Source organism: Rhineura floridana, chromosome 1, assembly GCF_030035675.1.
Source record: "Rhineura floridana isolate rRhiFlo1 chromosome 1, rRhiFlo1.hap2, whole genome shotgun sequence".
Classification (NCBI taxonomy): Eukaryota; Metazoa; Chordata; class Lepidosauria; order Squamata; family Rhineuridae; genus Rhineura; species Rhineura floridana.
In genome coordinates, this window is record NC_084480.1 from 78,833,654 (window position 1) to 79,069,034 (window position 235,381).

Sequence of the window (235,381 nt, forward strand, 5' to 3'; positions counted from 1 at the left end):
ACAGGGTAAATCCCAATGGACACAGTAGGATTGGGCAATGCTGAAAGAGTTTGGATATGTGAAGCCTTAATCCTACTATAGCAAAAATTCTAGAACACGACTACAGATACTTAGTTACCACATGTGCCATATGCTTACACACAAGTAGTTCCATTGAATTTGATGGACTGCGATCCCACATAAATGTATATTGGATTATAGTCCTGTAATCCATTCCTCATTTCCGCAGGTTTAGTTGCAAAAAAAGCTGTGTTATGCCAAGCCAGACTATCATCTCCTGTAGCATTGTCTACTCTGACTAGCAGCAATTCTGCTGGGTTTCAGATAGTATTTCCCACCCTTCCCCAGAGATTCCAGGGGCAGAATCTGGGACCATTTGTGTGTAAAGTATGTGCTATACTGCTGAGATACAGCCCTTCCCCATTGTTGTAAACCACTTTGATGTTTTTAACAAAATAGTGGTATACAAATATTTTTATGAATAAAGATTCGGAACATAGAAAAGTTAACAGTTCACACAGTTAAACTATGGAATTCGCTCCCAGAAGATGCAGTAATGACCACTAATTTAGATAGTTTTAAAAAGTGGATTAGACAAATCCATAGAGGGTAAGGCTATCAGTGGCTACTAGCCATGATTGCTATAGTCTCCTTTCACTGTTGAAGGCAATATTCCTGTGAATACTAGTTACTGTAAATCACACACGGGGAGAGTGCTGCTGTGCTTATGTCCTGATTGTGGGCTTCCTATAGGCATCTGGTTGGTCATTGTGAGTACAGGATGCTGGAGAAAGTGGGTCATTGGCCTGATCCAGCAGGGTTATGCTCTTAAGTCCCATGTGAAGGTCATCTTAGCAGCATTAGGAGCTAAAGAATTAGGATGTACATGCCAGCAGGTTAGGTACTGCTAATATTAACAAGTAAACAGCCCCTTTGCCCAGAAATCCACAGTCTGGTTTCATATGACAGACTTTGGGTGCTGAAGTATAATGTGTCAACATAGCCAAGGAGGCACTAAAATGTTTTCAATACAAATACAAAACTGAAACTGAATAAAATTACTAAATTGCTTTATACCAGTCTGGGACAAAATGGGAAGTCAAGATCAATGCAAACACATGTCCAAGAGACATCCTAACTGTATATTTATACATGCTGTGTTGTACTCCTGGGAAAGGGGCACATCAAAGGAGCTGTTTCATGCCTTCCATGGGCCACACCTGGCAAAGAGGTCAAAGAAGGCACCAGCTCACATCTGGCCAGCTGTACGCAAGGCTTTATTTCAGAAATGTTGCTTCACATGTCTGCTTTCATCTATGGTCCAAATATTTTTCAGCAAGAAGCAAGTCAGATCTCTTCTTCCAGCTTGGCTGTTTCAGGTAGTTCTTTCTCCAGAGCTTCTGAATTTCCCTTTTCCTCTTCCGTCTCCCCAGGAATCATCCCAAGCTCCAGGGACAGTCAGCTTCTCCCAGAGTCATATCAGGGTTCCAGGGGAGGCTCTCACCAAAGAGGAGAGGGGTATCCTGTTTCAATGTGTTTTTGCCTAGACAGGCTGAAGTCCAGGACTACTTTGCCTGAAACACAGCAATGCTTATACCTCTGTAGTGGAATCTGATAGAGATGTTTTATAAGAGTTCATGAATACATTATTTACATGATTATTTTTTTTAAGCTTTAAAAAGTGCATGAATAATTTCTTACACAGTTTTGCACAGAAAGAAATTAGGGCAAAAATATTCTCGATGAGATCAGTTTGGTATTTTAGAACATGATTAATTTTGTTAGTACTGAAATTTCAAAATCATGATTTTAGAAAATGGTCTCCATGACTAGCTCTGCTAATATGTTATCAGATATTGCATTCATATTTCATCTGTTTTGCAGTTCAAATAGTATATGTAAATTTTCACTTAACACTTCTCTTTTCTGCAGACGTTTCTAAATAATAGTTTGAGAAATAATTGTTAAGTGGAACATTTGCTTATACAGTGGAAAGTCCCTGAGTTCAAAATACTTTTCTTCTGCATTTCCATTTAAGCCTTCTGATTTTCCCCATGAGTTTCAGTAGTCACTAACATATGATCACAAACAGCTGTACTGTTAATTGTTTGACAACCAAAAAGGGGAACTTTAAAATGAATTGGAGAGCTTCATTTTAAACAGATGAAAAGCAACAAAAACTAAAGTAGCAATTTATCTGAATTTCACAATAGCCATAAGAAACATACTCATTCTTCACATCAAGGCTTCAATCCAGTTAAAATTAAGTCAAAACCAAGGGCATTTCCACATGGGAGTTTATTATAATATTTGATTTATATCCTGCCCTTCCTCCCAGCAGGAGTTTACTATGGAGTTGGTGCTGGTCATGCATGCAAGTTTTGTATAGTGTCCACACGATATCATGCGGACACTATGCAAAACTTGGATGCATGAGCAAATCCACAGTAAGCTGCCATGTGGAAGCCCTCTAAGATTACAATCCTAACCACACTTACCTAGAAGTAAGTCCCATTGAAATCATTGGAACTTCCAAGTAAACTTAGGCTTTGATTATGCTCTATATAGCCAATGCTATGCACACTTCCATGGGAATAAATTTCAATCAACACAGTGGGGTATTTCCAAGTAAACCTTGCATAGGATTACAATTTCTGTCCCGGTGAAGTGATGGCATTTTAGTGACAACTATACATTGGTTTCACTGGTAGTTGCAACTACTTTTAGCTGGACTAGAACCCAGCTGAATTTCAGTTTAAATTGTGGCTAAAATTCTACACTTGGATACCTGGAAGTAAGCCCTATTGAACAGAGTGAGACTTATTTCCAAGTAGACACGAGGGTGCTCCAAGAATAGTTTTTATTACTGATTCATATTTCAAGCCAGATAACCGTTTTGAAAACCCAAATTTTTCTATTTAATATACATTAGTCACTGGTATAACCAGAAAACACACAAGACTGAATATATTACTAGGAGGAAGGTCCATATATTACATTACAACCCATAACTTCTTTGTCTTGTCTTCCTGCTTGAACTCAAAAACAATTGGTTTTTTTTAAAAAAAAAATCTCACCCCTATATGCTACTTTCTCACAACACCAAGCCTCAGTACCTTCTTGTCAGAATCACAAGGTCATGTCACAAAGCCAAGGGGCCTAGATAAATAATTATTTAGGAAAATAGAGTCTATTTAAAATATTTTTAACCAGCCTTTCCTTTAAATACAGGTGAAGGGAACCTTTAGCCCTCCAGATGTTGCTGAATTACAACTCCCATCATCTCTGGCCAACAGCCATGCTTGCTAGGCCAGAAAGGAGTGGTAGTTCAGCAACATCTGGAGAGCAAAGGAGTCCTCACACCTGCTTAAAAATGAACAGGACATATAGCACAATAATACTTCATATTTGTGTGCAGGCATACCCCACTTTAACATTCGCAATGGGACTGGAGAGTATACTTTAAGTGAAAATCTACTTAAAGTGAAGCAATTGTCTTCACTTGTACTGCACGCAATCACCACAAGATGGCAGCGGCGTCATGCCAATAAAGTGTACGTTATTGCAAAGTGCGCAAACGTTAAGCGGGATATGGAGCATGTACGTTATAGCGAGGCAACGTTAAGTGAAGCAATGTTAAGCGGGGCATGCCTGTAATATTTAAAGGGTTCAGGGCGCTTCACATGCAGTATCTAGTTATAATCCTTGAAAGAGCCCTGTAGGGCATGTCAGTGTTCTTTTCTCCCATACTGCAAATAAAGGGACTGAGGCTGAGAGAGAGGCTTTTAGAAAGTAGACATTTATATTCTTAGCAACAATTAGTATTATGAAATGGTTATCTGCAGAATACTAGAATATGGTCTGCCAGAAAACGATTCATGGTGTATGAAAATAAATGAAGAAAGCAGCCTCCTGTCCTTCAAGCAAAAAAAGAGAAAAAAAGTAATAACATGATACACAGATGCAATGGACAGTGTGCTTCTAGCCTCTTGTACTGGCTATCCAAGACGTGTGTGTGTGGGGAGAGATCTCACCCATTTATTTTACAGTGATCCAAGAAAGCCTCCAGTTCAGTTGGCTGCATGAGTACACTTGAAATGTGAATTCTATTTCAAATCAGCAGATCAGGCATGCCCGTATGTGTACATGTATATATTACACATTTTATAGTATTTTTAAAATTGGGAAAGGGAAGTACACACCAATTAGAAATTAAAATCCACCATTACATGCATGATTTCTCTTATATGAAAACCTCTGTGGCCAGGTTTTTTATGAAGTGATACAAGGTATTTCTTGAAATGGTTAATTGCTCATAAGCATTCTAGATCAGGTGGCTGTATCCACACCTCTGTCTTATATATTTAGTTGCAGGCACCTGACTGACCTTTTGTTTTACTAGCACATAGCAAGTTCAGCCCTCAAAAACACATTCCCTTTCCATAGGGGAGAGAAACTAAGATTGCATCGTGGTATGAATAGTTGATGACATCATATTTCGGGCCCAAACACAACTGTACAGTACAGCCATAGCCTTGCTAGTAGTGTAACTCAAGACACCTTATCTAGAACCATATGGTAGATGAAGCCATCAGTTTCTGATCCACAAGATATCCTCCAGCTAGTGCCACTTCCAATGTCCTCTCTCTCACCCTCTTATTAGTGAACGGTTGGGCAAGTGTAAACATGTCAGTCCTCAGCTGTGAATCAATGCCCAAGTGCAACCATAAACTTCTACCAGCCAGCTATGATTAATCCACCCAAGACAAAAGATTAGTAGAAGCAACATCTCTCCACATAATGCGAGAACCCGAGGGTGCCTCCAGACTAGTGTTTAATTGCACGTGTATTCTGCAACACAATAGTGCATCAGTGGTCTTAACACAATAATAATGCAATAGTGGTTATTTTTTCTGCTTTATTAGTTCTGTGATATTTTTGCTATGTTACCATATTATTGCTATCCACAAAAGTAGAACATTTGTGGTATGAGAAGTTACAGGATTTCAGCAGAAAGTTACAGTATATGCACTGTTTGGAAATGAAGCAGTATAAATGCCCCCAAACTTTTGTATGCACAAATAGTGTTGACATTGGCAGTCACATATGACTGCCCCAATAGCATAATGATGACAAATCAACATGAATACGCCAAAAAAAAAGACATCCGGAGGAGCCCTGAGTCTTTTGAAAAGAGTTGTTTTCAATAACTGCTCACTGCTATTTTTAAAAAGGCAAGGGTTTAGCATACTAGTCCTAAGGTCATTTTAGGGCCAAACTAGATGCAGTGCCATTCATGCAGTTACCAACTATGTGAATAGCATATCCACATAAGGCCCCCAGTAGAGAGGTAGGGGGAGTGTTTTAAGTATTGCCCCCCTGTTGCAATGGTGATCCAGACTGGGTCCTACATACCTGCTATTTTGCCCTATAAGGGAAGTTCCTATCGGCTGAATGTAAAATGTTCAAGTGAATCTAACAAAATATTTTCCCCACTCCTGAGAGCTACCCAGTAAAGGATAAAGTAGCTTAACAAACAAGGTCAGGGCCATACACACAGTAGCACTATATTTAATATATGTATTTGTACATATATCTCCCTTTTCAACTGCAATAGTTTACAAGGTAGCTAAAAGCAACTTTTAAAACCATCAAAGCTTTATCCCAAGTTAAGACAAGCCACCACCACAATCAGCTGAAAAGCAGTACTGCTACAAAAATGATTTCTTGCTTGGATGGCTTTAAAAGAGGAACAGTCACATTCATGAAGGGTAAGGCTATCAATGACTACTAGCCAAAGTGGTTATGTTCTACCTCAACTGTCAAAGGCACTTCTTTTTTGCTGTCCATAGTAGCTATTTCATGTTGGAACCTATGACACTTTTATCAAGATATGAGTACCAACATCTCTTTTTTTACCAAACAAAACCACCAAGCACTGCAGGGCAGTATACCTTTGAATAACAATTGATCGCTGTGAGAACAGGATTGTACACTGGATGGACAGTGGCCCGATCCAGCAGTCTGTTCTTTCGTTAAAATCAGAAATTTGCTTCCCCGACTACTCCATCCCCATTGATAAGCCGTTCTCTCGCACAAGGAAGTACTAAGGGAGAAAAAAAGGATGCTTTTCATTTTCCACGTGAGACATACAAAGCGTTAATAGTTGCAAACGACTATAACACTACACCACCATGTATCTGAAATCACATTGCCTTCACTTACTTACTTCTCCAGTATAACAGCTTTTATTTCTCAAGAGCGACACAGAACACCACGTGCATCACACGTACATCCTAATTTCCACAGATCCTCCTACACCTTTATTGGAGCCTTTGATCTACAACCGTGACTACATCCACCCTGCAGAAACAGAACGTACTGGCTCCTCTACCACACCTAGCCAGCCTAAAATAAATACCCACACATTCCTCCATCTCCTTACACCCTACATTTTTATTAAACCTTCTACAAAACCCAGCCCAAATGCGGCTGCGCACAGCTTTTCCTTAAAACGACATTTCTTCCATAGACGCAAAATCAGCGGTGCGCCTCTGCACGGCACCTCTCCTTCCGCATTCCCTTTGCTGTCTGCAGTTCTCTGAGCATGCGCTAAACTCTGTTCTCTCCTTTAAGAAAAAAAGTCTCAGCGCACGCGTACATATGAACACTGAGGAAGGGAGGGCGCTCGTGGAAAGTGGGGGAAGAAGTTGCTGGGTGAACGGGAATACGTCATTGTTGTATCGATCTCGCGATGGTTCGATTTCCGATGGGTTGGCCCGCTGTTGTAGGCTCAGAGAATCAGTAGAAAGCCGATTGGACTGACGAAGAGAAATCGCGTGCGCGCCTCGTCCGCCTGCCTCTTCGGTCGGGAGAGGACGTTGTCTCTGCCCACGAAAGGGAGGTGCCTCGAAGAGGGCCCCGCCCCACACTATGTGTAGCCGTCATCGTCGCCGCCTCCTCCTCCTGCGGGACTAGCAGCGGCCGAGTGCCTCTAGGTGCCTCAGCAGCCCTGCCCCGTTGGTGTTGGTTGCTGACCGGCCGGCCGGCTGGCCTGGAGCAGGAGGGAGTAGCCCCGTTATGAACCTGCACCAGGTGCTGACGGGGGCTGTCAACCCCGGGGACAATTGCTTCTCCGTGGGGAGCGTCGGCGGGCATCCCTTCACGGTGAGTCTTTTTCCCATCCTCAGCTCCGGGGGCAGCGGCTCCCTCGCAGCACGCTCCTTTTAACTCCCGCCCTCAGGTCCCCTCGTCGTCTGCCTTCGCCACGCTTTCCTGCATCTTGTCTCCGTTTCCTCCACCAGTGTTCCTTTCCTGGGCAGAGCTTGGCCTCGGCCAGCGAGGAGCCGTCGCGCAGGCAGGCAGGCAGCTTGCGTCAGGGACACAGGATGACATTGGTGGAGGTGGGACTGGTAGGCTCGCTCTGCAGGTGCCTTGTTAACACGCCTGAGACCCGCTGGTTCAACCGGAGCCGAGCCTTTATTGATGTTAGGAGGTGAGCGAGCATGAGATCGGGCCTCTGCTATGACAGGGCAGATCCGTTCTCTGCCGCCCCTTTATTTTTCCTCCCACCCCAAGCATTTTGCCATTGCTGATGGTGTCTCTACATTTTTACTACGCTACACTCTTATATGAAATGTGGTTAATTTCAGAAGGGGGAAATTATTGGGTTTGAGCTTGCTCCGGTTGCGTTAATCCCAGGGAGGCATTCCCCACATTGTCAAAGACATCTCTATATTATAACTGTACTTGTTTTAGAGGCTAATGATTCAAAACATGTTCAGAGGCAGAGTTTGGGAGATTAAAGGCGAAGGGATATAAAGGGTGAACACTTTACTTTCCAAGAGATAGAATAGATTCCTATATGACAACTTTTGTAGTCTCCAGAATCGTCTTCATCACCTTGTTTCAGAGGCTAGTAGTGGTAGTATTGACCAGCCTGCTTGTATAAAAAGAGAAAATGACTGAAAGTGATATTTGTGTGACTTGCATAGTGTGGTGCTTGTATATTCAGATTTGAAGTTTGAAATGCTTCCTTCTTGAGCAGTTGTAGTGACAAAAGTGTGCAACTGGACAATCGAAAGGGTCATCCTGAAAACAATTTGTGGGCATATATATTTCCTTATAACTTTAACACTAATGATAGTGAGAACAATGGGGCATATTTTGATGGTCCTGAGAAATAAGTTTGCTTTTTTTCTTAGTTAAGTTGCTTTATAGCGAGGCTTTCCCCCCCCTTGCATTTTAATGCTACCTAATGGGAAGACAAGGAAATATATTAGATCATCTATATTAATTGGGGCTGAACTTCTAAGCACTCTTGGTTTCCAGGATCTTTGTGCTGTTTCTTCTTGTTACAACATTTAATTATCTGATATTCTTTCTGTGTATTTATTGTAATTAAACGGTCAACCTGTATCAGTTTGGCTGCATAAGTACACAAGAAAAAGCAGATGAACCTTTCTAAAATTCTTTCAGAGTATTTGCAACACTTGTTCTAAGAAAGTGCTGGAAACTCTAAAAAGCTACTGTGTTGTATCCCGTTATGACACCATAATGAAAACATGGAACATGTCATTTTGGACCTTGTGTTGTAGACTTGCTGTGGTATATGTATTTGATCACCTTGGGAGCTTTGCTGTTTTGACACTACATTTTACAACAGCAGGAGAAAGCTTTACCTGGTTTCCAGGTTATTAACTGAAGTCTCCAGCCCTTCTGGCTGCTATCTTCAACTCTGAATTTACAAAACTCGTTTGATCTTTAAAAGTATATGCACACTGTAACCCTGTTAGACTGTTACCTTTTCATTCAAAGTAGTTGTAGCACGTGTCTTAGAAAATGTTAGACCTATTTCTTTTTGAAACACCATTTTTTCAGATGTGCGATTAGGTAACCATATCTGTGTCTATGTTTAGTGGCTGTAGTAATTTTAATTTGTAAAAGAAAATGACAACATGCACTGTACATGTTTGTTTCTTAAGCTTGACTGTATGGATTATTGCCTGTGTAGAATAGAGATTTTTTCAAAGGAAAAAAAAAGTTTAGTTCTCTTTCAGTTAGAATTACAGTATTTAATGTCACTTTAAGGAGTTGCTTGGGGCGGCACCTGTCCTTATTCAAGGAGTGCAGTTAGGCCCTGTATTGGTAAAGTCTTTTACAAGGCAGCTGCTCTTGCAAGTTGCTTTTGGAGTGGGGGGCACAAAGGTTCAGGAGAAGAATAGGTAGGTGAATAATATTCTAGGGTGTGTGTAAGCAACCCCGCTCCCATAGCTCAAGCAAGTATTGCACTGGAGAAATAGCAAGTAGTTCTTAAGAAATGTTAAGACATGTGGGTCAGAGCAACACAGACTAGGAGAGAAAACATATGGAGAATTAAATAAGAGGAGTGGAAACTTAAGTGTTCCTCACGAACAATTTCCTTACTACTGAAATGCTTTTACTTTCCCAATCTAGCCATATGAAGCTGTTTTATATGAGTCAGACCACTGGGTCAACTAGCCTAGTATTTTATCTGTCTGGTAGCTATTCTCTAAGGTAGGGGTTCCCAAACTCTGGTCCCTGGAGCTTCATTCATGTGGTCCGTGGTGGGTCTGCAGATTTGTGGTTGAAGATGAGAAATGATACATTTATCACATTAAATATTCATATTTATTTGTAATGGTATGTTATTGCTTATTTTATTATATTGTATTGTATTACTGTTTGAATTCTATGGATATATATACAATAGATATATAAGAAATAAAGAAGCAATAAAATATAATTAAAAACCATACAGCATCTAGCACAGCACATTACATTTGCTACAGCAGGCAGAAAATCATCAAGTGGTCTGCCAAACCCTCAGCAGTTTTCAAGTGGTCCATGGGCAGAAAGGTTTGGCAATCACTACACTAAGGTATCCCAGAGTGTTATTAATCCCTAGGCCGTGCTACCAGAAATCCTTAACTGGAGATGTCAGGAACGGAAATTAGGATTTTGTGTTTCCTAAGTGCTATGAGCCACCCTCAATATTATTGTGGCATCATCTAGTCAAATTCTAGTTCTTCAAGGTCTGACAGGTTCGTCTTTGTTTTAAAAATGAACATAAGCATTGTTTACCAAATAGTCCAAGAACATAGTAATGTCAACAGTAACTGCTTGTTGGTGTGAATGCAAGGAAGTGATTACATCACAAATAGCTTGGGACATTTTTATCTTAGAGGTGACCTGGAAGGCCTTTTCCTTGCTTGGGTGAAAGTTCAACTGTTTGTTAACAGGTTTTCTGTTGTGAAAAGTTTCTAAAAGTAGAAAAATACTGCTGGGATGGGGGATAAATTGACATTTTATTAAGATTATAATTTTTCTTGCAACAAAAATACAATCTAATATAAGACTGCAGTCCTGTACAAATTTAGGAGTAAATCTCATTGTTTTTAGTAGTAAGCAGAAACCAGTAAACATGCTTATGATCAGACCAGGCCACACACCTGGGTAACAAATTGTTTCTCTTTTCCCACTTCAGACTATTAAAAACTAAGACATGCTTTTTATTATATCCAGCAAAAAAGAAGTTCCATACACCCTTTTTTTGGATAAGATAGCCTGAAGAAGAGCTCTGGTAAACTCAACAGATTGCCCATTATTTTGTGATGTGTTACTTGGTACTTAAGAAAGTACTACTGTTCTTCTGCTTTCTGGATTTTTTTGTGCGGGACTAACGTAACTGCATGGATATTTTGATTGATTTCTATGATGTTTATTGCACTGAACAGTCTGTTAATTTGTGCAACCAATGTATTAAAAATACTGTGGATCAGCACTGGCAACACATTTAAATTCATAGGCACAAGAATCAATGTTTTAGGAGCTTCATATCAATTTGAGGTAAAAGGTCCATGGAGGAATAAACAGAACACCAGAATTTTTAAGTGCTAGCATCACATTTTAGTTGTTGACCAACAGTGCATACATCTTAAGTTCCCTCCCATGGGGACGGGCTCTAGAGTAGGGCTGAAGAGCCTGTAGCCCAGGGATTTAACTGTGACCCTAAGGCACCATTTCTCAAACTGTGTTCTGCTGAATCCTGGGATTCCATGAGGCATTTCAAGGGGTTCTGCTCAGAAAAAAGTAATGGTGGACAAGCACACGCAATGTGTGGTTTCCATTGGCCTGCAACCATGGGATGAAGTGCACTACTCAGGCAATTGGCCTCGGCATCCCTTTCCCTTCTTTCATTTCCTTCCCTTCCCTCACTTTACAAGGGTTAAATCAGTAGTGCCAGTGGAGCAGCTCAGGCAGGGTGCACTGCTTAAGGCATGCTCTGCGTCACTGCCAGTTACCTTGGGGGGGGAGGCAGCAGGCAGCTTGGCACAGTTCAGGTGCATCAGCAGAGCCAATCTGCTGCTCCTGCCCCTCCTTGTTGCCTTGGCCCTCACCCTCTCTGTAGGTTGCAGTAACACACAATGTTGGGAAGCAGGGTAGGTAATGCTACTCTTCCTACACCACTGCGCTACTGGGTTAAATGTGCTGTTCAAGCACTTGTCATGGGAGTCCCTCATTCCCCTCTTAGCACCTTCGCCTGAGCTGTAGTCCGGTGGCAAGGATTAAATATGCTGCTTCTTTAATGTTAACAGAGAGATAAGAACTCTCTTTGATAAGAGCGGAAGCCTTAAGGGATGGCAAACAAAACAAATGCTTCTCCTATCCGAGGAGATCAGGAGATGGACATCAAAGTTTTTCCAAGTCTCAGAGTTGCTGCTTGTGAAAGTTGCAGCTCTGGCTGGCTCTCCCTTGTTTGCACTTCCAATAATCAACTTTTCCCCTCCCCTTTTTAAAAATCCTTTAAAAAGATTTTATTGCAAGATTTCCACTGAAGTTTTGCTTAAAGTGAAGGGTTCTGCCACTGCAGAAAGATTGAGAACCACTCTCCTACCTGGTTGCTAAGCCTGAGGTGGAGATACTTTGGTTTTAATCAATCTGTGCTATTTATCTAATAATCAACTTACTTGAGCAACAGAGTTGATGTCCATTTTCTCATTTGGTGCGGCAGCTGCAAGTATTCTTGGATGACACAGATTATATGGGTTCAGGACTGACCATGGGACTGAGTTGGCTGTGGTCTGTGACGCCCTTCCCTGGCTCTCCCTGTCAGGTTCTTACCTGCTCGTGGCTACTGCCTTTCACTAGGCACCACCAGGGACTCCACCAGTCCGGACTGTCCTTTTTTATGGTTTCTCTCTCCGCTCTAGCACAGATCTCAATAGACCCCCCTGCTAGGCAGCACCACCAGTCACGTTCTACAACCAATGTTCCCAGAGACCTTGCCTGAGTCTCTCTATCCGGTTACATTCGTGACTGCGTGCCTATGCTGTTCCCAACCCCCTTGTATCACTGCAGATAACTCATAACTCGGGGTTGCTGTGGATACGTATAAAGTTATCTTCTCCTCTTCACCGCTGTCACCATTTGTTACTGTTTCCCTTCAGCCTTGGTTATTACCTTACCCTCCCTTCTGGTCTGTGAAACCACAGCCAAGGATCAGGCCTTCGGTAAACCAAAATAGTATTTATTAAATAACATTAATAACAAGATAACTTTGATAATGATCTACAAGCTTATGGTTTCATCTATTACTGTGATATTTGACTTATTACTAATCTGAACTCCACCTCCCTCTTTTTCCACACTCTCCTGACATAAACCAACTCACACCCACCTCCAAACTCCACCAAAACAACCCACTCACGTCCACCCAGATTCAACTGTCATCCTTCCGTTTATACTCTCAGCCATCCAAACACTCAGCCAATCATCCAGCATTCTACTGCTCATTTACTCCCCCCTCCTCTTTCATTCCACTTACCACATATCTTCTATACAAACAGCACTTACCATATATACATTAATACAGGAACATCACATGGTCACCCTGATGAATGACCTTTACAGAGAGCGGACAAGGGAAGTGTGACCTTGCTTCTGCTTCTTGATCTCTCTGTGGCTTTCCATACCATTGAACATGGTATCTACTGCTGGACCGACTCTGTGGAATGGGAATTGGGAGACCTGTGTTACAGTCCTACCTACAGGACCAAGTCCAGAGAATAGCTTTGGGAGAGTAATTTTTGGCCCCATGGCAGTTACACTATGGAATGCCACAGGACAATAATAATAATAAGAATCCTCAGTGCTATTTGATATCTATATGAAGCCACTGGAAGCAGTTATTAGGGGTTTGGGGGCAAGGTGCCATCAGTACACTGATGATGCTCAGCTTTATTTCTCAACATCTGAATCAAGAGAAGCTGTGCAGGCCCTGGACTGGTGCCTGGACACAGTGGTGGGATGGATGGGGGAAAATAAACTAAACTTGAATCCTGGCAAGATGGAGGCATTGTGTGTGAGTGGTTTCCGTGTCCAAAATATTGGTCAATTACCTGTTTTGGACAGGGTTGCATTCCCCGTGAAGGAGCAGGTATGCAGTCTGGGGATGCTTCTGAGTCCAGCTTTGTCATTTGAGCTTCAGGTAGCCTCAGTGGTTAGAGGTGCCTTTTACCAACTGTGCTTGGTATGACAGGTACAACCATTCCTGGACCAGGGGACTTGATTACAGTAGTTCAGGTATTGGTGACTTCAAGGTTGGATTGCCACAATGCACTCTATGTAGGGTTTCCCTTGCACTTGACCTTGAAGCTGCAGTTAGTGCAAAAGCTGCAGCATGATTGCTGACAGGAGTGAGAACCTGTCAGCATATAACGCCTCTGCTCAGAGATCTGTACTGGCTGCTGATTTGTTACCAGGCCAAGTTGAAGGTGTTACTATTGGTATATAAAGCCCTTAACAGCTTGATAGGACACTTTGCTTCATGTGTGCCCACTTGCCCACTTCAATCTGCGGAACTGGCATTGTTACAGGTGTCACATAATACTTGTTTCACACTTGCAAGAAATAATTATTTCAGTGTAGCAGCACCTACGCTTTGAAACTTCCTGCCTATTGACATAAGGCAGGCACCTTCACTGTATTGTTTTCAGTGCCTGCTTACAACATTTTTGTTTAGGCAAGCCTCTCCGGTCATTGATGCTGATGTGCTTTAATCTGTTTTTAGTTTACTGCTGATTTAAGATGCCTTTTAAATGTTTTAATCACTTGTTTTTAACTGTTTCTACTGAAAATTGTAATATTTCTTGCAAACCATTTGGGGTTTGTTACAGTCAAGTGGTATATAAAATTTGGGGGTCCCTGTGGAGGATGCCAACTTCAAACTGAGAATGTTGAGAAGTATATGGGTGCCAGAAACATTGCATTTGCCTTTTGAAAGGTTGATTTGTTTGGATACTGTGTTTAGCTAAGTTTTGTGTGAGTTATATTGATAGATTTGCATTACTAATATGTCTGAATAACTTCTTGATACAGTTCAGTATTCTGTTTGTCATAGGATGTTAATGTGTTTCTCTGCCTTGGAAAATGGCTTAGTTTGGATGAAACAATAATTGTTTAACATTATCTGCACAAGCCTCACATGCTCTCCTTTCTCCTCCAGCACAGCTGTAAGGAGGGAATCAGAGGCTTTCACTTCCAATTTCAATTAGCCACAGTTTATGAGCTGCATTCCTGAGAGCTGTTCTGTGTTCGTTATACAGTAGGGGGCCCCTTTTCGGCGTTCCACTGATACGACAGTTTTCAATTATAGTAAGGCCCCACTCATACGGTGCTTGTTCTGCTTTTACAGCGTTTTTTGGGCGTCGGGTGCCATTTTATTGATGGCGGGTTTCACTTTTTGGCGGGGGTCTAGAACGTAACCCACCGTATGAGTGGGGCCCTACTGTAGTGTGCAAATTCCCAAAATATCATCTTGTAGTTGCATTAATGCCTGACAAGGAAATAAGAGTTTTTTGTGAGTTTAGCAGTCTGCCTTTAGTAGAGACCAACCAGGTGCAGCTGGAAGCTTTCAGGAAGATCATGATGAATATAGACTCCCTTCTTGTCCATAGCATCCTGTAGTCAAAAGTATATTGTCTCCACACTTAGAAGTTCAATTTATTGGCCTACTTGAGCCTCTAACAATATCCTGAAGGGAGGATTTTGATCATGTGTATATGTGCCTTCAGATCACACTCTGCTCTCCACACTGTCAAGGGAGGTTTCAGGAGCTGGGAACAGAAAGAGGACACACATTTTCTTTCAGATCAGGCCAGATTTTCACACATCATTAGACCAGTGTTTAAACTATAGGTGTAGTGGTTAGAGTGTTGGACTACAACCTGGGAGACCAGGGTTTGATTCCCCACACAGCCATGAAGCTCACTGGGTGACCTTGGACCAGTCACTGCCTCTAAGCCTCAGACAAAGGCAATAATAAACCACCTCTGAATACCGCTTACCATGAAAACCCTATTCATAGGGTCGCCGTAAGTCAGAATCAACATGAAGGCAGTCCATAAGCTTAAACACATAAAAGTGGTTTGCTCCTGTTCTCCTGATACTGTTGTATGGAGGTAGAAACAAGCCTGATCTGAACGAACCTTATGGCTTATTTTTTTTGAAACAAATCACAAGCAGAAACGAAAGTATGTTCTTGGCTTTGACATAGATTTTATTTTGTATAAGTGTACAGACTCTTGCATTTGTTCACTAGAGTTGTGTTTTGATGATATTGTGTGAACGTAATAATTGGAATAACTTAGCTGTTATCCAATCGGAATAAGTACGTTCCTTAAAGTATACAGTGGCTCTTCTCATAGTAGCAACACAAAAGCTTTTATTTTTGTTAAGGATGGTGAAGTGGATTAAATATTTGGTGTCGCAAATCATGATTATTAGAGAAATGAGTTGTAAAGTTGTACTTGTGAATTGTACTTAAATACACTTTTCATTGAATTATGTCACAAAAAGTATAGAGGGGACATATATAAAATGTCTTTCTTTCTTTTCTCTAGGCATATGCATCAGGATGTGATATTGTGATACTGGGGACTGATTTTGAAAGATTACAAATAATTCCTGGAGCAAAACATGGAAATATACAAGTGGGATGTGTAGATTGCTCCATGCAACAAGGGAAGGTAGGTAGTAGTGGTACTCCTGTTAAACTCATCCATTTGATTTGTTATTGTAATAATGCATATTTTGTGATACTGTCCTGTCTATAAGCTCTTCAAATACTTTCTGTTCTGAGCCATGCACAAGGACCTGTATGTCAGGAGATTAAATTATTCTTGCAGCTATTCAATTCCTTTTGTTTATATTACATTCAGTCCTGCCTGTTTATATTGTAGACTGATATTATGTCTTGAAGAATAATATGGTCATTGTTATACTATGAGGTTCTATGTGAATGTGAGCCTCAACTCGCACAAAGACAGGTGCTTCAGCAGAGGCGGACACATAGCAAGTTAAGACATCATGTGGCTGAGGTAGTACAGTTATTTCACAAGACTATACTCTTGAGTTCTTTTGGCCCTGCCTTGTTATGCTGTCCAAACTTTGGGCAAGAAGCAAACCATCATAATGGGTTTGGATGGCATAACAAGGCAGGGCTTGTGCTTTGTTGCTCCTGGTTCAACTAAGTGAGGGGAAAGTGAAGCAGGGACTTTAGAACAGCATGCAGCAGCACTCTGCTCGTATGCATAGTTAATGTTTAACTGTGGTTTAATGTGATGTGCAACACATGCCATTGTTAAAACATAATACATGGAGAGAAGCCTTGAATGAGAAGTCATATGCTATTTCAAATGTCTGCAAGAGTAGCTTAGAAGGTTAAGAGATGGCTATATAGGAGGAGAGGCAAATCATTTTATACTAAAATGTATATTTTAAAATTTCAGCTGAGATTTAGTTACCTTAAAACAGATTTCTTTATTATCTCTCTTGCTCTCTCTTGATGTTTAGCACAGTTTGAAAAGTTCTGGCATTATTTCTTGAAAAGGAGACTGTTAAAAGAAAAGCATACAGCTCACCAAAATGAACTTCTGTTTTTCTATGTAATCTTGGTGCAGAGTAAAAACATTTTGTATCATTGCACTTTTCATTTGGTAAAACTTGTTTTAGTATCCTGTAGTTGCAGAACATTTCTTCTCCTATCAAATAATGATGGTCTTAGGACTCTCTGGATTTTCAGCCAATCATTGCTTTCTCCTTTGCTGATAAGGTTTGTTTGATTGTGCTCATATGTCTATCCTCTGAACTTTTTGCCTTTTTATTAATTGCTAAAACTCTATAAACATAGCTCCTGGAAGAAAAGAGGAACATTTTCTCTTGGAACAGGTGTGAATTAACTGCTGAATTGATAAACTTTTTTTCCCCACCATAAGATTACTCTTTGAAGTTGAGATACATGTGAAGCTGGCTGATTGAAAGAGCCCAATATACTTTGCAGTTACTAGTTCATATTGCCTAGAAGTCCAAAGCTTTGTTTCACTGTATCTGAAGTGCACCAAGGATCTTGACTGCGAATCCACTACTAAATGGTCACATGAAAATTGGAAAAGTGAGAGTGTATGATTCACTTTAACACGGTTGTGGAAAAGAGAAAGAGTTCTAATTTTATAACATTGGATGAGTAGTGTGTTACTTAGTATCAGTATAGATCAGGAGTGGCTGACCTGTGGTCCTCCAGATGAGCACATCATCCCTGACAATTGGCTGTGCTGGCTGAGGCCGATTCAAGTTGGAGTCTTACAACATCTGAAGGTCCACAGGTTAGCCATCCCTGATATAGATGAGTGATAACAGTTATGTACTCAGCACGTGAAAGAGGAATTTAACGTCACTTTTATGTAGCAGTTTTAATTTAGAATGCTTTGAGAAATATCCTTGTCATAGGAACGTAGGAAGCTGCATTATGCTGAGTCAAACCATTAGCCCATCTAGCTCAGTAATGTCTACACTGACTGGCAGCAGCTCTTGAGGGTTTTAGGCAGGAGGTTCTCCCAGCCCTGCCTGCAGATGCTGGGAATTGAACCTGGGACTGTCTGTATGTAAGGCAGATGTTCTGCCACTGAGCTACTGCCCTTATCAGTACATACTGGATGAGATCCAACTCCACACATGCACCCAGTGTAAAAGCAGTAACAATTTCTATTTGCATATGGGGCAAAGGCAAAAATTCCTTCTTGTGGCATTCTTTGAAATATTCTCATAAAGGGTCTTTCATACAGCCAGCAACTATTTCTGCTTGAGAGATTAAGAAGTGAAATAAAAGAACTTGTGCACAGAACAATTTTGACGTGTCTCCAATTATGCTTCTTGCAGCTTTATTCTGGCTTGGCCCAACCCTGCCATCACAAAAACAAAGTAGAAAACAAAAATTAAATGTCCGCACCTGATAGGTCAAAGCAACGTCTTATAGTTACCAAGCAGACAAGAGCAGCTTGTTTCCATTAGGTGAAAATGAAATGCCTATTGGTCATGTTAACATTAGCAGACTTTCCCTCCTTTGTTCTGGACAATCCCTGAACCCTCTGCAGCAAATCTTTGAGGTACACAGGAGGCTGGAGAGGAGAGCAAGGGGGAGCCTCGTATGAACTTGAAGTCCATTTCACTGCCAAATGGACACCATTGGATTTCACCTGATGTTTTGTAGATTGGGTGTAAAAATTCATATTTTAGAAGTGATGAGATTAGTTCTTCATTTTCATAGAAAAGCCTTTTTAAGCATAATGTATCTGTTAGACGCCATTATTTTTCATTTATTTATTAATGTCCCCATCCTTCCTTCCTTTATTTAAGTATAATTTTTATTGTGACTTTGAACCATAGGTCTTATGCACAAATACAGATACAGGTAGAAATACATACATGCTTTCCGTTAAACATTTATTACATTTTGTAAAATAATAAGTGGCTATATTGAGCTTGGAGAATTTATGACGAAAAATTCTCTTAGTTTTTGAGCGGCCAGAGCAAAATTGGCTACTGCAATAGTCACTGGGTTAAAATTATCGCATAAAAGCATACTGACCAATTCCTTATCTGGACAGGGTACTAAAACCTCTAAAAAAGTCGATAAGAACTTCCATCTAGGATTTTCATAGAGTGGGCAATAAAGTAAATAGTGAGCTAAATCCTCTATGGCCTTGCAGCCGTATATACAAACGCGTTGAGCCACAGGTATGCCACTATAACGGCCTTCTAAGTAAGCTGTTGGCATGGCCTGAAAACGGAGGGCAGTAAAAGCCCTTCTAATATTGGCTCTATCGAGCGTGCTCACGTAGTTTGTCAGAGAGTGGCAAGTAGTTTGTCAGAGAGTGGTTGAGTTTGAAATGGGGATACCAGGGCGAGAAGGGAGCTGACATTATGGATGCCCGGTCCTGGTGAGCATCACAGTCAAAAAAACCATTTGCAGAGGGCAACTTTGTTTAATTCCAGCAGTTTATCTTGGGAAAGTTCATATTTGAAGAGTATTGTGCTGCAATCTGATGCCCAACCACCAGATTGCAATTGTTCGTACCAGCACTGTTTGACCAAGGCAGAGTCATCCATTTTGAGGATTCTAAGCCAGTAGCGAATGTGGGCTAGATCGATACGTGCTGCGATTGAGGGGAGGCCTAGCTCCACTCTAAGGTGGGGAGTCTGAGTCCCCGATGGAAGGCCTAGCACTTGTTTCATGAATTGATTTTGAATTGGCTCTAAGGTGGTTCTAGCAGATGTTCCCCACAGCTCTGATCCATATAGGATCTTCGGGAGTATTTTAGTTTTGAGAATTTTGAGCATGGGAAGAATAAGTTGGCCACCATTGACTATTGATTCAGTTTAGAAATTAATTATGGGTGGGACTAACATTCTTCTGTTCAGATTATTTAAAATTCACCAAACTTATTATTTAGGAGGAACCTAGTATTTTTAAAAAAACCCTACCAAATCTAAATGTTAACAATTCTATTTATTTATTGGAAATTATGAATAATTGCTTTACCATACAATACTTTTATTTACCTGTTTATTATCTCTACTATTCTAGATTTTGTGCAATTCTGACAGGATTCCAGTTGGCATTTTTAGGTCATGTTCACATTTAGGTTGCTTGATCTGTAATTTGTTTTTGTAATAGATTTTCGACTCTTGAATCTGTATCCCACAGCATTTATACAGAGTTTCTGTGCAGAAGTAGCATTATGATGTTGTTACATTTTTCTTTTTTTAAAAAAGACCTATCCATGAAAATAATTATACACTAAGGTATAATTATGTTATATTGTGAATGGAAGTAGAATATGCTTCTGGATAGGTCAAGTTAAAATGTTTAACCCCCTTTTCTTCAGTTTGCCTTAATTTTTTAAGAACCACTTTAAGATCTGCTTTGCAACCTTCAATATCTATCTCTGTATAAAAAGGTAAACCCCCATGCTGTCATGACATCACAGCTTGATGGCGGGGGTGGAATGTTCCAGCAAACTATGTGGCTACCATGGCCTGGGCCTCAGCAGCACCCAGGCCTGTGCCTTGGTGGCCTGGATGGGAGGCTGGCAACAGCAGTTGCAGCCTGGGCAGGAGGCTGAGCAAGAAGCCAGGTGGGAGGTCAGTGGTGACAGTAGCAGCATGGAAGCCAGGCAGCAGGTTTAGCAACCCCTGGAAGAGGCAGGGGGAGCTTTTGTGGTCTATGGGGTGAGGGAAATATTTGGCAGTCTGTGGGTTTTTTTGATGGCCTGTGGGGAGGCGGGGAAGGGGGAAGCTTCAGCAGGGCAAGTGAAGCAAGTGGGGCGTGGCCCCTAGTAAGATATAAAATAACACAGCATGCTGTACTGTTGATTCAGATATACCACAGGTATGATGATGATGTCCCCATGTACAATACTGTATACCGTACCACAGTTTTTGTTATAACACCGAAACCCATAGCATGGGTGCATCCTTTGTTCCTGACCCCCGAGTTATAGCACAGTTCTACTGTACCATTATAAATTAATGCCTCTGTTATTGCCTTCCATTACAGATTCACTAATAGGCAAAAAACTTTGCAGTTTAAGAACATAGCTATAGCCCACAGATATTTCTATCAAACTTTAAAAAGCAGGGAAATTGGGCAACTTTAGCGAATGAACCAGGGGAGCAGGAGGCCTGAACTCCTCTCTGAGATATTGGACTGCCCTACAAATTTGTCAAAATGCAAATACGATTTGGGTTGGTCTTTCACAGTCCAATCCACTTCCTGTGTAGCTTGGAAGAATTTGGTAACATGTGCCTCTGAGCATATGGTGAGTGTTGGCAACCCTTGCCATCTCCAAAGGTGGAGAATTATATTTTTGTATGTTTGTTGGTGTTCTTCTTACTTTGCTTCTTTCCTATGATTTGCATATTTTTTTGAGTTTAGTGGGATTTATTTCTGTGCAATCATGTTTGAAAATGGACTGCCTTCAAGTTGATTCTGACTTATGGCGACCCTTTGAACAGGGTTTTCATGGTAAATGGTATTCAGAGGTGGTTTACTATTGCGTTCCTCTGAGGCTGAGAGGTAATGACAGGCCCAAGGTCACCCAGTGAGCTTCATGGCTGTGTGGGGATTCGAACCCTGATCTCCTAGGTCATAGTCCAACACTGCCCCGGGGGAGGGTCAGGGAGGGATGGAGGATGGGGCAGGGAGGGATGGTGGATGGGGAGGGGAGGAGATTGGGTGGGTGGGCACTGGGCAGAGGAGAAGCCCCTTTCTTTCCAAAAAGGAAAACATTGTGAACAGTATCATTGCTTTTCAGCGTTTTCCTCACCTTTTTATTCTACAGCAGGCACATGTAGCCTCCCACTCAAATTTATTTTTTATTTTATTTATTATTTATTATTTGATTTATATCCTGCCCTTCCTCCCAGCAGGAGCCCAGGGCGGTAAACAGAAACGCTAAAAACACTTTGAAACATCATAAAAAGACCTTAAAATACATTAAAACAAAACAGTGTTAAAAACATATTTAAAAGCTTTAAAAACATCCTTTTTTTTTAAAAAAAAAGGGTTAAAAACATATTATTAAAGAAAACATATTATTTAAAACAAAGCTGTCCCTGGCCACATCCACACCTGGCCTTTATTTCACTTTGGACAGTCATGGCTTCTCTCAAAGAATCCCTGGAAGTGTAGTAAGTGAAGGGTGCTGAGAGTTGTTAGGAGACACCCTGTTTCTCTCACAGACCTTTAATCAGAGTGGCTGACTGTTAAACCATTCTCTCAGGGGGATAGCAGTCTCCTCTCAGCACCCTTCACAAACTACACTTCCCAGTATTCTTTGAGGGAAGCCATGACTGTCTCAAGTGAAATCAGTCTGGTGTGGGTGTGGCCCCTGATTAGGCAAGCCATCAGCTATGAGTCTGGCTTTTAGAACACTGATAGTTGGTACTTACAGTACTGAGCATGCCCCATGTTATCATTGGATTCAAGCCAAAATTTCTTAAATTAATTAAAAATCAGCCAGGCATTTTTTAAACTTTTAAACTGCAGAAGATGAAGGTCAGAGTATTCGGCAAGGTCAGTATTAGGATTACAGGTACTCTGTGAACATGACTGATTTTAAATGAATTTCAACAGATTATGAGAACTTTGACAGAAAAAAGTCCAAAAGGGCTCCAGGTTTTTTTCTTTTTCTTTTTACACTTTGAACTCTCAATTCTCTCTGACTGTTTTGTGTATCGCCATGAAAATTGTGAGGGTTGTTAAGCAAGGGTTTCTTAGTTCAGAACTATAAGTTTTGTAAGGTTTTGTTTTGAAATGAGCTTATGGGAAGCATCAGAATGGCATGGGTGGTATTTTCAATTTAACATTGCGGAATGTGGAAAATCCACACTGGCTATAGTATACAGCCACTCTTGTGGCTGTATAATATCCATTTTTGGTTTTTCCTTGTTTTTTCCATTCCTTTTCCTTAATCTTCTTATCCCAAATTGAGCTTTCATTATTTTTTTTTTCTGATTTTGACTTTTGTAAATGTTCCTTACATGTTAAACTCTCATATGTAATTTTCCCCCAAGGAACTTTTAACACCCAGGATTGATTAATCCCAGTCTGTATTGCATATTCTTACTATTCTTACTGGAGTACGAGGTGATCTTTTTCATGCACACCACTTTCTTACCACTTTTAAAATCCTGGTGCCATATGAATTGAACAATTATAATTATATATTTTGATTCTTAGCCTAAGGATTTTTAGCAGTATCTGGGTCTTCTCAGAGCTGTGTGTGACTGTCTCTAAACAAATTAGTCTTGTGCAGCTTTGGGGTAATCTGAAAAGTTGTCATTTCTCTTAGATGGTGATTCTTTGGATGACAGTACAAACAATCTTATGGGTATGACAGGAAGGTAACACAATCTGAGAGTAAATACATGTTTTATAATTACCTTAAACAGAGTGTTAAGCGGCGGTAACACAGCCGAAAGCTCTGCTCATGGCCGGAATTCGATTCCAACGGAAGGAGGAAGTCGAATCTCCGGTAAAAGGGGTCGAGGTCCACTCAGCCTTCCGTCCATCCGTGGTCGGTAAAATGAGTACCTGGCATATGCTGGGGGGCAAAGAAAGGCCGGGGAAGGAACTGGCAATCCCACCTCATATATACGGTCTGGCTAGTAAACATTGCAAGACGTCACCCTAAGAGTCGGAAATGACTCGCACTACAAGTGCGGGGACACCTTTACCTTTTTTAAACTAATTTTAAAATGCTATTTGCTTTAGATTGCAGCTTCTTATGGGAATGTGATTTGTATCTTTGAGCCAGTTCAGCACCTAAAACAGAAGAATACTCATCATACTGTAAGTGATTATGTTTTCTGTCTTCGCTAATTATTTGCATAGTAGTTGTTGATTTGCTTTTGTTCCTTTAGGGACACAATAAACTTTCAATCAGTGTGTTATTTAATTATTTAATACATTTAGATCACACCTTTTCCCCTTGGAACTCAAGTTGCTCTATGTGGGGTTACCAGGTTGTCTTCCACTCAACCACCGACCAGATCCAAGGTTTCAGCGAAGTTGCTGTATCATGTGCTGAGACATGTGAAAAACACAAATCCCACTGCAGTGGATGAGTCAACAATTTAGAAGCTATATTATTTTTGCGGAAGAAGTCTGTGCTTTTCATGTAGTAATGTGAAAAAGGCATAATCAATACTCTGTTTCTGAACCCTTCCCAGGGATATTTTAAGGGAGTGGAGGAGGTCACAATAGCAATGCTTAGAGACCTTCTAGCCTTGTCAAAACAAATGATGAAGTGGTAACTGTCCCCCTCACAAAGAGTTTAATAATTCTCATATGTATGCTAGCATCAAGCCACTTAGACAGTTCTGTTACTGATGACTGATGGAAAGCAGAGGCTAAATAGATTCGGCTGTGAGGCTGTCCCCACAAAAGTCATATTGTCAGCACCTGGCATGATCTGCCTTCAAGCTGCTTTTTTGGCTGGGAAAAAATATGTCCTCACACACATCCCAGCACCAGTCCTTTAATCTCTGAACTCAAGGTGGACTTCTACTGCTGGCCCAGAAACTAATGCACTGAATCAGAAAGCATCACTCAATGATTTTCCACAGGAGGACTGCCATCAAGTGGTAACATAGCTCCACCTATCGTCCAAAGGCAAGAATGTTTTGAAGTCAAGACTAGGGGCATCAAGCCCCTCCCACTCTCCAGTTCATTCTTGCCTTTCGTCCGTGCAAGTTGGAGTATAAGATAGCGTAGATAAGTTTTGTGTATCTGTTAATTAATTTAGTGTGTGTGGGACTGATTGTTCTTTTTCTGTCTTTGTTTTTTATTGTCCTGGAGAATTTCTTTGGGGGGTTGCTCTTCGCCCTTGTTTCCTCAGTCCCTGCCTGAACGGCGACCTACTGGGAGACCGCAGCTGCGGCTCTCCGTTCCTCAGGCGGCGGATGCAGCCTTAATCCAGGAGCTTGCGGCTGCAGCTTCCTGCTCTGCGCCTCCGCTGTCTCGTGTATTTTATAGATTGCCGCCTACTTTCGCGGCGGCTCCCTTGGTCCTTCCTCCCCAGGAGCCTGCGGCTGCGGCTCTTTTTGCCTTTCCAGTGGCCCTTTATTTAGTTGGGCTGCTCCGTCTCCCTCCCTCCCCGGTTCGTTCCGCGGCATTTTAAATCTCGCCGCAACTGACCTCAGGAGCCTGCAGCTGCGGCTCCTTCCCGTTTTGCAGCTTTCTTTGCCGATCGCCCCCCCCCCCCGCTAGCTGCAACTGTCTCAACGACTGTAGGGATTTCGCAGGCCGTTCTGCCTCCTCGGCAGTGATTTTCACGGCTGGCCCTTAAAGCTGCGATTGCGTCCTTCAGCCCTACGGCTGTGGAGCTTATTTTGACGCCACTCTGCTGCAGCAGTGTTTTCGGGCGGCCCTGTTTCAGCTCACTGGTGTTCTTCAGTGACCGCCATTGCTTCTTCCTCATCCCTATGCTTTTCTGATTGGCTTATTTTCCCGCTCTTTTAGCGGGCGCCATTTTATTTGTTCCCCCTTTTCCCGCCCTTTCTGTTTAGCCCTTACAACAGTAAAGGATTCTTTTCAAGGCCTTTTTTGTCAGTTTCTGTGTGTGTGCTGCAGAGTACAATAATAGAGGATTCTTTTCAAAGCCTTTTTTGTCAGTGTGTGCTGCAGAGTAGAACACAGGTCTCTCAATTCAAACTGCTGACTGAGACTGACTACTGAAGCTGTTTGGAACTGTACATTCTACCCCATCCGTGGCCGTGTACCAAGCCTGTTTGGAACTGTACATTCTGCCCCATCCGTGGCCGTGTACCAAGCCTGTTTGAAATTGTACATTCTGCCCCATCCGTGGCCGTGTACCAAGCCTGTTTGGAACTGTACATTCTGCCCCATCCGTGGCCGTGTACCAAGGCTGTTCGAAATTATACATTCTGCCCCATCCGTGGCCGTGTACTAAGGCTGTTTGGAACTGTATATTCTCCCCCATCTGCTGGCGTATACTTAGCCATCTGAGCCGGTGCATTCTGCTCCATCCGTGGCCGTGTACTGAGCCTGTTGGGTCTGTACATTCTGCCCCATCCTTGGACGTGTACTGAACCCCCTCGAAATTATATGATGGCGGAACAGCCAGTGACAGCTCAGGCAACCAAGCCTAAACAATCTAAGGCAACCAAGCACAAGCACACTAAAGCGGTTGCCAAAACCAAGCATATATCCAGCCACAGCACAACCAAGCGGGCACGCTATGTCTCTGTCCCGGTTTCTGAGGAGGCAGGCCAAGAACCATTAACAAATCCCTTTAATTCTCTGGCCGCATCCTCCGAGGAGGACTTTGCAGGGTTTCCTGACCAGCCAGCAGCCAGCTATCCTCCTCCCATATTACCACCTAGGGCTCATTCATCTTCTCAGCCTGCTGAACCGCCCATATCTTTGCCTCTACAAGTGCAACCATCTCCCACACCGGGGCTGCAGCTGTCTCAGGAGTTCATATCACAACTACAAGACATGCTGTTGTTCTTCTCTCAAACGCAGTCACAGGTCACTGCCATGCCTCAGCGGAGTGTTTGCAGACAACCCAATGATATGAGCCACTATGCACGCAACGAGGCAGATCCATCATGCTCTCCAAACCCTTTTGACATTGCCAGGGGCAGGTTTGTTGATGACGTTTCTTGTGGGGAGGATCCATCATTTGCTATGTAAGCCGAAGGAGACAAGTGGAGTGATCAGTCAGAACAAGAGGAGGATACATCTTATTGCCTGTTTGATGCCTCCAATTATCAGCCCCTTGCTTGCAGAGTATTGAACAACCTTGGTCTCCAATCTACACAACCTGCAGCTACCACTCCCGCTATTAAAGGGGCCAGGGTCCTGAAATCCCCCACACAGCAGAGCACTACCTTCCTGTGCCAGATCCTATTGCCAAACTGGCCAAGGACGAATGGTCTCACCCATTACAAACACGCCGTTTTAATGCCCTTGCGGACAAGCTTTACTCTTTGGCTCCGAATTTTACAAGTAGACTGGCCGTCCCCGGCATAGACGAGCCGATTTCCAGTCTAGTCTCTAGACCCCTTTTGCCGAGGGAAGGGGACTCACATTTAAAGGACGCCACTGAGCGGAGGCTGGACTTTGCCTTACGCAAAAACCATGAGGCCACCGCTTTCTCCATGCGAGCCTCGGCATCAGCCTCCATCTTTTCCAGGGCAGCGATGATTTGGTTGGATGACCTCTTAGATGATCCTAATCCCGATCCTGTCTCTCTGAGGAGGTCACTGGTGAAATTACGCAAGATGGCGTCGTTTGTGGCTGATGCCACCTTGGACGCAAATCAGCTGGGAGCAAGAGCTATGGCAGCTCAGGTAGTCGCTCGGCGGACCCTCTGGCTTCGTCACTGGCAAGCAGACTCTACAGCCAGGGTTAACTTATCAAGGGCACCTTATTCGGGCTCATTACTCTTTGGCGAGGAAGCCCTAAAGGCAGTACTTGTTGACCCCAAGGATGCTTGGAAGCCTGTCTTGGCCACTGTCAGGAACATTGATCGCAGGCCCTTCAGACGTTTCACCTCATACCGCACGACCCAGCCCTTTCAAGGAGCGCGGCCCGGGGGACGAGGCTGCAATTTCTGAACCAATGATTTCCGTTCCTCCAGGGGAGCCTGGAACAGACGTTTCCCAGGCAGAGGTCAGTACCAGGGACGCAGAGGTACCTCAACGTCCTCATATCGGGGAGGGTCTTGCCAGCACAGACAGTACTGATGCGATACCGGTCAGGGGCAGACTGCTTCTGTTTGGAGACCATTGGCTGCGTCTGACTCAGGTCACCTGGATCAGAGATCTTTTTTGTTATGGCTATACACTAGAGTTTTGGGCAACCCCTCCAGACAGATTTCATCCCTCTCCTTGTCCCAAGGCACCATCCAAGCACTGCATCATGCAGACAGCCATACATCACCTCTTGGACACAGCAGCAGTAGAGCCAGTCCCTACAACAGAGAGGTCGGAAGGGGTGTACTCCCTCCTATTTACTGTGCCCGAACGAGATCTGTCATGGAGGGCAGTGTTGGACCTCAAGTTCATCAGCCGTTGCATAAAGTATTGCAGATTCAAAATGGAATCCCTCCACTCCATTATAGAAAGCCTTCACGAAGGAGACTTCCTGGCTTCTATCGACCTAAAGGAAGCGTATCTCCATGTGCCTATTTGCATAGCCCACAGAAAATTCCTTCGGTTTGCCTTCGGCCCCCAGCATTTTCAATATTGAGCAATGCCGTTCGGTCTCTCGTCTGCCCCAAGAGTATTTACCAAGGTGCTACTCATCCTAGTGGCTTACCTCCGGCTTCAAGGGGTGCATATCTACCCCTACTTGGACGATCTTTTAATACGGGCGAGTTCCAGGGAGCTCGCTCATCGCCATCTAAAGCTCACGCTCCATGTCTTGCAGACCTAAGGCTGGCTAGTCAATTTCGACAAAAGCCATCTCCAACCAACCCAACACCTACAACATCTAGGGGCGATGTTAGACACCCTGCAGGTGACGGTGTTCTTGTCTCCAGACCGCATAACCACTATCATAGACATCACATGGTCTCTGATGCACCACGCAACCGCGGACGTCATGCTTCTAGCAAGGGCTCTCGGAATGTTGGTGTCCACCATCCATATTGTGCCATGGGCTCGAGCCCATACTCGCCAACTTCAGTGGGCTTTGTTACCGTTTCAGCAGAACATTGCCAGGTCCAATCATCAAACAATCCCCTTGAACCCCGCACTGCGTCTTTCATTCCGCTGGTGGACGAGGGTCCAACATCTCACCTAGGGCACTCCATTCAGAGAACCCCACAGGACTGTTATCACCACAGATGCCAGTCTCCTCGGCTGGGGAGCCCACTGCAACTCCCAGTTTGTTCAGGGGGTTTGGACCGAAGCAGAGCAGACTCAGAGCATCAATTGGCTGGAACTAAAGGCTCTCCACTTAGCTCTGCTCCATTTTCAGTCTCTGTTCCCCTTGGACCATGTTCTCATTCGAACGGACAACACGTGTGCGAAATCTCATTTAAACAGACAAGGGGGAACCAGGTCCTGTTCTCTGCAGAACCTAGCTTACCTCATATTCGACTGGGCAGAACAGCATCTACAATCCTTGAAAGCAGAACATCTCAGAGGAATTTGGAATGTGACAGCAGACTGGCTCAGCAGACAACAGGTTTTTCTGGGAGAATGGAAACTTCATCCGACCATTTTCCATCTTCTCCAGCGTCGGTTCGGTGTCTTCTCAGTCGATCTGTTTGCCTCCAGTCACAATTGCCAGCTACCCAGGTACTTCACACGATACCTGGACACGACAGCGGAAGCGGTGGATGCTGTGTCGCTACCGTGGCCGGACGGGGACATTTGAGGTCTGCTGGCCTGTCCGACGCTGTTATTGACATTATATTGGCCTCGAGACGACCATCTACCACTCGTATATATCAACATATTTGGGTGGCATTCTCCAGCTGGTGTCAGTCCCAGCACCTCGATCTTTCCCAGGCCACAATACAACAGGTGCTGCAATTCCTTTATAGGGGCCTCATGATGGGACTTAGACCCTACACCTTACATCGACATGCGTCCACTCTGTCGTCCATTCTCTCAGTGTCCTCCGCTGGTGCTACTATTGCCTCGCATCCGTTCCTCAAACATTTTCTGAGGGGAACCGCTCTACGCTCACCGGCTGTATTCCACTGCTTTCCCTCATGGAGTTTGTCGAAGGTTCTGCAGGCTTTACAACGCCCTCCATTTGAACCCCTTAGGACTGTGCCTTTACGTCTGTTGTCATTCAAGATCCTGTTCCTGATCGCGATCACCTCTGCGAGACGAGTTTCGGAACTGGGCGCATTGTCTTCTGCCCGCCATCTCTGTGTTTTTCACAAGGACTCTGTTGTGCTGAAGACTGATCCTTCCTTCCGTCCCAAGGTCAATTCAGTTTTCCATTGCAACCAGGACATTGTTCTTCCTTCCTTTTGCCCGAATCCTACCCATCCTCTAGAGAAGGCTTGGCATTCGTTGGATGTTCGGACCCAGGATATATGACGAACTGAGTCTTTGTATCCTTTCATCCACGTTCTATGGGGCATAAAGTAGCTAATTCCACCTTATCCTGCTGGTTGCGCGCATGTATTACCTTAGCTTATGAGTCCCTTAAGCTTCCTGTTCCATCTAAAATAACGGCTCATTCCACTAGATCAGCAGCCACTACGGCTGCTTTTGCTACCAACACTCCTGTTGCTGATATTTGCAGAGCTGCTGTTTGGTCTACCCCACATTCGTTTATAAGGCATTACAAAATAGATCGTTATGCCTCTGCCGATGCCTCTTTTGGCAGGCGAGTTTTGCAACAGGTTCTTAATGATGATTAGGATGTGGGTGGTCCCTCCTTGTTATGGGCTGCTTTGGTACATCCCGCTTGATGGCAGTCCTGTGGAAAATGGACCATTGGTCTCACCTGAAGGGTGATTTTCATAGGAGGACTGCCATCACGACCCTCCCAGTTGGAGGATACCTAGATATTTTTCTGGGGTTTTTATATATTCCTGTTACGCTATTATATTTAGATTTACTAGTGAAGTCAAGACTGCTGTTACTGTTATATCGCTATGTTAGAGTCATATTATTATGAATATTGCTATTGTGTTATGTTCTTGCTGGTAGGCCCGTTGGCCTTTTTCCCTGCATTTTTAGATATCTCTCTTTGGACTCACTGCAAATGAACCGGAGAGTGGGAGGGGCCTGATGCCCCTAGTCTTGACTTCAAAACATTCTTGCCTTTGGATGATAGGTGGAGCTATGTTACCGCTTGATGGCAGTCCTCCTATGAAAATCACCCTTCAGGTGAGACCAATGGTCCAATTCCCTGCTTGCTGTCTCCATGGAAAAGACTTTCAGAGAAAGGAGTATTGATACTTCAGCTGAACCATTCACCTGAGAAGTTCTCAGGTTGGTACCTAGTAGAGGGACCTACTGCTGTCCCAAGCTGACTATACACTGTGGTCTCCCAGGACAAAATCACCTTGTGGTAGTTTGATTGAGTCAAACTACTGCAAGCCACTTGATTCATCTGTCTGCAGACAGTGGCTCAATTTGCCTGTCACACTTAGCCATTGTTTATTGCTTACTATGATGTGCAAACAGGGCCAGGATGAAGCTGTTTCACAGAGGCTCCTGTTCCCACAACTTTACATTGGCTCTAGACCCTTATAAGACTAAACAGCCAAATAGCCTTATAATAGCAATGGAATGAACACCAAGTCCTTCTGTAAGCAAGCTCCAAAGAGACAGCTTGCAAAATTAGTATGGCAGATGGTGGCTAAAGAGCAAAGGAAGAATGGGAACAGTTTTTTCCTTCCATATTTTCCCTTCATCTGTGTTCCTAGTTCTTCTCCATGCAATATAGCACGTTCTTGGTAATTAAGTTATTTAGAACGCCATCTATTACACTTTATAAATATTTCCATGCCTATTTCTCCAGATCTTGTATTACTGAACAAAAAGTAAGGAATAAATTCATGTTGACAAGTTCTGACTATAAAACTCAAATTTCATGTTCTTGAGCAATCTTGAAGTATTTATTGGAGTCATGTTGTTTGAAAGTATGTGAATTACAGGCAATGCTCTAATGAGAAGAAACATTAATATTATATCTAGGTCAGTCCTGGCATAATTTTCTTAAGGACCATTGAGTTCATCTGAACTCTTGATCCAGATTGTTTTTAGTAAAATGGATTATGAACTGATGTCACTTGTGTCTGAGGACTGAGAACAGTGAATTTGAAGGGCAGAACACTTTTTGTTCAGCCTACTGTGTGTTCCACTAGATTGTGTTGCTTGTGGGGATGTAGTATCTTTGAAAGAGAATAGACAGCGAAATCTGGTAGGCTGAACTGTTTACCTTATGCAGGTTCTTCAGTCAAGAATTTAGATGGAATAGTTCATACGTTAGATCAGTCTTCCCAACTTTATGTCCAGGTGTTCAGATTTCAACTCCCATCTATCATGGCTAATGGTCAGGGACGATAGTAATTGTATTCAACATCTAGACAGTTAGACCTTTCATAGCCAATTTTACAGGGTACCAGTTGTTGCATTGCCTTATTGCATTTATTTTTAGTGTTTTTCTTTATATAACCATGATCAGTAAGAATATGCCTTTGATTCTGTATTTAATGAAGTTTCAATTTAAGCTTGTAGAATTCATTTAGACTTGTCATTGAAATGTCAATTACTTGGAAATACTCTTATGGTTAGTGAAAAAAGTTTGTTAAATCTATCTTCTGAATTCCTTGTGTTTTAACTGAATATTTTTTAGAAGTTTGCAGAAACATTCCATATTGCATTTGTGTTTGGCTTTAGGGATTACATTATCAGTGGCAGAAGTCAGATCAAATTTCATTGGAAGATGCCGTACTTAATTTAACATGGGATCCTACAGGTAAAATTCAGAAACAACTTAACATTTTCTTCTCCCCACCTTTCAATGAATTCACTTGTGGATAGTATAATCAAAATACAATAAAATATGAAATTAATAAAAAAGGGCTTTTGATTTTTGCCTGTTTCTGTGGATGGAAGAGTAATGATGATCAAAGCTACCCTGTGAGACAGAGGAAGGAGTATTGGTGTCAGAAAAACAGTAGATCCTGACCCCTGCTGCTCTTATATTGTCTACAGTGACTAGTAGTGGCTCTCCAGACAGGGGTCTCTCTGAGTCCTACCTGGATATGCCAAGACTTGAACCTAGAACTTCCTGCATGTAAAGCAGATGCTCTGCCACTGATCTGCAGCCCTTCCATATTCCAATAGTAGATTTGGTTTGATTATTATTCCGCTTGATCTATATGTCCTTCTAACTTCCTAAATTTTTCTTCATGTTTATCCTCATGAAGATAATTCTTTATGCAACCAACCCGCATCTGTGCATAAGGCACTTGATGGTTGAAATAGAATTTTACTAGCCGAGTTGGTGTAGTTCGAACAGTTGCTGAAGTATCTTGCTGGTGGATGAAGCGAGATCAGTCTTTTCCTCCAGGCAACAAATAATAAAGATGGAATTCATTTGGCTAGATTGGGATGTATATCTGTGCTAATTGACTTCTGCCAGAAGCCGTACATTTTCACAATCTACAGGGCAGTCATTATTTCTAGTCTTTATATAAATGGTGTCGAAAGTTGTGTCATGAGTAATTCAGATTGATCATCTAAAAGTTTATAGTTTCAGGCATACATTTCAGTGTACATAATTTGATTTTATCTACTAATTTTAATTATGTGTACAAATTTGCAAACTCTAGGTTCACGTCTACTGACTGGTTCCAGTTGTTTGCAGCTTTGGTCTAATATCAGTTTTGAAAACGCATCAGAAGATGAAAATCTTGAAAAAACAGAAGCTTGGAATTGGAGAATCATTTGGCAGTGCAAGTAAGAAATATATAAAGACTAGCTTACATATTCTTTTGAACTTCAGTGGACTGGTGCCTTAGTCTGAGTAGTGTGTTTAATTGAGAAAAATGTTATAATTCAATTCACTTGGTTTGTTCAGTGGATATAGCGAGCAAATCAATCATTTTATGTTCTTCTCCAGATTAAGAGGTGGTATGTATAAGATACTTGCTTCAGTCCACACTGCTGTTGCCTTCCCTTCACCACGAATACAATATGAACCAGATTTTCCATTCATTTTTCATACTCTGTCCTCCCTCCACCCAAGATTCTGTTGCTTTGTTTGCTGCACACTGACAGCACTGGCAGTAGCAGCAAAAGGAAATCCTGATTTAGGCTGCAATCCAGTGCACGTTTACCTTGGAGTAAGTCCTGTTGAACCCAATGGAACTTACTTCTGAGTAGACATGTAGAGTAGACATGTAGCCTTAGAGCTGGTACTTCTCTGCTGCAGCATGATTGGATTGCCTAGTGTAAATCTAGCCTGTGCACTGCCTTTAGACACATTCATAGTATGTGCTGTGACTATTTAAGATTTTTTTTTAAAAAAAATAGACCTAAAGTTCTCAAATATGTTCCATCTCTACAATGCAGAGCATGTGAAAATGCCTATAAATATTTGGCACTCTTCTACTCCAAGAAATCACTGTGTCATTCAACATAAATAAATCAGAAAATACAAATACTAGAGCTAAGAAGTACTCTACAGATTCCACAGTGGGGACTAGGACACCCCCAAGTGGGCAATTTGTTCCTGCTGTTGCTTGAGGCAGAAAAACCTTAACACTCCACAAGAAACTCTCTGGTACCCCTCCCCGAGAGTGTCAGTTCGTTTTTCCTGCTTTACTTGAGCAGTATTGATTCACTAGAAAAGACAATAATGCCGGGGAAAACAAGGGAATAGAAAAAGAGGAAGACGAAACAAGAGATGGATTGATTCCGTAAAGGAAGCCAGAGACCTGAACTTACAAGATATGAGTAGGGTGGTTCATGACAGATGCTATTGGAGGTTGCTGATTCATAGGGTCGCCATAAGTCGTAATCGACTTGAAAACACATAACAATTGCTTTCACCGAGCTCTTCACTTCTGGCCTGTTCTAATTAATTGATCTTGCTTTCCTTGCTGGCTTTTGACTTGTTCATGTTTGACATGCTATGTTCATTGTGTTGGGGCATGAGTGGATGTGATTAGGGATTAAACCAATTAACTGATTTTCCAAAACTTTACCTTTGTAAAATATTTATTAATGTTGTAACTTTGTTTTTGGTAGGTGAGTTCCTGAGTAAACCACATAAACTGGATCATTTGTTTTGAGATTAATCATCTGCAACAAAAACAATATTAAAATTTCAAATAAGCTATTTTTCTAACTCAGCTTTTAACTCAAGTTGAGTTTTAGTAAGCTTTTGAGATTTCAAGTAATGTTTAACATCCTGCTTTTCCCCTCTTTTTTTCTTACTGTTTCACAGAACTGCTTCAGAAGTTCACCTAATGAAGTTTTCACCAGATGGAGAATTTTTTGCTACTGCAGGAAAGGTAAACCAGTTTATTAGGATTTGAAATTTATTTATTTCATGTAAATTTATATCTAGCCTTTCTGCATATAGCATTATGGTGACAAACAGTAATAACAATAAAAATATAATAAAATATCTTTTTTTAAAAATCCATAACATGAAAAGAATAGGTAAAACCAAAGACACTACATTGGTATTCTTACATCCACATACATTTAAAGTCTTCTCCCATCTCATGTGACTGCTGTTAGGATTGTAGATGAGGGTAGGGCAGTTCATGGCTGCTCTCAACTGTATAGGCTGGGGTAAAGGCTTATGTAGTATACTCAGATCAGGGGGACTTCCCAAGCTTAACCAGACAAGATCAAATATCCTTGCTCTCAAGACAGTAACTTTCCTGAGCTGTCCCCTATGTATTACCTTAGGAACTGCATAGTTCCCTGGAGCTTCTGCACAGCTCTGGATTGTGATTAGTGTCAGGTCTTAGACTTGCTGTTTGGTGGAATGGTCTGGTCAATACAGTTCACAGCAGTCATTGAGGGTAAGAGTTTAATGTTAAAAACTTAGGATAAAGATAAAGAGACTGGTCAGCTTGGACATGGGTCACACATGTGCAAGTTTATTTTTTCATTCCACATCAGAAAAGAACATCTGTACAAAATGTCATGCAATATGCAATACATCCAAGCATTATGAACTGGAGAACTTCATATTCTGAATCAAGTAATAGGAAACTTTGGTAACATCTCTGGAGTCAGAATCTTTTTGTTACTAGTTGTCTTCCTTTATGTGACATTATGGTTTCTTTCTTAAAGGCTTCTTACTGTAGATATTTTCTCTAGCCTTTGACAATATTTTCTCTAGTCTTTGATGATTCATACATGATGCATTTTTCTTCTATTTGATTTTTAAAATTTGCTTCTAACTATGGCATATTCATCGTGGGTTATGGTGTCTTCCATGAAGCACATATACCTAATAGATGTATTCACTGCCTAAGCAATGCTGCATCTGTATAAATAGTAACTAGAAAGAATATCTGATATATCAAATTGTGGCACTGGTTTAGTAGATGTTTTTCCACAGCAGATAACTCAATAAGATGTGATCTAATGGTTCAAAAGCTACTAAGTTCCTATGATGCCCAAAATCTGACGTGCTTAAAGGAAGAGATTCTAGTACAGGCCACTTATGATTATGAGTGATTAAGTGGCTACAGACTGATTATGAATATTCCACCTGCTCCCTTAGATATGCAAGTCTGTGGTTCAGTGAACTTCCCAAACTCCCCAACCACAGAACTATTGTGATGTTACAACAGTATCCGAGTTGTTTGGAAGAGCAAATTACATATTTAACAAACCATAATTTATTGTTCTCCAAGAATATTAAAAGTAAGTCATACAGTACAATTTCCCATTGTTCAATAAAGTAAGTCATCCTAATAAAATAAAATATTGGCAAAAGATCAACTAATTTAAAATTCAGTGTGATGTTTTTCTCTCAACATATTGATGTCATATTTCTTGTGCTTTTCAAATGAATGATGACCGGTACAGAAGCATAATATTGCAATGCCATAGTGATCTATTTGAAGCAGCTAACAGTTCCCCTAAGGTTTATGGTGCATTCATGTGATAATGCATGTTTTTCAGAGAAAGTTACATTGCGTGAATTGAAGTTTGTACTGCTTCTGCAAGGACAGTGGTGTATACAACCCTATGGATGTATTGTTTCCAGTAAAGGATAAAATGACATAAATGCTCCCTAAAAAATTATTGACCATTGTACTTATGCCAAAAATATTCTGTCCAGATGGTCTCTTATCCATTCTACATATTTTTGAGGTTAAATCTTCAACAGTAATCGCTACCCCATATTTATCTTATCTGAGCTCAGTGCAAAGACTTCCCCAATTTTAAGAGATCCAAATATTTTTAATAGATTTTCTTATGGTGCAGTCCAACTCCTATTTACGCTGGGCTGAGGGGAGTTGGAAAAGGTGGACCTCTGGCTGAGCCAGCAGAAGTCACTCATCCAGCCTCAGCCAGAGGACCTCTGGAGAAGCCCAGCCTGGGACAAGGGGAGCTGGCAGAAACTGATGAAAGTCCTGAAAAAGGGGTGTTCTGGGGGTGTGATGGGGGAATGACTGAGGGGGGACTTACACTACATCCATGTCGGCTCCCTCCCGCGGTCCTCCATCCTGGTAGCTGGTGTGCCAGGAAAAGGGATGGTGGAAGGAAACGTGCATATTGTTTCCTTCTGTTGTGCCCTGCCAGCATAGGTTGCATCCTCCCCTGTCATCGGCTCCTGGATGGCACTTGGATATGGTGACCCCTTCCACTTCTGCCAACCTCTCCTCTGTTGGATTGCTCTCTTAATGTTTATTTCTTGGAGGAGAATTATTGTAAGTTTTTTTTTCATTGACACAATGTTTTTATAATTTTATTACGTTTCCATACACTAACAGAAGCTAATCTTAAATGATCCATTATTCAGTTAACAATTTTTCTCCTTCCCATCATTATTTTATTTGTTTCACTTACCCTTCTCCCTTTCCTTTTCTTCCCTTCCTTCTTCAACAAACTGTGACCTTTTCCATTTGAAGAGAAAAGAGGGTTAATAACAGCCACCTAGTATTAAGTGGCTAGGTATTCTTTGCCTGCGGGACAGAACTATTGATTATTTCTAACAAGTGTTGACCTTCAGTAGCCTGTACCATAATATATTCTTTTTCTAACAAAACAAAGACTAAAAGTAGTTCCCCATCTGTACCTTATTTTCTTTTCTTTTAAGCAAATGATCCAAAATTGCAGGGCTTTTCTCTTTTTAAAAATATTTCCATATGCTTGTCTACTAAAACATCAACCTCTGTGTTGTCTGTTTTGAGTGGATATCCTGCCCAATCATTGCTCTGAATTGCTTATTTTACTCTGTAACCAATGAATTTTATATTTAAAAAATTCCTGGTATTTTTTTCTTATAGCTTAAATTTGTTTTAAAAGCATCATCTGTGCCCAAGCACGCTCTTGATCCAACTCCAAATAATCCTTTAACAGCTCTTCAAAATAACATACTAAATCTTGTCCTTTAACTTCCTCTTTAGTGCCTCTTTGATATCCGCTTTATGCTCATAATGCTTCTCTATTGTTATCTCATGTAGTCATAACTTTTGTTTATCTTTTTCTGTTTTCAGTAATTCAAGATCTTTTTGACAGTTCTGGACTATAGATTTTTATAGCCTTTTAATTCTGTAATTTTTTACAACATCTCTTTCTTGAATTAGTTTATTTAATCTTTCTTCATTCCCTTTTCATTTCCCCTCATTACTTCCAATTACAATTTTTTTCTGTTAGATATTTCAGTGAACTGTGATTATGGTTCAAATATTTTCTTGTCTAATTTCCTATGTTTTTTATGTTGTTATGTGCCCAGGTGACCTCAGTGGCTAGGAGTGCCTTTTACTAGCTGCGGCTGGTGAGACAGCTGCTGCCGTTTCTGGTCTGGGAAAGCCTGGCCATTGTTGTCCACGCACTGGTAATCTGCAGGCTGGATTACCGTAATGCGCTCTATGTGGGGCTGCCCTTGAGGTTGGTCCGGAAGCTGCAGGTGGTGCAAAATGAGGCGGCGAGACTGCTCACTGGGGCAGGGTATCACCAACATGTCACCCCGCTACTGAAAGAATTGCACTGGCTTCCCATTTGCTACTGGGCCAAGTTAAAAGTTCTAGTCTTGGTGTACAAAGCCCTATACAGCTCAGGACCAGGATACCTGAAAGACTGTCTTATCCCTTACATACCCAGTCAATCACTGCACTCTGCAGGTTAGGGCCTGCTGCAGATACCGTCTTATCAGGAGGTTTGTTCTGTACAATATAGGAAACGGACCTTTAGTGTGGCGGCACCTACCCTGTGGAATTCCCTCCCTTTGAATATTAGACAGGCGCCATCTCTGCTATCTTTTCGATGCCTTTGAAGACTTTTCTTTTTCAACAAGCCTTTTAAGTTGAGAGCTATCCCAGTATTTGTCTGTGTCAGAATTGCTTAATATGTTTTTTAATAATGTTTTAACCCTTTTTAAAAAGTGTTTTTAATGTTTTTAATGCTGTTTTGTCTTAATGTATTTTAAGATTTGTTTTTATGATGTTTTAAAACGTTTTTAGTGCCTTGTTTGCCGCTCTGGGCTCCTGCTGGGAGGAAGGGCGGGATACAAATTAAACAAATAAATAATTTATATTTCTATACTCACAGTCCTGGTGAAGAAAGTCTGGTCCAACTGGAAGTAGAGGCAATAACTAATATAATCTCTTGAGATGGTCATGCATAGTTTGCTAAATAGTCCACATAAGATTAACACAGGGCAGCAATCTTGCAATTGAATTTACTTTTTGAAAGATTGCGGAGAATACAATCTTACATTTATACATGTCAAAGAACTTGGAGGAGTAGGACTATCACAGGAGTCAAATGCACAAACACCAGTCAGAAGGGGACAGAGTCTCCTCTCTCACTTCTTGCTGGGATTTCGGGGAAAAGCAGGAAGTGTGAGGTTTTTTCCCCTGCTTCTTATTTCTTCCAGCACAAAGAGGCTCTGGTGAGGGATGGAGTTGATTAAAAATAATTGCCAATGTTTATGGACCAGTTTAAGAAGAATTTTAAAAAAAATGTTTTTAAGGAGATGTCATCATAAGGTGGCTTCATCCTCAATTTTACGTGATTAAAAAATCCTAGGGAAACGTTAAAATCATATTGAAAAGTCTCTTTACAGGTGAACAAAAGTGGAGGAATGAGTTCTACATGGCAATTATGGAAATACCATATTAATGTATGTCACTCTTTCTTTGCCAGGATGATTGTCTTGTAAAGGTGTGGTATAATATTGATTGCTGGAAATCAGCAGTTGCGCCTCCAGATACAGCACCAGAAACAACCACACAGGAAGTAGGTTTTTCATTTGTTTACTTGGTCCATCCTCGGTCTGTTAATGGGTTTTCGTGGCGAAAGACAAGTAACTACATGCCACGGTGAGCATTCTCAACTGCTTCATGTTTGAATTACTAGAAATTATGAATGCTTTCAGAATTTGCACTCTGCTTTCAAGTTTGAGAAAATATTTTTTAATTAGCCATGACTGGTTAATTATTGGCCTGAATCTAAGCAGATCTTCACTGGCAGTGATCCGAAAATGAATAAGATTATATGTTCATTGACCTGTTAAACTGAAGTCTTTATAACTTGAAGGGAATATCAAAGTGGCTGCAGAGTGATATTTCCTGGAGCCATGTATACCAGGACAGAGAAGGGGAAGAGTGAGGTTAACGCAGTGTAAACATGCTGGTGGAGCCGGTTTGGCGCTCCTGCCAGCAAGCATGCACCTTGCTGATCTCACTGCTGCCTCCTCCTCCATCCCAGTATGTAGCAGCAAATCAGCCAGAGATTGGTGAGGTGTGCAGCACACTCCCACCACACCATCTGCTACTGTATCTAGTGTGGTTCTGAAAAATGCCACAAGTAACATGTGAAATCTCTTCATGAACAAGCCCATCCTCTGACATACTGAAGGTCTGTCATGCAGCACTCTGACAACATTGAAAATTAGTCCCATAACCTTGTTTGACACTAAATGAAAACTATCTTAAGCCACCTGATTACACACAATTGTAGTTAATGTATATACATGTAATATTTGGAGTTGTGTTTGTATTTCTGTCCCCACCAGTATTGCACAAAAAATAACATCAAAATGTACTTGGTTCTAGGAAAACAAAAAGCAGGGACCTAGTACATCCAAGTTCACCATGGTACAAGTTGCCCTAACATGCATCATACTGCTTCAGTAGATGCATAGTAAAGAATTAAGATCATGTCTTGCATTTGAAAATAAAATAAAATGCAGAGTTAATATAGTGACTTCTGCATAATGCTGTTTCTAAGCATTCATCCTCATGCATGTGTAGTCTAAAAGTATTGACTTCCAACCAGAAAAATGTGACCTGTTATAGGATAGGTAACAGAATGTTGTCAGTATTTGAAAGCCCTATCTCTGGGAAGTTGAAAAAAAAACCTTTTTTTCCCCCTAGTGGTGCTGTATGTAACGTGCTGTTAACATGCTGCAAAGATAATATATGTCGTCTCTGGGCAGAGACTTTGTTGCCAAATGATAGTCTGCTGTATGGAGGTGGATACAACCATTGGCCTGAACCAGTGAAGTTAGCTAATAACTTTAAGAGGAATGCTTCTAATAAGGAGAGCATGAAAAATGCTTTAGAGGTAAGAAGATGATTATCTGATGTTGAATAAACCTACCCGATATGAATAATTTCTCTTCATGCTGAAAGCCAGATTAAAATAGTAATCCTAACTATATCGCTGTAACTTTAGTTAGTTTTGCTAATGTGAACTAATGTATTAGGAAGTATGTCTTTGCATAAATACTTCATTTTTTATAAAATATATTGGCTATAGTCATGCACTCCCATTTAGATGAATGCTTCATTTGAAATTGGGCGGAAGATCATTTATGAAAAAGGATTTTTCTGCATTTGAATAATATGTCATACTCTGAACAGTTAAATCTAAGACCCTTTCGTCGAGGGAGAAGAAGATCAATAGCACTTGCACATACTGGATACTTGCCACATCAACAAGATCCTCATGAAGTTCATCGAAACACTCCATTGCAATCAAATGCACTTTGCCACTTTCACATTGCTGCCAGCATCAACCCAGCCACAGGTTATTGTGAATGCAAATTTTTATTATATAAGTGGATGGTACTCATTTTAAAACTCTGCTGCAAAAGGAACATAGTTATACCATTAGAATATGAAGAATTATGATATTAGGCATAGCATAGCTTCAGTTCAAGGCTTTGGCTTCCACTGAAGATGATTAACAGAAGATAATTTATATTAACTGGATCATGTCAATAGCGGCAACATGAATTAGCCAAAAATTAGTTAGGCTGCAATCCAATACATATCCACTCAGCTCTATTGGCTTCAATAAGACTTACTCCCAGGTAAGTGTGTAATGCATTGCAGCCTTAATCTGATTCAAATCGGGGTGGAGCGGGGAAGAGAAATAACACAACTGATCCCCTCTTGCTGAAACTAGGCCATATAATCTATTCAATTTTGCCTGGTAGTAATTAAAAATTCCGAAGTTTTAGATAATATTTCCCTTTTCAAATACCAGGACTTTGACAGGCTACATGGCAAACATCTTTTGAAACTGATAGGACTTGAAGCAGTTGCTTCAAGGTATAAAATTCTGTTATTCAAATAAAAGAAAATCAGAAATCCCAGTGGGCATCCCCCAAATCCTCAGGTGTACTTTAAAGCGTTCTTTGGGTTTCAGCTATGGATCTTTGAGATGTTTATAATCTGCTCTGAAGCATCATGTTTGTGTTACCTTTTGGGAGGGGTGTCTGTGTTTAATTCTGGGTGTGCTTTATTAAAGAAAGCTTTTTAGCTTGATTCTATGTTTTGCTGCAAAGAAGTCTAATTACCGCAACCTCTTATATTTCATTTAAAGGGTTATTGGAGTAATTCACTGCCACTGGAGTTTTGCACAGCAAACTTCTATGGCAAGGGTGGTCTTAGGGTAGTTATATAAGCAAACTTGATAGTCCCATAGACAGCTGTACTATACTAAATAGAGGTAGGGTGATATTATGTCATTGTGGCACAAGTCTCTTCTTGTGTTCCTGCTGTTTATCCTGTGATTCCATGTCTCTGTGTTAATGTCCATCTTCTAATATAGTTAAGCTTGACTGATTAAAAAGAAAATAATTTAAATGTACGTTACTTCCTGATTATAAATTTATTTATTTTTCTTACAGACATTCCTTTGCTCCCTTCTATCATGTCTCTGAGTCTTAATGAAAATGAAGACAAAAGTGGGCCTTTTGTAGTACACTGGCTAAATAATAAAGAATTGCATTTTACCCTATCAATGGAAGTCTTTTTACAGCAGCTTAAAAAGAGTTTTGAGCATATTTCTTCAGAGGCCAGCACTGAAGAATCTAATCAGACAGATATAAAATCTGATGAAGGTAAAGTGCATATTACTGGTTTGCTTGCCTCTCTCTTTTTCGAAAGTGTGTAGAGTTGTTAATCTAATATTTAGTTTGTATGTCTTAACAGATTTTTTTATTTTTATTTTATTTTAATTTGGAGTGTTCACACAGAAATTAAATATACCTTAGGGTTGTTTTCCAGTGCTGTCCATCCATGAGTAGAGTCAGCTTCTTCCTCAACAGGGCTTCATCTTCCTTCCTTTCCCCAGTGCAGCCCTCTACAACAACCCTCCCAAATCTGCTCCGTAGGGTTGAGGGATCTTCTAGAGCTGATTGGGGGCATGTGGAGGGCTACAAGGCTAAAGTCCTGTTGTGTGAGCTGAGGCCTGCTCATGTAGTGTTAGATTCTTCCTCTAACTGGGCTAGAGTTCGTTGTGTGTGCAACTCTTATCCCTTGAAGCTATAAAACCTCTGAATTTTGAATATTTCCTCCAAAGCTTTCTAAATGGGACATTAGTTACCCACAGAGGAAGGAATATATACCTCATGTGGCCATTGCTTTGTTCGAAAAGCCATATACAAAATCTTTAAAACAACACTGTAAGAACTATTGGGAGCACAGTTCAAAACAGAAGGATGTTCTCATGTCATAGCTAACATAATTCAAAAGATTCTTATAGAGGTGAGACTAAACAATCTTGAATTACTCTAAATAGAAAAGTAGTTTATTGGCAGTGGGCTGAACAGAAATTGGGACTCTTGATGGCAGATGTGTTACACTATTTCTATGCCGTCTTTGGCCAAAAAAGGCCCCCAAGACTGCTCACAAAGAATGTGCACAAATACAAAATACAAGTAAAAGAAAAAATACAAGTTACAAAAATTTAAGACAATAAAAACTTAACATTAAAACACACACACACACCTAAAACCCAAATACATTTATCTTTCTAGCAAAGGGCAGTCCCCAGAAATATGTCAGAAAGAGCAGGGGTGAGGGGGCAAGGCATGTGGAAAGCTTGCCCCTTGATGGTCCCAGCAGTCTCACCCCTGCAGCAACACCTCTCAAACACCTTATAAGTAGTTCTTCCTTGTAAGGGTCCAGGCAGAGGGGGCGGGCAAGACAGGTGGAAAACACTTGTGTCCGTGCACACACACACACATGCACCACAATCATTTAGCTGTCTAAAGTGCTTTAAAAATTTGTATGGATCTACAGCTTGTCTTAAGAACTGGTTTCTCCTGTAGCAAGTGAGTGGTTTTTTAAAACTTCTGAATTAGAAAATGTTTTTCTTTCCCAAAGTTGTCTCCTGATCTTTTCTCTCAGGAACTCAAAAGTGCCTTTTTTTTTTAGTTTCGCAAAACTCTGAGGGAAGTTCAGCTAATGTTGGATGACTTCAGGTAAACCAACAAAAGTCACTTCATACCTTATGCTGGTTATACCAGTGTTCTGTATAAGCCATGGACGAAGAGTTGTATGTTTGCAAAAAAGGAGCCTGAGTGGATTTAGCTTCCTGGCACAGATTATTAGGAACATGGATTTCTCTTTCACACTTCACCTTCTAAATTGAGATACTGAACACAGATGTTTGACACGGTGACCACATTCAAAGTTAAGCTTAACTGTGGTTTAAAGGTGAATGTGCAGTGCCTGGTGTACAGGGCAAAAATAGTGGCCACTTTGCTTCTCCTAATCCTACTGCTGCCATGGTATCAGGAGCTAAGCCATGGTTTGGCTTAGCATTACATTTGAACGTGAGGTCATGGTATGTCTTTGCCAAACAAAGGCCAAGCAGTAAGCCAAGGACAAGTTTTGCTTACAGTTCATGGTTTGATTGGAGAGAGACAAATCTTTTTTTAGTTATTTTATTAAGATGTTTATAATAAACATGTAAAAGGACAACAAACAGCAATAAAGATCACTAACATAACCCTGAGGTTTCAGTGTTACATTTCGGGGGGGGGGCAAGCAAGGTGGGAGCAAGGGGATACCAGTATGCAGTCAAAGGGACTCCCACCAGCAATCTTATTGGATAAATCCTTTCCAAGACTGTCTCTGGGTTACAGGTGGTCTAGTGCTCCCAGCCAAATCATTTACAAATGTGAAGAAAGGGAACCATGTTTCTTTGAGGGAGCCCAGTTTGGGATGACCCCTAGCTTGTCAAACCAATTGTTTCAGCTTCTCAGACAGAGCCAGGGACTAGACGGGCATACCAGTTACTCAGCGTAAAGTCTGAGGAAGTTTTCCAAACCCCCTGCAATCATCTTCTGTGCTTCCACAAGCAGGGCAACAAGATCCATATGCATTAATTTGGGTCCCAGTTGTACAAAGAGAAGTGCCAAAGATGGTGATTTGGAAACTGTCTGGTTAATAATTTTTGAGATGCGATCAAACACCAAATCCCAAAAACCTGCTACATAGTAATATTGCCACCACATATGGAAAAGGGATCTCCTTTGTGCACAGCCTCTCCAACAATTGGGAGACATGGTCAGATTCATATAACTTAGACGAGCAGGTGTCACGTGCCACTGATGAACCACCTTAAGTGCAGTTTCCCTTACTGCAGCTGAGATAGTTTTGAAGGGGGGTTTGGTCCAAATAGATTTCCATGCTGCATCAGGTATAGTTTCTCCTTTATCTCCCTGCCATGCCAGTTTAAGCATTTCCAAATCCTTAAAAGAGGTAGAAATTAACATATTATAGAAAAGAGAAATGGTGGAGACGAATTTTGATTAAAACATAACACTAAGCCAAACCTTGGCTTAACTCTCCTTATCACAGCAGGAGTGAAGGGAGGAATAAAACAGTTGCTTCCCCCCCCCCTTTTCACTTGCACACTGCACTTCATCTTTAAACCATAGTAGGGCTTAACTGTGATTTAAAGTGACGTGTGAACCAAGCCAATGTATGGACATGGAGCATGTCTGTTTTAACTTGCTAGAATTGTTTTGAGTTCTAGAAAATGCTCCAAAAAGGCATGTTACTCATAACTCTTAAGTATGGTTTTAATGTGTGAATCGTTTGACAGTATCATTTCTTCCCACCAGAAACTGATGGCAATAGAGAAGATCAGACAGGAAATCAAGAACTTACTGGTGAAAAACAAGTTCCAAATTCAAGCTATGTTCCCTTGTCGTCTTCTGTTGTTGACCATGAGATTGAAGTACAACTATCTGAATGGAATAAAAATGCAGACATGTTGTTTAGTATTCATCCTATGGATGGGTCATTGCTAATATGGCATGTAGATTGGCTAGATGAATACCAACCAGGCATGTTTCGCCAAGTACAGGTACTGTGGCTTTTCTGAATAAAATATTAAGATAGATTTGAGGTGTTTAGCTTGATTCTAATGTTTCTCTTTTCCATTTATGTTTTTAGGTGTCATTTGTTTCAAGGATCCCTGTCGCCTTTCCTGCTGGTGATGCAAATTCACTTTGCAGAAGTATAGTGATGTATGCATGTACCAAGAATGTTGATCTTGCTCTTCAACAAGGCAAACAGAAACAATCTAGCCTTGGACGTTCCTGCTCTATGTTAATCTCTTCAGGCCATAGTAAATCATCTAACAGTTTAAAATTAAGCATCTTCACCCCAAATGTTATGATGATTTCCAAACATGCAGATGGGTCTCTAAACCAATGGCTAGTCAGCTTTGCAGAGGAATCTGCTTTTTCAGTTGTACTCAGTATTTCCCACAAATCACGATATTGTGGTCATCGTTTCCATCTTAATGACTTGGCTTGTCATTCAGTACTTCCATTGCTACTTACAACCTCTCATCATAATGCAATAAGGACACTGGCTGTTGACAGCACAAAAGAGATATGTGACGTTTCACCATCAAGGCTTCAAAATAAAGGCACAGCAACCACATCACAGGATCTCCCTACTGTTTACAGTGAACTCATCCTTTGGAGAGTTGATCCAGTTGGGCCATTATCTTTTTCTGGTGGAGTTTCTGAACTTGCACGAATCAATTCTCTTCATGTGTCTGCCTTTTCAAATGTAGCATGGCTACCTACCCTTATACCTAGTTATTGCCTAGGTAAGTTCTCCCCACCCCTCATAAACAGCTGCAGCACTAGGAGACTGAAGAAGACCTGCCCTGGGAGTGAGTATCTGGCATCTGGGTGCTTGCTACTAGCTCCTTTGGGCTGCTGTCTGTCCAGACAGCTGAAGTCCCTGGTAAGTGCTGCAAGGACTGGGACCCCCTGCCTGGCCCTTGCTCCTGAGAGAGACTGCAGTTAATCTTGCAGCCTCTTGCAACAGCTGCTGGCTGGGCCAGGAGGCATAAAAGCCCAGCTGCACTTGGGTGGCAGGTGTGCCGCCGCCGGGGTCGCCACTGAAGGGGCAACACCAAAGGGAGTTGCCCCTTGGGGAGTCCTTGGGGCAAGGGTGCTACCCCCCTTCTATTTTCCTTGTTTTTTTTTAATGTGTTCTTTGTTAAACCAGTCTAGAGGAGACTGGTGGTGGGGAGGGTGTGTGGTGCATGTGTAGTTCCTGCACAGGGTGGGAGCCTTTGCAGTGAAATGAAGCATAGGAGAAAGTCACCAGATGCCTTCAGAGGGAGAGTCTGTAACTGGCAGCAGGCTGGCCCTCCCTGGGTGTGAGACAGGAGGGGGAGTAGATAGGCCCTGTGTAGAAAAGTTTGAATGGGTGTGACTGTTCCTAATCCTCGCAGAGCTCTACTGGGATAGTTAGCTACGGCAGGCTTTGTTGGTGGGCTCGCGCCCATATTAGGTGTTTAGGAGGAGTCTTAGTACGGAGGAACATGGGTGATGCCACCCCAATTTCAGTGATTACGGGCAGAGGAAATATAGCCATGGGGATGTGGTGAATTACCATAGAAGGCGAAGGCAAGGCTATCTGCTCCTTGTTCCTTGCTGCCACTCCTCTCATGGATGGGTTCCTCGTTGCTCATCTGCTGTGCCCACTGGCCTGTGTGTGGTGTTGTTTAATGCCAGATCAGTACATACTAAGACCACTCTCATCCATGACTTGATTGTGGATGAAGGTGCTGATTTGGTGTGCATTACCGAGACCTGGGTGGGTGAGCTTGGAGGATTTATCTGACCCAACTTTGCCCAGCTGGATACTCCGTGCAGCACCAGCACAGGCTGCAGGGACAAGGGGGGGAGGAGTTGTTGTGGTCTACAGAACTTCCATCTCTGTCACCAGGAAACCACTCTGTCTTGGAGCTGGCTGTGAGGGCCTGCACCTGGTGTTGGGCCGAGGAGACAGCAAACTAGGGTTGTTGCTGGTGTACCGTCCACCCTGCTGCCCGGCAGCTTCTCTGACCGAGCTGGTGGAGGTCATCTCACCTGTGGCGTTGGAGGAGCCCAGAACAATAGTGCTGGGTGATTTCAATGTCCATGCGGAGGCTACCTCTACTGTTCCGGCTCGGGACTTCATGGCCTCCATGATGACCATGGGGCTGTCTCAAGTTGTTACTGGCCCAACACATAGGGCAGGGCATAGCCTCAACTTGTTCTTTGCTCCAGATGAAGGAAGGGGTGGTCTGGGGATAGGGTGTGTGTGGATGTCACCCCATTGTCATGGTCAGATCACTTCCTGTTGAAGTTTAGACTTATGGCTCCGATCCTTCCCTGCAGGGGTGGTGGACAGATTAAGATGTTCCGCCCCTGGAGCCTAATGGAATCCACTGGGTTCCTGAATGCCCTGTGGGAGTTCTCAGTAGACAGAGCAGGTGACCCTGTTGAAGCCCTTGTCACACTGTGGAACAGCGAAGCATGTGGACAAGGTGCTTGCGATGATGCAGCCAGCAACGTGTCCTCTTGACCCTTGCCCTTCTTGGCTTATTAAACCTTGCCGAGAGGGTCTGACCGAGTGGATCCAGGTTGTGGTCAATGCATCATTGCAGGAGGGAGTGGTTCCAGCCACCTTGAAAGAGGCGGTGATCCGACCACTCCTGAAAACCCCACCCTGGACCCATTGGTTTATGACAACTACTGACCAGTCACAAATACCCCCCTTTTAGGGAAGGTGATTGAGAGGGTTGTGGCGCAGCAACTACAAGTACTCTTGGATGAAACAGAGTATCTTGACCCATCCCAGTCTGGGTTCAGGCTTGGTTATGGGACTGAATCGGCCTTGGTCGCCCTGATGGATGACCTTTATTGGGAGAAGGACAGGGGGAGTGCGACCCTGTTATTCTTATTTGATCTCTCAGCAGCTTTTGATACCGTTGGCCATGGTATCCTTCTGAGCCGACTTGGTGAACTGGGTATTGGAGGCACTGTTTTACCGTGGTTCTGATCCTATCTCCAAGGTTGCTCTCAGAGAATAGCATTGGGTGACTGTCTTTCAGACCCTTGGCAGTTGTGCTGTGGGTTGCCGCAGGGTACCATCTTGTCCCCCATGCTGTTTAACATCTGTATGATGTAGGTGCCATCTCTGCTATCTTTTCGGCGCCTTTTGAAGACTTTCCTCTTTCAACAAGCCTTTTAGGTTGAGACCTATCCCGGTCTGCGTCTGTGTTAGAATTGCTTAATATATTTTTTAATAATGCTTTTAACCCTTTTTAAAAGTTTTTTGAAATGTTTTTAACGCTGCTTTGTTTCAATGTATTTTAAGATCTGTTTTTATGATGTTTTAAAGTGGGCTCCTGCTGGGAGGAAGGGCGGGATACAAATTAAATAATAAATAAATAAGAAATCTGAAGGTTGCAGCATCACCACAACTCATAATAATATCTGAATAAAAATTGTGTGTAAATGTATTGGCTTTGTTCTTTTCATTTAAATTGCACTGTTCATAATTGCCTTTAGGTGCATACTGTAATTCACCAAGTGCTTGCTTTGTTGCAAGTGATGGACAATATTTGAGACTTTATCAAGCTATAATAGATGCCAAAAAGCTTCTCTGTGAACTATCAAATCCAGGAATTTCTGTAAGTAAAGGCCAATGGGATTGTTCATTACCTAATTTCTAGCAAAAAGATCACAGGACTAAGACCACCACCAGTATCCCTGCCACTGCTGCTCTGCTCAGATTCATAGTCCTGCTGGATAGCAGCCACATGCATCAGGTCTAGTTTGCCCTGAAGTTTATAAGTGATGACTAATTTTTTCCATATTTAATTTATCTTTGGTCCTGAAAATATATAGCACTTTTGGTTCTTTTGAGCACTGCTTAGATGAAGGATAGGTAATCTGTGGCTCTCTAAATATTGTTGGAATCCAGCACCCATCAATCCTAGCTGGTGTGTTATGTCCAGTGATCAGGAATGATGGGAGTTGGAATCACACAACATCTGCAGGGCCACAGGTTTCCCATCCCTGACTCAGATTTTTTTAAAACAACAACAACAAAACTTCAGCGTATTCAGTTTTGTTAACATAAGTAGTTCACCAATAAATTAAAAAATCAGTAAATCCCCTCTTTCGTGGAGCAGGGTGTGTAGGGGTAGCAGAGAAAGTAGAAACACCTTCCCTGTAAAATTCCAACCAATTACATTAAGATTCAGATAATGGTTTATGAAATACGAGATGATTAAAATGAATTTTACAATTTCAAAAATTGTAACTACTGGCCTTTACATCTCTACAGAAATACGTTGGTGAAGTTTTTAACATCATAAGTCAACAATCTACAGCTAGACCAGGATGCATTGTAGAGCTGAATTCCATTACAGAGCTGGTAAGGCTTTTGCAATTTTGGGGTGGAAATATAATTGTTTTACCTTAAGCTAGAAACAATATGTTCTTCAACAAATCTAGCAAAATATTTTGTTCTCTCCCTGGATGATAGGACATTGCAAGACCTTCAAGGTTAACCCTTTGCAGTGGATGGCAGGCTTGGTCCAATCATGATGTTTCCTTCCGTGAGAAGCAGAGGTGTCAGCCTTGCAAAGCCAGACAGGGCCAGTGTGTAAGAGCACAGAAACAATTGCAGTGCCCAACAGAGCTCAGCCAATAGTCTTGGCTAAGCAGTGTTGGACTCTGCAGTTGTTTCTTTCTCTCTCTCTCTCTCTCCCTCTCCGTGTCTGTGTGTGTGTGTGTGTGTCTCACTCACTCATACACACACATACACACACACACTTGATTTTCTCCCATCTGATAGAGATGGGGAGTGGGTTCACAAGGTGGATTTCTTGTTTATTTTTTGTTGCTAACTCTCCTTCTTACCACTGAATTGGGCACAAGCACACTACTTCCTACCCCTTGGAACCATCCAAGAAATCACAGTACCCTAATCAGGTTTGATGAGTTTCCCAGGCACTGGCAACAGGGCTAGTGGAAACTGGAGTCTGTTTACCTCCCTAACTGGGTTGGGGCTGTTCAGTGGTGTGAGCTGCCTACTAGTGTAAGTAGATTCCCAGTACCCCACCGTTCTCCACCCCAGGTCTGGGGATGCCAGTGACCAGATGCTATTACAAGTAAAGTTGTTGCAGCCTTCATCTAATTGGTGGTTGAGGGAGGCTTTTACACAACTTGGGAAGTTGCAAAGAGGAGAAGGAGCTTGCAGTGATGCTGGGGAAAGCCTCTTGTGAGTCATTCTCTCCAGACACTTGGTGGCCCAGGGACGAGCCATGCAGAGTGGCCTGTGTCATCTATCCTTGTGACTCCTGACCTTAGTGGGGAACAAGCCAGCACCATTTTTCTCTAATGGCAGCAACAGTTCATCATCCAAGAGGTTTGGGCACTGTATCCCTCTAGATGAGGAGAGCTTTGTTGCCATTCCTGCTTTTTATTCTAAGGCTTTGGGGGGGGCACAAAGGAAATAAAAGGAGGTATTATTACATAGTGGGGCAGGTCACATCATAGGACCGAGAGAACCTGCAGGTTTCCCTCTTCTAGTTCCTCTTCACATAGGTTCTCTTCTTCCCCCAAATTCTCCGTCAACCTCTCAGGAGTAGTAACCTCCCCCAGTGAATACATCTAACAAAATATTGCACATTTTCAACATTTTCTATTTGAAACTATTTAATATTAATTTAGGTGGAGTGTTGTATTTAAATATGTGTTTCTTTAATTTAGCATGGTGGGAAAATGCAGTTACTTCATGTTTTTCAAGAAGATTTCATTCTGAATAACCATGAGAATAGAGTGTCTGAAAAAAACACCATGTTACCGGACTCTGGTAAAGCATGTATATATTTAGTAAATTCTGAATATAATGAAATTACGATTGTGTAATAAGCAGTTTGTGTGATTTGTAACATTCCATTTCAATCATTGAGTAACCTGGGTTTTACTAAAATATGAAACCTAAAGCAATTATTGTATTTTAGATTGAAGTAAAGAAATGGGATTCCTGTCCAATAAGCAACAGGCTTACACTAACATACTGTTAACCTTTTAGAGACAAATAAAACGTGCCCTTTTGTGTTGGTTGGCATGGGAAATGTTTGACAGATATGCCTTGTGGATAGGAACATCTGTAGGACTATTACGCTTTTAAAAACTAAAAAAGGATTTTAGGAAATAATATAAAGACTAATTATATATTAGGTATGTTTTTCAAAAAACATTTAGGATTGGTGGTACCTATAGTCTGGTATGGTAACAATCACTTCAGAACTCTGTCACTTCATTCTCATCTCACTCTGATGCATGTATAAACCAAGTCTAGTACAGACTTCAGTCTAGAAAAGCATAAGCTAAAGATCTGAACACATGGTCTTCTTGTACAGAAACTACTATTCAACAACATGCCACGGCATGTGTAATAATTTATATATGCACAAAGGGAATCACTGGATCCTTGTGTTTAGAGTTGCATCTAGTTTAGTCCTTATTTCCAAGAAAATATGCATAATTAGAAACCATATCAGTTTAAAGTAAACAATAACAACAGGAGCAAGGGCATTTTCAACAGAACCGCAGGGAAGAGGAGGCTTAAATCTTCCCTAGCCAAGATCCCAATGAAATAATCTTTCCCATGTATGGCCTAAGGGGGGGGGAAGCTCCCAGTGTTACAAGTGGGAGCTTTTTTCTCAGAGCTAATATCCAGTTTAAGTGTGTGTGTGTGATGTTAATTAGAACTGGGCTGGGTAAAAGTTAAATCTCCCCTGCTTGCACACTGCGGTCTGAATGAAAATCACCCATATTCTTGCTGTTAATTTTAAAAAGAACCATTTCCCCCCCCTAATTACATGCTTAATGTCATGTGTAGTTTGGGTCTTAGCCCCACTGAAATCAGTATGACTTATTCTGAACTAGGTGTGCATAGAATTGTGGCCTAAGGCTACAGTCTTATGCACTCTTATGAGGGAATAAATCCCATTGAAATTGGTGGGACTTCTGAGCAAACATGCTACAGTGTCTAGGTTGTCAAATTTGTGTGTGAATGGCCACTGTTAATAACATCATGAACACCGTCTTGTACTTTTCTGCACTCCATTTCCTCCCTTCCTTCCTTCACTGTTTACCATTCCCTTCCCACGCCACCATCCCAAACGTATATATGTACCAGCACTTCAGGGTAACATTTCATGCATCTGATATAGTGGACCAGAGTCCATGGAAGCTTATGCCATAATTACATTTGTTAGCTTTTAAGGAACCTTTTAAATACAAACTGTTTTTTATCCATATGATTGTACTTCATGTATATAAGTTTAATGCATATCATGGAACAGAGGGACTAAGATTATACAGTCAGTTAACAACTGCTCAAACTATGTTGTACTGAAAACTTAAACTATTTGCTTTTTTGCAGGCTATCAGAAAAATGGATTTTCTGAAAAATTCTATTTAATTGTAATTGAATATACTCAAAACTGCTCAGTGTTACATATGTGGAAATTACATTTGAAGTCCATTCCAGTTTCAGTGGGTAGGTTATTAATATTTGTAATGTAAATTTTATGGTTATAAAACACATTTATTTCTTGGATGCTTGCTTACATGTTTAATGATAGGGTTTAGTATTTTAATTATTATTGCAATGCCATCATTCTATAACATGCTTATTCTTTTTCATATGTTCATGACTATGGGATTTTTTTGTCCTTGCCTCAGAATTTGGTCTGGGGGCATTTTTAACAGAAAATGGCCCAGTTTTCACATCACATTAAACCATAATTTAAAATAAACAATCATTGAATATGAACGAACAGTGTTCTAGTGAACACTGCTCAGACGTTTCTACAATGCTCCTTCTCCGCTGCTGCACCACAGACAAACCATTATTTATTTGGAAGGGAAAAATGAGCCTGGGTTTGGATGACATGCCGAGCCAGACTCTAGAGCCTGTTTTGTTTCTCTAGAGCCTGTTTTGTCTTCAACCTGGCAGTAGCAAGGGAGGAGTGCCCTGGGAATTTTTGTGACGTGAACCAGGCCAATATTTAAAAAAAGGTTTTTTTAACTTTGCTATCTCTTTGTGCCTGCCTAAGAAGCAGTGTGTAGTATCCAGCTAAAGTTACACATTTATATCCCTTTAATTTTGAGGCAATTAAGCAGATGATTAACACTGTATCGAAACTAATGGTACTCAAAAGTGCATAACTTTGGCTGAAACATGTCCAATCTTTGAACAGAGCCTAATATAAAAAAGAACCTTAACATGCTTAATAATGCTAATTTAATCAAAGCAGGTATGACAGTTTGCCTTGTTGTGACTAATTTAATGCAAGATACTGTATCGTAGACAGCATAACATTTTCAGTGCAAGAAATACTTTACAGTTTTAAAACATTTATCTTCAGACTATCATGTGAGGTATGTTGTTCTGAAACAACAACTTCCCTGAGGTCACCAGTTTCCCATATCTGAAAGAAGCACTCTCAACAGTACCACTTCATCATTTGATATTATTACTAGATGCAACTTTGCAGAATCAAGCTCACTGTCTCCGTGGTTTGCCTATGATGTTAAAGTAAACAGTTAGCCATACTGGGAAGCTTAAGGAGGTAGAATGTTACTGTTGTTCCTTGCCAATGTATTTCAGTAATAAAAAAGTAGGATACAGACTAGTACATTGTTAAACAGTTTTAATAGTTTAATCTTATGACTTCCTTTATCAACAGAGTGTTGTTCATGTTGGCTGTCACATGACCCCTAACTCAAACATATTAAACCAGTTGAAGGAATATAGGTCAGCATAAGTGCCATGATTGGGCTACGTTTTTATAAAACTTCTTTTATAGTACTGATTAGTAAAATGCCCATTTTCTTTAGATGACAAAATCAACTCCAAGGCATCTGAAGCAACATCACAAGAAGAGTTTTACTCTTCTCCAGATCAAGACAAGCTCCAATGTTCCTTTACCCAGAAATTTCAAGCGTGCAGAGAGAACCTTCTAAGTACCAGCCAACTTACTCTCTCTTCAGAAATGGTCTATAGTCAAGAACTGAATTTACCAGGAGGAGTAGAGATAATAAGTATTAAACCATCAGCAGGTTTGTAACTTTTGAAAAAGTATACGTTGGGGGATTTATTGGATTTATTTGTACTTCCTAACATTATCCTATCCATGTTTTCATCATGTCTTAATAATTTGAAATCATGTGATTGTTTGATTTACACAGCAAGAATAGATCTAAAGATCTGAATACTAAAATTAGTTTTAAAATCGTACCATGAATTATAGCAAACACTGAAATGCAGGATATGCAGAATTTTTTTGTAGGCAGATATTCTTAATTTATGAAAAAATCAGCTTGGAAATCTGTGTATTTTTAGTATTGTTACTGTTTATTGAACTTGTTGATCACCTAATACTGACCGCCTCTAGGTGATTTATAATACAGTTTTTTTTAAAAAAATGGTATCCTTAGGGGGTTTTTTTCTCCTTAATTTTAGGTCATCTGAGTTCTTCTTCCATTTATCCAGTCTGTCGCGCTCCTTATCTTCTTGCAACTTTATGCTCAGATGGTAAGGTTAGGTTTTGGAGGTGTAGCATATCAATGGAGCCAGGTGTAACTTATGTACCAGAGAGTACTACAAACAGTGGTATGTATATATGGGACGAATGGCCATTACTTATAGAAGATGGACTTCTTAGCAGCAATGCTCTTAATGTTCCAGGCCGGCCTCTTGAAATTAGCTGTGCACATACAAATCGTTTAGCTGTGGCATATAAGCGAACACCACCTAAAAACAGTCGGTCTTCTCAAGACTTTTTGGTGACTGTTGGAGTTTTTGAATGTGAATCTACAGGAGGCTCTTGTTGGATCTTGGAACAAACACTTCACTTAGATGAACTAAACCCAATGTTGGATTCTTTGGATGTTGACATTAATTCAGCGGTAGATGAGAATCTAACACCTAGAACAAATCGTTTGGTTCAGTTAGACTGGATGTCTAGGGAAGATGGCTCACATATCTTAACAGTAGGTATTGGGTCAAAGTTCTACATGTTTGGTCAGCTGTCTGGAAAGATGCAAGAACAAAGTGGTAAGGAGGTGCTTGTACTTCCAGTGTGGGAAAATGCTAAAATATCATGCTCTTCTAGATTTATATTGTTAAGATGTGTGGATTTAGTTTCATCAGTAGAAGGCTCGCCCCCTTTACCCGTTTCTTTATCTTGGGTTCGTGATGGCATCCTTGTAGTTGGGATGGATTGTGAAATGCATGTTTATTCTCAGTGGCAGCCCCCTACAAAGCAAGAGCCCATTACTCTAGACTCTTACAGTGGGAGTACACCATCCGTAATAAGCTTAATGAAACAAAGCCAGTCATCTGGTGTTCACCCACCAAAGCGAACATTAACCAGATCCATGACAAGTCTTGCACAGAAACTTAGTGGAAAACGAACTGTATATGATCTATCCCTAGAGATGGAAGATTCTGGTCTCTTTGAAGCAGCTCATACATTATGCCCTACATTACCTCAGTACCATCCTCTTCAGCTTTTGGAACTCATGGATCTAGGAAAAGTGCGTAGAGCAAAAGCAATCCTCTCTCATCTTGTTAAATGCATTGCTGGAGAAGTTATTGCCATAGATGATTCCTACCATGAAAAGCGGTACCGTTCTCTCTCAATCTGTGCTAGTGGGAGCAGTACACGGGATCCAATGACGTTTAGCAGATGTACAGTTACAGACTATACAGAAATAGACTCTGTTCCACCACTTCCTTTATATGCATTGCTTGCTGCAGATGAGGAATGCTCATATACTTGTACAGAGAAATCTAATAACCAAAGAACCTTTAAGAAATATGATGTGGCAGATGAAAATTATGAAGATCTTTTTCAGAATTCCAGTCTACATACAGATGATCTCACTATGTTTGAAGTAGATGAAGAAGATAAAAAACCAAAAGTTATTGATCTTTCTCAGTACAGTCCAACTTACTTTGGACCAGAGCATGCCCAAGTTCTTTCTCAACACTTGCTTCACTCAAGCTTACCAGGTCTCACTGGGATGGAACAGATGTCATTGATGGCCTTGGTTGATACAATTGCCATTACCAGTACTGACATAGGCGAAAGCAGAGACAAAAGCAAAGGTACGCTTTCTTATGATGTGTTTATAATCTTCAGCTTCTCAAAACTGTTTCAGATTTTTTTATATATGTACTTGTTTAGATGCTAATGTGACAATCCATAGTTGAACCAAAGCTTTAGAAATCCATTGATGTTCATTTGCCAGTGGAATAGACACCACTGGCAGAGTGGATTCCTCCTCCCTCTGTGTTTCTCCAAGATCAGTTATGGGGTTTTGGGGGAGCCCCCTGGAGCAGATCTGGGGGCATGTAGAGGGCTGCAGGGGAAGTAGAGGAAGGTAAAATCCAGTTGTGTAAGTGTGCTTGTGCAATGTTGGGTGTTGCTCTTAGGCTGAAATCTTATGAACACTTTCCTGGAATACTATGGAACTTGGTTCTGAGTAAGTATGTTTCGATTGCATTTTTAAGACAGGCTAATACTTCTAAAATTCATTAGATAGTGTTGCTAGTAGTCACAGAGTATATCTGTTAATTATGAAAAGGTTTTGGGGTCTATGAAATTTGATGACCCAAAGTTAGCTGAATCTTACTCCAGGGATGTCGTAGAAAGCATTTAATTTGATTGAAGTATGCAGTGATTTAGCATCATATTGGAATGTGGTTCAGTTATGGCACTCCATGTAAGCTTCAGCTCTTTATCAACCTTGTACACTTATTTGTTGTGCAGGTATTCATTTTTTATTTGTCAGGGCTTATAGATGGTTGGTTGATTTCAGAAGATGGCTGCCACTGGAACTCCTGGTCAAGCATGTTGCATAACAGCTGCTCTCTGAGGAGGTGCCTCACTCTATGTATCAAATAGAGCAGCTATAGCTTTTGCTTTGGTTCTTGGTACTTAGAAATGAGGAAGGGAGAGAGTCACTCAGCTACCTACTGTTGTTCCTGGACTGTACAGTAGTAAATGTCTTATGCTGCAGTGGTGATAGTCCAACCTTCAGCTCCTTAGTTGAAGAATATATTTCTTCTTGATGTTATATATAACACAAATATGCACTGAAAAATAGCAACATCTAATTATGTAGGATTTTAACTGTACCTGTTGCCTAGTAGCATATTAATGAATACTGTAACGTTACACAATATTCATTCCCAAGAGTACTTGACTAAATCAGTTTTTACTGCACACACTTAGTTTAGCTCAATTTAGATTTTTTCCATTGTGAAATTTTCCAACCAAGTGTTCTTAATACAATTTAAATAATGTAAAATAAGATGATAGAAAGAATGAAGTGATATGATTTTCTTTGGAGAATTAAATTATATAAACTGAACTTTTATTCATAGGAGGAGAAACACTTGACGAATGTGGTTTAAAATTTCTTTTGGCTGTCCGTCTTCACTCTTTTATGACAACTTCACTGCCACCAGTTCACAGAGCCCAGCTCCTTCACCAAGGTAATGCTCATCCCTCTGTCTTTATGAATTTTATATGGTGTTGGGCAACATTTTTTAGTTGATCATAGTCGCGGATAGGATTTTTTAGGAAATGTGAGCTTCTGGGATTAGGAAGATCTGGCATTGTGCTGATGTAGTCTTACAAAGTTTTCCACTGAGCAGCTGCATTTCCTTTATGTGATTAGGCAACTTGGGTTTTGAACAGTGATTGTTTTGGTTTTGGGCTGGGCTCATCATGTAAGGCAGAAGTGCATAACCTCAGATCCAGAGGCCAAATGCAATCCCCTAGGCCTCTCTGTTTGGCCCCATGGGATTCTCCCTAGGTTATCCACCCACTTCAGTCCACTGCTTCTGCTCCACATTCTTGTCAACTAGAATGGGTTTTTGAATTGTACACCTGGATGGAGATATGTGGTCTGACTTAGGGGTGGCTAAAATATAGCCTACTCCACAAAGATAAGAGTTGCTTTTATTGCTTCATCTACTTTTGCCTCTGGCCCCACCCACCACTGGCATGTGGCCCTGGGAAGGTTGACCACAATGCAACATGGCCCTCAGGCTGAAAAAGTTCCCCACTCCTGACATAAGACTTAAGAGGGCTTCATAGAGATTGGGTATTTCTGTGCTTACTCTAACAGCTAATCAAATACCCACATAGTATATTTAATGACTTATAAATCTGATGTGCCCATTTATGAGAAGTTAAGTTACACATCCAAATTATAATCGGTGATGTGGGTTCTTAGATGTTATCCCGTGGTCTCCAAAGCCTTTCAAAACATTTACTACAAGAAACAAAAACCTAAGCATTTAACAGGTCAGCATATTGTAAACTAAATAGCTGTAAATATATCCTCTTTTTCAATAATTCAGGTTTATCTTCTAGTCATTTTGCCTGGGCATTTCATTCAGTAGCAGGAGAAGAACTGCTAAGCATGCTGCCTGCAATGCAAAAAGGTGATCCAACTTGGTCAGAACTCAGAGCTATGGGTATAGGATGGTGGGTTCGAAATACCCATAGTTTGCGCAGATGCATTGAAAAGGTAAATGCCATTTCTAAATATACTGGTTTATAACAGATTATTTCTACAGTCCTCATTCAGCTATAGTAGAGTTGATTTTGGAAAGATTTTTAAGAAAATAGAAAGAAAGCTCTCTGTATGGGTAACAGTATGGATAAAGAATACATGTACTTCTTTTATATTTCACCTTTTTTAAAGAGAAAAAGTGAAATAGTTAAGAAAAGAAACATAAAAGACAAAGGAGTCAATATAGGCAAATGGAAAGGAGGCTCTCTCACTCTTCCTTTCCTGCTGAGTGGCTGGCCATTGATAGTCTAAGAGGACAGGGTTGTGACATCAACCAAGCTAATGAAAGGGGCTTTGTACTCTCACAATTCCCTGCTAAACTGGGGATGGGGAACTGGATCCACTGGTGAGCTGCATCCAGAACTTTAGATAGGTGGGTGGAGTACATGTCAGTCACCTAGCATGGTATGATTCCACTTCAAAGGTGATTGGGTTGTGAGCGCGCTCACAAGTGTGCTCACAAGTCTTCCCTTCTACTGTAATTTAAACTGGGGCTGCAAAAAAAGAATTTTTGCAACTGTGTTTTGAATTCAAGCCACATCTGCAAAGATACCTGCTGAAAAGTGGGGCTTGTATTTGGCACAGACTTTAAATCCATGGAAATGCCTTGTATCAGTACTTTCAGAAAAAAAGGAATAATGAGAATGTGAAAGTAACACCTCAAAATATGAAAATAATAGTTATGTTTGGAAGGCAACGCATGTATACTCACATGCTATAAGTGAAAGACCAGGAGAAGGCCTTGAGCTCAGCTGCTCCCTCTTTAAAAAGGGATTAATCTTCTAGTGTGAGGGAAGATTCCATATTGCAAACAACCATGGATTGTGTAGTTCAGTTATTCCATACAGTGAGGAAACTGGGAAACGTAAGTATGAGAATCTTAGCCTGCTCCTAGTCTCTCCCCCTGGACAATTCCAAGGGGGGGGGAAAGTAACTTAAGAATCTCAGTGAAACAAAATTTATTGGACAGAATCCATTGTTGCCACTCATGCAATAGGACTTCTTTCCTCCTCCTCTACAGCCCCTGTGTACTCCAAAAATCTACTCTGGAAGTTCTCTCAATCCTACAGAACAGATTTTGAAAGTGCATGAGGGACTGCAGGAAAGGAGGTGAAGTCAGATTGCAGAAACAAAAGATTTTGTTCATAGATGGACAGTGTTGGGTACAACTCATTAATGCTAATTAACCATATTCATTGTACTACATGCGTTAGGTTTGATTTTTTCTAGTTGGAAGACATCATTGTAGGAATTTAAACTAATTTTAGTAAGTAAGCTCATATTGTCTTTTTAAAAAAGCATCAGTGTCCTGTCCACCAAGTATGATGTACTCAGTAAGTTTAATGTAATTACAAGATGCAGCTTACCAGGGCTGGCCCCAGGCATGCCGGGGCCCTTGGGCACCAGCCTGCACTAGGCTCCAGTGCTTCCCTTCTGCGATTCATGACAGGATTGGTACCGCAGATCGCAGGGTGGGAGCTCCCAAGCCGCCTGCCACTCCCCCGCTCTACTTACCTTTCTCTGTGCTGTTTTTTCAGTTGTGCGCACTGCATGTGCAGGGTTGCCATCAATGAAGATGGCGGCAAAGGTTTCCCTATGGGGCTGAAGCCTCTGCCGCCATCTTGGTTGATAGCATGCATGCGTGCTACATGCGCACATTGCTGCCATCAACCAAGGTGGCGCCACGGCAGGAGCTTCAGCCCCTTAGGGAAACTTCGGCCACCATCTTGATTGATGGCAACCCTGTACACACAGTGCGCGTAGCTGCAAAAAACAGCAGAGAGAAAGGTAGGTGAAGTGGGGGGATGGTGGGCGGCTTGGAAGCTCCTGTCCTGCGATCTGCTGCAGCAATCCTGCTCTAGATTGCGGAAGGGGAGCACAGGGGCCCTCAGCCAGGGCCAAACCTGGCCGCCGTTTAGATCCGGCCCTGCAGCTTACCATTACTGGTTTTCAAAGTTGCCTAGCCTTGAGGCAGATAAGCAGCATTTTATTTTACTGATGATTATGGCATGCTATATAATGCATGTGTAGTAATGAACAGCATTGGCAAGACTTTTTTCTGTCCATTAAATCTAAGACAACCGAAAATATCTTTTCTCAACTACTTAATGCTTGCAGACATCTGTATGAAAATATATGAAATCTATAATGATTAGGTACACCGTTATCTTTACAGGTCGCTAAAGCAGCCTTTCAAAGAAACAATGACCCATTAGATGCAGCCATTTTTTACCTTGCAATGAAAAAGAAGGCTGTGATTTGGGGATTATACAGGTACAGTTGTGTAATAGGATTTAATTCAGTACATACGGACAGTTAACTTTGCTGCAATTTACTTTTTTTACTATCAATTTTTGAAACTTATATAATTTCAAATAGCTATTCATTACTGATGTCATAGAGTGAGCATATCTGGTCTCTTCAGTGTTTGTGCCAGTAGCATTATAAATGCCAACCTGAAAGCAGGAAAGGAGTCAAATGCAGGTGCCAGCAATTGTATGGGGTATCACAGAACTTTAATTATGGTGGCCCAAAAAGTGAAATATTTTTTCCAGTTCTGCCTACAAGGCATTGAGAAAGGTGCAGTTCTACCCAACCTGAAGATGGTTGTAGTATTGACAACGTTTCTCTGGACCTTACTGTGTGGCGTAATCTCTGATCAATCTTAGTGTGGACAAGAATTCCTGTTTGACACCGTAGCTGTTCGTTCAAGGCACCCGTCAGCGATTGGTTTTCTCCTCCATGTTCAACATCTCTTCATGGAACTGCTGGGAGCGGTCATCTGAGTATTTGGAGTGCAGATTGTCATCATTATGCAAATTATGTGCAGCTCTATTTCTTTTTACCCATCTACTACTAAGAAATTAGTTGTAGTTTTGAAGCAGGGCATGGAGGAAATATGGACTAGATGATGTTAACAAATTGAAGCTCAGTCCAGATAATACAGATGTATTCTGGGGCAGGAATCCCTGAAACTGGGATTCAACTGGTTTTAGATGTGGCCCCCCACCATCAGAGGCCAGGGCTGTGGGCAGAAAGGATCCCGATTCCTCTTTCTGTAACAGCGGACACCAGTTGGGAGTGATCCACAGCACAATGTTAAAGGAGCAAGCACATTGACTCCATTCTTATTACTGTGGAAGAGGCGTTGAGAGCAAGGGCCACCAGAAGGAAGTGCAGGGAATGACTGTACTCTAATGTGAGCCAGGATGGCAGAAGAAACATTGGATGAGGAGGAAGAACAAAATAGGATGGCATCTGGGACCTCATTAGGGACTGATTCTTTCTCAGATGAAAAATTTCTAGACTTTGAGGGATCACTGCAAGAACCTATGAGGAATTTACCTTGTGCCCCATCTCATGTTTCTGACTCTGCAATTTCATCTGAATGCGTGTCTGGCCCTCAGTTTGCCTGTATTCCTGGGGCTTCTACTATTCTCTCACAAGGCATGTCTGCAACACAGTCTGTCAGTGTTCCCATGGCAGCTTCTCAATTTCAACTTCAATTCTGACATATTTCAATAAATTAAGGAGGCTTTGCTTTCTCATTTATGTAAAGAATTTGCTGACAGTATGCAGAAAGTTTAGTAGCCTGGCTCTGGTGCAGTGATTGCAGGGGTTCAGATTCCTACTTCTGTTCAGCCTATGCTACAGATGGTAAATATGACATCAGTCAATCTGAATCTGACTCCTTGCCATGCCAGCAAAGACTACTCAGAGATAATGCTTCCGATCCTCACACAGTTGCTAGAGGTTCAGCAAGTAGGAAGTGTAACACAATATCAGCAGTGGAATAGTTGCAGGGTGCAGATTTGGCCCCTTCAGACCTCCAACAGGTTGCAGTATATTTCCTCGGGCCGTTAGGTACTTTAAATAGGATTATGTCTGGAACTACAGTCGCAGCCTCTTCACCAGTTTCTGCATTCTCCAACGTCCTCCAAATCAGAGAAGAAAGAGTTCAGGAGCCAGTACAATATCTGCTAGGCATTATAGCTGTTGAACCAGTTGTGGTAGGGGAGACATCCTCTGGCATCTGTTCAGTGTTCTTTACAGTGTTGAAGATGGACTGATACTACTTGGTGGTGCTAGATTTGAAACATCTGAACCAATTTATTGTGTGCTTCAAGTTCAGGATGGAGAACATAGTGTCCATAAAGGGGGCCCTGCAATATCGGGATTTTTTTGTTCATCAGCCAGATGGAGGCATATTTCCATATTGCCATACATCAGAATCATAGGAGATACCTCAGATTTTCATACAACAGAAAGCATTTTCATTACAGAGCAGTGGTCTTTGTACAGGCATCAACTCCCCCAAAGTGTTGACAAAGATAGTGGTCACCTTTGTGGCTCATCTCCATCTGCAATGGATTGTCATATAACCCTATTTAGATTTTTCATTAGTATGTTCTTTGTCCTTCTCCCAGATTATGCAGCACCTCCATATAACTTTGGCTTGCATCAAGAATCTTGGTTTTTTTTATTAATGACAGCAAGAGTAATTTTGTTTTATTTTATTATTAGATTTGTATCCCTCCCTTTCTTCCAGTAGGAGCCCAGGGAGGCAAACAAAAGCACTAAAAGTGCTCTAAAACATCATAAAAAAGACTTTATAATTTATAAAAACAAATCATCTTTTTAAAAAATCTTTTTTAAAGAAAGCTTTAAAAACATCTTTTTTAAAAAAAGCTTTAAAAATATGTTAAAAAGCAATTCCACCATAGATGCCGACTGCTTCAACTTGCTGGATCCAACATCCAGAAGACCTTATCAACACTGAGACAGGAACCGTGTATTTCCAAGAGATAGGTGGTGATGAGATCTATCAAGATGTAGAAGGCTGTGGACATCATGAAACTGGTTCGAGTCCTTGGCTTGATGTTGTCTACCATTCAGGACACCCCATGGGCAGGTCGTCATTCCCAGCCTCTTCAGTGGGCCCTACTGACTCATTAGTTTGACATTGTAAACAGATGGCATCTGTATGTTCGCCTCTTGAGGGCAGTGTGGGAATCCCTGAAGTGGTGGCTCCAGAAGGATATCTTGGTGAAAGGAGTGCTTCTGGTGGATCTGCCATGGATAGCAATCACATCAAATATGAGTCTCAATTGTTGCGGAGCTCACTGTGATGGATTGACAGTCTACAGGGTTGGATTTTTTGTATATACTGCAGCGGAGTGCAGGAACAACTAGTCTGTTAAGACTGATAGTTTGAAAGATTAAAGAGACTTAACGTTTATTAATACAGTGAAATAAAATCATACATGTTGTTGCAGCCATTGTGGAGCCATGAGGCTTGCACTCCCAGGCACTATGTCTGACTGACTAGACAGGAAGAGAAGGGAGGAAGGAGAGGAGCAAAGTCTGAATAAACAAGTAGTTCCTTTAAAAGGAGGAATCAGACAGAAAGGCAATCTATTCTTCCTCTGCTGTTGCCTCCCCCTGTACTGGTTCAAGATACTTGTAACATGTGTTGGTTCTTTACTCCCAACACAGGGAGTGTGGTCACCAAGTTTTGTCTGACAATCAGTCTGCTAGAATTATGAGCTACTTGGTAGACCATTCAACACTTTGCAGGGGTACTTCCTTTGCAGTGGTTTTGTTGAAGACAGGCAGCGCCACAGTGGAAGATGTTCTACTACTATTTATTTATTTATATTCTGCCCTTCCTTCCAGTAGGAGCTCAGGACAGCAAACAAAAGCACTAAAAACACTTGAAAACATCATAAAAACAGACTTTAAAATATATATATTTAAAAAATTTAAAGCATTTTTTAAAATGCTTTGGGCAGAGGCCCTCTTGAATTCACTGATGGCAGAACACCTCTGTGGAGACAATATACAGGTGGACTGGCTCAGCAGAAAGTCTGCTGTAGGGAGAATGATGACTGAACATGTCTGTTTTCCATCAGATTCAACTCTGTTTTGGACCTCTGCAGGTAGACCTGTTTGCATCCAGTCATAACTGCCAGCTAATATGGTTCTTCTCCTGGTTCTCAGGTCAGAGTGTGGAGGCAATAGATGCACTGAACTGTCCATGGCTGCTGTTGACTCTAGGCCTTCCCACTGCCTTCTCTTATATCAGAAGTATTAAAGGTCTGGAAGAAGCAAGCCTTGGTGGTTCTGATGGTATCATATTTGCTTTTAAGACTGTGGTTTTCAGAGATTGTCAACTTCACATGTCTCTGCTGTGGCTCTGCCAATCTGGGCAAATCTACTGTCTCAAGGGCCAATTTGGCACCCAAATCCAGCCTGGCTGAGTCGTCATGTATGGAACTTAAGAGGAAGCGTTTCCTAAAAGCCAGTCTTCCCAAGTCAGTAGTAGATATTATGATGGCATCTCAGCATCCATCACCAGTTCTCCTTTGTCAGAGAACATAGGCAATATGTTCCAGGTGGTGTGTGCAGAACCGTATCCATCCAAGAAAAGCTGGACTCTGAATTGTCCTTTCTGCAAAACAGCTTAAGCATGGGTCTTCACAGATAGGCTTCCACTTCGTCTTCTGTCAAGAATACTGGACAAAGGTCTCATCCTTTTCTCAAGTGTTTCCTCCGTGGAACAGCTTTAGCAGTCGTCCAGTTCAGCATTGCTTCCCTATGAGGGATTTATACAAAGTGCTCACAGCCCTGCCAAAACCTTAGTTTGGACCTCTAAGATCTGTTTCACTGATGCCTGAGGTCTCTCAGGGTCTTGTTTGTAGTGCCCATCAGATCAGTTAAGAGTCCTGTAACAGAACACTTTACTTACTAGTGGGTAAGCGCTTACATGCTTTTCATAGAGAGTTGTTCTTTGAACAGATCCATTTGTCTTGAAGGTGAACACCCTTTTTCACGGTTTGCAGGAGATGATTATACTCACTTCCAACTGAAAAAGCATTCTTAGGATATGTACAGGGCACTGAAAGTACACATTGCAAGGATGAAGCCTTTCAGGCAGTCTCACATCTTGTATCTTTTCACCCCAGTAGTTTGGGAAATAAATTTTTTTAGCTCCATGTTAGTGATATGGATAAAAGTATGTATCACTTTATACTTTACATGTCTTTATACTTACCTCCACTGACAAGGATAATAGCTCATTCAACCAGGTCAGCAGCTTTTCCCCCTGCATGCTCCTCTTTACAAGGTGAGTCAAGCTGTGACATGGGCTATCCCTAACATTTACTAAGCATTGCAAAGACTATGTATATACATCTCTAGAGGTGGCCTTTGGGAGACAAATGTTACACGTTCTCCTGAGACATTAGGCAGCTTGTTACCTACCCTACATGGATCAGCTTTTGAACATCCCACCTGAGGGTATCTTACATTGATGAGAGAAGGGGTCATTGGTTATACCTGAAAGATATTTCTATATGCATATAAAGATGTCCTCAGGACACACCCTAGTTTATAGAGGCTACCTATAATTTTCTGAGTTTAATTTTCTCATACATAGCATACATTGCAATAATTCAGAGAGTGCTTTGCTTTTGCCTAGTTGGTGTCTTTCTGGTCATTTACGTTCTATGGTGTCTACTATTATGTCTTCTTAGTTTGCTGTGAGTGAACTGATGGTTGCTTCAGAGGGAATGAGATCTAGAAACTTCCTTTGAAGCAAATCAGTGTTCCTGTCTTCATCCACCAGGGGGGATTGAGTATCCATCTGAGGAAATGTAGAAATGCCTTTCTGATAAAAGCAATGGTCCCATCTTTTCCTATTGCGTTTGGAAATTTTCAGAATCAAGTTGATCCTATAGAACTTGCTTAAGCTTTGAGTAGGACCTACCTTGTGATATTTGTGTAATATGCATACCAGATTTTTTTCTGGATACCCATTAACAAATCATGTAATTATTGGGATACTTTCTGATCTAATGAGGTGTATTACATAATTACATTTCAGGTCTCTAAAAGACACTAAGATGACACAGTTCTTTGGACACAATTTTACTGAAGACAGGTGGCGTAAAGCAGCATTGAAGAATGCTTTTTCTCTGCTAGGAAAACAGCGATTTGAACATTCTGCAGCATTTTTCTTGTTGGCTGGTCACCTCAAAGATGCAGTTGAGGTAACTAGAATGAAACTACTTCTTGAAACTGATGAAAAACGTTTAGAACGGGCTATAATTATTAATATAATTAGGTAATATGCTGTTAACAGAAAAATGTTAGATTTGAATTTTTTAAAAAATGTAATTGGCTTATGGTTATATATTTTAAATGCATCTGTGTGTGGGAATCAAAGAAGGGACCATGGTGTCATTTCTCTTAATCCCTAGTTGTATGTTGATACAAGCCATCCCTGAGCTCTCCACAATTCATCCTAAAAAATCTGGACTATAATAGCCCAGTGCAGATGTAACGTACCCATAATCTTCTGTATTTTTGATTGGACTGGTGCAAACATAATATTCCTAACAGGATTCTTAAAAGTTTGCTTTCTTCCTCCATGCCCAAACCTTGTTCATGAATTTCCCTTTTTCTTCATTCCAATGACCATAGCTAAGGGTGACTATTTGAGGCAAGTTTAACTTTGGTTCATGCTATCCAAGTTCACTGTTAACTAGGTTTTTCCAATCAACGTCAAACTCTGGCTTGCATGGGAATGCTTTCTATTAAGTGAAACATATTTAAGGCTGTTGAGGAGAGGGATACAGATTTTTGCATATAAAACTGGAGGGGTTTTAAGAAAGACCATGTGGTCCTGTGGCCAGCTCCCATTCCCTTGAATATGGTAACACTGGAAGCATTACATCTGTATTATACCAATGTGTCACAATCGAAGAAAAATTGTACTGAAGAAATGTGTTTACTGAGCAAATAGAAGTGTCCACAGGGTGTGTGTGTGCAGAGATGAAGCATGCTGTGAACCAAGTTACATGTTGCGGTGAAGATTTTAAAAATACACAACACCCTGGGGTAGCTCTTACAAACATGAGAAAATTTCTTCCTGACAGTAAATACGATGCTGCCAGACCATGAATAAAATCTGTCTACCAGAAGGGAAGATAATTTGGATATATTTTCATGCTACGAAGTAAAACATTTTTTGAAGAAAAGTGTGCCACAACCAGGACATTTAAAGAACTGATATGTGAATTTTCATAAATCCATTCAACTCTTAAACCTAGGAATAGTATTTTCCTTCTACTAGAGCATTGTACACAAATTTACACATTTAATTTCATAATCCCACTCTTGCGGGCTAAACTAAATTTGTTAATATAGCTGTGACTCTTGTTCACCCACAAACTTCTTTAACCTAAATAGCTTCTTTCCCTCTTAGTTGTTACTGTCTCTAATATATTTGTAGGATCGTTCTTCCTTTTCAATTTTTCATTTTTTCCTAACCTGAACAGGTAGTGTTAGGATCATTGCTCATGATAAAACTTTCACTGTGAGAATTTTTATTGAACCAACTCATCCTGTCAGCACAATGATTTTCGCTTGTGCAACTCCCCCCTCCTTCTGCACACCCCCAGTCTGTTCTGGGGGTTTCCCAATCCTTTGGAGCAGATATTTATTTATTTATTATTTATTTATTATTTGATTTATATCCAGCCCTTCCTCCCAGCAGGAGCCCAGGGCGACAAATAAAAGCACTAAAAACACTTTAAAACATCATAAAAACAGACATTAAAATACATTAAACAAAACAACTTTAAAAACATTTTTTTAAAAAGCTTTGAAGACATTTTTTAAAAAAAGATTAAAAAACATATATATATTTTTAAAAAAGGTTTAAAAGCATATTAAAAAGCAATTCCAACACAGAAGCAGAGTGGGATAAGGTCTCAACTTAAAAGGCTTGTTGAAAGTCTTCAATAGGCGCCAAAAAGATAATAGAGATGGTGCCTGTCTAATATTTAAGGGTAGGGAATTCCACAGGGTAGGTGCCACCATACTAAAGGTCTGTTTCCTACGTCATTCAGAACACACCTTCTGATAAGATGGTATCTGCTGGAGGCCCTCGCCTCCAGAGCGCAGTGATTGACTGGGTATATAAGGGATAAGACGGTCTCCTGTGCATGGAAAGATGATATCAGATGGGTAACTAGCTCCACCTAGTGGTTGAAGGCAAAAGAGTACTGCTGACGTTTTACTGTAGCTCCGTCCCTGGTCTGCGCCTGCCCCGTGCTCAGTTTCTCTTTTGCCTCACAGAAAAGTGGTTGGATTCTCTCTGACTCCGTGATTCAGGCTTGTAGCGTTTTTGTTGTTTGGATCTTCTGTGTGAGTTCGTTCTTGTTCTTTCCCTCCAAGTTTTCTTATTCCTTCTGTAATAGTTTAAACAAACAAACAAACAAAGGGGTTCCTTCTGTCTCTTTCCTTCTGACCTTCCCCCGTGGCAAGGAACATCCAGCCCCTCCCCGCGGCTCTGGCAGCCGTCGACCTATTCAGACTCCCTCTTTAACTAATTTCGCTGACGTTCCTCCTCGTTCACCAGGCTGCAGCGTCGGCGGTTTTCAACCTTGGCAGCAGCCTTCCCAGGGCTCGATACCCAGGCTTACACCCAGTTATTTCTCGCTCTTTGCGAGCGGCTTTCGTTTTTACCCGCTCTGTAGCGGGAGAGGAGGTAGACGCGCAGAAGCAATAGAGGGGAAAACGCCGGCCGCTGTTAAATTGCAAGCTTCGCCCGGTCGTTTACTAGCAGCATTTATTAACCCTATAAGTCCCGCAGTGTGTGCCCGCGATGGGGAAAGCCACGCACAAAATGAAACACCTCTCAAAGGGGTTAAAGCCGCCTCCCCGCATGGCATCAACAGGCGCAGTATCAGAGCCCCTTCCCACCCTGGGATTGGAGCAGTCTCATTCCTCGGGGGATCATTCTGAAGTAGCGGCAGCCCGCCCCTCTACCGTCAGGCACGAGGTGGCTGAGGCTCAGATTCTGGCGGGCAGGGTGACTACAGAAGGCAGGATATCTGCCCCACATAAGTGAACTTGTAGAGATGGTCAAGCTTCTGTACACCATACAAGGGACCAGAGAGACCTGGAACCCCTCTCTGATGACGAAGGCAGCCAGCTCCAGCCTCCCTTAGATGCTATTTTTTCTACTACCTCCTCTCCTGATGCATTTGCTGGGTTTTTGGATGAACCAATCCCTGTTCAACAGGTTCAATCTGCTGAAGGGCATAGGCTCTACTCTTCTCATACTCAGGCTTGCCCTGTTCAGTTACATCTGTCAGCGCATTCAATTCAACAGCTTAAGGAGCAGCTTAGAGAGGCTCTCTTATTGGATCTAGCCAGGGACTTGTCTTCTCAAAATACTTCAGGCTCCCACCCCTCGAGGTATCCACTTACAGATCACTCGAGGACAGATCTTCACCCTCCTCCTGGCCGCTTATCTCCAGATCCCCATGCGGCATCTCAAGGCAGACATCTACAGCTCCCTGACCAGGAGCCTATGGACGCAGAAAATGAATTGATTGTCTTGGATGAGGAGGAATGGAGTGGGGAGTCGGAATCTGAGGAGATTCTATCTACCAGGATATTTCAAGAGGCTCATTTTCTTCCTCTGCTGTGCAAGGCGATGGAAGCCCTTACCCTCACCTCTACAGAGGATCCTCCTACTCCATCCACCTCGAGAGTGTCAGCAGTATGTCCGGATCCAAAACCTAGGTCGAGAGTGTTGAAGCTTCCTTCTCTTCTTCCGAAGGTGCTCAAATCAGAATTCGACCTTCCTGTACAATTCAAAAAGTCAGTTTCCATCGCCAACAAGTATTATACACTAGAACAACCGCTCATGGATCAGTTGAAGGTCCCGCTCATAGACGCGCCTATAGTCAATCTCCTGAACCCATCTTTGAACCCGAAAGACTCAGATGCTCACCTCAAGGATGCCACTGAGCGTAAGATGGACCAGGGGCTTAGAAGAGTTCACGAGGCTAGTGCGGTTTCCATCAGGGCAGCAGCAGCATCCTCGGTGTTTGCTCGAGCTTCCCTTCTCTGGTTGGAGGACCTGCCGGATGACCCACAGCAAGATCCAACCCGAGTGCGCAAATCTCTGCTGAAGGTCTCTCGGGCGGTTACCTTCATGGCGGACGCGTCCATGGATGCTATGCAGTTCGCAGCAAGGTCACTGACGGCAGGGGTCTTCACGAGAAGAACCCTTTGGCTTCATCACTGGGAAGCAGACCCTGTAGCTCGCTCGAACCTTGCCTCGGAACCCTATGTGGGAGGCAAATTATTCGGGGACACTGCCCTCGCGCATGTCTTGGAAACTAAGGAAAAGAAAAAGTCCATGCCATCCACCAGGAAAAGGGATGACGGCAGAGCCTTTCGTCAGTCATTCCATCCATATTTCCCGTCGCACTCCTTTCGGGGCTCACGTTCCTTTGGAAGACAGAAGGATGCCCGCTCCAGCCGTCCCTTCTGGAACAGACAGCGCAGCCAGCTTAAGTCCCAACAACACCTTTCGGGTCGCTATGGATTCACATCCCAGTCACGTGGAAACAGAGGTCAGTTCTGACGCCTCCGCCTCGCCGGTGGGTGGCCGTCTCCAACAGTTTACTCACCGATGGAAGGACTTGTCCTCCGATCAGTGGGTCCTACACACTCTTCGATACGGCCTTCGCCTGGAATTTTCTTCCAACCCTCCGGCGAGATTCATTCCATCCCCTCTATCAACGAATCCACACAAGAGAGACAAAGTTTTGCGGTCAGTTTCCCATCTTCTGCACATAGCAGCCATCGAGAAAGTTCCTCCAGGAGAGAGGTTCCTGGGAAGTTACTCTCTGTTCTTCACCGTCGGGGAAAAAAGACGGTTCGTCCAGGCCTGTGTTAGACCTCAAGGGTCTAAACCGCTTCATAAAATACCACAAGTTTCGTATGGACACCTTGCTTTCAATCAAGGAAGCGCTGAGGATAGGGGACTTCCTCTCCTCTATCGACCTGAAGGAGGCATACCTACACATACCAATCTTTCCCCCTCACAGACGGTACCTCCGCTTCACGGTGGGACAAGAACATTATCAATTCAAGGCCATGCCCTTTGGCCTGTCGTCTGCTTCCAGGGTATTCACAAAGGTCGTGGTTGTCCTGGTGGCACACCTCAGGGCTCTGGGGATTCATATATTTCCTTATCTGGACAACTTTCTGATTCGCTCACCATCATTGCACAAGGCATGGGAAGACCTCCATGTCACCCTGGCCTGTCTAAAGGACCATGGCTTCCTGATCAACGAGGCCAAAAGCCATCTCTTTCCGTCCAACCGCATTACACATTTGGGAGTGACTATAGACTCTCTACATGGCCTCCTCACTTTGTCCCAAGACAGAGTCAGCAAGATTCGACAAGTAACATTGGATATCCTATCATCCCCCTCGCCGGACCTGATGAAATTGGCAACGCTTCTCGGCTTGATGGTGTCCACGTTCCAGACGACGCCTTGGGCACGTCATCACTCCCGCACACTTCAGTGGGCACTTCTGCCCTTTCAATCCGACATAGCGTCCAGACATCACCGCAGGATAACTCTGTCACCACAGGTTCGACAGTCACTGTTTTGGTGGACCCACAAATTCAATCTAACGAGAGGCGTTCCCTTCCAGGTTCCACCACACACCCTGATAACATCAGATGCCAGCTTATCAGGTTGGGGAGCCATATGCAACAGGCAGGTGGTTCAAGGCACATGGTCTCCTCTGGAGTCCACTCTGCCGATCAATTTCCTCGAACTGCGTGCAGTTCGTCTGGCCCTCAGGCACTTCACGACCTCCAGACAGTTGGGAGCGGTGCTGGTCAGAACAGACAACGTGTCGGCCAAATCTTATTTGAACTGTCAGGGGAGCACACACTCCCTCCTTCTTCAGAAGGAGGCCTTTCTCCTCTTCCAGTGGGCAGAGAACAATGTCGACTCGATAGCGGCAGAATATCTCAAGGGAGAGGACAACAGCCAAGCGGACTGGCTCAGTCGGGAAAAGCTACTTCAAGGGGAATGGACTCTTCACCCAGAGGCTTTTCATCAGATAGTGAAACGTTTTGGCCACATTCATGTGGACCTCTTTGCCACCAGGCACAATCGACAGGTGAAGAGATTCTTCTCCCGGTATGTGACACCAGGCACGGAAGGGACGGATGCCTTAACTTCCCGGTGGCCTCCGGGCAGACTGTATGCCTTTCCTCCGATTCCAGTTATTCCCAGGGTGATCAAAAAGCTTCGGACCGAGAGATCAGCACTCCTATTAGTGGCTCCATGGTGGCCACGGAGACCTTGGTTTCCAGCCCTTCTCGACCTGTCGGTGGAACCACCATGGCAGATTCCAGTACGAAGGGACCTACTCTCTCACGGACAGCTCCACCACCCGGCTCCAGAGTGGTGGGCGCTTCATGTATGGAACTTGAATGGAGGAGACTCTTGAAAAAAGGCATCTCTCCCCAAGTGTTGGAAACTATGATGGCTTCTAGACGCCCTTCCACACTCAGAATTTATGAGAGCACATGGAAGGCATTCTCATCCTGGTCACAGAAGAAAGGAATTCTTCCTCGGAAGGCGGGGGTCAACCAGATCTTGTCTTTTCTACAAGACGGATTATCTTTGGGCCTCAGACCAAATACCCTGAAGCGCCAAGTTTCGGCCTTGTCGGCAATCCTCTCCAGATCTCTGCATAATCCAATCGGATCTCACCCTTTCGTCAAACGTTTCCTCAGGGGTGCGACAGTAACAGCACCACCTACGGTGCACCGCTACCCAACTTGGGATTTACATAAAGTTTTATCAGCCCTTCAAAGACCTCCATTTGAACCTCTGAGTCAGGTTTCCCTCCGTCTTCTCTCCTTTAAAGTCTTGTTTCTCGTGGCCATCACTTTGGCCCGTAGAGTGTCTGAGTTGAATGCCCTATCTGTCCATAAAAATTTTTGTATGATTCATAAGGATAGAGTAGTCCTACGTACTGTTCCTTCCTTCCGTCCCAAAGTGTTGTCTACTTTCCATTGCCAGCAAGAGCTGGTATTGCCGTCCTTTTGTCCGAATACTGTCCACCCTTTAGAGAAAGCCTGGCACTCTCTTGATGTGCGAAGAGCGCTTAAAGTTTATATTTCCAAGACAAAGCCAATTCGGAAAACAGATAATTTGTTTGTCTCTTTCCACCCTACCTCCCTAGGGAATAAGGTGTCCACGTCCACACTAGCCAGGTGGATTAAGGCATGCATATCATTAGCTTATGCCTCTCTAAGATTAGCTCACCCTACCGGAGTAGTAGCTCACTCTACCAGAGCAGCGGCCACATCAGCAGCCTTTTCCCATAATGCCCCTCTAGCGGAGATTTGTAGAGCAGCCACATGGTCCACTCCCAATACGTTCATTAAGCATTGTAAAATAGACTCCTATGCTTCATCGGAGGCAGCCTTTGGGAGGAGGGTGCTACAGCACGTCCTCAAGGATCATTCGTGACCACAGCCCAGCAGTATTCCCACCCTACATGGGTCAGCTTTGGTATGTCCCATCTGATATCATCTTTCCATGCACAGGAGAAGAGACATTTGGTCTTACCGTGAAATCGGTCTTCTCTGTGCATGTCAAAGATGATATCGGCCACTCCCAATGAGTGCTGGGCTGCCTTTATAAGCACGGTTAGCCCTGGAGCAGAGAGTGTATGAGTACTGTTGTCTTGTCTTGTTTGTGGCGTCTATTGGCCTGATTTCGTGGGCTTGTGTCGGGAGGATGAGCTGGACTCCTGGGGGGTTGTTAGAAGAGGATTCAAATGGCTGGCAGAGGGAGGAGGGAGGAACTTACCCTCTGTGGAGCGAAGCCGAAACAGAGGACATGCCAGAGATAGGGTCGCCTAGCAACGGGGAGCCTGAGAGCCTTGAAGTTTTAGAATCCCCCCCAGACATTCCCAGGCCCTCCCTTCTCCGCAGCTCAGAGCAAGAGGGAGGGCTGATCACAGCAGAAAGGCGGCGAGATGGTTTACCCTCAGCCCCTTCTTTATCACCCATAGGGGAATCGGACACTTCAGAAGAGGAGGAGGTGATGCCTCCCCCCTCACCACGCACACGCAGACGGTTGAAAAGACAGGAGAGAAGGGGGGGAAGGCGGGCAGTACCTGAGGGGGAGTTAAGGAGGAGCAAAAGGTTGCGTGCCCGTTTAGCCCCTTCTTAAAGAACAGGCGGGAAGCAGCCCCTTGCTCTGTCAACTTTCTCCCAATGTCGCAGGACCTGTATCCCTGTATTGCTTCATGAGAAAGCGCAGTCTTTGTTGGACATTACTCTAATAAAACACGAATTAACTACAACCTCTGGTCTGGTTCCTGAGTCGCATCCTGGGCCTGACAGCTTGACAGAGCCACCTAAATCACCCTCAACGCTCTCTTCACTTGGCTGGGACAAGATGTCAAAGGGAGCAGCGGGGGGGACGAACCCCACTTCTGAGACGGAAGAAGTGAAACTCTTGAGGACTAAGGTAGCTGAATTGCAGACGGATGTCCAAGCCCTGCTAGCAGCAGTCAAGGCGCTGAAGACGGATAATCAAACCTTGAAGGCCACAATAGACCAGATGCAAACAGCCCCTCCAGCTGCCGCAGTAAAGGTTCCCATTGGATTGCCCCCAAAATACGCGGGACAAAGTGATCAGCTGGCAACTTTCGTGGCTCAATGTGAGTTATATCTGGATGTCAGGCACATGGAGTTTCCAGACGATGGGGCTAAAGTGGCCTTCGTGATTAGCCTCCTGGAGGGAGAAACTGCAAAATGGGTGACTCCGTATCTCGTGAGAAAAGATACTGTCTTAAGAAGGTACAGAGGATTTATACAGGAGATGACCGAGATGTTCCAAGACCCGCAAAGAGCTGAAACAGTAGCGCGGCAACTAGGCGCTCTGAAGCAAGCTAAAGGGACTGTTTCCGAGTACACTAACGCTTTTAAAATTCTGTCCCAGGAAACTGGTTACAATGACGCCGCCCTGATGTTTATGTACCGGAGTGGATTAAATGCTGAAATCCTGGATGAGTTGGCCAGGACCTCCCCCCCCGCTGACCTACCAGGGCTCATCCCGCTATGCCTACAGATAGATCACCGGATGGAAGGAAGGCGCCTGGAAAGGAAGCAGGAGGTCCCGAGATACTCAGCCTCGGCATCTCGCAGCAAGACCCTTCCCTCTGCAGGAATGGCAGGTAATGCAACTGAGGGACAGGGAGGGGCTAGTCCAAGACTGTCGGAAGAAGAAAAGGAAAGACGCCGCCGAGAACGTTTATGCTTTTATTGTTCAAAGCCGGGCCACGTGGCCAGAGACTGTGGACTAAAAGGGGGGAAAGCTGAGCCGTCGGGAAACTAGAACACCCAGTCCACGTGCAGGCCGGTGGACTGGCGGCAGCGTTGTGTAAAGGCCCCCCAATGATCCAACCTCCCTCAAAGGGGGTGTTGGTCTTGCCTATTCGGATTACAACTTCCAGAGGAGTGGTGTTTAATTCCACTGCCTTAATTGACAGTGGAGCCTCCACAAATTTTATTGATGTAAAGTTAGTCAAGCATCATGGAATTTCCCGGTGGAAACTGAACGCTCCCCTAGCTGTGGAGACTATCGATGGGAGACCCCTGAAGTCAGGAGGGGTGACACAAGCCACGGAGGAAGTGAAACTTCAAATCCCCGGGCACGAAGAGTTCATTTCGCTATACGTGTCAGATCTCTCGAACTTTGAGGTGATTCTGGGAATGCCCTGGCTAGCAAAGCATGAACCCACAATAAGTTGGAAGGAGGCGGTGGTGTGGTTCACCTCACAGTATTGCCAGGAGAACTGTCAACCTGAAGGAATCAAGAACACCTTAGCAGGGGCAGTGCAAGAGATCGAGCAAGTGCCCCTGCCACCAAAGTATGAAGAATTCAAAGATGTGTTTGATGAAAAGGAGGCAGAGACTTTACCCCCCCACCGCCCTTACGACTGTGCGATTGATCTAGTGCCAGGAGCCAGCATTCCATCAGGGAGAATCTACTCTCTCACAGAGATTGAGAGGGAGGCCCTGAAGGAATTGCTGGATAAAAACCTGAGACGAGGATTCATACGCCCCTCACAATCCCCTGCCGGAGCGCCACTATTGTTTGTGAAAAAGAAGGGGGGGGACTCAGACCCTGTAACGACTATCGCGCATTGAACCAGATCACCATCCCCAACAGCTACCCGCTGCCCCTGATCTCAGAGTTGTTGGACCGACTGCGCTCTGCAAAAATCTTCACGAAGTTGGATTTGAGAGGAGCGTACAATCTGATCAGGATGAAGCAGGGAGATGAATGGAAAACAGGGTTCTTGACCGCTTACGGACAGTATGAATACCTGGTCATGCCGTTCGGACTTTGTGGAAGTCCAGGAATTTTTCAAAAATTCATGAACGACGTGTTTAGAGACTTGTTGGACACATATGTAATCTGTTACTTAGATGATATCCTGGTGTTCTCAAAGAACCAGGAAGACCACGACCAGCATGTGAAGACGGTGTTGCAGAGACTGAGAGAAAATCACCTGTATGCTAAATTAGAGAAATGTGGATTTGACCTCAAGTCTCTAGACTTCCTTGGATATCGAATCTCAGCGGAAGGCGTGGAGATGGACCCAGGGAAAGTAAGCTGTATATTGGACTGGGGCCAACCTGTCACCAAAAAGGATGTACAACGGTTTTTGGGGTTTGCCAATTATTACAGAAAGTTCATTCCAGGGTTTTCCAAATTGACAGCTCCTCTGACTGACTGTTTAAGGGGAAAGAAGAAGTTTCAATGGACAGAGAATGCCACCCAGGCCTTTGAGGAGCTGAAGAGAAGGTTCGCTTCCGAGCCCATTCTGCACTTTGCTGACCCGACCCGCCCTTTCATCGTGGAAGCAGATGCTTCAGATTTTGCTATCGGGGGGGTCCTTCTGCAATTAGACCAAGAAGGAAAGGAGCTGCACCCCTGTGCGTACTTCTCTCGGAAGTTAAAGCCTGCAGAGAAGAATTACACAGTTTGGGAGAAGGAGCTGCTGGCCATCAAGGACTCTTTTGAAAACTGGAGACAATACCTAGAGGGGGCCCCTCATCAGATCGAAGTGCGCTCCGACCACAAGAACCTGGAAAGCCTCCAAACTGCCAGAAAGCTGAACCAGAGACAAATAAGATGGTCCCAGTTCTTCACCAGGTTTAACTTCAAGATCACTTACCAAGCCCAAGCCAAAAACCAGAGAGCTGATGCCTTATCCAGACAGCCACAGTACAAAGAAAGTGAATCCGAGGACCAGCCTCAGTACGTGATCCCGCCAGAGAAATTAATGTTGGGATCATGCCAGTCTTCGTGGGAAGAGGAACTCAAAAAGGCACAAGAAGAAGATGCAGACGTACTAAAATATGGGCAGGAGACGGGACAAAGTCAAGACTCAGAAGTAACCTTTCACTGGAGGAATGGACTATTATGGTTCAAAACAGCCAGATATGTGCCAGAAGGAGAATTAAGGCTCAGAATCCTACGCCAGTGCCATGATTCCATCACAGCGGGACACTTTGGGATTTACAAGACCATTCAGAACGTGGCCAAGGACTTCTGGTGGCCTAAAATGCGTAGGGATATTGAAAGCTATGTAAAGTCCTGTTCTGTCTGTCTGCGGACAAAAACACAAACAGGAAAACCAGCAGGACTGTTACAACCGCTACCTGTCCCACATGAACCCTGGAAGGATCTCTCCATGGATTTTATAACTGATCTACCCAAATCCCAAGGAATGACAGCCGTTTTAGTCGTGGTAGATCTACTCACCAAAATGGCGCATTTCCTCCCTTGTGCAGGGGCCTTAGAGGCTAAGGAAATGGCCAAGTTATTCATCAAAGAAGTCTACCAACTGCATGGGTTGCCAAACAGTGTAGTCTCAGACCGAGGAACTCAGTTCACAGCCAAATTTTGGAGAGCAATGTGGAAACAGTTGCAGACGGAATTAAAACTCTCCTCCGCCCATCACCCCCAGACAGATGGGCAAACGGAACGCTTGAACGCCGTTTTGGAAAGATATTTAAGAAGTTATGTGTCCTATCAACAGACTGACTGGGTATCATATTTGCATTTTGCAGAGTTCGCCTACAACAATTCTCTACACTCCAGCACTCAACAAACCCCATTCTTCGCGAATTATGGATTCCATCCTAAAGTCTTTCCAAGCAGCTCAGAAGGAATGCTGGTACCGGCAGCTGAGGACTTCCTAAAAGAATTGCAAGCGGCGCAACAAACACTGAAACAGCAGTTAAACGAAGCCAAAACAGAGTACAAGCGAGTTGCTGACCTGCACAGGAAGGAGGGCCCCCCCCTTCAACCAGGAGACCAGGTATGGCTGTCCACCCGTTTCCTCCAGATGCCGGGCAAATGTAGAAAATTACAAGACAAAAGGGTGGGTCCTTTTGAAATAGAAACTCAAATTAATCCCGTGGCGTACCGGCTGAAGCTACCTGACACGTTTAAAATACATCCTGTGTTTCATCGATCCCTCCTGACGAAAGCTGCCCCTCCCAGTGAGCTGCGGCCGGAGGAGCCTCCTGGGTCCCCACTCCTGATAAATGAGCAGCTTGAGTTTGAAGTTGAGGAGATCTTAGATTCCAGGATCAGATGCCACAAGCTGCAGTATTTGATTCACTGGAAGGGCTATGGAGTGGCTGACAGATCATGGGAAAATGCAGATGATGTGCATGCTCCAGAGTTAGTAAAACTTTTCCATCAACGTTTTCCTCACCGCCCCAAGACAGACAGGGGGAGGGGGGCACAGCTTGAGAAGGGGGATGGTGTCGGGAGGATGAGCTGGGCTCCTGGGGGGTTGTCAGAAGAGGATTCAAATGGCTGGCAGAGGGAGGAGGGAGGAACTTACCCTCTGTGGAGCAAAGCCGAAACAGAGGACATGCCAGAGATAGGGTCGCCTAGCAACGGGGAGCCTGAGAGCCTTGAAGTTTTAGAATCCCCCCCAGACATTCCCAGGCCCTCCCTTCTCCGCAGCTCAGAGCAAGAGGGAGGGCTGATCACAGCAGAAAGGCGGCGAGATGGTTTACCCTCAGCCCCTTCTTTATCACCCATAGGGGAATCGGACACTTCAGAAGAGGAGGAGGTGATGCCTCCCCCCTCACCACGCACACGCAGACGGTTGAAAAGACAGGAGAGAAGGGGGGGAAGGCGGGCAGTACCTGAGGGGGAGTTAAGGAGGAGCAAAAGGTTGCGCGCCCGTTTAGCCCCTTCTTAAAGAACAGGCGGGAAGCAGCCCCTTGCTCTGTCAACTTTCTCCCAATGTCGCAGGACCTGTATCCCTGTATTGCTTCATGAGAAAGCGCAGTCTTTGTTGGACATTACTCTAATAAAACACGAATTAACTACAACCTCTGGTCTGGTTCCTGAGTCGCATCCTGGGCCTGACAGCTTGTCATTGGAAACTGAGCACGGGGCAGGCGCAGACCAGGGACGGAGCTACAGTAAAACGTCAGCAGTACTCTTTTGCCTTCAACCACTAGGTGGAGCTAGTTACCCATCTGATATCATCTTTGACATGCACAGAGAAGACCGATTTCACGGTAAGACCAAATGTCTCTTTCACGTATCCTGGTCCCAAGCTGTATAGGGCTTTGTATACCAAAGCTAGAACCTTGAACTTGGCCCTGTAGGAAATGGATAGCCAGTGCAATTCTTTCAGTAGCGGGGTGACATGTTGGTGATACTCTGCCCCAATGAGCAGTCTCACCACTGCATTTTGCACCAGCTGCAGCTTCCAGACCAACCTCAAGGGCAGCCCCATATAGAGCGCATTACAGTAATCCAGCCTGGAGATTACCAGTGCGTGCACAACAGTGGTCAGGCTATCCCGGTCCAGAAACGGCCACAGCTGTCTTACTAGCTGAAGCTAGTAAAAGGCATTCCTAGCCACTGAAGTTATCTGGGCCTCTAGCAACAAAGATGGATCTAGGATCACCCCCCAGACTACTCTTTCTGAGGGAGTACAACCCCATCCAAAGCAGGCAACTGACCAGTTATCTAAACTCAGGAACCACCAACCTGCAGCACCTCCATCTTGCTAGGATTCAGACTCAGTTTACTGGCTCTCATCCAGCCTACTGCCGAGTCCAGGCAGCGGTCCAGAGTTTGCACAGCCTCTCCCAATTCAGATGTTACAGAAAAATAGAGCTGGGTATCATCAGACCTGTGGCGAATGTTCCGTTCCTGGGCAAGGTTCTGGAACGGGTGGTGGCCGGCCAGCTCCAGGGGCTCTTGGATGACACTGATTATCTCGATCCGTTTCAATCCGGTTTTAGGCCTGGGTTTGGTACCGAAACAGCCTTGGTCGCCCTGTATGATGACCTTTGTAGGGAGAGGGACAGGGGGAGTGTAACCCTGTTGATTCTCCTCGATCTCTCAGCTGCTTTTGATACCATCGACCTTGGTATCCTTCTGGGAAGGCTCACGGAGTTGGGAGTTGGGGGTAGTGCTTGGCACTGGCTCCGCTCCTACTTGGTGGGTCTTCAACAAAAGATAGTGCTTGGGGAACACTGCTTGACACCCTGGACTCTCCATTGTGGAGTCCCACAGGGATCGGTACTGTCCCCCATGCTTTTTAACATCTATATGAAGCTGCTGGGTGCGGTCATCAGGAGTTTTGGAGTGCGTTGTCACCAGTACGCTGATGACACGCAACTTTATTTCTCCTTTTCATCTTCCTCAGGTGAGGCTGTTAACGTACTAAACCGTTGCCTGGCCGCGATAATGGATTGGATGGGAGCTAACAGACTGAAGCTTAATCCAGACAAGACCAAGACGCTGTTAGTGAGTGCCTTCTCTGCCCAGATGGTGGATGTTCACCCTGTTCTGGACGGGGTTACACTCCCCTTGAAAGAACAGGTTCGTAGCTTGGGAGTTCTTTTCGACTCTTCCCTGTCTTTTGAGGCTCAGGTAGCCTCAGTGGCACGGAATGCTTTTTACCATCTTCGATTGGTAGCCCAGCTACGTCCCTATCTGGACAGTGACAACCTCGCCTCAGTCGTTCATGCTCTGGTAACTTCTAGATTGGACTACTGCAATGCGCTCTACGTTGGGCTGCCCTTGAAGACAGTTCGGAAACTACAGTTAGTCCAGAATGCAGTGGCCAGATTGTTGACGCGGACCAGAAGGTCCGCTCATATAACACCTGTTCTGGCCCGTCTGCACTGGCTTCCTATTTGTTTCCGGGCTAAATTCAAAGTGCTGGTTTTGACCTATAAAGCCTTACACGGCATGGGACTGCAATACCTGGTGGAGCGCCTCTCCCAATATGAAACTACCCATACACTGCGCTCAACATCTAAGGCCCTCCTCCGAGTACCATCCCATCGAGAAGCTCGGAGGGTTGTGACTAGAAATAGGGCCTTTTCAGTTGTGGCCCCCGAACTGTGGAATGGTCTTCCCGATGAGGTGCGCCTGGCGCCGACGCTGCAATCTTTTCGGCGCCAGGTAAAAACCTTTTTATATTCCCAGGCATTTTAATGTGTACTATTAATATTTATTGTTGTATTTTGCTGCTATTTTGATTATTTTTGTTTGATTCCATTGTATTATTATATTTATATATTCTCTGATTGTTTTATTATTATGTACACCGCCCAGAGAGCCCTTGGGCTTAGGGCGGTATATAAATTAAATTAAATAAAAATAAATAAATAAATGGTACCCTGCAGCACCCGACAGCACAACTGCCAGAGGGCCGAAAGACAACCACACAATGCTATTATCTGAAAACGACCCTGGAGATAGGATCGGAACCACTGTAAAACAGTGCCTCCGATACCCATCTCACCAAGTTGGCCCAGAAGGATCCCATGGTCAATGGTATCAAAAGCCTCTGAGAGATCAAGTAAGAGTAACAGGGTCGCACTCCCCCTGTCCTCCCAATAAAGGTCACCCATCAGGGTGACCAAGGCCGATTCAGTCCCATAACCAGGCCTGAACCCAAATTTGAGGAGGAGAGTGTGGGTATGTGCAGGGAGAGGAGGGGGAAATTCTGTTGTGCAAGCATACATCCTTGTGCTGACAGGAAAAGTTAGTGCTACATTGGATGCATTCCTTGTGTTCACATGCTCCTATTTTAATCCATCTTTTTGTGTCTGAGGAAAACAATACTAGATGCAGTATTCTAGATTTTGCCTATTGCTACAAAGGTACCAATACTTACCTAGGTATGTTTTCTTAGAAAAAAGTCCCACTGTACTCAAGAATTTACTTCCTAAGAAGTGTGTTTATGATTGTAGCCTTAGCTGCCTAACGCATATATTGAACTACATTTGTCACTTTTATAGCTGTACTACATAGATGCTTCATAGTCCATCTTGTAATTTACTAGTACCACAAAGTATTTTTCCTACTCAGTTCTTTCAGCTGATTAATTATTCTGAAATAATAAAATGTACGCCTTTAATAAATTTGGCAACAGTTTCATTCCATTTCTATTACTCCAGTTTGTGAGATCAATTAATTGTACTTTAAATTCCTAATCATTCTTTGTATTACCTCCAAATTTAGTCATTTGCAGATTTCTCCACAGTGCAGTGTAGGTCCCTAATTAAAACTGAATAAAACTGGTTACTTCTCCATAATTAATTTTTTTCATCAAAGCATTTTTTCTCTTTAACCCATTGTTCGGCTAATTTCAAAATGTATGCATTAATATTCATATTTTCCAATTAGTGCACAATGGAACATTCTTCCCCCTCCTCCCCCCATCTCTTAAATCCATTAAATGTGTTCTGTGGTTTTCCCCAACCCTCCGAAGCAGATTTGGAGTGTGTGGGGGGGGGGAAGGAGGAAATCCCATTGTACTAGCTAGCATTAATCTTAACACTAGTGCAATTATTTAATTGAATAGTGCCTATTTTACTGCTTCTTATGTAGTACTGTAATTAATGTGTTGCTGAAGTTGAAGTAGAATAGATCTACACTTCCTTTCTTTGAAAAACCACTCACCTCCTCTGAAATGATACTTAATTGTATGCTACCTTTCTTCCATGATCCAACTCCAAGGTTTAGTGTGCTAGGGTTCCCAGGTCGTCTCCTGTATAGGCACCACCCCAGATACATCTTTGCTTAGAGGTAACAAGTTTTCCTGTGCATTCAGACCATTCCCTTGAATATTTGAATTAATCTGGCATTATCTGGTGCCTTACATCCCATATGCTTTTTTAAACTGCTTTTATTACAAGGCCTTTGCTGCTACTGTTGCTAAGGTAACGGGTCTGTAATTGCATTTTTCTTTTACTCCCCTTTTTGTATATCACTTTGATACTTGGCATTCACCATTCTCTAGGCATCATGTACAATATACGTGATAAATAATGGCTGCATTTAGATGTAACACGGAACCATAGTTCAGTGCTAAGTAAATGAGCTTCTGGCTTGTGGATTTCTCACTCCTCCACCAGCAGGAATTTTTGAAGCATCCCCTTCCATTTTCAACAAATAATATGTGGTCGTTTCTTTTAACTATGGTTTCTCAGAACAAGCTGATGTCAAGGCCTGGTTTATTATTCTGGCTTGTTTAGGTAAACCATAGCTAAAACTAATTGCAGTTCCCAGTTCAGACTAAACAACAAAATACAGTTAATTGAAAATGGAAGCTGTAGGATATAACAGTACTTATTGGAAACAATGAGCTTCTTAAACCTGATTTTCTCGTATTTAACTTGATGGGTATTAGGTTGCACACTTTTCTGAGACATTACTGCAAAACATCAGCAGGTAGACTGTTGAGAAATCTGTCCAAATAATGAGCTGTTATCAAGCCAATGCTTGTTTTCCTTTAACATTTTAAGTACAAAATCCAGTGGAGATGCATATTGATTGTTTACAGCAATTTTTGAAAACATTTCTATGTTTGTTTCAATTAGGTCTGCCTAGAGAAATTAAATGATATTCAACTGGCTCTTATAATAGCAAGACTTTATGAGCCAGAGTTTGAAATATCTGGGACTTACAAATCAATTCTACAGAAGAGAATTCTTGGAAGTAGACCTCATTCTAAAGAGAGCCCATCAAGCACACATGCTGATCCTTTTCTTCGGAGTATGGCTTATTGGATTTTGGAGGATTATGGCCATGCTCTTGATACTCTTATAAGCCAACCCATTTTGGATGAGGAAGGTAAGCTAAGGCACTTTAAATATATTCTTTATTAGAAATACATATCAAGAAGCAGTCCTCTGTATATCAATAAGAGATAATAAAGAATTGCTATGCTGCTTCAGACTGATAGCACAGATGGACATTACTATCCACAAGAGTGGCTGTATATTATAGCCAGCATGGATTTTTCACATTCTGCAAAGTTAAATTGAAAATACCCCCATGCCGTTCTGAGGCTTCCCATAAGCTAATTTCAAAACAAAACCTTACAAAACATATAGTTCTGAATTCAGCAAAGCTTGCTTAACAACCCTCTAAATTTTCATGGTGATACACAAAACAGAGTTCAAAGTGTAAAACGGAAAAAAATCCACTTTTTTCTGTCACTGGTCTCATAATTTGTTGAAAGAAATTAAAAATCACCCATGTCCACAGAGTCACTGTAATCCTGTTACTGACCTTGCCCCATACGCTGACCTTCATCTTCTGAGGTTTAAAAGTTACAAAAAAATTAATTTAAGAAATATAACATTGAAGTCTATTATAGCGTCAGGCATGCTCATTAAGAACCAACCATCAGTGTTCTAAAAGCCAGACTCACAGCTATTTGACTTGGCTGATCAAGAGGCCACACTCATACCAGACCTTTATTTCACTTCAGACAGTCATGGCTTCCCCCAAAGAATCCTGGAAAGTGTAGTTTGTGAAGGGTGCTAAGACTTGATAGAAGGCTTCTGTTCCCCTTACAGAGCTCCACTGGCCAAATTGGTTCAACAGTCAGCCCCTCTTCTGGGGATTGTAGGTCTGTGAGGGCAATAGGGTGTCTGTGGATGTGGCCAGGGACAGCTTTGGTTTGAATTTGGGTGGGAAGCTACATGTGTCTGCTGTAGAATAAAAAGGTGGGGCAAACCCTGAAAAACAATGATATTGTTAATATATTCCTTTTGGAAAAGAAAGGGGCTTTACCTCTACTCAGTGCCTACCGACCCAATCTCCTTCCCCTCCCCTTCTCTCTCCCTGCCCCTCCTCCAGGTCAATTTCACCTATTCTAAGCATGATTGTACAGGAGTAAATCCCACTGAATTCAAAAAGTATACAAATGATCAAACCTGCTCTCTCCTTCTCCCTCCTATCCCCTCCCACCCCTCCCCCTTCTCAGTTTCACTTATCCTAAGCATGATTGCACGGGAGTAAATTCCATTGAAGTCAGTAAGCATGCAAATGATCATCAGACTTGCCTTTCCCCTCCCCTCCTCCTCTCTTCTCCCCTCTCTGCCTCCCTCCTTCCCTCTCCCCTCCTCCTTCCTTATTTCTCCCCTCCCCTCTTACTACTTCGTCCTCCCCTGCCCACTCTATCTCTCTCTCCCTCTTCTCCTTCCCCATGGTCAGTTCCACCTATGTTAAGAATGATTGCAGAGGAGTAAATCCCATTGAACTCAGTAAGCATGCAAATGATAAATCCATTCTCAGCAAACTTGCACAGGATCCCATTTCCTACCTCCCAGATTAAAAAGCAGAAATATTCACTAATCGGCAAAAAACCTTGTGGTTTAAGAAAACCTGATCTCCTTTCTGAGATATTGTACTGCCCTACAAATTTGTCAAAATGCAAACCCAATTTGGGTTGATCTTTCACAGTCTAATCCACTTCCTGTGTAGTTTGGAAGAATTTGATAACATGTGCCTCTGAGCATATTGTGAGTGGTGGCAGCATCTGCAATCAGGACTACATCCAGAGGCACATTTTACCAAATTCTTCCAAGCTCCACACAAAATGGATTGGACTGTTGAAGACCAACCCGAATTGGGTTTGCATTTTAACATATTTGTAGGGCAGTACAATATCTCAGAGGAGGTCTCCAGCTCCCCTGGTGCATTGACTATAGCTGCCTAATTTCCCTGCTTTTTATAATGTGATAGAAATATCTGTTGGCTATAGGTACATTCTTAAACCGCAAGGCTTTTTTGCCTATTAGTGAATTTATAATAATGAATTTTCAACTAGATAAGACATACACAAGATGAGGAGGGTGATCAATATCTATCCCTGAATGTTCACATCCAGTATCTGATAATGTCCTGAAAAGTAAAACTTTCAATCTCTTAAGGTGATTGTTTCTTCAATATTGTACATAGGATAAAATTAGAAATGCTCCTTTTCTCATTTTGTCCATATTCTGTTCATGTTCCCTTTATGGAGATAAATGGATTCTCTCTTCACTGGAATAAGTGGGAAACAGTACTGATTTGACACTGGAATGATTATTCTTGAACCTATGCTTATATTGTACTCATTGTTTCTCTCCGAGTTCTGACGTATGGTGTATCCACAGGTATTAGGTTAGCTTAGTCACAGAACACATACTTTATGTGCAAAAGGTCAAAGGTTCAGTCTCTGGCATCTCAATGTATGGGTGGGAAAGACTACTGTCTGAAATGCTGAGAGCCACTGCCAATTACAGTGGCTCTGTTCAGTTGGCTCTGTTCGGATGTAACTGTTAACCATGGTTTTTCATAGGAATGAGCTGTAAAGAGTCTTTGAATGGTGCACTCCCCCCTCTGGTGTGGCTGGGAGTAGTAATTTAGAAACTTCTCTTCCATTTTAAATGAATTCCAATTAATCATTATGTCTACACCTGGACAAACTGTGTTTATCATTAACCACTGTTTATGAAGCTGGCTTGTTCTATCCGACCATAGTTAAGATTAACCATGATTGAAAGTTTGGGCGCAATGCTAAATGGTAGTCAGTCAAATTCAGAAACAAAAATGTCAGATCTCCTAATGGTTACACAGGAAGATGAGTACAAGGCTCATGCACATATCTATAAACCATTGTTTATAATTATGTTTGAAACAGCATTGAGGTACAGTATATGAACCCACAGTGTGACTCTTTTTTAAGGCAGATTCCTATGTTTTGAATATAAAATCTGGGTAGTCTGTCTTGATGTACATTGTCAATGTAGTGTTATGGCACTATTACATATAATTGGATCATTCAGGGATTTATTGTATTAGAACTAGAACAAATTCTTAACGATAGTTTCTGGTATGATGTCTTTACAGATGAAGGAAATGTGTCAAGCTGTAATCCTTCAGTGTTCAATTTTTATAATTACCTAAGGACACATCCTCTCTTGTTGAGACGTCATTTTGGGTCTTCTGATTTATCTTCCACAAGGATTTGTGTAACAGGAGAAAATGGACTGGCAGATGAAATCAATTTAAGGGAAAGAAGATTATTTTTTACTACTGCTTATGCTCACTTAAAAGCTGGCTGTCCCATGTTGGCTTTAGAAGTGTTAACGAAGATGCCCAAAGTGGTCAAAAAGTTGAAGACTTTAGGAAGGGCATCTAGTATAATGGATACTAGTAAAGGATGTTCACCCTCTTCTCCAATACTGGTAGAATCAAAAGATGACAAATCTTTCAGCATTGACTGGTCACAACCAGTCGTAAATGGTTTAGAATCGTCTTCAGATGGGTCATCAGACAAACACTCAAATTCTGCACTTTCATTTGACTGGAGTCAACCAACTACGGTCTTTCAGGATGAGCCTTTTGAGTTGAAGTGGGACAGTGACAAAGATGAGGAAAGTGAAGATTCTTGTCTTATAATGAAACCTTTACAGAAGATAGTGAGTGAGAAACCAAATGAAGTTAGTTCTAGCTACACAGAAACTTACAGCTCAGGTACTGAAAATGATGTTTTAACATCATCAGAAGACATCATTTCTGCACAGCTGAAATTTCGGGCATGCTTGAAGATACTTACAATGGAGCTTCGTACGTTATCCACTGGCTATGAAGTAGATGGTGGAAAATTGAGATACCAGTTGTACCATTGGCTTGAAAGAGAAGTTGTAGCTCTTCAAAAAACCTGTGACTATAGCGTTGAAACAGAAGATGCTCAACCAGGAATTAGCCCAATAATGGATGAAGCTTCATTAAGTGAAATGACAACTGAAGAATTGTCAGACGCACAACAAAATGCACAGCAGCGAGAGAATTTTCAGAGAAGACAGTGGCTTGTAAAATATCAATCACTTTTGCGTATGTTTCTAAGTTACTGTATCCTCCATGGATCTCATGGTGGAGGCTTGGCATCTGTACGTATGGAATTGATTTTACTGCTACAAGAATCTCAGCAGGTATGCAGTTTCTCCTTATTGTGTAGACCTAGTATTAAAATATGAATAATTAAGGGGAAAAGGTATATTACTGATAAAATATAATTATATAGTCTATATTACTTAGTTAATTTATTTCTGGTTCAGTTTATAAAAATGTAACCTGCATAATTTCCTCTTCAAACAACACACATTTAAATAGTCTCTCATCCATACAAATTTCTAATTTATCACATCTAGTATTCCTGACAGTTCTTTTAGGAAAATGATGGTTGTGGTTTGACATGCTGAAGCTCACCAAAATGTAACTGGGCTTGTGCTTTATGTGAGGTCTATCCACACTAATAATTTTCATTGCTCCAATGTCCTGCTCACTTGCACGCCACATGACACAGTAATCAACTCATTCTCCAGTGGGCAGTAGGACACCCTCAAGTGGGTTATACATTTCTCCTATTGTTTGAGGTAGGACTCATTTTTCTGTTTGTTACACTTTGCTAGTTTTGACAATGTAGACAAAGCAACACCTTATTCTAGCTCTGTACTGGGGTTAGTGTCTTCAGCTCACTGAACTAGTTCAGCAAACTTTCTGCCCCATCTTCACCTTCCCTTTGGTGTGTGTACGTGTGTAATGTGGAGCAAGAATTTTGTCCTCCACTTTTTGACCTCCATCAGTGACATTAGGTGATTAGCTTTTGGGGGCAACAAACTTTTCAGTGTGCCATCTACATAGCAGCAAAGCTGAAATAACTTTAAAGGTTTTCTGTATAATAATGCACCTGTGTTGCTGCATTTAGAATAAGGTAAAATTTATATCTGTATAAAAATATATTCTCTTGGATTAGCATAATGTTTGTAAAGTATTCCTCTCCTCCCCCAAATCCATCATCATCTTGCATATCACATCTGTGCCCAGATACTACATTATTAAAATCCTGGATTTAGTGCTTTCCAATGCTGTCATGTAAATATATGGATCAGAGGCACTGATCCTCATGTTCTTAACGCAGGCTGACTTCAGAAGTACCATTAAATCACACATTGCGTCCATGCATATGGACTGAACCATAAAATCATCCTGTGGGGAAAAATCCTGTGATTTCCAGAGGATCTATTATGATTCTCCTCCCTATTTATTCCTCTCCTCTCTCATTCTCCTTCCTGAATAAAACTGCTACAGCATAATTCTGTACATGTCCATTGACAAGTCAGTTCCTTTGCTTTCAATTGGACTTACTCCCAAGTATATGGATTGCAGCCTAAAAGAGTGATACGGAGGACTGCTTTACCAAAAACAAATTAGCAACCCCGTGGTAGAAGATGATACAGAAGAAGGGAAAGGTGTGCTTGAGATATGGCAGTGGGATTGTCATAGGAGAGGAAAGGAAGATCATATTAATATTAAATGCAAGAAGGAACTCCAGCTGTTCCCATACTGTGGCAGAGGAAAGTAAGGCAGCTGGAAAAGTGATGTAGCTCCAAAGGGAGTAGCCAAGGCAGTCACAGCAGAGCTGCATAATCAAGATACATTAACTGTTAAAGAGAGATGAACCACTGAAAGATACTTCAACAAAACCACTCCCAAAATACTCTTATGCAGATAACCATAGGCACATGTGTGCATGCATTTATACAAGAGAGAAAAGGATGTGCCATGGAACAGCCCCCATGACTGTGAAATTACTACCCCCTTAATGCTGTTCCTCCCTCTTTATTCATTGCTATGTGGCACAGACTTGCAGAAGAGAAACTTAATTCAGGTCTATATTCATTGCTATGTGGACACAAACTAACAACTTAGCTTAACACAATTACCAGTGTTGTGATGCCTCAAGCTAAATAGGAGTCAGGTTGAGACAGAAATTTCTACAATCAGATCTAGAGCAAGAGCTCTCCAGCTCAGGTCCCAGTAGGCATTTGTTGAAACTGGGGGTTGAATTGGAACTCTGAGTACAGCAGATGAAAGCTTTAGTGATCAGATAAGGATCATAAATTAGCCTGGCCAATTCAGAAACCTCATGCTCAGTGCCAGTCACAGGATCAGTGTTTCAAGAGGGCAGGTAGTTTGCCAGACCACACCACAGCTTTTACAGTAATGTTACTTGTTCAAGTCTTGGATTCTTGTTTTCTTCTGCCTTTGGGAAATTCTTGAGAGGGAAGAGACAGGTTTTATCACTTCAAGTTTGAATATGTATCATTAGTAGAAATTCTGTAAGAAGGAAACAATGACAGTTACTAACCTTTGTAATTATATACAGAAGTTCAGCTATCAAAAATGCTTTCTGTTATTTCCTCTCACCCTCTGCTATAAAGGAACTATCGGTTCACTTGCCTACTAATACTGTATCTGATCAGAGTTCAATACCACTTCTGTTTGCCTGTACTGCAAGTGCCAAAACTGTGGTGGCCAATCCGTTACTGCATCTTAGTAACCTGACACATGACATATTACATGCTATAGTAAACCTTCATTCGCCACCCCATCCAGATGTACAGAATAATAAGGCAAGTATTATAAGAAGTATAACAAGTTGTCATAATTTTGTGGTCTTTGAATAAATTTTCTAAAAGATTGAAAAGTTATATTTTGCACGTTTTATTTGCCACAAAATTCTGCCGTTTGAACTATTTTAATTAAGACCATGTTAGTGCATGTATGTAAATTGGGGAAACAGTTTTGCTCAATTTGAAATAAATGTTGGCATATAATGTCATGTGACACATTGTGTTTGACTTGGTAAATTGGTAAATGGTTTATGGAAACAGGTAATTCCAATATTATCTCAACAGCAATTCTGTCTGATATGTAATGTGCCCTCCAAACCTTTCTTCCAGATCCATGTAATGCATACGTTAGCAGCATCTCTGTCAGCTTGCATATACCAGTCTCTCTGTGGAGGTCACAGCTATGGGTAATGATCTTTAAAAATGTGTTTTGATGCATAGCAGGAGAAATAACTCCCTATATAACTACAATTTGAAGTCCTAGTAGGGGTATAAAAATACATAAAAACCTTTTTCCTGACCTGTGCGATTGTATGTATTCTGTAATAAAGGGTTAGGTTGTTCTGTGGTGTTTCAAAGTATTAGGATCTAAATGGCCCGAACATAATGACAACTCTCATTTAACCACACTATAGATACTTATGATAACTGTTCAGGTTTTTTTATACATACCTTCAGGAGATTTGAGGTACAGACCTCAGAATCCACTCTTTTGTATTTCATACTTCTGTAATGTGAACTATAATCATGAACACTAATCACAGCCTTATTGAATTAAGAGAAATTATCAAATATATTTGTCTTTAAACTGTGACTTTATTTGTGTGTATTGATCAAGTGTCAGATTAGCTAGGTATATTTTACAACTACAGGGAAGTTTAAAAGTCCTAGTTCATATGTAATGCTAAGCCATGGTTTGTTGAACAATCCAGGATCTCGCTTTCATATATTCATTATGGTTTGTTTCTCCTATTGTTGGCTCCCCACGTCATCTGCATATATTAGGCTACTATACTAAAGCCTTTGCTGCACCTGAGTACTGGCAAGGTGTTACCAGTTCTCTTATTCTCTCCTCCTCTGATATTTTTGACCAATCTTGGCACACTATCCCTCAGTCCCCCATTCCAAGACACACTATCTTTAACTCTTTCCTCCCAAACCTCCCAAACAATTGCACTTCAGACTGTGGCTACTTTCCCAATAAAGACACAAGATTTTTCAGTATTCAAACTTCACTGGTGAGCAACCAGAAGAACAGTTTTTAGTAATAACTTGGTTTGTTAGGTTGTAAGGGGGGGTTGTTTAGCAGAAAGTGAGTGGATGATGGTTGGGGAAGCTGTTAAGTCAAACTGCAATTATATCTGTTAAACTGTTGGTATAAACTGCTAAAGAGGAAAGGTTTACGTTTAACAAGTATGCATTATTAGATATTTTAAAAGTGCCTGTAGTTGTTTTGATGTTTTCCCCCCATCCTTGCAAGGTTATTGTAGAACTAGGCAACAGGGATAGAGAAAGGGAGCTTGTCAGTGGGGGGGTTTGAGAGAATGACATAGAAAAGTCCTTAGGAATGTGAGTGATTTCATTTTCAAGCCATATTTCTCTTGCATCTCTATGGTCAGGTGGGCAGTAGGGGCAGAGTGGGGCAACAAACATGGATTAAACTAGGATTCCAGATTTGAGCATAACTACCAGCCACAGTACAAGACAAGATTCACAAACCAATTTCAACCCATGGTTTATATTCCTGCTTTGTAAACCATGGTTAGTAATCCTGGTTGGATTTTATGTATTATTTATTTATTTTATTTTATTTCTATACCGCCCCATAGCCGAAGCTCTCTGGGCAGTTTACAGTACCTAAAAACACATATACAAATTTAAAACACATCTTTTAAAAACAATTTATACACAAATTAAACATTTAAAACAATATAAACAATGTAAAAGGAAACTAGAGTTAAGCTAACCACACTTTAGTTTAGCATTATGTCTGACCCAAGGCTGTAGGTTGAAAGACACCTGAAAGAATAATAGAGATGTTCCACAATCAGTAGAAGTTCTGGCTTTATTTAATTTTAACTTTCTTTAAAAATAGCTCGTTGCAAGCAAACCAATTTACTGGAACAGTTTACCAGACGCTATTGCTCTCTCGACGGCATTCTCTAAGAACAGCAAGCTTAGATGAAACAGTAACTCCCAATACTACACCAGCTCAGTGGCCAGGTAGTAATGATTTAATTTTCTTCTTTCCCTTCACAGAGAATGAGAGTTTATCTAACTCTCTGACAATAATCAATGTTGTTTGTCAATTTTCTTTTTCTCTTGACTGTTGTGGTGGGCAAACTGTAGTCTTCCTAAATGTTGTTATCTGTACACCTCCTTTTTCTCTCCTCTCCCCCTCCGTCTGTGTAAACTAATAATTATTTAGGGTAGTTCACACACTTTCAAACTTCAGTGTGCATGTTACATGAATACCCATGGCCCATGTATAGTTGTCAGACAGGAGTGATAAAAATGAATTTACATGCATTCATGTCCTCCTTACTTTACATGTTTTCTGTAATGGATTTTTAGCACACTTGCTATATAATAGTCTGCTGTGTACAGTGCTCCCATTCTAGGGAACAGGGCTATTCCTGAGGATATGTTGATGTAGTTTCTTCCAAAAAAGTATACATTTTTAGATTACAGTGCTCTATTAGTTTGGGTGGGTTGCAGCAGTTTTGGCACAAATAATGAGTGAATCAACAGCCTGAAAGAGCTCACAGTGAGTTTACTATAGCTTCTGAGGAGACTTTTTTGTGTTTTCTGTGTTTAAAAACTAGATAGTATTTTTTCTCTTTCTAGGTGTAATGGCTTTAATACAATTATTGAATCATTCTGGAGAAGAAGCTCAGTCTGGGATCACAGTTTTGCTGTGTGAAATTTTGACAGCAATCTACCTTAGTCTCTTCATCCATGGGCTAGCAACACATTCTAGCAATGAGTTGTACAGGATTGTGGCCCATCCTCTTAATGACAAGATGTGGTTTGCTGTCTTTGGTGGAGGAGCGAAGATTCCAAAGAAAGGACAGATTCAACAAACAACAAAGACGGGTTTGTACACTCTTTATTGTCCATAGATATAAACTTTTGTGAATTCCTTCCTGTTGTATAAACTGGGTAGGTGGTCAGACACTGTCTTTTTTCATATGTGTTATAGTTGGCATAAGTAAATAACAGCATTAAGGCTGCAGTCCTATGTATACTTACATGAAAGAAGGCAGAGCTTGGTTCTGAAGTAAACATGAATAGGTCTGTGCTGTAAATTGTTCTCATGTAATGTGAAATACCCACTATTATATTACATATGAAATATAATTGAAGAGTTTAAAAGTATAGACTTAATATTTAAATAATGGGTGAAAAATTAATTTCTCCTGTGTTTGACATATCCATATTCCATCACTAAGAGCAGCCTATGTTTTCTCTCTTTGGCAGGTAGGCACTTCCCTATGCCTAGCCCACATCAGGTAGTAGTATTCTCCATGGAATGTGTGGGGTTTACCAAATCTCTAACAGCCATCAGTACTCATAGTCCTACCAAACCTGCAGGCAAGATACTAGCTTCAGTTTTAGGCTTTTAAATCCAATGCTGATATGTGATCTTGCATATGTAGGAATAAAAATACAAAGAAAAATTTCTGTTTGTAAGTCATTACCTTGGGTTTCAAATTCAATTGTGCATTATTTCTATAATCTATATTAATTGGAGTTTGGAAGAAAAATACATTGACCGTTCATGCATTTGGAATACTCCCTGCTAAATCAGTTTTAAATACCTTAATTATTGAAGGAAAAACATGGCTTGCAATTACCAGAAATATTTCCAATACTTTTTTTGTTAACTACGACTGCTTGTTTTGTGTCACATGACCATGCATATGGCTGTGGATTTCTAAGTGTTGATTTAGCTTATAAAAGTTGCCTTTTTTCATAGTGAAAATGAATTTGGTAACCATCAAAAATTATTGTAGAAGAGCAAATAATGTAAATGTAAAAACCTGGTATTTCCAAATTACCTGGTAATGTGACCTGCTTAACATTTTATTTTGGCTGATTTTTAATTTGATTTATGGCTGGCATAGGTGACAAAATGGTCTTGGCAGAGAGGAACTTGTATAAGCATCAGCGTTCATATATCCTGTTTTTAACTACAACAAAATGTCCTCTGTATTCAGGTGGCCGCACATAATAAATTATAGATAATTTTTAACACCATCAAATAAATGGTAAACTTTCAGGAGACTTGTGTATTATGCAGATTAGATATACAGTGCCTTGCAAAATTAGTCAGACCCCTGACCACTGCTCTCATGTTAGTGAATTACAAATGGTACATAATTTCCTTCTGTATGATATTTTATTTTGAAACAAACTCAACATCAATTATTGTAAGGTGACATAGGGCACAGTTGGATCAATAATCAGGAAATGGAAGCTGCACACCACCCAGGCACTGCCAAGAAAAGGCCATCCCTCAAAAGTCAGTGCTCAAACAAGAAGGAGATTTGTGAGAAAAGCCACAGAGAGGTGAACAATCACTTTGAAGGAGCTACAGAGTTCAGTGGCTGGGAGTGGAGTAAGGGTGCACCAGTCAACCCTATCAAGAGCTCCGCATAACACTGGCCTGTATGAGAGGATGGCTAGAAAGAAGCCATTACTCAAAAAGTACCATCTGAAAACAAGTCTGGAGTTGCCAGAAAGCTTCAGAGTGCTCCATCTGTGATGTGGGAAAAAGTTTTTTGGACAGATGAGTCCAAGAAGAATGAGCCAAAATCCCTACGACACTGTGTGCAAAGCTGCTACATACCTACCCCAAAAGACTTAAAGCTATTATTGCAGTGAAAGGTGGCTCTACCAAATATTAATGTGTGGGGGTTGAATACTTATGCAAGCAACATGTTTCAGTTATTTATGTTTCTTACAAACATTTCCCAACATAAAACCAAGGTCACCATACAATTGATTGATTTTGAATTTCAGTGTTTCAGAATAAAATATCATACAGAACGAAATTACAATGTACCATTTGTAATTCAGTAATATGAGAGCATCGGTCAGGGGTCTGATTACTTTTCCAAGCCACTGTATGTAGTGTCAAAAATGATAATCTGAATGTTGATTCTGACAGCAGATACCTTTGTGGCTTTAGGTCCAGATGCATAGCTGTTGTTATCTCTCATCTACTTATACTTGGAAGTAAGTAAAATCGATTTCAATAAAACTTGCATCCAAGTATGTAGTTTAGGATTAACAGCTTTTCATTGGACAACTCACTTCAGAGAAGAGGAAGTGTGGTTGTTCAGTGTGTATACTTCACCTGGAATACAGTGGAAATTTCAGTGATAAATTTGTGTTTCTCAGCTTGATTTGTCTGATTAGAGAGAACTTGAAAGGATTGTGGAAAACATTAATAAAATGAATCTGCCCTGAACTGAGTGCATTAATATTGAACAATGTAAAGTGGGACCACATCAGAAAGCTATCCTTTTAACATTGGTTTGTCTCAGTTTGGATTACAAGAGCTTGCTTCTATTAATGTCTTCAAGCTGCTGTAAAACCCACAATAACTAATGTTACCATACAGGAGTGAAGCACATAACATCAGTTCCCTTTCATAGGGAAACAGCTCTCTCTCTATAATATAGCTCCCTTTCAAGGGTACAATTGATGGTCATACATATGGCAAATGCATAGACACATGGCAGAGAAAATCCCTGCTTTTTGAGCAATTAATGTGTTTACTACACAGTCAGAAATGTACATAGTTCATATGTACATATTGCAATTCTATAGTTATGCAAAATCTTTTGCATTTATACATAAGAAATGTAATGTGTGTGAGGGAAGTGGCCAATCGTGTTCTCATGGTAGGAATCAATATCCATCAGTGATCAAGGGCTATTAATGTTGATATACAAGTTATATAAGGGATTTAAGATCATATGTATGTCATGGGGAGTGAAAGGAGAAGTTGTAGCTCAATGTCAGAGCACATGCTTTACATGTGGAATGCCACAGGTATAATCAATCTTCATTTAAAAAAATATCCATAGCAGAGCAGAGCTACCCAACACTGGAAAGCCACTGAGTGTCTGAGTAAACGTGGACTAGATGGACCAATTAGTCTGACTTGGTATAAAGCAAGTTCATTTTCATAGTGTCCTGGGCATCTTTGGGAAGGATGGCAGAATATAAATCTAATTAATAGCAATGTGTCTTCTATTATTACAATTCTGAAGTGCTGCAGCTCTAACACTTTAAAAAGTCATTGTATTTGTGAATTGGAATGTCCATAAACCCAGGGGCCTAAGTGGAGGAGGCCAGGGTGAGAGAGACTCCTGGGGGGAAAAATTGCTAAAACTCCAAAATCCAGCCCAGTATGACCAAGCACACTTATTTTATTTATATAAAGAATTTATGTACTGCCTTTCATCTAATTCAGATTTCAGAGTGCAGTGCAACCAAATATACACAATTATTTATATAATAATACAACAACAATAAACATGAAAAAAGACAGCAATTAAGACCATTTTGCTTGGAGAGTTTTAAAATTCCTGGGGGAATAAAAAGGTTTTCACCTGGCACCAAAAGGGCTGTAATGTGGGCATTAGGTTTGCCTCTTCAGGGACAGCGTTCCAAAGCTAGAATGGCACCACTGGTAAAAACCCTCTCCCTTGAGATTGAATAACATACTTCTGACAGAAAAGTCAGAAGGCTTCAATAGAACATAAGGTAGTGTGCAAGTACTGCCTATGGAAAATGAGGGATTGTTCTCCCTTCACCAACTTTCACATGCTCCCCCCCCCCCGGTAGTTAGTTTTTTGTGAAAATTGGGCACAAAGGAAGTTTCTTTTGAATTCTACTGCCCTGGTCCATGAAGTGATTTGTTACGAGTGCTTTCTGTGATACTAATCTTCACCTGCTCTCCAGTGATTCCCTTTGAGTTTCCTTGCAGTTTCCACTTACTTTTCCTCCTTTTCTAAATTTAACTGTAGCAATTCTCCCGTGCGTGTAAGATGATCTTAAGTGGGCCATTCAGACGTTATAGATTGAGTACCACCCTGAGGGAGACATCTCTTTCGGAACTGTAAAGAAGATTGAATAAACCCACCTAAGATCATCTTTACATGCACCTAAAAGACTGTTTCAGCGGTCTCATTTTGGCTGCTTGTTTTTATGTCCTCACTTTTCTTTGATCGTAATGTCTACCTCTGCAATGTTATTCCCTCCAAAATATTTGTGCAGGAGTATTGTTAGTCATTCATTGTAATTTTTAAGTGAATTATCTTATTGTTAATTACTGAAGTTACACACGCATAAACCTGTGTGCTGAATTCTTTTCCATAGTCTCCATAGTCATAGTATAGCTTGTGCATGATAGCACATTAGAGGTAGACAAGAAACCTAGGAAACGTTGTCAGCATAAGCAGAGTCTTCATGTTTGCACCAGTTCTGCAGGTTTCCTATTAAGCTAGGGTTTAAAAGATAATGGTGGAGTTATGGTTGCTATTTGTATCCTTGGTAAACAATACACAAAAAAGGAGCTTCCGGATGCCAGTAGCACATATGTTGAGTACTTATTAGAATCTTGCACTTATCCCAGCGATAGCTCCATGGGGTGTATGGTCTTACATGTGCTTGCATAGAAAAATAAAGCCTTGAGAACAGCATGTTACCTAGTAAGAGCACCTTTTCAATGACGATTTCATCTCTGATCTATTTATCCTTCTCTTATAGGAAAACCTGTATAACTTCTTTAAGACATGCCTGAGAATTAACACAGTAACATAAGAATAATAAATTCTGGGGGTGCTCCTGGATCCATCTTTGTTGCTGGAGGCCCAGGTGACCTCAGTAGCTAGGAGTGCTTTTTACCAGCTTTGACTGGCAAGACAGCTGCGGCAGTTTCTGAACCAGGATAGCTTGACCACTGTTGTCCATGCCCTAGTAACAGTCAGGCTGGATTACTGAAATGTGCTCTATGTGGGGCTGTCCTTGAGGTTGATCTGGAAGTTGCAGCTGGTGCAAAATGCAGCAGTGAGACTGCTCCTTGGGGCAGGGTATCACCAATATGTCACCACGCTGCTGAAAGAATTGCACTGGCTATCTATTAGCTACCAGGCTACTTTCAAGGTATTGGTTTTGGTGTACAAAGCGCTCTACAGCTTGCGACCAGAACACCTGAAAGACCTCTTACCCCTTATATACCCAGTCAATCACTACGGTCTGTAGATGAGGGCCTCCTGCAGATATCATCTTATCAGGCGGTTCGTTCTACACAATATAGGAAATGAACCTTTAGTGTAGTGGCTCCTACCCTTTGGAATTCTCTCCTCTTAGACAGGTACCATCTGTTATCTTTTCGGCACCTACTGAAGACCTTCCTCTTTCAACAAGCCTTTTAAGAAGTGACTTTATCCCAGTCTGCATCTGTGTTTGAATTGCTTTTTAATGTTTTAAAGCTTTTTTAAAAAAAGATGTTCTGTTTTAATATGTCTTTAATGATGTTTTGTTGTAATATATTTTAAAGTCTGTTTTTATGCTGTTTAGAATGTTTTGAGTCCTTTTGTTTGCTGCCCTGGCCTCCTACTGGGATGAAGGGCGGGATATAAATCTAATAAGTAAATAAATTGATGAGATAATAAGAAATCTCCTTTTCTTTTGGCATGTTAGCATTTTCATTTGAATTGAAAACAATTTCTGATTATTTAACTCATTGGACTATAAGTGTTCACAATAGTACTTTTGGAAGAGAAATTTGATGGGGAATGATTGACAGTTTTCCATAAATTGATCAGTATTCCTGAAATTTCTAAAGTGAGGATGCAGAGTACAGGAGGAGGTGGCTACTAAGAAATGGGTGTTGCCCTGCGTACTGGAAGTAGGAGCAAAAAGGTAATAGGTAGACAAAAGAAAGCTTTATTCCAGAACATTTCAGATCCTACTGGTCCTTCATGGAATTTCAGAGAAATAAATATTTAATATATAGATGTTCTGTTTGTCTTTTTCTTATGATAACACACTGATTAGTCCTGACTCCTGAACACTGCAGGGAGATTTTACAGAGTAGATTGGCAACCTTTAGAAATAACAACTAGAAGTCTGTACTTCACTTAGCGTGCGTGGTTGCTTGCTAGTACAAAAGAACAGTGAAACAAAAATATGTCATAACAAAGTAGTTCTGTGGCAGCAACCTACTAAAGTGATTTCAAGCTGTTTTGAACTTCATATAGCAAACGGAATGCAAATTGGCTGTGCTGATTGTTGCAGTTTTCCATTGTAAGCTAAGGAATGCATAAAACTTGCTGCTTGTGTAAAACATGATACAGTTTGTGGTGGTTGTTAGTAAGAAATGGGTAATTTAGAATGTGGTTTCAATATTTGCTGAATTCATATTATGCATTTAAATAGACCATAATTTAAGACTTGTCATTTTTTGAAAACAGAATAATTTGAATGTTCAATGATGATTAGATTAAATTTGTTCACAAGTACTTCATAAAAAGCCAAAACTGTTTGTCTTTATGGAAGTATATTGTTGCTTATTTATGTGCTTTCCTTAGTCTTGATATATAAATGTTTTATGAATATTGTGTTCCTTTGCCAAATATAAAAGCATGTCATACTGCAAGAATATTTCTAACAATTTAAGATAGCAATCCTAAACCATTTTAAAGAAAAAAATCATTTGTAGATAAAGTTCCTTAATCAGTAAGACTTCATTCCCTGTGATATGTTTGGCATTTGTTTATAGTCTCACAGCTATTCGATTACTAGTGTTACAGGGATAAACAGTAAAACCTACATTAGGAAAGGAGTTATGTATAGTGGTTACTGCTTAGAGTAGGTGTGGGGAAGCAGAAATTGAAAAGATCCACTATTTTTCAAGCTCTATCATGTAACACTTTCTGTAAGCTTATTATTCTGTGCCTTTATTTCAAACATAAGTAATGCTCCATATTAAACAATGCATGTGCATGTTTGATGTGCTGGCTAAAACCCAAAATTTAAACAAATTGTAAAGTACTTTTTATTTTAACAGAGAATTTTTTATCTTTAAGGTGAGTTGCATCTTTAAGGAGGATCTTAGGAATATTTTGAAACTTTATGTGCTGAAAAAATAAATCTGAAATAATGAATTTTGTGTTAACATGAGCTTCCATCTATAGATTCTGTACTCTTAAACCAGAGAAGTGAAAAGGACAAAATCTGCATACCACTAAGGCTTTTATTTACTACTACTGAATAACAGTACCACATGCTGCTTTTACAGGGAATTTAAAAGACAATATGCGCTGTAATATCATTGTTGAAGAACTAAAAATGTTAGGTTTTTATTAAGAAATGCAGCATAATCATACTTCTTTGGTGCTGTACTGCTGATATAGCTAGTTTTGGAGATTTTTTAAATTGCTAGCATTGAATTAACAGAGAATTGTGTTTCATAGTTGGTGTTGCAATTAAGTCATTAATTTTCAACATTTTTCCTCAGTAGTGTAGTGAAGAGTGTAGCGTAGAGTAGTGTAGTAAAATTTTAGAATTTTAGAATGTGAGGTGAAAGCTACTCTTAAAATACTTGGAAGAAGTAAATCACCAGGAACAGATGTCATACCAATAGAGTTGCTACAAGCTACTGAGACTGAATCTGCAAATTTTGACAAAACATTTGTCAAGAAATATGGAAAACTAAACAATGGCCCACAGACTAGAAGCATTCAATATACATCCCAATTCCAAAGAAAGGGGATCCCAGGGAATGCAGTAATTATAGAACTATTACCTTAATATCCCATGCAAGTAAAGTAATGCTCATAATTCTACAACAAAGGCTCTTAACATATATGGAGCAAGAAATACCAGATGTCCAAGCTGGATTTAGAAAGGGAAGAGGCATGAGAGATCATATCGCAAACATACGTTGGACAATGGAACAGACCAAGGAATTTCAGAAGAAAATCACCCTGCGCTTTATAGATTACAGCAAAGCCTTTCACTGTGTAGATCATGAAAAATTATGGAATGCTTTAAAAGAAATGGGGGTGCCACAGCATCTGATTGTCCTGATGTGCAACCTATACTCTGGACCAAGAGGCTATTGTAAGGACAGAATATGGAGAAACCGATTGGTTCCCCATCGGAAAGGGTATGAGACAGGGGTGTATTTTATCACCCTACTTGTTTAATCTATATACAGCACATATACGGAAAGCAGAATTGGACCAAGGTGAAGGAGGTGTGAAAATTGGAGGAAGAAACATCAATAATTTAAGATATGCAAATGATACCATACTGTTAGCAGAAATCAGTAATTATTTGAAACAAATGCTGATGAAAGTTCAAGAGGAAAGCACAAAAGCAGGACTACAGGGTGTGAGACAGGGGTGTATTTTATCACCCTATTTATTTAATCTATATGCAGAACATATCATACAGAAAGCAGGATGACCAAGATGAAGGAGGTGTGAAAATTGTAGGGAGAAATATAAAAAAGATGCAGATGATACCACAATACTAGCAGAAACTAGTAATGATTTGAAACGAATGCTGATGAAAGTTAGAGGAAAGCACAAAAGCAGGACTACAGCTAAACGTCAAAAAGACAAAAATAATGACAACAGAAGATTTATGTAACTTTAAAGTTGACAATGAGGACATTGAACTTGTCAAGGATTATCAATACCTCGGCACAGTCATTAACCAAAATGGAGACCATAGTCAAGAAATCAGAAGAAGGCTGGGACTGGGGAAGACAGCTATGAGAGAACTAGAAAAGGTCCTCAAATGTAAAGATGTATCACTGAACACTAAAGTCAGGATCATTCAGGCCATGGTATTCCCAATCTCTATGTATGGATGTGAAAGTTGGACAGTCAAAAAAGTGGATAAGAGAAAAATCCACTCATTTGAAATGTGGTGTTGGAGGAGAGCTTTGCAGATACCATGGACCATGAAAAAGACGAACAATTGTGTGTCAGAACAAATTAAACCAAAAGTATCACTAGAAGCTAAAATGATGAAACTGAGATTATCATACTTTGGACACATAATGAGAAGGCATGATTCACTATAAAAGACCATAATGCTGGGGAAAACAGAAGGGAGTAGAAAAAGAGGAAGACCAAACAATAGATGAATTGATTCCATAAAGGAAGCCACAGACCTGAACGTACAAGATCTGAATAGGGTGGTTCACGACAGGTGCTACTGGAGGTCGCTGATCATACGGTCGCCAAAAGTCATAGTCGAGTTGAAGGCACATAGCAACAAAGTGTAGTGGTAAACTCAGAAGTGCAGGGTCCCTTCATGTTAGTTACAGCCATGCCCCCTAACCCCCTTTTTTGCTGTGGGGTTGAGAAAGGGATCCTTGTTAATGCCTTCTCCAACAACAACAGACATCTCTAGGAGCCAATAAGCATGAAAGATGAGAATGTTTGTGACTGAGACGAGTCTTCTTGTTGTTTGACTCATCTCCTTTTACTCTAATTGGCTTCAATCAGCAGGAAAAGACAAGGAAGCATATTAGAAGGCTTTTCTCAGTGGCTAACTCCCCTTTTGTGCTGACTGGGTTGTAGGATGCTGGAGACATTGGGACCCTGTACTCAGAAAAGGAACCTTTCCAAGACCCCAGACAACTACACACCTGTTTCAGCTTTGTTTGACTATAAAGGTGATATCTGTAAGTGGTTTCCAAAAGTTTACTTAAAATGTGCATCTTCTTATCTTTGCAGCCTCTTCTCCTATAGAAGATGGTGAGAAGCAACACAGACGGTTTAGACAGTCCTCAAAATCTTCTCCAAAAGAGAGTTCACAGACTACTTTACCCTTAATAGAACAAGACTCGCCAAATTACAAAGAGAAGTTTATTCCTCCTGAACTTAGTATCTGGGACTTCTTCATAGCAAAGGTAATTTTTTTTTTTAGTTCACTTCTGAAATATTTGTCATAACCAAAAATGCTTCTCATTCTGCCACAAGCTGGTGAATGATGATGAATGAGTTTTTCTTGATGGAAAAGCAGAATGCAATTTCAAGAAAAAGCACAATCTCCTGCTGATAACTGATGCCCTCAAAAATGACTTATACAAAGAATATTTGAAGCAGGGAATTTTCTATTTGGATGGGGAATGTAAGTAGTGTGTGTGTGTTGCGGGGGGATTAACTTGCCTGGGCATTTTAGGAAACAAGAGGAGTATTATCTCTGTTTCTCCTGAATCTTCCTCAGGCTCTGAACAATCTTAGTAAATTCCTCCCATTTCATGTACACACCTACAGATAAGGACTCCCAGCTACAGCCACAATAGAAATAAATACGCAAGGAGGAAAGAAAGATGTGACATTCTGGAGCTGCAGACGCTCTAATAGGCCAAGTTCTCCTTTCACGGAGATAGCAGCTACATACAATAGAAGTGTGCAGTTCCTGAACATTTGGCCTGAACATACATGAAACTGGATGATGTCCCATTAGTTAGCCTTTAGAGGCATCCAGATGACCAACTTTGCCAGGCTATCTGAAGTAGCTTTAACAACTGATATCAGTGATGGAGTACCTGTGGCCGTTATGCATGTTGTTGGACTACTGCTCCCATCATCTCTGAACATTGGCCATGCTGGCTGTGCTGATGAGAGTTGCAGTCTAATAATATCTGTAATGGCCACAAGTTTCCCATCCGTGCCTTTCCTAGCCCATTCTCTCTAACTTCAGGAAGAAAATAAAGTGTGGGGTGGAGGAGAACACCTAACAAGCTTCCAGTATTGTTGCCTTTGAGAGAAGCAGGCTAAGGTATCTCTTTACTGAGAACCTTCTGCCATTTGTTAAAGGCTGCCTTATACTGAGTCAGAATACTGGGCCATCTAGCTCAGTATTGTCTGCACTGACTGGCAGCCAGGGTTCACTGTGTGATGGATGCTCATCTCATATGGCAGCTGCATCCATAGAACCTGGTCATGCAATAAAGTCAACTTGCCACCTCATAACAAGAGTTTCAGGCAATTGTCTCTCCCAGGCCCGCCTGGATATGCTGACGATTGAACCTGGGACCTGCTGCATGGAAAGCAACTGTTCTACCACTGAGCTGTATCACTTCCCCAAAGATCAGTTCTGTTCTGAGTCTCATTGCCTGTTAGCCCTATTTAATAATATCCCTCTGAGTATATGGTGTGTGGTGGCAACACCTGCAATCAGGACTGCATCTCCAAAGATAGAGAATTACATTTTTGGTATGTAGGCTGGTGTTCTTATTTTGCTTCTTTCCTGTGTTGCTACTGTTTCTACAGAGAATCTAACCTAGAAAATTATATTTCACTCATTTTTCGTCCTAGAAATCTGTGGCAACTTTATTTTTATTAATTTGAAAGCCTTTTTATTGGTCAATGTCATATGATGGTGTAGGCAGACTTTTTTGTGTTTCAAACTAGAGGTTATATTCTATTTCTATTTTGGGTGCTTTAACAGTTTAATCTGAAACTGCAGCTTTGATGCAAAATTATACTGATTACAATATGTTGCTACTTAAGCAATGAATCTAGCTATTGGGGGGGAAATCTTGGCCTGCCCAAGATGCATATTTTCAGCCTACTATGCTTAAACCACTCTACTTAAGGAAGGGTGGGCATGGTCAATGAAAAACATAGAGCACACCTAGAATTTTGCTAGAATATATTTTGCCTTCCTCTGTTTTATCTTGTGCAATCTGAGACACTCCCCATGTCCACAATTTTTTCGGAGGTTTTTTTTGTGGAAAATGTGCAAGTGTTGCTGTACTTCACATATTCACAGAAAGAGAAGCAAAAGAAAATAATTTACCATAGGAAACTTCACTAAAATTGCAAAGTAAATCAAACATTTTTAAATGACTGTCTGAACTATATCAACTGTCTCAATATTGTTGCTTCCTGCCTGCTAAAACAAAATCAGCACAGCACATGACTTGTTTCTGTGATTTGGCTGATTACAGGTGTTGCCACCACTCACCATATGCTCAGAGGCAGATGTTCCCAAATTCTTCCAAGCTACACAGGAAGTGGATTGGACTGTGAAAGACCAACCCAAATTGTGTTTGCATTTTTACAAATTTGTAGGACAGTACAATATCTCAGAGAGGTCAGGTCTCTTGCTCCCCTGGTGCTTTTACTATAGCCCAATTCCCCTGCTTTTTAACATTCGATAGAAATATCTGCTGGCTATAGGTATGTTCTTAAACTGCAAGTGTTTCTGCATATTAGTGAATTTCTCTGCTTTTTAATCCGGGAGGTAAGAATGGGATCCTGTGCAAGCTTGCTGAGAATGGATTATTTGCATCCTTATTGAATTTAGTGGGATTTACTTGCTTGCAGTCATGCTTAGGATAGGTGAAACTGACCACAGAGGGAAGGCAGGGGAAAAGGGAAGGGAGGGCAGAGGGGGAAAGTTGTGGGGAGGAGAGGGAAGGAGGAGGGCAGGTTTGATCCATTTGCATGCTTCTTGAATTCAGTGGGTTTTACTCCTGTGCAATCATGGTTAGGATATGTGAAACTGAGGAGGGGGGAAGAGGAAGGGAGGGGAGAGGGGGAGGGAGGCAAAGAGATTGGGTGGGCACTTTGCAGAGGAAAAGCCCCTTTCTAAAAGTAAATTGTTAACTGTTCCTTTTCTAAAAGTAAATTGTTAACAAAAGTATTGTTAACAGTATCATTTTTGGGGGGGAGGGGTTCCCCTACCTTTTTATTCTGCAGCAGACATATGTAGAAATTAGCTTATATGAAGCAGCAGAATAGCATGGGGGTATTTTCAATGTAACATGGTGGAATGTGAAAAATCCATGTTGGCTCCAGTATACAGCCACTCTTGTGACTGTAAAATTAATTTTAATAAATAAATATTATGAACCCGTTGACTTGAATGACTCAGAGAAAAAAGAACAGTACTGAAGCCCGAACCAGCTGTCTTCAGGACGGCTTCCTATTTCCATGTGATGGCAAGTTGACTTTATTGCATGGCCAGGTTCTGTGGATCAGCTGCCATGTGAGATGAGCACCCATCACATAGTGAACTGGTTCATAAGTCATGCTTAACTGTAGTTTGTTATGAATATGCATCCCCCCCCCGCATCTCACTACTGTGCTGGTCCCCTGTGTGGCATGTACAAACCAGAGTATGGGTTGTCATTTCATGTGAAACTGGATTGTGATTTGTTTTGTTTCAGACAAACCACAATCTGGGTTTGCATGGCACAGCAAGCCTGAAAATGATGTTATTTTTTCACACTTTCTAGTTTTACTTCTTTAGTTCCCTTTTAATATCACTTCCCTTGAATTGTTATCTGTATTTTATGTATTTGTGTGTGTGTGTGTTTTATATATTATGGCATTGTGAACCCCCCTGAATGCCCCATTATAGAGTGGAAGAGAGGGATAGAATTTTTTTAATTAATTAATACTATGTCTTGTTTGTGCCATGTGCAGCACTTGTGGAGAGGGTGTGTATGTAAGGAGCATGGCATGCAAATAGAGCTGATGATGTCACAAAAAATTAATCCAATTAATGTGTCTGAAAAACAGGATAATTGTAATATATGTTATATATAGGTTAAGCAAATGGGGAGAAATACCCACATCAGAATAGCTGTGGGCTGATCTCATTTGTAAAAGCTAGGTAAAAAGTAAACTAGGTTAGATTGCAATCCAGTACATGTCTACTCAGAAGTAAGCTCCATTGGGTTCAATGGGACTTACTTCCAGGTAAGTATGTTTTAGATTGCAGCTGTAATGACTAAACATAGGAAACAAGCCTAAAAGGACATGGAAAAAGATATAAAAAATAAGTAGAAGCATTTAAGATGTATAGAAAATGTGAGCTAAGCATAAAGGAAATAGGAAGTCTGGCATTTTTCCTGCCTGCATTTCTAAGGTTAAAATACATTTTTTTAAAAGTTCTTGTAAACAAAGTCATGATAAAAGTAATCTGAATTTGAAATGATATCCAAATCATCTTAAGTATTAAAGCAAGTGTGTTGTAGCATGTGCCCATCTTTTTGTTTAGTTTTTTGGCTTAGATTCAGACTTTGTTCTTTTAATCTCCATTCTTCTTTTAGCCATTTCTTCCATCATCACAAACTAGACTTGAATATGACTCAGAGGAGAGTCACGAAAGTAGTGATGATGAAGATGATGATGCATTCTCATCAGACTTAAAGGGTCAGGAACATTCTAATTCAAATTCATATAGGTATGCAATAATTTGATTTATGTATTTTCCTTTATTGTTTCTTCAGTTTTTGTGTCTATGAAATGGGAGACATCTAGGTAAAGCTTAAGGCAGGTTAAAAGTCTAGGTAAAGAGGTAAAGCTTCCCATCTAAAACATTTCACACACTCAAAATGCTTCTGTGTGCACACTCTTCACTGTAGAATTTAGTTCTTCATAAGATAGCAGATTGCAGTAGAAAGGAAACACTTAAAGGCCTCAGTGTTCTGGAACTTTTCTTCCTCCCTTTTGAATTGCACAAACATAACCAGAATGGTGCAGGTTTTAAACGAAGCAAGTTCATAAATTGTCAGTGCTCCTTCACCAATCAATAGTGGTTAGCAAAAGCAAGTGATTTGCTTATAGGAAAAAGAAAAAGAAATTTAGGACCCCAAACCCTGCACAGTGTTGACAAAGAGTTTGAAAATATATTCCATGATAATTGGATTTTTTTTCAAATTATGTGATTATTAAGTTATGACATGCAAAGTCAGTTAAAGCAGAGATAGCATTTTTTTTAACCTGAGGGATAATCTGAGCAACCTTCCGTGGGGCCCTCTCATGGGTCACCTTGGCCAGCCCGTGTTTCAGACTACATCTGTAATATAGGAAGATATTTTATAGGGTGCTTTAAGCATTACCAAGGTTTGAGCCTGTGAAAAACACTGACATTGATACTATATTTGGAGAAATCTTGGGTGAGGTACAACTCCAAACCAGTGTCTCCTTCATGGTGATTTTAGACTGGCATTTAGCTATAATATGAGAAGATTGCTTGCTTGTAACATTTTCTCTATATGTAATATTTGTACTGGCCTGTCTTCATGCTGTAATGACAATCTGAACTGTTAGGAGGTGCAAGAGGCATACAGACTGAGCTGAGACTTGAAAGCCAGCCCTTACAGGAATTCACCTCAGAGCCTGAATGGGTTATCTCAGGAAGAAGAGGATGGGACAGGGAGGTGCCACCATGACCTACCAGTGGGGCTCTCCTCCCTCTCTCCCTGACACAGAGGGAGGCTTTTTCTGGTAGATGAGAGAAAGAAAGGGAAACTGGAGATTTCGCCTTTTTAGTGGGAAGCTGTGGGTGGGAGAGAGGGTGGTCTTGGGAGGGTTGGTGGTAGGGAGATATTATGACTCTTCTGTGAGTTTGAAAGTTGAGGAAGAAAGAATACATTGTGATCTTGGGGAGGGCAACTGAGGCAGGCGGGGGGAGATATTGTGGCCCTCGGGGGAGGAACTGAGGCAAGGAAAGTTGGTTGACGAGTGGAGCAAGTGGGAGAACACCTCCTAGTTAACAACAAAAAGAAAAGGAAAACCATTATTAGCTTTTCACAGCTTATTCTTGCTTGCATATTCTGTTTAGTTGGTCTCTGATGCGGTTGGCCATGGTTCAGCTGATACTTTATAACTTGAAGACTTTCTACCCATTGGCTGGGCATGATCTTTCAGGTAAAAGTCTGCCTTTGAGGGTTTTTTTATTTGTTTATATAGAATTGTCATACTTCCTAGTGAACCTCTTTTAACAATACTTTTTATGTGTTTTATATGTACCGTGTATCATTGCATTCGCTTACAAACCTAGATTTATTTTAGTTGGTGTAAAAGGCAAGGTCATTTTCCTGAAAGAAAATGGAATGGGGTTGTTTAAGATAACCCGAATGAAAGAAAGGGCCAAGATAATTAATTAGCCTTCTTAATTAGATAAGAAGCTAATATAATATCTCGCTGCTGAAGCAATCATCCCTCTTGAACTCTCTGAGAGTGAATATTCAAAAGGGAGTGAGTGAGAGGGTTTTAAAGGGTAATAGTTAACTGCAGGCACTTAAGTTGAAAACAGATGCCTCCCTTTACAGAGCCTTTTAAAAGAATCTTCTTTTTGACCTCATTTCAGGAAACCAGCCAGCTGAAATATGAAGTACAGCTAAATGAGAAATCCTGTTGAACAAGCATATCTCTATCTTACATACCAAGTCACATTCTGGCAGTAATATTTTTAAACTGCCTTTAAAACTCTGTCTCTCTCTCCTCCGTCACCCCCCAGCCAATAAGCTAGCATCTGTGTGACTTTGGACTTGTTTTGTGTTTAATCATGAAAAATATTTACAAATGGAGTCATCCTAAGCATACTTCTGAGGAATTAAAACTGCTTAGGAAGACCAAGATACAAATTGTCATTCATTCATGAAGCTCATTGGGTTACTTTTGGCCAGTCATTATCTCTTGGTCTAATCCACTTTACAGAGATTAAAAAGTATGAAAGAAGCATGTATGCCATTTCATAATCAGTTGGCAAACACCAGTTTTGCTATCATAGCTACTCCTGCAGTCCATTAGCACATATAAATGCATGTCTAAATTTAGCATATGTAAATGTGCATGTCCAGTTGATTATGGTTTTACATTCTGGTTGACCATGAAGTTTATATATATCTTGACAGTGAAACATTTATGCTCTGTCTGTAAGGTAATATATGTTATTGATATCGTGACAGCAGCACTGTAGCAGAAAATAGTGTGTAATGTTTCTTAATGAAAATATTGTAATTAAGGAAAAAGTTGTTTCTGCTTTAGAGCTTCCAGTTAGCTCCCCGCTGTGTCATGCTGTTCTTAAGATACTTCAGCGCTGGGAGCAAGTTCTTCTTAGACGACTTGAGATGCATGGTGGCCCACCAGAAAACTACATTTCGGTTCATACTTCTCAAGATGCATCCTCTTCAGGCCCTGCACTACTTCGCCACAAAGCTCTGCTGGAACCAACAAACACCCCTTTCAAGTAAGTATATGTGCAGTAACTATTAGAATGTATTTTCCATGAACTTTATTATGATATAGTTGCTGAAATCTCTCAGAAATGCATGTTTTTCACTCAGGCATTTTAATAGCTTTCATGCTATGTTATTGGGATATCATTTAACTTAATGTTTCCATTAGTGATACACATTCAGATTAGAAACATATATGAAACACATGGATGTTACAAGTGTATCGTGCTCAAGCACAATGATGAGTTTAACTCATATTTATAGCATAACATGGATGGTTACCTCAAAGCATACATCCACTGCAGAGAGTACTTAAGGACAATGCATTCACTATTTATTTATTTATTTGTGTAGAGTGTCTTTTAATGTACACTTAAAATTGTAAAGTAAAACTGGAAAAAACATAAGCTATACCTTCACTGAAGCTCCCTCAAGTGTATCCTTGGTGGCAAACACTTCTTTACACACCTTCCTCTTGGTATTCCATTTCTTCTCTTCTATCTTACCTTATTTTGTTTAACTTTTACCCTTTTTATTATTTATCTTATTCTTTCTGTAGCTTTTCCCTTTTATTGTTTCCTTTTCTTTGTTGTTTTCTTTGCTAAGGCATTGCAGACAGTTGCTGCTGCTTTTCCATACCCTTCACCTTCCTATCTTTTGTAGACATCGGCACCCCTGGCTTGTTTCAAACGTAGCTTCCTTGGAACAAAAGGAAGCAAAAGCTTGACCTCTGTATGAATATGTTAAAATTATTACTTTGGTGCAGGCAAGGTTGATCTTGGCAATCACCTGGATCCTGCCTGACATTGATTTGAACAGTAGGCAAATCTGGAGTCCCCTCTGCCAGACTTGTTCAGATCCACATGCTCCTGATTTTTTTTTGGTAGTATCCCTATCAAATGCTGTTCCATGGCTTGCTTTCCAGGGTTGAGCGTGACAGAATATATCCTGGTTGGGATTCTTCCCCTCCCCTCAGTCATTCCTCTCCCACCCTCCACTACCAGCTTCCTTCTGGGCATACACCTCTGTGTTAAAAAAAACAAGCAAACATAAAAGAGGAAGTGCACAATAGCAAATATTACCAGAATGTTGCACAATGCACAACATGGAGAGTTTTTATTTTGTGGGGAATGGAAGTAGGAGAGAAGGATGGTGGTAGTAGTAATAATAAACATTTGCCCCCACGTTTGTGCATGACCTCTCTTTTGTGTAGATGTGTGTGTGCGTGCACACACACACACACACCAGAAAGAGGGAAGAGGCAGGGGTATCTCCTACACTAGCTCCTTTCACCTGGCTATTCCTCCACTCCCTCCCTTGCCACAGCTGTAGCCATTTTCCTCAGGTAGCCTGCCGTCATGTGGGAGATAGCGCCATCTAGCGTCTGAAGGCAAGAATGGATCAAAGTCAAGACCTGGGGCATCAAGCCCCTCCCACTCCAGTTCATTCTTGCCTTCGTTTGAGGCGTTTGGATCTCTAGTATAGCGTTTTGTAGCTAAGAGTTTTTGTGTGAGTGATAGTGTGGGACTGATTGCGTCTTTGTCTTCTCATTCCCTTCCCTCTTTCACTGTTATTTTATTTTTGACTGGGTCGTTCGTTGAGGGGGCTTTTTCCTTAGTTGTTCTCCCCCCCCCAGTACCTTTGTTGGGAGTTCTGGTGGCTGCCGTTCTCCCGTTGGGGGTGTTTTATCTCCCGTGAGATGACCCCTGGCTGGGAACCGCAGCGGCTGTTCCCTTTTTCAACTTATATCGCCTCTCCCCAGGCACCGGTGGTTTTTATTTGCTCCCTTTTTCCTTTAGCTGTTTGTTGGGAGCCTTGGCTGCGACTCCAAGTTAAGCCTTTTCCCCTTGCCTTAGCCCGCTCTGGGGCTCTGGCGGCTGCCATTTGGTTTCCCCTTTTTCAGTTCAGGCGTTTTGCCCAAGACGTGCCTTGGCTGTGAGCACGCGGCTGCGGCTCCCCCTTGGTATTTTGCCGCTGGCTTTGTTTTTCTCCGGGCTTGGGTGGCGCTTGCAGGCTTAGCTGCCTGTCCGGGAACCTGCGGCTGTGGCTCCTCTTCTTGCTTCTAGTTCCTACCGCCACCTTAGCTTCTTAGGCGGCGGTGATGGCAGCGCTTTATTTTTACTGGCAGTGCTTGGAGCTCGCTTTGCACCTCCTCTCCTAACTATCTGCCTGGCACCCACCGTGGCCGTTACAGATCTGTCCCGACCGTTTGAAGCACGCAGAGCACGCTATTGCTGCTTCTCCTTCCTGGCCGCCATTTTGTTTTCAAGTTTCCCGCCCTATTTGTGGGCGCCAGTTTGTTTTGCCCACTTTTCCCACCTTTTCTGTTCCTCCTTGATTGCATTGACTGGACATTTATTTAGTCAGGCTCTCCAAGTTTTTAAACATAATTTATAGAGAAATCCTGCAAGGCTCATCTCTACAACAGTCTGAGCTCTTTCCCCACACGACTTATCTGCATTGGGACTTATCTGCACAGCAGCTGCATATTTGGGATGTACATTCTCCCCCATCTGTGGGCGTGTACAGAAGTTGAACTGGCCACATCACTGCTGCACTGTGCATTTGGGACTGTACATCTTCCCCCACCTGTGGGCGTGTACTGAAATACCTCGCCACACCGCACCCCTCACCTCTGTGTGTGTGTCAGTGATAGTTCCTCGCCACACCACACACACACACCTCTGTGCGTGTGTTGGTGATAGTCCCTCGCCACACCGCACCTCCCACTTCTGTGTGTGTGTTGGTGATATCAATACTGCAACTCTGGGCGTGTATAATGGCAGATCAACACCCAGAGGCACATTTGTCTGGGGCAAAGCAACCCTGTAAGGCCTCGCATCACAAGTCTGCTACACAAAAACACCCCAGACTTCACTCCAAGGCCATGGCTAAAACCAAACACCTGTCTAGCCACAGTGCCAACAAGCGAGTATGTTACATTTCTGTTCCGCGTTCTGAGGCTGCTGGCCAAGAAAGATTGACAGCCCTCTTTCATTCCCCAGCTGGATCATCTGAGGATGACTTTGAGGGTTTTCCTGACCAACCTGTGGTCTGTCCCTCTCAATCCATTTTGCCACACCAGTCCAGTGAGCCCCCTGCAGCTGTACCTCAACAAGGGCAACCGCCTGCTGTGCCTCAACAAGGGCAACCGCCTGCCTCTTTACTAGGACTGCAGTTACTTCCTGAGTTCCTTTTGCAGTTAAAGGATATGCTGAACTTTTTATCACATGAGCAGTTGAGAGCCCAAACAGCTCCATTACTCCAGCACAGTGAGCAACGACTTTCCTGTGCCCCAGCTCCATGTGGCTGTACTGATGCGGTACCTCCTCCCTCACCCAACCCATTCAATGTTGTTAGAGGCAGGATTGGAGATGAGATTCCTGGTTTGGAGGATCTAGAGTATTCTCTTCAGGACGAGGGAGATGAGTGGAGCGATGATGCAGAACTCAAGGAGGACATGTCCTATTGCCTATTTAATATGGCCAACTTCCTTCCCCTCGCTTGTAGAGTTCTGGGCACGCTAGGTCTTCAGACTCCACTGCCCAAATCTACCGCCAAAGTCCTCAGATCTCCCAAATCAGCGGATCACTACCTTCCTGTGCCAGACTCCATCGGCAAACTAGCCAAGGAAGAGTTGGATCACCCACTGCAGGCACACTGCTTTTCTGTTATAGCTAAAAGACTCTATGCTTTGGCCCCAGACTTCATGAATTGCTTGAATGTCCCAGGCATCGATGAGCCGGTCTCTAGTTTGATTTCAAGATCCCTCCTACCAAAACAAGGGGTCTCAGAACTAAAGGGCCCCTTTGAACGCTGCATGGACTACCCTCTGCGTAAAAATCACGAAGCTGCAGCCTTCACTATTCAGGCATCCTCTGCAGCTTCCATCTTTTCAAGAGCGTCTATGATGTGGCTGGACGAACTCTTGGATGATCCCAATCCAGACCCTGTGAAGCTTAGAAAGGGCCTGATAAAGTTACATAAGACTGCAGCATTCGTGGCCTATGCCACTCAGCTGGGAGCGCGAGCCCTAGCTTCACAAGTGGTAGCTCGGCATATGCTTTGGCTCAGGCACTGGGACACTGATTCTACGGCCAAGGGCAACTTGTCAAGGGCACCTTTCTCTGGGTCATTACTTTTCAGAGAGGAAGCCCTCAAGGCAGTCTTAGTAGACCCTAAGGACAGCCGAAGACCAGTGATGACCACATCCAAGAGGAAGGATCGTAGGCCGTTTAGACGTTTCAACCCATACCACTCCTTCCAGCCCTTTCGAGGAGCTAGGTCTGGGGGATGGGGCCGCGATTTTCAATCCTCCGATTTCCGTCCTTCCAGAGGAACCTGGAACAGACAACGATTCCAAGGCAGAATCCAGAACCAAGCAAGTCAAGGGGCCTCAGCTTCATCATATGGCAGAGGATCTCGTCAGCGTAGACAATACTGACGTTTTCCCGGTTGGGGGCGATTGCTACAGTTTGCAAGTCACTGGTTGCATCTGACAGAGGTCGCTTGGGTCAGAGATCTCTTCACTCATGGTTACGAACTGGAATTTTGGCTAAGTCCTCCAGACAGATTCATCCCCTCCCTCCTACCCAGAGTTCGAGACAGGCGCCGGATCATGCGGGAAGCCATCACCCATCTTCTCGACATAGCTGCAATAGAACCAGTACCATTGGTGGAGAGAGTGCAGGGGGTTTACTCTCTCCTATTTGCGGTTCCCAAGCGAGATCTATCATGGAGGGCTGTGTTAGACCTCAAATTTGACAATCATTTCGTGAAATATCGACGGTTGAAGATGGAGTCCCTGGCGTCAATTATAGAGGCTCTACACGAAGGAGACTTTCTGGCTTCCATAGACCTGAAAGAAGCATACCTCCATGTGCCCATCTGCCCGGCCCACAGACGTTTCCTGCGATTTGCCTTCGGCCCCCACCACTTTCAATATCGGGCAATGCCTTTCGGACTCTCGTCGGCCCCGAAAGTCTTCCCCAAAATACTGCTCATCCTGGTGGCTTCCCTCCGCCTCCAGGGTGTTCACATTTATCCTTATTTGGACGATTTGTTGATTCGGGCAGGTTCCAGAGATCTGGCCCTCTCTCACGTTCACTCTGCCCTCACTGTTCTGCGCACCCCTGGTTGGCTTGTCAACCTCGACAAAAGTCAGCTTCAGCCAACTCAGCGTCTACAACACCTGGGCGCTCTTTTAGACACCGCAAAGGCCATGGTCTTTTTATCACCAGATTGGATTTCTGTCATCAAAGAGATGGCTTTGTACTTCGTGTGTCGATCAAGGGTGGACATAATGCTTCTGGCAAGGGCTCTAGGGATGTTTGTCTCAACCATCCACATCGTATCATGGGCTTGACACCACACTTGACCCTTACAGTGGGCTTTACTCCCTTTCCAACAGGACATTGCCACGTCCAACCACCGGACAATCCGCCTGCATCTGTCTCTGTGGGCTTCCTTCCATTGGTGGGTGACAGTCAAAAATCTCAGAAAGGGTTCTGAGAACCAGACAGAACTGTAATAATGACAGATGCCAGTCTGTCCGGATGGGGGGCCCACTGCAATTCCCAATATGTTCAGGGTGTTTGGTCCAGCGCAGAAGCAAGTCAGAATATCAACTGGCTGGAACTGAGAGCAGTCCATCTGGCTCTTCGGCATTTTCAACCTATATTCCTTCTGGGTCATGTACTGATTCACACGGGCAATACCTTCAGGTGAGACCAATGGTCCATTCTTGAGGTTGGCCATCCAGATTATATCCTGAGGAGCCAACAATTTTTAAAACGTGACCATTATGCACAGGAGTGAGTTTGTGCACAAGTGCTTTATTAAAAATAAAAATGTATATGCATTGTGAACATACTGACTTGGCATTAAAGGAACCAGTGAGAAGTAACCTAAGATAATTTATTCCAGCAAAGCAGTTCTCAACTCCTTCTTCCTTTTGCTTGGTGGGCAGGGTCTGAGAGCCAGCTTTCAGCCCCTGCATCCCCTTTTCCCTATGTAATCAGTAACCTTTCTGTCCTTAACTGTCCTTCATTTGGTTGCTGTTTTCTACCCCTCCTCTCAAATCCTCAACTGCTGGCCTACCCATATCACCTCCACAACATTTACTAAAAATCATTCGTTTAAAAAAGATTTTATTATGTATAAATTATTGGAGGTAATTCTTATTGTATAAAGCATGGTGTTTTTATTTTATTTCCTGATGCAGAGGTCTCGCACCTTAACTTTTTAAAATTGTTTTGGCTTCTAGTTCCATTCTGATTTCATTCAGTGATAGCTTCTGAAATGGTAGCATGCTTTAAAAAATAAACATTTATTTCTTTCATTTTTAGGTCTAAAAGTAGTAATGCGCTATCTGTGAAGAGACTTTGGCAATATCTTGTTAAACAAGAAATGGTCCAGGAAACCTTTATCAGAAACATATTTACAAAGAAAAGGTGCTCAAATGAGGTATGTATTGTATATTTTTATATAAAAATTTAATGCCATTAACTTAGTTTTTCTTAAGCCAGTGTTTTTCAGATTTTTAAAACTCAGGGTCTTCCCCCACCTCACAAAGCTTATTTCCAAGGCACTGCATCCACCAGCCGCAAAGGTTGCATACACTTAAGGTTTTAATGTAGTAAAGTTCCCTGGGTGGAAAACAACATAGTGTGAGCATTATTTGTTTCGTATAAGCATATTGACCGTAGTTTGTTCATTTCTTCTTTCTGAACTGAGAATTCAGTCTTCACTATCTATAGTATCTTAGGACTATTTTTGATGTACTTCTGAGAATGTACTTCGTATAAGTTATCCAGCACAACAGACTTGTTGCACTAAGTTAAATATTGCATGTTCATAAAATTACCATATAATTGTTTACCTTGCCACATAGTGAATGTTGATCTCATCTTTTCTTTTGCCATGTGATTTATTCTTTTCTGGTGTAGTCATTAGAAGACCAAAATGAATATATCAAAAATGCTTCCGTGGAAGAACCTGGAATCAATAAGGTATATATGTAGTAACAGAAATGGAGATGTGGGAAGAAATACATATGCTACATTCAAAACATATTGTGTGTTTTTTTAAAAAATGTATAGAGTTTTAAACATTAAGGGGTTTATTAGTACTGTTTAGAAGTGATAAGGTACAGAATGGACTGATAACAATAATCTCATCTCCCTTGTATGTACATTTTTTCAGGATCAACTGTGTCAGTCTTGCAGATTTGTAGATTAGCTTTATTTCTATGTGATAGATTATGCAGACCTTAATTATAATTAACTTCATCCACATCTACTGTAGTCCCCAATGAAGTGTCCAGTACAATGTCTGCTGCAACTTCTTGGGAACGGTTTCAGTTGATGTGGCCTGATGACGTGGACAAGGTGCTTGCGATGATGCAGCCAGCAACACGTCCTCTCGATCCTTGCCCTTCCTGGCTTATTAAAACTTGCAGAGGGGTGTTGACTGAGTGGATCCAGGGTGTGGTCAACGCATCGTAGCAGGAGGGAGTGGTTTCACCCTCCCTGAAAGAGGCAGTGATTGGACCACTCCTGAAGAAGCCCACCCTGGACCCATTGGTTTGCAACAGTTACCGCCTGGATGCAAATACCCCTTTCTTAAGGAAGGTGATTGAGAGGGTTGTGGCGCAGCAATTGCAAGTACTCTTGGATGAAACAGATTATCTTGACCCATTCCAGTCTGGGTTCAGGCCTGGTTATGGGACTGAATTGGCCTTGGTTGCCCTGATAGATGGCCTTTTATGGGAGAAGGACAGGGGGAGTGCGACTCTGTTATTATTATTTGATCTCTTGGCGGCTTTTGATACCATTGACCATGGTATCCTTCTGGGCCAACTTGGTGAGCTGGGTATTGTTTTCCAGTGGTTCTGATCCTATCTCCAGGGTCATTTTCAGAGAATAGAATTGGGTGATTGTCTTTCGGACCCCTGGCAGTTGTGCTGTTTAATAACTAAATGAAGCCCTTGGGTTCAGTCATCAGGAGATTTGGGGCAAGGTGTCAGTAGTACACTGATCATACCCAGGTCTATTTCTCTGTAACATCTGAATCAGGACAGGCCATGCAAGCCTGGACTCTGTGGTGGGCTGGTTGAGGGCCAATAAACTGAGTCTGAATCCTAGCAAGATGGAGGCACTGTAGGTTGGTGGTTCCCAAGTTCAGGTAATTCGTCAGTTGCCTGCTTTGGATGGGGTTGTACTCCTTCTGAAAGAGCAGGTCCATAGTCTGGGGGTGCTCCTGGATCCATCTTTGTTGCTAGAGGCCCAGGTGACCTCCTTGGTTAGGAGTGCCTTTCACCAGCTTTGGAGGGTGAGATAGCTGTGGCTGTTTCTGGACCTGGATAGCCTGACCACTGTTGTCCATGCACTGGTAACCTCCAGATTGGATTAGTGTAATGCGCTCTATATGGGGTTACCCTTGACGTTGGTCTGGAAGCTGCAGCTGGTGCAAAATGTAGCAGCGAGACTGCTCACTGGGGTAGGTTATCACAAACATGTCACCCCGCTACTGACAGAATTGCACTGGCTACCTATTAGCTACTGGGCTAAGTTCAAGGTTCTAGTTTTGGTTTATAAAGCCCTATACAGCTGGCAGCCAGGATACCTGAAAGACTGTCTTATCTCTTATATGCCCAGTCAATCACTGCACTATGCAGGTGAGGGCCTTCTGCAGATACCATCTTATCAGGAGGTCCATTCCGCACAACATAGGAAATGGACCTTTAGTGTAGTGGCACCTACCCTTTAGAATCCCCTCCCCTTAAATATTAGACAGGTGCCATCTCTGTTATCTTTTCGGCACCTACTGAAGACCTTCCTCTTTCAACAAGCCTTTTAAGTTGAGACTTTATCCCAGTCTGCGTCTGTGTTGGAATTGCTTTTTAATATATTTTTAAACCTTCTTTTTATAAATGTTTTTAAAGTTTTTTAAAAAAATGTTTTTAAAGATGTTTTGTTTTAATATGTTTTTAGTGGTTGTTGTGTTTGATATATATTTGAAGCCTGTTTTTATGGTGTTTTAAAATGTTTTTAGTGCTTTTGTTTGCCCCTCCTGGGCTCCTCCTGGGAGAAAGGGTGGGATATAAATCAAATAAATAAATAAATCTTTGAAGGATACATCCAACAACATGTAAAACCCTCAGAGATACTTCTAGTGGGCTGTAGTGTCAGACAGTGCATAGTAATATCTATACTGGTGTTTTGTGCTTGATAAGAGGCACAGCATACAGAATTACACAGGAACACTAGAAAATTGCACCTCATACTTTTCTGGCTTGTGGAATTGTTTATATGGGTATTGATGACCATTGGCCAATTGCACATTACTAGTAACTTGTTTCTAGGCCATTATATGGCCGATACTGAATAATTTTAAATATTTCATAGGTAGGCATGGTTCAGTGAAATTGCTCTTCTTTCTCTAGTTCTCAGACTAATTATGAATTAAATGTGTAACACTCTCTCCCTTTTTTATCTTTAAATGTGACAATGAAGAAGTGATTATATATGTAGGATACAAAATTGTTATACTTCCTTTTTAAAAAAGTATTACATTTTATAACAATTATTATATTACCTTTCTTACTTTCATTAGTTCAAGATAGTTCAGTAACATGCTTTCAGGTAGTGCAGATCTATTCCTGGTTAATATTTAGCCTTTATATTCCAGCATGATCTAAAAAGACTCCTACTGATTTAATGTGTAACACTTTCCCTTTTTTTAATCTTTAAATACAGATGGAGACTGATATGGGATATCCTGGAGGTAAAGCAAGAATTATCCATAAAGAGTCTGACATTATTACTGCTTTTGCTGTCAACAAGGTATGCACACTAATGTGGAAGGAGTGTTTTTATAGTTCTCTGAATGTTTTAGAATGCTGTAACTGAGGCTCATTAAAAAGGAAGATTTTCAGTTAGTGGAAAAATGCAATTTTGTTTTTCCTGCAGTAAAAGTTTTGTTGTGTTCTCCATGCACAAAATGCACTCGAGTCCCCTTGCAGTAATCTCTGATCTTCAAGAAATGTTGATCTACCACCAGCGTAAATAGATATGTGGGGGAGCAACATAAATGGGAAGTCATTTATGTGAGCAGTTTCCCATGCAGTTGAGCCTTTTAAACCCATCAATACTTACTCAAAAGTGAGTAGCTGACAGGAGATGGCTATTTCATATCCTGCTAATAGTTTTCCTGGGGCATCTGGCTGGTCAATTTTGGAAGCAAGCATGCTGGACTAGATGGACCTGACTCCAGCGTGGATATTATACTTTTAACCTCCTGTACTTTTCACCCAAAAAAGACTAGCTGATTTGTGTGGTTGGGGACCCAAATCATATACACTGCCTGCTATGTGGGACACTGCCAATGCAGATTCATTTAAACACCCTGTCACACTCATAGCTGTATGTTTGAACTGGCCTTCATCTGCACCACTGAAGAGGCAACAGTGGAATTAAATGTATTTTTAACCAGTAATGTCGTGAGCTTTTTTATTCTTATTATAATTGTGTCGTTTAGGCCAACAGGAATTGCATTGCGATAGCTTCAAGTCATGACATTCAGGAACTAGACGTGTCTGGAATTCTTGCTACACAGATCTATACTTGGGTTGATGATGACTTGGAAGTGGAAGCTAAAGGGTACTGTTTACTTTCATCTTTATAATTTGGCTATATCTCCTGAAATGGACTCCTATACATTAAAATTATATACTGTAATTTTCTTAATCCAACTAGTTTAACAAAAAAACTGTTGAAATACTGATCTGAGAGTTATATTGGAACTCTTTCCTCATTTTCTTTATCTCTTCGGTCTTGGGCTTTCCTCCTTCCAACTCTGTTCTTTTCAGCTCCTAGACTACCTTTTCCTCAAAGTTGGCACTGCCTCTCTCATGTCCGTAACTTATTTGCTGTGGTATAACAGTGCACTTATGATGACAATCATTCTTCCTTGGCAGCTGTTGGCTTCATTGCCCTGATGTCCCAAAAGATTGGCCTGCTTTGACCCATTCCCCGAGTGATTTTATGGTCATTGAAGACTTTAGATTGGAATTCTAAGAGCCAAGTACATCCTACATGAGCCTAAATATGATAATTTGTAGATGCAGGCCGGTTGAGCAACTGCCATTCCTTTCACTGAAAAAGAGAGATGGCACTTGCTGTATGGAATGTAAGGTTCTTGTTTTCCTTTATAGAGCTGATGACTTCTTGGTTATTCATGCTCGTGATGACTTGGGAAACATTCAGGGAACTACGCCTTATAGTCACAGCAATCCTGGCACTCCAATCAACATGCCTTGGCTTGGTAGTACCCAGACTGGCAGAGGTGCTGCTGTGGTGAGTCACTTGTAATGGAATAATTCTTTAATTACACACTTAATATTGAATATTAAAGTTTTCATGGACTTTATAAATAACAATATATATACTTCTAAGTAATAATGCTATTAAGGGACTTTAGAAGCTCTCAGCACTTCTGTCCGTTTGTGAATCCATAGCTTTTAAAAGTTTTCTTCAGTGTAGATAATCCAGATGCTGTTAGAAACAAAATCAAAGCCTACTAATAGTGCGTTGACTAAGAGCATGGTGCATTGGTTAAGAAGCTCCTGGTTCAGTTCTCAATCCCTAACTAAAGTTTAGGGTTTATAAAACTAGTCTATCCATACACAGTGGTTGAAAATATGACCAATATCCATGAAGTATTTCAAACATTTCAAAAGGTACCTTATAAACACTAAGTTTCCTCAGCTTGGCTCTTTTACCATCTGTGCCTTTCAGAGGGCAGAGATGCTACTACAGATGGAGATGGGAGATGAAGCCAAAGGCTGGTGCTAATGCCTCTTATGCAGAGGTTGCTCATGCTGTGCAAAGGAAAAATTGTCAGACCCACGTTCAACCCAGCATATATGTTTCCTTCCTATCTCTGCAATAGACTTGGGCATTTGGTTCTAATTTTACAAATGACTGATCTCTCATTTTTGCTGTTGGTTGAGCTTCACTGGTTTTCAAGTCCAGATCTTGAGAGGACCTTTGTACTTGTGTGAAAATTCACTAGCTGTGGTTCTTCTCATTGTGGTGTTACTATGGTGTGAAAAGCTATACCTTATGGAATTTGCCCTTTCATGCTTTTCTTAAATTACAGGAGCCTCCTTAGTTTTAGATTATATGTTTCCTGTGGCTCCCTTACTACAGTCTTCTGGCTTCAAAAGCTCCCTTGTCTGTAAAATTGCCACTTTTTTGTGGTCCTGAATTAAGAAATGAAGCAAGTAAAGCTCTTTCAGTTATTTTTCCCCTATTGTGGAGGAGGATATACTCAATCGAGTTGATTGATTATTGAGTTTATTTATATGCCACCTGCCCAAAGTGGCTTACAACAGATTCAAAATACAAAGCACTGGGGTAAGGGAGTGAAGTCAGATTACAAAAAGGAACAATAAATTCAAATAACACAAAAATCAATAATTTGGCAAACATAGAATAAAGCATGTTACAAAAGAAACGGTCTAGACTTAAATACAAAGCAAGAAAGTGAACAGACAATAGGTCTAGGTCTTATTGCATTTGAAGGAGACTCAGCAGGTGCTAGCTTAAATACAGTTCAGAAAAGAGGGGTCCTCTCACCAGGCTGGATAGCTTTAAGCAGCTCTTTCTCTCCTCTGGAGGACAAACAGCAGCAAAAAGGGAAATGCTGGGGAGTTCCTCCCACTCACTCCAGAAAGCAGGGCTATTCAACAGGCAACGAGTAAGCCCCTAAGCCCTGCCCCAGTTTTCAAACCTGCCAACTCCAAGAGATGGGCTCAGGCTGAGGGTCTGCTTTGTAGAGGGGAGGCCAGCCAGGGGGCTATACTGTTCTCTCTATCCATGGAAAATGCCCAGAGGGAAAAATGCCAGTGCACTACCCAGGACTCTGTCGGGGCTTGGAGGATGGAAACACAAGAACGGGCCTTTTCAGTGGTGGCCCCCTGGCTGCAGAATGCTCTTCCCAGAGAGGCATGCCTGGTGCCTTCTCTATCCACCTTTGGGTGCCAAGCAAAGACCTTCCTTTTCACTTAGGCCTTTGTGTTTGGGTTTAAAATTTTGTGTGTTGTACTTTTAAAAAATATGTTTTAAGTTGCCTAGAGACCACTGGGTGTGAGGCAACTAGCAAATTAAATATAGTAATTCAATGTAAACAAATATAAAGTGATGCATGTTGGGCCAAAACTTAATTTCACATATATGTTCATGGGGTCTGAACTGGCAGTTACTGACCAGGAATGAGACTTTGGGGCATCATCGATAGCTCAGTGAAAATGTCGACCCAAGGGGTGGCAGCTGTGAAAAAGGCAAAATCGATTCTAGGGATCATTAGGAAAGGAACTGAAAATAAAACTGCCAATATCATAATGTTATACAACTCTATGGTGTGACTGCATTTGGAATACTGTGTACAGTTCTTGTTGCTATACCTCAAAAAAGATACTGTAGAGTTGGAAAAAGTTCAGAAAAGAGCAACCAACATGATCAAGGGAATGGAGCAACCCCCCATGAGAAAAGGCTGCAATTTTCGGGGCTTTTTAGTTTAGAGAACAGGCAAGTAATAGGAGACATGATAGAAGTGTATCAAGTAATGCATGGCATGGAGAAAGTGGATAAAGAAATTTTTTTCTCTTCTCATAACACTAGAAGTCGTGGACATACAATGAAGCTAAATGTTGGAAGGTTCAGGACAGACAAGAGAAAGTACTTCTTCACACAGCACATAGTTAAACTACAGAATTCACTCCCAGAAGAGGTAGCTGTAGTCACCAACCTGGATGGTTTAAAAGACAACTTCATGAAGCATAAAGCTATCAATGGCTACTAGCCATGATAGCTACGCTGTCCTCCCACAGTCAGAGGCAGTAAGCTTCTGAATACCAGTGCTGGAAACCACAGGAGGGGATAGTGCTCCTTGCACTCACGTCCTGCTTGTGTGCTTCCCATAGGCATCTGGTTGGCCACTGTGAGAACAAGATGCTGGACTAGATTGGACATTGGCCTGATGCAGCAGGCTCTTCTTATTAGTAGTTTGGGAACTCTGGGGTGGATGCCATCCGAACCCAGTGATTTGTCGGTTGTTATTTTGTCTATAAGGCCTAGAACTTTTAATGATTAGTTTGTATTGTTATGGTGGTTTGTTTTATTGTACTTACATATATTGTTGTACTCCACCTTGTATGAGTTGGCAATATATCTATTTTTATACATATATACCCACCTAGGGTTGGTATGGTGCTGTGAGGTGTATTCCTGCTGTGCATGTGTTTTTCTCTTCTTACTCTATTATTAATAGTCTGGTTTTTTCCTTTATGTTCCCCATTTTTAGTTGTAGGGGATTCATTTTTTTTCTAGTTGAGGTTCTGTCTGGAGCTTTTACATACCTCGGACTGGGAAAGGTTGCTGTCCCATTGTGGAGGGGGGGCTTACCAGCTGCCTGATTTGAGCAGCCCTGACTTCTGGAGTGAGTGGGAGGAGCAACACAATTTAGGATATCCTCCTGTCACTAGGAAATGAGTTTACCACAGGTAACCAATGCTCTTTTGTCACTGTTAAGTAAAGATACGCTTGCTTAATTTATTTGTGTCAGGTTGACATTGGAGTAGCACAAGAAAAGGTGGCAACCCTACTTGCTTGCCTGCAGTTTCTCAAATTCCTAGGCCCTAGATTCAGAGCTACTTTGCATTTATTTTTGCCTGACAGGCAAGAATGAAATAACTATAGCTTTTCTCAACTTAAAGATGCAATGGTGTATCTTCCATTTCTGACAATTCAAGCTTTTATTAATCCTTTGCCAGGAAAAGATAATCCTGCCTTCTGAGGCATTTCTCTCACTTTTTCAGTGACTCCTCCTTGCTTCATCTTTGTGTGCCTGCCATTCGCTGCTTTTCCTCCCGCTGCATCATCAGCCCTGCTCTCTACAGCCATTGTAACTCCCATCTAATATTTTTGTTGCCTAATACACAGTCTCCTTTCAACAATATAACAATAAAGCTTAGCATTTATATACTGCTTTTAGAGCTTTCAGAATGCTGTACATACACTGCATAATTGTAATCCTACAACAACTCTGTATGGTAGATAAGTATTATGCTCATATTGTGGCGCAGGAGCACTGAAACTGAGTGTGGCTTACCTAAGAGTACCCAATGAGTTTATGACAGAGATGAGACTGGAGGCAATAAACAGACACTGACTCTAGTTCATATTGGCCTCTCCTTAGTTCTGTGTTTTCTGCTTGCCTTTTCTTCCGGCCTCTTTCTCCACCTGCACCTTACTCAGTCCAGTGTATCTCAGTGCACTTGCTGACTCCATCAACATCTCCTTAGTTTCTCCAGCCTCCTGGAACCTTTTCTCCCTTAGCCTTGGCTGTCAGTTCATGCTATCCTTAAAGTCATTGCAAGATTTTAGTTCAAGTTCAACTGCTCTGATGCTTTCCTCAAAAGAGAATGCTCCCCCTCCAAAAAAAGTTCCCTGTTTTTTTCTATCCAGCATTCACAAATTCTGAGTTATCACATCAGCTCTGCCATAGGAACCAGAGGTTTCAGTGCCAGCGCAAACTGCTGGCTGCAGTCCTGTTACATTAGGAGTGCTCCAAAATGCTTTTGTATTTTAACTTTTTAATTACATTCTTTAGTTTTACTTCTTTTCAAAAAAGAAACATTCATGATCCAACATGTATATACTGGCCCAAAAGACTTTGGGCACTGGATGTTTTAGAAATCTCGATCATCCTCTTCGTTTATTGATGGAGGAAAAAATGACAAATTTATCTTTAGTGAATTATGGTTACCAAACAAAAAGCAAAATAAATAAAACTTGATACAATTGTAGAGACTAGCTTCACCTTATAAAAATAATAGAATTAGTTATTTAGAATGACTACTTAAAAGGTTTAGTTGTATATACTCAATGGTTTTATTTTTATATCTCTGCTGGGTTATTTTTTCCTTTTCAGTGTGGTATAGTGGTTAAGGTGTTGGACTACGACCTGGGAGACCAGGGTTCGAATCCCCACATAGCCACGAAGCTCACTGGGTAACCTTGGGGAAGTCACTGCCTCTCAGTCTCAGAGGGAGGCAATGGTAAACCCCCTCTGAATACCGCTTACCTTGAAAACCCTATTTCTAGGGTTGCCATAAGTCGGAATCGACTTGAAGGCAGTCCATTTCCATTTCAAAATAAAACAAAAGTAAGATGGTTTACACTACGTTCCCACTCAGTCTTTAAGCTGTGTATCTGAGCCCAATTGCTAATACTGTAGGAAGACAATAGTTGCTCAGACAGTAGCAGGCTATATGTCAACTCTGGTTGTGATCCTATTCATAGTGATTACCGTATATCTTTTCTTGCATCAAATGTAGATATGATGAGTCTGCAAGACTGAATTCTCACTTCTGATTTTATGTTTTTATGCAAGTAATATCCAAAGGGGGAATTTTGGCATCTTGCCATGCTAAAATGTTGGGACAACTTACACATCTCTGTGTAGAAGGAATTTTGAGTTCTCTCTTCAGATATTGTACAAGGAAGGCAAAAGCAGGTGCATATACTGAACAACGTTGGTTTTTCACATATTTTATATCTTTTATCTAGAAATGAGTACTACTAGGTATAGAAAATATTGCCTGGTTCACCTGACATTGGCAGATTTAACACATTGCTTGATACATGTGTCTGCCTTTTTTTACATAATTTAAACCGGTTTTGTTCTATTGCAGTGTTTCTCAGACTTCGGGCAAGAGACCACCAGTGGGTCTCAGCCTTCTTGCAGGTGGGCCTCAGTGCCACACCCCATCCCCCAGCTACATCATAGCCTTTTGGTGGGACTACCAACCCCAGCGGCTTCCCACATGTGCAGTACATAGGCATACATGGAAGCAGCAGATGTTTAGCGAGTGAGACTATATCATGAAGAATTGGGGGGGGGGGGGGGAAGAAAGAAGAGAAAGACCGAATGGCCAGCCAAGTATTTATTATTTATTTTATTTATTTAAAGTATTTGTACCCCGCCCTATTTCCAAGGAACTCAGGGCGGCTTACAAATAAAAACCATAATCAATTAAAAACAAATAATATACAGTTTAAAACAATTAAAAATAGATTAAATCAGTAAAAGTTAAAAAATGACAATATTAGTTAAAAGCCCGTCTGAATAAAATAGTCTTCACCTGGGCACGAAAGGATGAAAGTGAGGCAGCCAGTCGAACCTCGCTAGGGAGGGAATTCCACAATCTAGGGGCAGCCACTGAAAAGGCCCTATTCTGTGTTTTTACACAGCAAGCTTGTGAGAAAGATGGAATAGTGAGCAGGGCCTCACCAGATGATCTCAAAGCTCGGACAGGGTCATAGAGGGAGACACGATCTAACAGATAGCCTGGACCTAAGCCGTATAGGGCTTTATAGGTTAAAACCAGCACTTTGAATTGTGCTCGGAAACAGATTGGAAGCCAGTGGAGCTGGTACAACAGCAGGGTTGTATGTTCTCTGAGCCCAGCTCCAGTTAACATCCTGGCTGCAGCTCTTTGTACCAGTTTAAGTTTCCGAGCAGTCTTCAAAGGCAGCCCTACGTAGAGCGCATTACAGTAGTCCAATCGGGATGTAACTAAGGCATGTGTCACTGTAGTCAAGTCTGACAGGTCAAGGAATGGGCGCAGTTGGCGTACCAATCTTAGTTGAGCAAAGACACTCCTTGCCACAGCCGAGACCTGTGCCTCCAGGTTCAAGGCCGAGTCCACGAGCACTCCCAAACTGCGAACTTGTGATTTCAGGGGGAGTGTAACCCTGTCCAGCACAAGTTGGATCCCTATTCCCTGATCCATCCTTTGACTGACAAGGAGCACCTCTGTCTTGTCAGGATTTAATTTCAGCTTGTTTGCTCCCATCCAATCCATCCCTGATACCAGGCAACGGTTCAGAACCTTGACGGCTTCCTTAGTTTCGTTAGATGGAAAAGAAAAGTAGAGTTGGGTGTCATCCGCATATTGGTGACATCGAACCCCAAAACTACGGATAACCTTTCCCAGCGGCTTCATATATATATTGAATAACAAGGGGGACAGAACAGAACCCTGGGGGACTCCATAGGTCAATGGCCAAGGGGTCGAACAGACATCCCCCGTAATCACCTTCTGGGTTCGTCCCTCTAGGAAGGACCGGAGCCACCGTAAAACCATGCCTCCAAGTCCCATCCCAGCTAGGCGACCCAAAAGGATACCATGGTCGATGGTATCAAAAGCAGCTGAGAGGTCCAGCAAAATTAACAGGGACACACTCCCCCTGTCCATTTCCCTGCATAGGTCATCCACCAAGGCGACCAAAGCCGTCTCAGTCCCATAGCCGGGCCTGAAACCAGATTGAAAGGGATCTAGATAATCCGTGTCATCCAAAAATCTCTGGAGTTGGGTCGCCACCACCCGCTCTATTATCTTGCCCAAAAAAGGTATATTAGAAACTGGGCAATAATTACCTAATAATGAGGGGTCCAGGGAGGATTTTTTCAACAAGGGTCTTATTACTGCCTCCTTTAGGCAGGACGGTATTCTGCCCTGAAGTAAGGAGGCATTAATCACTTCCCTGACCCATTCAATTGGTCCTCCTCGGGCATTTTTTATAAGCCAGGAGGGACAAGGGTCTAATATGCAGGTGGTAGGATGCGCCTCTCCAAGGAGTTTGTCCACATCCTCGGATTGAACAAGCTGAAAAGAGTCCATTCTAATCGAGCAAGTAGAGGCCAAAGTTACATCCACAGAGACTGTATTAACGTTGGTGTCTAAGTCAGAGCGAATTTGAGTGACTTTATCTGCAAAATGTCGTGCGAATTCATCACAGCGGACTGTTGCATGGTCACCATCATATTCACAGGGGTCAGAATTTAAGAGGCCCCTGACCACTCGAAATAGTTCCGCTGGATGAGACTTGGCAGACGCAATGGAGGCGGAAAAGAAAACTTTCTTTTGAGCCCGCACTGCCATGGAATAAGTCCTTAAATAGGTTCTAGCCCGTGTTCGATCAGATTCGCTCCGAGTTTTCCGCCAACAGCGCTCTAGCCTTCGTCTTTCGCGTTTCATCACCCCCAGCTCCTTCGTAAACCAAGGAGCAGATTTGGTTCCAATCCGCGAGAGGAGGCGCTTAGGAGTGATTGTGTCCACCGCCCTGGCCATTTCCTCATTCCAGAGGTCAACCAGGGCTTCGACAGTATGTGAAAAGGAGGAAGAGAAGGACAGGACAGATGGACTTGAGGGGGAGGAAAAGCAGACACATTTAGGGCTGCTGCAGTATCTTCCATCACTTTGGCTTCACAGTCCCACACCACAGTCCCCCTTCCTGCCTGCCTGATATCCTGCCAAATTAGAAAGCCTCTCCTCCCTCCTCTGCAGGCTAGAAGAGACAGAGTGGACAATGAAGGAAAATGGAGAGTGATAAGGTTAATATTTAAAAAATAATAATAGACTGGGAATAGAGAGAAAGAGGATAGGAAAGGAAAGCTGCTATAAGAGGAGGAATTGAATGTAAAAGTGGAACCAAGAAGGGCTGAAAGAATCTGGCACTTTGTGAGAGAGGAACAAATTAAGTGTGAAAGGAGAAAGGGAGGAGAAATTGCAGGAGATGAGTAACATACATTGGTTTGCATGTCATGGTAACCAAATTATGGCTTACCAGGACCACACAAACGTGTTGGCTCCTAGAGACTAACTTGGAGCTGCTTTAGCCATCCCTGGTCCTTACAACTCAGTATGGCAGCTAAGACAAGGTTTGGCTTAGTGTGTCATCCAAACTCAGTATTGTGATTAAACTATCTCCTCCTTAAAACAGTGAACAAATCATGATGCTTTGTTCTTGGTACAGCTCGTGGTCGAGGAGAGAGTTTAACCAGGATCTCGGGTTCACTAAATTAAACCTTAAGGAAATCAAAATCTTGGCTTTGCTGCCATGCTACACTGAGCTAAAAGGACTAAGGAGGAGCAAAGCAGCTGTAGTCTCCTCGGGAGGCTTCACATTTCTACAGTCTCGGTAAACCATAGTTTGGTTTACTGTGATGTGCAGACATGGCCAATGAGAGACACGTTGGGGGGAAGGGTGAAAAGGAAATATAAAAGTCTTCTCCACATAGAACCTGGAGAGGTTGATCACAGTACTGCCAGAACCAATGCCTGCAGTTTGCTTCAGGAAAGCTAAACTATGAAACTCCCTGCCACAAGGAAATTGTTGTCACAAAATATTTAGCAATTTCCAATTAGGGATTTCATATCAATAAACAATGTTGATATTTGTCAGCTGATTATGCCAAACTCTGCCTTCATCCACCGCCATTTTGTGACTGGCTTAGTCCCTTACTACCATTTTGCGACTGGTGGGTTTCAGTAATTTTCAGCCCTCTCAAGTGGGCCCTTGGGATAGAAAGTTTGAGAATCCTTGCTCTATTGCATTAACTATGTTCTATTCCATATGTGTAATAATAGAATTCCAGACAGTTGGGGTTTTGGTCATTTTTTAATTCAATAAATCTCTGGTAACAGAGTCCGGAAGCAGTGATTAAGTGACCCAAGTAGATTGAATAGTAATAATATTATTAGCATCTTTTTGAGCAGTTAGATGTTACCTGGTACAGATGAGCTGCTGCTTAGTAACTGTACCCCAGCATTTCATTCACATGTGATACAGCTTTTCTGTACTGGTAAGCCTAAGAATATTCAAATAAGTAATATTCTGAATATTTTTATTTGTACAAAGACTATTTAGGAGACTTCTTAAAAAATACAGGGTTTATCAACATGTCCCATAGCTATGTCAGTACCTTACTGCTTACTGTAGGTTGTGCTCTTTATCTGAGGGCTACTTAGATAAATATTTTTTCAATTAATGTAAATAATTCACAACTAAATTATCTGTGATTGATTAAATGCAAAACATTATCTCTTCACTCCTAGTTAACTTTTGTAAAAGTTTGTTTGCCTCTCTCTTACATGCTTCTGCTTCTGCCTCTCTCTTACTTACCTTACAATATACAGGAATATTCCAATAAATTTAATGGAATCAGAAAGGAATTGACAAGAAAAGACGTAAGATTGTAGTCTAGGGTGTCTCTATTGGGACTCTTAGACCTGTGGAACAAAAGCTTCCACATGCCTGGGTTGTTCTATTGATATCAATATGTGCTAATGCTGAGAGAATTATTTAGAGAATTATTTAGCTTTCATTGGCATCCATCCACATTTCAACCCCAAATTCATGAAACAAAGCAAACATGGTAGCATTTGCATTTTACTGAACTAATTCCTTTAATTTAATAGGCTTCTGATCAATTTTGTAGCTTATCTATTTAATTTTGCACATTTAACAGATGATCAAGAAGACTATCAATAATGTCCGAAGAATGGCTTCCCACCCAACACTACCTTATTGTAAGTTTTATATTTCCAGGCTGTATTAATGTTTGCATTAGTGTAGTGTATTATATAAGAAAAAAAGTTTGAAATTTCATACAAGGGAAAACAGCCCTTCTTTAAAAAGATGAAGAAAGAACAATAAAATAATAAAATATTTCCTGAAGGTAAATGTTAACATGAGGGGTGTGCTATAAACATTGTGCAGATCTGATGGATTTTCAGCATGATGTCATAGTAATTAAATGGTGGTTGGAAATGTGGTTCGTGTACCTTTCAGCATCTTCCACAACACTAGATGCAGAGTAAGGTGAAAGATGTTTGAGTCACATTCACAAATTAGAAAAATAGAAAATGCTTTCTAAAAATACATATAATGGAACATTTTTATGTTTGGCTAAGCTGATGATAAATTGTGGAGTATATAGTTTAAGTCTGTTAAACTATTAAAGGCATTTGTCCACTGACAATCTATCATTGGAATATGTGAGGGAGGCAATTTTCAGTAATTCCCCATTCCCTCTGCAGCCCCCCCTCCAGTGTCCCCTAAATATGCTCTGGAGGCAAACTGTGTGTGTATGTGTGTGTTTTCCCTTTATAGCTTCCTATAAAGGATGCTTTTTCAGTAGGATTTTGAACTGTTCTTAACTCAGACAAATTGATAGTTGGCTCCTGTAAGTTTTTCACAGTGCAGATAACAAATTAGGATGGGATGCTAATTACCTGGAGTCTCTTTCCTCATCCTCTCGAACACCTATTAACTATTGTCAATGCTAATTGCATTTGCCATCTCACACAAGGATCTCTGGGTATAGAGCCTTTGTCCTTTTTCAAAAGGATTATTGTTAAAAGGGGCATGATGTAAATTGGTCTTCTTCACAGTGGGTGCATAGTTAGATCCAAACTTTGGGTTCTTAAAGTAACCAACCCTTCGGTTCTCCAAGTAATGTTCTAAAGAGTGAAAGTCCTATTCGAAATGTAGAGTGGCGGCAAATGATTACAAATGCAATTTGGATTTTACAAGGCCTGAATGAATTAGTAAATTTCAGTACTCTCGTAAACATTTTAAAATTGCAAGTTAATCAGCAAACACACACAATTGCAAATACACTGCTATTACTCTTTGCAATACTATGCATTCATTGGATTAGTCATGAGTGCATATGACTTTCTATCAACGTCAAAACTTGTGTTCATGCTAAAAATCTATGGTGGTTATTCTTATTTCAGATTGAAACTAGTTCTTAGAGTCATTTTAAATATACCCTAGATTTAAGGAAGTGTTATATGGGTTTTTTTATGCAGATTTGACAGGTGCTCAGGATGGCAGTGTGAGAATGTTTGAGTGGGGCCATTCTCAGCAAATTACATGTTTCCGGTCTGGTGGCAACTCTAGGATTACACGGATGAGATTCAATTATCAAGGCAATAAGGTAGCTTCCTTTTTGTGTCTCAGATTTTTTAAAAATAGTTGTTACAAACGTCACTATAATTCTACAATTCACTTAACTGAAGTTCTCACAAATATTTACAAATATGAGTTGTTTTTTTAAAAAAATAACCTTTTGTGTTTCTTGTGTGGTTGTATATTGTAGTCAGTGGACATCTCTATACCTAGTTAGCCTCCTCATCAATGCATGTCTTGCTCTAAATCTACAAACACCCTGTGTGTCTGGTAGGAAGAAGGGACTGAAGCAATATCTGTTTTACTTAAATGTGCAGCACAAGACTTCCTTTTGCTTGTTTGATACATTGAACAAAGACTGGTGATAATGCATGAGTTGGGAAAAGTGTTATCACTTCCATTCTGACACAACAGCAGATTAAACTGAGCTGGAACAAGGCTTCCTGCTAGGTTTTGACTTTAGATTGAATCCTGTCCATGAATGCAATTATCTGTCACATAACTGCATACATAGGTCTATTATTATTATTCAGAATATATCAGCTAGCCTTAGAAGTACTGTTCCACAGATGGGCACTAAAAATGTCAGTGGGCAGTATCCAATTCTACTCCTAAGAGTAGACCCACTGAAATGAACTGACATATTAATTTCATTGGGTCTACTCTGCGTAAGACTAGTATTGGAAACAACTCAGCATTTATGATGGAGTATTACATACACAAAGTTGAAAGTAACAATAGTGGATTTTTATACAAGAGGGATGTGTTAAAGTAGTTGGTCTGGGGAGTGTCTCCAAACACTGCTTTGCTGGCAAACATGAGCAAAAGGTATTAGTACTTTTAAGTCTTGCTTGATTTCCTATAAGCATCTGGTTGGGGGGGAAAAGCTAAACTGAATAGGCCTTAATTCTGATCTAGCAGGGCTCTTAGGTTCTTAATTCAGAACTGAAAACATGTTAAAGTTTCTAGAAAGATGAAATTGCTTCAAGTTATTCTAATACCATGTGTGTAAACAGACATAGCCAAATCTTAAACTCTGTGAGAGCTCAGACATGGGCACGAAATTTCTACATAAGCGAGGGCATTTCCATTTACTTCAATGCTGGCAAAAATTCCATTTGCACAAATGGAACAAATGCTTAATGCTGACCTTGACTTGGAAGTGAATGGGGCTCCCTTTGCTGGCTTAAATTTTAGTTCAACGCTCCAGGATAGATTAGATTTTTAAAGAAATGTGTCTATGAAATAGTGTAGTTGTCCTTCTAGTAACTTAGGATATAATAGGTTTAAATGTATGGACAAGCCTTTTGAATTGGGGATCCAGAATTTGTGTGTGTGTGTGTGTGTGTGAATTGAATATATGATTATATCCTTAATATTTTCCCCCAGTTTGGGATCGTTGATGGTGATGGATTTATAAGTCTGTATCAAACAAACTGGAAAAGTAGTCTACATAATGGAAGCACGCCCAAACCATATTTGGTGAGCCTAATTTTTTTCAAACATTGTTTTTCATAGCACTATGACATTTAAAATTCATATTTTAATTATTATCAGCTGCTTATATTATGGGGTGACTATGGTTCCCTCCTACACTATGCACATACATACTTTTAAGTTGTAAGACTATAAACATCTGCTTCTGTTACAATATAGTTGGTTGGAAATTTGCAGGCTTTAACTATTCTCTTGGAGATTCTTGGTTCAAACATTGTTCCATATTTTAATAGGCTTGAGTAACCATCGGAAATTTGTCAGCTAATCAGGATTCAAAGACTCTCACAGCTTCATGCAGCTTAGGAGGCATTGTGCTTGTGCTTCTCTAATAGCAACCCCCAAGCCAAATGGCAAACTACTTCTGAAACAGAAGAACTTTCAAAAATAGTTTATGATATCATTTGAGATTTGCTGTTCAATAAGTAAAAAAAGGTTTATCAGCTTTGGCTGGTACAGCTGCAACCATTCCAAGACTGGGAGAGCTTGACTACAGTAGTCCAGGCATTGGTGACTTCAAGGATGGATTGCTGCATTGCACTCTGTGTGGGTCTTCCCTTGCACCTGGTCTGGAAACTGCAGCATGATTGGTGACAAGAATGAGATCCTGTCAACATATTACACCCTTGCTCAGCGATCTACACTGGCTGCCAATTCTTTAACTAGGCCAAATTCAAGTTGTTATTAGTAGATAAAGCCCTTAGCAGCTTGGGGCTAATTTATGTGAGGGATTGCTTTACCCCATACATGACTTCTCAGTCACTTCGATCTTCAGAACTGGCACTTTTACAAGCACACATAACATTTCATTCCACATTTCTAAGGAATCAATATTTCACTGTGGCTGCAGCTGCACTCTGGAACTTCCTGTCCATTGATATTAGGCAGGTGTGTTTGCTGTATTGTTTTCAGTGCCTGCTAAAAACGTTTTTGTTGAGGCAAGCCTTGCCAGATACACAAGGTTGACATGCATTTTTATATAATATATATTCTAAAATATACTGATATAAAATATACTGATTTTATTTATACTTGAATTTTTTGGTCAACTTATTTTTAACTGCTGACTTTAATTGATAATTTTAATGTATATTTTGTGTTCTGTGTAAACCTCTTAGAGCTTCCAACAGCTAAGCAGTACCCAGACTTTGAAAATAAAATATACAATAAAGAAAAAAGGTTATTGGGAATACATAAAGTTTGGTCCTGGGTATTCATGGAGCTGAAATCCTAAACCACCTCATGCAAATGATTATTCATAAAATAAAATTTTATATTAATCTTCTTTCCAACCTTTATTTACTAATGTCCATTGTAATTTTCAGACATGGCAATGCCATAATAAAACAGCCAGTGATTTTGTTTTCATAAGTTCTTCATCTTTGATCGCCACAGCTGGGCAGTCTACTGACAACAGGTACTAAAATTTGTTCCAAGATCATAGTAGTAAACTGAGTGCAAATGAAGAATTGTTACACTGGGTATACTGATAGTGTTTTTGCACTAGGGGAAAGTGCTTCTGCTCATGGAAGGTGGGACACTTGATTTTCACCAATCCTCATCACACCTTCTGCAGTCCTCAACAGCATAGCCCACAATATTTAGAAGGGCCCTCCAGTCTTTAGGAACAGTTTTTCAGAGTGCACAGGGGGCTACAGTAGGTAGGAAAGAATAAACAAAAATAAAATTCTCCATCTTGCACAAGCAGAAGTTACTTTTGCTAGCATAAAACCACTGTTGGATATAATCTGTAGAGTTATATCCAATTAAGTTCTCCTCAGAGGAGACCCATTAAAATCAATGGACCTTAATAACACTTTTGCATGCACTGTAATGGATGAAGATGGAAATCATGCTAAGGTCTCTGTATTCAGTTTTTGTACGCAAGATGATCCGACAACTCTATTTCAGTATATTGCATAGTTTCTTCAGCAAGTTAAGAATGAGCTGTAACATCTGTATACGCTATTTTCCACAGGTAGCCTGCCATCAGATTGGGTAGTACTGCCATCTAGCGTCTGAAGGCAAGAATGCACTAGAGTTAAAACCTGGGGCTCGAGCCCCTCCCACTCTTCATTCTTGCCTCCGTCCGAGGCAGATCTGAATTTAGACAGAGCGTAGCTAAGTCTTATTTCCATTCTGTTACTCTTCTTATCTTTTTACCTCTTGATTTCTTCGGGGTTCTTCCCTGAGGCTTTACCAGCAGCGGCTGCTGCTTTTACATTTAGCGGGGACTCCGCGGCTGCGATCCTCCCCCCCCCTTTTTTCTTTGCCGTTTGTTACTCAGCTTTCAGAACTTCCTCCAGCAGTGGCTGCTGTTCTTTCCCATTTAGCGGGGGCTCCGCGGCTGCGGTCCCCCCCTCCCCCTTTTTTGCCGTTTATTACTCAGCCTTCTCAACCTCCTCCAGCAGCGGCTGCTGCTCTCTCGTGTTTGCGGGGGCTCCGCGGCTGTTAGGCTGTTAGGCCTGTTTGACCCGGCGGATTTCTCTCGTCTGTCACGTAGAGTCATGGACACTCTTGGCATTCAACCAGAACTTATTCAACCGGTTGTCCCTCCTGTCAACGGTGCCAGAGTTCTCAAGTCCCCCAGATCAGTGCAGCACTTCATTCCCGTGCCAGACCCCATTAAAAAACTGACCAGAGAAGAATGGGCCCGTCCCCTTCGTCCACGTCGTTCCTCCTCCTTAGCCAACAAGCTCTATACCCTGGACCCGGAATCCATGTCCTTTCTGAACGTCCCGGGGGTGGACCAACCTATTTCCAATCTTGTATCCCGTTCTCTCCTTCCAAAGGAAGGCGAATCACTGTTCAAGGACCCCTATGAGAGGAGGCTTGACTTTGTCTTCCGTAAGATCCATGAGGCCTCCGCTCATTCCATCCAGGCCTCTTCTACTGCCTCTATCTTCTCACGGGCTTCCATGATGTGGTTAGAGGATATCCTTGACGAACCCAACCCAGATCCGCCAAACTAAGGAAAGGTATCCTCAAGATACACAAGGCTGCTGCCTTTGTGGCCGACGCCACATTAGACGCTTCCCATCATGGTGCACGCGCCCTTGCAGCCGAAATTGTAGCTCGTCGTACTCTATGGCTCCAACATTGGGACGCCGACTCGACTGCCAGAACCAACTTATCCTTAGCTCCATACTCGGGAAATATGCTCTTCGGCGAGGACGCTCTCAAAGCAGTCCTTGTCGACCCCAAGGACAATCGTAAACCTGCACTAGCTACGGCCAAAAGAGACGACCGCAGACCCGTACGACGGTTTACCCCTTACCGTTCCTTCCAACCCTTTCGGAGAGGACGACCCGGTGGACGTGGACGGGACACCAGGCCTACAAATTTCCGTCCCTTCAAGGCACCCTGGTCCAGACAACGATCACAATACAGGGGCCAATACCAGAGCAGGCAGGCATATGGCAGAGGAAACCGTCAACGCAGGCAGTTCTGACTCCATCCCCATTGGAGGCAGACTCTCCTTCTTCTCCAGCATCTGGCTAAACTTGACAAACATCTCCTGGGTCAGACTTCTCTTCACCCAGGGCTACAATATAGAATTTTGGCGGACACCACCGGACAAATTTTGCATCTCCCCCGTCTCCAGGGCACGCAAAAAGATCATGCAGGACACACTACGACATCTACTAGAGATAGCCGCTATAGAGCCTGTTCCCCCATCCGAACGGCTACAAGGCGTGTACTCCGTCCTCTTTACGGTCCCCAAGCGAGACTCCTCATGGAGGGCGGTCTTAGACCTCAAGGGCCTCAACCGCTTCGTCAAATACTGCCACTTCAAGATGGAATCTCTGGCGTCTATTGTAAAGGCTCTACAACAAGGGGACTTTATCGCATCCATCGACCTGAAGGACGCTTACTTACACATCCCAATTTGCCCGGGTCACAGACGGTTCCTGAGATTTGCACTAGGCCACCTCCATTTTCAATACCGGGCCCTTCCATTCGGCCTCTCCTCGGCCCCCCGAGTCTTCACCAAAGTGATGGCCACCGTGCTGGCGTATCTCCGCCTCCAGGGGGTCCATATTTATGCTTATCTCGACGACCTCCTCCTCCGAGCAGGCTCCCGGGACTTGGCCAACAGGCAGATCCAGTTCACCCTAGAGGCACTACACTCTCACGGCTGGCTGATCAATGCCGAAAAGAGTCATCTACAACCAACTCAGCGCCTCCAGCACTTAGGGGCAATACTGGACACATCCCTAGCCATGTCCTTTCTGTCCCCAGACCGTATTGCTTCCATCACAGCCATGGCAAACTTACTTCTACATCGCCCCACAGCAGATGTCATGTTTCTGGCCCAGTTTCTCGGGGCAATGATCTCCACCATCTACATTGTTCCGTGGGCCCGACATCATTCCAGACCTTTACAATGGGCTCTCCTACCCTTTCAAGCGGACATCTCCAAGTCCAACCATCGCGTAATTCCTCTGGGCCAATCTCTGACGCAATCATTCCGCTGGTGGGTATCCACAACTTCCCTTACCAAGGGGACACCGTTCCGGGACCCAACCAGAGTCCTAATCACCACGGATGCCAGTCTGTCCGGCTGGGGAGCCCACTGCAACTCCACCTTTGTCCAAGGCGTGTGGTCAACCCAGGAACTAAGTTACAACATCAACTGGCTGGAGCTCAGGGCTGCTCATCTCGCTCTAAGACACTTCCAGCCACTATTTGCTCTACAACACGTCCTAATTCGCACGGACAATGTTTGCGTGAAATCTCACATCAACAGACAAGGAGGCACAAGGTCCAGGGCTCTACAGGAGGAAGCGACACGACTCTTCGACTGGGCCGAGTCCCACCTCCTGTCATTACGAGCAGAACACCTCAGCGGCACGCTAAACGTTACGGCCGACTGGCTCAGCAGGCAAACGATCCATCCGGGAGAATGGAAACTTCATCCAGCTGTGTTCACCCTCCTTCAGCGGCGGTTCGGCCCCCTCTCACTGGATCTCTTCGCCTCCAGCCAAAACTGCCAACTGCCTCGTTACTTCTCAAGGTACCTAGAGACAACGGCGGAAGCAGTGGATGCGCTGACGACACCATGGCCACACGGGCTCCTGTATGCCTTCCCGCCTATATCACTCCTAGGCAGGACATTGACAAAACTCCGACTCGAACGGACAGATTTTACTCATAGCACCCTACTGGCCTCGCAGACCCTGGTTTTCGCACCTCCTCTCGATGTCAATGGCGGCTCCCTGGACTCTTCCAATCAGGCCGGATCTTCTCTCCCAAGGACCAGTTTGGCATCCGGACCCGAACTGGCTGAGACTGACAGCCTGGCTTTTGAGCGGACACAGTTGATCTCTGCTGGTCTGTCTCAAGGGGTCATAAACACTATTTTAGCATCTCGGCGTCCGTCAACTACTCGAATCTATCAGAGTACTTGGCGTACTTTTTCCAGCTGGTGCACTTCTAAAGGTTTTTCAGCACCCCAAGCCACTGTACAGCACGTTCTACAGTTCCTATACAGAGGCATGACATTGGGACTCAGACCGAACACCCTGCGTAGACAGGCCTCCACCATCTCCTCAATTCTGTCTGTTTCTTCATCGGCAGCACCCCTAGGCACTCACCCGCTCATCAAACGCTTCTTAAGAGGAGCTACCCACCTCTCTCCAGCGGTACGTCACCACTTTCCATCCTGGAACCTCTCCAAAGTTTTGCAGGCATTACAGTGACCTCCATTTGAGCCTCTTGCCTCAGTGCCTCTAAGACTGTTGTCTTTTAAAGTCCTTTTCCTCGTGGCTATCACTTCAGCGAGGCAGATTTCGGATGACAGGCCCTGTCATCGGCCCGTCATCTCTGCGTATTCCATAAGGACTCTGTAGTCCTGAGGCTGGATCCATCGTTTTCTCCTAAGGTCAACTCAGTCTTCCACAGTAGCCAGGACATTGTACTTCCATCCTTTTGTCCAAAGCCAGTCCATCCCCTCGAAAAGGCCTGGCATTCGCTGGATGTTAGGAGAGTGCTCAAAGTTTACCTCTCTCGCACCCAGGATATTAGACAGACAGACGCATTATTTGTATCCTTTCATCCGAGATCTTTGGGAAAAAAGGTGTCCAAATCCACTTTGTCCTGTTGGCTTCGAGCCTGTATTTCTATTGCATATCAGTCACTTAATTTGCCAGTGCCGTCTAACATCACGGCCCATTCGACCAGGTCTGCTGCCACTACGGCGGCTTTCCTAACTAATGCTCCTCTTACAGACATATGCAGAGCGGCGGTATGGGCTACCCCTAACTCCTTTGTGAAGCATTATAAGATTGATCGCTATGCTTCAGCTGACGCCTCTTTTGGGAGACGTGTCCTGCAACACGTTATTTCTGATTTGTAACTTCCTAGGAATCCCTCCCTATTAGGGGGCTACGTTGGTACATCCCAATCTGATGGCAGGCTACCTGTGGAAAATGGTCCCTTGGACCCACCTGAAGGGTGATTTTCACAGGTACGCCTGCCATCACGTCCCTCCCTTGTGGGGGATTTCTGGGGAAATTCGTTCAGTATTTCGTATATAGTTCAATCTATGTGCTTCGTGCTCTGTCTGATTTTCTTTAGTTAAAACCTGTTCTTATGTTGCAAGTTCTATGATATTTGCTATGTATATTTTCTTTGCTGCTGGGGCTTTTGCCCTTTGGTTACTTTCAGATTACCACTTCGGACTCATCATCATGAAGACTGGAGTGGGAGGGGCTCGAGCCCCAGGTTTTAACTCTAGTGCATTCTTGCCTTCGGACGCTAGATGGCAGTACTACCCAATCACCCTGTGAAAATCACCCTTCAGGTGGGTCCAAGGGACCATTTTACCCTTTACAGCAAGGGTGGGCTGTCTTCTTTTCTGTTGAGGGCTTCATTCCCTCAGAGGTAATCTGTCAAGAATTGCATGTGGGCAAGGCGGAACCAAAGGGGAGGGAGGCCACTCTTTTACTTGCTCTTTCTGCCACCCCTTGTCCTCACTCTTTTTCCCTTGTCATCTACATGAAATTAGATGAAGAGCCACATGCAATTAGGCTGAGGGTCACAGGTTGCCCTCCTCTGTTTTACAGGAATTGTAATGTCATTTGTAGCTAGCATGTTAGATAGTACAAATTGGCTATTGTTCACCTTGGAGGAAAGGAAAGAGGAGAGGGGCTATTAAGTCAAGGACACTTAAACTTAAAAACAAAACTAGCAAAAGTCAAACTCAAATGAGTTGGAGGGCTGTACTTGCCAGTCAACAGAAGTCCAGAGTTTGGGCCTTCCAGTTGTATAGCAAGAGCTGTTCTTCTTAGTGGCTGCAGGAGAGAAGAGGGAGAAAACAGTCCTGTTTGAGCAACTAGTTGTATTGTTGTCTTATGTTTTTAAAAAAGTCTGATAAGTCATTTCTTCTATTGAAATCTAGTACATATTTTTACAATAACTATCGCAATACGTTTGCTCATTACATTTATGTAAGATCCTATGTCTTTCACACAATCAGGGTGTAAGGGCATGATTTAAAGACCAATGCTGACAGGGGTGCTGAACCTTCTGGTATCTTGCCCTCTGCAGCTTCTCCCCCAGGTGCTTTTCTCCCAGCCACACTCGATCACGGTACTGGAGAAAAGACCCTGGGAACGACTGCAGGGGCAAGAGCACCAGGTGAAGGGAGGGGAGTCAACATCTCTATGACACTTTAAGTTCCACTCAAAATGCAATTGTGAACACATGGGATTGGATCCAGAGTTGTCTTTCCATGAACAGAAGGAACTCCAATTCACTGGAGACTTCCACTGGCTGGGGTGGCGGGGAGGCTATTTTTGCCAATTCTCCCTTCCTTCTGCAGCCCGTAGCACCACCTCCCATGCTTTTTTGATGGGTCCCCCAACTATCCTGAGCAAATTTGCAGTGGGCACAAGAAGCTACAGGGTAAAAGGGAGTCAGTGAAAGTTAGATCTCCCCACTGCTGCCAGGAAGAAGACTAAAACATGAGTGGAGTTCCCACTCACAAGAACTTAAGATTCCACCCAAACGTAGTAAGAGCCTCATGGTATGCATTTTGATTTCACAATAGTAGATTGCTTAAGGCATCTGAATACTTAGAATCAGTCTTTTTATCAGCAAAATATGTGCATGTGTATATATGTATATAAATCACTTAGTTGGGGGGTGTAAAAAGTGAGGTCAGAAGGAAATGAAATTCAGAGAAGTGATTTCCTTGGTGATTTTTATCTTCTTTTTTTTAGAAATATTTGTCTGTGGGACACTTTGGTTGCACATTCCAGTAGCTTAGTACATGGTAAGCTTAAACGTGTATATATACAAACAACTTAAAACTATAGATATATATGTGGATAAAGTTTTAAGATTTCAAATTATCATGTTTCCCATACAATTCACTACATTCTTCAGCTGGGAAATAAAATATAATCTAAAGCTACATTATTTTTGCTTATTTAGGGTGGTTCTAACAAATCACTTTTCATTGTACATGAGTACTGATGAGATAAAGATGAGAATCTTGCCAGATTGATTTAGCTCATTCAGGGAAGTATTGAAAAGTGATATGAAATTGATGCGGTCAAATGATCAATTCATTGTTGAAATTTGTGCTGGAGATTAGTGGCAGCATCTTGTTAAATATATGTATTAATAACAGTACAACAAATATCTTTAAGTGGTTCTTTGTATGGATACGCTATAATGCAAACAAACACAAAGCCGTTTTTAAAACCTTGCTTTAGTATTTCAGTTCATGTGCTATATTATTATTGTTACACTCCACATCACACCCTGAAAATAAAATAGTAACAAAGTATTATTTAATTTTCTTGATTTGGATTTCAGCCTTTACTTGTCATGATACTGGAGCAACTGTCTTGGCATATGCTCCCAAACACCAGTTATTAATTTCTGGTGGCAGAAAAGGCTATACCTGTTTAATAGATCTTCGGCAAAAGCAGCAACGACAGTTTTTCCAGAGTCACGATTCTCCAATTAAAGCAATTGCTGTGGATCCTACAGAAGAATATTTTGTCACGGGATCTGCTGAAGGAAATATAAAGGTAACACATTATATAATTCCGTTTTATTGTTGTTGTTGTTACGTGCCTTCAAGTCGATTATGACTTATGGCGACCCTATGAATCAGCGACCTCCAAGAGCATCCGTCATGAACCACCCTGCTCATATCTTGTAAATTCAGGTCTGTGGCTTCCTTTATGGAATCAATCCATCTCTTGTTTGGCCTTCCTCTTTTTCTACTCCCTGCTGTTTTCCCCAGCATTATTGTCTTTTCTAGTGAATCATGTCTTCTCATTATGTGTCCAAAGTATGATAACCTCAGTTTCATCATTTTAGCTTCTAGTGACAGTTCTGGTTTAATTTGTTCTAACACCCAATTATTTGTGTTTTTCGCAGTCCATGGTATGTGCAAAGCTCTCCTCCAACACCACATTTCAAATGAGTTGATTTTTCTCTTATCTGCCTTTTTCACTGTCCAACTTTCACATCCATACATAGAGATCGGGAATACCATGGTCTGAATGATCCTGACTTTGGTGTTCAGTGATACATCTTTGCATTTGAGGACCTTTTCTAGTTCTCTCACAACTGCCCTACCCAGTCCTAGCCTTCTTCTGATTTCTTGACTATGGTCTCCATTTTGGTTAATGACTGTGCCGAGGTATTGATAATCCTTGACAAGTTCAATGTCCTCATTGTCAACTGTAAAGTTACATAAATCTTCTGTTGTCATTACTTTAGTCTTCTTGACATTCAGCTGTAGTCCTGCTTTTGTGCTTTCCTCTTGAACTTTCATCAGCATTTGTTTCAAATCATTACTGATTTCTGCTAACAGTATGGTATCGTCTGCATATCTTAAATTATTGATGTTTCTCCCTCCAATTTTCACACCTCCTTCATCTAGGTCCAATCCCACTTTCCGTATTATAGCATTGCCTGAGAATGATCTTGAGTGCTTCATATTCTTCTGCTTTTTTCCTTAGCCCTAGCTCTTTTTAGTATTGCCTTAATTATATATTTATTGTTTATTTAATGTATTTATACCCTTTCTTAAAAAAGTTCAAGGAGTCTCACAATAGGAACCATAAAATAAAATAAATACTGTAACCAAAGTTACATTCTTGATGAAATAATTTTAATACAACAGCACAGATATCAGATATTGCCTTAATATCCCATCCAAGTAAAGTAATGCTCTGGATTCTACAACAAAGGCTCTTGCCATATATGGAGCAAGAAAGCGGGATTTAGAAAGGGAAGAGGTACCAGAGATTATATCATAAACATACGTTAGATAATGGAACAGGACCAAGGAATTTCAGAAGGAAATCACCCTGTGCTTTATAGATTTCAGCAAAGCCTTTCACTGTGTAGATCATGAAAAATTATGGAATGCTTTAAAAGAAATGGGGGTGCCACAGCATCTGATTGTCCTGATGTGCAACCTATACTCTGGACAAGAGGCTATTGTAAGGACAGAATATGGAGAAACCGATTGGTTCCCCATCGGAAAGGGTATGAGACAGGGGTGTATTTTATCACCCTATTTGTTTAATCTATATACAGCACATATACGGAAAGCAGGATTGGACCAAGGTGAAGGAGGTGTGAAAATTGGAGGAAGAAACATCAATAATTTAAGATATGCAAACGATACCATACTGTTAGCAGAAATCAGTAATGATTTGAAACAAATGCTGATGAAAGTTCAAGAGGAAAGCACAAAAGCAGGACTACAGCTGAACATCAAGAAGACTAAAGTAATGACAACAGAAGATTTATGTAACTTTAAAGGTGACAATGAGGACATTGAATTTGTCCAGGATTATCAATACCTTGGCACAATCATTAACCAAAATAGAGACCATAGTCAAGAAATCAGAAGAAGGCTAGGACTGGGGAGGACAGCTTTGAGAGAACTAGAAAAGGTCCTCAAATGCAAAGATGTATCACTGAACACTAAAGTCAGGATCATTCAGACCATGGTATTCCCAATCTCTATGAATGGATGTGAAAGTTGGACAGTGAAAAAAGCAGATAAGAAAAATCCACTCATTTGAAATGTGGTGTTGGAGGAGAGCTTTGCGGATACCATGGACTGCGAAAAAGACAAATAATTGGGTGTTAGAACACATTAAACCAGAACTGTCACTAGAAGCTAAAATGATGAAACTGAGGTTAACATACCTTGGACGCACCGAGAGAAGATCTGATTCACTAGAAAAGACAATAATGCTTGGAAAAACAGAAGGGAGTAGGAAAAGAGGAAGGCCATAACAAGAGATGGATTGATTTCATAAAGGAAGCCACAGACCTGAACTTACAAGATCTGAACAGGGTGGTTTATAACAGATGCTCTTGAAGGTCGCCAATTCATAGGGTCGCCATAAGTCAAAATGACTTGAAGGCACATAACAACAAAACAGATATCAGATAAACAGTATTTATGTAACACTCTAGCAAAAACAAACAAACCCACATACTGAATTTACTTTTGTTCGTGTTTTTAGGTATGGAGTCTGTCTAACTTTGGTCTTCTTCATACTTTCATCAATGAACATTCTCGACAGTCTATTTTCAGAAATCTTGGGACAGGTGTCATGCAGATTGAGACAGGACCAGCAAATCACATATTCTCATGCGGAGCTGATGGGACAGTAAAGATGAGAATCTTGCCAGATCGATTTAGCTCATTCAGTGAAGTATTGAAAAGTGATGTGAAATTCATGCTCTAATGTGGTGTTAATAATGAAAAATATGTGACAAGTGGGTAACAATTGTATATAAAGTATGTTGATGATTGTACAGGTAACACCACGATAACATTTTTGATGTTTATATTTATTCCTTGGCGCTTCAGTCCTTGATGCTCTGATGCCTTAAAGATTTAGTAAGTTCTTTCTGATTTTGCCTAAACCATCCTAGATGATTCAGTAAATATTTAAAATATGTATGTTGCTCAAGTGTTCTGTGTTTTTTAAGTTTTGATAATGCTTCATCCCCTGCTAGTAAGCATGGTCTCTTTCATTTATTCTTCTGTAAATACCATACCATAAGGAAGCCTTATGATATTAGCTTGATAAATAGAACTGTCTGTTGCCAAATTCATTTTTCTAGCTAGCCATGATTATGGGTTGTCCTTGTGTAAAATAAGCAACTCACCTCTTAAGTAGATGCCCATGCAATACTGAGACTTGCTGTAGGAAAGCATTCTAACAGTTGAGCCACCCTAATTCCTGGAATCGAAGTTGATCATTGTTGCAATTTGAACTCAGTATGCAGAGCGAAGAATTGAAGGATAGCCCTTATGTTAGAATTTTCCATGCTTGAATGACTGCTATCAGGTTGGCAGTCTTTTCCTTAAACCAAGAGATACACAGCATATATATTTTTATCTGAGCCCTGTTAAATATGCAAATATTATGTGAATATCTCCCTCATAAAACTGTTTCATAATAATATTTAAAAAATAGTACATGAAGCTTTAGTGATGATGGAATGAACTATAGGAATGTGCTGCATAGGATACTGAATGAGAATCTTTCTTTTGTAAAATGCTATGTGTTTTCTGGAAATAGACAAATAATGTTCTTTACTCTTTTTCCAGTGAATTTGTTTTCATTTATCCCAAAGATGCTAGTTTTTCCAGCACTTAGATTGTACTGTTTAGCTTTGTAATTACCTTTCTGACACAAGCAAATTTAGAAAATATTGCAAAAGAGAATGACTGTTCTAGGGTATGAAATATAGCATAGATTCATAACAGAAAAAAGCATATTCAAATAGGATTAACACATTTCTTTTGCCAAAATGTAAAAATTGTACACACTGTTTAGACCAAAATATAAAAATGCACAAAGCCTTCAACATTTTCTATGTGCTTAAAACAGTTCATGCAACAACTATTCTGGGTTAATTTTTCACTTGAAGTGTAGAAATGAAAAATATGTAAACTAGATAAGAGACTGGTTACTCAAATACAAATGATATACCTTTTGCTAAAGTATTTTGTCAGGTGGGGGGAACAGTGTTAGTACAATGTTTCATGTAAATAAATTGTCTGGGAATGGATGCTGTAAATAAAACAAAAATGAAGGGCTTGTATAATGATTTTTGTAATATTCTCAGGACACTTTAATATTTTAATTTTAATATTTTGTAACATTTTATATGATTTAAATGTAATTTTTGCAGATTCCAGTGCAAGGAGCACAGAGATGGTTTTAAGCACTCAGCCTGCATATAAATTTGTGCAATAACATATGCTACTGTTTTAGAGAAGAAATGCACAACAGCATTTCAAAGAGCTAGTACAGTTGTTTGGTACAATGAATTTTACTTATTTTCCTCTGAAAATGTATAACATGACATTTAAAGTTTTAGGACACAATGATAAGGCCACAAGGGTGACTCAGTGACAATAGTCCTATCAAGTGCAATAGTCTATTGGTCATGTGTTTGGAAGACATCCATTTAATATTGCAATCATGATGTTGCACCAGCAAATAAGTGCTTAGAGTGGCCTGTGCCTTTTGTGGGGCTTGTATAAAGTCATTAACAATGATGTGCTAGGGTTATGGGAAGTTATGCTGGCATTAGGCAGAAAGACTGCACAAATATTTGGGAGTGGATTGTGAGTTTGAGCGCTGTGACCATTTTATTCCATGTATATGTATTAAAGCATTTATTCTGTAAACATTGTCGCCCTTCACATTTGAATTCAAAAGACAAACATGGGAAGATGATGTCAATGTTAAGAGAGAGACCCTAATTTTTCAATTTCTGAATTTTATATTTGAATTGCAAGGCAGCCAAGTATACTGAAAGCCTACAGTTCAGGATAACAGCAATTCAGTCTTTTTTATGCTATAGTAAATATATTTAAGGTGGAAATTTATATTTTGACAAGTAGTATCATTTTAGTAAACTTTTTGACAAGTTGCACTTTAAGTATGCCAGTGTTCCAATATTGTGTACAATGCTGCACTTCTGCAAGAAAAATGGGTGAATGAGTGTGTTTATGGAGACTACTCTTAAGCTATTAACTACACTTTTGTAATATTGTCATGTATTTAGTACACACCCTTAATACCTAAATAAACAGTTATGCAGAGACTCACTGCTCCAAAATGCCATAGTTGCGATGGACATTTTGCTATGAAAACACTTTATACAGCATGATCATTTTAAGGATAGTCATAATTTTCCATCTGTCTTCCCCCTGATTTAACATCTACCCTCCTCTCTCTCTTTTGGGCTCCAAGTGAAGAGATTGAAGCATTCCACTTCCAAATTTAAAACTAACCCTAGTTCCCTGTTATATCTGAACTCCATAAACTGTGTTTTGTTTAAAATAATCAAAAAACAAGCCAGGATATGAAACCATAATTTAAACACATTATATGAGGGGGGGATGAAAAAAATGCCAGCATGGTCATGTACTTTTCTTTCTCCCCCCCCCCCAAAAAAAGCTTATTGCCATTTTAGTGTTAATAAAAAGAAGTCTCAGAAGCAACCAGGATTGTTTGCCAGCCAATTAAATCTATGTCTAATCAGCTATGGTACCTACACTGAAAACATTGAACATCTGTTTGATGTGGTATTAGATGTGCTCATTTGCATCCACCCTAGCTGTGTTATATTTTTGCTTCGTGTGATTCACACACTTTACTTGATAACCCATAGCTTTCCATTATGGGGAATAACCTAGGAAATTTAAGATTAATATTTAAAATGAATGTGATTAGGCTATATGAATGTTTAGAGTTTATCTAAAAATGTTTAACATTTCATCAGGGAACTGAACTTACTTCACACAATCACTTGTTGCTTCACACTATCACTAGATACCCTTTAAGACAGTGCTATACATTAATATGCTATCAGTGTGCAAAAGAGTCAATATATATTGTCTTGATATTCAGGGGAGCACGATACATGTATGTTAGTAAACCCCTTCCCTTCCAAACCACTCTTTTTCTTCACAATGAGAATCACTGTTTATTGCAAGTCAAATGGCACATTGGAAACTTGAGCCCAGTCAATGTGCAGCAGGAATGGGGAACCTGTGGCCCTCCAGATCTTGTTGAGTTTCCATCAGCTCCAGCCAAAAGGGCCAACAGTCAGGAATCAACAGTTGTAGCCCAGCAACATCTGAATGGCTATAGGTTCTCCATCACACCTTACACAGATGTCCATGCTCAACATGTGGCTGTCAGGGCGAAGGACCCTCATTGACCAGGCCAGAACTGTGGCCCCTGGCCAGTTTGTACTGATAGCGCCCTTTCAGGTGATTCAACACATCAGAGATGCTATGGTATCTCCTTATTCAAATGAAGGTGAGAGCAGTGGAAGTAATTTCCTCCAAAGTCTTCTAGCCAACATTTAAAGCTGTTTTTGAGCTTTTGTTGTGCCTCATGTATAAAATATTTGGATTTTAATTTTGTCTCCTATGTCAGCCAGGAAGACTGCTTTTGCTTCAAACTATTCAGCTCTATGACTGCCAGAAGCTTGTCATCTGAAGCAGACTAATATGCTTTAATTATTATGTAATAGTAAGAAGTTCATGAGGTGAGAGCTACCATATTGCAAAACTAGACACATAAGAGGCCACACCTGTGACAACAATTTGACTGCATTTTTCAGAAAGATGAAGAGTCTCCTTTTTTTCTTGGGAATAGGTAGGTCTATTTAGGCTTTCCTAAAAGGTGAAGTTGAAGACTGTGGAGCTAAATGAAGGGCTTAAAATAGGTGTAGTTGATCAGTAAGGGAAGCTATTGAGTCTGAGAATCGTAAAAATGGTCAAAGAACTGCAATTGCAAGAAAAGGAGGACTCTCGATGTATTAAATTCCTAAAGCTTCAAAAACTAGGTGTTTGCTTTTACTGTGAAGAATAGCATTTAAACTTGTCTTACTCATTTTCTGCCTTTTACATGTATCTTCTTAATATTTTGTATACTACTTGGCATATTTGAATAGAAAAAGCAGTGTGCTTTAATTAGTTAAAACCCAAAATCTGTAACTATTGCCTACCACTTCCATAGCACTTGAGGTGGTATGCTACTATTCTGCTTTAAGAGATAGAACCAAAGCTGCATTAATGGCAAATCTGGGGGTCCTACAATTAATGCAGCAAAGTCAGAACTTGCCTGCTTCTTACATAACTCTATTATAAACTAAACATTTCTAGCCTGCTTCCTTCAAAGGCTGATATCTATTCCTCAAATCAGCAGAGGTTCCCTTTTCAGCACTTCAGCCTCAGAGGAAGGCAATGAAACCTCCTCTGAATACCAAACCCCCTCTGAATACCACTTACCATGAAAACCCTATTCATAGGGTCGCCCATAAGTCATTTTTCAACTTTGGAACAAGAGGTGCCAATAACTTTTTGTTGTTTCAAGCTTGGTTAAGGCCATACATTTTCAAAGCAAACCTCAAGCCTAGCACCTCTTTATAAATACTACGCGCACAGGAAGTGGGAGTTGCAACAAATTGTTCCAGTATAACATCCCCAGAAAAGGCAGTGTGACGAGGGGGGGTTAGCTAAGTGGGAGGTTGAGATGTTAGCTACGTTAATTTCTCGGCCACCCATAACAGTCAATATATGCCCGCGGAGTACGCTCAATCCTGAGCTGTTATGGGAGGTTATTTTCTCCCCTTTGGGGGCTTTGCCCTACCTAAAGACATTTTGTACTTTTGTAAATATTGGGTGTTCGTCTGCTGGTATCTTCCATTTGGGCGTGGGTGCTGCTGTTTTCAGTACACAAGCGCAGGCACTCTACCCTGCAGATTGGTGAGTATAAATAGGTGTGCACGTATCTATCTTTTTGCACGTACGCATAAAATGCGGGGGGGGGAAGAGTATACAGAAAATGGGGTTAGAAGGCCCAGTAATGCGAGAGCGGTGCTCCTCATTACTAATGCTCAAATGCAAACGCGATCATGCAAAAACAATGAAGAAGTCTAGCGGTGGCTCCACGCTGATAAAAGAATTGGTAAAGCAACAGCAGCGGCGAACACCCACAGATGACGCATTTCTGAAGGGGCTGCACATGTTTTATCTCCATTTCTTTATAAAGAAAACCATCGAGAAACGCCTCGACTCCTAACTCCCTGTTGGGTGCCCGAAAAAGAACAACGCCCCTCTCGGCGAGGTCGGCAGAGAGCGTTTGCCAGTGCCGTCCCCCGCCAGTAGTAAGCGCCAACCAGAAGAAAAGCCCACACAGCGCACCTTTCAAACTACTAGCGGCGCCCCTCTCTGAGACCCCGCCCGCCCCGCCTCTTTTGTTCTCTTCAAACTTCTTATTGGTCCAAAGTTTCAAACCCCACCTCCTATTTTCCCTGGAGGACAGCCTCCTCTCCCAGCCTTTCTCGTATCTCTGGGATAGAGAGAGTGAGTTGTTAAGGAGTCTCCAAGGTGTTGTGGTGTTCGTTTTTCTGTTTCTCGCCAGGATATACAGTGAGTCACTTTAGTTCTACGCGGCCTTTGAGGAGTGGGGGCAAGATAGGCCTTCTATGAGTTACGTGGGAAGAGAAGCCGCCTTTATGAGGAATGTGTTTAGGAAGGGGGGGAAGGGTTTGTTTATTTTTTAAATATTTATAGTGGGCGGGGGTCTATCCCCTAGACAAGTTTTTACTCCCATCGGCTTGGCTGAGGTGAGAGAAACGTGCTAAATCTTGCCAAGAAGTCTGCTTTACAGCTTCAGTAGGTGGAAGCAGCGCTTCATTTGACCCAGAGCGAGAACTTGTCTTTATATATTGGGACATAGTTATAGATGTATGTTTCAAGAGCCAGGTCTGAACCTTCGAATTCGTGAGAATGAGAAGACAAAAATTACAGGTAGCCATGTTGGCCCATTCGAAAACCACCCCCAAACGACAAGAACTTCATAGTCTTCTTGGTTGTTGGGACGAAGAACAACTTCACGAATGTGGTGTAGTGGTTAAGAGTGTTGGACTGGGACCTGGGAGACAAGGGTTCAAATCCCTGCTCGGCCATGAAGCTCACTGGGTGACCTTGTGCCAGTCACTGTCTCTCAGCCTAACCTACTTCACAGGGTTGTTGTGTGGATAAAATTGGGAGGGGAAGAACCATATCTATACACCACCTTGAGTAATTGGGATATCTAAGTAAGGAGAAATCAGATGATGCCTTTTATTTAAGTGAATCTGCAAAGTGGGGAGATGGTCTAGTGAGAACTGCTGGGTCAGCTTGTGTAGATGTGAAGACATACAGCTGCCCTGGCATTGCCAGAGACTGGTAGCCCAGAGCCTTTTCTATCCCCTGCTCTTCCTTTTCCAAGTCCTCTCCTGGGTTCATGCCCACCTGAACTGTACTGTGCTTCTAGCCTGTTATTTGTCTTGCTTGAAGAGGCTTATCATTGTGGCTATGGTTGTCACTAGGATCAGTGCCAGGGATGGGACTCACTTAATCCCTGGCCATTGCTGGGGCTGATGAAGTTGTAGTTCAGCAATATCTGGAAAGCCAAAGGACCCGTCCCCCCCCCCAATTTAAGCAACTGAACTGTGATTAGGATTGTAGTCTTAAATATATAAATGTTACATATATGTTAAAGCTACATTGTAATGTTCATTTTAGGTAGCCAAATGAAAACTTAACACTTCATGGGTGTTACTTTCTGCTTTAACTTGCTCCATTATCTGCTTTATTTATAACCAGGCAAGCAGTTCAAACTGCTGTTGCCCTTCAGAAATAAATTTAACCCATCAACAATAAATTTAACCCATAACCCTAGCCTTCCCCAGCCTTGTGATCTCAAGATTTTTGAACTACAGCTCCCATCATACCTGACTATTCTTTGCTGGCTGGGGCTGATGTTATTGTAGTGCAAAACATCTGGAGGGTACCAATTTGGGGAAGGCTGCTGTAGCCAATGTAGTAGGGATGAGGAACCTGTGGCTCTTCAGAAGTTGTTAGACTCCCAACTTGCATAAGCCCCAGCTAGCATGGCCAGTGGGCAGGGATGGTGGAAATTATAGTCCAGTGACTTCTGGAGAGCCGCAGGTTCCCCATCTCTGTTGTATACAAAAGGTGTGTGAGAAGTTGCAAACAGGTGTCTTGTTTTTCTCTTTGATGGGTACAACTGCAGATGAATTGACTTACTCTGTCAAAATGAGCTATATTGCTGTTGTTGTTGTTATGTGCCTCCAAGTCGATTATGACTTATGGCGACCCTATAAATCAGTGACCTCCAAGAGTATCTGTCCTGAGTATTGCTAATAGCTAGAACAATTTAAGTAAGCTAAAATCAGGAAGGAATATCTACCAATTTGGAGAATTAAACAAAAGTGTTCATTATTGATTAATCTCTTGAGAGTAATGACTGTTCAAACAAAATTTCTGACATTAAATTGTAAATAAAAACATTCATAATGCTTGGCAGCATATGATGGTGTTTTAGTGATAACAGTCTGTCATAATCTGAGTGTTGATTTCATGGGCTTCTGCCATGGTGTAATTGGGGGTAATTGGGATAGAATACACCCATGTGAATACTTCATTTACCTTACATTTGCTTGAAGAGTTCAGAAAGTATAGAAGAACTGAGTGAAACTCTTGAAATCATTTTGTGTGTGTGCGCATGCACCCATACACACCTGTTATACATTGTATAACATGTTTTGGATTAGATGGCCATACCAGGTTTCTCCTGTCACTGTTTCACATATTAAAATAAGACTTTAATTTGTACGTAACTAGAATGAGCAACGCAGTCATTCTCTTCCTTTTCTTGTCATCTAAAGCAAATATTTGATTTTTAAAAAGCATAGTTACATGAATTTAGTATGTATAATTCATATTTGAGTAGGTATAGTGCAGGAAGTATAGGACATGCATCCTGATCTTTGCCATGAATTAAGTTTATTCTGTTGGATAGTTCAGAGCAATCTTTTGCACCTTGTACTAGACTCCTGCCTCAAACTTCAGTGAAAGTACTCACCTTAAAAGCAAAAATGCTGTCTAGGCCATAGATACATTTGCCTGCCTGCCAATAATCCAGAGCTCTGTGTTCTCTTCACTTAAAAAAGGAAATAAAAGAAAATGAATATGCACTGGTAATCCATAAATTCTGTCAAGAAAAGCTGGATTCTGCAGTTTGTATGAATTGGCAAAAAAATGATTTTTTAATATATTTGTGCATATTATCGGTGGTGCCACTAGTCAACGGAGGGGCAAAGTGTTATTTAAGGTGTCTCCTGATAACTCATTGCTCTGTAATGTCTCAAATTTCACTAGGCTTTACTCTTTCAAAGACTCACTTTTTAAAAGAAAAAAAAAGATTTTCAGGATGCTGAATTGTGTATTACAGTGCTTGTCTCTGTACTTGTGAAGCATGGTTTGTGAAATACCTAGATCTCTCAAGAACACTTCAAGGGGGAAAAAAACTTGGAGCATCTTAACAGGTGACAATTGTAAGACAGGCAACTATTCAAGTAATACAGCAAGCGGAGGAGTTTCTGGCTCACTACTCAGTGAAGAAGAAACGCCTGGCAGGACTGAACAGTTTGATATCTGAGATACAGGGTAACATTTGTTCAGAGATCAGATCAAAAGTTCTGCAAGGTTCAGATAAAATTGAATGACTTCTGGAATAGGACTGTGACAGGAGAAAGTTAAACAGCAGGCTCTGGTTGTATGTTTAGCAACCACTAAGGGCACTGTGATCCTCACTATTGAAGCCCTATTCTGGCTTTATTCATCATATGATTAACATCCCTACCAGCTCAGCTCCTCTGCCATTGACAGGTTAGATAGATAGATAGAGAGAAGGCACATGAGTGGACTCCCTCTGTGGCTTAGAACCCTGATTATACAGGTGTCCTGTACATGTGAAGCTTCCCTTTACTAGCACATCACGGCAACAAATGGATGATGGCGGCTAGGCTGGCGGGAATGCTGGTGCAGGACCAGTAGGTGCAGCTCCCTCATCCAGTGGTTTTTCTGATGAGGAACAATGCCGAATAGGGCTGCAGTTCTTTTTACTTACCAGGATGGGGTGATGTCCATGCCTGTCCAGCAAGTCTGTCACTAAGTCTCAAATTGCTGGAGAACTTGTTCTTGTCCATCTAAATTTCCAGTGACTTTCTATACAGCCATCTTATAGACTGGTGATGGAAGTCGGTAGCATATTTTCCTATGTTTGTATACTCTCCAAAATAAGACTTTCAGTTACTGTGGGGTTTGCTACCTTTGCTAGGACAGAAATTAATTTGAAGACACTGTAGCAAATGTGTATAGCATACATCTGTCATGGAACTTGGCTCTCGTATATATGCCACAAATGTTTATATCATGTACATGTAAATTTTTTGTGTACTTGTAAAACAATTTAGTATGTAAAGCAGCCCTCAAGAGGCCCAGTTTATTTCTGTGTCTGTTATCCTTACTGAATGAGATGTCAGGCATAATTCTATACTGCTACTGCCCAAAATGTGGTAAAGGGGAAAAAGTAAAGAGTGCAGCAATAGATAATATAACAGTAGGTGATGAACCTGGGAGCATCAGGTAAAGGAGTAAATTGTAAAAAAGGGAAACACTCCTACATAAAGGCTTCATATCAAACAAAGGCTACATTGCAATCGCTCAGTGATGTAAACACAAAATAATATTGTGATAAAGACTAAGATTTATTATGGCAAAAGCCTTCATTACTACAAAAACTTGTTGGCCTTCATCCTGGGGTCCATTTGGACTGCCAGGTGCACTTTTTGTTGTTCAATTTACACATGAGTAGATCTACAGGATTGTTGTCCTAGGTCATTGTCACAAACTGTCAGCCTTACAATGTTGCCAAATTTCAGCCTCTTATCACTTATCGTTTTCCTTCTGGAAACAAAAAATCACTGGGGCCCAACAAATATCCCAACAAAAAGCTCTGGGGTCAAATTTCTGCCTTTTATTGTGTAATTTACACATGAGTAGACCTATGGGGTTGGCCTTCTAGGATATTGTTATAAACTGTCACTCATACAACGTCCTCAAATTTCAGCCACTTACCACTTACCGTTTTCCTTCTGGAAACAGAAAAAACCACTGGGGGCCAAAAATAACCCAGTTTACTCAATATACACAGAGAAGGAGCCAATGTATACTGCTCAGAAAAATTCTACCTCCTCTGAATAAGTGGTTTGGGGGCTCTAGGTGCTTCCGTAGTGTCAAGTAACTTGTGGTGACAAAGAAAAAGGTCTCTGGGGTACAAAGTGACCCCATCCTTCCATTAGAAATCTCATTGGGGTCCAAACATACCCCAAACTCAGGCAGTGTGATTTTTTGTCTAACAGTCTGGATTAAGGTTAAAGTGCCACAAGGCTCTTCTGCATCTGATGTATACACAGCTACCCCTAGAAAATGAATATAAAGACTGCATAGAAACCATTTCTAAATAAAACTGAGAGTGGTCGATAGCTCGTTACTCTCTGACAATCACTTTCAGCAAAACGTTAGCTGTGTGCTTTGTAATGATCAGAAGATTCTGAAAACTATACAACTTGCATTGCCAGTGTGTATTTGTCTACTCAGAAGTAAATCCACTGAGTTCAGTGGGACTTAACCCCAGGTAAATGCATAATTTTGCAGCCTTAGTGGTGATTTTACATTGTTGGATTAGTAGAATGGTCTTTCTGGTAGCATGTGTATGTACAGTAAATGCTTTTCAGTGGCAGGTTTAATTCAGTTTTTTTTTCTAGTGTTGGCTTAAATTAGGCAATTGCTTCGAAATGCAGTCAAACATATTGCTGGATGCTTTTAGCTCTGAAGGGGAGAGAGTAAGCCTAACCTAAAGAGTTAGAATACTTTTTCACAAGTCTTTGTTATCCAAACCAATCCCTGTGAGCATCATCAAATTAGAGCTTCCTGTATTTACCAGAAGTGCTCAGCAAGTTCTAAAGTAATGGATATTTTAAATCATTTTAAATTTGTGTTGATATTTGCCATTGCTGAGCCCCTAGGGATGATGGGAATATGTGCCACCCTGGGCTCCTTCTTCTGAGAGAAAGTATGGGATATAAATTAAATAAATAAATGTGTTAGTTTATAATAATGTTTGTGCATCACAGATCCTGTATGTTAAAGTTTATACTGAAGTCCTTCTCCAGGTCCCTCCTCTGAGGGCCCTTTCAGTTGTGGCTCCCCATCTGTGGAATACACTCCCCGGTAAAATCTGACTGGCACCTTTATTGACATCTTTTCGGTGCCAGGTAAAGATTTATAGACTTGTATAGACTGATATGATTGTTAGTATGCTGCTAAAACTTCCTGTGGCTGTCTGGGGGTGTTGTTTTTTATTGTTTTGTTTTTATAGTATGATATATTGTTTTTGTTGGCAATATTGTCCGTAAGTAGCTTAGAGACCTTCAAGCATCAATTGACAAATAAACATTATTATTATTATTATTATTGAAATACAAAATTAGTACAAAATAAATTTAAATTAAGAGTATGCTGTTCTTATTTTAAACCAGTGGTAGGCCCTCCAGATATTGGACGATTGAATGAGAAAGTGGGAAAGAGTGTCATTCAAGGGAGTACATGGTAACCACCCTTGCTAGCTCATGACCAGTGAGTTTGCTCAGAGGCTTCTTGAGAGCCAGGGAAAGAACTCAAGGACACCATGATACCCCCAGGCACCACACCGGCAATATTGCAGGTGTGGGGAACCTTTGGGTCTCCAGATGCTGCTGAATACAGCTCCCATCACCCCTGGCAATTGGCCATGCTTGCTAGGGCTAATGGAATTGTAGTTCAGCAACGTCTGGAGGGCCAGAGGTTCTCCACACCTAATATATTACTTTCAGAACAGGGTGACTCCTCTTCTTTTTTATCACTGCTTTTTTTGAGCTACAGTTTTCAATGCTGAATGTTCTAGTTTAGTTTGCATAACTAGATGTTACAAGCACGTATAGCTGAACTTGCTGCATACATAAGGCTCTTTGCACATGAGTAAACGTGTGTGATTTTTAACCTTTATTTGGGTTGGAGGCTCTGCCTGGGAAGAATCCTGAGGGCTAGGTACAGAAGCCTGGAAGGCTGATTTTGGCCCAAGGTTGCTCATCCTTGTCCTAATGGATCTTAGCCACCTTCCTTGATATTTGTGGGAGGGGCTTCATTGAATACTTGAATTCATTGAATGATTAAATAATAATAATAATAAACTTTAATTTATAGGCTGCCTATCTAGCCAGTGGCCACTCTAGGCGGCATACAATAAAACATGATAAAATACAATAAACAATATAGCCAGTACAGTACAATGTAAAAATTACAGTATTTAGTAGATTGTTCATATTACAGTTCTAGAACTAGTTCACCTTGGAAGTCTCAAAGGTCGTAAAGGCCTGAAGGAAAAGCCAAGTTTTCAGGCCCCGGCGAAATATATCTAGGGAAGGGGCATGTCGAATATCCATTGGGAGGGAGTTCCAAATCGTGGGGGCTGCCACAGAAAAAGCCCTCTCTCGAGTCCTCACCAACCTAGCCACTTTAGTCGGCGGAACCGAGAGAAGGCCCTGAGTGGCAGATCTTGTAGGGCGGCACACTTTATGACGTTGGAGGCACTCCTTCAGGTATACTGGGCCGAAACCGTATAGGGATTTAAAGGTTAATACCAACACCTTGAATTGAGCCCAGAAAATAACTGGAAGCCAGTGAAGATTGTATAACACTGGGGTAATATGATCATAACGGCGGCTATTCGTAAGTAAACGAGCCGCTGTGTTTTGTACCAGTTGTAATTTCCGGACTGTTTTCAAGGGTAACCCCACGTAGAGCGCATTGCAGTAGTCTAAACGAGAGGTGACCAGAGCATGTACTACGAGTGGGAGCTGGTGGACAGGAAGGTAGGGTTGCAGCCTTCGAATGAGACGCAATTGACCCCAAGCTGCCCGGCATACCGATGAAACCTGAGCCTCCATGGTCAGCCCGGAATCAAGGATCACCCCAAGGCTGCGGACCTGGTCCTTCAGGGGAAGTTTTACCCCATTAAACACCAGGTCAATATTTCCCAACCCTCCTTTGTCTCCCACGAGCAGTACCTCCGTTTTATCAGGATTCAGCTTTAGCCTGTTTCTTCCCATCCATCCACTCACGGAGTCCAGGCACTTGGACATGGTCTCCACAGCCAACTCTGGTGAGGACTTAAATGAGAGGTAGAGCTGAGTGTCATCCGCATATTGGTGGCACTGCAGCCCAAACCTCCTGATGATAGCTCCCAGCGGTTTTACATAAATGTTAAATAGCATGGGAGAAAGGATAGAGCCCTGTGGCACACCGCAGTTGAGGGGCCAAGGGTCTGAAACCTCATCTCCCAATGCCACCTGCTGGTGTCTATCGGAGAGAAAGGAACGGAACCAGTTTAATACTGTGCCTCCTATTCCCAATCCCTCCAGACGATACAGTAAGATACCGTGGTCGACGGTATCGAAAGCCGCTGAGAGATCAAGGAGGACCAGAAAGGTGAATTCTCCCCTATCTAGTGCCATCCTCATATCATCCACCAGAGCGACCAAGGCTGTTTCAGTTCCATGTCCAGTCCTGAAACCCGATTGGTATGGATCTAAATAATCCGTTTCATCCAAGTGCGCTGACAGCTGATTAGCCACCACTCGTTCAATGACCTTGCCCAAGAATGGTAAATTTGAAATTGAGCGAAAGTTGTTTAGATCTTGGGGATCCAAGGAGGGCTTTTTCAAGATGGGCTTTATAATTGCCTCCTTGAGGGCTAATGGCAATACACCCTCATTCAAGGATGCATTTACCACCGCCTTGATCCCTTCGCCCAATCTCTCTTTACAGCTCATCACGAGCCATGATGGGCATGGATCAAGGAGACAGGTGGTAGGCTTCACAGTTGACAACACCTTGTCCACATCCTCAGAAGGAAGAGGCTGAAACCGATCCCATTGGATCACATTATGACTGGTAAACATGTAGCTGCATTGGTTTTTGCCAATTGTTGACTTGTACATTAAATTTCAATTTGTCATACAAATCTTGACTTGCTGGTGTTTTGTTTTTACAAGCTGATTGGGTCAGGTGCGGTGTGGTATATAATACACAGGAAAAGGGATAGTATAAGTTTCATTATAGAAACATTCACTATAGGAACACGTGGAAGGTATTTCAATACAGTAGGGCCCTGCTTGTCGGCGCCCTCCTTTTTGGCGTTCCACTAATACCTGGGGCCTGGAATGGAACCTGCTGTATGAGTGGGGCCCTACTGTAATGGCATTTGTATTGCACATTGTCATCTAATTGGGTGTTAACTCTTGCTGCAAAGGGCCTTGTCTAGAAACTGAACATTGTGTGACAGTAGCAAAAGAAGAAAGGATGGCATTTTATGAATAAGAAATTACTGAGCATTAAGGTTTGACTTTACTACAGTAGATCACTTCATTTTCATCTTCTGATACTGGCAAGAAGCGGGACCGACCTTTAAAAAGGCCCCAGGTTTGCACATAATACTAAGCCATGGTTTACTAAACTGTCATTTATTTGATCACCTGAACTGTGCTCAGAGCCTTAATTATAGTTTATTAACACCCAACAAACCATAGTACAAAGCAGTGGTTTGTTGGCCTGAGAATTTTGGTTTGTTTTAACAATGGCTTAGCATTGCATGTGAACCAGAATGTAACCCGTCCTTAACCATGGTTGGTTTGGCTGCTGTGCCAAGTCATTCACCAAGCTACAGAATTGTAAGGCAAGAGCTGCTGGAAAGCAAAACCATCTCCAAGACTAAGTTGCTTTCAATGGTGCTTTTCCTGATGAAGACCTGGTTCCTAATTCTGCTTGAGAATATACTGTCTTCCCACTCCATGACAAGCTACTGCACTATGAGGCGAGGAAAATTTAAAAGACCACTCTGCTAAGCCAACCTCTCTAAAGAGATGCAAAGGAAAGCAGCAATGTACAATGGAAAAGTGCACGCTGCTAGTCAAAATCCTTTTACTAAAATTGCTTTTGCCACTTGAAGGGGGCAGAATAGCTTTTGGGAGGAAAATAGTTGAGACTGCTGTAGTTACCTGCTAAGACAGAAAAAGTTTGCACTTCTAAAGATAGTCCCCTAGGGTTTCATGGCGTTAAGAAGGAGCTCAATCTACAGTTTGTAATTTCAGGGTAATTAGCAGATTTTGCTTAAACGCCTACATTCACATGCTTGGAAGTCTTTTGACTTGTCCCAGCCTTACCCCTCTGCCTGACTTTAGCAAGAATGTGTGTATGTGCCTTGAGAAGTTTTTTAAGAGACATTCTTTCAGTGCTACAGATCCAGATATTTTTCTTAAAAGGTTGCATTCTAGAACGTTCCCTCGCATTGGTGACCCTCAGCTATGATTTTCAAATTTCTTGCATCACAAAACATATTATGTGACTGATGAAGAGACCCAACATACTCAGCCCCTTGTATCCTTTACTGCCAGCAAATATTTTTTCACAGGAAAGAGAATGAGGAGGTGGGGATCTTCATCTATCTCTAGACATCTTCATACATCCAGGAGGGACTCATTCATCAGTTTAGGAAGGATGCCATGTTCACCTACCTCTCAGAGGACATGTGCCAGTGGAGTTACCACCTCATTACCTCCCAGTGTAGGGAGAAAATGAATGCCTTGAAAAAGAAACTCAAGTAAATCACCATCCACAAGAAACACTCAGGTGTGGCAACAAGTGTGATGCCTTTCTATAATAAGCTGGCAACCATCCTTCCAGGGCAGAGAAATGTAACTCCAGGCTTCACTGCAGGGAGTGGCATCGGTATTCCTGACCAGCATTAGAGGACTCTCTCCAGAACACAGAAGCAGCAACATTCAGACAAACCTCATCATCTGGGAATCTTTGGCCATATGAGGCACATTTCTCTCAGGACCCTGTGAGCAGGAACAGGTTCCAACTATCCAAAGACCAAAACAATGCATGTGGGTTGCTCCACTTGTGCCCCCCCTCCCAAGAAAACACAAGTGGAAGTGGTTTTTCTACCATTCATTTGTTTGTGAGAAACAAACAACAAGAACTTTTTAAATTGGAAGCTCTCATAGGAGCATTTTTATCGCTTTCTGAATATGCGCTGATCTTGTCATCACAGCATTTGTCTTCATCTGGGTCCTGTGTCATACACTGACACACAAAATGTTTTCCATCTTGAGTTATGGTGAAATGCTCAACTACAGCTGACTTCATGGGAAGCTTCTTTAACATTTTGAATTTATATTTTAAAACATTTGTCAATCAAAATTTATTTTGAAGTCGGAGTCAGTACATTTCTTCCGACTCCACCCAAAATCACTTCTGATTCCGACTCCACAGCCCTGGCTAGAATTCTGAATGTGGTATTTAATCAATGCCCATATAAGGTAAAATACAAAAAGCAGAATACAACGTAAAATTCTGCAGATGTAATAAATCAATGCTTATGCAAGATAAAATACAAAAACAAAGTGCATCCAAACACGTTTCAACAAAGAGTCTTCTTCAGTGGCCTTGTGGCTTATCAGGCATACACTATAAAGAGCAAAAGATAAAAAAAGTGTTAAGACACTAGTTACTAATGGTGAGTATCTCTGAATTTTTTTTAAAAACCAAACAGCTGATTGTTGGAAGAGGATACTGTAAACCCACTTACCCTTACCCTTAATAATATTAATAAAGCCAAGATTTCACCATTGGCACATACCATCTTCTCCTGTTGGTATATTTCTAAAAATAATAAGGTTTCACCAACATTATGCATCCATCCTGCTATTGAAACCATTGCGGGATTGATGCATAATGTTGGTGAAACCTTGTTACTATTTTTAGAAATATACCAACAGGAGAAAATGGTATGCACTAATGGTGAAATCTTAGCTTTATTAATTATTATTATTGCATTTTATTAAATTCTAATTTTAAATTATTTTTATGCAGAGATTTTGACTTTTTAATTGCCAGTGTATCAGCCGTTATCAATGAGAGTAATAAATAAGGGTAAGTGGGTTTACAGTATCCTCTTCCAACAATCAGCTGTTTGGTTTGTTTAAAAAATCCAGAGACACCATTAGTAATTAATTAGTAATACTTTTATCTTTTGCCTTTTATATTGTATTCCTGATAAGTCACAAGGCCACTGAAGCTCTTTGTTGAAACGTGTTTGGCTGCACTTTGTTTTTGTATTTTATCTTGCATAAGCATTGATTTATTACATCTGTAGAATTTTATGGCTGTATTCTGTTTTTTATATTTTACCTTATATGGGCATTGATTCAATACCACATGCAGAATTCTAGCAGTGATTTTATGAAGTTTTTACAATATATATGCATTAAATTTTTATATTTTGTGTTTTATATGAACACCTTAACTCCTCTTTGATCATTGTGTTTCTTGTTAAGTTAGAGTTTAACTTTCCAGTCCTTGTAGAATGTAGAGAGCAACATTCTCAAGCTAGCTAGCTTTTGTGTCATCGTTAAATGATACCTTTAGTTACGTGAGTTCAAATCTCCATTCGTGTCTCCTGGGTGTGAAGGGCCAGCTAAAGATCACCCCCACAGTGAGTGGCTGAAGGGTTATGTGCCCTGCCAACTGTGCAGCCATGGACAAGCTGCATAGTCCCAAGGACCCCAGTTACCACCCCCCCGCTGGCAGTTGCGGACAAGGAAGGGGCTGGCTTGTGCAGCTGTGGCAAGCTGAGCAGGCCCTAGCCAGCTGGGGAGGACTAGCTTCAGAGGGAGGCAATGGTAAACTCCCTCTGAATACTGCTTACCATGAAAACCCTATTCGTTGGGTAGCCATAAGTCGGAATCAACTTGAAGGCAGTCCATTTCCATTTTTCATTTTTTAGTTACATCAGTTTCCTAATTGTGGGGCTCCAATGTATGCTAACAATAATTTGTTTTCCATTGCTCTGCAAAAGCAAGGTGCAGTCTAATTCTAAAATCTTAATATATGTTTGTTTATTACAACGTATGGTCAAACCCCAAATGTGTTGGGATATGCACTTCTACTTACTACAACAAATACTTGGGCATTTGCCCTAGACCAGAGACACATGAGTACTCTAGAGTTCATGCATTACCCATGTGCATTTGTGCCTATTCAAGTACACTTTTCATATTTTGCAACTTGCAGTGGAAAGCAACAGCACAAGTGCACTGAAGGATCCAGCTTTCACAGAGAGCTGTAACTTGTGAAGTACCTTTTTGCTGTATTAGGGAAGAGGCAGAACTGGAGAAGCATGAGGAAACAAATATGGCCTGAGAGTTTCTGGCTGAACTTGTGTCTACCAGACATACATTGTATTAAAAAGAAAATGAAAACCAACATTTATGTTTCTATATCAAATATTATTCTCTAGAAGACCAATAGAAGACACTGAGGAATACTGAAATTCTAGGGCTGTCATGCATAATTAAAATGTTGTACAACCATCATTTTCACATAAATGCTAGTAAATTTTATTGTACATGCTTTGCTAAAATATGCCCAAGGTCATGTTTTGCATATTACAACTGGTAGTAGTAAGCAGAATAACATATTCCCCAGATCATTTTGTTTTTGACCACAAGTTGTAATGCACAAAAATATATTAAGATTTTAGGACTAGACCTCCCAGAGATCCTGGTCCAGACTTAGCTAGCCTGGTGCCCTTCAGATGTTTTAGCCTACAACTTTCATCAGCCCCAGCCATGTCGGCCAAGCATCTGGATGGCACCAGGTTGGTGAAGCCATCCTCCATTCCCCATAAGTGGATATTTCTTATAAGCCACTTTGACACAGCTCACTGTGGAAAGATGCCATATAAATAAATTCAATCAATCTCAGAGAATGAGCATGGGAAGCTGCATTGTTTCCTGTTTTCTCCTGTGTTAGGTTCCCAGGGATGCTGGGCACCAAATAGGCAGTGTACCGAAGAGTGGGGGCAGAGCAAGGCTGGTGATCTAGTCACGGTCAATGTTGCCAGATCCCAACCCTGGTGGAAAGGCTAGGCAGAACAAAATGACACTTGTAAGTGCTCTGGAGAGCTCACAGTGGCCAATGCTGGCTAGGACTCGGTCTGGGAGAGCTGTTGCCTCATCAGCATACTGATGCCTTCTGGGATCTTATGAGGGCTGGCATAAACCACCTCCTAGCCCTGCCCTCTCTGAGGAACTACTTATTATCTTAAATGACCATTGCCTTTTTCTATAACCACTGGCTCCTATGGCACGGAGATGGTGATGGATGAATTATAAAGGGGTGTCCTCTGACCTGGAGAAGTCCAGTAAGGCCACATCCTTTGGACTGGTTAGTCCAGGAAGAGAAGTAATGCTTTTCCAGGTGATGCCTGCTCTCCCTCCAAGTCCACTTCTGACCCAGACAGAGCCTGGCCAGAAAACATGACACATAACTGGGAGGCTACAGTAAGACTGTGGTGTGGGCTCACCCTATGCCAAAATAGTTTGTTCTCGGGCTGATAGAAAAGGGTGTGTGAAGAAAACTTTCACATGATCCAAAATAATTGGTTAAATAGTTCTGACCCTTAAAGGACAATGAACACTTTCATGTGCCTTCTCCCAGGCATTTTAGCATGTGTTTTATATATTTTTTAGCAATTTTTAATTGTTTTTAAATTGTTTTTTGTGTTTTAAAATTTGTATATTTGTTTTTAATGTTTTTAATTGCTGTAAACCTCCAGGAGAGCTTTGGCTATGGGGCGGTATATAAATGTAATAAATATGTTCTTGTATTTTATTATTTGATGTATATCATATATATTTCATAAAATAATATATAAAATATATAATTTAAAATAAGTCTGTCAAAGAATCAGGAAGGAAGTGATGGGCCATGGCAAAAGGACATGTTTCATATCTTTGCCTTCCTTTCCTCTCTGCCAAAACTAATCTCTTATCAACTCACTTCTTTGAATAGTTGGTAGGGAAATAGCTTTGTGCTTAGAAATCAAGCTATTTGAATACTCTGTTAACAAATAATCTAAAAATCATGATAGCTTGACTGCTAGAAAGGTTTGCTGGAATAAAAGTATGAATAAGTAATAAAGTTGTTGAAACAATGGCAAGAATAGTATGCTAAATATCCTTTTGTCTCATAGTCAAAAGTTTACAAAATGAATGGTAAAAATCACCATGGGTTGTATGCCATACTGTCCCTCCACTGGTGGAAGGCTCTTTGATTCCAGCAGAGGTTTCTGTCAGCCAAACAGGAAGGGAAACTATCTTCATCAATTTGCATTTCCCATGGTGTTCTGAAGGAACCCTCAAACATCTGGAGAAGATTTTGGGAGAAGATGGGGGCTGCTACGGGAAGGATGAATCTGTGAATATTGCCTTCCTTATTCCACTGGCAGACGCTTTTGCTGGATCAAAGAGCCTTCTACTATTGAAGAGTCACTACTGGATACTCTTAAGCTTATTTTATGGGGCAGAGAACGTTACCATTTGTCTACCAGTGATTCAGTTTATACTTAACACATGAAGGAACTATGTGATTGGTTCTCTGTCTGACCACCTAATAGTTTTTATTCCCATGTGAAATCTCATAAAATGCAGGAGGCCAAGTGTGTCCTATAGAGGTAATGTTGGTGGGTAACACGTCTGCTTAAAGCATTAATAGCATAATAACTAAAAAAAAGGTACACAAATAAAGTGACTATATCCCATTTCACTAAATCATGGTTTAGTGTGTTGTGCATGAGCTGCAGTGAACCCCAGGCTCATTTCCTTTCTGCCTCTCTTCCATGTGGTTCAGAGGAGGAATTTGGAAGCTTTCACTTCTGCTTTTAGTAGACCATGCTTCTCACTTCATCCAGACTTGGGAGTCTTGATTTACACTAAACTATGGTTAGTTTAAACAAGCCAGCTTCACAATCTATGGCTTGTTAAGCCAGGCTCCCTTGTTTGAAAGGCATGTGAAGCCATGATTTAGTGAATGTAAAAGCTTAACATAAATCTTCGTTTTGTCCATGCAAGCCAAAGACTCAGTGAGACACGTGTGGTTTATTGTGATGTGCAAATGTGGCCTATGGACTACCTTTTATTCAGGGTAACATTTTAGTTGATACTAACAAAAGTAGGACCAAGTTTTTATGTATTCCCTGCTGACTTCAGATTAAGCTCAACATAAATGAAAATGTGCAGTGAGAAATGTTTGGAAAGTAAATCTTACAGATTATTATTTCTAAACAATAACATATCTTCAAAAAGGGCAAGATCCTATCTTCAAAAAGGGCAAGAAGGAGGAACCGGGGAACTACAGACCAGTCAGTCTAACATCAATCCCTGGAAAAATTCTGGAGCAGATTATAAAGAAGTCAATCTGTAAGCACCTTGAAAGCAATGCAGTGATTACTAGGAGCCAACATGGATTTATGAAGAACAAATCCTGCCAAACTAATCTCATCTCATTTTTTTGATCGGGTAACCTCCCTTGTAGACTGTGGGAATGCTGTGGACATAATATATCTTGACTTCAGCAAAGCTTTTGACAAAGTGCCCCATGATATTCTGATTAGCAAGTTAGCTAAATGTGGGCTGGATGGAACAACTATCAGGTGGATCCACAGTTGGCTCCAGAACCGTACTCAAAGAGTGCTTATCAATGGTTCCTTCTCAAACTGGGCAGAAGTAACAAGTGGGGTACCACAGGGCTCGGTCCTGGGCCCAGTGCTCTTTAACATTTTTATTAACGACTTGGATGAGGAGGTACAAAGCATGCTTATCAAATTTGCAGATGATACAAAGTTGGTGGCATAGCTAATACCATGGAAGACAGAAAGAAAATTCAAAGGGACCTTGATAGGCTGGAGCATTGGGCTGAAAACAACAGAATGAAATTCAACAGGGATAAATGCAAAGTTCTACACTTAGGAAAAAGAAACCAAATGCACAGTTATAAGATGGGGGATACTTGGCTTAGCAGTATGACATGTGAGAAGGATCTTGGAATTGTTGTTGATCACAAGCTGAATATGAGCCAACAGTGTGATGTGGCTGCAATAAAGGGAAATGCTATATTAGGCTGCATTAACAGAAGTATAGTTTCCAAATCACGTGAAGTACTAGTTGCCCTCTATTCAGCACTGGTTAGGCCTCATCTTGAGTACTGTGTCCAGTTCTGGTCTCTGCACTTCAAGAAGGATGCAGACAAACTGGAATGCGTTCAGAGGAGGGCAACAAGGATGATCAGGGGACTGGAAACAAAGCCCTATGAGGAGAGACTGAAAGAACTGGGCATTTTTAGCCTGGAGAAGAGAAGACTGAGGGTAGATATGATAGCACTCTTCAAGTACATGAAAGGTTGTCACATAGAGGAGGGCTGGGATCTCTTCTTGATCGTCCCAGAGTGCAGGACACGGAATCATGGGCTCAAGTTGCAGGAAGCCAGATTTCGACTGGACATCAGGAAAAACTGCCTAACAGAGCCATACGACAATGGAACCAATTACCTAGAGGGCTCTCCGACATTGAAGGCATTCAAGAGGCAGCTGGACAGCCGTCAGGAATGCTTTGACTTGGATTCCTGCATTGAGCAGGGGGTTGGACTTGATGGCCTTATAGGCCCCTTCCAACTCTACTATTCTGTGATTCTATAACACATGGGTAGACTACTTATGTGGTTTGCATCTGTGGACAAAGTATAAAAGTGAAGAACTAATAGCTCATTTGTATAGATATGATCTCCACAACACAACTATATACGTTCCAGTATTAATTAATAAATTATCTTTCCAAATGCTGTGTAACCAAAATGTCCCTCCTCAAATGTTAATGGGCCAGTTGAAAGTATGTGTTAGTGCTCATTGTAGGATAGCTACAATCCAAAGATTATAATGCAGCAATTTTCGTCTCATCCATTTGTGTAGTTGAGAATCATCATATTTTAAGGAGCTCTTTTTAAGCAGGATCCTTGAAATCATTAAATGAGCTTGTTTTCACTCTTCTCTTCCCTGTATTCCTAGACTCTTTATAACACTCTCTTAATATTTTCAGTATTAACTCTGTGGCTGTTAGATGTTTGAGCAGTAATAAAATGGAACACCCGTGTTGTAACATGACTCATATTTGTTTTTCTAATTGCAAGGAAGCATAAATTCAGTTGTTTCCTTCCTCCTACTTGGGATGCATTTGCTTATTGATCTTTGGCTGAGCAAGAACTGTGTCAGCATGCCAGCTCACTACATCAGTTTCCACTGCAGATAACTGCTGTGGGCATAGGTTCATCAATGCTTGTGCTATCTTCTAATTGGGAATAATCAAATGTTGTATCTAATTACTAGATTTTTTTTTTTTCCAGAATAATTCAGAAGAATATAGGAAACTGATTTAAACTAAATCCAGATAATACGGTAATGTTGGTGTTGAGGGATCCATTGGATCCAAATAACCGGTTTGCCTGTGCTGGGTAAGGTCACACTCCCTCAACTTTTAATCATAAGGTATGCAACTTGGGTTTTCTTGTAGACCTAGAATTGCTTTTGGATTTTCAGGTAGCAGCTAAAACAGAAGTGTCTTAACTACGTTTGACTAGTACACCCAGACGTCCAGAAAACAGGTCTGGCCTCTGTCGCATGTGCCTTGGTCCCCTACCCCACCCCATGTTTAAATGATCAGTAGAAAGGAGGAATGAACAGTAATGTTAGGACCCAACTAGTAAGTGTCACTTGAAGGTATCTGTGTTTTTCTCTCTCTCTGTTACACGCATGCACATGCGCACACACACCCTGGAGACCTGCTGCCACTCAATGTTGACAAGACTAACTAGATCAGTGGTTCTTAACCTGGAGTGCACACACCCCCAGGGGTGTGAGACACTTTTTCTAGGGGTGCAAGTCGTCGTTCAAAAGTTTTTAAAATTCATTTAATCTTAGCTAAGTTAGGCTAAAACACACATTAAAATAAAAAAAATGAACAGTATTTTTTCAGGGGGTGCGAGAGCATATTTTGGAAATCCAAGGGGTGCTGGCAGTGGAAAAGGGTAAGAACTACTGAACTAGATGGACTGATGACTGACTCAGTATAAGACAGCTCCCTAAGCCTTTCTTAAATTGGCTAAAAATGTCACAATATATATTTCATAAGCGGGCAAAGAGCTTGGAATACTTCTTTCTAAGCTAGCACTCCATATGAGGTAGAATGTCTTGGATGCTTACAGACTGAGAGAAAATAGAAAATGCTATATTATTTTCAACTGGCTAAGAAAATGTCCTGTGCTAAAACAGGAATCTGCCAACTGAAGACAATCCAATGAAAGCAATAAATTTCTAAAAACCAATATATTCCCATGTGTATTTGTGCCCTCTGGCTAATAAAATAGGGAACAGATTATTTAGCAGGAATATATGAATGAAGTCATTCAAAGATAAATTCATTTGTGTTTTGGATTTTTGGATCTTTTATCTGATGCAGAAATACCTGTCAGCTGTGGTGTTACAAGATATGTTATGTCCTATCAGAATACAGTGAGAAAATAAATATTTTCCATTGTATTGTATCCAAATAATCTTTGAAGGAATAAGAAAAGACTGCAGTCAAGTTAGATGATTAATGTCAACTTTGATTTCTTCTAGAGCAAAGTGGTCACTCTTGAGTCCCATTGAAATCAGTGTGACTATTAGTTGCAACTAACTTTTACACATTGATTCCCATGGGACCTTTGGATTCAACTTAGTGTACATTGCTTACTTGCAAGCTGATAATCTCTCCTTTCACAGAATCCATTTACTCAAATCATGTTAGCCTATTTTAATCTATTATAAATTAGTAGATTTCATAACCTGAGTTTCATAGATGTCTTGTCAGTGTTTTTCTAAGAACTTGTTGAATCTACTCATCTTTCCATTTAATGGAAGTACAACTACACTCAGAGCAGGCTGAACACCATCTCTAAACAGACAAGCCACCCACCAACAGCACTACTGAGTTCAAGCATCATGCTTGCAAAATAGTGAAATGTATCAAAGTTGTGGTGAATGCAAATTACAGTAAGTCTTGTGTACCTGTGATGAATCAGATTCCACTCAGCTTTTGAAATGTTTGTGATCAGTTATACATCTAGTGTTGGTAAATGGCTGTGTCTGGTTTGGAATGGAACTGTTCAAAACTCTGCTTCTGCTCAATATTTGAAATAAATCAGTTCTTTTTAACAGACCATAGTGAACTGATAATAAGCCTCATTGTCATCAGGAGCACATCACTGAGAATAGGATAGGCCAATAGCACAGATAGGTCCTTCTTGAAGTCCTGTATGTGTCTGGAGCAGCATCCAGAGATACTGGAAACGGTGGCAACTGCAATTCCCATGGTTTTCAACATTCTTCAATTGCTGCACATGTTTGTTATTGCTACATTTGAGAGAAGCTCTTTACAAGCCCTTCTCACTGTTCCCCACCGTGGCAAGTTTGGGAAAGTAGAAAGTCTGCATGTCAAGTTGACTGATCTGGATTGCATTGGCCCTCAACACTGGGGAAGTCTTAGACTTGTCTAAAATGGATTGTGTGCAGGAGGAAGGGAATTCTCAAAAATGTAATATCCAGATTGCAACACTTCAGGTTGTTTTGGGTTACCAGAGATGAGATGCAGACAAGAGGTTTGCTTACAAAGAGTTAAAATTTATTGAGTAACTTACAGCATACAGCCAAGTATTCCCAATAAAAGTGGAACAGCCGCACAGCTCTGCAGTAGCTGGCTCGGACTGAACACCCCATTGAGGCACACTTTTATAGTATTGAAGCTAGCATGTGGCATTGGCATGATTACATACAATATTGGCAGGGTTACATACACAAATAATATTTTTCATGCATTAAACGTTACAGCATAACACCAATAATAGGGTTTTTGACCTTCTCACAGAACATCTTCAAAAGCCATTTAATTGCTAGAAAATTATATGAAAACTCCCTGGCACTTCTTTGGCAAACTATATGTCGGCTGTATCTTCACTCCCATCTCTGCTAACGAGCAGGTGCTATACTATTTTGCTATTTGACCGTCCTTGGACTCATCCATCTAGCTGTGGCCCCCGAGTTATAGAACGCCCTCCCTGATGAGATACGCCTGGCGCCTTCTTTGTTATCTTTTCGGTGCCAGGTAAAGACCTACCTCTTTGCCCAGGCATTTTAAATTTTAAATTTAATTTGTTTTTGTCTTAGTTTTGTTTATATTTTCTTTATAGCGCACTGTTCTTATGTTTACTTGTATTTTAATCTGTTTTTACTTTTTTTGTACACCGCCCTGAGAGCTTGTTGCTATAGGGTGGTTTAGAAATGTAATTAAATAAATAAATAAATAAATTAGCCGTCCCTTATTGACCTCCTTTGGGAATCTAAGCCAACTATGAAACACCTTATCCTTGAATATATGCCTAATTGGGCTCCTTTGATGCCTCTCTAACTAACAAGGTGCATTCCCAGCATTATACTGGGCAGGTCATCATGCCCTTTCCTAACTTAGGTTTTCAGATGATTATGGGATGCAGGGGCCTGAAAGGGGAATACAAGCCTTCAGGCTCACTAGCATTCTAAATCTATGCTTAACATAAGGCTATTATATCTTGCTATAGGCCTTTACTTGCTTGCTGGAAATAACAAACTGGTACAGGGTATACATTCCACCCCTGGATGATCAAAGGACGTGTCAATTCTCTTCGCGTCACATTGCTCTTCTTACCCCCGAGGGGGGCCGGTTCTTCGTTGCCCTAATCGTTTGATCACCCGGGGTCCCATACATTTTTACCCATTAAAACTACGCCAGCAAGACAAACATATGCATATCAATATAACACCACAAATAAGAGTGAGCCCAATGGAGAATAACTGTTTCCACCAGCCTCCTATTCCTTGAAACCACTCTAAGATAGGATTTAAGAAGGAATCTTCTTCTAAATGCTTTATTTTACTGCTTTGTCTATATAGAGCAGCTACACTATGATTCACTACACTTTGTTTATCTGGGATATACACACAGCATTCTTGCTGTAGCATCGCGCATGTTCTACCCATGCTCGAAGTTAGGGCGAGTTTATTCTGCAGGACTGCTGCTCTCATGCTTGTCATTTCTATCCCTATTGCTTCTAGGGCAGAGCTGTGGCATTTAAAACTACTTCCATTGCTCTTCCAAAGATGTTTACTTTGTACATTATGTTAGCCACCCTTCCACTGGGAAACAGGGCCCAGGCATACTCAGCTGAGCTGAAAATGTCTCTTTGCCATCTGATTTTCCAGGCCCTATAATTTCCCACAAAAGGGCTTTCTAGGGTTTTCTCAAATCTATGTGGACCCTATAACAATCCCAGTCTCCACATATCCAATAACTCCCATTAGGGGCTACCCAGTTAATGCCAGGTCGTAGGGTCCAACTAGTACATACCCAGCCCTGCTCACTATTAACTGGGATTGGGACATTTGTACACTGTCTGACACCCCCTATTGAAGCCCACTCGCCTCTGGAACCTAGCTTCTGTTCTATTATGCTTTACTTGTTCCCAACAGACTTCAGGCTGTGGTGGGGCATTTACTCTCAAGGGGGTGATCCATCCTAATCCGTCATGTAACTGCTCAAATCCTCCCCTAATCCGAACAGTGGAGTTGGACTTCTGGGTATCTATCCTGACTGCTCTGGCTTGGGTGGCCCTCACATCAAACCATTTGGGTCCTCCCTCAGTATCATGTGGGGTGACTACTGACTGTAAGGATTTCTGCAATTGTTTGGTCTCATTTAGAAAATCATAAAACGCACACAATAAGCTTTTATTAAAATCCACCACCATTAAAGGAAAACCAGCAGCATGATGAGGCATCACTGAGCAAATCCAGCAGTCATATTGATCTTCCAGCTTGGCCAGGCTATAGCTGAGTTCTACATTAACTTCAGACGCTGTCCAGACCAATGGAATGCAGCATAACATCCACAAGCATGCAGTGAGCTTTATCATAACTGAAAAAGGAAGAACAAAGAACTTAATTCTCTCCCTCCCCCCAACCAACTATACACACTCCCACATACTAACAGACACACCATAATAAATCTTAAGCATTCAGCAGCCTTTTTTTTTAAAAAGGCAATGCTAAAATCATCGAGGAAGTGCTCTTATCGCACACAGTTACATATGCATAGCAACACTGCCAGCATTAAGAAAATTCTTACTCACAAACCAGCATACAGTTTCATGTGCATAACTTTGCCCACATGGCTCTTCCCCATCGTGGGTTTCAGGAGGTTCCAGTTCAAGCTGATTTCTTCGGCCGCAGGCAGGGTGCCAGGATTCCTCTCCAGGAACAGCGGTATTTCCTTGGCAGCACGCAACAGGTCTTCTGTTGAAGAGGCCATCCAGGAATCTCTTCTGCTGCTAAGCCAACAATTTCCAGCAGCTGTGCCCACATGTGCCCCCCTGCTTCCTGAAGCGAAGGAGGATTCACAAGCCGCTCCATGGGTGACCCTCCCCCCAGGAGCCCTCTCTGACTGAGTAGATGGCTGGCTTCTTCCAGGTTTCTTCCTTTCCAGTGCTTCCAATCCAACCTGACTGTCAGAAGTTTGATTTGCTGTTTCAGACCACTGGTTCTTTCCATTAGGGTGGCCGCTCTTGGAGGGTAGATCCAAGCCACCCCTTCCTCTTCTGCCCATTTCTTTACTTCTTTACTCTTTGCCCAGGGGCTTATGTAGACATGCAGGGACACTCTTGTCTCACCTGTGATCACTGCCCAAACAGCACACCATTCGGCCCCCTGACTTGGCTGACCTTGCTCTTCTTCCCAAGAGAGGTTTTGGTCTTCCAGCTGGTAGGCAACGGCTGCTCCCTGCTGCAAGCCAGCGTCCCCCCATAAATTTTTGTCGGGGGGAATCTTCTTTGCAATTAGCTGGCCCAACCCTCCCAGGTTGGCGGCGAGAAATTGCTTTTGTCCTTTTCCACAATAACTCAGGGGCTCAAACAAATGTAGACAACCCTCCCTGTGCCTTTTAACCTTCACAGGGCGCGGGGTGCTTGTTACAGCTTGAATGCGCCCATATGCTTATGCGGAGCTCTAGCTGTAAAATCTCTTATGCATTGATAGGTAGTGTGAACCCACTCAAAAAAAATGATGGTTGGGCTGAGTTTTAAATACATACTATAAGGTAGTTTCCTTGAGGAGTTGGAAGTTAAACATCTAAAAAAATAAGTGACACCTTTTATTTCTTTGTTGACTAAATATATACTGTTTGCTGCTCAGATGTCTTTGTTTGCACTATGGATAAACTTGGTTACATGGGTGTTGGTATAATCTGGTTTGACTGAAGAAAAAAGTGGAATCCTGAGGTCAAACATAATGCCTACAAAATACGTTTGGTAGTATACTGCTGAGTCTTACCTCTGGTTTTCAGCACATCTGATGTAAGCCATTTGGGGTGGGGTACTGAAACTAATACATTTTACTTAGAAAAGCTCACAAACTATAGGAAGGACTCTGTGGTAACTTGAGTTACATTCTAGACTTTCCTCCTAAATAGATCCATAGAAACGTATGTCAGAATTAACGAGTTTTTGTTCTCTCTCTGTTTTAGAGGATGTGACCATTTTTAAAAAATGTTTTTTCATTATGCTCATGGATAGGTGTGATTTGTGGATTGCCTCCCATAGCCTTGTTGAAAATAAATCTTTTTCATTGATACGGTAAGAAAAAAACATTAAAAGGACAACTTCATTAAAAAATATATACTTTTATGAAATTCAAATTATTGTGAATACCTCTAGTGTACCAACCAACCAACCACAAACCTGTTCCTGTGTAAAAGGATATGGTTTTTAGTGATGCAGTGCCACCTAGTGGCATGTTGATACAGCTACATTTTCTAAAGCTGGAACAAGTCTCTGATACAAACAGTTTTGAGTTCAAACATTTTAATCTGCGCCACATTTACTGAATTATACATTTTTATCTAGGGGAAGAGAACTAGGTCAAAACTTGTAACAGTAGCTAATTCTGTCTAATTTCATCCAGGATTCATACACAGATACTGTTGTATGTCAAAACTCTTTTGAAGCTAAAGTTGTATCGCACAGGGATTGTTTAAAATATTCATGTGTTCGGGGTTCCCACATGAATTATTCTGAGATTGTAGATCTGTGTTATCTGATGTAATGCTCTTTTGTGTGTGTGTGTGTGTGTGTGTGTGTGTGAGAGAGAGAGAGACAGAGAGAGACAGAGAGAGAGAGAGATTGTACTGCCCTACAAATTTGTAAAACTACAAACCCAATTTGGGTTGGTCTTTCACAGTCCAATCCACTTCCCATGTAGCTTGGAAGAATTTGGTAACGTGCTGCTGAGCATATGGTGAGCAGTGGCAACACCTGCAATCAGGACTGCATCTTCACAGATGGAGAATTATATTTTTGGTATGTTTGTTGGTGTTCTTCTTACTTTGCTTCTTTCCTATTTTACTACTGTTTCTACAGTATCTGGGAGGTAAGAAATGGGATCCTGTGCAAGTTTGCTGAGAATGGATTGATCGTTTGCATATTTATTGAGGTCAGTGGGATTTACACCCCTGCAATCATGCTTAGGATAGGTGAAACTGACCATGGGGGAGGAGGAGAAGGTGGAAGGCTGGAGAGAAGAGGGGGAGGGGAGGGGAAAGACAGGTTTGCTCATTTGCATGCTTATTGAAATCAGTCAGATTTACTCCACTGCAATAATGCTTAGAATAGGTGAAACTGACCATGTGGGGGGATGGCTGGAGTGGAGGGATAAGAGGGGGAGGGCAGGGCGTGGTTAGTGAGTTCAATGGGATTTACTTCTGTGCAGTCATGGTTAGGATATGTGAAACTGACCTGCCCTGGGGGCAGGGGAGGGAAGGAAGGGGAGGAATAGGGAGGAAGGAGGAGTGGGGAGGAGATTGGGCAGGTGGGCACTGCTCAGACGGAAAGCCCCTTTCCTTTCCAAACGGAAAACATTGTTTAAAGTACCATTATTTTTCAGGGTTTTCCCCACCTTTTTATTCTACAGTAGAGACATGTAGTCTCCCTCCAAATTTAAACCGAAGCTGTCCCTGGCCACATCCACAGCAGACATTTATTCCACTTTTAAACAGTCATGGCTTCCCCAGATAATCCTGGGAAATGTAGTTTGTGAAAGGTTTTAAGAGTTGTTAGGAGATGCCCTATTCTCCTCACAGAGCTACAATCCCCAGAAGAGGGGGTAACTGTTAAACCACTCTGGCCACTGGAGTTTTGATAGGGGAATAGGAGTCTCCTAAGAACTCTCAGCACCTTTCACAAACTACCCTTCCCAGGATTATCTATGGGAAGCCATGAGTGTTTAAAGTGGAATAAATGTCTGGCTTGAATGTGGCCCCCTGATTAGTGAAGCCAAACAGCAGTGAGTGTGGTTTTTAGAGCACTGACAGTTGGTACTTACTGAACATGCCCGTTCTTATCATAGACTCCAGTGAAACAAGGTGCCACAATAGAAAAGGCCCCTGTCTTCTGAAGGTGACTATCAAGAGGTTCAGGTGGGAAAAGTTACAGAGTGATCCTCAGTGTTGCGGTCTATCTCCTGATCATTCAGTAGCCTTTCAGTTGGACAGTTGCTGGCAGCTACCTGCACGTGCGGTTCATAGGCATATGTAGGAGCAGGGGCTGGTAAGAAAGCAAAGCAAGAGTGAGGATGTAGCAGGAAAAGTGAAGTTGGAGGGACGAAAGAAAGGAAATGGACACTGATTGACTGGTTGTGATGGAAGAAGGAGGGAGGCAGAAGGGAAAGAGGGAATGAGTCGAAGGAGAAACCTCCAGTGCTGCTGCTGACCCTTCGGTTTCCTTGGCTCCCACACTCCTTCCAGGGCCAGCACCAGAGGGCGGCCAGGTTGGGCCCTGGCTGAGGGCCCCTGGGGCTCAACAGACCCCTGAAGGGCCCTCCTTATGGTGGGTGGGTAGGTAGCGCTCCCTTCGGCAATCCGTGGCAGCATCGGCTCCTGACCTTGCCGCAGATTGCAGAGAGGGAGTTCCCAGATACCCCCCTACTATCATGCAGGCCTGCAATGCCCACCTGCATGCCCCACCTACCTCTCCCTTGAAGGAAATGCTGACTGCGCTGCAGGTGCAAGCCTGCCATCAACCAAGATGGCAGCTGAGGTTTCCCTAAGAGGCTGATACCCCTGCTGCCATCTTGGTTGGTGGCAGGTATGTGCGCGCATAGCACTGATGTGTGCCATCAACCAAGATAGCGGTGGAGGCATCAGCCCCATAGGGAAGCCTTGACCACCATCATGGTTGATGGCAGGCATGCACACACAGTGCAGGCAGCATTCACTTCAAGGTAGGTAGGTGGGGAGTGTGTCCGTGCAGGTGCTGGGGCCCGGGGCAGGCTGGGACCCAAGGGTCCCGGCATGCCTGGCACTGACTCTGACTCCTTCCTTTCCTTCTTGTCTGCTTCCAATCCTTTCTTATTTATTTATTTATGTTATTTATTTATTATTTTATTTATACCCCGCCCTTCCTTCCTGCCGGAGCCCAGGGGGGCAAACAGAAACACTAAAAAATACTTTAAAACATCATAAAAAGACCTTAAAATACATTTAAACAAAACATTTAAAGCATTTTTTAAAAAACTTTAAAAACATCTTTTTAAAAAGGGTTAAAGATATTAAAAAATATTAAAAGCAATTCTAACACAGACTGGGATAGGTCTCAACTTAAAAGGCTTGTTGGAAGAGGAAAGTCTTCAAAAGGTGCCGAAAATATAGCAGAGATGGTGCCTGCCTAATATTTAAGGGGAGGGAATTCCACAGGGTAGGTGCTGCCACACTAAAGGTCCGTTTCCTATATTGTACAGAACAAACCTCCTGATAAGATGGTACCTGCAGGAGACCCTCACCTGCAGAGCGCAGTGATCGGTTGGGTATATAAGGGGTAAGATGGTCTTTCAGGTATCCTGGTCCTGAGCTGTATAGGGCTTTGTACACCAAGACTAGAACCTTGAACTTGGCCCAGTAGCAAGTGGGCAGCCAGTGCAGTTCTTTCAGCAGTGGGGTGACATGTTGGCGATACCCTTCCCCAGTGAGCAGTCTCACTGCTGCATTTTGCACTAGCTGCAGCTTCCGGACCAACCTCAAGGGCAGCCCCACATAGAGCGCATTACAGTAATCCAGCCTAGAGGTTACCAGTGCATGGACAACAGTGGTCAGGCCATCCCAGTCCAGATACAGCCGCAGCTGTCTTATCAGCCGAACCTGGTAAAAGGCACTCCTAGCCACGGAGGTCACCTGGACCTCTAGCAACAAAGATGGATCCAGGAGCACCCCCAGACTAGGGACCTGCTCTTTCAGAAGAAGTACAACCCCATCCAAAGCAGGCAACTGACTAATTATCCGAACTCAGGAACCACCAACCCACAGTGCCTCCTTCTTGCTAGGATTCAGACTCAGTTTATTGGCCCTCATCCAGCCTACCACTGAGTCCAGGCACCGGTCCATGGCTTGCACTGCCTCTCCCAATTCAAATGTTACAGAGGAATAGAGCTGGATATTGTCAGCATACTGCTGACACTTTGCCCCAAATCTCCTGATGACTGCTCCCAAGGTTTTCATATAGATGTTAAACAGCATGGGGAACAAGATGGTACCCTGTGGCACCCCACAGCACAACTGCCAGGGGGCTGAAAGACAGTCACCCAATGCTATTCTCTGAGAGCAACCTTGGAGATAGGATCGGAACCACTGTAAAACAGTTCCTCCAATACCCAGCTCACCAAGTCAGCCCAGAAGGATACCATGGTCAATGGTATCAAAAGCCGCTGAGAGATCAAGTAAGAATAACGGTCGCACTCCCCCTGTCCGCCTTCTGATAAAGGTCATCTATTTATTTTTATTTATTTATTTAGTTGCATTTCTAAACCGCCCTATAGCTATCAGGGCAACCAAGGCTGATTCAGTCCCGTAACCAGGCCTGAACCCAGACTGGAATGGGTCAAGATAATCTGTTTCATCCAAGAATACTTGCAATTGCTGCGCCACAACCCTCTCAATCACCTTCCCTGAAAAGGGAGTATTTGCAACCAGTTGGTAGTTGTCATAAACCAATGGCTCCAGGGTGGGCTTTTTCAGGAGTGGTCGGATCACCGCCTCCTTCAAGGTGCCTGGAACCACTCCCTCCCGCAATGATGCGTTGACCACACTCTGGATCCACTTTCTTCCTCTTTAGAAGAGGGGGCATTGAGAGAAATTAGAAAGAGGAAAGGTTAATATTTTTAAAAGTAATACTAGTAAAGTTTCAAGAGAAGGGAAGAAGAAATGGCAGGACAGGGATAAAACTACTTTGAGACACATGTGGGCTGGAGGCAGAAGGGAAAATATAAAAGCCTTTTCTATTTCAACCCTATGGATCCAGAAATTCTGCCTAAAATGAAATGTAAGCCACCCTTGGCTGTACCCGAAAAGAGAGCCTACAAAATAAAAAATGAATTAATAAAATGAAATGGGGAGGCTGAGGCATGATGCCTCCAAAGTTAATGTCTCTACTTAACTATGGAATTGCCTGCCATAAAGAAACTGCTGTCGCAAAGAATTTAGCAATTTCCAAAGAGAGATTAAATAGAAATGTCAGTAATTGCCAGCCAGTTATGCCAATGTGGGGTTACCCTTGAAAACGGTCCGGAAGCTGCAACTGGTACAGAATGCGGCGGCTCGTCTGATTAAAGGCAGCCGCCGGCAAGATCACATCACTCCAGTGCTGAAGGAGTTGCACTGGCTACCGGTTGTTTACCGGGCCCAATTCAAGGTGTTGGTTTTGACCTTTAAAACCCTACACGGTTTTAGCCCAGTCTATCTGAAGGAGCGCCTCCAGCATCGTCAGAGATACCGCTCAACAAGATCAGCCTCAGAAGACCTTCTCTCGATCCCACTGGTTAAAACAGCTAGACTGGTGAGGACTAGAGAGAGGGCTTTTTCAATAGTGGCCCCCACCCTGTGGAACTCTCTCCCAAATGACCTCCACCATGCCCCTTCTGTGATGAGCTTCCGCCGGGCCTTGAAGACCTGGCTCTTCAGGCAGGCTTTTCGGGTGTGTTAGGTTTTTACTCTTATGGTTTTAAATTTTAACGTTTTAATGTATTGTTTTTTATCTTGTACGTCGCCCAGAGTGGCTGGACAACCAGCCAGATGGGCGACTAATAAATTTAATAAATAAATAAATAAATGTCCACTTCCACTGGTGATAGGTTTGTTACTCATGGGCCCCAGGGGGTAGAAAATTTTGAGGACTCCTGGGTCTTGTAGGTCAAAAACAGAACTTTGAACTGAGCTAGGAAATGTACTAGAAACCAGTATACATCTTTCAATACCTGTAAAATGTTCATTGCGGAAAACCCCTGTTAATATCTTACAGTATTCTGATCCAGCTGAAAGGAGCCCTGTGTATCATGAATTAAAGCTATTGAATCTGGATGCTGCCAAAGCAAGACAAGGCCAGATTTAAAAGAATCCCCAAGCTGTGAACCTCCTCTTTTAGGAAGAATATAGCAGTCTTTCAAAATTGTTGTTTCCTTACCTCAAGTAAATTCTACACCAACAGAACCTTCCTTTTTTCTGCATTGAACTGTAGTTAATTTCATGAACAGTTTCCATATTCTCAGGAGATTGGTAACTAGCCAGTATCTATTTGCGTTGACAGAGTCGAGGGAGGGCTTCTTCAGAAGAGATCTAACATTCACCTTCAAAGTCATCTCATGTTGGTTTCAACAGAGCCTCTTGCACAAGAGACCAGCACATCTAGTGGCATGATTGGCACAATTGCAGCAGCCCTTGGGAGACGCTGCAGTTGTGTATCTGTCAAGGTAGGCTACAGCAGTATAAAAAAGCCCAATCTTAATTAACTTGTGAAGCATCACTTATTCTTTGTCAGTCATAAGGCCTATAAATAAAAATAAATGATTTTTCAGACATAGCAGCTTTGTATGTAGGTACTCTGACCTGACTACTGTATACTGTATGGCACCTTTTTAGTTCAGAGTTTCACTTAAAGTCTGACAAAACGGCACTAAAGCCTATTGAACAAGACACATGAATGGAGTTGTTCCTAGAGAAAGCACAACATTAATATCTTTAGCACCAATATTCTAATCTTCAACTGTGAATGCTAAAACAGTTTACTTGGATCGTTCTTCATAGAAGCAGTTTCTTTGCTCACATGAAAACAAAAATGTCATTTTAAATAACTTAAGAACAGGCTAGTACAGAGCTATGTCACTATCAGAATAGTAGGTATTTCATTGAAAAAGAAAATATTCAGTCAGATGTCACCCCAAACCATGATTAAGGAAGCCTTTATGGTTTTTTGTAATGTCTGACCTGACAAGCTAGCTTGCCATAGTTGGAAGTCAGTTTGCAAAGTATGGGTTATGCTGACTATGAGCCAGTTGATACAATGCCCCATACCCCTGGATCCGTCTAATTCATAGAGTGGATTGTGAGCACACCTGCCTATCCAGAGTGCTGGGTCCACTTGCATAGGCTTCATATGGCCATGTAGGGACAAAACATGAGTGCAGCGCATATGTTGTTGTTATGTGCCTTCAAGTCGACTACAACTTATGGCGACCCTATGAATCAGTGACCTCCAACAGCATCTGTCATGAACCACCCTGTTCAGATCTTGTAAGTTCAGATCTGTGGCTTCCTTTATGGAATCAATCCATCTCTTGTTTGGCCTTCCTCTTTTTCTACTTCCTTCTGTTTTTCCCAACATTATCATCTTTTCTAATTAATCATGTCTTCTCACTATGTGTCCAAAGTATGATAACCTCAGTGTCATCATTTTAGCTTCTAGCGATAGTTCTGGTTTGATTGTTAGAACAACCCAATTATTTGTCTTTTTTGCAGTCCATGGTATCCGCAAAGCTCTTCTCCAACACCACATTTCAAATGCATTTATTTTTCTCTTATCAGCTTTTTTCACTGTCCAGCTTTCACATCCATACATAGAGATCAGGAATACCATGGTCTGAATGATCCTGACTTTAGTGTTCAGTGATACATATTTGCATTTGAGAACCTTTTCTAGTTCTCTCAAAGCTGTCCTCCCCAGTCCTAGCCTTCTTCTGATTTCTTGACTTCTGATTTCTTGACAAGTTCAATGTCCTCATTGTCAACTGTGAAGTCACATAAATCCTCTGTTGTCATTACTTTAGTCTTTTTGACGTTCAGCTTTCCTCTTTAACTTTCATCAGCATTCGTTTCAAATCATTACTGGTTTCTGCTAGTAGTATGGTATCATCTGCATATCTTCAATTATTGATATTTCTCCCTCCAATCTTCATACCTCCTTCATCTTGGTCCAATCCTGCTTTCCGTATGATATGTTCTGCGTACAGATTAAAGAAATAGGGTGATAAAATACACCCCTGTCTCACACCCTTTCCCATGGGGAACCAATCGGTTTCCCCATATTCTGTCCTTACAGTAGCCTCTTGTCCAGAGTATAAATTGCTCATCAGGGCAATCAGATGCTATGGCACCCCCATTTGTTTTAAAGCATCCCATAGTTTTTCATGATCTACACAGTGAAAGGCTTTGCTGTAATCTATAAAGCACAGGGTGATTTTGTTCTGAAATTCCTTGGTCCATTCCATTATCCAACGTATGTTTGCGATATGGTCTCTGGTATCTCTTCCCTTCTAAATCCAGCTTGGATGTCTGGCATTTCTCACTCCATATATGGTAAGAGCCTTTGTTGTAGAATCTTGAGCATTACTTTACTTGCATGGGATATTAAGGTAATAGTTTGATAATTACTGCATTCCCTGGGATCCCCTTTCTTTGGAATTGGGATGTATATGGAACGCTTCCAGTCTGTGGGCCGTTGTTTAGTTTTCCATATTTCTTGACAGATTTTAGTCAAAATTTGGACAGATTCAGTCTCAGTAGCTTGTAGCAACTCTATTAGTATGCCATCTGTTCCTGGTGATTTGTTTCTTCCAAGAATTTTAAGAGCAGCTTTCACCTCGCATTCTAAAATTTCTGGTTCTTCATCATATGGTTCCTCCATGAATGAATATGTCATCCTTGCATCTCTTTTATAGAGTTCTTCAGTGTATTGCTTCCATCTTCCTTTTATTTCATCTCGGTCAGTCAGTGTGTTCCCTTGTTAGTTATTCAGCATCCCTACTCTTGGTTTAAATTTGCATACACTAAAATCTAGTTGATTCCTAAATAAAAACTGGTATATGCATAGGCAGCATTCACATGCCCTATCATCACATGAAGGGCTATGGAGCCGGAGTCGGAAGCAATTTTGGGTGGAGTCGGAGTCGGAAGCAATTTTGGGTGGAGTCGGAGTCAGTAGAAATGTACTGACTCCGACTTCAGAATAAAATTAATATTTTAATATTAATACATTTGCCATTTATGAAGGAGTCCGAGTCAGAGTCAGACAGTAGAAAAATTAATATACATTTGCCATTTATGAAGGAGTCTGAGTCGGACAGTAGAAAAATAGAGGAGTCGGAGTCGAAGGTTTGACATACCGACTCCTGGTCACATGATTGGTGGGGCTAGTGGAGGTGCGGCTTGCATGCTGCAAGCGTGAGGATGGCAGGCATGCTTGGTCTTTCCTCCACACAATAATTGGATCAGCCAGATATGCATAATCTAAACCAGGTATATGGTTTGGTATAATGTTTGAGAAACCATCCTTGCAGGCGTGGGTCTGCCTCCATATGCTTCTATCCCATTAAATTTAGGAAGCTGAAAGGGCAGAATGTAAAGAACAAAGTGCTACAAGGCATGATTCCCCTGTTGTACATTTGGAAGCCCAAACTGTAGTTTGGGTCCTAAACTCTGCTTACCACAAACTATGGATTAGTGTGAGATCTATCTGAACTGAGCCATAGCCATGAAATGCATAGATAATGAGCATGTACGGATAATGAGCAGGAATAAAAATATTTCATCAAAATCTCACCAGAAATTGCTCCTTTTTGTGAATGGCTAAAAAGACATAGGTTGAATTTTAAAATAAAGCCGGAAGAAACAATGCTTAAATCATATTGTTTGTTTTTTAAAAATGGTACCTTTTGCATCCTTGAATAACTTTTTTCTCTGTAAGGTAAATTCAGTCTCAGGTATCATATTAATTCCTAATAGCTCAAAATATTGTTTAGATTGGAGGTTGTAGGCCCAGGCTGCTTGTCAGCCTCTTAATGGGATAAGAAAAACTAGGCAGCTTTTCTGCTGCTTTGTCTTAGCTGCCATTCATGTTGTGCATATGTGTGCTGACGCTGCTCAACAGGCTCTAACAAGTAGAAGTCAATTAACTGAATGGCTAAAATAGGAGGACAACATGTATAAACTGTTGTTTCTTGCAAATAAAATGAGTGTCTGCAAAGGTGCTCCTTTTCAGAGAGTTGCTCAGATGCCATTCAGAAAGAGGCGGAATCTTTTAGAGCAGCTGAACTATGATTTGTTGATTTCACAGAATTTTTCCTCTCTTAATCCCAGCCCCCTTTTTTCTTTTGAGAAGTTGACTTTGTTGCTTCTCAGACACGCACGTCATCTGTAATCTCCAGAGGCTTAGTCTGATACCATGAGCTCCGAAACAGACGAGTCTAAAGAAGGTATGACTTTTAGCATTTTCAAAGGGTGGGGGGTTTTTTGTATTACAGAAAAAGTTAGTGTTTCCTTCAGAGCTACTTCTGGCAGCAATATGAGATGATGAATAGAGGTTTGTGCTGTGTAGCATTGAGCTGTTCATAGGGGAGGGGAGAAAGCAAAGGCATTTCAAGACTGCTGTTCAGATTTCACTGAAAATGCAACTAAAGCCTTGATGCCAAGAGTGTTTTGTTTGTGCAATGATAATTAAATATGATACAAATTATTAATAATGTGGAAGAGCTTGAGTGCCTGTGTATTCTCAAGCAACAGTGGCTTGAGTTGAAAGGGGAAGATACCTTTTTTTAAAAAAAATGTAGATGAACTGTTCCTTTTGAAAAAGGAAGTTGTGTAATATGGAGAACTGAAAGATCGTTATTTTTAAGAAGGAGCTTTCTTGGCATTAACAACTTTTCCCCCCAGTGTGAGCATATACTGCTTGATGTATGTGTGCTTTTAACTAGCACTTGGATTGAAACAAGGCTTTGACAGCAAGGAAAACTATTTCATTTACTTTTATAGTGTGAAAGAACATGTGGAAGAGCTGGAAATATTCTTAAGAATCCCCAATTATTTATCTGTCCTAAACATGGAAGGGGGTGTCTTGTGAAGGAAGGGAAGAAATGGCTTTCTGAAATTTTAAAGCCATTTGAACCAGAGGTTTGGAGAAGGGATGGGAGTGGGGTGAGAAGGATGACTTAGAAAATATGGGTATATTTAAAAGACTAGAATTTCCTGACTGGTTAAGAAGCCCAATAAAGTATATTAAATAAATAGGTGGTATAACCTAATCAAATTACCAATTTGTAGTAAATCAGGAAACTTTTCAAAACACTATAGAAAGCTTCTCCATTATCCCCACTGCTTATCTGACATCCCCACCTTGTGAATGTTTTCAACATAGATCTTATCCTTCTAATCAGAGTTGTAAGAGTATGTATTTCGTAGCACAGATAAAACACAGCCTACTAAATGAAATCCACTAAATGTGCCATAGCTAATTAATGTATACATTGATGTAATAGCACATTGCAGTGCTCAGAGCTTCCATGTGCTCCCCTTTCCTTATCAAACAAGGGGATAAATGTGAATCCAAATCCACTGAACAACTGTGAGCTGCACTAAACCTTTCTCCTATGGCAACTCCTGAGTATAGCATTCTTCTGGCAGCATGCTCATTCCGACCCTTTTATATGGTAGATGAGTAAGCAGCATGCGTGCTATGACATGACACAAGGTTTGCAGAGAAACCTTTTTAAAAAGTGGCCTTCATTTCACATCCACATGCAGTTGTTTTAAGATAAAGCTTCCAGATTGCCCCTGCTATCTTTGTTACAGCAAGATTGTGTTTCTAGTAACATCTTGAGATGACAGTCTGTGCTTTTTTTCTACAAAATAGAAAGTTTATATGAGGCAGGATGTAGCTTATTTTGAGAGAGCAATGGAGGAAAATAATAGAACACGTGCTGGCACCAGTAAAAATTGTGTTTATATTGTCTGGGTTTACAATTGCATTTTCCATTTTAAAAAAATATTAAAAATTATAGGGTGGTATCCAACACTTTCCATCCACTAACAGAAGGAATATGTTGGCAGAACAGGGAACAGGCAATTTTTGGCAATTTCTTGTTCATCCCTGCAGCTCCTCCCCCCCCCTTGTATCTGCCTAAATCTGTTCCAGTGGTTTAGGGGACCCTTCAGTGTATATTTAGAGGGTTGCATGGAGGAAGGGTAATAGCAGGAAATTGCCTCCCAACCTCATTCTGTTGATGGATTTCTTCTCTCAGTAGGTGGAAAGCACTGGATAACATCAGAATTTAGATTGCAGTATTTCATTAGGTTTAAGTGAGATTGATTGTTGTTGTATTTATAGCTTTCATCCTGAGATATACAACTAAGAAAAAGGGCAATAACGATGAAACCAAACCATTTCTTATAAAATAGGTGTATCTGGAGTTCCAATTTGATTTTTAAATTAAAGACCAGGAGCTTTTACTTATTGTGTTGCTGTATGTCTTTCCGACCCACAAAATCATTGTGATATGTTCAGGCCTGATGGTAACTCATATGTTCCCCCATGGATGCTGGAATTATAAGGGAGGCCCTCTTCCAGGTGTCACTCCTATGTTGCAGCGCAATCCTGTGCATTTTTACTCAGCAATAATTATTTTTACAATGGAGACTTGATTCCCAGTAAGTATGTGTAGAATTCCAGCCCTGAAGGAACAGTTTCCTAAAGAGACCCATCAGGCCCACTCATTTGCTATCTTTTGTTGGCCATCTTTGCCATCTCTGTTCAGACAGGCCTTTGGACAATGGTTGAAGCTTTTCCTGGTTCAATTATTCAATTACTTTGTGAGGTTTTTAATTTAAGTTATATTTTTAATGTTGTGGGTGTTTGTCTTGTAAGCTGCTTCGGAGCCCTTGAAGAGCTACAACGTGGGATGTAAAACTTTATTAATATATTAGATGTTAAATACAATTGAGTTGGGAGAATAGGGCTCTTAATATTTGTGTTGGCAACCATCCATTAATGAGAAATTGTTGTAAATTTGATTTTTCAGTGCTTTGCAACTTTCATGTGTTTTCACTGTGTTTCCCAGATGAAGATTGCTCAGATTCTGGCCTTTTAATAACCAGTGCCAAATGCAATAAAGTGGGGCTACTAAGGAACAATTACAGTGGAACATTGTAATTGATTTCTAAACCACAATGGATCAATAGAAATGCACTTTCCGTTATATATTGTATTAAATTTTAGACCACAAACTATTTGTGGAGGCCTCTGTACTGGACTAATGCACAGCACAACTAATTTAAGCTAAGTATTTGTAATACAATGTTCCTTCAAATACTTGGGGGGGGATATGAAAATCGCCATTTTGGCTAGAATAATTACTTTCTTAGTTGATCTGGGACAGATATATTTTCCCCTATTTTAGTAGTAGTAGTTTCCCTTTGGTGCACAGAAAGTGTTGTTGCAATAAGGCAAGCTTGGAATTAAGGCAGACAAATCTCAAGCTACTTCTTGGTTTTGGGTTAGGTGGGGTGGAGAAAGTTGGAGGGCATGCTTTGCTAAATAACTTATCCCAAGAGGCCTTTTAATGTGTTAGGTGTGTCGCCTCGCCTATTTAGTATGTGCTCTTTCACAATATACTTCTGGTTACAGTAGAAAACTGACACAAAATCACATTTCAGCAGCTTTTCTCCTTGTTGCACAATCCAGTGGTGTTTTAGTATAGTGTGGGCATTTGGGCTGCTAGGGTATAAAAGAAATACAAAGACTCTTTTAGTTGGTTGAAATTTATTAATGTTTGGATGGTGTTATAGTAGACACAAGAGTCTATATCATCAGTGCTAGCAGGGGTGAGAATTGGTCATTATTCATGTTTGCACTGTGATTTCATTTCATAGTTACTCTGTGTGCTAAAATGTTAAACAGGCATAACACAATGGCACATAAGAATTAGCATTAGAACTAATGGGGGCTAATAATAACAGAAGAAAGTTTTAGGCATGAACTGAATGGACACTTGGAGGACTGCTGCTTGGAACATAATGTAGATCATGGTACGATATAAGTTCTGGACAACTGGACCATGAAATCCCTGCTGTACCTATACACACCTGAAAACAAAATGAAGAATCAATTTGATATGTGCTGGTGTATAAGAATAGAGGTGTGAAGGCCTGGAAAAAAACCAGGAAAATTCAGGAACCGAAGCTTTTTTGTTTGTTTTTCTGAAAAATAAAAAAATTAAGAAAAAATGGATTATGGAATGTTTTATTTTAGCATGATGAATAAAATGTTTCGTTGAATTGGTCCCTCCCTTTTTGTCTCAGTTCTTTTTATGGGAATGGATGCTTTATGTCTGCTTGACACTTTGGAGGACTAGCGGAGACATAAATAATTTTCTTTGTTATTAATGTTGGTTTCTTTTTTTTAAATTGTTTTTTACCTGTTCCTCATAAACTGGCAAAACGAAAGAGGTTCCTTACAGTCCAGGTGTTCCTTACAGTTCAGGAGCTTGTAGTCTAGATCCATTTGTTACAAAAAAAAAAGTAAAAGTTTAAAAAAGTGAATTCAATTTGTAATAATTGTTTGAATAAAATGTACTTTTAATATACTAAATGTGATAATTTTATGCCAAACCAACTTGTACATAATTACATTTTCTGTTCCTGAAGTAACAATGTGACTTTCAATCTGTAAAAATTGCTAATACTGCATTTTTTCAATTTTTTCTAAAATTTCCATTTTTTTCTGGAAAAAATGGGGGGGGGGAACCCAGGTTTTTTTCCATGGCTTCAAAATTTCCAGAAATTTTACATCTCTGTATAAGAAAATGCTCTCTCATCCTTGGGGGCAAACTTTGCATTTGGGGCAGTCCCACAGTGTCTCCAACTGCTGTCACTCTTTCCTTCCCCTCTCTTTCCTTCCTAAAGCTGTTCCTTGGTTCAGCAGGAAGTGAAACAGTATTTGGTGGATAGAGAGGTAAATAGAATGGTTAGGGTGCTCCACAGCTCATTGGTTTCCTGAATAATAAAACAGTGCAACAGAAGCAACAACTGATGGTGTTACACTTATCAGGAAAAGAAATGTGGCACTTACCATTGGGCTCAGTCAAAATGCAAACATTAAACTACTTTGAGAGGAGGTTGGCATAGAGATGTTGATGCCTTTATGGAGATATATGGTCTGTGTTGTTGTTTTGAGAACTGTGGTTTTGCCGGAAGCCTTTTCTGTGCAGGATGGTTGAAGTCACAAGCTCTTCAGCCACAGTTTTATATGAGAATCAGTAACACTCTGTCATTCCTTTATCTCTGAGCTACTGAGACGGGGGGTGCATGCGATGCAAGAGAATTTCAAGAGACACATTTTGCAATAAATTACTACACCAGCCTGTGGTTTGAAATTGAAGACAAAGCCTTCGTTGGTTTATACTTTTAAAAACATCAAATTGTTGATAGCAGTCCTGTTACAGCATTCATACTGATACTCATGTTATTTATAGCTCTTCCTCGTGTTCCCCTGAAGGAGAGAAATCATGAAAGGAGATTTTGGAGAATTGATTTGTATTATGCAGGTTTGTTAGTGAAATGAAAGCTACATTCATTGTGAATCTGCTTTTATGTTCTGTAGATTGCAACTATGACTTGTATTGAAAATTGCATTTCAGCCATTAGATTTGTCTACAGAGTATGAACTGTAAGTACTCTTATCCATATTTCATACGTATTAGCTGTTTACCTGCCAGGACATTGTGCTCAGAGAACCACTAGAGTGCAGTGAGGATTTAATTAATACAAAAGAGGCTGCTTGACTAATGCGTCTTCACATTTTTCTGCTTTGTTGTTGCCTCCTTCCAGTCAGCGTCCACTACATCCTCGAGCAAGATAATTCTTTAATATATCTACATCAGTTGTGGTTGGATCATGCAGTCACTCCAGATGTAGAGATGCAGCAGAATTGCCTATCTTCAAAAAAGGCTGTCGATGGAGTCTCAGCATGTGTTACTGCTCTGGGCTAGGAGCCTTCCAGTCAAGAGACCAGGAGCGGCCAGTGGGGAGGGCTCCCTCCATGCACCTGGCCTCCCAGCAGTGGTGTTGCTGCTGCTGCTTGCTGGGAATTAGGCAACAGGGAGATCAGGTCTGTGTGGTCACACTGGCAGAAGTACTGGATTGGCTCTGCTGGTGTACCTGCACAACCCTGAACTCCCCAAACACCTTTTCTTTCCCCCTCTCAGTGAGTGGCAGAGACACCACTGCCGGGAGGCCAGGTGTGCATTGTACTTCTTCATGCTGGCCGCTTCTGCAGAAATCACAGGCATAATAGTTACAGTGTCTGAATAGGACCAGGGAAATCAAATCTTCATTAAGCTGAGAAGTTCACTGGATGACCTTGGACCAGTCACTATCTCTCGGCCTGATCCACTCTACAAGGTGCTGTGAAGATAAAATTAGGAGGAATGAAACCTGTACAGTGCCTTGAATTCCTTTGAGAAAAGGCAGAAAAAAGTATGCTTTGGTTATCAGAAACTTGAAAAACTTTCTTCACTATTCAGCTGCAACGGGACTGATAATATCATCTAACTTTTGCTTTAGTAAATTGGAATTATTACTCATTTCATGACCCCTGCTCATTTTGACACTGGTTCTCCCAGCATAATGGCAGTGTATATCATTCTGCAAGTTTAAGAATTTAATATTGTCAAATGCACTAGCTAGTAACTCTAGCACAGCAGTACCTGGGCAAATGCATTTACTGTTGCAGAAAGGCAAACGGGAAGGAAATGCATTGCACCACTTTTAAGAATAATGTGCTATTATGTTCCATCATATAGATAGAATCAGCATTCCATATTTCCAATGCCATATTCTTTGCATAGAATATGTAAATACCTAAACTAAGGTGCTTAAGGAGCCTTTTAGTTTTAGGTGGAGCAAGTTGTTGCAAGTCTGCACATAGATGAAAAGGAGCTGTTCTGATTATGGTGTTTGAATGCTAGCTACATTACTAGTTGTAGGTTTCAAACTAATCACTGACGTGTCTCACAACAATATTCTCCCCAAAAACCCTCTGTGCACCCACTCTCTGAGTAGATTCACATCATTCAGAGTGGTGAGAAGAGTTATAGTCACTTATATCTTGTGAATGTTTCCCCCATGCAATGTTTGTCCACACCATAATTGCAGAAATGAATGGACATCATGGTTGTAAGAGAAAATTGGGCTCTATCTAAAACTGCTGCAAGGCAAAAGTAGCAAATTTTTCAGTGGAATATACAATTCAGTCAGAATAATGCAAATGGCAATAATATACTCCAACTAATGTATTGAAAATTGAGACTAAGCTATATAAGCCCACAAGTTCACTTAACTTTTCTTGTTGCAGCTTAAGATAGCTTAATATATACTGTAGCTTTGTGATGAAAATAAAATACATACATTTCTGGCTTACATTATTCTCCATCCAAGCAGTTTTTAGATGTTCTAATACCTTGTATGATGAGGGAGAATAGAGGTGTGTGTGCTACTTTCTCTCCTCCTTTTCCAAAAAAAGATTGTACCCTCCACAAGTTGGAGGAATAACTTCTGAAGTAGGGAAACTTTTCTACTCGTGTGGGGTCCTTGTGCAGTTTAGCACCCAGATCTGCTCTGCATTGCAGAAGTTTCCCTCCAGCTCGGGGAGAGTGATCACAATGGCGACAGGGAGCAGAGCTAGTGTACCTGTTGCCACTCTTCATGTGCTTCTAATCATGTGGGGTAGTTGGAACACCCAAATAGTGCCCTAGCACTGGTTGTCACATAGAGGAGGGCCAGGATCTCTTCTCGATTGTCCCAGAGTGCAGGACACGAAATAATGGGCTCAAGTTGCAGGAAGCCAGATTTCGACTGGACATCAGGAAAAACTTCCTCACTGTTAGAGCCATACAACAATGGAATCAATTACCTAGCGAGGTATTGGGCTCTCCAACACTGGAGGCATTCAAGAGGCAGCCAGCCATCTGTCGGGAATGCTTTGATTTGGATTCCTGCATTGAGCAGTGGGTTGGACTTGATGGCCTTATAGGCCCCTTCCAACTCTGCTATTCTATGCTTCTATGAAGAAGTAAAACATGGGTGCTGTATTGTCATCACTACCAATGTTCTGGCAGCCAGAATTTTTCAGTTACTTCAGATATGATAATGAATTATCTTATTTCTGTTATGATTGCTTGAACTTATACAAATGGGGCCTTTGACAAAATGTTGCAGTGTGAAGTGTTTAAGGTGCCAGATAGCCAGTTGTGTCCTCTTCCAGGACAGTCTATTCCATTCTCCTACTACTACTTTTATCTCTCCCCCAACAGTTGGTCACCATTCCACACTAGCTGAGCATGCCTAGTTGTCATCGGCCTGTTTTGGGTTTTCCTCGCTCTCTCCATTTAAGTTGGGGTTTTTTTTTAAGGTTGTGGTTGTTCAGACCTCGGGGTTTCCTGAAGCCAGCTAGTAACTTCCTCATGCGTGGATGGAACCCTTTTGCCTATGTAAAGATTCATGCTCTGATGATGAGTTCACTATTAATATATGGAGTGGCACTGTCAAGATAATATGTGAATTTGCCTGGTCATTCTTGTGCCCAGTTGCATCTTTACCCGTATCCAGTGGCAAATGTCCTGCACAGTTTCTTATGTTTTTCAAATGGAGCAATAAAAGAGAAGCTTGAGCATGTCTGCCAGAAAAGAAGTGTGGTTAGTTGTTTCCAAATTGTGTTTGGAAAATAAATTCTCCAATATTCTGAGTTTGCTTGTATAGCATTCTGTGTTGCAATCCATATGTATCCTGCAGCAACAGCTATATAAATACTTGAGAAACTGTAACTTGAATGCAAAGAGGGTAACTCTCATTTGGAAACTCTGTACTAGTGACTGTATAGCAGAGGCATGGGGAAACCTGTGACCCTCAAGATATTGTCCAACTCCCATTAGCCCCAGCCAGCATAGCCAGTGGTCAGGGAGTTGCAACACATCATCATCTGGAGGGCCACAAGTTCCCCATCCCTGGTAGAGAACAGCAGTTTACTAAAGCTTCTTAACAGCCACTTGCCTATGGTGAGGAGTAGCGATCTGTAAGCAGCCAGGAACCAAGCATTAGAATTCTATACATTCTACTATACACAGACTATATAACTATATACAGAATTGATTTTTTTTTCCTTTGGGGGGTCATCTGTGTGCTGCAAATGTCTAATACAGTAATACCTCAGTTAACAGACGATCCAGAAAAGAAGCTCCTTTTAACAAAGTCTTTTTTGGGTGCAGGGGGCACACACTCTGACATAGAATATGGCTCCTTGTCTACTGGACTGCGGCAGCTGCAGGCAGCTCTCATGCATGGCTGGAATGGCACTCCTTGCCAGATGGTGTGGGCACCTTCACAATAAATAGTGCTTTGGGTGGCCTGGAAGCACTGTTTACTGCAAGCGCATCTGCTCGAGTGTAAGGGAAGATGGCAGAGAGACAGAGAGAAAGACCAAGCACAGGGTGGTGGTGATGGTGGTGGCGGCTGCTGCCCCTTTCCTGCCTGCTCAAGTGTACAGAGAGAACTGAGCTCAAACTATTGGATTGCTATAGCAAGATACTACATGATAAAAAAGGCAAGGCAGGCATCCCTCAATGCATTTTTGAAGAAGCCTTCAAGTGGTCTGTATGCAAGCCTTACCTGACCTGGTTGTTTAATTTCAGACATGCGTATTGTTAGTTTTGAATAAAAGGTTTGCAGAAATATGTTGAACTGCTCTTCTTTTTTGTGGATTAGGAACCTATCCCTATTCTTTCCATGTTATTCCTACCTCTGGTACCAAAGTTTCTGTTAAAGAAGTAATGTCCAGGAATACATGTACTTCACTAACTGAGGTGTTGCTCTATTAGTATATGTGGGTGGACACAGGCCCGCCCTTAGCATGTGCAGGGCCCGGGGCAAAAGAATAGTTGGGGGCCCCCCACATTCTTTCTCTCTATATATATACGCAGATCACCAAGCTTCTCTATATATGCAGATCGCCAAGCGCAGGGCCCCCCAAAGTGCGGGGCTGGGGGCAACTGCCCCACTTCCCGGTGCCTAGGGGCAGCTCTGGGTGGATAGACATGTATAATAATTGTAGAGTAATACGTTTTGCAGAGTTTTTGTCGAGACTGCAGATCAGGTCTATCACTGAAGCTGATATCTCTGTGTTGTACTAGTAATCTTCTAACAACAGAATCCACCGTCTGATTGTGTGGTATAATTGTCTGCCAGGGTCTTTTTGTTCTGTTTTGCTTTTAGACATGATCAGAATAGAGACAGACACCTGGGTTTGCTTGCTTTTTGAAGGTTGGAGTGCAGAATCAGACCATTTGATAAAGTAATAATTTGAGTAGTGGCCCTACTTAGCCAGTCAAAATGGAAATGGACCGCCTTCAAGTCGATTCCAACTTATGGCGACCCTATGAATAGGGTTTTCATGGTAAGCGATATTCAGAGGTGGTTTACCATTGCCTTCCCCTGAGGCTGAGAGGCAGTGACTGGCCCAAGGTCACCCAGTAAGCTTCATAGCTATGTGGGGATTTGAACCCTGGTCTCCCAGGTTGTAGTCCAGCACTCTAACCACTATGCCACACTGGCTCTCCAGTGCTACCATTAAACATAGTTTTCTATTTTTTATGTAAAAAAATGGCAAAGGGGTTGGACCATGAAATTGTGGCATAAAATAAGCCATTCATAGTTTTAGTCAGGCCCCAGCCATAATACAAAGGCAACACTGAATGTGTATTTTGAATGTTATGTTCTTGGTGAGTCTAACTTTGATAACCTTTGGGCACTATGATTCTGAAAACACTATGAACAGAGGTTTACATAGCCTGCTGCCAGGCTTTAGTAGAGCAAAAGAAGCTGAAATTTTCATCATATGTGTCACTTCATGTCAAATTAGATTGTAAAAATGCCAAAGCGAATAGTGGAAGGAAAGTGATCACTGTGAAAGTAATTTTATTGCCAGATATGAGTTGTGCAAGGGCCAGTGTTCTGAACCCTAAATGATTTTTTTAATGTCATCTTACATAATGAAGTGAATGTAACAGTTGGGGTCCTTTTATATTTGGTTTCCAGGTGATTAGATCTAGTTTATAAATATGTCCAAAGTGTTCTTTTACATCCTTGGAAACAAGAAATGTTCTTAAAACTGAAGGTTTATTACAAAATAAGGCTATTGGGTATTAGAAACCACCACTACCCCCAAATGCCAGAATGTGAAATTAGACATGGTTTAAATAAATAAGGTCTTGAACTCAGATTTAAAATATTACCCAGTGCCTGCTCAGGATCATTCTGGCGGCGGAGGGTAATGTCCAGCTGAATCTTTCTTTCTCTTCTGGCTGTTAATGTCATTGTTTTCACCATTGTGTTTTCCCAATTCTCTTCTGATTTCTTCTGTGCTCCCCGTCACTTCCTAATATTATACAGCCGTAAGAGTGGCTGTATGCTATAGTCAGCATGGATTTTTCACATTCTGCAATGTTGTTGAAAATACCCCCCATGCCATTCTGATGCTTCCCATAAGCTCATTTCAAAACAAAACCATGCAAAACCTACAGTCCTGAACGCTTGCTTAACAACCCTCTAATTTTTTATAGTGATACACAAAACAGTCAAAGAGAAAAGAGTTCAAAGTGTAAAAAGAGAGAGAGAGAAAACGCCCCTTTTGGACTTTTTTCTGTCAGAGTTCTCATAATCTGTTGAAATTCACTAAAAATCAGTCATGTTCACAGAGTACCTGTAATGATTTTAATGACCTTCCCCCATACTCTGACCTTCATCTTCTGCAGTTTAAAAGTTAAAAAAAATGCCTGGCTGATTATAATTAAAGAAATTTAGCATTGAAATTTGTTATAACATCAGGCATGCCCAGTAAGAACCAACTGTCAGTGTTCTAAATGCCAGACTCACAGCTGCTGGGCTTGCCTAATTGGGGCCACACCCAGACCAGAACTTTATTTCACTTTAGACACTCATGGCTTCCCTCAAAGAATCCTGGGAAGTGTAGTTTGTGAAGGGTGCTGAAAGGAGGGTCCTATTCCCCTGACAGAGCTCCAGTGGCCAGACTGGTTTAACAGTCAGCCACTCTGATTGAAGCTCTGTGAGGGGAACAGGGCATCTCCTAGCAACTCTCAGCACCCTTCACTAACTACACTTCCCAGGATTCTTTGAGAGATGCCATGACTGTCTAAAGTGAAATAAAGATCTGGTGTGGATGTGGCCTGGGACAGCTTTGATATACATTTGGGTGGGAGGCTACATGTGCCTGCTGTAGAATAAAAAGGTGGGGGAAATGCTGAAAAAGAATGATACTGTTCACAATGTTTTCCTTTTAGAAAGGAAAGGGGCTTTCTCTCTGCCCACTGCCCACCCATATAATCTCCTCCCCTCCCCCTTCCTGCCCCTCTTCCCCCTTGCCCCCCTCCCCCAGGTCAGTTTCACCTATCCTAAGCATGATTGCACAGGAGTAAATCCTACTGAACTCAAAAAGCATGCAAATGATCAAACCTGCCGTCCCCTCCTCCTCCCTCCTATCCCCTTCCTCTTGCCCCCTTCCCTCCCCTTCCTTCACGCTTCCCCTCCCAATCCCCTTCCAATTCCCTCCCTCCTCCTCCTCTCCCCCTCCCTTCCCCCATGCTCAGTTTTACCTATCCTAACCATGAATGCACAGGAGTAAATCCCATTGAACTCAATAAGCATGCAATTGATCAAACCTGCTCTCCTCCCTTTTGCCCCTTTCCCCTGCCTTCCTTCAGCCCTCCCCTTCCAGTCTCCTCCTTCCACCCACCCTTTCCAATCTCCTCCTTTGGACATTAAACTTGTCAAGGATTATCAATACCTTGGCACAGTCATTAACCAAAATGGAGACAATAGTCAAGAAATCAGAAGAAGACTAGGACTGGGGAGATCAGCTATGAGAGAATGAGAAAAGGTCCTCAAATGCAAAGATGTATCACTGAACACTAAAGTCAGGATCATTCAAACCATAGTATTCCCAGTCTCTGTATTGATGCGAAAGTTGCACAATGAAAATAGTGGACAGGAGAAAAATCAACTCATTTGAAATGTGGTGTTGGAGAACAGCTTTGCAGATACCATGGACTGAGAAAAAGACAAATCATTGAGTGTTAGAACAAATTAAACTATAACTATCACTAGAAGCTAAAATGATGAAATAGAGGTTATACTTTGGACAAATAATAATGCTGGGAAAAACAGAAGGGAGTAGAAAAAGAGGAAGACCAAAAAAGAGATGGATTGATTCCATAAAGGAAGCCACAGACCTGAACTTACAAGTTCTGAACAGGGTGGTTCATGACAGATGCTGTTGAAGGTCACTGATTCATAGGGTCGCCATACATTGCAATTGAACAACAAGAAGCCATCATTGCACAGGAGTAAATCCCACTGAACTCAGTAAGCATGCAAATGATCAGACCTGCCTTTCCGCTCCTTCCCCTCTCCCTCCTCCTTTTTCCTCCCCTCCCCTCTTCTTTTTTCTTCCTCCCCTGCCCACTCCAGGCCTCCCTCCCCATAGTCAGTTTTACCTATCCCAAGCATGATTGCAGGGAAATAAATCCCACTGAACTCAATAAACATGTAAATGATCACACCTGCCTCCCCCTCCTGCCTGCTCCCATCCCCCTCCTCTCCTCCCCAATAAGCATGCAAATGATCAAATCATTCTCAGCAAACTTGCACAGGATCCCATTTCTTACCTCCTGGATTAAAAATGAGAGAAATTCATTAATAAGCAAAAGACTTGTGATTTAAGAATATACCTATAGCCAATAGTTATTTCTATCAAACTTTAAAAAGCAGGGAAATTAGTCAGGTATAGTGAATGCACCAGGGGAGCAGGATAGGGGAGCAGATATTGTACTGCCCGACAGATTTGTCAAAATGCAAACACAATTTGGGTTGGTCTTTCACAGTCCAATCTACTTGCTGTGTAGCTTGGAAGAATTTGGTAACGTGCCATATTTGTCAAAATGCAAACAGTTTGGGTTCAACATCAGCACAGCACATCTTGTTTCTGGTTTTTGGGCTGATTGCAGGTGTTGCCACCACTCACCCTATGCTCAGAGGCACGTGTTACCAAATTCTTCAAAGCTGCCCAATTTTCCTGCTTTTTAACTTTTGGTAGAAATATCTGTTGACTATAGGTATGTTCTTAAACCACAAGGTTTTTGCCTATTAGCGTATTCTGTTTGTGTCTCGCCTAATTGTCCTTTTTTATCTTTCCCCTTTCTTTCCCATATCTATCTTCTTTCCCCTCATTTTCATCTGTAATTTTCTTCCTCTCCCTTAACCTGTTTCTGTCCAAATGCACTCTCATGTTTTTCATATTTTTGCTCTTATCCCAGAATATTACTTGCTTCCTTGACTTTGTTCATGTCCCTATAACTGCTTGTTTATACAAAAACATAGTGCTTATTCATTTAAATGTTTTAAAACTGCTCAACTACCATTGATACTTAAAATCTAGTCCTCTTCGATAGAAAGTTGAAATGTTAGCACGGAGCTTTTGTTGAGGCATCACCTGCACCAACAAACCCACAAATACCTTAAGCCTGAAGCAACTGTCATCCTGTCCACCCACATTTATTGGATTTATCCTTTTGGCCAGGCAGTAACCTTACATGTGTCTGTCTTGCAGGCTTGTTGATGTGGGACATGCGTTAGCAACGCCCTGCACTAAAAATTCAGATTACTGGCCAATAGTGTGGGGCATGCAGGTTTGACAGCGAAGAACTAGTAATGGATGCTTTCAAGGAAGGATGTGTGTGTAAAAGTGCCTCCTTTATCAGATCTTATTTTAATGACTGGTTTGCACATGCATGTGCCTCACTTGCTTCTCAGTATTCCATTGAAAAGTATTCTGCTTGAGGAAGTAATATGAGGCAGTAATGAAAATTCTGCCTTGCTTATTCGCAAGTGCAGGTTATCACTTGATCTTCAGTCCAACAATCACATTGAGTTTGGTTTAATATTTATATTTTTTTTTCTGCAAAATCAGTTTTCAGCAAATAGAAACATACATTAAAAATGAAAATCAAATAATAGCAAAATAACAGGAAATGTGAATCGTCTCAATGCTTATGTAAGCTTCATAAGATGGAATTTGACTTTTCCATAGCATTTTCTTAAATTTCCCTCTGCTTTCTATTTCACTGTCATATTTGTCAGCCATTATACTAATCTTAGATGTCATTGCTTTACTCAGCAGTGAAATTGCCTTTTAGTGTTTTCTTCAAGGAAGTAAAACTGCTAGATTCAAAAGGCAAAAGTTTAAAGTTTGGTTTTTTTGTTTTAAAACTAACATATGGAGTAAGAATAGGGGGAAATTCATCAAAGTGCATTTCCCTCACCAGTAAGTAATTGTGAGAGAAACTTCAATAAGATAAGTCCTGCTGGACCAAACCAAAGGCCTGTCTAATCCAGTATCCTGTTTCCCACAATGGCCAACCAAATGCCTATGGGAAGCCCACAAAGCATGGTATGGGAAGCACAGTAGTACACTTCTGCTGTTGTTCCTCAGCAACCAATGAGCTGGCTTGCATGTAACACTAAACCAAACCATAGTTTAACCCCCCCCCAGAGAGGATATCACAGCTGCTGCACTCCTACCCCAGTCCTCCTCCTGCTTTGCTGCTGTGAGCTAAGCTATGATTTGGCTTAGCATGTTGCCAAACCTGGACTTGTGGTTTATCTCCTCCAGACAAACTGTTAGCTGTAAATCCAAGAACAAACCGTAGTTACAGATTGCATTTTTGTCTGGCGCAAGGCCAGCCATGAGCCCAGTTAGGATGACATGCTAAGCCAAACCATGCCTCAAGCTCACAGCAGTGTAGCAGCAGGAGGACCAGAGGAGGAACAGAACAGCCACAATCTCCTCTCCAGGAGCCTGAGCATTGATGCTAAGCCATGAATTTGTTTAATCCCTTAGAACACATCAGACTTTAGCCCTGGAGTATTTTTTTTAAAAAAAGCAAACACTGTACAGTAGTGAAGCAATAGTGAAGGCTGAAACAAATTAGAAAAACTGTTCATAGGATTAGGTTCTGGACAACATTAAAGTTTAAATATGTTGACATATTGGAGAATGGAAGTAGTAGTAATTGTAGATAAATATATATATCCTCAATTATTTTTTTTAAAATAGCAATAGTTTGTCTTTGTACTTGAGGTCTAAATAGGTTGCCTAGGTTAATTCAGTAAAGTGCAATGTCAGCTTTTAAGGATCTGATGATGGTGGTAAAACTAAACAAAACAATTTCAAGCACAGGAAATGTCATTTATGAGTGTGTGCGTGCACATGGGCATGTTAAAGGAAAATATATTGGGTTAATATGAGCAAATCAAGATTTTTGATTTTTGCAAACTTAAACAAGTGAGAGTACCATAGAATCACAGAATAGTAGAGTTGGAAGGGGCCTATAAGGCCATCAAGTTCAACTCCTTGCTCAGTGCAGGAATCCAATATACCTGACGTGTGGCTGTCCTGCTGCCTCTTGAATGCCTCCAGTGTTGGAGAGCCCACCATCTCCCTGGGTAATTGGTTCCATTGTTGTATTGCTCTAACAGTTAGGACGTTTTTCTTGAGGTTCAGTTGAAATCTGGCTTCCTGTAACTTAAGCCCATTATTCGAAGAGATCCTGGCTCTCCTCTGTGTGGCAACCTTTCAAGTACTTGAAGAGTGCTATTATATTTCCTCTCTGTCTTCTTTTCTCAAGGTTAAACATGCCCGATTCTTTCTGTCTCCCCACATTGGGCTTTGGTTCCAGTTAGCCATAATTGTGTTTTCATTTGTGGCCTATTGCCAAAATAAAACACAAACACCATTCATTGGGTTGAATCATGGGCCACTTTATTAAACGGAATCAATTAGAATAATGAACCTGCAGAGGGGAAATCAAGTGCGGGAGCATTCTGATGATCCAGGCAAAGCCTGCTTGCAGCCATAGGGCGACTAAACCTTGCCTGAGCCCGGGGCTGCCCTATGCCAGACCCCAGCTCAAGCCACACCCTGAAGATGTGTAGGGGGTCCAACCCGCATCACCGCCCCCCGGAGCCGTGAAACTCTGAGCGGATGAGGCACATTGGCCCCAAAGGCGGCCCGTGTTCTGCCCCCTGGGCCGTATAGCCCTGAGCTGCAGGCCCCCGGACCGCCAATCGCCCCCAAAGGTGCCTAAAGGTGTCACCTAGCTGCCCTTTCCCTTTAAACCTTTTCCCGCACTTCTTTGCCACAAAAGGGGGACAAGCCTCTGCTTAGTCTCCCTTTACCCCACACCCGATAAGAATCTCGTGCAGACCCCTCTGCAGGTCCATCTGGAAGATGCCATCGTTGCCCCACGAACTGCATGTCCACGCATGCCTACTACTGAGGGCCTTGCCCTCCATGTCTGACCACAGCAGACGACCCAAGGCTACCGAGGCCTCAACTGCATGTCCTCACATGCCTGCCACTGAGGGCCTTGCCCTCCATGTCTGACCACAGCAGATGACCCGAGGCTACCGAGGCCTCAACTGCATGTCCTCACATGCCTGCCACTGAGGGCCTTGCCCTCCATGTCTGACCACAGCAAACGAACAGATGCTATTGTGGCCTCAACTGCATGTCGTCACATGTCTTGCCCTTCAGTAACCAAGGTAATTCCCACCCAGGGGAATGACCACCACCTGCAGAACCTTCCGCCCTGAACCCTGCTGGAACAACATGGGTAGGAGACCATTCCAGTGCATACTCTGTCGACCCAGCCACCAAACTGTGGCCCACCATCTGAGGCCCAGCTGTGAACCAATGTGCGTTTGCGGCCCCAAGGCCAGCCTATGAGATCATGCCATGGCTGCAGAGTAGGCTGCGTGTCTGCTCCATCCCCATCCAGCAACCTGCCAAAACAGAAACAATCGTGAACAGTTGGGTCGCGGACCTTCAGACTCACCCCCAGGGTGAATGTATTCCATGCGCCCCCTACTTCCACCTCCTAATGGCGTGCACCTGCATATACCAAAACCAAATGGACCGTCCCAGGTAGGCAATTCCACTGCCTGGTAGGCAAACCCCATTCTGGAGGAGCATGTCCCTCAAACCCCCATGGGTCTGCTCCCAGGCACTGCGACACTAGACTGAAACTTTATAAGGGAAGATCCCTCCCCCTGAATATCAGGCAACCAGGCCTGTAGCTTCAGGCCAAAAACACTATGACGCCGTCATGGGGAAATGTCCAGTCCAGGGGGAGGGTAAAATAATGTGGACTAACTCTTGCACCCCTGGTCTGCCTGGAAGTCTGACCTGGCCCCCAAACACCCTCGCCCCCCCATCCGGAAGGCTCCGAATTAAGTGTGAGGGCCGCTACCTGCAACTGCTGAGCTTTGAAGCATGATGGTCTCAGGGCACCTCCCTGATCAACCATCCCTGGCGGGTCAGGTGAACATGGAGGATGAGGATAAGGGGTATGGGGGTGTGCATGGGCCAGCTGGCCAGCACCTGACATATCCCAAGACATCTGAATAGTCCTAAAGGCCCCCTGCCAGCCTACCTTGCGACACACTGACAGACAAGCTAGACTCCTACCATGTGATGAATTCCAGCACGTGATTCATAGGAATAGGCCACACTTTGCATAGCCCCTGCCAGCCCCTAACTCCCAGGAATCCCCTCCTGCCCTCTGATAGCTGGTGAGCATGCTGGGGCAGCAGATAGGCATATGGCCATCTCTGACTCCCTTCCCCCATCTCCCAGTATGCGGTATGGGACTAGCTGAGTCGGTCCTTCCTCTAACTGAAACACCATTGACGCGCCGCAGGAAAGGAAGGGGCCACCAGAGGTTGGCGCACAAGGCAGCCAAAAACTTTGAACTTGTGGTAAGGCTGTGAAATCCCTGTTATGGCACCATCACCCCCACCGTAGAAGGCCCCCAACACCTGAAGGGGAGGAAGCAAACACCTTCCCCAGCCCCTGAAAACTGCAGGATCTTGATCTGCAGCAGTTCAAGCTTTTCCAGGGGAGCCTGCAGCCCTGGGTCCAAAAGTCAGTCTTCATACCCTGGAAGGTGAACACTGGGGCAGGATCTTCCCTTTCCCCAGCTGTCAAAGGAACCCCCCAGCTCATAGCTACGCTATAAACTGTGCCATCAGGTGCTAATATGCACCCAAAGTCTGCCCTACCCGTAAACTGTAAATCATGAAAGTAGTGCCCCACTGCTTCTGAGCCCTCTCGTCTCCAAGAAGGGGCTGAAGTGCTCCATGCAAGAATACAGCAGCCCCTAGGTAATGCTCTGCTGCATAGTTGACTTAACAGGCAAAACTCAGCAGCTCAAAATCCACCGTGTGTAACGGCCGGCAATGCAGGCAGATTAGCTGCCACACTTGCCCATAAGGCATCACTGAGTGACCCCACTTGTATGACAGATGGTGAATCAGGTAGACTTTGCCCACTGCCCCTGTGGGCACTATACGGGGGGGGCGCTGAGAGAGCAGAGGTAGGGGATGATGGGAAGGGGCCAATAACCCTGCCCAACTGTATGTCTTAATCAATTGTCCCCTGGACCAGTGCGTCCATAGGATCCGGAAAACCGCATAATAAAGAAAAACCACATCATAAAATGAGTCCCCCCATAACTGGGCAGTCTGCAAGCAAGGTCCATAGCCCTCGAGCGTAGCTGGGAAGGGACACTTTTTCCGAGCAGCCTCTGCTGGGGGCTGCCCTGGCCCCACATATCCTTCTGGGTTGTTGTTGTGCCTTTAATAGCAGGTTCGTATTCAGCAGTTATTAGATGGCATGGAGTTAAGCAATGTCATCTTCTAATGTCTGCAGATCAAATGACCCTTAAAGGCACAGGACTAGAGGCCTGTAAAAAAGTGGGCACCTTATCTACAGACCAGTTTGTAAACTAGCTAAAGTGAAGATGCAAGCAAATGTGCAGCCTGCGTGTGATTAATTCCATTATGTTTAAATAATTTACTCAGAGAAATATGAATTGGACCAATTCTATGCATACTTACTTGTGAGAAAATCCCCGAGTGTCTCGTTACTTCTTCCCCTGGAAGGGTGCATGTGATTGCACACATACAGCAGAATCCTATGTGTGTTTACTCAGAATATCACAGATTAAATGGGTTTTAGGACAGAGGTTTATGGGACTTAACTGATGGAAAGGTTCATATATTTTTACCTGGGTTTGAAGAACGTATTTGGGGGGGGGAGAAGCTTAACAGTGAAAAAAGGGGGGATGAGTTCCCTTTGCATTTTGGAGTTGAGGTAGTTATGGAGGTGAGGTTGCAGCACTAACTGGGGTCCCTACAGGCTCCTGCCGCCTCCCTTCTGTCTCCAGCTGCCCCCCACCCTCCTCAAAAAGCCCCTGCTCTTGTAATTACATTGCATTGCTCCAATCCAAATGGCCGCTACGTTATGACAGAGCATCTTTCTAGGTTATTCTGCAAAAGAAGTGGCGGCCACAGGCAGCAGGAGGCTGAAATTTGAAGGAGGATTAAATTTAAAAGAGGAAATCATTAAGTGGGCCACCAAGATCCTCAGCAATTTTCAAGGGGTCCATGAGAAAAAAAGTTTGGGAACCACTGCTTTATAGATATTAAATAAGCAATATTGTGTACCATTCTGTGAAATAGTAATAGTACCAACATACAAGTTCTTAAATATATAAAATATCCCTTGTAAGTAGTATAAAGATTTTAATTAATTACACATCATCAAATGTTAATGGTTATATGATGCAATTAATCAGTATTTTAATACAGGAAACATCTGAAGTAGAAAACTTTAATTTATATTGGTAATTTAAAAGGTGGTTTTTAACTGTTTGTGGAAGTTTTAATTGTAGTGTTTTAGTTTGCTGCCCTGGGCTCCTTTGGAGGAGGAAGAGGATATAAATTTAATTTAAAAAACCATTTCCTCCCTCGTGGTGCTTTAAATTGTTTTTACATTAAATTGCATCAGATGGACTGAAGTTACTAACATTTACTTATTTTCTTCCAGTGGCAACGGATGTCTTCAATTCCAAAAGTTTGGCCATTCAGGCCCAGAAGAAAATTCTTGGCAAAATGGCATCCAAATCAATAGCAACTGCTTTGATAGATGATACCAGCAGTGATGTGTTGGATGAACTCTACAGAGTGACAAGGCAATACATACAAAACAAAAAGGAAGCGGAGAAGATAATTAAAAATCTCATTAAGACTGTAATCAAGTTAGCAATCCTCTACAGGAATAACCAGTTTAATCAGGAAGAGATAATCCTTATGGAGAAGTTCAAGAAAAAGGTTCACCAGCTGGCCAAAACTGTGGTGAGTTTCCATCAAGTGGATTATACCTTTGACAGAAGTTTTTTGTCAAAACTGTTGAATGAGTGCAGAGACCTGCTTCACCAAATCATTCAGCGTCACCTAACTGCAAAATCTCATGGACGTGTCGACCACGTGTTTGATCACTTCTCAGATTGTGAATTTTTGGCTGTCTTGTACAATCCATTTGGATCTTACAAGTCTCACTTGCAGAGACTCTGTGATGGCGTCAACAAAATGTTAGATGAAGGGAATATATAAGTAACATCATCAGTGTTAACTGGTTGTATATTCATAGTCTGAGGACTGCTAATGGTCTCTTTGATTCAGTGAAGGAGGGCTGGAAAAACTGTGGTAGGTAATGAGGAAGGTGAATACCAAACAAAAGCTAAATATTTAGAAATTGCTTCATCAGATTGACCCATTTATTTGGAATCGCCTATTGCTATTTGTTTCTTTTTGCAATACTTTGCTTTAAAATGTGGAATAATAAAACAAGTAAAGAGGACTGCTCGTGAAGTAGGGCTTTTGTAAAATAGACAGGAAAAAATGTATAGGAAGATAATCAAAATCAAAATGCATATTTCTAGAGGTAGAAGAGTATTTATAATCCTACAAAGGATCAATATTTTTATATATACAAAACATGACTATGGCACATAAATGACAACTGGAGTTAGATTTAACAGAACCTATTGTAATTCATCTAAATTCATATATGCTATAAATAAATGCTTAGGTCAAATGGTCTTAGTTATACTGGTATAACAGTTCTATTTCTTAGGGCTGGTTCTCATGTAAAACAATAAGAGACCACACAGTTGACTTTGAAACATGCAAGGCTGCCGCCAGGCTCATCTGGAAATACTCCATTGGCATAAACTGACATCTGTACATGGCAGTCTCCATTCCCATAATAATCGTAGTTGTTCATCAAGCTGTTGTCCTGTGGTTATTGCATCTGCATATACTTTCCATATACTGGCACTGTTTCAAATAGCATACTTCCATGGAAGCCCAGTACATCCCACCTCTAAACCTCATGGCATGCATTTGCAAGTCATTCGCACAATGGCTGCCTCATATGAACCTGCCTTTAATCATTTCATCTAAGATTTTGGTTTGTTAATGTATAGTACAATAATTTTGCATTCCTTACCAGGTGATTGGTATGGATTTTATTGATTTATTGTTACTTTTAATAGGCTACTCTAATAAAATGTGGCCAGGAAAACTGTGTATTTGTAGTGTGTGGTTAAACGAAGCACCCATACACATTTTGCTCTTCTGCTCTTAATAGCCTTACACAAAACAAAAACTACTTTAATCCAAAATTACTGTCATTACTGAGGGGCTAGCTTTTAAATGCTGACTGTCTAAATACCTGTCCCACAGTGCAGATGTTCAGTCTGCAAATGCCTCCTCTCACTTCTGTAGAACAATGTACTTCCAGATCAAGGCACTCAAGAAAATGAAACAGACAGCATGCTTGACTCAGCCCTGTATGTGAGTGCATATGAATCTATAGACTGGAGTAGCAAGATGCAGCAATCCTTGGGAAAAGACATGGGTAGTATTGTGAATCTGGAAACTCATGAGTACCTGAACCAAATTCTTAATGATATAGTGTACATTGTTTGTAGAACAGAAGTCTGTATAACCTAGAATAACAAATATGGTGAGAAGCATCTTGTAAGTACAGCAGTGTGTATAACATTTTTATAATAACCTTGAGGCAAAAATAGGACCATCCAGTGGAATTTGCTGAAAATGTAATGCTTTTACATTTTACACAACTGAAAATAACTGGTTACATCTTTCTGAATGCCTAATTGCCAGGTTTTTTAAAAAAAAGATTAAACAAAATATATTCATTGTAAATGTTGTGCATGATTTCCTGTGGTATAGCAAATCCAAAAATGGATATACACTACTAAACAAGTTTCATTTCTACTACAGGTGGCTCTGTCCCCAGGTTTTTGCAAGATGTGTTTTAGTGCTGCCAGAAAAAAACTGATTTCCACTACTCATTAGCACAGCTTGACTTAATTCTATTAGGATTTATTCAGCTGCCTTAACACTACTACATTTGGACTGAGATGGCAGAATTCAGAGTATGGAGAATCCCTAATAAAGTTTATACTAGAAATTCAGATGCTATCAAATCCTGGAGAAAATATGACTCTTTGCTTATGTAAATGGCACATAATACTATAAGGCTGCAATTATATACATACCTTAACTGGAAGTGGCCTACCGCACTCACTGGGACATATTTCTGAGTAGACATGCATTGTGAGTGTACTATAATTGCATTTTAGCTGCAAAAACCATATGGGAATATCATAAGTTGTGCAGAGTGGATATATACCAAGCATCATCTAGCAAAAAAATCTGCTGAATAAATTACTAAAGTCATTTTTACGTTTGTCTACCTATTTCCTTGTTGTTTTATTTGTGTACTTTGTTCAATACTCTAAGGCTATTGTTTCTCCTTCTTTTGTCTCAAGAGGGTGATGAACCAGTATCCTATAACAGTTTATGTTTCAAGTATTGTAATAATTACTTATAAGTACCGGGGGGGGGGGCGGCATGGCAGCAGCAGCACATACACACACAAAAAGATTAGATACCTAAAGGAGAGTGCTCTCCCCCCACCCCAGCAAAAAAATCACCACACTGGCTTTAATCATTACTCCTTAATAAAAGCAGCTCCTCCAGGAAGTATAAATTGGGCAGAGGACAATACCCAAAGAACTGCACACTTTAAGGCAGTAGGTACCTAAGTTCCAGCAGACATGTAAGAAATCTCACACACAAAATAGTGTCCAAATCAATCAAAAGTGCACAAAAGGGGAAACTGACAGTTGCTGCAGAGCTCTTAGAAGAAATAGCAAAACACCTCCACAAAGGTTTTGTAGATAAGTGGCAAAACAAACATTGGTGAATTAGAGCAGAAAGCTAAAAAAAATGGAAGGCACAGTGTTGTGAACCTACCCTTCACCAGGGATTATCCCTCACACTCCATGCTTGGTTCAGGAAATCCCCATGCAGCAGGATGCTTACCTCAGCCTGGGTCATATATGCTCTCTGCACAAGCTTCAGCCCTGCCACCTTTTGTCCCACCCAAAAGGTGACCACTGGTGTGCCCTGTTAGCAGAACAGAATGTAGGTACAGGAACTGAATAGGACCCTGACAAGGTAGCACACATGACCAGGCAGAGGAATTTAAAGGAACAAAATAACTTTATTGAAATACAAGATGTTAAATAGCATATTGATGTATAGTCCCTATCTTCCCTACCTGTCTACCCTCTAACTAATATGTAATCCACCCTTTTCCACCCAGCTCACTCCTGTAACACAATCTCCATCCGCTCCAAATCCCAACAACCAAAACTAAATGTCCAAACCAACTGTCTTATTCAAACCTCCCTTAGAACTCTCACTCATGCACCCCCTCCCACCTGGCAGTCTTACATCACTCATATCTCCCAGCATTCCATTAACTCCTTCCAACCCGTAACACATTTAATAACAGTTCCTAACAAGTGGTTTCATTACACACAGCTATGGTAGCATTGAATATTAGAATTAAAAACGAAAAAAATATGAAAACTCACCAGGATTAATAAGGGCCCATTAAAACTGGGTGATTGGGGAAATTGTGGGTGCCATAGGAAAGGGGGAGTGAAGAAGGGGAACATGACTGCAGGTATGGGCTGCTGAAGTACCTGATATGGCAATATCTGCATTGAATATAGAGAAGGCTCATCACTGTTTAGCCCCAAAACCAAAGGAAAACTCATTCTGCTGGGACATGAGTGTAACTTTTTGTGGAGGGGAAATCAGTGAAAGACAAATGGATAAAAGCAATCGTGGCTAATGGTGAAATTAAATTTGAAAGGAAACCAGTTCCAATGCTTCAAAATCTGAGTGCTGAAACAGATACCGCAAGGCTCTTAGTTCAGCCACAGAAAGGCTCCAAGGCAGCCATTAAAATACAGTATCACTCTGTGTCTTCTTTCTGTCTAGTCGTTTGCATTGACAGAATAGCTCACTTTGCTAATACAAAAAATGCCGCACAAATCCAGATGCTGCTGAATATCAGTGTTTCTTGAAATGAAGGTGGGCTAGAGGAGGAAGAGTAAACACTGGAAAATGGGAGACAGCACCATCTAAGAGGAAGCGACTTCGGCAAGAATATGGTTGTTTCAGGATCAGCACATCTGGTTCAGTCTATCTGAAAAACTACTGTTAAAAATTGCAGGGACTGATATTTAGTGACCAGAGATAACATTGCTTTGCAATTCTCACCAGGATATTACATAGATGGGCATCTGAATAATCATGTAACACTGGGTGTTAGTTGCAGAATAAGGGGGAGGCAAGGGAAGAAAAAGAGGAAAAATGATGGAAAAAATGGAAGTGAGAGGAAAACAACAATGAAACAGAATTTGGAATAATGCTGAGGGATTGGAAGGAAAAGGGGAAGCACATACAGACACTTGATAGGCACAAATTTTAAAATGACATATCCCTTGTTGCCAAGTACTGTTGACTGGAATAAGCTCAAAAGTGAGGGAAAGCCACTGTCATTTTCTGTTAGTCTCAGCAAAAATGGATTTTTTTCCAAGCATCTTCTGTTTGCTTTTTTCCATTAGTATAGCTTTGGTGCTCCCTCACAAGATCTGAATAGGAGCCAGGTATTGATCAATGTATTGTTCATCTTTTGCCATAGGAAAATGTTTCTTGTCATTCAAGTACGAAGGTAGGTTGATTGTTACTGCCCCCCCAAATTACCACTTTTATACTTTGATCTTAGGTCTTCTGAATTCCATTTTTAAAACTAAGAATGACTGCTGAACTCATTAGAATAAAAGGTAAATAAATGTTTAGCAGCTGGGTTTCCCTTTGTTTCACAACTACTTCTATAAGTTATGTATTAAAAGATGAGAATTTCCTACTGGTCAAACTCAATGTATCCAACAAACAGAAATTCTCTCTTGGACTGCTGTACCTGAGAAGCTGCCAACATTAATCTGCATTTGCCCTATTATTTGGTAGTGAACAATGTTCAGTCTGAATATGCAAGCTGCATTTCTAGATAGCAACTACAAACACAGCTCAGGGAATTAACCTCATTGTCTCTCCTCTCTAGGTGTATCTGTTCTATTATACTTGAGCAATTCTACAGATTAATTCACTCAAGGACCAAATGATCTACTTTTGTTCACCTATGGCTGTAACTTCCCACCAGGAGGTTATATTCAACTAAATCCTACTTAGATTAGACCCACTGAAATTAATGAACCTACCTTACTCATGTCTATTAAAATTCGATGCTAGTCTTATTCAGAGATGACCCACTAAATACCACCCATTCTGTCTAATTGAGGATGCAATACTATATGCATTTACCTGGAAGTAAGTCCTAGTGAACTTGATGGGGCTTACTTCTGAGCACACATATATAGTAGATTGCTGAGGGTGGTATTCAAGTAATGTATCCGCTCAGTGCAAGGATGACCACTAGTACAGTCCCCCCCATGTGTGCCTTCCAGATGGTTGGGGAACCCCTAGAACAGATTTAGGGGGCACACAGAAGGAGAAGAGGGTGGAAAGTCCCACCGTGCTAGCTTTAATCCTTGTGCTGACAGGACACTGACTTAGCACTACATTAGATACAACCCTAAGAGTTCTCTATAATTCAGACTGCTATATCACTAATAGTAAGTAGCAAGCCACCTACTTGCCTTAACAATTTTTTGTTACATTGTTTGGGGCCAGCCTAACTAGTGAAACCAGTACTTTTGCAATATGAGATATTGGTGCCTCAGGCACAGCTAGTTCAATAACTAAACATTCTGCACTATAAAGGCAGAGTTTGGTTCTTGCAACTAAATAAGAGACTGCAGTTCTCTTATGAAAGAAGAGTTAAGTGCTTCTCAAAATGTTTATCCTCACCATTTTTTCCTCAAACTTCCCACTGTGTATTGCACAATATGGAGTTGCTTGCCATCAAATCCAGGAAGCAGCTTTCAGCTACTGTTGCTGACAGATGACCAACTGCTTGTATCTGGAAAGGGGTTGATTTTGCTGCTGTTGAAGCAAATAGGCAAAGGAAAGAACAGGCTTTCTGGTTAATCAATAAGGACACTACTGAATTAGCGACACAACACACCTGCTACAGGCATTAATAGTAGGGCAGGCATTTCAGAAAATACACTGTCAAGAGTCTGGAGAATTACACAACCACAAGAGTGACTGTATACTATAGCCAGCATGGATTTTTTGCATTCCACAATATTAAATTGAAAATACCCCCATGCCATTCTGATGCTTCCCATGAGCTCATTCAAAACAAAACCTTACAAATCTTATACTCCTGAACTCAGAAATCCTTGCTTAACAACCCTCTATATTTTCATGATGATACACAGAACAGTTGGAGAGAATCAAGAGTTCAAAGTGTAAAAAGAAGAAAACCGGACCTCTTTGGACTTTTTTCTGTCAGTGTTCTCATAATTTGTTGAAATTAATGAAAAATCAGCCATATTCACAGAGTACCTATAATCCTATTACTGACTTTGCCCCATACTCTGACCTTCATCTTCTGCAGTTTAAAAGTTAAAAAAATGCCTGGCTGATTTTTAATTAATTTAAGAAATTGAACTCAATGATAAGATTAGGCATGTTCATTAAGCACCAACTGTCAGTGTTCTAAACACCAGATTCACAGCTGCTTGGCTAAGGTAATCAGGTGGCCACACCCATACCAGACATTTTTTTCACTTTAGACAGTCATGGCTTCCCCCCAAAAAAATCCTAGGAAGTGTAGTTTGTGAAGGTTGCTGAAAGGAGACTCCTATTCCCCTGACAGAGCTCCAGTGGCCAGAGTGGTTTAACAGCCGCTCTGACTGATGCTCTGTCAGGGGAACAGGGCACCTTCTAGCAACTCTCAGCACCTTTCACTAACTTCCCAGGATTCTTTGAGAGAAGCCATAACTGTCTAAAGTGAAATGAAGGTCTGGTGTGGATGTGTCCAGGGACTGTGTTGGTTTAAATTTGGGTGGGAGGCTACATGTGCCTGCTGTAGAATAAAAAGGTGGGGGAAATGCTGAAAAAGAATGATACTGTTCACAATGTTTTCCTTTTAGAAAGGAAATGGGGCTTCCCTTCTACCCAGTACCCACCCACCCAACCTCCTCCCCTCCTGCTTCCTACCTCCTCCTGTCCCTCCCTCTTCCCCCCTTCCCCAGGTCACTTTCACCTATCTTAAACTTGTTTGCACAGTCCCATTAAAAAGCATGCAAATGATCAAACCTGCCATTCCCTCCTCCTCCCTCCTATCCCCTCCCCTTCGTTGCTTAACAACCCTCTATATTTTCATGATGATACACAGAACAGTCAGAGAGAATCAAGAGTTCAAAGTGTAGGACTTCCCAGGAGGATCCTTACGCCTGTGCAGCCTCTAAGACGAGCTCCGTCTTGGATGAAACTTATCCAGTTTTAAATTCAGTCAGAAGGGACTTTTCTGACTGGAGATGATTTCTTCCGGATAAGGAAGAAGTGTGAGATCTGCCACATAGTTTTGTTTTGATTGTTGGAGTCTGGAATTCGTCAGAATTGTCTGTCTTCCAGCAGTTCAAACAGAGCGAGGATTTTTATGCTAGCTCAGCTGGATAAGTGACCCGTTTTTTTTTTAACGGACTAGCAGGCAAATATTCTCCTGTCTACATTTATCATTTTCTTATCTATACAGCTAAAGAGATTTGTCAAAGTAACAGCAATTAGGTTAACCTAGATGAGGTAAGACTTTCCTTCTTTATTTACGGAACTAAGGGGGAAGAAAATATAAATAGCTTATCTTTTTTTTATTGCAAAAAGCTGACATGGAAAATTGCGTTTTAAAGTTTACAACGGATGAGAGATTTCTGATTGGGAGAGATAAGAAATCTTTTTGATTTATAAGGCTTTTGTGTAATATATGTAAGGGACTATTTTTTCTGATCTACTTTTTTTTTGACGAATCTGCTCATTCTCTCTGCTACTAGTTGTTTGGACGCTGTGAACTAAAAGCTGTTTTTGCACTTCTGGGCTTTTAAGAGATAAGGACTGTCTAGCGTGTGACGTTAGTTGGTTGGAAAGATTAACTCCTTTGTAACTGGATAAAGAAATAAACTGCTCTTTGCTTGGGACATTGAAAATTGAAGGAGTTTTGTTCTTTTGGTTTTAAGAATGACAATTAAGAAGATCATGGATATACAAGAAGGGACTTTATTTCTAGACATGCTTCAGAAAATAATGAATGGGATCAACTCAATAAAACAAGAACTGAGAAATAATAGACAAGCATGGAGAACTGAATTTCATGAAATGAGACAGGAGCTGAAAGAAACTCAGGATTCTATGAGAAAGGAGAATAAAGATAGATCTGGAAAACAAAAAAAGGATGAAAGAGAAATTAAAGGCAAGGTTCAATCTATGGAGATTGGCTTAAATATGGACATGAAAAAAGATTTGGATTTCCTGGTTGTGACGGATCCTGGAGATAAATATTACAGTTTGGAATACAGCGCTGTCTCTGAAGGAATTGAAGAGACTGGAGATAAAGATATTATCGGTTCAAAAAAATTCCTGGACTGGAAGGATTTGATGGAACTTGAAATGGAGAAAGTTAACAGAATTAATCCCTGTTTTGTGACAATGGAAAAACCTTCAAGAGATGTACTAGTGTATCATGTGGAAAAGAGGAGCAGAGATGCAGCTTTGAAACAATACTTCAGTGTTACATTTGGATTTGATGGTGAGAAAATATCTATGATGGAGGAAATTCCTATTAGACTTTTATTATATGACTATGACAGCAAGATTTTTGGGTGCGTAGAGATGAAAGATGGAAGACGGACCCAATATGGATAATGACAGAAGAGCGATTTGAAATTACTGGACTCAGTAGATTTGATGAGTTGAATTAATTGACATGTTTATTTAGAAAAAAAAATTGATTGACATATATCTCAAGGATTGGAAACTTCTCTTTGACTTTTTGTGGAAGATTAAAATGATATGATGTTAATGAGATTTGAAACCAACTAAGATAACTGTTGGAGGAAGGTGATTTTATAATCTATTAAGAGATAGGTCTATTATACATTACAGATTTATAGTTGAATTATAGTGTTTTGAAATTACTGGATTTAGTAGATTTGATGAGTTGGATTAATTGGCATGTTTATTTAGAAAAAAATTGATTGACATATATCTCAAGGATTGGAAACTTCTCTTTGACTTTTTGTGGAATATTAAAATGATATGATGTTAATGAGATTTGAAACCAACTAAGATAACCGCTGGAGGAAGGTGATTTTATAATCTATTAAGAGATAGGTTTGTTATATATTATAGATTTATAGCTGAACTATGACAAATCGGAAGTCAATATTATTTTTTTATATATATGTATATATTTTTTTGTATTGTATTAGTTATTGATTTGTGTTGTTTTCTTTTTGTATCATTTTGGTTTTGAAAATTAGAATAAAAATTAATTGAAAAAAAAAAGAGTTCAAAGTGTAAAAAGAAGAAAACCAGACCTCTTTGGACTTTTTTCTGTCAGTGTTCTCATAATTTGTTGAAATTAATGAAAAATCAGCCATGTTCACAGACTACCTGTAATCCTAATACTGACCTTGCCCCATACTCTGACCTTCATCGTCTGCAGTTTAAAAGTAAAAAAAAAAAATGCCTGGCTGATTTTTAATTAATTTAAGAAATTTTGGCTGGGACCCTATGATAAGCCCGGGCATGCTCAGTAAGAACCAACTATCAGTGTTCTAAAAGCCAGACTCACAGCTGCTGGGCTTGCCTAATCAGGGGGCAACACCCACACCAGATTTGATTTCACGTGAGACAGTCATGGCTTCTCTCAGAGAATCCTGGGAAGTGTAGTTTGTGAAGGGTGTTGAGAGGAGACTCCTGTTCCACTGAGAGAGCTTCAGTGGCCAGACTGGTTTAACAGTCAGCCACTCTGATTGAAGTCTGCGAGGAAAACAGGGCGTCTCCTAGGAACTCTCAGCACCCTTCACTAACTACACTTCCCAGGATTCTTTGGGAGAAGCCATGACTGTCCAAAGTGAAATAAAGGCCTGGTATGGATGTAGCCAGGGGCAGCTTTGGTTTAAATTTGGGTGGGAGGCTACATGTGCCTGTTGTAGAATAAAAATGTGGGGGAAAGGCTGAAAAACAGTGATACTGTTCACAATGTTTTCCTTTTAAAATGGAAAAGGGCTTCCCCTCTGCCCAGTGCCCACCCACGCAATCTCCTCCACTCCCCTCAGTGTTGGACTACGACCTGGGAGACCAGGATTCAAACATGATTGTACAGAAATAAATCCCCGTTTAGACTTCCGGGAAGTGGTGCTGGCTGGTGGTTGTCTCTGAGGGAGCTCTGCCTCAGAGGAAGCTTTTTTCAGGTTAAAAGCCAGCCAAGAGGAATCTTGGACTGGCTTAAATGTTCTCCAAGGTATAGGAGAACCGATCAGATCTTCCACAAGACTTCGTTGAGCTGTCGGCGGCTGGAATTGATCAGGAAATTCCTGAGATAAGAAGGCAAGCCGATCGGCTGAAGACGGAGTCAGGAATTCCACGCAAGCTGAACTGGAATAAAGCGAAGCGTTTTTTCTTCTCTCAAAAAAACGTTCTTAACCAGCGAGCCCACTTCTGCCTAAACCTTATCATTCGGCTTAAATTACTGCAATAAAAGGGATTTGTTTATGAATCAGCAATTGAGAAACCTGGGTGAGTCATACTTTTTCTCTTTTAAATATAATTAAGGAAGAAAGAAAATATAAACAACTTATATACTTTTTTTACGACAAAAAGCTGGCTTGAATTTGGACTTTTAAAGTTTAAAAACGGATGAGAGGTAATTATTATATTTTGGACTATTTTTCTCTTTGAACTATTTCTTGTTGGATGAATCCGCTGCTCGTATATGCTATTAATTGTTTAGTCTTGGCAACCAGAATTGTTTTGCATCCTTGGAAGCAGATAAGGACTGTGTTGTGCTGGCTGGATTTCAATAATAGGCCTGGAATATTAACTCTTCTTTTTGGTGGAGGGAAAAAAAGAAAAGAAATAGACTGCCCTTAGGTTTTGAAACAGTGATTAATATTAGAAATTAAAGGCCTCTTTTTGAAAATGACAACTAAAAAAACAACCAAGGCCCAGGGGCGAAGAGGTTCTATTGATACACAGGAAGAGGATATACCCCCAGAAATGTTTCAAAAAATAATGGAAGGGATTAATGCTATAAAACAGGAAATGAAACAGGAAATGAAAACTGAATTGACAGATATAAAAGACTATATTAAAACACAAGTGGATGAGATTAAAGGGACAATTGGGCAAATAAAGGAAGATGCAAAAAATACTAAAGAAAAGGTACAAACCTTGGAGAATAGAACAGATATACTAAATCTGGAACTAGAAAAAAATTTGGACTATTTAGCTGTGACTGAAATGAGAAATAAAGAGCATTGTTTGAGATTCCGTGCAATCCCTGAGGAAACAGGTGAAGACATTAGAGATAAAATTGTTAATGCTTTAGTAAAATTTCTGGACTTGAATGAAGATAGGATGGAATTTGAAATAGACAAAGTTTATAGAATTAACTCCAGATATGCAACAATGAAAAAAATTCCAAGAGATGTGCTTGTTCATTTCGTAAAGAAGACGACCAGAGATATGGTTTTACAGCAACACTTTAAATATACCTTTAAAATTGATGGTAAGGAAATACTGGTGATGAAGGAAATTCCTATTAGACTTTTACGTAAGAGAAAAGAATATGCTTTCCTTACAGAAAAACTTAAGCAATGCAAAATTCAATTTAGGTGGGACGTTCCAGAAGGAGTGATTTTTACATTCAGACAACAGAAATACAGACTGAATACTGTTCAAAAAGCAAGGGACTTCTTGAGAAAAGCTTCAAAAGATATGGAAGAAGATAAACTCAAAGATATGGATATAGTTCCTGGGAAACAAAGTCAACAAGGATATGCAGAGGAGGGGAAGGAAGATGATGGATCAAAAGGAGCATCAGGCAAATTTTAAAATACACGCTTAATGATGGATTACAAATACCTAACTTGGAATATAAATGGAGCCAACACGGCGCAGAAGAGAAAGAAAGTGTTTCATTATTTGAAAAAATTAAAATTGGATATAATTTGTCTACAAGAAACTCATATTCAGAAGAAAGATTCCAAATATTTGATTTGTAAAAATTTGGGTGAAGAATTTATTTCAGCTGGACCAAAAAAAAAAAATGGAGTTGTTCTCTATATTAACCCACAATTGCTTCCTAAATTGGTATTATTGGACGATAGTGGTAGATTTGTGGGGGTTGAAATTACTTTACAAGGTACAAACATTTTGATAGTGGGTATTTATGCCCCCAATGAAGATAAAACAAGGTTTTATACAGGACTTATGGAAAAATTGTCAGAGTTTTCATATGAGCATTGGTGTGTCATGGGTGACTGGAATGGGGTAATCTCACCAAAAATTGATAGGCTTTCTGAAAAAAATATCAAAGAGACACAAGGTAAATTACCGAAGATTTGTTTTGAACTCATGGAACATTTAGAATTGGTGGATACCTGGAGATATATAAATGATAATGCAAAGGAATTTACTTATTTTTCAGAAAGACATAAAACATTTTCGAGGATTGATATGATTTGGATGTCAAAAATTTTAGCGAAGGATATTTTTAAAATGGATATATTACCAAAAACTTTTTCGGACCACAATCCTGTGATATTAACTTTAAAAAAAAAAATCTTGGATTTAGATGGAGACTAAATGAATCTTTATTACAGAATGATAAAGTAGTACAAGAATGTAAGAAGAAATTAAAGGAGTTCTTTGAATATAATTTATATAAAGGAACAAGTGAAAATATTGTTTGGGATACTAGTAAGGCATTTATGAGGGGATACTTTATTAAATGTAATTCTGAATTAAAAAAAAAGAAACAACAGAAAATGCAATTAATTTTGGAAGAAATAAAACAAAAAGAGGAAGAATTGAAAAAGAATCCAGCTAAAGTTTCTATTGTAAATCAAATTAAAATGTTACAGAAGCAAGTATCAATGTTGACAGTTAGAGAAATTGAAAGGAAATTAAATTTTGCTAAACAAAGGACTTTTGAATTTGCAAATAAACCTGGGAAATGGTTAGCATATAAATTAAGAAAAGAACGTCAAAAAAATATTATTTTAAAGATACAAGAAGGAGATGAGACGCTGACAGATAATGTAAAAATCAAAAAGATTTTTCATCAATATTACTCAACATTGTATAAGTGTCAAGAAATTCCATCTGAAAAAATAGAAGAGTATTTATCTAAACAGAATTTGCCGAAAATTACAGATTTTCAGAGACAAGTTATTAATGGCCCTATTACGTCAAGAGAGATATCTGAAGCTATAAATAAAATTAAATTAGGAAAGGCGCCAGGACCAGATGGGCTATCTGCAATGTATTATAAATGTTTGGAGGAAGAACTCTTGCTACCCTTACAGTCTACAATGAATTCTATTTTGCAAGAGGGAAAGATACCGGATAGTTGGAAAAATGCTAATATAACATTAATACCTAAAGAGGACCAAGATTTAACTAAAACAAAAAATTATCGGCCAATATCTCTACTGAATAATGACTATAAAATTTTTACAATGATTTTGGCTGAAAGATTGAAAATAATATTGCAACAATTTATTCAGGAAGATCAATCAGGGTTTTTACCTAAAAGACAATTACGTGACAACGTCAGGAATGTTTTGAATGTGTTGGAATATTTAGAACAACGAAATGATAAACAAGCAGCTTTGATTTTTTTAGATGCTGAAAAAGCATTTGATAATTTGAATTGGAAATTTATGTTCCAGGTTTTGGAGCAAATGGATTTTGGAGACAACTTTATAAAATGGATCAGATCGACTTATACATCACAGAAGGCCCAGATAATTGTTAATGGAGACTTAACGGATTCATGTGAAATACAAAAGGGTACAAGACAGGGATGTCCATTATCTCCCCTTTTATTTATTCTGGTTTTAGAAGTGCTGCTTAGAGATATAAGGCAAGATAAAAGGATTTCGGGATTAAAAATAAAAAAAGAAGAATACAAATTGAGAGCATTTGCTGATGATTTGATAATTGTACTAGAAAACCCTTTGGAAGGAATTCATATATTGATGGACAAATTAAAAGAATTTGGACCGTTAGCAGGATTTAAGATCAACAATCAAAAAACAAAGATGTTGGTGAAAAATTTAACTTTAAGGGAACAGAAAGAGTTAATGAACAAGACAGATTTTACAATAGAAAAAAAGTTGAAATATCTAGGCATCATCATGACAAATAAAAACTCAAAGCTGTTTCATAATAATTACGAAAAATTATGGACAGAGATTAAGAAAGACTTGCTAAGATGGGATAAACTACAACTGTCATTAATGGGTAGAATATCTGTGATAAAAATGAATGTATTACCGAGAATGATGTTTTTGTTTCAAACAATACCTGTAATATCCTCTGATTTACCTTTTAAACAATGGCAAAAAGATATTTCTAAATTTGTATGGCAAGGAAAAAAACCAAGAGTTAAATTTAAATTACTTCAAGACGCTAAAGAAAGAGGAGGACTGGGATTACCAAATTTGAGACTTTATTTTGCTGCCTGCTGTTTAGTCTGGATAAAGGAATGGATCTTATTGAGGAATAAAAGACTATTGGATTTGGAGGGCCACAATCTGAAGTGGGGATGGCATGGATACCTATGGTATGACAAAGTAAAAGTAAACGTAGACTTTAACAATCATTTTATAAGACGTTCTCTGTTGAAAATATGGAATAGATACAAACCAAGGTTTTATTCGAAAATACCATTATGTGTCTCAAGTCAAGAAGCGTTTTATAGAAGAGAAATGTCTGGAAAAGAGAAATGGTTAACTTATCAAGAACTATTAGAAAATGTACATGGAGAATACACAATGAAAGAGAGAGAACAATTGATAAAGGAAGGATATAGTTTTCATTGGTTTGCCTATTTACAATTGTTAGAAAGATATAAAATGGACAAGAAAATGTATGGGTTTGAAATAAGTAAATCTGATTTTGAAATAGGTTTGTATACAAATGATGAAAACATAATTGCAAAAATGTATAAACTTTTATTGAAAATGGATATGGAGGAAGAACAAGTAAAAGAGTGCATGGTAAAGTGGGCAAAAAATTTTGGTCATAACATACAAATGGATCAATGGGAAAATATGTGGAAAAAAGGCTTGAAATTTACATTATGTTATAATCTTAAAGAAAATTTTTATAAAATGATGTACCGTTGGTACATGACTCCAGAAAAGCTGTCAAAAATGTATAGTAATGTCTCTAATGTTTGTTGGAAATGTAAACAACAAGAAGGATCTTTTTATCATATGTGGTGGTCATGTAAAAAGGCGAAATTATTCTGGGCACAGATAGGTAGGAAGATGCAAAAAATTTTAAAGATAAATATTCAGTCAAAACCAGAATTTTTTTTACTGGGTTTTATGGATAAACAAATAGAAAAGAAATATGGAAGAATATTATTATATATGATTACGGCAGCAAGATTATTATATGCACAAAAGTGGAAAATGGAATCAATACCAACAATGGAAGAATGGCTACTGAAATTAATGGACTTAGTAGAAATGGATAAATTGACGTGTTTACTTAGAGAAAAATCGACAGATACATTCCTTAAGGATTGGAAGCCTCTCTTAGACTTTTTGTCGAAAGATCAAAATAAAATGATGATACTGGGATTTGATGATTAATTAAGACAGCTTATGGAGAAAAGGGATTCTGTATGTACATATTAAGGGACAGGTTTGATGTATATTATATACTTATAGCTGATCTGTGACAAATCGGAAGTCAACCATTTTATTTTTATTTTTTGTTGTAGTATTGTTATGTTTTTTCTTACTTTGTTTTGTTTGTTTTTTGGAAAAATTTGAATAAAAACTATATAAAAAAAAAAAAGAAAAGAAATAAATCCCCGTTTAGACAAAGGAATATGCTTGCCCACTTATGCAGGATATTTTATACAGGCAAGGTCAAATTTAAGATTTTTCATATTCTCATCCATAGTGGCAATTTGCCTTTTACATGTGTAATTCATTGTTTAAGACTAAGTCATTTCTCTTCATTAAAAGACAACTTGCACAAGCTCCAATTCATTTATAGGGGGCTTTGAGGCATAAAACTGGGAAGGCTTTCAGAATGTGATGGCAAAATTATCCCATTTTCCAGGAGCATGTCTTACTATCAAAGATCATGAGAAAATAAAGATTGCTTCTCTGAATTAAAAATACTGAAACAAACATATACTAAGTTAGCACATATAAGCACAGCAATCAAAGGTTGGTGGGGGGCTATGACATTATTTTTAATGCTGGAGCCTGAGTCTGGGAGCAAAAAAAATGAGTCCTTCAGAGCATATACAGTGTTTCCCTCATTGCTAAGTTACCAGACACAGCTGATGGGAGCCTGTGCCACTGTACCATAGGCCATGATTTTGCAAACACAAGTTCTTTCAGCATTCGTTCTATAAATGAAGGATAGATTTACTACATCCCTTCCTAAATTCGCCTTGCAGTGAAGACTCTTCTTCAGGCTTGAAAAAATACATCGGTTTAAAGCCCTCCCCAAGTATCCCCCTGTGTACTACTGGGCCCTCTCCTGAACGTCACACATTTAGTGCAACAGTTTGAATGATGATTCTAACCACATTCAGTTGAACGTGATTATAATCCTCCCTGTGACTGGGAACCCTGCACAATCTGGGTTCCTGATCAGACTGAGGATGTTTTGCTGAACACAGAATCTTCTTGCAGACAACACTCAATGCATGAAGTGCAGATGAGTTGAGAGTGGTGGTGGTGATCATAGGAACATCAGGTAGGGCTTACACAGTTTGAGCCCTCATACATTCTTGTGAAAGCTGGAAGACAGCTAAGGAGTTGTAGCATTGGCTGGCATACTTGTCAGACTGTGTAATGGTGAGATGCGTAGAGCAATTGACACAATAGCTCCTGAGTGCCTTCTCTGCCAACATTATGCCTGCAAGTAGCTGTCCTGCAGAACTTTTCTGAGTAGTGAATGTGCTCTTGTCATCTGGCCAAGAGGGTGTTGTTCTGACACCTTTGGCAGCCTGCTGTTACAAATTTGTGAGGCATTTAAGGGTTAAAATTGGCTAGATGCAGGCAGAGTTGGATGGCACAGTTAGCGCAAGTCCAATGGAAGCATCCAGAACAGTATCTCTTCAATTTGGACTGGATCAGTTTAAACTTTTTTAGCCTGAGGATGTGGATGAAAAAAATGCTTGGAGGATTGTGGCTGACCATTAGCCTTCTTCACGCTTGTCCATCTTGGTTTCTTAGAGCTAGCCAAATGGGACTGACTGAGGGGGAGTGATTAATGCTTTATTGGAGAAGGGGGAGATACCACCCACCTTAAAGAAGGTGGGGGTGTTCCCCCTCCCTAAGAGGACCTTCCTGGACCAAAAATAGTTAAACAAGTATCACCCAGGAAAATATCTCCTTTTTGGGCTTAATAAGGGTGGCAGTGGCCCAGCTTCAGACATGCGTGGAGGAAACTAGGTATTTGGATCTGTCTGGTTTCAGGCTGGTGATGGCTCTGAAACCACCTTGGTTGATGACATTTGTTGGAAGGCAAACAGGAGAGGTTGTTCTCAACCTCTCAGCAGCTTTTGATGCTGTTGACCATGGTATCTTTCTGGAGCAGTGCAGGACGGTTGGGATTGGGGAACTATACTTCAGTGGTTGTGCTCCAAGCTCCAGAGCTTCCAGAAAGTAATAGGGGTGTCATAATTTAGTGTCATAGGAGTTGTCCTGTGGCATCCCATAGGGCTCCATCTTGTTCCACATACTATTTAATATCTATCTGAAATGGCTGAGAGTTTTGGAGTGAAGGGTCACCAATATGCAGATGATACCCAGTTCTATCTCTCTGTTTATAGTTACTTATAGCTGCCTTGGAAATATCTATATCCTGAAATGTGTTATTACACAGCCACAGAAGTGGCTGTATACTATAGCCAGCCTGGATTTTTCACATTCCACCATGTTAAATTGAAAATACTCCCTATGCCGTTCTGCTGCTTCCCATAAGCTCATTTCAAAACAAAATCTTACAAAACATACAGTCCTGAACTCAGAGACGCTTGCTTAACAACCCTCTACAATTTCATGGCGATGCACAGAACACTCAGACAGAATCTAGAGTTCAAAGTGTAAACCAAGAGGAAAAAAATCCAGAGACCTGTTGGACTTTTTTCTGTCAGAGTTCTCATAATTGGTTGAAATTAATTAAAAACCAGCCATGTTCACAGAGTACTTGTAAAGCTATTACTGAGTTTGCCCCATACTCTGACCTTTACCTTCTGTAGTTTAAAAAAACTGTCAGTGTTCTAAAAGCCAAATTCAATGCTGTTTGACTTGGCTAATCAGGGAGCCACAACCATGCCAGACATTTATTCCACTTTAAAAAGTCATGCCTTCCCCCAAATAATCTTGGGAAGTATAGTTTGTGAAGGGTGCTGAGAGTTGTTAGGAGACTGCTATTCCCCTGACAGACAGACCTCCAGTGGGCAAAGTGGTTTAACAGTCAGCCCCTCTACCCAGAAAATTCTGGGGTTATAGCTCCCCAATCCCCTCCCCCCACCTTCCTTCTCCCCCTCTCCCATTCTCCTCCCCTGTGGACAGTTTCACTCATCCTAAGCATGACTGCACAGGAGTAAATCCCACTGAACTCAGTAAGCATGCTCATGATCAGACCTGTATTTCCTCTCCCCCTCACACTTTCCCCCTCTCCACCCTTCTTCCTCTCCCCCCCTCTTCATGCTTCCTCCTCCCCTGCCCACTCCAACCATCCCTCCCCCTTCCCCTGAGGTCAGTTTCACCTATCCTAAGCATGACTACTCAGGAGTAAATTCCACTCAACTCAACCAGCAGGCAAATGATCAAACCTGCCCTCCTCCTCCCTGCACCACCACCCCCTGGTCAGTTTCACCTATCCTAAGCATGAATGCAGGGGAGTAAATCCCATTGAACTCCGTAAGTATGCATATCATCAATCCATTCTCAGCAAACTTGCACAGGATTCCATTTCTTACCTCCTGGATTGAAAAAGCAGAGAAATTCACCAATAAGCAAAAACAATCTTGTGGTTTAAGAATGTACCTATAGCCAACAGATATTTCTATCAAACTTTTAAAAGCAGGGAAATTGGGCAGCTGGTATAGCACAGTGGGGAGGAGAGCCTGGCTGGGAGTCCAGAGTCTGCGAGTTCAAATCCCTGCTCGTGTCTCCTGGGTGTCAAGGGCCAGCTAAAGTTCACCCACATAGTGAGTGGCTCAGGGGTTACGTGCCCTGCCACCTTTGGAGCCGTGGGCAAGCTGCATAGTCCCAAGGAGCCCAGTTTTCCCCCAGCTGTCAGTTGCGGACAAGGAAGGGGCTGGCTTGTGCAGCTGTGGCAAGCTGAGCAGGCCCTAGCCAGCTAGGGAGGACTAGCCTCAGAGGAAGGCAATGGTAAACCCCCTCTGAATACCGCTTACCATGAACACCCTATTCATAGTGTTGCCATAAGTCGGGATCGACTTGAAGGCAGTCCATTTTTTCCATAGTGAATGCACCAGGGGAGCAGGAGACCTAGCCTCCTCTCTGAGATATTGTACAGCTCTACTAATTTGTCAAAATGCAAACACAATGTGGGTTGGTCTTCCACACTCCAATCTACTTTCTGTGTAGCTTGGAAGAATTTGGTAATATCTGTCTCTGAGCATTTGGTGAGTGGTGGCAACAGCTGCAATCAACCCAAAGAACAGAAACAAGACATGTGCTATCCTGATCTTGTTTTAGCAGGGAATAAGCAACAATATTAGGACAGCTGATATAGTTCAGATAGTCACTTTAAATGTTTGATTTACTTTGCAATTTTAGTAAAGTTTCCTATAATGAATCATTTTCTTTTGCTTCTGTTTCTGTTAATATGTGAAGTACAGCAACACTTTGCATAATTTACACTAAAAAAACCTCCAAAATCAATTGTGGAATAATGGCACTGACTATTCTGCAGAATAGTCACCAGTAGACACGAGGAGTGTCTTAATTTGCACAAGATAAAAGAGTGGAAGGTGAAATATATTCTAGCAAATTTCTAGGTGTGCTCTATGTTTTTAATTGTCCATGCCAATCCTTCCTTAAATGGAGTGTTTTAAGCATAGCAAGCTGAATACATGCATCTTGGTTGGACAAGTTTGTTTTTCCAGCAGCTAGATTCAATGCTTAAGTAGGAACATATTGTTTACGTTATGGACTGCCTTCAAGTCGATCCCGACTTATGCTGACCCTATGAATAGGGTTTTCATGGTAAGCGGTATTCAAAGGGTGTTTACCATTGCTGTCCTCTGAGGTTGAGAGGCAGTGACTTGCCAAAGGTCACCCAGTGAGCTTCATGGCTGTGTGGGGATTCAAACCCTGGTCTCCCAGGTTGCAGTCCAACACTCTAACAACTACACCACACTGGCTCTCAGCAGTATATTGCAGTCAGTCTGATTTTACATCAAAGTTGCAGTTTCAGATTCAACTGTTAATGCACCCAAAACAGAAATAGAATATAACCTCCCATTTGAAACAAAAAAGGCTGTCTTCACCATCATATGGCATTGACCAATAAAAAGGCTTTGAAAATAATAAAAATAAATTTGACACAGAGTGAATATATATTTTTTAGGTTAGATTCCCTGTAGAAACAGTAGAAATATAGGAAAGAATCAAAGTAAGAACACCAACATACAAAAAAAGTAATTCTCCAGCTTTGAAGAGGCAGTCCTGATTTCAAGTGTTGCTATCACTCAGCATATGCTCAGAGGCGTATGTTATCAAATTATTCCAAGCTACACAAGATGTGGATTGGACTGTGAAAGACCAACCCAAATTGAGTTGCATTTTGACAAATGTGCAGGGGAGTACAATATCTCAAAATGGAGGTTAGGTCTCCTACTCCCCTGGTGCATTCACTATAGCTGCCCATTTCCCCTGCTTTTTAAAGTTTGATAGAAATATCTGTTGGCTATAGGCACATTCTTAAACTGTAAGGGGTTTTTGCCTATTAGTAAATATAAATAAGGATAACAAAGAAAAACAGAAATAAATCAGTAATACTTACTTAAGTCAAAATCTAGCTTACATCAGATGAAATTATATACTTATTCATTCAGCTTATTTTCCAGCTCTGCCTTCTTCTGCCATATTAGAAAAACTCAGCAGTTTTTCTATAATTTTATTTATTTATTAACATGCATAACATATTCCTGTGATCTGTGATCCAAGGCAACAGGATTTTATCCCCACTCACCAGCTGAGCAGGGATTGAAGCTTTGTGCAAAAGAGACCTTTGAAGCAGCTCACACATATGAGCTAATTCAAAGATGCTCTTGCAAAGGGTTTAAGACATCTCCTACACTCCCATTTGCTCAAATTGGAGCATGGGAGCTGTCTTAAAATCTTTTCCAAATCTCCCCATATTTCCCTGTTAATCATCCATGATCAAGGTCTTAAAGGGGGAGTGAGAAGAGGCTTTTGCAAGTCTCCCCCCTCTCCCTTTAAGTTCCTGATAATAGAGAATTAAGAGAAGGGCAAAGGAATTTGGCAGGTGGGCACCCCTACCTGCAATAATATGATGTCATAATGATGCCATGTGTTTGACAAGTGGGCAGCTCAGCCCACCTGTCTAATTTGGTCCACATGGCAGATCCTGATAAATATCTGTCCCATGGAACCCAAAAATCTCCTTACCCCTGCTCTAATGCTTATCTTCTTTAAAATCTTGAAACTAAAAAAGCAATGTTTCAGCTTTCAAAAGTTGAAAACATGCCAACATCCAGTTTTTTCTACAGTAATAAAACATGTTATATATTTATGAAGATACAGGAGAGATTATAGAGATGAAGATCTAATTATGAGGTTGGGGCAAATAACTGGAGAGAGGGTGCCCAATACAATAGCGGTGTGTGTAGTACAATACTCCCCCTAGTGGTGGAAAAGTGTGGTTTTAATTAATAATTTGAAGGTAGTTCTTATTAATTAATTAATTTATTTATTTATTTTATTTTATTTATATCCCGCCCTTCTTCCCAACAGGAGCCCAGGGTGGCAAACAAAAGCACTAAAAACACTTTAAAACATCATAAAAACAGACTTTAAACTACATTAAAACAAAACATCTTTAAAAACATTTTAAAAATCTTCCAAGACATCTTTAAAACAAAAAAGGTTAAAAACATATTGTTTTTTAAAAAAGGTTTAAAAACATATTAAAAAGCAATTCCAACACCGACGTAGACTGGGATAAGGTCTCAACTTAAAAGGCTTGTTGAAAGAAGGTCTTCCATAGGTGCCAAAAAGATAACAGAGATGGCGCCTGTCTAATATTTAAGGATAGGGAGTTCCACAGGGAACGTGCCACAACACTAAAGGTTTGTTTCCTATGTTGTGCAGAACGGACCTGCTGATAAGATGGTATCTGCAGGAGGCCCTCACCTTCAGAGCGCAGTGAAAGACTGGGTGTATAAGGAATAAGACGGTCTTTCATGTATCCTGGTCCTGAGCTGTATAGGGCTTTGTACACCAAGACTAGAACTTTGAAATTGGCCCGGTAGCAGATGGGCAGCCAGTGCAATTCGTTCAGCAGTTGGGTGTCATATTGGCAATACCCTGCCCCAGTGAGCAGTGTCGCCACCACATTTTGCACCAGCTGCAGCTTTGGGACCAACCTCAAGGGCAGCCCCACATAGAGCTCATTACAGTAATTGAGCCTAGAGGTTACCAGTGCGTGGACAATAATAGTCATGCTATCCCAGTCCAGAAACGGCTGTAGCTGTCTTACCAGCCGAAGCTGATAAAAGGCACTCCTAGCCACTGAGGTCACCTGGGCCTCTAGCAACAAAGATGGATCCAGGAGCACCCCCAGAGTACGGACCTGCTCTTTTAGAGGGAGTACAACCCTATCCAAAGCAGGCAACTGACCAATTATCTGGCGTCAGGAACCACCAACCCACAGCACCTCCATCTTGCTGGGATTCAGACTCAGTTTATTGGCCCTCATCCAGCCCACCAGGCAGTGGTCCAGGACTTGCACGGCCTCTCCCAATCCAGATGTTACAGAGAAATAGAGCTGGGTGTAATCAGCGTACTGCTGACACTTTGCCCCAAATCTCCTGATGACTGCTCCCAAGGGCTTCATATAGCATGGGGAAAAAGATGGTACCCTGCAGCACCCCATAGCACATCTGCCAGGGGGCCAAAAGAAAATCACCCAATGCTATTCTCTGAAAACAACCCTGGAGATAGGATTGGAACCACTGTAAAACAGTGCCTCCAATACCCATCTCACCAAGTCTGCCCAGGATACCATGGTCAATGGTATCAAAAGCCACCGACAGATCAAGTAAGAGTAACAGGATCGCACTCCCCAGTCCTTCTCCTGATAAAGTTCATCCATCAGGGCAACCAAGGCTGATTCAGTCCCATGACCAGGCCTGAACCCAGACTGGGATCCGTCAAGATAATCTGTTTCATTCAACAGTACTTGCAATTGCTGCACCACAACCCTCTCAATCACCTTCCCTAAAAAGGGGTATTTGCAACCAGGTGGTAATTGTCACAGACCAATGGGTCCAGGATGGGCTTTTTCAGGAGCGGTCGGATCCCCGCCTCTTTTAGGGCGGCTGGAACCACTCCCTCCCACAATGATGCGTTGACCACACGCTAGATCCACTTGGTCAAACCCCCTCGGCAAGCTTTAAGCCAAGAAGGGCAAGAGTTGAGAGGTCACATTGCTGGCCGCATCATCACAAGCACCTTGTCTATGTCATCAGGCAGCATCAACTGAAACCATTCCCAAGAAGTTGCAGCAGATGTTGCACTGGACACCTCATTGGGGACTACAGTAGATGTGGATGGGGCATCAAGACTGCTGTGGAGGCGAGCAACTTTACGCTCAAAGTGCCTTGCAAACAATTCACAGTGGGCCTCCGAAGGGTCTAAAACTCAGTTTCCTGGAGTTGATGTCATCAGACTCCTGACAGTATGGAAAACTACACTGGACGGCTACTTGAGGATGTGATGGAGGGAGACAAGTGGGCCTTCTTTGTCGCCCTCACCGCCACACAGTAGGCACGGTTATGATGTTTTACTTGTGCCCAGTCTCACAGCACATCTTTCGCCACTTGCGCTCTAAGCCATCTTCCAGCCTGTTTCATTGCCCTTAACCCACTGGTGTACGAAGGTGCAAACCAGGCTCCACAATGCCGGACAGGGCGCTCAAGGGCAGTTTTTCTAGCATACACATCTTGTAACTTCACAGGAAAACAGGCTTCAAACTGCAGATAAGATAATTGGGGTGATATGGATGTGAAATTAGTTGCTTTAATTTTGTGAAATTTAAATTCTTGTATTTATTTGTAAATTTGCACACATGCATATAAATTAGCACATGTGAATTTTCTGCAGTTTTGAGTCTCTGGGCCCAGGCCCTGGATATTGTGAGCACCTAGCAGTGCCCCTAGTGGTGTACTAGGATAAAAAATGCAAGCAAAATTTGGTAGCATTACCTAGTAGTTGGAGAGAATGCAACCTTTGAAAAAATTCCATATTCAGGTGATGAAACCCATTTTACTTGAGTTTTAGGATCCTTCTCCTCAGTGACTAAATTCAGCATTCTCTAAATTAGTCCAGTACCTAAAATTAATCTAGAGTTCTGTTAATAAAAATAGCGTAGTTTCTCTTACTTCTGCTTTCTGCCTACCAAGGAACCATTATTATTATTATTATTATTATTATTATTATCATCATTCATTCATTCATACATACCCCGCCTTTCGGCCAAAGTCCCTCAAGGCGGCTTACAAAAAACACAAATATAACAATACAATATAAAATAAAACAATACAATTTGCAAAATACAATTTACAAAAGTTGAATAACTGCTCTTAGGCTAACAATGAAAATGCACTACACATGAGGGAAAAGGGAAGAACAAGGAAAAAAGCATGCTCAGGCACCAGTTCTTAAATTACAGTTATCATGACCAGCTGGAATGGAAGCAGGTAGCCTGATAGCATGGTGGCTACTGGAGACGGCAAGGGCAGCTAGTCGCTCAGCAGAGGAGATGAAACAGCTCACAGATGGATCAGCTGCACTTTGACATGATGGCATCTGGTAAGTAAAACCCCACTAGATGTTTGTAGGGAATCATGAAAATTGCCTTGAAAGATGGATGCTTTCCAAGATGCTAAAAATGTTTTAAAAAGAAAAAAGAAAAAAAATACCCACACAAAACAATCTTGATACAATTATATGATCAGCTGTATCAAAGCAGAAAAATACACAATGTGAGATCCAAATTACACAATGTGAGATCCAAATTACACAATGTGAGATCCAAATTACACAATGTGAGATCCAAATCATGATATTACTGATCTCTATGTATGGATGTGAATGTTGGACAGTCAAAAAAGTGGATAAGAGAAAAATAAACTCATTTGAAATGTGGTGTTGGAGGAGAGCTTTGCGCTTACCATGGACTGCGAAAAAGACAAATAATTGGATGTTAGAACAAATTAAACCAGAACTATCACTAGAAGCTAAAATTATGAAACTGAGGTTATCATATTTTGGACACATCATGAGAAGACATGATTCACTAGAAAAGACAATAATGCTGGGAAAAACAGAAGGGAGTAGAAAAAGAGAAAGACCAAATGAGACTGATTGATTCCATAAAGGAAGCCACAGACCTGAACTTACAAGATCTGAACAGGGTGTTTATAACAGATGCTACTGGAGGTCACCGATTCATAGGGTCGCTATGTCATAATTGACTTGAAGACATATAACGAAAACAAGCCCCATTGTACTCAGTAGGATATACATCAGAGCAGACATATACCG

The 235,381-nt window shown here is 41.4% G+C and overlaps 2 protein-coding genes across 7 annotated transcripts; both read left to right on the forward strand.

Moving 5' to 3' along the window:
• Positions 1–6,693: 6,693 nt before the first annotated feature.
• DMXL1 (Dmx like 1) lies at positions 6,694–150,945 on the forward strand. Of its 4 annotated transcripts, none has more exons than XM_061624653.1 (45): positions 6,694–7,167; positions 15,924–16,049; positions 23,636–23,713; positions 32,269–32,347; positions 33,207–33,333; positions 34,826–34,892; positions 39,721–39,896; positions 40,953–41,142; positions 41,442–41,607; positions 42,716–42,928; positions 45,944–46,188; positions 46,278–46,944; positions 49,688–49,809; positions 50,469–50,558; positions 51,899–52,001; positions 53,583–53,699; positions 55,043–55,264; positions 55,668–57,317; positions 58,599–58,709; positions 59,583–59,752; positions 61,974–62,071; positions 67,683–67,848; positions 85,602–85,854; positions 88,906–89,990; positions 92,283–92,474; positions 92,805–92,881; positions 94,570–94,697; positions 95,322–95,570; positions 95,955–96,068; positions 105,251–105,426; positions 109,588–109,721; positions 111,105–111,190; positions 112,313–112,514; positions 118,851–118,968; positions 119,451–119,513; positions 122,262–122,348; positions 123,043–123,164; positions 123,719–123,860; positions 133,885–133,945; positions 135,233–135,360; positions 136,722–136,814; positions 138,152–138,243; positions 145,052–145,104; positions 145,653–145,870; positions 148,340–150,945. In XM_061624653.1, the coding sequence occupies exons 1-45, from the start codon at positions 7,081–7,083 to the stop codon at positions 148,562–148,564; spliced, it is 9,168 nt and encodes a 3,055-aa protein (XP_061480637.1). In that variant the 5' UTR covers positions 6,694–7,080; the 3' UTR covers positions 148,565–150,945. The 4 variants fall into 4 exon arrangements, with proteins under 4 accessions (XP_061480637.1, XP_061480612.1, XP_061480628.1 ...); XM_061624628.1 differs by lacking the exon at positions 95,955–96,068 and adding an exon at positions 133,553–133,603; XM_061624635.1 differs by lacking the exon at positions 95,955–96,068 and having other exon boundaries at positions 6,695–7,167.
• Positions 150,946–153,319: 2,374 nt separating this feature from the next.
• TNFAIP8 (TNF alpha induced protein 8) lies at positions 153,320–210,519 on the forward strand. 3 transcript variants are annotated; one of them, XM_061624717.1, is made up of 2 exons: positions 153,320–153,621; positions 208,978–210,519. In XM_061624717.1, exon 2 carries the CDS (start codon positions 209,043–209,045, stop codon positions 209,541–209,543), a length of 501 nt encoding a protein of 166 aa, XP_061480701.1. In that variant the 5' UTR covers positions 153,320–153,621; positions 208,978–209,042; the 3' UTR covers positions 209,544–210,519. The 3 variants fall into 3 exon arrangements, with proteins under 3 accessions (XP_061480701.1, XP_061480691.1, XP_061480684.1); XM_061624707.1 differs by lacking the exon at positions 153,320–153,621 and adding an exon at positions 154,160–154,287; XM_061624700.1 differs by lacking the exon at positions 153,320–153,621 and adding an exon at positions 188,286–188,389.
• Positions 210,520–235,381: the final 24,862 nt, after the last annotated feature.

What these genes read in the sequence shown, in the direction of transcription:
- TNFAIP8 (XM_061624700.1), top strand. Translation starts at nt 188,359, where the DNA reads ATGAGCTCCGAAACAGACGAGTCTAAAGAAG. An exon ending in AACAGACGAGTCTAAAGAAG is followed by an intron (nt 188,390 to 208,977) that starts GTATGACTTTTA and finishes ATTTTCTTCCAG; the next exon opens with TGGCAACGGATGTCTTCAAT.
- DMXL1 (XM_061624653.1), top strand. Translation starts at nt 7,081, where the DNA reads ATGAACCTGCACCAGGTGCTGACGGGGGCTGTCAACCCCGGGGACAAT. An exon ending in GCATGTTTCGCCAAGTACAG is followed by an intron (nt 46,189 to 46,277) that starts GTACTGTGGCTT and finishes TTATGTTTTTAG; the next exon opens with GTGTCATTTGTTTCAAGGAT. An exon ending in GGGCAGTCTACTGACAACAG is followed by an intron (nt 138,244 to 145,051) that starts GTACTAAAATTT and finishes TCTTTTTTTTAG; the next exon opens with AAATATTTGTCTGTGGGACA.